Below are 288,358 nucleotides of genomic sequence, written 5' to 3'. Positions count from 1 at the left end.
AATGCCTAATTTACTGGTATGAAATCTGTGATAAAAATCGTGTAAGTCATTTTTACACTAACTCATAGCAGTCATGGTGTGTCACTTGGGCATGTCACTAGAAATTGATAATTAATCACAGCACATGATGCAATATAAAGAAAAATATTTGTTGTATAATTATATGACAAAAGGGCCTTAGGTTGTAGAAAGTAATTATAATTTCTTAAAATCTAATCATTTTTTTGTGGTATCAGTCATGTTCGCAGCATTAATCACCAATTATTAACACCTTTCCTCTTCTCAGAAAGCTGACTCAAGACAGTTTGCAAAGGTCCAATCAAACAGGATTTAAGATATTTTGAAAGAGTTCATTCCTGTTTCCTGATAGTTTTGGAGGAATTCATTAGCACTACAGTAAAGTTTAAACTGAAATTTTCATAGTTCTTCTTCCAGTAGTTGCCATTGGCTTTTGATTTTCATTTATATTAATGGTCTTGAAAGCACTCTAACCACTACACAGCTTTTACAGTACAACAGCTAATGTGTGGTTCAGTACAATTTTTTAATTATAATTTTCATGTGATTTATTTATATAGCTAAAGTGCATAATGCAAGTTTAGAATGAAATATTTTAATAAAGAGAAATAGCTGTGGTATTACAGTATATATTTCAGTATATATTACAGTATATCACGGTATGGTGTAGTCATTGTTGCCTAATTTAAAAATGTCAGCCTTTTAACATTAGGTTTGCTATATATTTACTTTTAAAATACTTAATTTGCTTACTACAGTAACTGGAAGGCAGCTACAGTAAAAGCTGTATACACAGATCCTTAAAATTTATGACTAATTTATTTATTTTAGTAAGTAGCAAATTCTCCTCTCATTTCATCATTTAAAACTGCTTCTTTTGGTGAAGGCCATGGTGGCAGCTAAATAAGAAATTCTGCTATGAAATTGTTTTCAATGATATCTTTATTTGAAATAACTAAAACTATAAATAATAATTTCCTTTAATGTTATCTTGTTTTACTCTTGGAAAAATTATTAGTAAAAATTTATTGTCCATACATATATCAGCTCTTTTTTGGAGAGGCTTCTTTTTCAACCAATAAGGGGTTCAGGTATTTTGAAGTAATTATAAGCCACCTCCAGGTTTTACAGATTATGCCTATAAACTGCAGTTTTCAGATGGTACTATGGTTTCATAGATCAAAATGAGAGCTTTAACTATGCCATTCTCCTGTTTTTTTTTTGTTTTTGAGTCACACCTGGGGTACTTTGGCTTTGTTTTTTGGATCATTACCCTGCTAAAAAATAAACCTCCACTAAAGCTTGAGTTTGCTGCCGAATCAGCTGCTTCTTTGTGTATGCCATGACCACATCCCTACTCCAACAGGATTTGCACCATATATGAATTTAAAACCACAACAAAAAAAGAACTTGCAGTTTTTATTCATTTGAGGGGTGCATTAGCTGACCATAATGAGAATATTATGAGTGCCACTGGTTATTTAACACTCATCTCTTTGCTCACCCTGAGCAGCACTGCATGGCAAAATATGTGTGCAAAATTAGCCATGTGCTGCAGCTACTTCAAAAATGGAGCTTAAAGTAGCCCTTCCACTCCCTGAGACAGAAGACACAAGACACTGTGAAATAATAATACTAATGAAAGATCTACTACTATTTACAAGGAGTATTTCTTCATATTTGAAGAGAAAATATGCACAGGTATGTGGGAAACAAGATGTTCCACATTTGCCCAGAGCTACAACTTCGAAAATTGGAATAAGCCAGTCCCATGAGCAAAATTTACACCAGGTGTTACAGACTCAATAAAATATGTTTTTATTATGTAATTGTAATAATCGCATTGAAGCCTTTTTCATTAGTGTTTCTTGTGAATGGTACTGCATAAAAATTTTGATATATCCTAAATGACTCTGTGATTAGTCGCATACTATGTGAATCGATATGCAGAGTGTTAACACTCTGTAGTCAATGTCCCAACTTAACTAATCTTTAGTTTTTTGGTTGATGGGTTTTTTGGTAAAGTGCTGCAGGGACTGTGGAAATGTCAAATAACTAACTATAACTGTCTTGCTTATGAAGTATAACACTTTCGTTTGTGGTACTTGTTTAGTATCATTTTAAAACAATTGAGAAATTATTTAGGTGTTATAACTTTTAAAACTATATAGCATGAATATAGCTATGTACTGTACAGTTGTCTTTGACAATCCTTTTCACTTTTTTGTCCCTTTTTTGATTTTCTACAGTTGAAGTATATGCTTTTGCTTATGTATTTATTCTTTTGTAATGCAGTTGCTTTCTAATCATTGAAGCTGCTCAGTTTTAGCTATTGACCATTTCTGAATTTTCAGATATATTTAGGTGAAATACATATTAACAGATCTCTGGTGGCATTTGTGAAATAGTTAATAACTGAAGTTACTGTTTACTTTTATTTTTTGGAAGATTTTCCTGATTTATTGTTGTTCCTTCAAAAGATGTAAAATCATTATTGTTTTGGAAATTCTGCTGGATGTTAAAAATATGGCACTTGTGGGAAATGCATTGCACTGATCTCCATTTTTGGCTACTGTATCATAGCTATGTTGCTACTTGTACTCTATTAACGATTTTGGAACATTTTAGCTTGATCATTGTAATTCTTAAAGCTAAAACTGCAAGTGAGAAGATACAGAAGGTACAGAGATTTGTTGCAATTTTCTTATTTTAAAACAGGTCACCCCTTTTTCCTGTTACTGGTTTTGTCATGTTATATGTTGTTCTGCTTTTTACTAAATTGCAAATGGTACATCTTTTTGTTTCTTCTGGAATTCTGCCTTAATGTCGGGATTGGTGTTAAGTGTGAAAACCAGCTCTCTACTTTGGCATTCAGTGAAAATTTAAATCTGTTTTGTAATGCATTGCAAGCATATTCATACATCAGGAATGTCTGCTTTCTTTTATACAAACACACTTTCAATTACTTGGTTACCTTTGTCCATCCCTATTAAATAATAGACTTTTTGAAGCAATTTTCTTTATTTTTAAAACTCTTATGCATGACTAAAACCAACACAGAACAATATGGGTTAAATATTTACTTTTATAAGTGAACTAATTTTAGCAAGGAAAAAACACGACACTCCCTACTGATCCATCTCTTCAGCAATTTTTTTCACAAATTTTTTTATCTATAATACACACAGAAAGCTGAGTCCACAAAAGGACCACAGATGAAATGCTGCCTGTTTTACACAGTTGAAAATTACCTTTGAACCTATTAGTATTATCTACCATTTAGAAATTCTGCCCATTAGTGTTTTTTTTTTTTGGTTTGTTTTTTTTTCTCTAACACCCACATTGCACTGCTTTCATTTAGTTTGCTTTATTCAGAATTTTTATGAACAATTACCTCATTAGACCACAGCATATCATCTTATTATTTATAACATGATATTCTCAAACTTGCCCAATCTAATTCAGCACTATAGCCTACCCCAGTTGCTCTAGAGAGGACATCTCTCCATTCCATTGCACGTCCAGCTCACATGGGGGGAAAAACTGAAATCATTAGTTAACTTGTCCAACAACAGTAGCAGCAGCACGTCTTGTAGTTGTACCTGAACAACTCACAAGGAGAGAGCATGCAAGCGCCACATGCTGCTCTCCTTTAGTTATATTTGTCTGAGGCTGTGTATCTGCTGTTTCTAAAAATATGACATACGATTCTCATTTTTTTCACAGGTTATGGTCTACAGCAAAAGAAATAGGATTGATAATTTTATTTCCATTATTTAAAATGTTATTTAAATAACATTTAGGTCACTGACTCTTCCCTGCATGGTGCTTGGTTTGGTACAGTAACTAATATTATATGACACACTACCCAATCTAAACAACAATACTGAGAAAACTACAGTGAGCTGAACATCATGACTGTTCACAGTCCATCTTGATACTGAATTTGTAAACTCTGCAAATTATTTCATAAATTTATGTCTTGAAACTTTCACATCTAAAATTGTGCTTGGTATCTATACTAATAAAAGGCAAAGCCCTCACTAACTCACTCACTCACTGACTCATCACTAATTCTCCAACTTCCCGTGTAGGTAGAAGGCTGAAATTTGGCAGGCTCATTCCTTACAGCTTACTTACAAAAGTTGGACAGGTTTCATTTCGAAATTCTACGCCTAATGGTCATAACTGGAAGGTATTTTTCTCCATTAACTGTAATGGAGTTGAGCTGGAAAAAGCGTGGGCGGAGTTTCGTGTGACATCATCACGCCTCCCACGTAATCCGCGTGAACTGACTGTCAACGCAGTGCGTGAAAACCAGGAAGACCGCCAAAAGCGCTTAAGAAAACATGCATTATATAATTGAGAAGGCAGCGAAACAATAAGAAGTGAGCGAGTGACATATACTACCATATTCATGAGTGCTGCTACCTCGGAAAGAAAGCAAGGTGTAAACCTAAACTTTAAATTAAGTTCATAGACAGGCTACCGCTGGCGTTTCACATGCCCACAGGTAATGCGGGATACAAGTTTAATTAGAGGACGCAGGATATAAACGAGAGTTTTGATCACTTTGTAACTAAGTTAAAATTGTAGGTGAAGGGGTGTGCTTATGCAAATTTCAAGAGACTGTGTTTGTGGGGGATTGACAGTTAAGTCGGGTGGGGGAGTCACGTCATCATCACCCCTCCCATTTACCTCATTTCGCTCTGAGCTGAGCTCCGCAGCTAACGCCGTCTTCCGAAGCAACTTCGTCACACTGCCACCAAATACTCACAGAAAAATCCACAAGTTAATACACACGCTGTCTCTAGAGTTTCTCCACACTGAATCCTCCAGGCACTACTTACAAAAGGTTACATTGACAATCGTGTTACGTTATTTTTAAAATCTTTCCTTTTCTTAGCACAAGCACAGCTGAGAAGCTTCAATGCATGTGCTCCATAACGCATTAAAAAATAATGCATTTAATCACACTTTGCATTACAAGCAAAGGGGAGCTTTTGTCAATGCATGATTTCCTGGTACACCGATTACATTGATCAGCGCATCCCGATTCATTTTACCCTCGCACCACCTTAGTTTGAGAAGAAGTATGAAAAATATGAGGTTAACACAGAAAAACAGATCACCAATTCAAGCTTTATGAATAATCGATTAAGCCATCAATAATTGTTTTGGTAAAGCCATCCTCCTTCCATTTTATAATTTTTACCGCCACTAGCCATGATTAAATGAACGGTAAAAAGTAAGAGCAAAGCGAGGGTGACTTATTTAGGCAGGCATATATATGACAGCAACACTCATGACAATGTCAATCATGTTACGTTATTATTAAAATGTTTCCTTTTCTTTTTCATTACTTCTTTAACACACTACTTCTCCACTGCGAGGGTATTTTGCTATATATATATATTACTAGTAAAATACCGCGCTTCAGCTGAGAAGTAGTGTGTTAAAGAAGCAATGAAAAGAAAAGGAAACATTTTGAAAATAACGTAACATGATTGTCAATGTAATTGTTTTGTCACTGTTGTGAGTGATGAGTGTTGTTGTCATATATATATATATATATATATATATATATATATATATATATATATATATATATATATATATATAAACATATATATACACATATATACATATACACATATATATACATATATATATATACATATATATATATCTACATATACACATACATACACACACACATAAATACATACACACACAAATACATATATATATACATACATACACACACACATATATAAACATATATATACATATACATACATATCTACATATATACACACACAGCTATTTCAGATCAGTGCAATACGCTGCTTGTTAAAACGGATAACTCCCGCCTTACGTGCAAGTCTGCGTGGATATTATGAACTATCGTATTTGTTCAAGTTCTATTTAAATTTTAAATAGAAGGAATTTTTATTTAGTCGACAGAAATATCTTTGGTAGGAATGGTAAAACAGACAGGAATATTATTCTGAATAAATCAACTCAAACCTTAAACAACTTATAATATTTTGCTCTCCATAAAAATTTATCCTGTCTAAATTATACAAGTTAGAAATAAAGTAAACGTTAAAAGAACAAACATTCAAATTTCTTTACTCTTATGTAATTTTATATAAAAATAAACTTAGATTTTAAATATCCCAAAAGATTTTGCTCTCCATAAAAATATATCCTGTCAAAATTATACAAATTCAAATTTGAACATGCTGCATAACAAAACCTAGAAATATAAATAAAATGTGTTCCTTTCAGCAATAACAAATCAAATCATTCAGTTGTCTTTGCTCATATGTCATTTTAGAGCTGGACGCCTGGCATCTTTTTTTGGCCACAGGTTCGTTTATGTTTGGTGTGAGGTTCTGTGTTGTGGAGATTCTCAGGATGGATTGCAGGTGCTCATCAGTGAGGCGACTCCTGTGTGCTGTTTTGTTAGTCTTTATCACTGAGAAGAGCTTCTCACACAGATATGTGCTACCAAACATGCACAAGGTTCGAGCCGCATGTAGACGGACTTTTTTTGTTCTTCGAAGTCACCAAAGCGCCGTGCAAACTCAGTGCGCCAGTTTATCAGCAAAGTGCGATTTGGGAACACCGTAGTGACGACTTGGTTTAACATTACTTGGCAACAGGGAAAGTGGGGCAAGGTGCACTGGTGCATTTGTGTCTCCCATAAAAGCAGCTTCACTTGAAATCACTTTGTGATTGTGCACGGGTTAAAACGTCCGCTGAAGTGTCAGATTCTTATTTAATTATGCTGCTTTCTGTATCTTCTGCATTGCATTCAGGTTAACCTGATGTTTTGTCTCATAGTGCCGTCTTAGATTAAATTCTGTAATTACAGCCACATTAGCTCCACAAATGAGACACACGGGTTCAGTAAACATATACTCAGCCTCCCATCGGTTTTAAAGGCTCTATTTTCAGAATCAACTTTTCTCTTCAGCATCGTGTGAGCTAGCTTCGCAATAACTTGATTAACTCGGTAAGTGTTGGCAAGGCAGCTGAAGCGCTGCATTATGGGATCTGTAGTTTATTGTGTTACCAGCGCTTCATATACCCGGCTTTAATAACAATAATACAGTATATAAAATGATCTCGGCCGGATATAATTACACGCCGGGTCGGATGTGGCCCGCGGCCCTTGAGTTTGACACATATGGACTAAATAGAACTTGAAAAGATATATTTTTTCAAATGTGATCGCAATTCAGATAGAGTTGACGCACTACAGCCTGCATGCCTCAATAAGTCATCCTCCCTCGCTCTTACTTTTTACCGCTCATCTAATGAATACACTGAGTATGGCTTTACCAAAACAATCATTGATGGCTAATAAAGTATCCATTATTCGAGTATGTAGATCGGGTATATATATATACATATATATATATACCCGCGTATCGCAGCGAGAAGTAGTGTGTTAAAAAGCTAGAAAAGAAAAGGGAACATTTTAAAAATAACGTAACATGACTGTCAATATACAGTATTTGTTTTGTGAGTGTTACTGAGTGTTGCTGTCATCAAGGATTTGATTATCATTATTTCTTTCAATCAGGTTCGTATTTGTAGGATGTGTTGTGTTCAAGTTACATTCCGTGTTTGTCAATCGCTGTAAAGATGACAGGTTTCATTCATCGATTCGCTTCTTACTGCATCAATAAACAGCTCGCCTTCTTCTTTATCTGAGACCTGACACACTGCATGCACGGTTTTTTACACTGTCTTCCTTTAGCGGACATTGACTTTTTCCAACGTGTGCTTTGTTTTGGATTTATGAATATGCTTGTATGTATCAAACGCTTCATATTTTTTGCTGCCTTTTCAATTGTGTAATTCGGTTTTGTTCAGCTCTTTGGAACTGTTGCTTTTATCTGTGCACTGCGCCAGTTCACGTGAGCCGCCGTGTACATGCATCGAAGTTCCCAGCTGTGCTGGTGCCATCTCGTGCTATGTCCATGGCTGTATTTAATGTTACCTTAGTCCTGGCACTTAAAACTTTCTCTCGCAGTTTCGCTGAGTTTGTACCAAACACCACCCTGACCATCTCATCTTCCTCTGCATAAGCACAGTCCTTAACCCGTGAATATTTAGTGGAGTTTGCTATTGGATTGCCGCTGACGGACGGCCTTATATGGGCAGGCACTAAATTACAAACGCCAGCGGCAGCCTGTCTATGAACTTAATTTAAAGTGTAGGTTTACATCGTGCTTTGTTTCAAGTAGCAGAACTCATGAATATGGTTGTATATGTCACTCGCTCGCTTCTTATTGTTTCGCTGCCTTCTCAATTATATAATGCATGTTTTCTTCAGCGCTTTTTGAGGTCTTCCTGGTTTTCTATGTACTGCGTGATTACGGGGCAGGCGTGATGATGTCACACTAAACTCCCCCCACGGCGTTGAAGCTCATCTCCATTACAGTAAATGGAGAAAACTGCTTCCAGTTATGACCATTACGTAGAATTTCGATATAAAACCTGCCCAACTTTTGTAAGGAAGCTGTAAGGAATGAACCTGCCAAATTTCAGCCTTCCACCCACACGGGAAGTTGGAGAATTAGTGATGAGTGAGTGAGTGAGTGAGTGAGTGAGGGCTTTGCCTTTTATTAGTATAGATATATGAATGACCTCCAAAGAGCGCTGAGACTTTTGATATCATGAACGTGTGTACAAAAACTGGGGTCTCCTGCCCAGCAAAGTCGAGCAGCCAGCGCGCGTGCATAGCTGTGCTGGCCTTTGAGACGCTGACTGCGCTTCTGCCTTAAGTCAAAGTGAGCACTTTTAATTTTTTTCATCCTCCCTCTGCGCTATAGCCCAGACAAATGCAAACACGGGACCCCTTTTCTACACCACGGCAAAATAATATTAAGGCGATTCACACTTTCTTTTGCACGTATACGATTATGAGGTCCTCAGCTCGGATTATGAAGACACGCACACGAGTGGAGGACTGACAGTGCCATCATAGCCGATTAATGGCGGGACGTCTCACCAGTCTACACAAGACCCACCGCGACTGTCCCCAAAAGGCGATCATAACGTCAGCGAACACATCTTTCTATAATATATAAAAGAAAAAGGCAACTTTCCTTTCTTTACACCTTTTATCCCAAACCAAAGCCTTTCTTTCTTAACACTGCAGAGGACACAAAAATAATTTTCTTTAATTGCCGGTAAGGCACATTACCAGAGGCACAAATTTGAACGCTCACATAGAAAATGTAATTTCTATACCACAGCCGTCGTGTAGCGCCTTTCAAAAGGGATCTACTACCGAGAGATGATCCATATACATTTTAGCTGCTGTTAGTTACTTACCTGTTGTGTTACACAGTCTTTAAAATGTAGTTTACCCGTAACCACTCCAGTAGTGCTCAATGTACCTGTACTTCTTAAAACGTTAATGTTTTACTGTTTAATAACTTATAGACTATATTTTATTTTTCCCTTGCACTCAGTGACCAAAGCTATACACACATATAGACACATACAAACATACACACAAGTATATGTATGTGTATATATATGTATGTATGTGTGTGTGTATGTATATATATATATATATATATCTACATCATATATATCTACATCATATATATACACACACACACAAATTATATGTATGTATGTACAGTGGTGTGAAAAACTATTTGCCCCCTTCCTGATTTCTTGTTCTTTTGCATGTTTGTCACATAAAATGTTTCTGATCATCAAACACATTTAACCATTAGTCAAATATAACACAAGTAAACACCAAATGCAGTTTTTAAATGATGGTTTTTATTATTTAGGGAGAAAAAAAATCCAAACCTACATGGCCCTGTGTGAAAAGTAATTGCCCCTTGTTAAAAAATAACCTAACTGTGGTGTATCACACCTGAGTTCAATTTCCGTAGCCACCCCCAGGCCTGATTACTGCCACACCTGTTTCAATCAAGAAATCACTTCAATAGGAGCTGCCTGACACAGAGAAGTAGACCAAAAGCACCTCAAAAGCTAGACATCATGCCAAGATCCAAAGAAATTCAGGAACAAATGAGAACAGAAGTCATTGAGATCTATCAGTCTGGTAAAGGTTATAAAGCCATTTCTAAAGCTTTGGGACTCCAGCTGACACAGTGAGAGCCATTATCCACAAATGGCAAAAACATGGAACAGTGGTGAACCTTCCCAGGAGTGGCCGGCCGACCAAAATGACCCCAAGAGCGCAGAGACGACTCATCCGAGAGGTCACAAAGACCCCAGGACAATGTCTAAAGAACTGCAGGCCTCACTTGCCTCAATTAAGGTCAGTGTTCACGACTCCACCATAAGAAAGAGACTGGGCAAAAAGGCCTGCATGGCAGATTTCCAAGATGCAAACCACTGTTAAGCAAAAAGAACATTAGAGCTCGCCTCAATTTTGCTAAGAAACATCTCAATGATTGCCAAGACTTTTGGGAAAATACCTTGTGGACTGATGAGACAAAAGTTGAACTTTTTGGGAGGCAAATGTCCCGCTACATCTGGCGAAAAGGAACACAGCATTTCAGAAAAGAACATCATACCAACAGTAAAATATGGTGGTGGTAGTGTGATGGTCTGGGGTTGTTTTGCTGCTTCAGGACCTGGAAGGCTTGCTGTGATAGATGGAACCATGAATTCTACTGTCTACCAAAAAATCCTGAAGGAGAATGTCCGCCTTCTGTTCGCCAACTCAAGCTGAAACGATCTTGGGTGCTGCAACAGGACAATGACCCAAAACACACCAGCAAATCCACCTCTGAATGGCTGAAGAAAAACAAAATGAAGACTTTGGAGTGGCCTAGTCAAAGTCCTGACCTGAATCCAATTGAGATGCTATGGCATGAACTTATAAAGGTGGTTCATGCTAGAAAACCCTCAAATAAAGCTGAATTACAACAATTCTGCAAAGATGAGTGGGCCAAAATTCCTCCAGAGCGCTGTAAAAGACTCATTGCAAGTTATCGCAAACACTTGATTGCAGTTATTGCTGCTAAGGGTGGCCCAACCAGTTATTAGGTTCAGGGGGCAATTACTTTTTCACACAGGGCCATGTAAGTTTGGATTTTTTCTCCCTAAATAATAAAAACCATCATTTAAAACTGCATTTTGTGTTTACTTGTGTTATATTTGACTAATGGTTAAATGTGTTTGATGATCAGAAACATTTTGTGTGACAAACATGCAAGGGGGCAAATAGTTTTTCATATCACTGTATGTATGTATATATATATATATATATATATATATATATATATATATATATATATATATATATATATATATATATATATATATATATATATATATATACATATATATACATACATACATACATACATACATACATACATACATACATATAATTTGTGTGTGTATATGTAGATATCTATTCTCCGCTGCGAAGCGCGGGTATTCTGCTAGTGTATGATATATAAAGCCGCTTGCTTTAGTTATTGATTTTGTCCTGGGCTTTGACATGGCCACCCCCCTTGAACTCAACATTTACTGAGAGGCACAGGCAGTTGTATGAATTTGAGACATTAATTGATAACTTATTGGAGAAAACATTAAAAAAGCACGTACAAGCCCTAGATCTGCCTGTTCCAACATGTGCATCTTGATGAGAGAGAAGTTAGTGTTCTTATCTTCGTAGCTCTAGGATTCTCTTCTGATTCCCACATAATCCTCCAGATTGGCCAGGGACTGGAGATTTCTTTTTGCTAATATGAAGCACACTAACACAGAGTACTCCTCCTGCTTAGGCCAGCCATGTTTTTCCATTCTTTTAGGTTCGATCTTAAACAATCTTAACAAATCAAAGTAAAATTCAGTTATGCTAGAATTTTATTTATTAGATCCTGCTATATTTTAAAATGGTTTTGAACAGATTCTGTAAGATTTTTTTCCAATTTCATGTAGTATAAAGCATCAGTTACCCACCGACTCAAGAGTGGTGGGGTGGGATTCTTACAGTTGAGCGAGATAAGTCTACATACAAGTATTGTAGTAAAGGCAGTTACAGTTTGTTTGTCTTTCTCCACTTTAAGGTTGTCTGGGAGTACACCAAACACCTCTGTTAAAAGGATTAGCAGTGATTGCAATACCAAGGCTCTCTGATAGACATTTGAAGATTTTTGTCCAAAATGTTGTTAATTTGGTGTACAGAACATGTGGCCCAGTGAGGCTGGAGTTAGATTGCAACATTCACATGTGAAATATTGCACTGGAAACATTTTGGACAATTTTAAATGAGATTTTAAGTTGACTGATTTAATGCTCAGCCCACATGGAGCTTGAGTTTATTCTGTCCACAGCTGTTTTCACTCCCTTTCTGAAATATTAAGTGACATATCCTTTCCTGAATGCCCTCTGGGGTATTTGAAAGGAAGGGACATTAAAATATTTTTATAAATTGTAGAGATACTATCTGAGTCTTAAAGACTGATCAATAATTCATCTGGAATAGAACAAGGTGAAAGGTGAGGAAAATTGGGCAGGTTATGTTTAGCAAAGTTTCTAGCTTGAAAGTAGAGGAAGAATTGTGTTGATGAGAAGTTGAATTTGAAGCGTAATTGTTTGTAGGATGCAAAGACATTATGTATGTACATGTCTCAAAGTGTTTTGATCCTGGACATTTTCCAGAGATTTAAATAGTGCATAAGTTTAAGAGGGTGGAAAAGGTGGTTGTCATGTGGAGGTGCAACAGATAAAAGCTTTTCTGTCATAAAGTGCTTCCTACATTGGTTCCATATTCTGAGATGTAGTGCAACTTCTAAACAATGTTTGATTAATTTGGTTACATACTATAGATTGTTGAATATAGCTTCTGTAAGTATTTAGTCTGCTAAACTTTCAATGTAATTCTTTAATTATATAAAAATAAACAGTTAAGAGAATGCATACCACAAATGTAACTGAAAACTATCCATCTATTTTTAAACTTACTTATCTGGTTATGGGTTGTGAGGTGCTGGGGTCTATACCTGCAGCACATGGGTGCAAGACAAAGTGGTGCCTCTCTCAAACGCTACCTCTTAATCACAGGATTAGCATCAGACCAATTTAGTGTTGTATTTTTAAAATGTAGAAGGAAATTGCAGTCCCAGGAAGAAGTTCACATGAACATGGATAGAAGTTGAAGATTTTACACAGAACCCATTATAGTCAAGAATTAGTCAATACCTGTACACCTTGGGCTTTCATTCTATTCTATACCTTGTCTCGTTACCAGGCACTTTGTTTAGCGTTTGTTTTATATGCACAAATAATTACAAAAAAAGCAAATGAACTGTAAGTTTGATTGAGCTTTGATTAATTAAACCAAAAAAAGAAACATATTTAAAGATTGCCATACATAAAAGGTATTTTTATTAAAATTTGTACTTGTTTATTAAGAAATCATTTTGGCATATTTATTCAGAAGAAGTAGTAAAGAAGTTGGATTAATTAAATCTTGATGTAACTTTTTGCAAACTATTTGAAACTGTATTTTTTTTTTTTTTGTATTTTTAGCGTCGATTAGGAGATGCAGCCAAAAAAGCAATTGGCAAGCTAAGCACTAGAACAGTAAAAAAAGGAGATAAGGTAAGATCATTGACTTTTGCTTTTCTGTATGTTATATTGTTGTACTGTATAAGGTTCCAGTATGATAAATTGCAGTAGCCTGTCCTCGGGTAGACTGAATGATGAAGGATTGACTGATGACTAGAGGCAGTGGAGGGCTGTATACTGAGAAGGTTGGAAATTGTGGGATTTACCCATCATGGGAGACAGAAGAAAGAAGGCCTGTGTAATTAGACCTAGTGGAGATACTCTATAGTTAGTTAGTTATTTAGGATGGGCTAGAAGGAGGCGATAATATTAATTTTGCAGATTTTATAGTTTAGAAATAAAAATAATACAACCTGCAAGTTTTCCACAGTTTAATGCCTTTTCAGACCCATGTGCATTATGGAAGTCACATTGAAATTTCCAGTATGTTCAAATGTGTAGTATAATTTGAAAGTTCAAAAGTAAACTAAAAACTTGTGATCGATCCAGACAATTTTATGTTACTACAGAGACCACTAAGCATTGTTGTGGAATTTTTCAGCTTCTAATTGTATAATAAATATATATATCCTGTTCAGAAAAGGTCCACTCTTGTTTTCTATTTGATAGCTTTTGCTGTTATCACTGAAAGAGAGCAGCTTTATCCTTTCAAAATGCATATTGCTCTGTGGAGCTTTGCTGCATCTTACCTCCATGTTACTGTTCGTGATTGGAGCCATCCTATATGAGGATTTGTAATCACACACTTAATTACCAGAATTCTAATATATAATCCACATGGAGGCAAATATTTGATGCCGTGGAAAAACAAAATTACGCATTCAAAAGGAAACTAAAGAGGTGTGAAATCTAATTTGTTTTTTTACCTAATGGGTTTAAGGGGATTTACTACAGAGAAAATAATTTTTTTGTTTACTTTCATTTTTTGCTGCTAGATGCTAGGCCATGCAGTGTCGCTGCTTTTTCTCCCTCTCTCTCCCCCTTTTACTGTGAGTTTTTATGCGTTTCACTAATGAAACAGCTGAATTTGCTAAATAAATTGTATTACACAGTGATATTTAATCATTATTTTTAGCAGATGCTTATATCTAAGTTAAATTCCAAAATAAATTCTATACACACAGAACATTAAAGTGTTTATTTAGAAAGCACAAAGTTAAAAAGTAAAAACAACATTTTAATATGGAACAGAAAAAGTTTATTATCTTAGTTAGTCCCAATGCTAGATGAAAACTGAGTATAATAGTACAGTCTGTATGATGGTCAATAAGGTCATTAGAGCTGTAGAGGGTTAAAAGTCTTCAGCATTCTGATAAGGCATGTCTTCAAGTAGTTGTACTCACAGTGTCAATGTTAGTTTATTTATAGAGCACATTTAAACAACATCAGTAATGCTGTAGCCAGAGTGGTTTACATTAAAACATACAATGAACATGAACATCCATTATCCAACCCAAGATATCCTATCAGGTCATGGAGGTCTGCTGGAGCCAGTCCCAGCCAACACAGGGTGCAAGGCAGGAAACAAGCCCTGGGCAGGGCAACTACCCATCGCTGGGAACACACACACACACACACACCAAGCACACACTAGGGACAATTTAGGATCTCCAGTCCACCTAACCCGCATGTTTTTGGACTGTGGGAGGAAACCGGAGAACCCAGAGGAAACCCATGCAGACATGGGGAGAACATGCAAACTCCATGCAGGGAGGACCCAGGAAGCGAACCCGGGTCTCCTAACTGCGAGGCAGCAGCACTACCCACTATGCCGCCCCTACAATGAACATAAATAAAATAAATAGAAATAAATAAAATAAAGTACAATAAAATGAAATACAGCCAGCGGTGTGTTAAATAGAAGGAAGATAACGACTAAGAATAGGGCAACCATCAGTATCAGTATAGGTCACTGAAAGCTAGAGAATAGAAATAAATGTTCAGCTCAGTTTTTAACAATTCAATTGATGGTGACTCCTTAATATAATGAGGTAAAGAGTTCCACAGATGAGGTGCAGCGACAACAGAAGCCCTGTCCCCGTAATTTCCCCTTAGTGTAAGGTACCATAAGAGATGATTGACTGGTAGATCCAAGTTCTCTGGTTGGCTGGTGTAAAACATTCAATTCAGATAAACAAGCAGGAGCAAACCCATGTAAAGATTTAAAAACTAGCAACAAAATCAATTCTGAAACACTCAGGCAGTCAGTGTAAATAAGTTAATATTAAAGAAGTAGAATCAAACTTTCTTGCCCCAACCAAAAAACAGGCAGCAGCATTCTGTACCAGCTGCAACCTACGTATCAGGGATTTACTGATCCCAAAACACAATGAGTTACAGTAATCAAGTCGACAAAAGATAAAAGCCTGACTAGCTTTCTCAAGGTCCCTAGAAGATAAAAAAAAGGTTTGACCTTAGCTCAAAGATGAAGCTGGAAAAAGTAACTCTTTACTACGTTGTTAATCTGTTCCTTAAAAGAGAGTTTACTGTCAAAAATGACACGAAGATTACTGACTTGAGGTTTGCAAAAGTCGGCGAAAGAGCCAAGAAGTTTGACACCAATTTGAGCTTTGGCAGGGGGACCAGCTATCAGCACTTCTGTTTTATTTTGATTGAGATCAAGAAAATTGTCAGCCATCCAGGATCTTAGTTCAAAAAGACAATTGTGCAGCTGATTAATTGTAATTGCAAACAAGAATATAAACATGTGTATCAGCATAACATTGAAAAGAAATATTAAAAGCTCCTAAATGATGAAGATAAATAGATAATAAAATTGGACCCAAAATGGATCCCTGAGGGACACCACATTTAACTGGAGCAGTAGATGGGAAACACGAATCGAAAGACACTGAAAAGTGTCTACCAGTAAAATATGACCTGAACCAGTTGACAGCAGCCCCTTTAAGCCTCACCAGATTTTTAAGCCACAACAGCAAGATCTAATGGTCAATAGTATCAAAAGCTGCAGAAAGGTGTAGGAGAGAAAGGATTGCTTCCCCACCTAAGTCAGTAATGAGAGAGATATCGTTAAATACTTACTTTCAGGGGGCTCTCTCAACACCATGAAAATTCCGAAAGCCAGAGTGGTAGATCTCAAATACATTATTGAAAGTAAGATAATCAACCAATTTATTATAAACCATTCTTAGTAATATTTTAGCCAGAAATGGTAATTTGGAAATCAGGTGAAAATAGCTAACAAACCAGGATTTAAATCTGCCTTTTTTAGACAAGGTTGCACCACCGCGTATCTAACAAAAATGAGGGCACAAACCCCTCACTAATAGAAACATTGATAATAGGTAACAAAAACCTTCAACTAAGAGGCATGGTAATAACAATAGGACTGAAATTAAGTTGAAGTGTGTCAATAGGACTCTTTAGCTGCGAAAGTGAAACTGAACGGAGAAGTCCTAAAATCTACTTTGATACAGCCAACCTATCTTACTTCCAACACCATTCAGCAATTCTGCAGGCATGGTGGAGCTGCCATGTAGTGTCATTAAGCCAAGGAGCAGGTCTTCCCTTTTTGCAGTGTATCTTGAGGGGAGCAATCGAGTCTAAGATCGTTTTACATGATGAAAAGACAGAATTGTCGATACTATCATACTGGCCTTGCGTATCAAGATCAGAGAATATGGTTTTAAATCAGATATAATAGAAGAATAGCGTGAGGCACAGCTTGTAGTAGTAACATCAACAGTAATATTCAAATCTATAGTTGGAGAAAAATGATCAGTAAAAGGAACATCACATATATCAATATTATTAACTGAAATACCACATGTAAGAACGAGATCAAGGGTGTAACCGAGAGAATGAGTAGGAATGTTAATATGCTGGATAAAATCAAGTGTATCCAATAATGATGAAAAGTCATTAACCAAAGGTTTAGACTGACAACAAACATGTATGTATTTTAAAATTGCCAACAATAAGTACTTTATCGTAGGAGAGCGTAGTATCAGCCAGGAGATCTGAGAATTCAGAAATGAATGTATTATTAATTACAGGAGGCCTATAACCCGCCGCACACAGCAAAGAGGAAGAGCTATACACTTCAAAAAGTTACATTTCAAAGCTACTAAACGGGCCCCTTGTAAGGCTCCGACAAAAGAAAATGCTTTTATAAACAGTGGCAATGGTTCTCTGATGCACCATCAACAAAAATGCAGTGAATACATTTTTTTTATATACAGTAGCACTATTGGTAACACATTTTGAATACACATAAAAGGAAAACAACGAAAATAAAAAATGCAGCACTTTCTCTCATGTGCTGCTATCCATCATTGGCAGGAAACAGGAGTAGCCAGGTTGCCACTTAACCTTCTACTTTCATTAACCACATACTATTCCACAAAAAGTCCTAGCCAAAATAGAGATCACTTACAAAATGTAGCAAAAAATTTATTTGTTCACTCAATAATTATAATTTTGTAAGTACTCTTAGTTCTCGTTATCTGTGAGGGGTACACTCCTGAAATACCCTCTGGATATGGAAATTGTGGATACTGAAGCATTGATCATGGAGAGGTTTAGAGATGGGGTTAGGTTCCAGCAAGATACCAAGAATGGTGGCGGGGTTGGGTATACACACTGGCTCTCCATTATTCTATCGATCTATCGATCGTTGCAATTTTTACTTCCTCTGTAGTCAAGTTCAATCATCTTTTAGGTGCTCTGCAAGATGCCATGAGTGACAGCAGTGGGACTGATCCATGGACCGCACTAAATCATCCAATCAGTAGTGGTCATGAGTGGTGTGTACAAGTGTCAGGGATTTATCAGTGCAAGCTTATAACACACACTTACTAGGAGTTTCTCATATGTGGGGAACAATTGCAAGCTCCCGTCCCTGTCAACAAATCAGATTCACTGAGAGTACCACACCCTATCCTATACTGCTCAATCCTGCTTCACTCAAAATAGTGATGTTAACCATTACTAAAGCAAGACCAAAACAGTTTTGTTTTCCTTTCTGAAATACCTGTCCTCCCACTTCTAAGAAGACCCAGAAAACATGAGAGAAGCCCACCCACCTGCTCTTTAAAAACATGGCTTAATTATAAAACTAAAGCTGTAAAAAAAAAAAAGTTTTTTTGAAGCTTCATATTTAATACATTAGAAATTCTCTGTTAATGGAATCGGGCTTTTTAACTGGATGCTTTACTGCTATCTCCATTTTTTTCAAGTGAAAATAATTAACAACTACTCTTACTGCTTCAGTTATCTTATTTTCTTAAACTTAAAAAAAAAAAAAAGTTTTTTGTTTATTCAGTCTGATTAAGAATAATCTGCATTACATGAAATGCCTTTAAGAAAACTGTGTATAGAGCAGGTTTGGTTTTGACCTGAATGTGTATTTCCACACTCTACAAAGTCTGATACAATACAGTTGTATATGCTCTCTTGAGCACTCATCTGTTATACGTGCAAGCATGTGTGCCATCTCAAAAATGTCATCAGTTAGTTTAGACTTTTGTGTCATTTGAACTGTAAAGTGCCCTTTGGTCATAAAAATGAATTAAAGTATACTTTAAAGGGCAAAAAAATCTAAGACTTGTGGAAGTGTATTGCAGCATTTCCCAAGTTCTAAGGTTTCTGTTTGAAGGGATTAAAATGCTTTATGATGTAAATGTACAATTTCTGTACTTCAACTATCAGGTTGTAGTGTATATTGGTCTTGATTGCTTTGCCCAGGTACAATTTAACAGGCTTTGTCTAGTTTCCTATTCCATTATAATATTGGCAATATGTGATACATGATCTAGGTGAGAGCACGTCACTGTTAATTTTGTATTTAGATGTATGCAAAGAACCAGAGAGAGAAATGTATTGCACATTTTTTGCCTTGTGTGCCATATTACACTTCAGTGTTTCACAGCCAAACACTTCTGAATTTGGCTGAACAGAACATTTTCTGCATTGAGATATTGATTATAAATAACATTTTTATCAACACTCTTGACAATAATTAATGATGTTCTATTATAGGCACAGTGTTGTGTATTATTGTTCTTAATAGTTGTAATATTAAACTTGAAGTATGCTCACTTCTCCTGTTGAAAGTAGTATTAAAACAAACCATACTGTTTCTCTGTGTATTGCATGCTTAATTCTTTATGTAAATTATTATTTCAGGAAACAGACCCTGATTTTAACCACTGTGCTGTCTGCATCGAAGGCTATAAGATGAATGATGTGGTTCGTATTCTTCCTTGCAAGTAAGTTAGCACACTTTCATTCAATTTAATATTGTTCATGTACATTTTTAATAACTCTGTATCATTTGTCTGGAAATGTAGATAATAGCTCTATGTTTTTAAATAATTTTGTGGTTTAAAAATATGACTATTTGCTGTCTTTTGATTTTTCTTTATACTTGTTTTCTTTATTTGCAAGTATTTGCACTTTAAAATTATAAAAAGACTGAAATCACTGGTTCAGTTTTCATTTTATAGTATTAGGATATGATCTGTGTTTATTTTACATAGCACCATTAATAGCAAACACCACAAGGTCATTGAATAGATATGACATGTTCACTGGGTTGAGGAGTTCCTCAGATGCACCTTTCATTGCTTAACAATTTCCCTGGGAGAGGTCCACGCCTCTCCTTCACTGCTTAACATAGCCTAAGCATGGTCACGCTATGCCCTCCTGGGGCACTGAACAATTTGCCAGAACAGCATCAAGGTTATCTGATAGTCTTTCTCCATTTCCTGTTCAAACTCCTCCCATTTTCCAGCATTTAGGCCTGCCACTAAACTGGTGTCGCACCCAACCCTCACCCTTCATCTTGCAGATGTGGAGCCATCTTGTGAGCTCTCCATCGCTGTTTCAGCCAGAGTCCAGCCAGGTAATTTGGGAACACCACCGATTGCCAGCCCCGGGCCTGACTCCAGAAGTGAGTCCTGATATCCCTTTCCTGGGCAGTGTAAACTATTCTTTATTTTATATCCTCATGAGGTACAAATTCATTATTTGTATGACCTTTTTTGTCCAAATCTTTTTACCAAGAGAGACCCTACCAAGAGCAGAAGAAGACCTAGCTCTGAGCATCTATAAGGCGCACAAGCCCCATCACCACATCAAGTTGATGGTCCATGGTAGGTCTCGGGGCAAATTTTAACAAAGTAAGTACTCGTAGGACTAGGCCCCACCATAACTTTAACATACACATGCTGAACTCTCACACTTTAACAGACATACAGTACTTTGTCACTCTCTCCTGAACACTCTCATCCAATCACACTCTCATTCAGATCAGACACATGTCAAGTCAGTTCATACCTGTCAAATGTATATCTACATGCTATTAGGCTTAAATACAGTGGGCTTCAACAGAGGTCACATGTCAGTTACCTAGACGTATAGTCAAATATTGCTAAATACTTTGTGGGAAATCAGAACTTCGCATGAGTAGGAAGTGCTTTTAAACAGGATTGAGCATTTGAATTGAATAACTCATTCCACAAAAACACAAGATTAAAGCTTGTTCAAAGCCATCACTATAAATATTACAGGATAAGTGACAGATTTAAAAAATATAGTTCTTTCTCTTAACTTCTAAGTGAAGCCAAGTCAAGCAAAGTCAGCACTAAAAGGATGTACATATAAGAATGGTATATATGTAGGGTCAATAATCTTTCATTTGAAGATCTTCAAAGTCTTAAATATTTAGGTGCATGGCTTAATCTGCAAACCATGACATGTATAGTGGGTGTCACTGTGTTTTAATTAAATTCTTTCTTTATTCAGACACGTGTTCCATAAGGTGTGTGTAGATCCCTGGCTAAATGAACACTGTACCTGCCCAATGTGCAAGCTTAATATTCTTAAGGCACTTGGAATTACAGTGAGTATAAATTAATAGCGATGAACTTCATGTTATATTCAGATCTCTTCATAGACACCATTTTCATGTTTAAATTTTAAAGTTTTGAAAGATGTAGATGTACGTATTGATTTATCACTTGTATTTTAAAATCATAAAATGTTTAATATAACAAGTAAGAGATTCAATTGACTTCATTACTATATTATTTCTGAATTTGTTATATTTTTAACCTAAAGCCTTGCATTTTTCAGTATGTAACAAATGTAAATGCATAAACATTTAAAAGGTCTGAGTGCAGTATGTAACATTGTACTCATTTTTGTAAGCATCTTAAACTTCTGATGTCTTGATTTTTTGTGAAGATTTTATAAAATACTTAACACATACTGTATTTATACTGTATTTATACAAATAAAATATCTACAAATCAGGAGCAGTAAAGTGGAGAAGTGTATAGCATTGCTGATTCACAGATTTTTCCATTCTGGATTTGGATACTTTGTTCAGTTGTTGACTGTGTGGAGTTTGGCATTTTCTCCATGCGTTTTGCTCTGGATACAATTTCCTTCCACATTCTCAAGGAATTTTGCATGCTAGAGTGTATGATAAAGGGGGCTGCAACAGAATTTTACCTTGTGTAAGAATGGGCTGTGCCATGTACTAGATACTGCTGACTTGGGCTCTGAGGCCCCTTTATCCGTACTTGGATTATGTGGGTTTAAAAATGGTGTATCTTCAATTCATTTCAATTGTCAATTTATTAGCAATGAATTTTCTTTGTTTTTAGGTGTCATAAATAATGATTTTTATATCAGTATATAATTCATATGTTTTAATATATATATATATATATATATAAAATAAATTACTTCAGGTATTTGTTCTGTTTTTACTCTTTGTTTTGATTTTTTTCTAGCCTAATTTACCTTGTGTGGATAATGTTGCTTTTGATATGGAAAGACTAACTAGAGGTCCAACAGCTAATCAAAGATCATCTCTTGGAGACCACACCAGTGATAGCTCAATCAGCCTGGAACCACTGAGACATTCAGGAATGTCACAGATTCACTCAGATGCCGAACTAACACCTCGCTCCGGAGAGATCAACATTGCTGTCACTAGTAAGAATCTGTTTCTAAAGTTTGAATTTTTATTTTGATAGGGGAGATGCATTAAGAAATTATTAAAATATAACCAATTTTAAGCTGCCAATTGCATGTTTTTAGAAATTGATATAAACTGCTTCAAACTTTGTGTGTATCATTTCCCAACCTTTTGCCGCTAGTCTTAAATGTGCAATCTGCCTACTCCTAAATTCCAGGGATTTTTACATTTCTGCTGTGGCTAAATTTTTGTACTGTGTGTGTTATTATATGTGCTTAATGTTGCTTGTTCCTCAGAAAACACAAACACACTTGTAGAAAACATTTGTGATATTTTTAATGTTAGGCCATTGGCTTAATGTTTATGTTTTTAATAAAGGTTAACTTATGTAATGTTTCTGAAAATATACTGTCATTATAAAGTATTAATATGATTGGTTATACATTTTGGAAAGAAGCTTACAGTTGAATGCTTTTGTTAGTGAAAATATTTTTTTTTACAGTATGTGGCATTTTTCTATGTAAATTGTATCTCTTTCCAAAAATATGCATTATAGGAAAATTGTTACAGTAATGGAACACACAACATTTAAGCAGTGAGTGGCAAAATGTGACTAAGTCAAATTAGCAAATCACTTAACATCCTCCAATTGTACAAATATATAGTATATATGTAACATTTGTAATATCATTGCCACAGATATAAACATCCTCAAAATGCTTAGTAATTAAAAAAAAAAAAAAAAACATTTTAACAAAACAAGGCATTCATTGCATCATACTATAGCTTGTCAATTCATTTTCTACTAGTAGTCCAAAATAATGTCAATATTAGAATGTGCAACATTCATATAATGGTGTACGCTTTTCAGTGTTTACTCATTAGGTACTAGTAAGTACTCCATGTTATTCTTAAAATCATTCACTAGTTGCCTGAAGTTTCTCATTCCTGTATATTTTTGACCATTTTCAAGGAGCATCAGATGTAAAGCAGATGCCAGTCTTCAAATTATTTCTAATGGAGGGCCAAATAACTTCCACTTGTCAATCTAAACAGCATATTTTTGATACATGACAAGAAACCAAGGTCATCAGAGAAAACCCACATATTTCTTGATAAAGCACCAGACTTAATTATCATCCAGTGGTAACAATGTAATAAGATAAAGTAGATGAGATGTGGGTGTGATGGGAAGTTATGAGGGTATCTTAAATTCTTCACAAATACCATTACTACAGCAGCCAGATGGATTTAGTAATGTACTCTTACCCTTTCTCTTATCTCAGAAATAGTACATCACTTCTTTTTTTTTTTTATTTTATTGGTATTATTTGAAGAAAACAACATTCCATACAATCATGTCAAACCTAAACCAAATCCCTGCCCGAGAGAGAAAAAAGAAAGAACAAACAAATAGAGAAGAATGTTCTTTTCTCTGATATAAATGCTTATTCTAAGATTTCATTAATTAGATCTTGCCATATTTATATAAAAAAAAAAAAAAAAGTTTTGAACAGATCCTCTAAGTAAGAATTTATTTTTTTCCACTTTCCAATAGTATAGAACATCAGTTACCCACTGACTTATAACAGGTGGGCTGGAATTCTTCCATTTGAGGAAAATAAGACTATGTGCTAGTAGAGTGGTATAAGCAATTACAATCAGTTTGTCCTTCTCCACTTTAAGCCCATTCGGGAGTACTCTGAACTCGGCTGTTAATGAGTTAGGAGTGATTGTGACACCAAGGCTGTCTGATAGGCATTCAAAGATTTTCATGTGTGTGTTCATGCTGTCCATTCTTCAAGCTGTAATACATTTTTACTTGCATATTGTAGTAGAATGATAAAATAACATAAAAGTGACATACAGCTGAAAGTTGCATTATTAATCAAGTAATGCGTTAAATAAAGATGAGCACCTAGTATTTTTTCAAGAGTGTATATATTCAGGGGGATACCTTGTGTGTGTGTGAAAATCTTTTTCCCCACAGTATCTAAAGGGACTTCGCTCTACACTTACCTTTATTTCTTCCCATAATCCCCTGGACTAAATAAATAAAAAAGCACCACTCTTTGACTTAGAACTTATGATTAATTGTCCTCCAACATTTGCTTTTAACATTGTTTCAGGGTAACTTGTTTCAAAAATGAGGAATTATTTTACATCATTTATCTAAAAATACATACTAAAAAGCAAGTGTCAGTTTCTACTATGAATAAGAGACTTTGTCCAGTCTGGATTAGCCCATAGCCTTATTTTGTGCTTTAAGGAATGGCTTTCTTACTGCCAATCGCCCTTTCAAACCTGCAGCACAAATTCTCCTCTTCACAGTAGAAACTGATACTTGCTTTTTTTGACCATTGTTAAGCTGTGCTTGAAGCTGTTCTGCTGTGAGGCGCCTGTCACACAAGCTGGTGACCCTTTGAAAATTGCCTTCTGATTGGGTTGATTTTTGATCTGCCAAATCTCTCCCTGTCAGAGTTTTTTCCAGTTTCCAGTTGCCTTTGGATTGTGTAGGACACCATACTCACTGACACTTTGACATTTTATTTTTTTTTTGCAATTTCTGTAAATGAAGGACCTAAACTTTTAAAGGTAATAATGATTTGTCACATTTCATTTGTTAATTGCCGTTTCTTGCCATTATGACTGGAATTTACCACTCTGCAGTGTGATATTGTTCAAGTAGTACTTCACAGGGTGTAGAAACATAGTCTGTTCCAGCTGTGCTTTAAGATAGACAGAGGGTTTAAAAGTAATCAACAGAAGTTGGGACACCTGTGTAAATTGTTTGCTTCAACTTGCAATGCTTATTTTACTTTAATAGCAGCAGAACATCTGTAAGTTGTAACCTATTAGTAGTTCCCTAAAGAAGGCCCATTTGTAATAGTCAGAAATTTCCTCCTTTTTTCATTTTTTGCTAACCTAAAGTTTAAATTTAAAACTTGGGTAGTTTACTGTGTACATTTTTTCCATTTTGAGTCATTTGTTGCATTTCAACTGATTACATTTGAATAAAAACTGGAAAAACCGAGTCATTCTAATACTTTTGACCAGTAGTGTATTTAAGCCAAATCCCATTTTGGTGCACATCCTTGAATTACAGTTCTGATTTTTCACCTTCAGTTTTAGAAGTTGTACACGTTATTATTGATAGCAGTGGTGACTAAATTGGAAGGAATTTCTTGTTCTGTATTGCTGCTGTTGTCCATAAAAAAATTGATCTGTTTAATGTTTGGTTTTATATAAACTTCTGCTGGTATATGAGTGAGTGTGGGTTTGTTTGTGTCTCATGTGATAGGCTTGCACCCATTGTTGACAGAATTAACATCAGCTCCCCACATCTTTGAACTGAATACCCAGTTTACAAAGTATGTAGATGCAATGATGGACAAAAATATTAAACTTGTACAAAAGTGTTACATGTATTTTTAGCATTATTTTGAGTATAAGGTTTTATAATACGAGGCTTTGAGACATAATACTAATGCCTAAATGTTCAATGATGGGTTACAGCTCTTCATGTTAATGGTATCCCTGCAGAATAAAGGGTGGTATGGCAGCCATATAAAGGGTGTCCCAAAATTTACGTAAGAAGTAATTTTGATAGAGAACACAGGTTTTTAATTAAAAATTGTAAATTTTTAATTAATTCATAAAGTATACTGTATAGGGTTATGTGTGGAATAGCATATCAGGTAAATGGCCTCCACGGCTTTGCTGGCACATACACACTCTTTGGTCGAAATTTTCCATGACTGTTTTGCATAAATGTGGCTGAATTTCATTGATACAGTGCTCAATTTCCTCCTTCAAGGCGTGGGTGGTCGTGGGCTTGATGGCATAAACCCATAGACTTCAAAATACCCCAAAGAAAAAAGTCCAACGGCGTTAAATCGCATGATCTGGACGGCCAATTCTGATCATCAAAGCGGGAAATTACGTGACCACGAAGTGACTCGTGCAATAATTGAATTGTTTCTCGGGCTGTATGGCATGTGGCACAGTCTTGTAAAAACCACATATCGTCCACATCCATATCTTGCAATTTAAGATGGATTATCATGTCACGATAGTGAGCACCATTAACTGTTATTACCTGACCAGCCGCATTTTCGAAGAAGAATGGTCCGATGATGCCTCCAGCCCAAAATCCGCACCAAACAGTGACACGTTGTGGATGCATTTGTTTCTCAACAATCACTCGTGGATTTTCGGAACCCCAAATGCAACAATTTTGATGATTAACAAAGCCGTCAAGATGAAAATGAGCCTCATCGCTGAAGATGATTTTGTTCGAAAAAGTTGATGAAGTTCTGACCATATTTTGTACGAAAATTGCAAACTGTATCTGCCAAACCTTCATTATTTTTAAAATATTGCAAAATATTGAATATCAACAATGAAAACGCGTCGTTCTTTCGTGTAGCGCTCTATTTTTAATAACCCTGAACTGTGAGCTGTCACGCTGTCTTTTTTTTTTCATTGGCAACACATTACTGCACAAATGACGCCAAATTCAAATCTTGCGTGAATTTTGGGACACCCGATACTTTGGAGAATTTTAACTTAATGTAAGGTTTTGGTTATAAACAAAAGAGTAAAGGTGTAAAAATAAATAAAATAGTGCCATTGATTAATTTTTCTCCTGTATCGTAGATCTATGAACAAATGATTATTTGGGTATTTTAATTTGGAGTTGAAGATCTTGGTTTCTTTGCGGATAACTACAATTGTCATTGACAATTTTATCAACTTTTAACGTCACCATACTGGAGTACATCTGTAAATAGCTATTGCACAATGCACATAATTTGACATCAAGGAATCTGTAATCTTGAAATTCGAAGAAATTAATAACTATAAGTTGATTAATGTTTTTGAAAGAAAATGTTTTGGCAATGTGGTTGTTGGTGGATACCTACTTCCTGCATTTCATTGATCCTTGTACCTATAAGTTAGAGCATTAACAGTTTTTTTTGTTTTTTTTTTTTAACTCTTCTTTCATGCCGTGTACATTTTTGCATTTTTTTCTTTCATCTGATACAAATATCTTTATATTGGAAGCTTATAATATGTGCCAAGATTTATCAATAGGAAATAAATCTTTATATTCCTGTAGGTTAACACATAAAAATCATTTGACATTTTCATTTATGGCTGCAGTGAGATTTACATATGTGAGCTCTTAATACTTAGAATTAATTAAATATAGCACTTTGCTTCAATATTTAGAAGTAAACAAAAATTACTGGTTGCTTTCATTGAATCTGTACGTAATGTTACCATTTTATGCAAAAATGAAAAAACCCTTTTGTTGTTTTTTAAAATTGTTAATTTTGTTCTTCTGTTGGTAATAATACATCTAATTGATTATTGCCAGTATCTGTCATTTTATCGTGTCTTGGTACTCTTGTCAATTTAAAATGAAAGGGTTTATTGTCTGATAGCTAAAGGCCAGTGAGATTCAGCCTCAACCGATTTCATTTTTGTAACACATACAGGCAGTCCCTGGATTACATATGAGATAGGGACTGTAGGTTTGTACTTAAGTTGAATTTGCATGTAAGTTGGAACAGGTGCATAAATTTAATAAATGCTATTGTTGACCGACTGTAACCAAGTGCTCTGCCAGTGAATGATCGAGTTTCACCTCTCTCTGCCTTTTATTATTTATACTTTATTTTCAATGGTGATGGGTTTTTCTCTTCTTTACTGTATCACCAGCACTTGCATCAGATTTGTGTTTCAGAGACATTGATGGGTGAAGACAAAAGATTAAGATGAGCTCTTCTGCACAGCACTGTACACACTATCACAGCAGGAAGGCACCAATCGTCAAAACGTCTGATGTACTGACAAGAGACAACTTCCTGCTACTGTATGTACGTAACAGTACAAGCAGGCTTGCTTTTGAGAATGAATGGGGCATCGAGGGACAGTTCAAAACCAGCCCACCTCACAGTCACCGCCACTATATTATGCTGCCTGCAGCATCTGCCCACCGAGAACAAACATGGTGCATCCAAAGGCGGGTAGTGAATCGCCCCCATTCAATAGGCAGCCATCCGATGCACACTACTACACTAATGCTACCCCTGCTGCCCCATTGACCCCCAATGGCCTCCGTTCAGCCACAACAGGGTCACCACTTGCAGCATTACCAGCCGCCCAGCGAGAAGGAATGGGGCAGCCGTGTGTGGTGGGTGGGCGGGGGTGTGTCAGTTAAACCACGTGCTGCCAGGAGCCACCCGAGGGACACTACACTGCGCGAGCAGCAAAATCGCCCCCCTCCAGCCTCCGCCTGCAGCATTACCAGCCACCCATCAAGAACGAATGGGGCAGCCGTGTGTGGTGGGCGGGCAGTGAAATCGCTTGCCGCCCAAGGGACACTACACTGCATGAGCAGTGAAATCGCCCCCCTCCAGCCTCCATCCAGCCACCACTTGCAGCATTACCAGCTGCCCACCGAGAATGAACGGGACAGCCATGTGTTGTGGGCAGGCAGTGAAACCGCTTGCAACCAGGAGCTGCCCGAGGGACACTACATTGCGCGGGCAGCAGAATCTCCCCCAACCTCTGTCCAGCCACCGCTTGCTGCATCCCCAGGCCGAAGATGGCAGAGCGGCATTTACTAAGGCGCATGTGTTGCAGCTGCGGCCCCAATCGTAAGTCGTAGGTCGGATGTCCATAACCTGGGGACTACCTGTACATAGGTTAAAAAATATGGGAGGGTGTTAATGGAAAAGGGTGATATTTAAAATCACAAGATCGGTATTGGCAAGGAATAAACTAAATAGACTGAACATTTAAATTCATCCTCCGCAATTTTTATGGCTTTTTTTCGTGGCTGTACTGTACAGAGAACAGGAAGCAGCTGTACAGAAAACCGCGACTTGAGATGGTGAAAGTAGCCAATAGAATTTGAAACTGCAACTCCCAGCAGTCCCTGCAGTGGCTCTGATTGCTCTTCTATTGAGGGTGCTGGGGCTGTTGAGGTCAAAGGATGTCCACGCGGCTTTCAAAAAGAGGGCCGATGACCAAAAGCAAAAAAAAAGTTTTTTTTAATTTGAGTTTCAAGTTCCTGTCTGTCTGCCTGTTGTTGGGTTACCTGCACTTACTCATTTTGTCCTGGATTGTTTCGTGCGTCTGTATTGTCTGCCTGTGTACATGAGGACTGTAAGTGGATTCATGGCCATCCTGCAAAGAAATGAGCGCTCCTGAACCCGTCTTCACCATTTCAGAAACTACTGGTAGGACTGTCTGTACATTCCCATTCAACGTGTGGATCTCTGGACTATCTATTTTCATCCGTAGCCGTTTTTCATGAACTTTTTCATGATTTATTGTGTGTGTTTTGTTTGTGCTTTGTTGTATTTAATGTGTAATCGGCATAAGGGGAACAGGGGTGGTATCGTTTTCTTATTTCTTTTGTTTTCATTACATTCTTTATTTGCTATTTGATTACCGGTTTGCTTTGTTTTTGTCTGTGTTTGTGAGTGCACACGGGTCGAGTCAAGACTGAATGCGTCCTTGGAATCTCCACCATAAAAATAAATAAATCACCCTCGCTACGCTTACTTAAAAGCCTGAACACTACCTATCCTTTTTGGCTGATTGTTTCTCTCTCCTCCCCCAGACATTCTCTGCTCCTGTTGGGGGGTTGTGCTTCCCTATGATGTTTACTATTGTTTATCGATAACTAACTACATACTGAGCTCCTTTTACTTCTGAAAGAGACATGTTTGTTTGAAGTGTTTGTACAGACAGGAACTTTATTCTGTCTGCTGTGTTTCTGTGCAATTCTGCACCCAAAGCATTGCACTTTGTACATATTGCTCCAGTAGTTTTTAAAATAGTTTTTACAGTGTAAAATGATAGTGTTGCAGTAATTGTGATGCTGTTTGCATGAAAAAAAGTGTTCCATTAAAATTTCACTTTCTTTGTTAATTGTGATGTTTACTTAAATTGCAGTAAAAAAGTAGTTGCCTTCCAGGGATGCATTATCCCCACGTATGTGGCAGTTTGAGGGTTAAAGCCCCAATATGCTGCCGAAATGAGCTGCACCATCTAAGGCTTCTGGCAATGAAAACGCGCTTGCATGAATTATAGTGCATATAGTGGTAACATCGGTATTTTACATTCTAACACTGCGGGAGACATAGCAGTACAGTATACAGGTTTATCTTTACATTCTTTATTTTTAGGTAATGTATTAAGATGAGTTTGAAATTAAATTGGAAGTGTTTTTTGAGGGCATATTTAGGGTTTAAACTATGAGGCATTTTTATTTAACAACATCCAAAATTCGCGGTTTTTCACAATTCACGGGTGCTCTAGGAACGTAACCCCCGCGAATTTTGGGGGTGTACTGTATACAGTATAGCACATTTTCATACAAACAATGTAGCTCAAAGTGCTTTTATATGGTGAAGAAAGAGGAAAAAGACTAAATAAATAATTAAAATTAGGGAACACTAACATAAAGTTCTTTTTGAAGATTACAACTACTAATACAGTTAAGTTTTTTTTTTTTTTTTTATTATTATTAAAATATTACTTTGGGCCTCATGTATAACACCATGTGTAGAATTCACACTAAAACATGGCTTTCTGACAAAACTGGAAATGTGGGTACACACAAACAAATTCAGATGCACAAAACTGTGCGTAAGCAACGTTCCATGCGTTTTACCTCTAGATATCCCAATCAGTGTGCCTTTTAACACACATGCGCACGCCTACAGCCTCACCCTGACTCGTCCCTGCATTTTTCATATTTGAATATGCAAATCAGTGAACATAGTGCTTTCCATTCAGTGTTTTGTTACAAGGCAAGGGCAAAAGCATATGGGGGGAAAAAAGAAGAATTTCAGCAATTGCGAAGTGGTGGGAACGAAAAACTTACTATTTGTTGGCTTAACCAGTGGTATAAGCAACAAAAGGAAATTGATGGAGTAATACAGCATGGCGGAGGCACTCGAAAGTTCATGTTCAGAAAGTTTAACAGTGCCCAAAATTATAAAGTGGTCAGATATCAAAGTCACCCACTGTCTATTTATTCTGTTTCAGACAATATTACAAAAGCTGACCCCCATGCAGATGATGCAACTCTAGGCAGTGATGGTGCTGCTGTGCCCAGCACATTTTCGGGTGCTAGCTACACACTGGAAACTGCTGGCTGACCATCTGGCTGTGTGCTGACAAATGCTGTTCTGGAGTTACAAATTGCAATAGTGGATGCTGTAAGAGAATATAAGGGCTGTACTGTGTGATATTGACCAGAAATATTGACTAGAAATTAAATGAATTGGTTAATGCCGCATCTGATTGCTTGTTGTTGCGTTCAACTAATTGCATTCAAATGAAGTTGTAATGCTGTCCGATTTGGCTAATCATTTGGTGTGTTGGGCTCAGGGTAATCATACCACATCTCTTCAAGTATGGGCAAGCCACGATTTTGTGACACATTACACAGCACGCTACATGCTTGCCCATTGCAACACACTTATATTTACATAAGCAAATTCATTGTCTGAAGGCGCTTTTATAGTCCAGTGTCCGCAATGATCGCCACAACTGATAGATTCTCAGCATTTTACATGGCTCTTTGAGGTGACTTGCTATGCTTAAAAGGACTGCTTGCCTTTTGCTGCACTAGTTGGAAAAAAAGCACCTGCCACTGTGTGGAGTTGCAATTTTTGTAGGCTCTGCTACTATTGATAATGTAAGGCCAGTTCATTCTTTTGGTGATTCATCCTTGGGTGATGTAACTTGTCCAGCGCCATTACGATAGGAATGTACATGCAGCTGACTGCTCCGATTACATTTGGAAAACCAGTCGTTGTTGCTTATTGTGCTTTGATGTTTGCCAGTTCAAACACATTGTAAGGAAATCTTACATATCTGGATGACAAGCGGATAATACCATCCCATACAACTGGCATGGCGCGACTCAGTAATGATTGTAAAATATCCGATCAGTCAGCAAGTCCACGTGGAAAAGCTCCTGTGGCTAAAAACCTGAGGGTAGACAGAACTTGCTAAGGAGCAGGTAAGGCACAGTTCCTCAAAGGCTGCCTTTATAAAGTCGCCGCCAGTTCAGCACACAGTACCAAAGGGATAGCTTTGGGAAATCGAAATCAACTTAGATCTATAAATACACACCCTCTTCTTATTCTTTCATTGGTGATGTCTTCAAACAGCGCTAAAGCAGCTATGGTAGTTGGAATAGTTTGACCATTCTATGCACCATTATGTTGTTATAGAATGACTGCAATCCGGTGAATTAAATTTGTAAACAATATGCAATTAATTTCAGTGTTTTTGATAAAGCCTACGTCATGTATGTGAATCTAAAAAATCGGGAGTGGTTTCCCCTTGACTTTCTCTTATGCTCAGATATGGGGATGGATATTTGAGGAGTAAACCACAAGCTAATGGTTATATTTTTATATTATGTACATTAAAGAGCCATCAACAACAAATCCAATTAATAACATATTGAACAATTATTATAAATGTAAAGTTAAATAAATTGGACTCTGCAGCTGCGTGAATAAAAGGTAAATAGTACCACTTCCGGTTTTAACGGACACAGCCCAAAAGTTGGTAGAAATCTATGTTTTGTACCTTATACTTGTATGCAAAATTTGGTTGACCTAAGTGAAAGCGTACTCAAGTTATCGTGTTTACATACACACACACACACACACACACACAAATACAGACATAATTCCAAAAATGGTATTTTTGGACTCAAGGAGGTCTAAAATGTTGAGATTCATCAAAATCTCAACATTGAATCTTTGGACGATTACAATACTTTCCCTATACTTTTATATACAAGAAAGTAAAAAGGGAAGAGACATAGAAACAGTAGCACTACTTTGACGCTGGGTGCTGCATGTTTGCAGATACTTGCATACGCATGGTGTTAGGCTACTGTGAATATATGCATGGCTTTATACCAAGTTTAGTTCTTATACATCTCGAAGTGTGCATAGAAACAGGTGTGCGCAACATTTTTCTGCGTAAACACAGTTTTTACATGAGGCCCCTTGTACAGATAAACTGTGATTATATCCAGTTGGCTGTATGTTTGCTTTGCCAATTTGGAGTCACAGGCTTTACACAATACTCTTTCACAACCATTAAATTGAGAACTAGATGTTAGGAATGAGCTATTTAGATCCTGATCACTGAAATGTCTGTATATCCCATTACTTTGTTTTAGTTATCAGTTACAGAGTGTTAACCACTATAGATGACCTGAAAATGTACTGCTTTTATCATTCAAAATGTTTCATCTTAATGTAATGTTAGTATGCTAATTTTTTGGGAAAAAAACAAACTTTTTTCTAAACTTGTAATATAATCATATTTTTTAAATACTTGTGTTTCACTAGGATACTTAAACAAGAATTGAATTAGATGTATTCTGTCATGTTTTTCATTTTGTGTGAAAATTATTTTCTTCATACCTAATGCCTGACTGCCTTCTTAAAGGTATATAACTGTCATTTGTTGTTTTACTCCATATTCCTTGCATCTCTTTCTTGAAAGATTGATGAAACAGGCAACCATTTGCACTTCATTAAAACACTATATCTGGCTTTCTAAAGTTTCGCTTTTCTCCGTTCTCTTGCACTGCTTGGCTTGCATCACACCTTTTAACAAGCTACTGCTGTTTTCTTATGCTCCAGCCATCACTGCAAACCTTTTGCGGGACTTCTAACACCACCTTTTTAAAATAGTACATCATCTCTGGAATGACCTCCCCCTTTCCTTTGTCAACAGAAGAGTGGTTTATTATCGCAAGCTTTGGCCTTCTCAGTGCCCTTACACTTTGTTACATGATCATCAAGGCCACTGTAAACTTTTCTTCTCCTGAGTAAGTATTTAAAGTCTTTTAAAGGCATAAACTTCTTAATTCATTAACACTAATCTTGTATTGTAATTTGAAGAAATTAAAAATTTATTGGCCTTGCCATTAGAGATGTCTGCTGTTTGTAAGCTAACTGTATCATATTATAAAGACATGCTTGCTGCTGTATTAGCTGAACATATTTTATTTTTCTTTTTTGCAGAGCTGAAAGTTATTGAGTGAAGCACATCAACTGCCTGCATTCAGATTTCAATGTTTCTGTATTTTAAAATAATTTTTTAATGCCTTTCATTTGACCTTTTTAATATTTTTGACAGTTTTCTACATACAATATCTGTAACAATTTGTAATATAATAAGAGTAAAGGAGTTAAATCAAAGCTGGTCTTATACTGTAATTTTTTTACTGCATTTTTTTAATAATGGAGTTCCTTTCTACATTTACATATGCATGTGTTCTTTGCACTAAGGGGATGTATTGACTATTCATTGTAATTATTAGCCCACTGAAAAGAACTGAAATATTTACTATGCTGTATATAGCCACAATTATTTTCATTTACACAGAAATGCTTCACCTCTCAGCATCCCCAAAGCAAAAGAAACTGCTATTGAAAACTGATAGATGAATGATTTGATCAGAATGCATAATAAATGAAGATCGTCAGTCTGAAGAATCAATAAATACCTGTTTTTATTTTAATAATAAAAATTATATTTTACAATCTATTAAGCTGTTGGCATTTTTATCAGTAGAAACCTCCCCTTTAATGAACTAAACATTTGGAATATAAAGAAGATTAGATTGTGAACCCCACTAAGAGCATAAAAAGTGCAGAAATTTGAGTACATACTTCTATCTAAAATTATTTAAAAAACATTGTTAGGCACAATATGGACAGTATTTGTACATTGCAGGTAATATCATTATTAATAAATAATATTCTGTGAATAACTAATGTGTTTTAAATGTGTAAAAGTGATTTTGTAAAAGAAGGGCAATCACTATAAACAACCTATATTTTACAACACAGGAATTACAATATTTGAATGTCCATACCACATGCTGCTGGCTGACAGTGTCCTGCCATTAATTATGCTTTCAGTGTGGTTTTTTTTTTTTTCTTAAAATGGCAACAGATAATAACATATTCTAAAATATTTTAAAATAATATTTAAAAATATATTAAAATCCTGGTTGAATCATATTTGTAATTGCTAATCATAAAATGACTTTAAATATCATAAGAGAACTTGGACCCATTCCATCTTGAAGAAAGGAAGAGTTTGTGAGTGACTTATCCAAGTTATCAGAATGATCAATTACATTAACCAAATCTTGCAATATTATTTTAGATAAATAATTAAATGCTTATTTCACAGTGGTGGAAGCTTACAGAGATCCACTTTCACAATCAGAACAAAGACGCATCTGGGTTATATAGATTTGGAACAAGTTGCCCAATCTTCTTTCCAAAATACACTGCTGTGTTTGAAACAACTGAATAAGGTACTTACATCATGTAAGTACTTGCTCTTGGTTTTCTGTAGGGACTATTTTTGCTGTCAAAAATCTAAGATATACATGCTAACAATTGGTTACTCTACATCATCTTTGTATGCACATGCATGCATTCCTCTCAGATCAACAGTGGCCAATCTGTGGTTAGTCCTAATAGACAAGGAGTAGGTTCTTGCCCTCCTTTACACCATATTCAGAAATTGATGGATTTATATAACCTTTAAATGTCATTAGGGATTTCATTAGATTCATACTTTCCATGCATGCAGTGTTTGTTTCATAGACCTCTGTTCCCTAGCATTCACATATTTGCCATGCTATAAATTCAACCACTGAAACACCAGTGCTTCAGAAAAAGCTGTGATAGCATGAAAACTCCAGGTTCAGAGAGTAGAGCAAACTATAAATTGATAAAACTTCTTTTGTAATATTTGTGAAGTATGAATAAAGTATATATTAGCATTGTGTATTATTGCTATTACAAAATTACACAGTCTGCTTGATCATCCCTCAGGCTTGAGTTTTTTTGTGAAATTCTTTACATTAAATGCCAGAACTAAAGTAGATCTACAAGTGTTCAACACAATTTTGATTAATAAACGTATTTCATTTGAACAAAAACAACCTGAAATAATATATTCTGTCTCTGATATTTCATTTCAGTGTGCATTAAGTAATAAAATTGAGACTTATTAATTATTGAGGCAGTGTGAAATGCATTATTAATGCACTATTCAGATTGAAAGGGTGCCAAATAGGTTGTCTTTATGTCAATCTTGTTAATTATAAAGTATGCTTTTGTACATGATACAAAACCTTATTAGCAGAACTATACTGACAGTCTACTTGTAATGTACTGACTACACAGGTACAGTGTATTGTGGTCTCATAGTATTTAAACCCTGGTTTGAATGTTCTCCTCTGGTAATATAGAACACTTTTGGAGTATGGGTTTAGAAAAATTGTCTGTGAAACAGTAAGTTAAGGATTGCTGAAAAGAATGAATAATACTAATAGGAAACAGAGCTAAATGTAAACATTATATTTAGTTGACATTAAATAACAATAATAGAAATTAAACTTAGAATAACAATTTATTGATTATAACATTTATTTATTTACAAAAAGCATGTCAGTTAATGATATATCAATAAACTGATAAAGTCTAAGATCACACAGAAAGCGAGAAAGCTGCTGTGCATCTCGTTTATTTTTAATTCCTTCCACACATAAATATTGCCAGGTGAACCTTTTCAGGTTTCCCCTTTGCACATGTACAGCCCATTGTAACATTGAATCAGCTTTCCCAGTATTTCAACTTGTGCTTATTTACAGCACTTTCCAAACAATTATTTGCAGAAAAAACTGCATTTGTGAGAGGTTTTACAAACAAGTCATCCATCCATCCATCTATCCATCCATCCTCTTCCGCTTATCCGGGGTCGGGTCGCGGGGGCAGCAGCTTAAGCAGAGAGGCCCAGACTTCCCTCTCCCCGGCTACTTCTTCCAGGAGAATTCCAAGGCGTTCCCAGGCCAGCCGGAAGACATAGTCCCTCCAGCGTGTCCTGGGTCTTCCCCGGGGTCTCCTCCCGGTTGGATGTGCCCGGAACACCTCACCAGGGAGGCGTCCAGGAGGCATCCTGATCAGATGCCCGAGCCATCTCATCTGACTCCTCTCGATGCGGAGGAGTAGCGGCTACTCTGAGCCCCTCCCGGATGACTGAGCTTCTCACCCTTTAAGGGAAAGCCCAGACACCCTGCAGAGGAAACTCATTTCAGCCGCTTGTATTCGCGATCTCGTTCTTTCGGTCACTACCCATAGCTCATGACCATAGGTGAGGGTAGGAACGTAGATCGACTGGTAAATTGAGAGTTTTGCCTTTTTTCACCACGACAGACCGATGCAGAGCCTGCATCACTGTGGATGCCGCACTGATTCGCCTGTCGATCTCACGCTCTATTCTTCCCTCACTCGTGAAGAAGACCCCGAGATACTTGAACTCCTCCACTTGGGGCAGGATCTCTCCCCCAACCCTGAGAGGGCACCACCCTTTTCCGGTTGAGGACCATGGTCTCGGATTTGGAGGTGCTGATTCTCATCCCATCCACTTCACACTCCGCTGCGAACCGTTCCAACGAGAGCTGAAGATCACGTCCTGATGAAGCATCATCTGCAAAAATCAGTGACCCAATCCTGAGTCCACCAAACCGGACCCCTTCAACACCCTGGCTGCGCCTAGAAATTCTGTCCATAAAAGTTATGAACAGAATCATTGACAAAGGACCTTCTCAGTAATTCAATTAAATTGTTGTGCTCTTAAAGGAGATTCCATCTTAACTTAATGTTGCATTCATGCATTTTGGCTTTATCAGACAAGTTACACAGTTACTGCAATCTAATTTTTGATTTGCCTATACAGTTAAAATAAAATGTTCGAAGAAATAATTGGACCCCATCAATTTAGAATGCTGCTCCACTAACATGATGGTATCAAATTTAGGCAAAGTTAAATAATGTAGGGAACTCTATGATGAGCTGCTGCAGTGGAAACCTAGTTACTGGCGAATATCCGAATGTTGTGGAATGCTAATTCAGTGGCAGTTTCTGGGTGCCAACTCTGTTGTGTTGAAAGTCTATTTGAAAGTATACTGAAATGTCATTAGGAATTTGTGTGATCCATTATTCCTTGGAATTTCCAGTTTTATAATTTTAGACACCTTCAGAGACAACAACTGATGTGCTCTTCGATTAACAGTTGTGTAGTGTGACACCAGTCTAATAAATACAGTTGGTTTATGGACATAGAATCTGAAACATTTGAAAATGTCAGAACATTTTAAAGATGATGTGTCTTAATATTTTGCATGGTAATTCCAACCCAAGTACATTAGCATACAGACAGCATTATTGGTGGTGGGGAGGAAGACATAGCTCGGTTTAGTGAGTGAGCAAGTACTGTCATTTACCCCACATTCTGGAGATTCTGGTTTAATTCTGTGGCTCAAAGACCTGAAGAAGGTTTGTTTGGTGATTCTAAATTCAGGGCATTGAGCATGGTGTGTCTGGAAAATGTGCCCTACAATATTTTCTTTGTTGGAAATGGGTATGCCTCTCTTCAAAATTATATAAAAGTTTTTCAAATTAATTTTATTGGCATACTTACTTGAAACCTTCTGCATAATATGTCATGTTCAGGGAAAATTTTGAATCGCCCAAAAATGGGTGGATCAAAAATTGGTATCTTAATTTAACATCTGTGTTGCTCACACTATAGTTTTGATTTAACAAAATCTGTCTTTTTCTGTAAGTTTCATTCACCTATAGGTCCATTGTCTGCGTCCTATTTTTTATGTTGTAGTCTGTAGCATGAACATAAAAGTAGAAACCAACCGCAGATGCTGTGTTTTGTAACACACTTGATCAATTAAATTTCCTGTGCACTGTGAGCTTCCAGAATAATTTCATTATGCCTTAGTATAGGTTCTTTAAATGTCTGGAAATGTACTACCTTGCTGTTGGGCTATTTTTTCCCATGATTAATTCCATCATGTGGTGGTCAAATGGTGAAGAGGAGCACTGTTTTAGATGGCACTCTGGAATTTCCCATAAGCGATCAATACTATTGAGATCTGGTAACTGAAGTGACCATTTTATATTGTTTACATCAGTGTTATTCATTCACTAGTATGTCCTAGTGTTGGAGGCACAGTCATAATAGTTTTAACATGATGACTCAGGAGTTGCTGTGTATTTATTTGCATTTACCTTGATCTCAAAGGTAATCATCAGATCTAAACCATAATAGTGAAATCAGTAACTCAAACTGTGGAAAATTTACATTCAAGCCTATCAGTTATATTTCCCCTCCTATATCAGCATTACCTGCAGTGTGTTGTTATTTATGAAACATAAGAGCTTTGTCTACATCCATTAAGCTCTCTCCAGACATGCCCTAAAAATAATAAATGTTTTTTTTTTTTTTTCAGTGTGATCTCTCATTCAAGTGATGGTAGCAAACATAATAAACATCTGAGTGTGCCAAGCATATTTTTCAGTTCTCATTTACTGAAGGTTTTTCTTTATTTCCTTTGATTTTTTTTTTGTTAACTTTCTTAGTTTTGGTTTCTGGGGCAGTACAACACTTGCAGAATCTTTCTTCCTATACTTTATTGCAGTTGTTTGTTGTTTTCTTGCTTAAGAGCCTTTTTTAAGAGCCTTTTTACTTTATACACATTGAAACTTTCTAGATATGTGTTCATATTAGTCTTTAAATTCAGGCATGTGTTTCACTTACAGTGCACAGTCCTATGTAAGCTGTGTTGCATTTCGTTCTCAATGTTATATATAGTGTGTGTTTTCATGTTCATATCAAAGAGGATGAATTTGCATTCACGCCTTGACCCATGCATTGTAACAGTGGCCTCTCTTTGAATCTCTGTATAAAGTTTTGCCGCATCTGTTGATACAGGTAAAGTCCAGCTCCCACCTTTCCAGACCTGAATCTAATATAAACTGTTCCAATTAGTTTCACTTTTGTCGCATTGTAGTGAGATTTGGCTGTGATTGCATTTTCTGCATTTAGCATCACCTAACTCCTGTTTGTGGTCTGTCAGTGAGAGTCTACCAATCATCAGTTATTATCTAATTTCAGTTCAATTTTAGTTTATTCTTAAGGGCCCCTCACCTAATAGTACACTTTACAATAATTACAGATAATAGTATGGAAAAATGAAATTCAACATTAATGCATGGCGGCCCATTTTTTTCTTGTCTGCCATACATACCTTTCATATTTCTGTGTATGTGTTTTCTTTCATTGAAATTATTTTACATTGAGTTGTGTAATGTATTCTTTTATGTATGAGAACCTTTTTGAAGAATATATGACATAATATTAATGTACCATAGAAAGTTTTCAGTGAATATAAAACATTTTGCAATATAAATCTAGCTCATTGATTTTATGCTGCTTGGTAACTTAATATACATTTATAACTCAAAATTAAGCAAGTAAAGTATGGAGTCATCATCTTAGTTTATTCTATAAACAGAAACATAAGTGAATTTGTATTGACCCTTGTCTCTAATAAAGCACCTAAGCAGTTTACTTTTTGTGAAACCTCTCATTTTCCCCTATTTGCAATATAAATATAACTAGCATTGTTAATTTTGGAGTAATTTGCATATAGAAATTAATAAGTGTGAACATATCAGTGAATATATGAACTTTTGTTTCCCTACAGAATTTGAAATTATGTAAAATGCACAGAATGAATGAACATGTTTAGGCTCAAAGTATTTAATGAGTTTAGTCTATATATAAAAAGAGTAAAATCTCAAAGCAGCACTCTTAAGTTGTGCAGCTAAAAAAAAAACAAAACCTTTAAGTGTAATTGAGGAAAATCTGCGTAGACTTTACTCTCACTGACACACCAACCCCATCCCAAATTAAAGCTTTGTGTTTGTCTAATATCTGCCTAAACGTGCTCCATTCCTTTTGGGGAAAAAAAATAAATATATATAATCTCTTTGCAGTCAAAGCAGGTCAAGGTTATGCTCATAATTTCCAAATTTGGAAAACTAATCTGTGTGTGGTGGTCATGACTCTGGGTATTCTCACAATGCATTACATGTTATTTTAAAAGAGCATTCTATGAGTTAAATTTTATTGTTGTTTTTGTTTTTGTTATTTTACTGCAGGTGGGAATTTCTTTACTCGCAGCTCTCTGTCCCCTCGCAATGTGGTCTGTGAGATTGAACTCCCGGATATGCAGCCCTCCTTGGATCGCTATGATGAAAACAAGTCGTGAGGCCTTTCTCTGTCACATTTTACAGTTTTTTGTGTGGTTTGGAGCATAATAATTGCAGACATTTTTTTTAAATCAGTGTTAATGCGCAGACAGCACACACATAAACTAAAGTCACCGAATGTACTGGAAAAATATTGCTTTTCTTGAAATGTTTATCAGATTTTTTTGGCACTTATAAATGTACAGCGTTTTCGTCTTTTTTTTTTAAATTGCTGCTGCTCTTATTCCTAGTGGAATAACTTGACCTAATACCTGTTTTAACAAATGGACTAATAGAACAGAAGCAGATCAAGAAAGGGACCTGCATTTGAAAAAGGGGCAAGAAAGAAAGGGAATTTTTGGTTTTCCTTTTTTCAGACATACTGTAGGGTGTTCATATTGCCATGAATTTATCATGCATACATGATTCCCATACTGTTTGTATCAGTGTAGCGGGACCAAAACTGTGTGCACAGAAAGCATCTTTTGGAGTTTTTTTTTTTACTCTTTTTAACAAACTATCATGGATTGAATGGAACAATTGAAAGAATATTTGGATTTGGTTTTACCTTTATTGGGGGCAAGAATGACCAAGGCCTCAGTAAAGTGTTATTAGCTAGCCCTCCATTTTGAGGTACAATGTTCAGTAGGGTTTCATTTCATGTGCCAGGATAGGCCAGCCTAGGCTAGACTAATGTGAAAAATGGAACAGTATTTGTTAAGTGATAGGTCAGTATTTATTTTGCAAAATATATCTTTATTAATAAGTAAAAATGTACTATTTAATTTTAATCCATATACTATTGAGTATTAAAATGTGCATGTATGCTAAGCCAACTCCAATCCACTGAAAAAGATGGTTTGGTAAGGTTTGATTTAGTTGGATCTAGAAGTACAACTACAAGGGAATTTTCCTAAATTTTGTTATATTCCTTCATTGTTGTGTTTCTGTGGTGTTACCTGCTTTTGAACTTATAAGGTTTTAACTTGTAAGATACAGATAGTTCTGGTTTTACTTGTTTTTTTTTTCTTTTTTTTCCCAAGTAATATGAAATGGAATATCTTACCAAGCTACTTTATTTTTAGCATTAATAGACTAAGAGATGCAGTGAGTCAGGGTTCCTCCTAGTAGGCATTGACAGAAAAGTATCAAAAGTGTCCTTTTTATACTCTGTAATGTCCATATTAGAATATAGTTGCCTTAAGCTGTAATAACTCTGGTATTTGCTCTCTTTCTATGGGTCTGAGAAATTAACATGGACTTTGCTTTGTGTTTGATATTTTAAATTACAGGGAGTCAAATATGTTCTAAGTGAGTGGTAATAATATGAATGGTAACTCTTGTCATATTTCCAAAATGTGTTTCATTTATGGAGTCAACATATTTTTGTTGTAAAAAATAATTTTGACTCTGGGGCATAAACTCAAATTAAAACATTTAACTTGAATGGTTGAAACTATATTTTCAACAAATCCATCTTACAAAAGAATTCCTATGCCCAAATGCTTCCATTTGCTTTATTTAACTTGCACATCTTTGAATTAATTTTGAGTTCTATAATTAGTGTACAGTGTTCCTTTATATCTCAAGATATTAATTTTTAAGTGACCTTGGAGTTTAATAAAGGCAAATGTATTGCAGAGGTCACTACAAAGATATTGCACAACAAGAACAGCATAAAGGTTTAAAAAAAAGTAATTTATAACGACAGTCTGTTCATGTTTGTGTTTGTATATACATCTTTTTTTATCCCCATGATCTCAGTGAAGTTGCTGTGTACCTTTGTTGGTATTTTGCCTTGCCTTTTTAATGGGCTCATGCTAATGATTAAAAATACACCTTTTAATGACCACATTTTAAGAACATACGAAGTGTCTTCAGATTTTGATTGAATTCTCAACATCAGAGCCTGCTCACAAACACAATTCTTTTATATTTTTATACAAATCATGGAATCTTATTTGCTCAAAAATTCACAATAACATGCAGGTCTATATCAGTTGTTTCTAAGTTCAGTGCTGAGGGACCCCTGTGGCTGCAAGCTTTTGTTCCAACTAGTTTGACAATTAATTAGTCAGGTATGGTTAGGATTGGTGGGTCTGAGCTAAGGATCTGTATTGGTATTTGGAACGTTGCCAGATCAAATCTCATTACTGCCAGGAGGGATCCTGCTCCATTGGGCCAATGAGAAAGGCCCTTATTCTGAAAATTGCTCCAGGGACTCTGTACAATGACTGACCATGCACTCTCACCTCCAAAGGTCATGCGATAAGACAGTTTCCTCTTGGGGATTAATACAGTGTACCAAATACTAAAATTCTACCTGTAATTGATCACATTGTTTAATTACATACTTTTTTAATTCTGCATTTGAAAAAGTTAAGTAATGTTACATTCCATTCATAAGAAATTTATAAATATTTGTATATTTCACCTTCAAGATTTGTCTCTAAGCATTACTCTTGAAGACACCCATTCACCATCAGTCATTTTTAAGGAATCTTGGTGTGACTCTGAATTCCTCACTTTTAGTCATCAAATATTTTTCTTCAATAAACCAATTGTGTTGTTTCTTTCTTCATAATATTACTCACTATTTATGCCATGCAACTCATTCTTCAGGCATTGGCTCTCTCTCGGCTGGACTATTGACACTATCTCCTGATGGGGCTTCGTTCAACTGCTGTAAGACCTTTCCAGTTTCTTCAGAATGCAGCTGCTCAACAGATGTTCTTTATTACTCTTTTCACTCCTAATACTCCTCTGTTTCAATCTGTCAGCTGACTTCCTGTTGCTGCAAAACTCTGAATGGTTCTGCTCCTCTGTATCTCCAGTCATTGGTCTCTCCACATGTCCCTTCAAGAAGTGCCTCTCTCTGTGTGTTGATCATCTCTTGCCAGATGTTTCAGTACTGGACAATACCAATCTGTTCTTGTTCCAAAGCTGTGGAATGATCTGCCTTTTGTCTACACAACTGCATCCAGTTTGCTCATGTTTAAGTGTCTTCTACTCTTGTTGTACTGACAAAGAGTATAGGAAAATGATTTTAGACTTAGACTATGACTAAGATAGAAATATTTCAAAGTTTTATATGAAAGTAAATCTCACATTACTAAAATTCTTTAAGGGAAGGAGAGAAAAAATGGAAAAATGTTAAAGCTGATTAAAGTGAAAAATGGCTTGCTGATAATGAAACTGTGTGGAACAAAAACCTGCAGGCACAGAAATCCCCCTTGACTGAACTTGGAAGCCACTGTTTATAAACCCAGAGCACTCGAATTTGGTCCTTACGGGTCCTTGAATTAATAGCTTAATTAGAAGTCAACACTTGACAGTAACAGAACCTATTTAATTTTATGTCCTCTTAATATTTTTCATTCTGCCATATCCTGTCATTCATAATATTTTAGGATTTTTCTTTTCAAGAATATTATACAAATGAGTTGTGAGCTTGACTAGATTAGTAGTTCTCAAATTTTGTTTCTCTTCCATTTCTTTCCAAATATTTTATTAGATCAGAGACATTATGATGAACACATAAAGGTGTAAATGGGACCAAGTTAGGTGATCGGCTGCTGAACATGCTGTTTTGCATCCCATTGTTAGTTGGCAGATGGTTAAGAAAACCAGAAACCATTAAAATGGTTAGTAAAGCTCTTTAAGGTTAAAGGAAGTGATCATGGGTTGTGAATCTGAATACGTGAGTTAATAAAATAAAGCACAAATATCTTGCTTGAATATTAATTGCTTTAGCAGCAATAAGTTCCTTCTAATTAGGAAATTGATTTAGAACAAAAACCTGCAGACACTGTTACCCAAAAGGACCAAACTTCAGCACCCCAGTGTACAGTAAATGGTATAAATTATTGTTTTAAAATCTGAGATTACACTTTTGTAAATATCATTGTTTTTAACTTTTCCAGCCTTAATGCATGCTTCAAAATGTAATGTTTTATGATGTATATTTCTGACTAATGAATACTTCATAATTGCTCCATTTAAATACCTTTAAAAAGGATTTATTTAGCATGAGGAAACCCTAATATGTAATGTGTCCTTATTAAACCTGTTTTTCCTTCCAGCAAGGTTGCATATAGAATTATTTTTGAAATAAACAGGCAAATCATTATTTTTAGGTATTATGAAATCTAGGTCCATTTGACCCTAAATAATTAGATATTGTATTTTATTACCTTCCAGGTTTTTGTTGAGTGTCTGTGCTGCAAATATTAATAACATCTTCAAATATCCAACGTGATAATCTTAATGTCATATTTTTATGAACTAAGCAAATAAATGCATATTTTAACAAACTTATATGGAGATGTAATCAAAACATTATTTTACTGATTATTTTAAATATGTTGTTTAGTAACATGTAGGCACTCAGTGAAAATATAAAATATAAGAAACAGAAGATGTCAAAGAAAATGTAAGGTAAATTCAGTCTTAGTAAAAGAGGATGGTTTTGGGTTGGCACTCTGATCAGAAGTGAAGAATCTTATTAGCAAACCTTTCCCTCATACTCTAGCATCCGTATTGTACACCCCAGTTTCATTGTAACATGCAACACTGTTTCGTTATGTATTTGTCAATCTGTAATCAGTTTAGTTCAGGGTTATGGGGACAGGAGCCTATCTTGACAGTATCTGGTGCAAAGCAGGAAAAAAAAACCCTGGCCACCAGTCTGTCACAGGTCACATTCACACAGAACCAGTTAATCTACATGATTGGGATATTGGAGCACAAGCACTTCCATAAACATGGTGAGAACATGCAAACTCGATAAAGACACTATCCAGACAGAATTTCGAAACCAACACTTTGGAACAATGAAGCAGCAGTATTAAACATTGTGCCACCCCGACTTCTTTGCAATTAATAGAGAGATGAATAAAAGACAAGTTAATTTGGTGCCATTTGTAACACTGTAATAAATTAAGTTCTTGCATACAATATTTAGAATATTAAGGTCTACTATTAATGCACATCATTAACCATTTTGTTAATTTTGCCTTAAAAAGTACAAACTGGCATTGGTTAAGAACAAGGAGAAAAGGAATCCTTCTAAATAAAGCATACATTATATTAAAGGTTAAGTTCTATATTTTTCAAGTCAAAATTATTTCGCAAACATGTAATAAATATTAATTTGCCACATGAAATTGTGTTCTAAAGTGAAGTATTAATTATTAATAAATGAGTAATTTCATAAATTTAACCAAAAACAACCTAGCCTATTGTGTTTTAAAATGGAAGTCATAGGGCAGCAGTCCAGACGTGAAAACAAAAGCCCTAAAACTTAAGAGAGTATGTCCACTTTGAAGTAGCTAAGGTTTCAATTTAAGAAATTGTGCCTTCTGCATTTCTGAGACATGCTTGTGATCACAAGTCCTTGGCACTATTGAGTTGTTTGCTTGCATTGGCTATTGTGAGTGAAGTTTTGAGATTTTACCCCAGTTTGCCAAATTACCGTAGCTTCAGGCTGCATGTTATCCTACTTTTATCTGTGCAATTCTCCAATGGTTACATTCTGTAAAGGCATGTAACAAATGATGCTCTCTATACAAAAGTGTGACCTGAGTATGCATCTGCCATGATTCAAAATGAGTGCCAGCAACACGTGCATAAAAATATGATTTGAGTACACAATGCTAGCTCACATAATGATTCACATACAGACACAGTTATTTAAAGACAAGTGTATGCTCAGATCATGAATTTTTTTTTCTCCTACACTGTGCCTGCTTCTCACCTGTTATATTCTCTATTGTTATTTTACATAGTCTATGGAGTAAGACTCATCATGAATGGCTGAATAGTGCGTGTTAATAAAACATGCACATAAGAATTTGATTATACTTTGTACACAAAGCAATAAATCTGAACTGATAACACTGCATTGCATTTTTTAACAGCCCCTACATTTTTGACAGTGTCAAGGACCACCTGCAGGTCAAAACTAAGCTCACAATCGAAGTCTGCATTCCTGTGGGACTCGATACATTTTTTTTTTTTTTGGTGCACCAGGGACAGGGATATAATCGAGACACATCCCTCCATATACAGTGGATATTTGTTAACTTTGGTAATTTAACAATCTGATCAATTGAAACATCTAGGTTTATATACAACTACTGCACTTAGTAAACTGCTTAAGGACTTGCAGAGTTTCTATTTCTCTTCCATAATAGCAAAAAAAGAGTGTTTTCAATTTAAAATTGCTATTTTAAGTTAATGTTTTTTTTCTGCACAACTGATGTCTCTAATATCCACTTTTAATAAATCTGCTTATCTAGGGCAAGGCTGCGTGGCAGCTGGAGCCTATGTCGGCAGTCATTGGGCACAAGGCATGAGCAACACCTTGACAAAATGCCAGTCCATCACAGGGTGAACACAAACATACATATAAAGGCCACTTTAGCAATACTAATTCACCAAACCTGTAGGAGGAAATCACAACACCCAGAGGCAGCTCATAAGGGCATGGGGAGAACAAGCAAAATTAACACAGGGAATAAACAGGGATATAAATCCCTGTTTCTTCTGTTGTGAAGCAATTATGTACCTGTCATGCTGCCCACATCTTAATTTCTAAAAATGGAGAATGTTACATGTATTGTAATCTGGGGAAAGCCCACCTTGGTTTTAAAAATGATCAGATTTATTGTAACATTTTTAAATATAATAAAACTAGCATCATCATATTGTCTGTGACTTCTGCTGATGGGTTTTCTTCCTTAATAGTAGTTTTTGTGTTTGTCAGAGTGAATATGAGCTTTAAGTTTTCAATGCCAGTTCCCCCCATTATACATTCGGCTTCCTACTTATGTCCTAGTCTAAGAACATGGGTTCTAAATTTTGTTTTTCATTTTCTGTAGATTTGAACTTTTTTGTATTTTGAGTGCACTTTGTGCTTGTAAGTTGATGTTGAATAGTAACATGGGTCTGCCCAGTATTCCGAATACTGTCACCTGAGTCAAACTGCCATGTGTGCTTTTCTTTAAACAAACCCCATGCCACATAAAAGTAGAATTGTGTGCATTTTCAAAACATATATAAATGGATTGGACAAAATATGTATCTCTCATTTGTTTACACATTCTTGCTAATGATAAAGGCAAAACCCGAGGATAATTTTTGTGATTTTATAAGTACAAGCCAGAACGCTCTTTTAGGAGACCATCACCACAAATTAGAGGACGTCTCATTACTCTGTATTTATTCATATCTGTACTTTTTTTAATGCTATCAATAGATAAACTCTGGTTGTATTGTGGAAAAGAAAAACAGTCAAACATAAGTGCCTTTTCTAAAAAAGCAGAAATACAGTCAGGAGCAGAATGGAACATTTTATGGGTGTGAGAGAAAATGGGTGGAAGAGGGCAGAAATTGGATGGAATTGTGTCTGGAGCAGTTGGGAGTGGGACGAAACTATGGTGGGAGCCAGACCAAAAAAACTCTGCACCATGTAGACCTGTAGTTCATGACACCAATCAACACTCAACCTTACATGCTTAACTGTGGTATGTCAGGTGCACTCGTGATAAAACAAATATTGGAAAGTTAAAAATGCAGATTATGAAAGAGAGCCAAACTCTGCTTTTGCTAAGGCCATTACACTAAATAAACTGTGGACAATGTTTTTGAATGAGAAACTGTTTCTTTGTGGTAGGCATCTCCTCAAGCCCATAAAATGAGGTAATTCTGAGTTGAGATTTCTTGGCCATTGTAAGTCAGCTTTTAATTATTATTATTATTATTATTATCACACTTAGTGAAAGGCTGAGCAATCGTCTGAAATTTTTTAAGCGAATAATCTATAGTTGTGTACAGACTAGAAACTGCAATTCATGATGCTGGGCTTTGCCTTTCAATAACATCAATTACAGAACTTAAAAACAACTTTTTGAAGTGAAACCTGTGAAAGTTGACCATGGAAGTAGACAATTAATATGGTGAAGTGTACAGCAGGTCTCCTTTTGAAATGGCACTTTATCCTAATAGAGCTTGGTAAGACATATTCTTCCAATGAGTCCCACAGTCTAAGGTTCTGTTAGTCCCTGTTTAAGGCAGTTTAAATATCTCCATCCTTAACTGGTAACTTCCACCGCTCTAAGGTTAAACAATCTATACTTTTTTTGGATTCTGAATCTGTTTTGATCTTTAGTGCTTAAGATTGCTGTAGAAAGCCAAATCTTTCCAGATGTGACAAATTCTAGCTTCCTTCATCTGGTACACCTAATTCATGTGTGTATGTAAGAGTTTATGAATGTATTTGATGTCTCTGTGTACCAGCCCACAGACTACAGTCCTGGGCTAGAGTGCCTTCATTGTGGAGATGACCCGTTTGTCTCATGTTGACATGGATTTAAACCAGTGATTATAATTGTATTCGAGTGTTCCCTGTGACCACCTGGTGTTTTATGTAAGATAACTACCTTTCTTGTGCCCACTATTGACACTATACTTGGCCTAGTGGAATGTGACTAAGTGGACTGACACTGCTAAATTTTATTACTTTTGTGTTTGCTCTGTTATGAATGGGCATCCAAGTCAGTGTCAGTCTTGGACCCTTTGCAGCTGTCAGCTAGGTAAACAGATCAGAAAATAAATTGCTGAGTGAAATAAAGTTTTGCTGTCAGAATTATATTTAGAGTAGTTATCTAATCTTCCCATTTTTATGGAACAGTGAGATAAATGTTTAATTCACATTATCACATCATTGACATCCTGAAATATTTTTACCTTTAACAGTAAGAACAATTTTGATATTATTTAAAGATGTGCAGGGTTCTTTCTAAATATCTGAATACTTGTTTATACTGCTTAATTTCATTTCAGTGTGTGATTTTGTGAACATAGCAAATTATGTATATACAGTGGTAGAAATACAGCACAAAACACAGACAGGTTTTAATAAAGGGAATTTGAGCTTTGCATGTAATAAATTATGTTTTATGTGCGGTGTATGTAAGTAATTGCATATAGAATAAGGTATACATTTATTTGCTTCTATTAGTTATTTTGCAGCATTCCCACTCAATATTTGGTGGGCTGTTGCTCCTTTAACAAGACAGTCTTCATTGAATCTTTTAACAGCTCACATTCCATTTTAAGGGCTATTAAAAGTAATGCAAAGGTCAAAGGTGAATGTTTGGTCTTGAAATGGCAAGCTTAAGCTTATTTCAGGAATATGTATATAAAAGATAGTTTTAACTTAATAGATTGTTTAAATTTGATTCTCTCCTATTTTTAAAAATAAAATGCATGCAGATATTTTTAAACTTTTTCAAGTTTAAAGGTTGTTTTGTTCTACTCATTCTTTATTCCTTTTTGTCATGGCTATATTAATGTATAAATGAGGAAAAAATTCTGAAACACAGCTAAAAGAACTGAAAGACAAGTCTAGACTGAAATGCCTGGTGGGTGATTATTCACCTGATCACCAGAAACAGCTAAATGGATAAAACGATGATACTATTCTTAAATTTGGTAGCACGCAAAATAGAAAATACAGATAGAACCTGGTGTGTGCTGTGCGGATGGACTTCAGTCACCCCACATGTTGTATTGGCCAAGTTTTGCCCCAGCAGATCCATATGGGCTGTTATTATTACTTTACTTGTTTTGTGAACAAACCATTTGTGGTTACCAGCCATTGTGGTAATTTAATGCTTCAGTGTGAAATGCTTTCTTCTGTGTTTTGTAGAGAATCAAAATTAAAGGTTTATATAAAAATATTATTTAAACAATATTATGTAAATATTTCACCTGATGGACTACAAAATATAACTGTTATTACATGGGTTAAGGATTGTTTTCATATTGCACATTAAAATGGAGGACTCTTTGATTATTTTAATGATCATGTACTTTTTTCACCGAGCCAGTTACCAAGGGATTTTGAAATGTGGACTTTCAGACATATTGGGCAAGACATTGTGTGGTTAGCAGTGATCATTATGTGCTGTACTGTTTTCACACAGTAATCATACTGCCTACATTTTGTTCTTGCCTAGCACTTTAGTTTACCTTATGACAGTGTTTCAACAGCCTGTGAGGTGCTTAAAGTAGAACCATTAAGATGTCTTTCCACTGTGAAATTTGTATATTCTGGGGGAAATGTTCTGTGTGTGAATATAATATACAGTATCTATATACTGTAAATAGAAATGTGTGTTTATTTAATGCTATTGCATTCATCTTCCATTAAAGTATAAATGTAATGAGTGGAAAGTGCTTACTTTGAAAAACTTTTGAAATTATTTTGTAAAATATACTTATCTTCTGAGAGCACCATAGTATTATTAATTCATTTTTAAATATTCTATCCAGTCCAGAGATCAGCATTACACACTACTTCCTTTTTAGCTGGCTGCATAAAAGAACATTTAATGCAGATGTGACCATGTTTTTATCAAGGTATAGTTGGCATTGCTGCTGAAGATGCATGCATTCACAAAGTATAAAAGATTTAACGAATACTGGGGGTGTTTCTTGGGAGAATTAAATCAGCACATTCCCTTCAGTGATATTCTTCTTCCCTGTCTAATTCACTGACTTGTTCTGTTAGATGATCATGTTATGGGTTTTCCAGCTGCATTTATTTTCAGCTTGTTTAAAGTGGATCTGGCAGACAAAGAGAAAAGAAGATTGGCCTCTTTAAGGAAATTCAGTACTGCTCTGGATTTAGGGACACTAATGACAATCAAAGCTAAAACCAATGTAACTTGCAGTATAAAATGTAAGACTGACAATGATTACGTACTCTTCACATTTTGGTTTGTGTACAGTACAGTGTTATAATTAAGTGTTATCTGCCAATATTATGTTAATATGTGTATTCATAATTGGTCAATTTTTTTCTTCTGAAATATATTTCAATAAAGTCACTTGAGATTTGCATGTAGTTTCTGTTTTTCAAATTTATATGTTATTAATAGTGCATTACCCAATACCAGACATTAACTGGAGGAATCTTTACATATCCACCATGAGCAGAGGTGGGTAGACTAGCCAAAAATTGTACTCAAGTAAGAGTAGTGTTACTTCAAAATAATATTACTCAAGTAGAAGTAAAAAGTAGTCATCCAAAAACTTACTCAAGTAAGAGTAAAAATGTACTTGGTGAAAAGACTGCTCAAGTACTGAGTAACTGTTTGATCATAATAAATTATTTATTTTTTAGAAATGTTGTAATAAGACAGATGAAAATATAAAATAATGTGCAAATTCTGCTATTTCCAAATAAAAAAAAAGAGTAAAAATAAATCACACCTTTACAAAATAAAGATGCACAAATAACACAAAGTTCCAAATCTCAGTTTTTCACAACAAAGCCGATACCTACAGTAGGTAAAATGTATGTTTGAACAGTGCAAACTAGTTACAGTGACGAGGTAAAGCCATGTCACTCTCAGTGGACGCAATTGCACGACCGCGGGGAGTTAATGAGGTAGTTGGAGCAAGTCGCACCTACACGTGCAGGTCCGATCATTCTGAATTGATTTATTGGCTTCCTGTGGCGTGTGATTAAGGCCCACGGAGATGGGAGTGTATATATACGGGTCAGCACAAAAAAGAAGGGGGAATCAAAGCAAAGGAGAAAAGACATGAAAGGCAGGCTAGGGAACGACGATCTGGTTCTTGCAGTGAAGCTGTGACCGTTTAGCAGTGAACATGACTAAAAAAGTCTCTCATAGGCTGCAAGACGCAGGAAGTTTGTGTGTGGTCATGTGACTGTATGGCTACAACGGATTGGTGAAACAGTCATGCAGTAGATCCACTGGCAACTTCTCTCTTGCAAAAATATAGTTTAATGTATAAATGGAAAAAAGTAACAAGTCGAGTGTTGCCCAATATAGTGGAGTAAGAGCAGCGTTTCTTCTTCACAAATGTACTGAAGTAAAAGTAAAAAATATGGTGCAGTAAAACTACTCTTAGAAGTACAGTTTTTTTAAAAAGTTACACAAGTAAATTTAACGGAGTAAATGTAACTCGTTACTACCCACCTTTGACCATAACCAATGGGAAAATGATGCCTCACTTTATATTACATTGCAAGTGGCAGTCCTGGCATTTTTTTGGAATCCGGAAGGCATTTATTAATATCATTGCTTACCATCCATTTCACAGCTGCCTGGTAGAAAATGCTTCCTGTTTAGTAAAGAAATGAAAAGGAGCTGTAGAGTGGACAGTGCACAGCCACATCCAGCAATGAGCAAATATAACAGTCAGCTTCTTTGCCAGGATGGACAGAAACTCCCATACTTCAGTATCCATCTAATGTACATTTCTTTTCAAATAGTTCATCCTGCAAAAACGTTATTCTGTAATTGTTGGTAACCACTACCTTTCTTAGATTTGTATGCACACAAACTGGTTCACTCCAATCAGTGGCAAAATGTCTTCATGATATTTTACATATTTTTTACAGCTTTGCTCACAATTGGAACTGGCAGTGTCCTGGATATTGCGCCAAGTTTGTTCCAGAGAAAAAACAGCGGGTTTGTTGCTTCCCAATTGAACTGACTCTGAATTTTGTTACACATACCCATCAGTGTTCCAGTAAATTCTTGAAATAGCCAGTATGTGTGAAAATAAGTCCCTAAGCTGTAATTCAGTAACAAGTACCTACCATATGCAGCATCCACCATTTGTTAGTAATCATAGCAGTAGTATTGTGACATGTACAGAGTACAGTGACGCTCATAAGTCCACCCTGAAAGTTTGGTAAATAGTGCACCAAGTTTGTGTATGCATCGCTCATCATTTAACTCAATGAAAACAAAAATGTGTGAATATGGCTTGTATAGTGCACTGGGAAAGTATCTGCCCACTTCCTGATATTATCAGATTTTGTGTGTTTGTCACAGTGGCTTTTGATCTTTAGGCACAATATAAATGGGAACAGGGTAAATCTGTAACACCATTCTACAGTAAAGTGCTCCATAATATATTTAAATAGATAATCCAACAGCTGCCCTTCTAAAAAGGTAGTTGCCCCCTTAATTACTCACTCATACAGCCGATCAAAGTTAATTGATAATTAGACCTGGCTGACTGAACATTGCCAGATCTGTTAAAATCTAAACCTCACCATATACAGTATTAAAGCCATGAGACATAAGGCTTTTAAAGAACTTGATCAAAGGGAATTAAAGTGGGACTGAGGGAAAAAGTTGTTGAAACTTAACCAGTCAGGAAAGTGTACCAATTCTAAGACTCTGACTCCAACGCACCTCACTGAAAACCATTATCTCCACGTCTCCCACATCTGGAACAGTGGTGAATCTTCCAAGGATAGCCAACCTACCAAAATTACCCCAAGAGCAGAGTGACGACTTTCTCTGGAAGACATAGAAAATTCCAAAAGGACATCCATATGACTGCAGGCCTCTTTAGCCTCAGCTGAGTTCAGCATTAATGACAACACAATAAGAAAGAGACTAAGTAGAAATAGGATTATTGGGAGAGACGTAAGGCAGAAATTTCTGCAGTTCAAGGGTACCATCAGTGCTTGTCTCACATTTGTAAAAATAATCTGGATGATCCCCAGGCCTTTTGAAATAATTTTCTGTAGACAGACAACTCAAATGCAAAATTATGGGCAACATGGGCCATTGTGTCTTGCAGAAATGTAATACAGTGTTTGACGGTAATTCCAACAGACTATTTGGAATTATTTAATAAGTATTCATGGACAAAATATAATTAACATCAGTTTGTGATTCAGATATTTTTACTAATGAATATGCTAAGCACAGTCCTTCACCCGCGAATATTTACCTTATATGGGCAGGCACTCAATTACGTGGGAGGCGTGATGACGCGAGAGGCAACTCCGCCTCCCACGGCCATCGAGCTGCAGTCTATTACAGTATATGGACGAAAAAACAGGTTCCAGTTATGACCATTACACGTAGAATTTCGAAATGAAACCTGCCCAACTTTTGTAAGTAAGCTCTAAGGAATGACCCTGCCAAATTTCAGCCTTCTACCTACACGGGAAGTTGGAGAATTAGTGATGAGTGAGTGAGTCAGTGAGGGCTTTGATTTTTATTAGTATAGACTAGCAAAATACCCGCGCTTCGCAGCGGAGAAGTAGTGTGTTAAAGAAGTAATGAAAAAGAAAAGGAAACATTTTAAAAATAACGTAACATGATTGTCAATGTAATTGTTTTGTCACTGTGATGAGTGTTGCTGTCATATATATATATATATATATATATATATATATATATATATATATATATATATACACACACACACATATATAAACATATCTACACATACACATCTATATATATATATATATATTTATACATACATACATACATACATACATACACTGTCATGCACGCGCGAGTAGGAGACCGCGGACAGACCTTAACACGCTTCGGAAGACGTTCGCCGGCAGGGAGTGGCGGGGTACTAACCTTTCTCCTTTGCTTTCTTTCAGAAAAAAAGACGCTCCGCCACCATAAGCCTCGTTTTCCTGCAGCACGTTACTTCCGCCCTTTCTCCGCCATTGTTCCTGATGTCATCAATCCCAACTTCCCTCACGGTTCCTTCCCAGCATTCCTCCACTTCCGGCTCCTCCTACATAAAATGGACGCCGACGCCATCTTCGGAGTCGTGCATATGGGCAACTTTTTGTTTATGTATTTGACCTTTGTTTTGTTTAATTACTGTGGAGAATTTTACAGTATACGGGGCCGGAAACCCCAAACCTTTATACTGTCTCCTTTTGCATCTTTTACAAAACATATATATACACATATCAACATATATACAGTGGTGTGAAAAACTATTTGCCCCCTTCCTGATTTCTTATTCTTTTGCATGTTTGTCACACAAAATGTTTCTGATCATCAAACACATTTAACCATTAGTCAAATATAACACAAGTAAACACAAAATGCAGTTTTTAAATGATGGTTTTTATTATTTAGGGAGAAAAAATCCAAACCTACATGGCCCTGTGTGAAAAAGTAATTGCCCCCTTGTTAAAAAATAACCTAACTGTGGTGTATCACATCTGAGTTCAATTTCTGTAGCCACCCCCAGACCTGATTACTGCCACACCTGTTTCAATCAAGAAATCACTTAAATAGGAGCTGCCTGACACAGAGAAGTAGACCAAAAGCACCTCAAAATCTAGACATCATGCCAAGATCCAAAGAAATTCAGGAACAAATGAGAACAGAAGTAATTGAGATCTATCAGTCTGGTAAAGGTTATAAAGCCATTTCTAAAGCTTTGGGACTCCAGCAAACCACAGTGAGAGCCATTATCCACAAATGGCAAAAACATGGAACAGTGGTGAACCTTCCCAGGAGTGGCCAGCCAACCAAAATTACCCCAAGAGCACAGAGACGACTCATCCGAGAGGTCACAAAAGACCCCAGGACAATGTCTAAAGAACTGCAGGCCCAACTTGCCTCAATTAAGGTCAGTGTTCACGACTCCACCATAAGAAAGAGACTGATCAAAAATGGCCTGCATGGAAGATTTCCAAGACGCAAACGCCTGTTAAGCAAAAAGAACATTAGGGCTCGTCTCAATTTTGCTAAGAAACATCTCAATGATTACCAAGACTTTTGGGAAAATACTTTGTGGACTGATGAGACAAAAGTTTTACTTTTTGGAAGGCAAATGTCCCGTTACATCTGGCGTAAAAGGAACACAGCATTTCAGAAAAAGAACATCATACCAACAGTAAAATATGGTGGTGGTAGTGTGATGGTCTGGAGTTGTTTTGCTGCTTCAGGAACTGGAAGGCTTGCTGTGATAGATGGAACCATGAATTCTACTGTCTACCAAAAAATCCTGAAGGAGAATGTCCGGCCATCTGTTCGTCATTTTAAGCTGAAGTGATCTTGGGTGCTGCAACAGGACAATGACCAAAAACTCACCAGCAAATCCACCTCTGAATGGCTGAAGAAAAACAAAATGAAGACTTTGGAGTGGCCTAGTGAAAGTCCTGACCTGAATCCAATTGAGATGCTATGGCATGACCTTAAAAAGGCGGTTCATGCTAGAAAACCCACAAATAAAGCAGAATTACAACAATTCTGCAAAGATGAGTGGGCCAAAATTCCTCCAGAGCGCTGTAAAAGACTCATTGCAAGTTATCACAAACGCTTGATTGCAGTTATTGCTGCTAAGGGTGGCCCAACCAGTTATTAGGTTCAGGGGGCAATTACTTTTCACACAGGGCCATGTAGGTTTGGATTTTTTCTCCCTAAATAATAAAACCATCATTTAAAAACTGCATTTTGTGTTTACTTGTGTTATATTTGACTAATGGTTAAATGTGTTTGATGATCAAAACATTTTGTGTGACAAACATGCAAAAGAATAAGAAATCAGGAAGGGGGCAAATAGTTTTTCACACCACTGTATATACACATACATATACATACATACATAAACACACACATATACATATACCTGTGGTTATATATATATATATATATATATATATATATATATATATATATATATATATACACATACACATACATATATATATATATATATACATACACACACACACACACACATATATATATATATATAGTCAGTCTTCTTGTGTGTTCTCTCAGGGATCGGCTCTGAGCCCTTTCTTATTTTCAGTGGTGTTGGACAGGTGGACTATGATGTTTGCTGATGAAATTGTGATCAGTAGCGATAGTAGGGAGCAGGTTGAGGAGACCCTGGAGAGGTGAAGATATGTTTTAGAGAGGAGAGGAATGAAGGTCAGTAGGAATAAGATAGAGTACTTGTGTGAATGAGGGAGGTCAGAGGAGTGGTGAGGGAGTAGAGTTAGTAAAGATTGATGAGTTTAAATACTTGGGATCAACAGTACAGAGTAATAGGAAGTGTGGAAGGGAGGTGAAGAAGAGAGTACAGGCAGGGTGGATAAGAGTGTCAGGAGTAATTTATGACAGATGGGTATCAGCAAGAGTGAAAGGGAAGGTCTACAGGACGGTAGTGAGACCAGCTATGTTATATGGATTGGAGACGGATGGTGGCACTGACCAGAAAGCAGGAGACAGAGCTGGAGGTGGCAGAGTTAAAGATACTAAGATTTGCACTGGGTATGACGAGGATGAATAGGATTAGAAATTGGGTACATTAGAGGGTCAGCTCAGGTTGGACGGTTGGGAGACAAAGTCAGAGAGGCGACATTGCATTGGTTTGGACATGTGCAGAGGAGAGATATATTAGGAAAAGGATGCTAAGGATGGAGCTCCCAGGCAAGAGGAAAAGAGGAAGGCCTAAGAGAAGGTTTATGGATGTGGTGAGAGAGGACATGCAGGTGATGGGTGTAACATAGCAACATGCAGAAAATGGGGAGATATTGAAAACAGTGATCTGCTGTTGCAACCCCTAACAGGAGCAGCCGGAAGAAGAATATGAAGTGTTCACTCAACCCCTTCCTCTAATATTGCATTTTGTCTAAAGCCATTCAATGTGTAAAATATGCGAAAACAGAGGATATCAGGAAGGCTGTAAATACTTTTAACCAACACTGTGAATTGCCTATTTTAATGCAGGCTTCTTCTAAACTTGCATTATCTAAGGGTGGGAGATTTTAGTTTTTATACACAAGAAGTAGAATAGATCTTTAGACACGGTATGGTGACATAACATAGTATCAGGCTGCAGCTCCAGGAGAAAAAGAAATTTATTTAAAGAACATTTTCAATACTGTGCTGAAACAAGTGGAGTGGCAATGTATATAGGAAAAGCTCAAATTAATGGAAGTAAATGTCAGTGTGCCAGATATCCCAAAGGTTAAAACCCTAATTTGTTCTTGATCAGTGTTCTCACTTGTCTCCCTAGAAACAGGCTCTTAGCGTGCTTTTTCTGAGAATGCATGTCAAATTTAATAAGACTTTTAGCATTGGTTTGCATGTCCCTTGCTAAACACTAAATATCCACTGATATTTATAACATACAGTATACATTAACAATGGAAATTGTAACCTAAGAAACCCACTACAGTCTACAGTTGTGGCCAAAAGTTTTGAGAATGACACAAATATTGGTTTTCACAAAGATTGCTGCTTCAGTGTTTTTATGGTATACTGAAGTATAATTACAAGCATTTCATAAGTTTCAAAGGCTTTTATTGACAATTACATTAAGTTTGTGCAGAGTCAATATTTGCAGTGTTTGCCCTACTTTTTCAAGACCTCTGCAATTCGCCCTGGCATGCTGTCAATCAATTCCTGGGCCAAATCCTGACTGATGGCAGTACGTTCTTGCATAATCAATGCTTGGAGTTTGTCAGAATTTGTTGGTTTTTGTTTGTCTACCCACCTCTTGAGGATTGACCACAAGTTCTCAATGGGATTAAGGTCTGGGGAGTTTCCTGGCCATGGACCCAAAATTTCGATGTTTGGTTCCCCAATCCACTTAGTTATCAATTTTGCCTTATGGCACGGTGCTCCATCATGCTGGAGAAGGCATCGTTCATCACCAAACTGTTCATGGATGGTTGGGAGAAGTTGCTTTCAGAGGATGTTTTGGGACCATTCTTTAAACAAAAAACCACAAATTCTGACAAACTGCAAGCATTAATTATGGAACGGTGGGTTGCCATCAGTCAGGATTTGGTCCCAAAGGATTTGACAGCATGCCAGGGAGAATTGCAGAGGTCTTAAAAAAGAAGGACCAACACTGCAAATATTAACTGTTTGCATAAACTTAATGTAATTGTAAAAAAAAGCCTTTAAAACTTATGAAATGCTTGTAATTATAATTCAGTATACCATAGAAACATCTGACAAAAAGATCTAAAAACACTCAAGCAGCAAACTTTGTGAAAACCAGTACTTGTTTTGAGAATGACACTTTAGGCCATGACTGTTAGCTGGATTAATTTCTTTATTTTAAAACAAGAAAATGCAGATGGTGGCTTTGACATTTCAGTTGTGATAGTCCTATTACAAAAAATACTAGAAAGTGATTAGCGTATTTGTGTTTTATTGTCACAATGGTAAGCCAAAAGAGTAGTGTTCCACTAATTATGCGGAGTCTGGAATATTTAATTTTAGTCTGTATCCAAAGATTTAACTTCATTAAGTGCGTGAATCAGACTGGGTTGAACATAAGAACTTAAGAAATTTGACAAACAAGAGGAGACCATTCAGTCCATCAAGCCTGTTTGTTTAGCTAATAACTAAGCTGTGTCAATATCTCATCCAGGTACTTCTTAAAGATTGTCAAGGCTTCTGTGTCAACTAGTGACCCGACATTTGCGCGATAGACATATGAGCACCGACAAAATAGCGCCCATTAAAACGCAGCGACAAAATCGCGAAAGTTTCATTAAATATGAATTACTAGTTTAAAGCATATATAATAATGTTTATTTTAGAAGTCAATATTATGAGACATGGCACGCAGATAGTCCTTAAGATCACGCCCTGCATATGTAGGGAGAATTGCAGCAAGACGTCTTGATAGCTGAGCGTATTTAGACTTGCTGGCTGCCTGACTGCTGGTAATTCCGCTTTGTATATGACGCGTTATGCTAACCCTCGACTGAGTTATTCGTTCGCGGCATGCCATCAGCAGTTATAACAATTATAACCTAGCAAATATGTGTACATAATGCACACGTACGCATCCTACTCTCTTGGCCTCTCTCGCGATTTTGTCGGCGCGCATTTGTCGAAAATCAGTTAGCGAGTTTGTTTATCACTCACTCCATATGTTGGTAGTTGGTTCCAGATTCCCACAGCTCTTTGCATACTGAAGTGCTTCCTGGCTTCAGTCCTAAACTCCCCCCTTGCTTTCAATGGTGTCCTCGAGTTTGTGATTCACCCTGTGTTGCATTTGTTTAGTAGAAAACTCATTGATTCTTTTTCCATGTCATTCATCCATTTTCCAAACTCACTTTTTCTGTGATAGGCCACATCTCTTTAAAATCCTATTCCAGCAGAAAGAGCACAACACCAGCTGAGTGCTGTATGCCAGTTCATTTACAGCATTCATTCGCTCACTTGCTCTCTCATCAAAGACCAGAATAGGTAGGGCATGGAGGGTACCCAGAAAAAAAATCTATGCAAACAGCAACCCATGCATTCAGGAGCTGTGAAGCAGCAACACTAGAAGACTGGTGTCCTTCAACATCTGCAATAAGATGCTGCAGATGTTCTATCAGACTGTTGTGGCGTGCACCCTCTTCTACGCAGTGGTGTGCAGGGGAGGCAGCATAAAGAAGAGGGACGTCTCACGCCTGGACAAACTTGTGAGGAAGGTAGGCTCTATTGTAAGCACGGAGCTGGACAGTTAGACATCTGTGGCAGAGCGACGGGTGCTGAGCAGGCTGCTGTCAATCATGGAGAATCCACTGCATCCACTGAACAGGATCATCTCCAGACAGAGGAGCAGCTTCAGCGACAGACTGCTGTCACTGTCCTGCTCCACTGACAGACTGAGGAGCGTTCCTCCCCCACACTTCAATTCCACCCGGGGGGTAAATTTTAACATTATACAAAGTTATTGTCTGTTTTTACCTGCATTTTTATTACTCTTTAATTTAATATTAATTTTTATCAGTATGCTGCTGGAGTATGTGAATTTCCCCTTGGGATGAATAAAGTATCTATCTATTTATCCATATATCTATTTCATATCATTGGGTTACTTAACATTTGAAGCAAGTTATACTAACTAGATAGCAGATCTATATCTGAAAAGCAGCAGAGAATTATGGAAATACAAGTGGTGATTAAAAAGAACAAAACAGTTTAAGGAACACGTATTCTTGCCATTGGAAACTTAATGACCTTTCAAGTGAAAGAAGAGATCAAAATGGCACTTGGTGATGAGTGGCATAGGTTCTAGGGCAAATGGCTTTAACAGGTCCAAACATAAGCATGAATAATGTGTTACACCAAAAGATAAAAAGACTGACAACTAACCAAAAACAAATTGAAATTTAGTAGACATGCAAACGCTGAAAACTGAAACTACTCCTTCAATTAAATTCCTTGGAAATCTCATTTTCTCCCAGCCATGGGTCTTTATCTTCATAAAATGCAATTACTGAGCATCTGGCTTGCCTTTTGATAAGAGAGAGGTTGGGAGCCTGCTCTGACAGCGCATTGCCGTACCCAGCACACGCCGAACCATCTGGACCTGGGACCCGAGTGCAGTGGGTGACACCTCAGAACCACACTGGAACAGCATGAGGTTTTTATGGTGGCTGGAGTGCCAATCCTGCCACCAACCCCCAAATTTTCCCAGGAAATTGGAGGACCTGCTTGCAGGGCTGCATGCAGATTAATGTTATACCCAGGGCAAGGCAATTGCAGGTCAAGGGCCCGATGAAGTAGATAAGGTGGCCTACAAAAACAATGTTGTGGCATGACATGTCCCAAATGACAGAATATGATGACATCGTAACTACGTGGCTTGATAAGGACAAAAATTAAAACACAATTCCTGCCAGCTTGGAAAATGACTTGTATCATATGATTTTAGGGAAGAAATACATAAGTGACCTTCAGAGAAAACCACACTTAAAAGATTTAAATCCATCCATTCATTCATTTCCTGAGCGTGCTTACACACTGTAGAGTCATGGAGAGCACAACTCATCCTAACAGCGCTGGGGACAAGGAAAGAGTTGACCATCACAAGTACAGGGCCAGTTAAGATGTACCACTAACCCAACCTGCATGTCTTCAGAATGTGTTAGGAAACTGGGGTATCTGAAGACAAGTTGCAGTATAAGAACACAGGGAGAACATGCAGACTGCACAAAGGCTAGGATTAGGAACTGAATGTTCCAGCTCTGAGATGTAACAGTATAAAATACAAAAAAAGAAGTAAAAAATAAAAGAATCCTCAAAGTACAGTGTGGGGAAGTTAACATGATAGGTGAAGAAGCTCAAGAGAACTTTACAAACAGTGCAGTCAAGAAAGACCTGAGCACCATTTCTCATCAGAATCCTCAGACTTTGCTTCCTGAAAGCTGGAGCCAAGGGTCAACTTCACCTGCCCTTGAGAGCAGACAGATTGGGGTTTCTGTACCAATCTGGGCACGCTCTTCTGTGGCATTCGGAAAGTAGCTGGAGTAAGAATCAAATTTAGATCACTTCGCACACCATCCAAAAAGACACACATACTTGGATGGACACAATATAAAACGATCCTTAAATACTGGCTTAGTGAATGCATCCCAGCAGTCAAAAATGTTCACCACAGAAAGACCTGGACATGTAGGAAATGGAGTCTGTGTAGGGTGAGCAAACTTCTTTTGCTCCTGCCCCAAATAATCGAGGATAAGAGCCCGCTGAAATGTACAAATCATATCCAAGCTAAATAACAAGGAGAAACTGGGGTACAGTGATAAGAGAAGTGAGCTCTGAAGGAGAAGGTTGCCTGTTCAAACATCAACTCTGGCTCACTCAGTGCATTTACTGTGCCGGTTACTCACAGACACCTGCTTTCTAAAATGCCATGTAAACCCTTCTTCTGGTTAGAGAAACTTGGTTAACAAATGTAGATTTCTCCATGAACAACCTAGTTAAGTGGCCAAGTAGACCTTTAACCGGGTTACAGTTAAGGATTCTGTAGCCTGCGCATGTGTCAACTTCACACACATGCCCAGCAGCCATGGGCTGAAGATGGTGGAAGTATTGACAAGATGAATTTCCTGAAGCAAATGCTTATGTGATTGTATTATTTCTTCACCTGGCTGTAATAATTTGTTCCAATATTTCATTAAGCGCTACTTTCATATTGATAAGATAAAACATAAATTGTTAAGTTCAACGATACAATCTCAGGATCAGTAAGGCATAAAAATTAAAGTGCATCATATAGTCCAATTACTTATTAAAGTGATGAGTAACTTCACACAATACTTGTTTAATTGAAGTAAAAATAGCTGTGTTATTATTATCAGAGCAGTAGTGGATGTAAGGCAAGAAGCAGACGTACCGGTGTGCCACTCCATTGCAGAGCTCATTTACACAGCCAAGCAGAAAAGAGTGTGCTGCATGTAATCCAGTAAGAGAAACCAATAAATAAAGTGTCCCTTTAGTTGTGATCTACATATTTCCTATAGAACGGCTGAAACGGTGCAATTGTGATATTTGACTTTCAGTCTTGCCCTCCTAGGGGTGGCAAGGTGGCATTGGTAGCCGTAGCCCAAAAGCTGAGCCCTATTCTGTTCTAACACAATCATTTTTCTCAACTTTAAATTATTTACAGTAAAGTTTAGAAATAATACATGGACAAAGCCAGGAAAGACCGATGCGGTTTGAAAATATCAAGTGGTATGCAGTACTGCATTGTGATCAACTTACGGGGAAAGCCACATGCTTATCCCTCCCCGCTATGCTTAGCTTTGTCTTTACTCAGACATTTCCCTCGCCGTCGTGTCAAGGCTATAAGCAGCCCCAATTAAGGCCATATTGTCACTGGAGCTATTTAGAGCAATTTGGGGTTCTTTGCAGCAGAAGGGGAAAAAAATCTATGCACATATAAAAAGTGTTGTAATACCCTCTGTCTGTCACCTTCATTTGATGTTATTTATCCGTTTTGGTATTTCAACCCTCAGTTTGCATCTCGTCTGTTTGTTTGTTCACTAATCACACACAAATGGTTCAACCAACTTTCACTAAATTTGCAGGTAGGATGCTGTCGGTTCCATTTAAAATAGATGCTGTATGTATGGCATTTTTAAACTTTAATGATGAGGAGGATGAGAAGGGCAGTAACGGTGGGGAAACTTAAAAACCATGCATCTTAAATACTGCATCTATACTAATAAAAGGCAAAGCCCTCACTCACTGACTCATCACTAATTCTCCAACTTCCCGTGTAGGTCGAAGGCTGAACTTTGGCAGGCTCATTCCTTACAGCTTACTTACAAAAGTTAGGCAGGTTTCATTTCGAAATTCTATGTGTAACGGTCATAACTGGAACCTACTTATGTACATATATACGGCCATAGCCTGCAGCTCATCGCCGTGTGAGGCGGAGTTACGTCCCTCATTGTCACGCCTCCCACGTAATTGAGTGCCTGCCCATATAAGGCCGTCCGTCAGCGGCAATCCAATAGAAACACTCTGCCGTTAAATATTCGCGGGTGAAGGACTGTGCTTATGCAGACGAAGATGAAATGGTCAGGGTGGTGTTTGGCACAAACTCAGCGAAACTGCGAGAGAAACTTTTAAGTGCCGGGTCTGAGCTAACATTAAATACAGCCATGGACATCGCACGAGATGGCACCAGCACAGCTGAGAACCTTCGATGCATGTACACCGAGCGGCTCACGTGAACTGACTGTGAACGCAGTACAAAGAGAATAAGCAAGAGCTCCAAAGAGCGCTGAACAAAAACCGCATTACACAATTGAGAAGGCAGCAAAAGAATATGAAGCGAGTGACGCATACAAGCATATTCATAAGTGCAGCTACTGCGGAAACAAAGCACACAGTGGAAAAAGTCAATGTCCAGCTTAAGAAGACAGTGTAAAAAAAAAAACCTGTGCATGCAGTGTGTAATGTCTCAAATAAAGAGGAAGACAAGCTGTTTATTGATGCAGTAAGAAACGAATCGACAGATCACCAATTGAAGCTTTATGAATAATGGATACTTTATTCGCCATCAATAATTGTTTTGGTAAAGCCATACTCTGTGTTATCCTCCTTCTGTTTTCTAATTTTGATTAAATGAACGGTAAAAATAAAGAGCGAATCGATGGTGACTTATTGAGGCAGGCAGGCAAGAGCACAATAGCACGCGGGCTCGATGTAGTGTGTGTCAATTTGACCTAAAATGTGCGATCAGATTCGATAAAATATATCTTTTCAAGTTCTATTTGTATATAAGTAGGTTCTGTTTAGTCGACAGAAATATTTTTGGTAGGATTGTAAGTTGAATTTAGTCTTTAAATTTCTATGGTGAAGAAATATTTATGCAATGATGACTAAATTCAACTTACATTCCTACCAAAGATATTTCTGTTGACTAAATAAAAATGACTTATATTTAAAATTTAAATAGAACTTGAACAGATACGATAGTTCATAATACCCACGCAGCAGTAAGTGCACGCAAGAGCAGGAGTCATCCGTTTTAACAAGCAGCGTATTGAACTGCTACGAAATAGCCTGCCCATTTAATTATTTAGGAATGGATAGATAAATTAAGATTTTGTACAAATAATGTTTTTCATTTTTCTTCCTTGATGGATTCTGGCACCCCCAGCAACAGTTGCTCGTACCACAAAGGGTATATATATATATACATATATACTGTATATAAATATGTATACAGTATACATAAGTATATATGTGGATGTATGTGTGTATATATATATATGTTTATATGTATATGTGTATATGTATATATATGTTTATATGTGTGTGTGTGTGTGTATATATATATATATATACTCATAACAGTGACAAAACAATTACATTGACAATTATGTTACGTTATTTTCAAAATTTTTCCTTTTCTTTTTCATTACTTCTTTAACACACTACTTCTTCGCTGCGAAGCGCGGGTATTTTGCTAGTATTTAATAAAGCTGAACCAACTTAATATTTGGGCTAGGTAGTGTTTCAGGAGCGTTCATGGGGAAGAGTGGTTCTAACGGGAGGCAGAAGAACATGCATCACTCGGAAACAAAGTGGAAGTTTGTGAAATTTTGCATGAATACCACTGTTGATCAGCTTAAAAGAGAGACTTCAAGGCCTTTCAAATGTTCTTTTAAGAAATGGGGGTTGTGAAACAAAACAGTTCAGCTGATGGCAATTCATTTGGCACACTGCTTCATCAACTCAGCTAAACCAAGACCCCCTCATACTAACAGCAGGCCAAGTCAGAGCCACTGACAAGCATATAAACAAGACAGAATGAGCGTAAAATCTCCACACTCAAACTGTGACTCTGCTTGACATATCCAGTGACCTGAGACGAAGGCAGGACTCCTTCAGTACAGTGTCTCTTCAAAGAATCCCTGGGTACCGCTGGTTTGACTTTGTTTTGAATGAGCAGAGTCCTGAATGAGGCACATTACCTGCAATTTGAGGAAGCATCAGTTATGGCACTATGGCCATGTCGTGCAATTCCCTGAGGGTCATCCTGCTCGCAGGATCCTCATTGTTGAAGACCCGAGTGGCTGAACCAAGCTAAGGGGACACCCACATAACACCTGGCTGCGGCAGATAGAGGGTGATTTCCAGAAGGTGGGACTGGACTGTGTGTCTGCTTGGGGGGTTGCCAACCAGGATCCCGTGCTATTTCGTAGTGTGGTGGGTGCGGCAACATGCCGTGCCTAGTGCATGCTCCCCAACCTAACCAACTGTGAATCAAACACCACGAGAAGGCAGCTCTACTGGTTTTGCCACCGTACACAGCCTCTTCATTTTTACTTTACGCTTATTTTAGTCTTTTAACTCTTTATCTATGTGAATTCCTGTGCGCCCTGTGACTCTGAATCTGAATAAGCAGCTCTAGTAAATGGAAAATCAATCCACCTGAGAGAGAGAGTCGGATCCCCCTTTAAGAACAATATTGATAGAGCTCAGTGTGGTTTTTAGCCCTGGCCACTTTGACAAGTATCATATCCTGAGATTTGTTTGCTTTGCTTTTTCATTTAAACAAAATGAGTCATTTCACTTGAGGCTGAGATACGGGTGCTATATGTATGTGGCCGGTAGTAAGCCTTCATCATAAATGGTGCTGACCTTTGCGTTGTTTACAGCCAATTTCTCAGTGATACAAGGTTAAGACACATAAAACTGTCCCTCCATTTGTTTTATGAACCTTCATTTTTCCATTATAGTATCATAAGAAGGCCAACAACTGGAGACCATTCAGTCCCTCAGGCTTGTTTGGTTAGCTTAATAGCATTTCTCATCCATATGTATGGGAAGCTGCAGCGTCGGGTGCACACCAGGGACGGGATGTTGGTTCATTACAGGCGTAAATTCACATCAACATTCACTGATGTGATTTTTGAACACATTTTTTGCATTACATAATTACAAGCCGTAAAACGTAACTGGGACTGTATCACAAACACGGGCTGGGACACCCACCTGTCACAGGTAACACTCCTAAAAGTTAACACACTGGGATAGGGTCGGGATGCCAATCGATCAAATAAGCCACGCTGAACGCGCGTTGAAAGGAGAAAACATTGCGCGTTTCCTCGAGTTTTAATAAATAAAAAAAAAATAAAATAACATGACTCCTGCAGAATAAACTTAACTTGGAAGAAGCACATATATGCGAGTCGCTTTTACAAATGAGGATGACATAACGGTGTGTCCCGTCCTGGCCTCGTCTCCGTTTCGCATTCAATTTTCTATAACGTATCCAAGATTAGCCGTTTTGGCCACACGTCGATCAGGTTACTGAGCTGAGCGAAGAACGGAAGCCGAGGTGTAGCGGTCTGCCAAAGGACGGCTCACAGCAACACCGGAGGACGAACCAGTTAAAGCCGCCGTGCATGTGGACACTATAGTGTGTTTTTTTTTTTTGGTGTATTCAGGCAGCGTGACGTGGATGTACGTTTTCGTCAGCTGTCGACCGGGAGTGCATATTGCTGCACTGTAATGAGCTGACAGAAGGAGGAGAGTACAGCAGAAGGGAAGAGAACACGCCACTCCGAGGAGTAGCGCGACTCCGTCCAGGCCTCTTGCTATTTCCGCCGGGATCCGCCTCCGTTTCCAGGCGCGGGTCGACGAGGCGATGTGGCTGGTCCCCGAAGAGGTCCTGCTGGCCAACGCGCTGTGGGTGAGCGAGAGAGCGAACCCCTACTTCATTCTGCAGCGCAGGAAGGGGCACGGGAAAGGAGGCGGGATAGCCGGTGAGAGTCCACACTTTTGCCAATTGTTTGGTTTGAATTGTCTTCGCCCCCACGCTTCCCTACCAAAACAAACCACGTCACAGGGGACGCTTCAAACCGGCAACCTTTTTGTACATAAATGAATGGAATGGCGTGTGAATGAACGTATCCGTCAGTTTACGCAGCGGGTCTAACTCGTACTGTCTGCATCCCAACATTGGTCGTTTTCTGTTGTTGTGTTTTTGGTTTCCTCAAAATCGTGTAAGTTAGCTACTGTCCGATGACTTGAGCCACACGCTTTTTAGTTGGAAGTAAGGAAAGCTTCAACTGCCAGCTACTTGTTTTGAGCTTCTGATTGTATGCTTGTTATTAGGGACACAAAAGGCATGGAGTTAGGAGCTCATCTGTGTTTGAGGTATTTTGCATTTTTTTAAAAAAGAAGCTTAATTAAAGCATTGACGTTTATGTCATCTATGCTTCCTGGATACTTTCTGAACCTTATTTCATACAGTCTAATAAATACTAGATCAAGTGAGGATAAACAAGCCAAACGAAAAGATGCATTTATTTTGTTGAAACGGGTTAAACAGATCACACATTATTATGACCCGTGTGGTCATTTTATAGGAGTAACTGCACAAGTTTCATCTACAAGGAAGTAAAATGAACCACCAATTACGTCTGACTGTACGGCGTAACTGTCCCGGTAGATAATAGGGAAGTTCCGCCTTTCTCTCGCTCTAATTGGTCAAATTCAGGAGGGCACGCTTCACTATTGGTCTAGTAAATTATCAGTTTTGCATTTTACTGCATATCACATACTCTGCCGATTTCAGTCTGTCTCTAACCTGCAATTGCTCCGTCCTGGGTATGACGTTAATCTGCATCTAGCCCTGGAAGCAGGACCTCCAACTTTCAGGAAAACCTTGGGGGCTGGTAGCAGGAATTGGCATTCTAGCTACTGTTAAAAAAAAAACTCGCACTGTTCCAGGGTGGTGCTGAGGTGTCACCCACTGCACTCGGGTCCCAACCCGGATGGTTCATTGTGTGATGGGTACAGCAACGCGCTATCAGCGCATGCTCTCAACCCCTCTCTCTTAAAAATGCTGCTTTTTGATTTTTATAATGAGTGTCATTGTGTTTTTGAAGTAGCTATTTTATATATCCCAACTACATTCCACGCAACACTGAGCGCAAATTGGGAACAAACCCAAGACTGTACGTCTGCGCGTTAGTCTTGCTGTACATGTGCAGACAACCGCGAGTTAGTTTTGCTTGAAATTGGATGGCAACAATTTAACGGGTCACCAGATCATGTCAGATTTCTAAACCATTCCCACTAGGGTTGCCAGTTATGCTTTTTTCGGCCAAATTGGGCAATTTTTGAAAGCATTGTGCTGGGCAAAATACTGATTTAACTGTTTGCAATTATTTTTAGCTATTTGAAAGGGTGCCTGTGCTTGTTGTGGTGAAAACAAGAAGGGATTAACACCCCCACCACATCACTCCATCCTTAATACTCCAAGCTGGTCAACCGCTAGTTGATTTAATATTGTATATTATAGTCTACAGAGAGCCTATATAATTCAATGGGCTATTCTGCCATTAGGTGGGTTTTCAACTGTCATTGGGCTGGATCTGGCAACCTTAAATCAAAGTAAGGTCTGTGATTTTGAGCTGCATATTGTAATCGTGCTCATATTAACCTGGTCCAATAGAGAGCAAGCTTCTGATTACAATGAACTGTCCACAGTCAACGTGTCCTACAAAGACCCCTATTAAACATCTGTCACATGTAGAACAGAGCACATTGCACATGGTAAAAATAAACTTTTGCAATGGAAAATCCTTTCTGTAACATCAGATTATAGTTTGGCATTTGACATCAATGGACTAGTGGTTAAGGTGAAAGATACTTTGTCGTGGTTTTTATGTGTGCTCTGTGTTGTTCAGCTACGACAATGGTGGAGGAGTCGATGTAAGGCTGAAAGAATTGGCAGCTTTGTTTGTGAAAATGCAAATTGTAAAATATGCATTCAAAGTAAATGATGTGTCACACCTTATCAAAAGAAGGTGAAATGAGTTGCCTTTAAGAGATCTGATGATGAAGGGCCACATGAGATGCAGATTTCAATACTGAAATCATCCAATTTAACAAATCTGCCTAACGTCATTAGTTGAAGGCTGTACAGCATCCACCTTCTGACTACACATCTCATAACTAAGAGAAGTTTAAAACATTACTGTCTAATTGGATATGCACACTTGTCATTCCAGAATATAGCCGCAGCACTTTAACACACAGTGTATCCATAGACCACAGTGCTTATCCACAATCTGTTTAATATTGGTATGTCATATTGTTAGGGAGTAATGCAACAGTCAAAATGACAGAAGGATATTGAAGCAAACAGAAGTATGGGTCGAATGCACAAAGTCAAGTACTGTAGTGGTGTGTGTTTGTCCGTCTCGTTTGACGCGATGCTTATTACAATATACAAATTAATCATTAAGCTTTGATTACCTTGTACTCCTCGATTGACATAAAGTGGTTTTAGCTTTTAATTTTCTCTCCGAGTCAAGTCTTGTGTTCAGTTTCTTTGTCTCTCTCTGAAGTCCCAACTGTTTAAGGCATGGACTGGTGGAATTGGGGGCAGGCGTTTTAGGAAGAGGCCCTGTGGATGTGGCCTTTGAGGTGGCGGATTTTGCCACAATTCACTAGAAACATTTTAATGAGTCGTTGCTAAACGTGCATTCTTGTTTGAGGATCACGTCTGGATCCGGGAAACTACCTGCTCATTGACACAAACGAACCTTACATGAGCGTCACACATAGAGGACACCAAAGGGGGACCAGGGAGCTTTAGGAAAGCAGATATAAAGTACAATGAAGATGTGATAATTTAGTTACTGAGTTTCTATTGTTGTGATTTTTTTTAGCATTTAAAATGAAAACTCCTGCAAACTGTCAGGAGGTCATGTATGTTTATGGAGTTTTTAAAATGGGCCGATAAACGAAGGCAAAAAAGAAATACCATGCCTGAGATAGGGGATGCCTGCCGCTTGTTTGGGAAGCACGTTCTCATTTTATTTGTTATTAAGTGTCATTTTCATTTTGTTCAGCCACATCATTAGACTGGGTTTGGTTTGTGCCTACAATACCTTCTGTCCAAAGCACCATATCGCCATAGACCGAGGCTGTTGTTCCCACAGTCTTAAATTACAATTGCAGGAAAACTTTTATGAACTATGTAAAATTACCTGGTTTTCTGCATTAATTACTGATACAAATGTTATGTGATCTTCATCTAAGTCCCAGTAATTGACAAACAACTAATAAAACTTGCTCAACTAATAAAATATGAGCAGCAGGAATTTTGTTTTGTCAGTGCTGAATACATCATTTAAATATCAACTCTCCAGGCAGAAAACAATAAATAATACAAATGAGTGAACCTTTGTATAGTTAGCAACTGCTACGAACCTCCTTTAGCAGTAATCCTGTAACATCCGCTAAACATTGCGTCTATCAGCAGATCGGATTTGCCCCACATGAGGGTTCGTTTTACACCATTGCTCCTCACAAAGCGGGTTCAGTTTGCTGATATTTCTGGGGTTCCCCATGTGAATGGCTCTCCTCGGCTCGTGTCAACAGCATCTCGTTTGGGTCTGCACTCTGAACACCCAGAACATCACCTTCCTTCTGTTGAAGCCATTCTGTAGTTGATTTATTCCTGTGTTTTGGATCATTGTCATCTTGTATTCCCCATCTTCTATTAAGCAGAAGGTGACTGAGGCAGTATAGCCGCCCAAGCCGTGATGGTCTTTCTCCATCATACTTCATGATTGGGATGAAGTTCATAGGGCCAGTATAGTCATGTGTACGGGTCACAGTGAAATTCTTACTTGCATGTGCTAATCAACATGCAGCATGTCACCACTTTCTGGTGCCATTATCAATGACCTCAAAACTTCTGTCTTCCTTATCATGAGATTTCTGTTTTCCTTACCTTAAAACTTATATTTACCTTATCTGAATTATTAAAGAACATACTTTAAAGTTGGAATTATAGTAGAAAGTGAAGTTAAAATGAAAACATTTAACTACCTTTAGATTTTTCAACATTTTACTGGTAACAGTTCTATTGGGGTTGAATTTAATTAAAAATTAGATGTTGGCGTGCAGGGCAAAATCGTTCATCTTTTCAAATTGTTCTAAACAGAGTCTGTCAAACAGTTCAACTTTTGCCTCCTCCATTTACAAAACACTGTCCCAGAACTGCTGTACTTTGTCAAGATGGTGTTTTGCAAATTTGTGAAATGCAGTAATATTCAGTTTGGACAGCAGTGGTTTTCTTCCATGGTGTCCTCTCATATGCACTGTTCATCTTCATTGTTTTTCTTATGGTGGACATTTCAACAGAGATTAATCAGGGCATTTTTGCAGGTCACCTGCTGTTGCCCTGGGGTTCTTTTTCACCTCCTTCAGCAAGCTATGGTCATGCCATGATTATTACAGGACATCTACTCATAGGCACCAAATTCCTCCATTTGTAATTTGTCTGATTGCAAATTGCTGAACACCCAGGTCTCTGAAAGTGCTTTTGTAGCCTTTTCAAGCTTATGGAAACTCCACAGTTCTTCTAAGGTCCCCTGATATTTCATATGAGTTTAACATTAATGAGGAGAAAAGACCACATCAACTGTAAAAGAGGACACAAGAACAAAGTGAAGGATTTGGGGATCCACCCCCCCACCCCGAGTCATTGTAGGTATGCCTTTACAGATGTGAGCTCAAAATAGTATTGAAGATGAAGAGAACATGGGTAGCATGTATAGCAGGTAGACAGGAAGTGATGTAATGTGTCGGTGGAATTCCGGGACTGGAAATGACATCAGATGGAGGTGGAATCTGGAGGACTGGAAGAGAAAGTGACGTTGGCTGTCTTCTGAAGACCTGAAGTAACTTCAGGCTGAGGGTTCATCGGCTGGTCTGCAGGGAAAGAGGAGAAAGAGTTAGAGGGCAGCACCACTCCTTGGTATGGTGGGAACATGCAAGTTTTTGAGCCCATAAGCTGTTTCCCAAGCGCACGTGTGTGACACAGTGATATAAACTTTGTGTATCTTTTATTATTTAGTAGGATACCTCGTCTCATCTCATATAACTTCAGTTGATTTTTCGAGATGTCAGTAGCCTGGAGGCTCATATTCTTTTTTCAACCAGGACTCTGAATGCTTAAATGGCAAGAAGCAGTCAAGTTGTTTGTTGCTGTTAGTTTTAGCAGAACGTGTTTGTCTGTTTTTGTAATTTAGTTGAAGACCAGACCGTATTTTTATGTTTAATTAGAGAAGAAACCTAAGTAGCTCCTAAATCTTCATAAATGTTTTTTTTCTTGCAACCATATATTGACATCCATATCCGTCTTGGCCCGGAGCAAATAAAAGTACATACTAATATGAATATATGGTGTGATGGGCCCTGGCTAAACATGTAAGACTAGTGTTGCATTACGCTATGGTTGCGTGGTACACCGGGACTGGTCAAGTACCAAAAAATCCACAATTTAAAACCTTACAGTTACCAGCATTTCAGGAGTTTCGCTATCAGAGGTGTGTGTCAACTTTCCACTCAAATTTAACGTGCCGTTGGCCCCCACCCTCACTCCTTTGACACCTGTCAATTCTGTCGATTTCACAAAACATAACTAGTAGCTTCCAATGCAATCTTGACTTCTTATTGCATTGATGGACCTCGGTATAAATGTGTGATGCACCAGGGAGTCTGGTGTAAGACAGGAGTTTTTGGAATTGTCTATTATTTGCTTTGGACTCGTTTTGGTACTGGTACTGAGGTCCAAAAGCTGATATTGAGCATGTCATACTTAATGACTGGATTTCAGATTATGCAACTAGGTTGTTGTGATTTTGTTAATTGTTTAACTTTTCATCCATTTTAATTTTTACTGCATTACAACATGCAGGATATCATTACACAGCAATATCATCACCTGTTAGTTATAAAACATGGCAGGACCCATGAACACTTGTCTGCTTTAACGCCAGAGAACAGTTAGACTTTGTGAAGATCACATTTTACTTATTCCTGAGAAGCCTGTTGTAGAGTCAAGGTTTCTTTAAGTAAAGAGTTTCTGTTCACTGCTTGATTAGGTGATCATTTTGATTGCATTGCAATCCCTGATAGCTTGCCATAAGGCTACACACTAAAACAGTTAACAATAAGTGTGTGTATAATCAAGGCATTGTTACCAACCTTGAAGACAGCTGTATTGATAGAAAATGTCAATTGACACTCTTACAATTACTGCAAGAAAATCCGAATGTGACTGACGCCTCATTAAAATGTGCAATGAAATGAGATTTCCTGTTCAGTTTATTGTCTTTCCACCTGGAGCTGCTGAAGTACCATCACCTAAAAAGTCGGCATAGGGTTTACGGATTTCGAAATGTTCCATAACTTTAAGCCATTTATCCATACTAATATTAAAAATCTTGACTTTTGCATAAGAAATAGGTTACACATATTGCCTAGCATAAGCATGTTTTACACATGAAGACACTCGTTATATTTTAAAAAAATCTTAAAGAAAAGTGATCTGTTCAAGTTTTGTAAAGTGCAATTCATTTTTAGTAGCTGGAGCAAAATGTACCTTGAATTCAAATGAGCAGATCAATGGCAATTCTGACTGTTGTGATTGATGTGTATTTTTTATTATGGGTTTTCCTGGATGGATTTGTGCAATCTTTTTATTTATTTAGTGAATTTAGAAGTCAAGGATCACAGTTTTCTTATTAGTTTATGTTTTTAGTATACAATTGTGGAAGTTCAAAAATATTCCCATTTTGCTGCAACAGCTTCAGGGTATTTGGATTTCCTTTGTCATAGCATTCCCAGTTCATGACAGTTACGCAAACTGTGCAGTACCTGTGACGTCATCAGAGCAACTGTTTGAAGGTCATTACAAATATGTCTCAACTACCTGCGTTTTACATAATAGTACTTGAGCTCAAATCTTACAAAACTTTTTGTTCCTTTTGACTGCCCGTTTTTTTTGTTGTTGTTTTTTTTCCTCTTGTTCTTGTTTTTGATTACGTTTCCAGTTTGTTTGAAAGGCGCAATTGACTTTTTACTCCGACCTTAGTTTGCCGACTGCGGTGGGTTGGCACCCTACCCAGGATTGGTTCCTGCCTTGTGCCCTGTGTTGGCTGGGATTAGCTCCAGCAGACCCCCGTGACCCTATTCGGATTCAGCGGGTTAGAAAATGGATGGATGGATGGATAGTTTGCCGATTGAACATAGTACAAGCTGTATCTCTCAGTCCTCTTCATTAAAATATTTACCAGCTCACCCTGAGTCGGTATACTGGCTAAGTAAATGGTTTATTTCTGATCAAAAAATAATTTACAGGAAATAATTGTGTGGTTTCAGGGACCAAAGCCTATTCTACCATCGCAAAACTGAAACCGGCCCACAATGTGGTGCCAGCAGCCAATCACAGGGAGGGCTTACCTGTAAAAAGTCAGAAGTGTCTGCATTTTATGTTCACTCTGTTTCTGTAAAGTTAACTTTTTATGAATAAGTGAGAATTCATGGTCTTGCTTGTGATATAAACGAGGTGTTGTAGGGTAAAGAGTCTGAAAACAGACCAGTGAAACTGTTCATGGGTGTAGCTTACCAGGGAAGCTCTCTTTGAAAAGGAAGAATGAAACAAGAAAAGGAGAGAGTTGAGACTTAATCTTGATGACCATTAGATGATTCGGGACATCATGGTGAACCCAAAGTCCATGATCATGGTAGAAGAATACAGTGGTGGGAATGAGCTTGGGCAGTGCCTGAAGACATCTACCGGTAGGCCATTCAAGCTGATTTTATCTGCTTTGAGATGGACTCTACCATCTATATTTTGCAGTTCATCATTTACTGTACATATTAGGCCTTGTTTCTGCTGAAATATTTAAAGGACTAAAACCATTTAAAACCATTTGTTATTGTTAGGCTTTTGTTTGTTTATTTTTTTTTTTCTTTGTGTTATTTATTGGTAGTAGTATATTTCGGTCGCATCTTGTGTGGATTTGTAGATAGTCATTTGAACTTACAAGTATATTGTTTTTCTCTCTTCTAATATGCTTATACTTATAACTCTTCAACCCTTCCCGGCCAATTTTGCTATACGTCAGGTGTACGTGAGTCGGATAGCAGGTCAACCTCAAATTGCCCTTGGACACCGTCCTGCGATATTGATAGGTTAAATAATATAACTTACATGATATCAACAAAATGACCATGAGAAACAGAGAAGGTGAAAATAACTGTAGTAAATCAATCTTATAAAAAACTATACAAACATAAATGGCAACAACCAAATTCGTGACCACACCTCTCTCCCCCACACCCCAACAAATGCAGTATGCGAATAACTTAAAAGAAAGAAAACCCTTCGCAACAGACAGGACCCCAAAGTCCAGGCAGTTTTCAGACACTTAGGATAATACTAGGCTGACCCGCCTTTTAAGGCGACCGACTTTTAAGTTAACCACTTCTTAAGGCAATTCAATATGTAGATCAATTTGATATTTTATACAAACTCATTAATTTGGTTATATTGCATTTGAGCGGTATTACTTTAATACTCGTAGATTCTGTTATTTTTGTGATGAAATTTAAACTTTTTTTCTATATTGAGGTCGCCCTTTTGAACCCCCCTGATATTTACTACGTGGTGAGGCATTTGTACTCCATCAACATTATTTCCAGAGACATAATTTTGTCTATTTTTCCAGCGCATCGCACAAAAAGCAAGGGAACGATGGGAGCACCAGAACTCTGCTCACATCATGTTGCTTCGTACCGCAAGCTGCAAGTAGTGTCTGTGATAAGCAGAATACCGCTACGCTTTCCACTCACGGGACGGAAGGACAATCCCGACTGCTTTTACATAGTAAGAAAGAAGAAGAAGATATCGCACAGTCTGGAGTAGAAAATCATCTTTTACCTGGAAAAACGAAACTACAAATCCCATCGTGCATTGCAAAATGGACGGGGCGTGTGTGAAACTCCGCACCTGCGTGGCACTCACGGGACGGAAGGACAATCCCGACCGCTTTTATATAGAACAGCGGTTCCCAAACTCAATCCTGAGGACCCACTGTGGCTGCAAGTTTTTGTTCCAACCAGATTCACAATCAGTGATACTAATCGATAACAACTGATCTCATTTAATTAACTGGTCTTTTTTACTCGTATCTTATTCTGCATTCAGAAAAACACAACAGTATGGGTTTTAAATTTATAAGACATTTAGAAATATTTTTATTTTTTTCTAAAACTGTAAATGCTTAACTCTCTTTTGTTGTTTTCCTATTATTTTCCCCTTGTCCTGTATAGTTTGCTCTCTTCATTTAACACTAATAGTGACAATTAACAACCAGCACAGCAGACACCCGAGATGATGAAAGCAGCAACGACTTCAGTGTCAGACCTGCTAATTAGTAAATGAGCAATTAAATAACCAGAATATGTGGAAAAACAGAATGAAAATTAGGTTGAAAATACGGTTAACAAACCACATATTCCCCATGTAACTGCTTATTACATTTTAATAAAAATCTACCAAACTTAGTTTGTAATTTCTACATTGACTCCAAAACACAGAAACTGGGAAATAATGACTCACTTAATTAGGCTAAGAGACCAATAAAAAACGGAAGTTGGTTGGAACAAAAACCTGCAGCCACAGTGGGTCCCCAGGACCGAGTTTGGGAACCACTGATATAGAAGGATTAGTCCATTTTCCTTTTTCTGTTTTCCCCTAGAGTTTCCAAACACGCTATTCCAGATAAGCAAAGACCACTCTTAGCTCACCCACATTAATTTCTCCAGACTGTCCCATCCCTTTGTATTTCAGAGTGGGTCGACTGGAAATCTCTTCGAGGTGGCCACCTCCGTAACCGGGTGAGGCAATGGATAGTCTATGTTTGCTGTTGTTGTCCAGTTTTAGCAGTTGATATTGAAAACTAATGTTTTGTTCTGTGTTTCTTCTTGATTTTCGCTGTCTTTTTTAACTGTATCCTGGCGTCCTTTCTCCATGACAACCACTGGAAACTATACAGCAACAGACCACACCTCCATCAAAGGTCTTCATTACGACCGTCTGCCAAATGTGCCTGATTTTTATTCCCACCCCACCACCATATTAAGGGTACTTGGGCAGCAACAGGGTTTACATTGAGGACAGCGAAGAGACAAAAGCAAATCAGATAGCGTTTATGTGACAGTGCCACATACTCATATTTTTTCATTTATAGTTATTTATGTTTTTTCCCTTATATCAGCATAAGATCAGTAGGGAAGTAGTTTTGGTCAACAAAGTCACCCATTGCTGCGGTTATTATTGCAGCTTCCTTCTGTTTATTTGTGCTTGGGCAAGTCAGTGTACCACATGTGTCTTAGGGGATGAGGTACCAAAATTGTCTGTCTGTCTGTCTAACTAACTAACTGGACGTAGAAATTCCACACACAGATGGGAAGAACATTCTTTCTCCACATGCACATCGACTGGATGTTGGATTGAGATCATGATACTGAATCCATGAAGCAGCAGTACAACCCCTTTTAAAGAGTACAGTGATATTCTTACTTAGACTGATGAACATGCAACATATTTCCATTCTCTGGTGCCATAGTGAGTGAGTATAGCATCCATACAAACTTCCATCTTCTTTACCAAAAAATGTCAGAGCACAAACAGAAAATGCAGGGTGAAAACAAAAATCCCAAGTCATAATACCAGCAAGTGTCAGGAAACCAAGCCAATTTTCAAAACCTAAAACACAAACCAAAATTGTAGTCAAAAGGTATATAAGAATGTTTCTAAACCTTCTGTGTTTTTCTTAGTTTGGCCGACTGTGGTGAGCCTTGTTTGTTTCTGAAAAGAATGAAATCCTAATATACCAAATGAAGTACATATGAACATCAAAATGATTAAAACATTAAGCCATGGTAAAAATGCATTGAAATTTTACAAAAATAACATGGCTTGAATCCCAACATTAATTCCTCACACTTATCTTTTAGTAGCAAAAATGAGATAAACATAGGAACAACATGTGGTGAAAAATTTGACAAGAAGGAGCCAAATAAGTAGGTTTCACTGGGAAGCCGGCAAAGGCTTTCTTTTCTCAGCTCTCCCTGTATGGTCTGATGTGAGCGCCTACCGTAGACAACAAACTCCTACTGAGCACAAAGCTGTAAACTGTTGTCAGTTATTTTATTCAAAGTTTACTATGGAATTATAATTTTATTTCATAGCTGTTTTTTTACTTCAACTGGGGTTTTGAATGGTGGAGAGTGTATTAGTGGTTGTTTATACTGACAACTATTTAAATGACTTATTATTTTGAGTAGTCGTATGCACCATGTTTCTTCCTGCAGATGATGCCATTAGTTGTTTTGCTGCCTTGGTTATGGACTGGTCACACTCATGTCACTTACGCTACATTATTAAAGGGTCATACTTCTGTCTTGTCATTATCCAAGACTGCAGATCTCTTAATTCACTTTGCTTGCCTTTTTCACATTTCTGGTTAAAGAATGTTTTGGCTATGATAATTACATTCATGTTATCCATAAGTTATGATCTTGTGTTTTCTTTTTTTTTAAAGCACTAGGGGGCTTTGCCCCCTGCTCGCTTTGCTCGCCAACCCCTGTTTTTGTTTTTATGGATACACACTTTTAAGATTTATTTTTCTGTAAAAACAATATTTTGAATTTTCCAAGTCCCAACGTGCTGAATCTTTTTAATGAGGTCAGTGAGACATGTGTTTAATGACTTTATACCATAATTCAGGATAGGTTTCTCTGTTTGGAATTTCAGTACAGACAAAACAATCTACATCATCAGCAGTTAATACTTTTTTTGCAAAGTAACCAATAAATGCATGTGAGGTAAACTCCGTTTTTGAAATTCTCTTCTATTTCTGACCTCACTTTATCCTGCTTTTTTTTTTTTTTTAATGACACCTGGTCCGTGGTGATTATTTTCCCTTTTTTGAGTAATAATTTCCGTTGTTTGTGCTCCTGCGATCTTTTTTCTTTTTTTATACTTTCTAATTCTCCTACTTTCATATTCTTTAACTTTCTCCACATGTGTATCATGTCAACTTTTTTTTTTTTTGAGCCTTTCGAATTCCACTGCTTTATAATCTCTAACCTGCTCTGCCTGTGTATAGCGCAAACGTCCCGTTTGGAAGTGCTTTTTTCAGTTCTACTTGTTCCGGGCTGATAATTACTTCCTAATTTTCTGAATTTGCACCTAGATTATTCTTTTTCTTTTTTGTCTCTCCAACGCTTTTGAGTCTCTTTTTCTCCACGCTGCTTTCTTCTTCGCTTTGTCGTCTACGTTTCATTTATAACGTATTGTCCTTATATGCTTTATATGCACTGAGAGCCCTGAATCTGTGTGTGCTCAAAGCCAAAATACGACTGAGTGTGTTTGCTGGTTTCCTTTGCTCTTATTTATTTGTAAGTAGGGCGTGTCTTGCAAGAATCTCATGTTCTACATCATCGTGAGACGGTCCTGGGTCAATCTCTTGGCACAAAGTCTCATGTTTAAGGTCCCCGCGAGACGCTTCATGGCCAATCTCTTTAGTCTCGCAGGTCTTTTAAGTGTCTTCCGTGATGATAACGTGACAATCGCGTATCGTCGCCCTACTGTTTCTCTCCAGGATTTTTTTTTATAATAGTGAGATATATCCTCTTCTGGCCCTTTATTCCGTCCCTTCATGTTGATTCTTTATTCAGCACAACAGCCAGCAAAAAGTCACAAAGACAGTGCATGGCTTTAAGATATTTATTTTTCTTTGTTTGTTCTGTATGGGGCTTCATACTGCTGACATTTTTTTTTAAGTGTTAGGAGAACATATAAGGACTAGCTTGAAGACTTTTAAAATTTAGTGCCATGAGGTGGCCCTCTTGATGGTGTGTAAAGATCAAGATGCCTCTCAGCCGCACTCTATTTGCAGTAATATTTTGTTCTCAATGCGTTCCTGATAGTGATCTGCTCTCTTTTTTTCCTTTAATGCCCTGGAAATAAACAGACGGTGGTCCTCATTTTAATGCCAAGCTCAAGCCTTCAGATAGATAGATAGATAGATAGATACTTTATTAATCCCAAAGGGAAATTCACATATTCCAGCAGCAGCATACTGGTAAAAAACAATATTAAATTAAAGAGTGATAAAAATGCAGGTATAACAGACAATAACTGTATAATGTTAACGTTTACCCCCCCAGGTGGAATTGAAGAGTCACATAGTGTGGGGGAGGAACGATCTCCTCAGTCTGTCAGTGGAGCAGGACAGTGACAGCAGTCTGTCGCTGAAGCTGCTCCTCTGTCTGGAGATGACACTATTCAAGCCCCATCACTAAACTGGAAAGTTAATTTTGCATAGGTGCACATACACCCAAATGCACAGAGAACACTGCTGGGTCAACTAGTCCTGGAAACAGGCTTGTAGCACATGGCATGAAGACAATTTTTCTTACTGCATTGCGTAATTAGATTAGTAATTGCATTGCGCATAAGACAGAAAATTGGAAAACACTGTTTAAGAAGACAAAGCTAAGGGCTATTGTAAACATTTTAATATTAATATTGAATACTGAGGGAGGTTTATTGCTTGTTTTGCACAACATCTGCTGGAGATGCGCTCCACTGCTCCTTCATGCAGAAATGCCACTGGAGGTGATAATTTTGTAAGTATGGAACATTGTGACGATATCCCAGTGGTAAATATCTGATAGACGGGCTCACTGCCAAGGTGTAATCAGTTCATGACTGCTCCCAATGCTGCTAACCCTAATTTACCTCAATGTAAACTGCCCTTATGATTGTGGTGATACATCACCAGGCCCTGAACAGGATAGCAGGGCTTATTAGTTTTGACTAAATATTATTATTTTTTTTTAACGATTTGTCTCCTGTTTGAATCGGCACTTAACAGCAATAGAGGTGCTTCTCCCAGCAAATAATTCCTGCAAATATACAAATACATCCGTTCATTCTGAAAACCGCATATCCTAATCGCGTTCATCAACAGCTGGCACCACATGAGGCATTAGCCTGTTAGAAGCCCATGCTTATTAAATAAAATCACTTATTCTTTCTTCATTCTTCTGCCAACACTTTCATACACAAATGCCTAGGCCAATGTGCAGTTCTTTATCACTCAATTCTGAAGGCATATTATTCCTGTTAATTTAATTAAGCTTTCTTGGCAGCCATATGTGATGTTTATAGCTTTAGAGAGTCTTCAAAAATATTTAAAGGAATATGTATTACTGAGAGAAAAAAAAATTGAAAGCCGTTATTAGATGGAGAAATGCGCCTAGAGTACTTTGAGCTTGCTGACACCTGCAGTTTCCTACATTGTGGGTTCAGTCAGTGGCTCATTCAGTTTGGGTGGTGTTCTGTTAAGCCCTGAGGGGAGAGCAAATCAGAAGACTGATTTCTAAGATGTTGGACCTTCAGCCCTTCAACCGTGATTGGGTTTAAGTAAACTGCTCAAAAAAAATTAAAGAAACACTTAGAAAACGCATCAGATCTCAATGGGAAAAAATCCTGCTGGATATCTCTACTGATATGGACTGGGTAATGTTAGGAACGAAAGGATGCCACATCGTTTGATGGAAATGATAATCGAGCTCCACGGTGCCAGACAGTGAGCACAGGGCCCACTAGAGGACGTCAGGCTCTCAGGTCACCCTCATGAAGTCTTTTTCTGATTGTTTGGTCAGAGACATTCACACCAGTGGCCTGATGGAGGTTATTTTTGTAGGGCTCAGGCAGTGCTCATCCTGTTCCTCCTTGCCCAAAGGAGCAGATACTAATCCTGCTGATGGGTTAAGGACCTTCTACGGCCCTGTCCAGCTCTCCTAAAGTAGCTGCCTATCTCCTGGAATCTCCTCCATGCCCTTGAGACTGTGCTGGGAGACACAGCAGACCTTCTGGCAATGGCATGTATTGATGTGCCATGCTGGAGAGGTTTTACTACCTGTGCAACCTCTGTAGGGTCCAGGTATCTCCTTATGCTACCAGTAGTGACACTGACTGTAGCCAAATGCAAAACTAGTGAAGAAAATGGTCAGAAAAGATGAGGAGGGAAAAATTTTAGTGGCCTCCACCTGTTAAACCATTCTTGTTTTGTCCGAGAGATGATCCAAATACATTTAAGCTGCTGTTAGTGGTACTTATCTGTTGTGTTATAGTGCCTTTAAAATGTACTTTACCCGAAAGCACTCCAGTACTGCTCAATAAAACATTTCATAAGCCCTTGAAGCAGTCCCCAAAGTCCTGGCCTCTTCCCAATGCCTCACTCTCTTCAGGCCGCCTCCTGCCTCCTCCAGAGACCTCGTCCACTACACTCCCGACTCCAGCCATTGTCTGAAGGGAGGCGGCCCCTTTTATAGCACCCGGATGTGCTGCAGGTGGGTTCCAGAAATCTTCCACGGACACACCCCAGTGTGGCAGAAGTGCCAGCTGCATCCCCGGAAGCACTCCGGGTGTCCCCTCTCTTCTTCCCCCCAGCACTTCCGGGTGTGGCGGAAGTGCTGAGGTCCAGGGCTCCAAAGGCCATGACCATGACCATGACCATGGGCCCCTACAGGGTTGAGCTTCCAAGCTCTGTACTCGTGGCCCCCAAAGGAACCACGGCGGTCACCCCCACATGGTCTGGGGAAGGCGTAAGCCCTCCTCTGATCTTCCTAGGCGTCCCGGCCGGGTCACCACCCCAGCCATCTCCGATAATATGCTACATTTTATTTTTTTTCCCTTGCACTCAATGAGCGAAGCCACTGGGTAATCAGCTAGTATGTATATATATATATATATATGTATATATATGTATATGTATATGTATATGTATGTATGTATATATGTGTATATATATATATATATATATATACTAGCTATCCCTTGCAGCTCCACCCGCATAGTAATGAAACAGGACAAACTTTAAAAATCAATAAACAAACAGGTATTGCTAGTTAAGTGGAGGCAAGATATGCTCCAAAACATGGCCAGAGGTAGAGCGATTCGAATGGAAGCTGGCGAGTAAGTGGGGAAGGCCCCGCCCGGCTCTCCACTCCTGATTTCACACTTCCACCTCCCCTTGGCCCTTTGCATGTCTCTCGGATTAGTGCAAATAAATCGCTTCTGCAAACAAACTATGATAGCACGATGACAGAAGCAAAATCCACTGGAATGTTCAAGCAAATTATAGAAAAAAACCTGATCTAATTCCATTCTCTCAAGAAAAGTGGGAGAGACATACAGATAGACAGAGAGACGTTGAATTATAGATATATATATATATATATATATATATATATATATATATATATATATATATATATATATATATATATATATATATATATATATATATATATATATATATATATATATATATATATATATATATATACACACACACACACATACAGTGCATCCGGAAAGTATTCACAGCTCATCACTTTTTCCACATTTTGTTATGTTACAGCCTTATTCCAAAATGGATTAAATTCATTTTTTTCCTCAGAATTCTACACACAACACCCCATAATGACAACGTGAAAAAAGTTTACTTGAGGTTTTTGCAAATTTATTACAAATAAAAAAACTGAGAAATCACATGTACATAAGTATTCACAGCCTTTGCTCAATACTTTGTCGATGCACCTTTGGCAGCAATTACAGCCTCAAGTCTTTTGAATATGATGCCACAAGCTTGGCACACCTATCCTTGGCCAGTTTCGCCCATTCCTCTTTGCAGCACCTCTCAAGCTTCATCAGGTTGGATGGGAAGCGTTGGTGCACAGCCATTTTAAGATCTCTCCAGAGATGTTAGGTTTCATTCATCGATTCCTTTCTTACTGCATCAATAAACCGCTCGTCTTCCTCTTTATTGAAGACATCACACACTGCATGCACGGTTTTTTTTTTTTTTTTTTCACACTGTCTTCCTTTAGCTGGACATTGACTTTTTCCACCGTGTTCTTTGTTTCCGCAGTAGCTGCACTTCTGAATATGCTTGTATGCGTCACTCGCTTTATATTCTTTTGCTGCCTTCTCAGTTGTGTAATGCATTTTTTGAGCTCTTTGGAGCTCTTGCTTTTTGTGTGCGTACTGCGTTCACAGTCAGTTCACGTGAGCCGCTCGGCGTACATGCATCGAAGGTTCTCAGCTGTGCTTGTGCTATCTCGTACGATGTTGCAATGTCCACGGCTTTATTTAATGTTAGCTCAGACCCGGCACTTAAAAGTTTCGCTCGCATTTTTGCCAAACACTATTCTATCCCTGACCATCTCATCTTCGTTTGCATAAGCACAGTCCTTTACCAGCAATTTTAACTCCGTTACAAAGTGATGAAAAGTCTCGTTTATACCCTGCGTCCTCTGAGTAAATTTGTTATCTCACGAATATCGTATTCGTCTTAGGCATGACAAACGCCAGCGGCAGAGTGTCTATGAAGCTAATTTAAAGTTAAGCTTTACACCTTGCTTTCCTATTCGTTTGCATAAGCACAGTCCTTCACCAGCAATTTTAACTCCGTTGCAGCAATTTTAACTTTGTTACAAAGTGATGAAAAGTCTCATTTATACCCTGCGTCTCTCAGTAAACTTGTATCTCGCGAATATCGTATTCATCGTAGGCATGACAAACGCAGCGTGTCTATGAATTTAATTTAAACTTACGGTTCACACCGTGCTTTGTTTCCGCAGTAGCTGCACTTATGAATATGCTTGTATGCGTCACTCACTTCATATTCTTTTGCTGCCTTCTCAATTGTGTAATGCGTTTTTTGTTCAGCGCTCTTTGGAGCTCTTCCTTGTTCTCTTTGTACTGCGTTCACAGTCAGTTCAAATGAGCCGCTCAGAGTACATGCATCGAAGGTTCTCACCTGTGCTTGTGCTATCTCGTGCAATCTTGCGATGTCCACAGCTTTATTTAATGTTAGCTAAGACCCGGCACTTAAAAGTTTCTCTAACTCTTTCGCTGAGTTTGTGCCAAACACTAGTCTATCCCTGACTATCTCATTTTCGTTTGTATAAGCACAGTCCTTCACCCGGGAATATTTAGCGGAAGCTTGTCTATTGGATTTCTGCCGACGGACGGCCTTATATGGGCAGGCACTCAATTACGTGGGAGGCGTGACGATGTGGGACGCAGCTCCACCTCACACGGCGACCGAGCTGCAGGCTATGGCTGTATATATGTACATTATTAGGTTCCAGTTATGACCATTACGCGTAGAATTTCGAAATGAAACCTGCCTAACTTTTGTAAGTAAGCTGTAAGGAATGAGCCTGCCAAATTTCTACGTAATGTGTGATTACGTGAGAGGCGTGATGATGTCACACGAAACTCTGCCCCCCACGGCTTTCGAGCTCAACTCCATTACAGTAAATGGAGAAAAATAGCTTCCAGTTATGACCAATACGCGTAGAATTTTGAAATAAAACCTGCCCAACTTTTGTAAGGAAGCTGTAAGGAATGAGCCTGCCAAATTTCAGCCTTCTACCTACACGGGAAGTTGGAGGATTAGTGATGAGTCAGTGAGTCAGTCAGTCAGTCAGTCAGTGAGGGCTTTGCCTTTTATTAGTATATATATCTATACTAATAAAAGGCAAAGCCCTCACTGACTGACTGACTCACTCACTCACTCACTCATCACTAATTCTCCAACTTCCCATGTGGGTGGAAGGCTGAAATTTGGCAGGTTCATTCCTTACAGCTTCCTTACAAAAGTTGGGCAGGTTTCATTTCGAAATTCTATGCGTAATGGTCATAACTGGAAGCTGTTTTTCCATTTACTGTAATGGAGATGAGCTTGAACGCCATGGGGCGGAGTTTCGTGTGACATCATCACGCCTCCCACGTAATCACGCAGTACATAGAAAACCAGGAAGACCTCCAAAAGCGCTGAAGAAAACATGCATTATATAATTGAGAAGGCAGCGAAACAATAAGAAGCGGCGAGTGACATATACAACCATATTGATGAGTTCTGCTACTGAAACAAAGCACGATGTAAACCTACACTTTAAATTAAGTTCATAGACAGGCTGCGCTGGCGTTTGTAATTTAGTGCCTGCCCATATAAGGCCGTCCGTCAGCGGCAATCCAATAGCAAACTCCACTAAATATTCACGGGTTAAGGACTGTGCTTATGCAGAGGAAGATGAGATGGTCAGCGTGGTGTTTGGCACAAACTCAGCGAAACTGCGAGAGAAAGTTTTAAGTGCCAGGACTAAGGTAACATTAAATACAGCCATGGACATAGCACGAGATGGCACCAGCACAACTGGGAACTTGATGCATGTACACCGAGCGGCTCACGTGAACTGGCGCAGTGCACAGATAAAAGCAACAGTTCCAAAGAGCTGAACAAAACCGAATTACACAATTGAAAAGGCAGCAAAAATATGAAGCGTTGATACATACAAGCATATTCATAAATGCAGCTACTGTGGAAACAAAGCACACGGTGGAAAAAGTCAATGTCCCGCTAAAGGAAGACAGTGTAAAAAAACCTGTGCATGCAGTGTGTCAGGTCTCAGATAAAGAAGAAGACGAGCTGTTTATTGATGCAGTAAGAAACGAATCGATGAATGAAACCTGTCATCTTTACAACGATTGACAAACACGGAATGTAACTTGAACACAACACATCCTACAAATACGAACCTGATTGAAAGAAATAATGATAATCAAATCATTGATGACAGCAACACTCAGTAACACTCACAAAACAAATACTGTATATTGACAGTCATGTTACGTTATTTTTAAAATGTTCCCTTTTCTTTTCTAGCTTTTTAACACACTACTTCTCGCTGCGATACGCGGGTATATATATATGTATATATATATCCCGATCTACATACTCGAATAATGGATACTTTATTCACCATCAATGATTGTTTTGGTAAAGCCATACTCAGTGTATTCATTAGATGAGCGGTAAAAAGTAAGAGCGAGGGAGGATGACTTATTGAGGCATGCAGGCTGTAGTGCGCGTCAACTCTATCTGAATTGCGATCACATTTGAAAAATATATCTTTTCAAGTTCTATTTAGTCCATATGTGTCAAACTCAAGCGCGGGCCACATCCGCCCGCGTGTAATTATATCCAGCCCGCGAGATCATTTTATATACTGTATTATTGTTATTAATGGCCCGGGTATATGAAGCGCTGGTAACACAATAAACTACAGATCCCATAATGCAGCGCTTCAGCTGCCTTGCCGAACACTTTCTGCGTTAATCAAGTCTAGCTTATGATGCTGCAAGTTATTGCGAAGCTAGCTCACACGATGCTGAAGAGAAAAGTTGATTCTGAAAATAGAGCCTTTAAAACCGATGGGAGGCTGAGTATATGTTTACTGAACCCGTGTGTCTCATTTGTGGAGCTAATGTGGCTGTAATTACAGAATTTAATCTAAGACGGCACTATGAGACAAAACATCAGGGAGTTCTGTGTTGTGGAGATTCTCAGGATGGATTGCAGGTGCTCATCAGTGAGGCTGAAAGACCTGAATGCAATGCAGAAGATACAGAAAGCAGAAGAATTAAATAAGAATCTGACACTTCAGCGGACGTTTTACCCGTGCACAATCACAAAGTGATTTCAAGTGAAGTTGCTTTTATGGGAGACACAAATGCACCAGTGCAACTTTCCCTGTTGCCAAGTAATGTTAAACCAAGTCGTCACTACGGTGTTCCCAAATCGCACTTTGCTGATAAACCGGCGCACTGAGTTTGCACGGCGCTTTGGTGACTTTGAAGAACAAAAAGTCCGTCTACATGCGGCTCGAACCTTGTGCATGTTTGGTAGCACATATCTGTGTGAGAAGCTCTTCTCAGTGATAAAGACTAACAAAACAGCACACAGGAGTCGCCTCACTGATGAGCACCTGCAATCCATCCTGAGAATCTCCACAACACAGAACCTCACACCAAACAGAAACGAACCTGTTGCCAAAAAGATGCCAGGCGTCCAGCTCTAAAATGACATATGAGCAAAGACAACTTAATGATTTGATTTGTTATTGCTGAAAGGAACACATTTTATTTATATTTCCAGGTTTTGTTATGCAGCATGTTCATATTTGAATTTGTATAATTTTGAAAGGATATATTTTTATGGAGAGCAAAATCTTTTGGGATATTTAAAATCTAAATTTATTTTTTATATAAATTTACATAAGAGTAAAGAAATTTGAATGTTTGTTCTTTTAAGTTATTTAAGGTTTGAGTTGATTTATTAACGAATAATATTCCTGTCTGTTTTTACCATTCCTACCAAAGATATTTCTGTCGACTAAATAAAAATTCCTTCTATTTAAAATTTAAATAGAACTTGAACAAATACGATAGTTCATAATATCCACGCAGACTTGCGTAAGAGCGGAGTTATCCGTTTTAACAAGCAGCGTATTGCACTGATACTGAAATAGCTGTGTGTGTATATATGTAGATATGTATGTATATGTATATATATGTTTATATATGTGTGTGTGTATGTGTATATATATATATATATATATGTGTGTGTATATATGTGTGTGTATGTATGTATGTGTGTATTGTTATGTATGTGTATATATGTAGATATATATATGTTTATGTGTATATGTATAGATATGTATATATATATGTTTATGTGTGTGTGTGTGTAAATCTATACTAATAAAAGGCAAAGCCCTCACTCACTCACTCACTCACTCACTCACTCACTGACTCATCACTAATTCTCCAACTTCCCGTGTGGGTGGAAGGCTGAAATTTGGCAGGTTGATTCCTTACAGCTTCCTTACAAAAGTTGGGCAGGTTTTATATCGAAATTCTACGCGTAATGGTCATAACTGGAAGCAGTTTTTCTCCATTTACTGTAATGGAGATGAGCTTCAACGCCGTGGGGGAGTTTCGTGTGACATCATCACGCCTCCCACGTAATCACGCAGTACATAGAAAACCAGGAAGACCTCAAAAAAGCGCTCAAGAAAACATGCATTATATAATTGAGAAGGCAGCGAAACAATAAGAAGCGAGTTCTGCTACTTCGGAAACAAAGAACGATGTAAACCTACACTTTAAATTAAGTTCATAGACAGGCTGCCGCTGGCGTTTGTAATTTAGTGCCTGCCCATAGAAGGCCGTCCGTCAGCGGCAATCCAATAGCAAACTGCCACGGGTAAATATTCACGGGTGAAGGACTGTGCTTATGGAGAGGAAGATGAGATGGTCAGGGTGGTGTTTGACACAAACTCAGCGAAACTGCGAGAGAAAGTTTTAAGTGCCAGGACTAAGGTAACATTAAATAAAGCTATGGACATAGCACGAGATGGCACCAGCACAGCTGGGAACCTTCGATGCAAGTACACCGAGTGGCTCACGTGAACTGACGCAGTGCACAGATAAAAGCAACAGTTCCAAAGAGTGCTGAACAAAACCGAATTACACAATTGAAAAGGCAGCAAAAAATATGAAGCGTCTGATAAGCATATTCATAAATGCAGCTACTGTGGAAACAAAGCACACGGTGGAAAAAGTCAATGTCCCGCTAAAGGAAGACAGTGTAAAAACCCGTGCATGCAGTGTGTCAGGTCTCAGATAAAGAAGAAGACGAGCTGTTTATTGATGCAGTAAGAAACGAATCGATGAATGAAACCTGTCATCTTTACAACGATTGACAAACACGGAATGTAACTTGAACACATCCTACAAATACGACCCTAATTGAAACAAATAATGATAATCAAATCCTTGATGACAGCAACACTCACAAAACAATTACTGTATATTGACAATCATGTTACGTTATTTTTAAAATGTTCCCTTTTCTTTTCATAACTTCTACTTCTCCACTGCGATACGCGGGTATATATTTAAATGTATATATATACAACTATCTACAGTACATACTGTTGCACAGACAAGCCACATGCTGTGGCTCAATTGTAGAGTCTTCCCCTCTAATGCCGACATTCGAGGTTCGATTCCCGAGAGGGGATGCACTGAGTATGTACGCGCGCTACTGATTCATTTTACCTTCATCTCCTTGGTTTGGGACGTATGAAAAATATTCGTTAACGCAGAATCATGTTACGTTATTTTAAAATGTTTCCCTTTATTAGCACAAGCACAGCTGAGAAGCTTCGATGCATGTACTCCATAAGCGTTAAAAATAACGCATTTAATCACACTTTCAATTCCAGGCAAGGGAACTTTTGTCAATGCATCATTTCCTGGTACATCCATTACACTGATGCACACATCACAGCTACAAAAATGTTAGAGTCGGAATAAAGCGCGTTCTTACGACTGATCATTTCGACTACCCGAGCGAAGCGTTGATAAAAGCATGGTTTTGTGCACAATGAAAAGCAAGCAAAATTAGATGCATTACAGAAAGCAGACTTTGTGGCTCTTACTGGGGATCATTGGACTTCCGTGACCGTTAGTAATTCTAATTACATCTAATTACAAAATGTTCAATGATCACACTGTTTTAGCCTAATGTACAAAATAATTTTGGCTAAGGTTACTCAGAGTTTAAAGATTAAGTTGGTCAAATTACCTTTTATGTTTCTGACTTATTTTTTTAAGAAGAAAAACTGCACTTTATGTTGAAATTTTGGTAATTATTATTTAAAGACAATACTATTCTGAAAATCTACTTAAAGTACTTAAACTACCACTTTATTTTTAAGTCTGCCCAATTTTAACCAGGGATGATATTTTTGTTTCTGTTTTGAATTCAAATGCAGTTTAAAGGCTTTTTTTTCAGAAATTAAAACAGCTTCAGTTTACAATATTCATGTACATGTCTATTATTTGATTCTGTCGCCCACTAAAACACTTTTAAATTAAAAAAAAAAAACATTTTTAATCGAGTCCCACCCCTAATATATATATATATGTGGATATATATATGTAGATTTGTATATATAAATGTGTATATACAGTATATATGTAGATATGTATATGTGTATATACAGTATGTATATATACAGTATGTATATATATGTATGTGTCTATATGTATATATATATAACTGTGTATATATATATATGTGTATAGATGTGTGTGCATATATATATATATATTTATATATATATATATGCCAGCAACACTTGTAGCGGTGCCACATAGTGTTTAAATGTCAGTGCTGTGTGTGTCTCGTTTTCATTGTCCCATTGACTGCGTTGTGTGTATCAGTTAATGTTGTCCCCGTAAAGGAGGACGGATGATGGGAGGAGTTCACAATCACTTACCTGGAAAACACCTGTATATCAATTAATCAATTACTGCCGTCACGGATTATTTAAGGAGAAGAGGAGGAGACGAAAAGGAGACCAGCACGAGGAGAGAGAGGAGAACAACCAATAACGATTCACGATTACAACCTGCCTGCCGTTTCATTCCATTGCGCTATCATCCAGTTTGTATTTCATTCATCCGACTGCCTTTCAACCTGCTTACCGCTGAAGACCCGGGTCGAATCATCATTCGCCGCGCGCCGAGGAATCACGGTGAGGTTATTCCAAACGCCGGAAATACTGAACATTACTATCGTCATTAATCAGTACCCGTATTCAGGACATTTATTTCACGCATCGGACTCAAGTTCATGATCATTCCGTTTGCCAGCCATTTGTCGCTTTGTGTGGTGTGTGTCATATGTAACGTGGACAAGGGAGGGGATTTATATATATATATATTGTCGGGTTTGCTGTGGGATTGTTGGGGTGGAGGAATATTTGAGTGTACATTTGTCTTGTGGCGTGTCTTGTCCCATTTAATACATTTATTCTTGTTTCCTTTTACATTCTGCTTATTGTCTTTGCTTTTCAAACCGTCGATTGTGGGGAAAGTTAATCTGTGTAGGAGTACGGCTTGACAGGAAAAGGTTTCTCAGTCAATTATCCAGGCCACAGGTCTTGGAGGTGTAGCTGCCGGCTGGGAATAAGGGGTCGGCCGTTACACACTCAATATCAATGACAAAACAATTACATTAACAATCATCTTACGTTATTTTTAAAATGTTTGCTTTTCATTTTCATAACTTCTTTAACACACTACTTCTCCGCTGCGAAGCGCGGGTATTTTGCTAGTATATATATATATGACAGCAACACTCATCACTCACAACAGTGACAAAACAATTACATTGACAATCATGTTACGTTATTTTCAAAATGTTTCCTTTTCTTTTTCATTGCTTCTTCAACACACTACTTCTCCGCTGCGAAATTTTTAAAGAAAACTTGACTCCCTTGGGAAAATAAAACATTTCATGGTGAAAATGTTGCCGCAATAGTGAAAAAGCAGCAGCATTGTACAAGGTAAAATACTGATCAGCACTCGCTACTAATGAATATACCATTTGTGACACTCTCATAAAACCATACACTTTAGCAACTGTGTTGCTGAACTCTGCAGTATTTTTTGTTCTGCCACAGAGGAATCACAGTCAGGGTGATAAGCCACAGAATAAGAGACAGAGAAGTATTAACTCAAAACCTCATAGGGTCTGAAGCCCAAAGATAGTATCGAACCCTAAATAACAAAGACCAATTCAAACAAAATTCATAGTCAAAAAGAGACAGCAAAAATGTGATTCCCTGAAAAGAATTACTAATGTCAAATGCAAAGGTTTTGATTTAAAAAAATAACTATTAATTTGGACATTGAAAGCAGGTTGCCACAATCTTATATAGGAAGGAAGCAATGTCATGTGACCAGCAACAGGAATAGCAACCATATACCATGTGACTGCACCATGAGTAAACACACAAAATGGCAGCATCCAGAATGTAACACAGAATAGGGAGGTGAAAATGTCATATTAATGACAAGATATTATTGTCTGAATCTAACTGTACAAATAAATAAAGTTTTCCAAAACATTAAAATCATTACATCTTTATTCACTCCGTTAGACAGAGTCTTGCTCCGTTTGTGTTTTCAGAAGGACTGTTTGTATCGAGAAATATCCTGGAGCTCCTTAATCAGCTGCTGTTTGGCATGTCATGAAATTTAATGTGGTCATATGCACTGGTTTTGGCTCACTTATTTCTTTTTCTTTTCAGGTCTTCTAGTGGGGACGCTTGATGTTGTTCTTGATTCTAGCGCACGAGTCGCTCCCTACAGAATTTTACATCAAGTTCAAGATTCACAAGTTTACTGGAACATTGCCTGTGGTAAGTCAAGGAAGGGTTTTGGTGCATTTCAGTTGTAAGTTTGTGGGGATGTGCATAGTGCTCATATACACGGTATCATTTAAAAACTGCACATTTTAATATTTGGATGTGATCTCCAGGGAAAAGAAAATGCTGAAAGTCTGACATCTAAGGTTGTTTTTTGTGAATGAGTTACCCACTGTGCTATTAAAGGCATCATTCAAACAATTCTTTCACATTTGCAGGCACGTGTTCCTCGAAGTGTCATCCACTCTTTGTAAGTTTGTTCTTGAGGTTCCATGTTCAGATTGAGATCATGATAGTATTCATAGAGTTAATGTCCAGTAAAAGTTGAAGTTTTTGTTTTTTGCAGGTTATGTTAGTTAGTTACTGTAAATTGTGTCAATTGTTGTGAGTCAGTGGGCTCCATGATGGCGACCACCCTGTTGAGGGTTGGTATCTGCCTTATACCTAATGCTGCTGGGATAGGGATTTCAGAATAAGTGATTTTAGAAAATGGATGATTATTATTGCAAACATTGTAAAAAAAAAAAAAAATGCAAAGAGAAATAACCCTTTTTATTTTTTTTAAATGTGGCTTTGAGTACTCTAAGTTAATAGAGTTGTCAGTGTGGTGTTGCCCTTTGCACAATTTCAGCTAACTAGAATGACTTTAGTTTTTAAGACCTTAAGTACAGGTCATTCATTCATTCATTGTCTCTGGTGCACAATGGGAGACAACTTTCTTAGGTTTTATTGATAAGTATTATGTCATTAGCGTTCAAATTGAAATGAAATGTAATCCAAACATTAGTTAATGTGCTTAATCCAATGTTAGAGTTGAGCCCATTAAACAAATTATAAAATGGCTTTAAATGTAAGTGGTCCCTACACTAATTAATTTTTGCATCTACTTTGTGTTGGTTTTTTTTTGTTTTTTTTTAAGCACACAGACATCACAGTAACATATTGAACAAGGAAACACACTCTGATAGATTTCCTTTCTAATTCTAAATTCCTTAAATCAAGTTATAAGCTCACATCAGATTGGAGCACACCTAGCCAACATTTGGCACCAGGCATGAACCTACACTTGGGACTGTTAGAAAACCATACCAAATGTTATGATTCTATCCCAAAATGGTTCAAAACCAGACATACAACTTTGCATATTTAATTTTGTAGATAAAGACAAGATAAAGAGAGAAAAGAGCAAAAAAAAAGGTCTAAATGACCAACAGATCTACAAAAAAGGAATCCCAAAAAGGGATCCAAACAGAAATTCTGCTATGATAGCTAATGCTGTAGCACTCAGGATGTGGCAGCAGGTGCTGCAATAGGCCTCTGAGGTGATGTGTGATTGATCACCCAGTCCTCTTGAAGGGTACCTGGGCAAAATCAGGAAAGAAAGAAGATGACAGAGGAAAAAGAGCAGGAGCACATTACAAAAAAAAAAGACAAAAATTTAATCTTAGCAACATAAGACAGATGCCTCAGTTGTAACTTTCTAATTATTCTGACCTAAATTGGGAGCCACTAGAACACCAGAATTAAATTAATTTGATTTTCTGATGCATAGTTAGTAAATTATAAATTAGTCATTGCAAAAGGATCACATGTCAATCGTAAATTAAAGGATAAGTTTGTTTTTTAAGTCAGTTATTTCATCACAGTTATGGACAATGTTAAGATTGCACACATATTGTAAACAGCACATTCAGGTCTTTTTAGGAAGGGAAGAAAAATTTGTTTTTGTGCGATAACGCCATATTTAAAAGGAGACCAGCTGTGTGCTTCACCTTACTGGTTGTCTTCCACCGCAGCAAACTTTCAGTCCCAGGGCCACGGTATCCTTTAGAATATCTATTTCATCTCACCCCAGTTATGACTGACTTTTGTGAATGTTACTGTCTGTGTGTAAATTGCTGTCTCTGTTCTGTAGACAACAAAACAATACTCACCAAAAAATGCCACACTTGAAATAATTCAAATTACGTGTGATGTAGAAGATTATAGACAAATCTAAATCACCTTTGGCGCTCCACTTATTTACATGTAAGTCATGGACCACCAAAATACTGTGAGCTTCAGTAATTGCCTACTGAGAAGTAACATTGTTAATACTTTTGAGTGAGTAAAGGTATTTAGTAACTATTTTCAGCTGTTATCTTATTACCACATCCACAGCAAAATGACTCTAGCATACAGTACACTATAAAATACAGTAATTTGTTTGAGGTGCTTCAGTCTGTTTCAGTGTAGTTTACTTCTGTTGCATAATCTGCCTTTTTCTCTCTGCCGAGTGCTGATTGTTAGTGTAAACTTAGTATACGCAGGTGGCATTGGCTCTTTGAAAAAATTTGTACGCAAAATTTGGTTGACCCAAGTGAAAGTGTTCTCATCGCATTTACTTACACACACATAGACAGACATAATTCCTAAAATGGTATTTTTGGACTCTGGGAGGTCTAAAACGTTGAGATTCATCAAAATTTTGAAATTGAATTTTTTGGAGGATTTCAATACTTTCTCTATACTTCATATACAAGAAGGTGTTTCCTGCAGAGGCATTAGCTCTCTTGGAAATGTGTTCTTTTACAATTGTGGCATATTAAATAATTAAACAATGTCATAATATACCAGAAAAGGCGATATCCCTCCCATCGTGATTACGGCGGTACAAGAATCACATGAGAAAAAATATCTTTTAGCTTACATTTACTGACGGTTAACGCGGTTACAGACGGAGAGGCGCATGGACAGACTTAATCCAGGTGGGAAATCTGGATTAACACAGTCAGCCATCTTTCATGTCACTACGCTGGGAGGTTTTCCTTCGAGCTTTGTCGATTCTGGTATATTATGACATTGTTTAATTATTTAATATGCCACAATTGTAAAAGAACACATTTCCAAGAGAGCTAATGCCTCTGCAGGAAACATAATGGCGTAGTCGGCAGGATTGTGGCTACATTAATAATTATATTATTATATATTAATTATAATATTTTATATATATATTAAAAATATGCTTACACTGATGAATGGGAGGCTCGGTTTTGAATGGAGGTGTAGCACTGTCATGGACTCCCGGCCGAGAATTAAAAATTGCCTTAACATGCCTGGCCCGAATTGGAATAGGGATATTAATTTATCCCATTAAAAGACAAGAGGTGGAATCGACAAAGCTCGTCGAAAAACCTCCCAGCGTAGGGACGGAGAAAATGGCTGACTGTGTAGATCCAGATTCCCACCTGGATAAAAGTCTGTCCATATGCCTCCCTGTCTGTAACCGCGTAAAACGTCAGTAAATGTAAGCTAAAAGATATTTTGTCTCATGTGATTCTTGTACCGCCGTAATCACTATGGGAGGGATATTGCCTTTTCTGATATATTATGATATTGGTTAATTATTTAATAAGCCACAATATTAAAAGAACACATTTCCAAGAGAGCTAATGCCTCTGCAGGAAACAGAAGGTCAGGGAGGTCTAAAGCGCCGAGATTCACCAAAATCTTGACATTGAATCTTTGGACGATTACAATATTTTCCCTATACTTCATATACGAGAAAGTAAACAGAAAGAAGGACAAAGGAAAACAGACAAAAGTAGAGTGAAAATAAGTACAAAAGGAAACCTGGTGTGTAATGTGTGGCCACAAACAAATTAAAGGGGATGACTGACCAGTGCCACTAGGCCTTGCCCTTCCCAAATTGAAAATATCAGACTTACCTGGATGAGAGTCAGGATTGAGAGCCTAAGCCTCAATGAAGATTTCAGAAACTTGAGTACATAAAAATGGACGAGGCCCAAACCAGAATACAAAATACAGTGAGTTAGGTCAGAAGCTAAACAACCCAAAATAATCCAAAAGGAAGAGCTATGGGTGAAGCTAAAGGCTGACCATGTCAAGGGCACACACATGCTGCACTCAGTCACATTAGGTCAGTTTCTTGAATGATTCTGATTATTTCCTTGTAGTAGTATAACTTCAGAGATTGAGGACTGGACCCCAAAGGGCAATACTGTATATCTAAGTGAATGGTAATTCCCAGTATTTTGACCTTCTGACAATGATTGTGATCACAATGACCAAGTCAGACAAGTTCAGTGGAGTGTACTTATTACGCAGTCACAGAATTATCATGCATCTGGACTGAAGCAGAATCATCAAAATTAAATCTGCACTTTGTTGTATTTCACATAAACATTATTATTTAATGTAACAAATTGTATCTACTATGTGGCATCAACAAAAGTAAAGGAGAACAAAAAAAGTAAATGGCCCTGTGCTGCACTCTTTCCATCTGTCAACAAGTGAGCTAGACTCTCAGAGGTACACAAGTGCTAAGCAGCTGTGATGTTCAAATCCCAGAAGTGTCATTGTTTGTGATGCTTAATGAACTAAAATGTAAAATGACAGATGTTTGTCCTTTGAATTTTTAATAGAATCTGGTAGCCAAGAAACCATTTTTTTAGTATAGCAACACATTGTAGATTTAAAACAAAGTTGAAATCCTAAACTACTCACTGCCATGACATTATAAACTACTCCTTTAATAAAAGGTCCTCTGGTTATCACTCTTTACATCATACTTTTTTACAAAGCAAAAAAGAGTTAATTTCAAAGCTACAAGATAAAAACCATGAGCATTCATTACATTATTCTGTAAACTATAAGGAATTAAATTTGGAAATGTCCACATAAGGAAAGATGAGCTAGAAGAATTAAATTCCAATGCAATGCCATGTTAGATTCTTCAGATACTTTGCACACACTTGTGTGGCCCACCTGTGACCGAGTATTGGTTTAAGTAGAATTTGGAATGTTATTCTATGTTATTATCTCTAGTAGTCCTTGTCCTACAATACTAATTGAAGAGAGTATTACAATCAAAAGATGCATGAAGTGGCCTCATTAGATTGGTACCAACTGAGCGGACCTACTGTACAATTGATGTAACGGATGCATGATGAAATGCTGGTTTGAGAATGCAGTTGATAACTGGGGACATTCAGGTTAGTTGCATTTTGACAGTGAGATAGTGTCACGAAACTGATTTATTCATGCAGTTCCAAACAATGGGTGACTCAAAGCTACATAAGCATCACGGCAAATGACATACTGTAACTTTGTTTAGGTTCAGATGGGAATGAATGTGAATAAGCCAGGTCAATTCAGGTTGAACTTTTGCTTCTTATCACAGGCCATCTCATGTCTAATTTTGTTGATCTTGTACTCCAGCCAGAAAACTACCTGCAACTACTGGTCCTTACAGGGGGACCACTCTTCATGGTCACTTATCCCACAACCATATTCCTCACTAAATGATTATACAAGGGATAATATTCTCATGGCATTGGGTGTAGGTCAAGAACTACCAGGAGCATGTTCCGCCATTAGGAGTCTGTTTATACCTGTTGTCAGTAGGCCATTGAGAAGAGACTAGCAGAAATCTCACAGAGGAGCAATTAAGGCAGTGTACTATGTGGAGGATGGAGATGTAAGCCTGGACTCTGAAGATTTCGTTTAGTGTAAAAGATTGTTGTTTTATCAGCTGATTCTAAATATGAACATCAGGTACTATATGTAAAATGAGCTGATGGTAGGTACGGACAAGAATGCTGCTGAATGTGCTTTTCAAAAATGTGACATGCTGCATATTTTCCACTCAAAGACACACCAAAACACACCACTGTGCATATTACTGTTTTCTCCACTACAGAAGTTGTAAAATGGGGAGCCACTTCAGTCACCAAGTCATAGCTTGCAATTCCTGTTCTTTGATTCTTGCAGGCTCCAAGTGCAGTGGACCTTAGTTTCTTTTCTGCCTCCATTACATCTTTAGCATTCCAGTTGCCAAGATTGTCATCTTAAAGTGGGGATTGTACAAGTAGAGCACTTCTGGCAGTTTCTCAAAATGTCTACATGTAACAAGAAATTATTCAGTTCTTTTGTTTTTCATGAGATGTCTTTATTTAAATACTAAATGATTGTAAAGACTGTGCAGAAAAAATGCTGGTAAATCTTTCCAAACAGGAATTAATGCCTTGCTTATTATGTGAATATAATTTTCACTTGCAAAATGTTAAATGTTGTGTACAAGTTTTTTTTGAGAAGCAAACCCTGAGTTTTAGTGCAAATTCAATTCTGTATGAATCATTTCACTCATTACTTGAATGCAGGGTGGTCTACTAAAGTATAAGTCTCTACTGGGCATAAGAAAAGATAAAGTGATCCTGGTGAAATGTAAAAATCATCCAAAATGAAGAGTGGATTGTCTCTGGGTAGGTTGTGTGGTTTTACAACTCAAAGTGCTCTTGAGGATGACTCCTAGGGGTCACAGGTAGAGATGAAACTTGGAATCTGCGGTTTTAAGTCATAGATGTTTCTGCAAATAAAAATGGTTATTGTAGATTCTAAATGTTCTCAATTTTTAGAAATGTGTAATTTAGGACTCAAAATTCAGGTAGTACTTCTGTAAAAGAAGGACAAATGTCACATGAGAGGGCTCCTAGCTGCTTTGATATATTCTGTATGCTTAATATTCAGTTTTGCAGCATTTGAAAAATGATCTTTTTTTTTTTTCGTTATCATTGTTACTCTGTTTGCTAGGCTCATCTCGTAAGGAGATCACGGAGCACTGGGAATGGATTGAAGCCAATCTGCTGCAAACTTTGTCCATCTTTGATAACGAAGAAGACATCACTACCTTTGTCAAAGGAAAGATCCAGGTATAAACTCTATGACCTTAACTTGAACCGATAAGGCAGATTTCATTTGTCTTAGCTTCTGAGTCTCTTGCTAAACAAGGGCAAAGAAGTTATGTAAATAAATGACAAGTGGACAGTTTTAGATTTATCTGTATCATATTTGTGTTTTCTTTTTACTGTTCTTAGGGAATAATTGCTGAGGAAAACAAGAATAAAAAAGTTGCAGAAAATGAGGATTCCACCAAATTTCGAGAAGCTGAACTGAAAATGAGGAAATTATTTGGAATGCCAGATGAAGAGAAGCTTGTTAATTACTATTCTTGCAGCTACTGGAAGGGTCGGGTGCCAAGGCAGGGCTGGGTCTATCTAAGTGTCAACCACCTCTGCTTCTACTCCTTCCTTTTGGGAAAAGAAGGTAAGCATCTTAATTTGTAATTGACAGTTTGCTCCATATTAGCACGCTTCTGAATTTGAAGTACTTCACTATGTGGGTGATTTTTTTTTTTTTTCATGTTGACCATGTATAGGAAAGAATAAGGTGGAAGGGAAAAAGGTTAATCTTTTAGACTGCATAATGGCAAAATAATCAGGCTGTAAAGTATCAGTAATATGAATCACTGGCATTGGCCTATCACTTTAACCTCCATAGCATTAATTTTTTTTCTTAAAAAAAAACATAAAAAATATTGCATTTTTTGGCTTGAAACATGACATTTTTATTAAATCTCATCTTTCTACTGTAAAACATGCAAAACACTAAAAGTAGAACGTCAGAGGCGTAGAAAGTATAACAATGATACAAATAATAAGAATGATTAATAATAATATGAACAGCACAATGTACCTGTGCAAGTGATGCAAGTGTCATTTTTGGATTCACCATTATCACTTTTGGTTTCACTGTTTGTTTCAATTTCACTTCCTGAAGAAAGACTCACCTCACCATCATTGCTGAGAGGCATTTCTTACGAGACACCATTATGAGGCAAGGAGAGGATGCATCTTCACCATTCCCCGGGTAATGTTTAGGCCTGACACCTGTGCGAGACACGCATATACTGTTGCCCGAGTAACACTCAGCACCAACGCTGTTGGCACTTTGACAGCCTGAGTAATCCAAAAGTCTTACACGAGACGCATCTATACTGAATGCTTTTAGCATGGTTTTTACAGCTCCAGTGACACTCAGGTCTAACGCTAAGGAGGATAAAGACCATTTATCTATCCATTTTTTAATTCCCATGTGCAATTCGGATATATTGAGAGTTAGAGCCTTTGGTAGAAAGACATTTTAGAATCATCTATTCACTTGATATGTACATCTTTGTGTTTTATGATTTCAGATTGCACTGGGTTATTACAAATCTGAGATACTGTGCTATGTATTTTAATTTTTGTTTTTTTAGGAATAAAAGTATTGTGCACCCAGTAATAAGTATGCATGCTCATTCTAATTCAATACTGAAGATCAAAGTCTTGATGAAATGTGTGTTCTATGGGAAACTAGCAAAATACCCGCGCTTCACAGCGGAGAAGTAGTGTGTTAAAGAAGTAATGAAAAAGAAAAGGAAACATTTTAATAATAACGTAACATGATTGACAATGTAATTGTTTTGTCATTGTCATGAGTGTTGCTGGCATATATATATATATATATATATATATATTGTCAGGGCTGTGGAGTCGGTAGACAAATGCTCCGACTCCTCAGTTTCTAAATCTTCCGACTCCTCGACTCCGACTCCTCTTTATGTATATACTATGCTAATGTATTTTCTACATCCATTGAAGGAAAGGAAAGCAACATACATGTCATTTCACCACAGAACTACTGGCTAGGAAGCCAACACTCTACTATAATGCCAGATTAAAGACAAACACAATGAAAACAAGGTTTGTTTTTTTTTGTTTTTTTTTTTAAACAAGTGTCTGGATAGTAATAGCAGGCATACAAATCAGGAACAGGAAATGTATTGGTTCAAAAATACAAACCACATTCTTTGGTAGTTTTAACTTTTAAAACAAAAAAAAAGCTTAACTATATGAACTAAAAACAATATCTGGAAAACCTATATTAAACTTGGAATACAATTATAGTTAAAGGAAAAGAAATAAATATGGCAGCCTCCATATTCCTCTGACCTCGGGTTCCCTTTAAAGTGTCTCTAGTCCTGCAAAAAACATTTACCTAATTATCAACGAGAGGACGCAGCGATCCGTGGCCGATTTTGCCACCAACCGATGTGCGTGTACAATCGCGGCAATTGATTGGCGGCCGCAGATTGCGGGTGTCCACATTGACGGGCAGATCCAGCTTGCGAAAATCTCACCACGCCCCATCCAAAGTAATGTGATGCCTCTGTCTGCTGCAGTGGCTGTCTCCTCTGTCAGCCAGCCGGAAGTTTAGTGCATTGTGTCACTCACCGGCCAGCTGATCAGCAGAAGGAGCCTCTGCTGGAGACAGGTAGGGAGATCTGTGTTCTCGGCTCCTTCGGCCCCCTTCACTAGCGCATAGCGAAGGGGAGCCAACAGAGCTGAGAACACACCAGATGATTTTTCAGGCGTTTGATGCATGATGACTCGTTGAACGGCTGAAAAATTGGCAGTGCATCTGTAAATGTATGGGGGTCTTTAGGCTAGGTTCACAGTTCCCTGTAACAGTGGAACACGACACAATGGAAAGCGGTGCCGCACCTTACCTGTGCATTACATCCCATATAGTGGCGCATACAGTCAATGAAAAGCATGCTTCATGGTTACTTGACATGTTCGTTTTGTGGTAACATTATGCACTGCATGCATTGGGCTTTATTCTTACAGCAGAGAAGTAGTTCATTATGACTGTTTGTGAATTGGGACATTTCAACTTACTTTTTTAATTCCCATTTAAATTTAGTAGGAGTCGGTCGGTTAACTTTTTGCCGACTCCGACTCCAGGTACCCAAAATTGTCTCCGACTCCGACTCCACAGCCCTGTATATTGTCACAAGAACTAGACATGGACAGATAAAGGTTTGGGGCAGCCACCCATGTAATGTGGTATTCTGGCTGCAAAAGTCGTTTCAGCAAAATAATCAGCACTGAAGTGCATACAACTGAGTCCACAACAAGACTGAGGAAAAAGGGAAAGGGGCAGGTTTTAAAGGGGAAGACAGGAAGTGAGGTCATATGGATCAAGCACGTGGTCTTTCATCATTGGATGATAGCCGGACGTGACATCACAGGGACTGGAGCTGGTGTGGTCGACTTCCATTGGCTCGGTCCTGGAAGTGATGTCAGGAGAGCCAGGTGGAATCCCCCGGGAATGGTCTACAGGCAAGGGAGAAAAAGAGTGCACTCTGCCACACCCCGGCATGCCTCTGAACTGCCTTCACTCAAGCCCTTTAGCTGCCTCCCATGCGCATGTGTGTGACAAGGCCCCCCCCTTAGCCCAGACCCGTCGGGTCGGGCGACCCTAACCGAGAGGTCGTGAACCCGAGAAAGAGCATCAGCGTTGGCATGGAGAGCACCCCAACGATGAACGAGCGAAAACTTGTACGACTGTAGGTCAAGAAACCACCGGGTGACCCGCAGATTCGACTCCTTGTGCAGGGCCATCCACTGTAGAGGTGCATGGTCCGTGACAAAGGTGAATTCCTGGCCCAACAGGTAGTACCTAAGCTGAGTAATCGCCCATTTAATCGCCAGAGCCTCCCTTTCCACCGCTGCATACCTGGTCTCCCGGTCCAACCGTTACCGGCTCAGGAACATGATGGGGTGCTCCACACCATCGACGCTTTGGCTCAGCACGGCACCCGGGCGAAGAAAAGTTAGGTGCCATCAAAATAGGTGCGGACATAAGGGCCTGCTTTAAGTCACCAAATGCAGCGCCTGTTTTTTCAGTCCATACCACAATGTTCGGGGCCCTCTTCTTTGTTAAATCAGTCAAGGGCGCCGCTCTCTCCGAGAACCGAGGTACAAACCGGCGGTAGTACCCGGCTAACCCGAGAAAGGCTTGGACCTGCCGCTTGGTTCGTGGACGGGGCCATTTCAAAATGGCATCAATTATGGAGCACTGTTGCCTTATGGTACCCCGACCCACAAGGTAGCCTAAATATTTGGCCTCGCTTAATCCAAAGAAACATTTCTTGAGATTAATCCGGAGCCCGGCCTCACCAAGTGTCCGTAATACCGCTTGGACATGCTGTAGGTGTTCCCTCCATGTGCTGGAATAGATGATCACGTCATCCAGGTAGGCAGCACTATATGAGTTATGAGGCCGAAGCACTTTGTCCACCAGACGCTGAAAGGTTGCTGGAGCCCCGTGTAACCCAAATCGAAGGACACGATACTGCCAGTGTCCGCTAGGGGTACTAAACACGTTTTTTTCCTTTGCGGAGTCCGTTAAAGGAACCTGCCAGTACCCTTTTTGTCATGTCAAGTGTGGTCAAATTGGGAGACCTGGTTAAGCTGACGGAAGTCATTGCAGAACCTCCAACTCCCATCAGGCTTACCGACGAGCACAATGGGATTGGACCAGGGACTATAACTTTCCTCAATTACACCTAGTTCCAGCATGCAATTGATCTCAAGCTCCACTTCAGCCTTTTTTGCCTCGGGAAGACGATACGGACGTTCTCGGACAATAACCCCGGGCTCTGTCACAATGTTGTGCTCAATCAGAGAGGTCCTTCCGGGGTTCTCACTGACTACCTCCCGAACGGTCCGGATAACTGTTTCCAGCTCCTGCCGCTGTCTGGGACTTAAGTCCATGCCGAAGTTAAGGTCGTGTGTGTGAGCGAAGAGTGAGCGGGGCTGGCCGGAGGAGGGAGTGGGGTCCCTGTCCTTCCACGGTTTTAGCAAGTTCACATGATAAACCCGCTCCTTCGGCTGACGATTGGGTTGACTCACCAAATAGTCGACCAGTCCCTTCCTCTCCTTAACTTCGTAGGGGCCCTGCCAGCGGGCAAGCAACTTAGAGTGGGAGGTAGGCACTAGGACCATGACCCGATCTCCTGGGCGGAACTCCCGAAGAGACGTGCCGCGGTTGTAGTACCGGGCCTGTGCTGCTTGAGCCTCCTCCATGTGACTTTTAAGGAGAGGCCGAATCTTTCCAAATCTATTGCGTAACTGCGCAATATACTCCAGTATGTTTGTAGAGGTTGTCGCCCATACAGTAGTTCAAAAGGGGAGAACCCCGTGGAGGCTTGTGGGACTTCCGATAGGCAAAAAGGGCGAGGGGAGGAGCTGATCCCAGTTCCTTCCATCCTCGCTGACCACCTTACGCAGCATTTGCTTGAGAGTTTCATTAAACCTCTCTACTAATCTGTCGGTTTGAGGATGATACACCGAGGTCTTTAAATGCTTTATTTTCAGTAACCTGGCAGTCTCCTTGAACGTCTCCAAGGTGAAAGGGGTCCCCTGGTCTGTCAAGACTTCCTTGGGGATCCCCACGCACGCGAATACCCCTAGTAATTCCCGTGCGATGGCTTTAGAGGTAGCTGAGCGCAACGGAACAGCTTCGGGGTATCGTTTAGCATAATCCACGAGGACTAAAATGTACTTGTGTCCTCGGGCTGAGGGCTCTAGGGGTCCCACCAGGTCGACCCCGATTCTGTGGAAGGGAACGTCAATCAGTGGAATAGGAACGAGAGGAGCACAGTCCCTCCTAGGAATTTGTCGCAGTTGACACTCCGGACGGGAAGCACAAAAGCGACGAACCTCCTCATTAATTCCTGGCCAGTAGAAACGGAGCTTAATCCTCTCCAGAGTTTTCTCGGTGCCCAAGTGGCCACCTAGGAGGTGGGCATGTGCTAGTTTGCAGACCTGCCGCCGGGAAGGTACGCGGAATTAGCAGCAGCTTTCTCTCCTGCCTGTCATACATCGCTACACGGTAAAGAAGATTGTTGTCTAACACAAAGTGAGGGCCCTGAAGCATCGACTGATCAGTGCGCTGGCCATTGTCAAGGACCATTGCATTTTTTACAAACTTCAGGGAGTCGTCGTTCCATTGCTCCCTTCTAAAAGAAGCCGGCGTTTCTTAAATTGGAACCGCAACACGGAGAGAGGGTCAGTGTCGACCTCCCTGGGCGTGGTTTCCTCCCGCTACGCTGCGGCGTTGGTGGATGACGTGTCAGCACGCGACGGCCCGGGAGTTGCCACGTCACTTAGGGCGACCGCTTCATCTCTCTCTGCCGGCTGATTATACGGCGTGGAGCCAGCTTGAGACGGTTCATCTCCATCCATAACGAGGCCCAAATTAACCCCGGGAGTAGTATGTGTCACACCGCTTTTAATTTTAGACCAGTCCCGCCCTAGTATCACCGGGTGTGTAGGATCCGGTAGGACCGCTACTGTGAGTTTACGAACTGACCCTCCGTAACTGATGACACAAGTGGCGGACCTGTACCAGCGGATTTCTCTGTGGACACAGGTTATACCGGTCTTAAATTTTAGCCACTGTTGCGGTTGCACAAAGCAGTGGGCAACAATGGAAATGTTGCTGCCGGAATCAAACAACACGGTGGTCTTGTGTCCGTTGACAATCACCACGCCAGTATGTGGGACCGCCAATGGATTAACCAGAGCACCCCAACCCCTCCTCGCCCTCCACCTGCATTCCTCCTCGTCTCCAAGTGGTTTTGCGCGCCCGCGGCACCGCGGATGCCAATACAAGCTCCAGGTTGTACAGGGAGGGGCTAGGTCTTGGGACGTACCCCAGTTGAGTTTGACATAAGGACGGTTCTGCTCTCTGTGTCTCCAGAAGCTCTATGAGCTCTGACATGTTCTTAAACTGCTTGCCCCAGACCGGCTGGGTGAAGCCAAGGGGAAGCGCTTCCAGGAGCAGATAGCAAGCTACCTGCTCTATTATTTGGTAGGGTGTGTTTTCACATGGCCGTAGCCAGTGCCCTACCGTTGCCCATAAGGACCAGGCTTGTTTGTTGGTCGGCCGCTCAGGGTCCAACCTCCATTTTTTTATTTTATTCACCTGCCAGTCTGGGGCACCCCTAGGTGGTAAATGGGGCTTTGGTTTCACAGGGAGGCAGGCACTCTCCCCCAAGAGAGCATACTGAGCCCTTTTTGCTTTCCCCCTCCAGGGCAGCCCAACTCTGTGAGCCCCACCCGCACACTCCCTGGCCTCTCCAAGTGGCCTAGTTATGCGTGCCAGGAGCGGAGCCCGCACCAGGTCACGCCGAACCACGGGGCACCCTCCCCGCCTGAATACTTGGCCCCGGTACGCTCCTACCTGGGTGTATTGCAGGTCCTGTCCCCTTCTCTTCTGGGACTTCTCCATCCTGCCGACTACGCCACTGTCACAAGAACGAGACATGGACAGCCACCCGTGTAATATGGTGTCCTGGCTGCAAAAGTCGTTTCAGCAAAATAATCAGCACTGAAGTGCACACAACTGAGTCCACAACAAGACAAGAAAGGGGCAGATTTTAAAGGGGAAGACAGGAAGTGAGGTCATATGGATCAAGCACGTGGTCTTCCACCATTGGATCATAGCCGCACGTGACATCAGAGGGACTGGAGCTGGTGTGGTTGACTTCCATTGGCTCGGTCCCGGAAGTGATGTCAGGAGAGCCAGGTGGAATCTAAGTTGTGTTCCATGCTCAGGCCTGTGTACCGATCACACTGACACTGTTCCTGAATCCTACTGAACTGTATCTGGGCCCACCTCTTCCAAGCGAGCCAGTTTGCCCAGCACGGAGCGGTCAAGCTAGTCAAACGAACTAGACTTTGGGGAGATACATGTAAACAAACGTTTTTGGACACTAAATAAATTGCTAATGAAGTATGCCCTGAGATGCACTCACATGCATAGCTTCATTAGGTCAATTAGAATTGGCAGTTAACCTAACATGTAGGTATTTGGGATGTGGAGTAAAAGCCACACAGACATGGGGAGAACTTAAAACCAAACACCAGCAATGACTGACTCCGATTTAAACCCAGTCTCCTGGATCTGTAGAGTAATAGTAATAGTTCTGTCTATAATGCCTATTTAATTAATTGTTCAAGTAAAAAAGATAAAATGCAAAGTCATTCATTGAAGATGAGCAAATGTTCCTACAATAAGGAAAGCAGCAGAACAACTGAAACAGACCAAAGTCTGAAATGGAATAATCAAAAAAAACAGTTGAACACTAAACCAAAAAGTCAAAAATTCCAAACTGACTAAGCCCAAAAAGCAAAAAAGCTTAGTATCAAAAAACATGAAAGTCCTGAGTCTTTTGTTTGATGTTTTATCTAGCTGACACTGGGGGAAAAGGACTTCTTAGAAATCCAAGGCTTTGACCATTTCTGAGCGCTGACTTTCAGCTCATTGACTCTCCCACACACCCATTACACGGCATCTTGTTATAGGGTATGTCACATTTACTGACTGAGTCACGATCTTCCAGCACGGTCATACTCGCCCATTTTAGTGATAGCATGCTGCCTGACAGAGCCTGTACTATAGAAAGGGTTAACAGCAACCCCAAGTTTAGACTCAGTCCCTGACCTTTTTTCTTTTTTCCATTCTGCTGTGGTATGTAAAACATGAGACATCAGACAGATGAGCTTCTGTTTTGTTTGTGAGGTCCAAAACACTCTTCGTTTATACAATAAATGCATTGTAGTTCTGGGCGTGTATTTTTAAGTCGTCAGCTCTCATGCACACAGATAGCACGCCCTACGACAGCATCCCAACGCTGTTCATTCTCACCTATATCTGAACTCCAGCTGAGGTGGAGCTGAATAGAAAGTGTTCACCTACTTTGTTTTTTTTTTTTGTGTTATCCAATTTAAAGACTGACATTCATTTTTATTATGTACTCCTTTTCTATTGCTTTGTTTTTTTGTTTGCATTGTATCGTGTTGCAAGAAATAGTCAGTGGCATTTTCACCTAAAGAAGGTTTTGGCACAGGATGAACAGGAAAAATGTTCTTTTACATTTATTTGTCCTCTTCGTCTTTGTCATATATAATACATATAATACTTATAATATATATAATACATATACTTATAATACATTTTCAATTATAAGTTTAATAAGCACTGAAAATCTGTAAAAAAGAAAAAAAAATTAAAAGGTAAATGAAACAGGAGATTGCATTCAACTTCTACAGCCAGTTGCCCTGTTCTCCCTCTGGTTTTTCTCTGGGTTCATCAGTTTTCCTCCTACATCCCAAAGACGTAAGGCTAGCATATTTACTCATTTTAAATGAGCCCAATGTGTGCATAAATGTGGGTGCATGTGTTCATGAATCCTGTTGAGGACTGCCACTGTGTCCAGGGTTGTTCCTGCCTTGTGCCTGAATTTGATGCATTAAATGTAATGACAGTGTGTACCGTATTAGACGGTTTCAACAATGCATATATGAGTGAGTAACTACAAGAGGTGTGTTTTTTTTTTTTGTCATTATACAGTAAGCATTTCATATTACTAATCCTCAGTCTAGATTTACTTTCAGATGTTGCCTTTATTATTTTTCTAGCAGTACGTTCATGGAGTTATTGTCATATGTACAAAGTACAATACAGTAGTTACCAAGTCTCACTTTGATAGAGTTTGGGTAGAATTAGAGATTTCACTTTTGTGTCCCTCTGCTGTGCCATAGACACCAGTTCCCATTTAAATGTGTCAAATTGTAAAGCTTAGCCACTCTCAGAGAAGGCTGCTTGTGCTACACAAAACATAGCACTGCACTCTTCAATTCATTTTTGTTATTCTTTTAGTCACGGTTGCTTTTCCATGAAAATATACCAAGCACATTAAGACTTTCTGTGGTTGTGAAATATAACCGGTATTATCATGGCCTTTTATTTTTTGCCAAGTCTTTATTATCAAAGATTTAATTTGCTTTCCGTGTTGTTTTTAATCCTAACAGTCACGCTGGTTATCCAGTGGACAGATGTCACTCAGCTTGATAAGAATGCCACATTGCTCTTTCCAGAAAGCATTCGTGTAAGCACACGGGTCACAGAGCACTACTTTTCCATGTTCCTCAACATCAACGAGACGTTCAAGCTTATGGAACAACTTGCTAACATTGCCATGCGCCAGCTTCTTGATAATGAGGCCTTTTCAGCTGACCGTTCACTGCCTAAACCCCGGAGATCCCTCAAGAACGTCTCTGCATTAAAAAGGTTTGTACGTCACAGGTTATAAAATACTCTGCAGTATATTAAGTTCAGAAAAATTGTATATGTTGTTGTTGACTCTTTTATCCTCTAAGATGAACTGTAAGATGTTACATTTAACGCTTATTTTTGTGCACCACGCAAATGTTGATGCCAATTTCATTGTGCCAATAATTTGCATAATGTGCTGAAATATTGAAGTTTTGGGGAGAAACATGTCAGTTAGTGTTTCTCTGCCTTTTTTGAACAGCAGATCTGGAGTTCATGTGGACCAAATGCAAATGTCAATGCACACGCACTGGTTTAGGACAAAAAAGTGTTATAATAATAATAATAATAATACATTTTATTTATAGGCGCCTTTCAAACACTCAAGGACACCGTACATTATACACAGCAACCGACAAACAATACAGTGCAATGTTTACATAGAGAAGGCATGATTAAAAAGATGAGTTTTAACTGAAGACTTAAACAGAGAAAGTGAATTAATGTTTCTAATCTCAGGAGGCAGTGCATTCCAAAGTCGGGGGGCAGAACGACTGAAAGCTCTGTTCCCCATTGTAGAAAGACGAGCAGAAGGAACAGTCAATTTAATTGAGGATGATGATCTAAGAGTACGGGAAGGGGTGACGATGTGGAGAAGGTCAGACAGATATGGAGGGGCTAAATCATGAATAGCTTTAAAGGTTATCTGATTGACTGTAGTGCCAAACTGCCACATAATGCACAAATGGGCATGCAGTCTACATTTAGCATTGAAAGAGCATCCCTAGGAGGCGTCTATGGTGTTGTGATGAAGTCAAGGTCTGCTTTGACTGAAAAGGGATAAAAACAGTTGAGCCAACACTGTGTAGTAAAGCCTTAATCTGCCTGTCCCTACCTACAAGGAGCCGCCTCAGCATTTAGTAAAGAAACAAGAGCTAAGGCACTAGGCAGAATGCTCAAATACAGTCATATTTTATTTCTTCTTGAAATTAAAAGATTAAACTTTAAAAGTTATGAGTGATCAATTTTAATTGGGGCTGTAATTTTAGTAGTATGTTGGATGTAAAAAAACGACCTCCATCAAGCGTTACATTATTCAACATGATAATCTGCTTCATGTTAAAGAAATCAGCATTCTTAGGCCTTTTGTCAAAATTTTGCTCAACTCTGTTCAAGCAGGGTTCAGATTATAAAAGTACATTGTAAACATATCAAGTGTCTTGAGCCCACATTTATGCAACTTTACCACAGTTGGCATATCTGTCCTTAAAAATAACATTTCACAGAGTGTTATGTCACAAAATTGTGGAGGAAAGAAAGTGTGTTTTTGGTGGTAGTAGCAATATTGTCACGTATACAGAGTACAGTGAAGTTCTCACTTTCATGTCCTACAAGCATGTAACACATTGTCACTTTCCAGCATCATAATGAACAAATTATGTAGCATTAAAATATATCATTTCATTTTAATTAATAGAAAACACAAATTTGCTTATCTAATATATCCCTTACTGTAATTTCTATGCTCCCATCATCAGCTCCAGCATTCTTTTTCTTATTTAAAAAAAAAAAAAAAGATCTGTTCCTAATTTCTGACCAGCTAACAGTTATCCTGCTTTCCCTCTTCCTAATGTAATCAATTCTGTCATCACTTTTTAATTACCATTGGCTTAAACTAAATACATTTGACCCCTGTAGTATCTACTCATAGCTTAAGTGTATGCATGCATACTGCATTACCGCTGAGATCTTGCCCTGAATCTTCTGCTGTAGAAGTGAGGTCAGGGTCAAAGTAATACTGGAAATGAATGAAGGCTACTTGGGAAAAGTAACTTAAACCAAAAATTAATGTAAAAGTTATTAATGCAGGGACCTGGATGCTCGAGCGAAAAATGAGAGGTACAGGGCCATGTTCCGTCTGCCACAGGATGAAAAGCTAGATGGACACACCAACTGCACTCTGTGGACGCCCTTCAACAAAATGCATATTGTTGGACAGATGTATGTGTCTACCAACTATATATGTTTTGCAAGCAAAGAGGAGGATCTATGCCAGCTCATTATCCCACTCAGAGAGGTAGGTGAAGTCTTGCCTTATTCTGCACATATTAACCCTGACTTCTACATTTAATCAGAGCTGAACCTTTTGATCCAGAATTTTAAATATTGTCTGTTTAACGATTAGTTACTGATGCTATATACAGACAATTGCAGAATTTGTTTCCAGTCTGAATTCCATTTTGAATACCTAATGTTTGCTGTTTTAACTGACCTACTTCATCTAAAGCACATTTTCTCATTATGAAATGTATCGCCACAAGGTATGGCAAATTAACAATTCCTTCTTTCATTTGCATTCATTTAGTGATGAATAGTAAAAAAAAAAGAAAAGTTACGAGTGTGTCTGAATACAAAATTGCTGTGCTGGCTATTCTGACGCCAGTAATGTTCCAGAGGACAATACTCTTTACTCTACACTCTTTTCAGGTTTCCATTGTCGAGAAAGCTGACAGTTCCAGTGTTCTACCAAGTCCCTTGTCCATCAGCACCAAGAACAAAATGACCTTTCTATTTGCCAATCTCCGGGACCGAAACTTTCTGGTACAGAGGATCTCGGACTTCCTGCAACGGACTCCAGACAGAATACAGAGCGAAGACAGGGAGCAACAGGTGAATGTTCTACTTTAGAAGCATGTGTTCCTCATGAGATCTGACTTAATTTTTGTGGCCTGAGATTTTATGTTAATGCTGTTGGTAGAATGTGGTTGGTTATTTTTAGGAACGGGGGAAAGCTTTAGAAGTCAGGCAGCCAATCAGTCAGGCAATTTTCTAACTAAAAGTAACCCTGACCACATGAACCAATTTTGCTGAAGATCTCTGCCTGTTTAAACGTAAATAATTTTCAGGCAGATAGGCAACATAATTGGTTTGAGAGCTTTTTTAACAAATTTTTCAGGACAAGGAAGAGACACATAACACACATTGGCTATAATGGAGATATTGATCAAGTAAAATCAAGCCAGTGTATTAACTGTTTCATTTTTGTTGTGTTTCACAGAGTCTGTCTTGCATCCCTTCAACCTCCTTAACAAGTGAGCCAGCACAGTATTACAGCATTAATCTGCCAACTGCTACCCAGAGCCTGCTGAGCATTTACAAAGCAAATGCCCCTGAGGAGGAGGGCCCCAAAGCAGTGAGTAGTACACGTTAATGTCTTTGCATCTTGTTGTTCTGTGAATGTATTTGCAAGAGTAAAATATTCAAATATTTAAAACTGGCTATCATTTGAAATATTTATTTTTAAACTTTGGCTGATGCCTTTATCTAGTGTGACTTACAAGATCAGCATTCATTCTAATTTTGTATGCATTGTTAATATTGTAATATAAGCTGGTTAAGTGTTTATTATTTGAGGTTACACAGCACATCAGAGATGGGCATTGAACTTGATAGTTTGCAGTTTAAAGTCCACTGCCTTAGTGACTACACCACACTGTCTGCTTTTAATTGTTATAATGGTGCTGGGATTTGGGTAATTTATTTGATATGACTACTGACTGATACGTCAAACAGAATTTGCATTTTAATAGCCTGCTACTGAATAAAATGGTATGGCACTCTGCATTCAAGGTGCAGGCTGTAAACAGTGGAGAGTCAAGTGCTTATTGTCCACTTTCGTGTACATTTTTTACTGACTTGTTGTAAATCTTTTAAGTTAAAAAAAAGAGCAAATTACTTGAAATTTTTGTGACAGTGTAATAAAAAAATCAAGTGTTCAGGTGACCAAACATGCTGCCTCATAACCTGTTATATACAACTGTAAGTTTGCTACATATTTAATATGCTGCCCATTCTAAAGAAATACAGTTTAGCTGGGTAATAGAATAACAAAAATTGTACTGCAGAATTTTAAGTTCGTTAAGACTCCTAATTCAGATTCATGTTATTTACCAAGTAGTCTTTGTTGTTCAACTTTTAAAGACCAGTTGTTTCCTATAAACATACTGCGTAGGAGAAATTAATTTAATTTATTTTATTTTACAATTGTAATCTGGTTCAATACCCACTAACGTTTTCTTTATACTGAAATGTAAGTACATTTTCCTGTGTCATGTCTTTGGCTAGGCTAAAGAGAAGATGAAAGAAGAATCGTGGAACATCCATTTCTTTGAGTATGGCAGAGGAGTCTGCATGTATCGTACTTCCAAAACCCGGGAACTAGTGCTGAAGGGAATTCCTGAGAGCCTGCGTGGTGAACTTTGGTTACTATTTTCCGGTCAGTCAAAAATATAAACATATTTACACAGGTAACATGGTGGTATATTGCATAGCATTACTGAGTTGCACCTCAAGGACTAGTTTTGATTCTTTGTACGTTCTGTGCAGAATTTGCATGTCATGCACAACTTTTCATGAGTATCCTCCTTGGATTTTTTTGTTTGTTCCAACAAAGGTTACCGAGAAACATTGAATTGACCCAACATAAGTGAATGTCTTTGAGTGTGTGCCATAGTGTACTGGCATCCTGTCTCAGACTGGTTTCTCTAACTGAAGGAGAAAATTGGGGTTAGAAAACTGATGGATGGTGAAAAGTGTGGGAAGCATATCAATTATTCATCAGTACTTACGTAGGCAAGAGTCATGCTGGCATCAAGAAAAATAGTATTGGCCAGATTACATTTTTCCTAACCGCAGAGTCCAGCTCTTCTAGGAGAAATCCAAGGTGTTCTCTCAATCTTGTGTGCTCTGCATCTCTTTTGACATCACCTCTCATTAGAACATGCCCAGTAAAATTTTGGAATAAGGCGGGACTCCTCACCATGCACCTAGACCACTTATCTTCTTTATCTTAATCTTACAGTGGTGGCCCTAATCTTTGGTTTTACAGGATTGCTGAGTTCCTTGCCTTCTAACTGCATAAAAGACAGAATTTTCTGAGCCATGATATTCTTTTAAAACTTTAGAATGGAGGCTACATAACTGCATCTGTTAGTTGGGTACTGCTATGTATCAAGATTATGTATGAAAGGCTTTGTTTGATCTGGGCCCCTACAGGGTTGGGCTTCCAAGCCCCTTACCGAAGGCCTCCAACAAAACCATGGTGGTCGCCCCCTCGTGGTCGGGAGGAGGCACCAGCCCTCCTCCGGTCCCCTTGGGCGTCCCGGCTGGGCTCCACCCCCAGCCACCTGTGACACCATGTAACAAGACCCTTACGGAGGGTTGGGCAAAGTCGTTCCTGGAGGGCCGCAATGGCTACAGGTTTTTGCACCAACCCAGTTACTTAATAAGAAGCACTTATTGATCAAGTAACACTTAATTTTCGTGGTCTCACTCATTAAGATTTTGAACCATTTTTGCTTACTTTAGTCGTAAGCAGCTGTAGTCTGTTTTTAATTGCTCCTTATTAGCAATAAGATGCAAATGACAAAAGAGACCAGCATTTATCCATTTAGCTTGTTACCATTTACGCCTGTGTGTATGTATCATGCATTATTTGGTTTAATTAAGTCTTTCAGGGTGATTGTCAACTTTTGTCGAAATTCGGGGGTAGAGGAGGGTAATCGGCTGTAAATCTGCTGAGACAAAACTCGCCATTAGGTTTTAATTAGACTCTCTTTGCTAGAAAGAAAGTTAGTTTTCGTTGATTTGACCTCAATTCCATGTGCGTGAGTGAGTAGTGAAGAGCCAGTAACCTCTAAAGTGGCATCGAGATCTGGTGAGAGACCATAACGAATATGCAAAGTGAAATACTCTGTGGATGACGTTTTGCATTTTATCGCTGAATCAGACTCGGGATTTGTCAGACTTCGATTTCGCTGCAAGTGATCTGGAGATCGAAAACGAAAGTGAGGTAGCAGTATCAACTGATCGCAGTGCTGAACACGCTGACCGCCACTTACAATGACAAGAGGTCCAAACCAGATTGTGTCACACGGTGACTGCCACCACCATGCAAAGACAGCCAGGCTGGCCTGCCACGTATTCCTGCTGGCCATCAAGCTGCCCTACACAGCCACTGCTGCTGGCACAGATGCTAAAACAAGTGCAGCAACAGATATTTAATGTGTGAAACCTTTGCTTTTTGTGCTTTGAAGAAAACTGAGATTTTTGGAAAACATATTCAGCCCTCAAAGAGTTAAAATACTTGGAAGGACTGTGAAGAGAAAAAGTGAAGGACTGAGAATCACTCATTCGGTTTTAGACTTCAAATCATTTGGATGATATCCTTAGAAAGGAAAAAAAAAAAGCTATAAGAATGACCTGGCATGGCAGAGTTAAAGCAGTAACAAGCCATGAAATTAAACTATTGGAGAGACGGGAGCATGCTGGGAGAGAGAAGCGCTGGCTAGGAAGATCACGGATTCTCGGCAGCGTTTGAAGCAGATGGCAGCTCTTTAGCGAACATTCTAAACAATTAAGACACATTTACGCCAAATTTATTTACTGACAACGCAATTAATCCGGTAAGTATAACTCGCTCAACCTGGAGGTAAGTGAAGAAAATTTGGAAAGTTTACAAAATTATATTGATCAAGTTTTTGAGTCTGTTGTCATGGGGCCTAAGAAAGCAGCAGCTATCACGGAAACACCTGCTACCAAGAGAAGCCGTCCTCAAGATTCCCCCGAGGCGACCTCATCTCCCCGCAAGGATATATTAGAATTATTAGATTCTATAGATAAAAGGCTTTTGGGATTTGAGGGACGACTCCACCTGCTCGAAATTCTACACCAGGAGTTCCAGAACCTCCGACAATCTCTGGAATTCAGCCAGGATCAGGTGGAGCGGCTTGCTGCTGAAAACGCGTCTCTGCGGGAGACTGTGTCTTCCCTGACAGAGGGATGGACACGGATCTCCCAAGACAACAAGACCCTGAAGGAGACGGTTTTGGATCTTCAGGCCCGCAGCATGAGAGACAATCTGGTGTTCGCAGGCCTGCCGGAGCAGACGGAAGGACAACCGGAGGATTGCGAACAAACAATCAAGTATTTTCTCCAGACCCACATGAAGATACCCGAAGAAACGGTAAAAAACATCACCTTTCACCGGGTACATCGCCTTGGAGCCAAGAGAGCAGACAGCAGAAGACCTCGTCCCATCGTGGCTAAATTTGAGCATTTTAAACAGAAGGATTTTGTTAAGAGCCACGGAAAGAGCTCAAAGGGAAAAATTTTAGCGTGAATGATCAATTTCCTAAAGAAATTTTGGATCGCCGCAGAGTTCTGTTCCCAATACGTAAAAATTCATCCAAGAAGGGAGCCGCTGTCATTTCTGTGGACAAGTTCTACGTCAACAACAGGCTGTACAAGGAGCGAGGAGTGACAGACTGGCTTTATTAGCCCAACATCAGGTCACAAGTTTATTTTTCTTATCGGGATTCACTGGGTATGAGCATGTCAGGATATAAAAAAAGCTGCTATATCCGTGTTTAGATGATGGGATCACCTGTTCTCTCGCCACCCCACACCTCTAACACCTTTTCTTTTTACTTTTTTTTTCTTTTCTTAACCTTTATCACTCTTTCCTTTCCTTCTTTTACCTGCTTCTGGAACTTTACATCCGCATGACACAATCACACAACTTTCCTACACTCGCCAGCACACACACAACGCATACAAACACTAGATTATAATTATTACATTTTATCATACAACCACAAACACTTTTGGTTCTGTCTGATTATTATTATTATTATTATTATTATTGTCTGATTATTATCAGCTTTAGTATTATTATCAGAATGATTATTATTATTATCAGCATTAGTATTATCATTAGCACTATTATTATCAGCATTATTATTATTATTATTTATTTTCAGCATTCATATTATTATTATCATCAGCATTAATAATATTATTATTGTTATTAGCATTATTATGCATATATTTTTTATTTACTTATTTATTGCTTTATTTTTATTTATATATATATATTATTTTTTATTTTTTTTTTTTTTTTCTTCAGATTAAATTATACATTTATTTACTTAACTAACTCACCTGAAGGCACCATACATTAGCTAATCACACACACAACTATGGGTACACTAAGGTTTGTCAGTTGGAATGTTCATGGAACTGGCTCTAGAGAGAAGAGATTAAAGATTTTTGATCAGCTTAAAAGACTGCAGGCAGATGTTGTCTTATTACAAGAGACTCATAGGTCTGCCACAGTTGCAGATGAACTTAAAACATCTGAGTTTCCCACACTGTTCTCTGCGCCTATAACTCTAGACAAAGAGGTGTAGCTATTTTAATACACAAAAATACAAATTTCAAAGTATTGGACACAGTCTCAGATCCAGATGGTAGATTTATAATACTAAAACTATCTATACAAAATCAAAGCTTATGTATTGTTAGCATATACTGTCCAAACATAGATGACCCGCATTCTTTCATAATTTTTCTCTGTACTCTCCGAACACTTGGACTGTCCACTTATACTTGCGGAGATTTTAATTTTTGGATGGATCATTCTTCAGACAGGCTCAGTACAGCTGGGACTCAGCGCAGTTGGCATTCCACTAATATAGTCAAACAGTATATGAGTGATTATGGGCTTTGTGATGCATGGCGATCTTTTTATCCCAGCCGTAGAGAGTATACTTTTTTCTCACATGTTCATCACTCTCACTCACGTTTGGACTATTTTCTAGTCAGCAGCTCATTATTGGCTGACATTTCAGACACTGAGATACACCCTATAGTTGTCAGCGATCATGCTCCAGTTTCTTTAACTCTGTTAAATAAGAAAACAATCCCATCAGGTAAAACTGGAGGTTTAATACGTCACTGCTTAAAGATGAAGGTTTTGTGGAATATTATAAAAAAGAGTGGGCTTTATATTTAGAACACAATGACATTCCTGGAACATCAGCATCTGTTCTCTGGGAGGCAGGGAAAGCAGTGATGAGAGGTAAAATAATTTCCTTCTCATCACATAAGAAAAAAATAGAAAACAAACGTATTCAGGAATTAGAAGAAATCATTAAGTCTCTAGAGGCATCCCCAGAAGAAGAATTACAAAACAAATTGCGTAAAAGTAAACTAGAACTTAAAGGAATTATTGACAAAAAAACACAATTTTTAGCACAAAGACTACGAATAGAAAACTTTGAACACGGTAATAAATCAGGCAAGTTTTTAGCCAACCAGTTAAAAATAAACAAAGAGAAAACTGCCATATCTGCTGTTAAAGACTCAACTGGGAATATAGTATATGACCCTGAAAGAATAAACAACACTTTCAGAGATTTTTACAAAACCTTGTACTCACCACAGATTAACCCATCAGATAATGAGATCAATGAGTTTCTAGACAGGATAATACTTCCTAAATTATCAGATAGCCAAGCTACAGTCCTGGACTCGCCATTAACATCAGATGAGCTTCAGGAAGCTCTTAACTCCATGCCTAATAGGAAGGCTCCAGGTCCAGATGGGTTTCCAGCAGAGTTCTACAAAGAATTCTGGATCATTCTGGCGCCAACATTCTTCAGAATGATGTGTGAAATACAAGAAAATGGTAGACTACAGCCAAACATGAATTCAGCCAACATTAGTCTCCTGTTAAAACCAGGCAAAGATCCTATATTTCCTACCAGCTATCGCCCAATTTCTCTTATTAATGTTGACCTGAAAATAATTTGTAAAGCCCTTGCAAAAAGATTAGAGAAGGTAACCCCTTTCATAATACATCCAGACCAAACTGGTTTCATTAAGGGGAGACATTCATCCACAAATTCACGTAGATTACTCAACTTAATAGACTTTTCTTATAGCAGAAACATGGAAACCAGTATATTATCTCTCGATGCAGAAAAGGCTTTTGATAGAGTTAACTGGAAGTTCTTATTTGCAACTTTACATAAATTTGGTTTTGGAAACTTCTTCATAAACTGGTTAAAAATTTTATACAGTTCACCAACAGCATGCGTCAGGACAAATGACCAAACATCAGATAGCTTCTGTCTTCAGAGGGGGACCAGGCAGGGATGCCCTCTCTCCCCCTCGCTATTTGCTATCTTTATTGAACCACTAGCAGCAGCAATCAGGCAAACTACAGTTATTAAAGGCATAAAGTGTAAGAACATAGAACATAAAATCAGTCTTTATGCAGATGACGTGTTACTTTATCTTCAGAATTCTCAATCCTCTCTCTCCCAGGCAATTGAACTAATAAACTCCTTTTCAAGAGTTTCAGATTATTCAATAAACTGGTTAAAATCCACAGTTCTTCCAATTAATTTCTCTTTTGTCAATTCCCTTAATACACAATTGGAATCAGGGAATATTACATACCTGGGCATTCATGTGTCTCCCAGGCTGGCAGATCTAACTAAACTAAACTACATCCCACTATTAAAGAAAGTGGAAGATGATCTTGCTAGATGGAAATCCTTACCGATATCACTTATGGGGAGGGTTGCCACAATTAAAATGATGGTTTTACCAAGAATCAATTACTTATTTTCTATGATCCCAAACAAGCCATCATCTGATTGGTTTAGATCCCTGGACTCCTCCATCACTAAATTCCTTTGGAAGGATAAACCTCCACGAATTAGCTTAAAAACACTACAGAAGACCAAAGATAGAGGAGGGTTGGATCTACCCAACTTCTATCATTATTTCTTAACCAACAGGCTCCAATATATACCAAGATGGTTGCAACATAACCCGCTGGATGAGTCCTGGTTAGATGTAGAACAGACACTTTGCAATACTATAGAGCTTTCGGACCTACCGTTTATTAGCTCAAAAATAAGAAAGCATGAAAGCTTTAAAAGTATTAATATCAGTACCTCACTGACAGCATGGTGGGAATATCTAAAAATGACGGAGTCTTCACTAATTCCATGCAGACGCACACCCATCTGGAATAATCCTGACATATTGCAAAACAATAAAATGATGAACCTCCCATACTGGAAAAGTAAAGGAATTCTATACATGGAACACATAGTTGAAGGATTGGATTTCATTCCATTTAACAGAATAGTCTCCCAATTTGGGATAGACAAGAATAGATTTTAGAATATCTCCAAATTAAATCAGTAGTTAAAGAAAAATTTAAGCTTAAAGTAGAATTACAAACACCATCAAGGGTATTAGACTTCTGTAATCTCAAACACCCCAAATTACTGTCTAAAGTATATAAAACATTGACCAAAATAGATGATACAATAGCAATTCCTATAGGCAAATGGGAGGAGGATCTATTAGTTAGCTTTGATCAGACTTTCTGGTCCCAAACCTGTTTAAAAACTTTTAAAACGATCAGAAACCCCAATTTACAACTAATTCAATACAAAATTCTACACAGAGTACACTATACAGGTCATCGGATGTTCAGGATGGGATTTGTGCCATCTGACACCTGCACACACTGCACAGACAACATTCCTGACAGTTATATCCACGCACTGTGGTCATGTCCACCTGTTCAGGGATTCTGGTATAGAGTATGTGAAGACCTGTCAAAGTGTCTGAAATGTGATATCCCAACTTCCCCCTCATTTTGCTTGCTGGGGAACCTAGAGGATGTCCCATTGAAACAAATTTGGTTCACGTGGTTCTCACTGCCATATGCATCGCTAAGAAAACTATCCTCATAAACTGGAAAAACAAAGATAATCTTTGCATTAACCAGTATAGAAATCTTTTATTGGATCATATTACACTTGAGACAGCCTCTGCCTCCACTTCAAATCAATCTCTCTGGGCTCCTTTGATCGGTTCCATCACATAGCGATGATGGAGGGTCATTGATATGGTCCTGCGGGATGCTGTGGTTGATGTGGTGGAGAGTCTGAGCTTGGAGTATCTGGAGGATCCCTGGGGTGGGTTCACTAGGGGGTCTTGGGCTGGGGGGCTGCTGCCCGACTCTGGTGGTGCTTGGGTTACCTCCGGGGTGGGCTTCTGGTGGTTGTGTGTAGGGCCTTAGGGGGTCTTGACGGTGGCTGCGGTCGCTGCCTAGTGGCCGCAATGCCCCTGGGTTGGTCTGGGTGTGGGCCTGGTGGCTTAGGGTTTGGGGGCGGCCGTCCCCGGATGGGGATATGGGTGGGGCCTTGGGGATTGGGTCCTGGCATGTACGCTGCGGGAAGAGGGCGGAACGTGCGGCAGTTCCACCATGGGGAGGGATGTCCGGGAGGGAGGATCCAGCTTTATCCTGGGTGTCTTATGTCTTACTTAATCTGAATGTTGAGTAAATGTGGGGATGGGAGTAAATATTCTGCTGGGGTGGTGTGGGTTGGTGGCCTCAGACTCCGTGGGGCTCTGTGATGCTGCTGCTTCGGGCCATGGCTAGATAGGCTGGGGCCTCCGTGCCCCGGGTGGATTTTGGGAACGGAGGTGCCTATTGGGGCCAGTAGGGGAGCTGGCTCCCTGGAGGGCTCAGGCCCCTCAGCCGTTCCTCCCCATCCTCAGACATTTCCCTCCTCCTGCTCCTTCACATCATCACACAAACATGCACATAGGGCCTTGGGGTGTGGGTAAGTCAGGGGGTGCGGGTATGGATCCCGTTTCCGCAGTCCTGTGGCAGCCTACACCCCAATTTTATTTGCACATTAAACACTTCCACAAAAAACATTCCACACAAATGCACACTTAGGGCCTTGGGAGTGGGCACACTCAACGGCATCCGGTGGGGGGAAATTTCAGCCTCACTCCGAGTGCCGGTGTCCACTTCCAATTTTAAACTGCACCTAGTCACGGAGAGTTTTGGGGGGGAGGTGGGGCTGTGTGTTGGCATCAGCTGGTGTAGGCCACATGGTGCCGGCACTGCCTGCGCCCCCCCAACCACAAAATGCACCTTATCAGCACACACCAACACTACATTAGAGCAGGCGGAGGGAGACTAGAGGTCTTATCACACTCTGTTCTCAGTTAGCTGCCGGGGCTGGAGGCTAGGAGTGGGAGCTGGCCGTCTGCCTGTGGTCTGGAGTGGTGGGTTGCTTTGCTCTACGTTGGATGGGGGTGCCTGCTCACTATTACCCCTGCGGAACGGGGCTAACTCTGACGTCCAGGAATGGCTGTACCTCAGGTACGGCAGCACCGGGACCAGAGTTAGGTAGGGTGTGTGTGGGGAGTGTGAATGGGTGTCTGGCGTACATCCTTGTAAGTCTTGGGTTGTATGTGTATGTGAGAGCATGAGGGAGGGAGTGTATGACTGTGTTTGTGTGTGACTGTATATGTCAGGTGGGGTTTTGGACTCCTCCCCTCTCCTGGGACATCTGGCAATACTACAACATCTTTGCCTACCCTCCCCCTGCCTTAAGCATCTGTCTGGTCGCTCCCGGTGGCTGCCTGGTGGGATCTGGTTCCCTGGGCTCTGTTGGATCCTCGGCGGGTGGGTGCCCTCGGGTCCCGGGCTGCTGGGTTCCGGGCCCGGCCGACTCGGGAGAGCGGCTGCGGGCGGCCTGAGGGCTTGCCGTTGATATCTCCGGGACTCTGCCGGCTGCTGGTTGTGACCCCCGGGGTGATCCTCTGCGCCTCTCGAGTGGGGGTTGGGGCTTCTCTGGTGACGGCCTCCCTGGGGTCTCCGCTCTGGGGTGACCTCTGGATCTCTGGGCTTGGAACTCCCTCCATCTTCCGACGTTTTGGGGGCAGGTCTGTGGCCCTTCACACTCACTATTGGATGCTCCTATAGAGAAACCTTACACATACAAGCGTGCGTACACACACAGGTGCTCACATGGTGATTTCATAAGTATGACTTGGACATCTTCAGCACATGATCTAAGGTTGTGGTGGCCTTAAATGCCTCAGTAATAATTACTGTATGATTGTCAGCAAACATTTTTACTTTTATATATCTTCATGTAGCTGATGCAGCAATGTTTTTGTCTTGTGGTTTTTTTTTTTCCCCCTTTCTGCAGGTCTAGAAGCGGATTCTGGTTCATTTATTGTTTATTCTATACGAAACCCCCCCCCTCCCCCTTTACCTCCATCTCTTCCTTCTCTCTCTTCTTTTTCTTTCACTTTTGTCTCCGTGTCCGGTTCGAATCTTAAAAACATCTAAAAATATTTTTTAATAAAGTTTTGGTATCAGGCGTGACGTCAGCAGAAGCTGTAACGCTCCACCTGAGAGAAAAACTGTAAGGCTAGTCGCCAGCATTCAGACATCAATTCTGATTGCTTCACAGCCGAACAGGACACGGTAAAAAAAAAAAAAATGAAATTAAACTATTGACAATTGTTTTCTAATTAAGCAACCGTGTTGGAACAAAAAACTGCAGCCACTGCGGCCCTCCAGCACTGACTTTGCCCACGCCTGTTCTAAAGTGTTACCAATTTTAATAAAAATGTTTGTTTAGAGAATAACTGAAGCTCACATTTATTTATCACATTTGTACACAGATGGCATTTTAAATTCTAGTAAGAATCATACACCATGAGCAAAATGTTATAGTTATCAATTTTTGTTTCAGTTTATACTTTTTATTTTAAGTTCTTTAACCTTTTCCTATCAGGTATAAAATGAAAGGAACATTTAGTCTATGTGTTCGACATTTTAGCTGAAATCAGTTTTTTTGAACCACATTTGCATGAGTAAACTAAAAAGTTATTAATGTTTTATGTACATCTTGAGTTTTATGTCTTTTTGTTACATCCATTTTCGGTAGCACTTGGGATCAGAGCCTGATTCAGTTCTGGACAAGATGTTGGTCCATCACAGGGCATATTCACAATCGTGTTTTTACCTACATTCACTCAGAACAGCAATCCTAGCAGTTAAAACGAACAGCATATTTATAGACTGTTATGGAAAACCCTGAGACAACTGGGGAGAGCATTCATATACAACACAGTGATTACTACAGCTGGGAGTTGAACCGGATTCCAAGCAATGAGTGCTGGCATTGTGCTTCTCCCTAATTTGGAATCTTATTGTTTGTTTTTTTTTAAATTGAAACAACATGGTGTTTTGTTGCACTGCTTTTGTGATTCAGTGTAGGCTTATTTATCAGTTTTTTCTGTTGTTTGAAATGATCAGGTCTCTTCACTCTGAACTTCTTTCCATTTTAATTAGGAGCCTTGAATGAGATGGCAACATACCCAGGGTACTACGCTGATCTAGTAGAGCAGTCTATGGGCCGCTGCACCTTAGCCACAGAGGAGATAGAACGAGATCTTCACCGCTCCATGCCAGAGCACCACGCTTTCCAGAATGAGATGGGTATTGCTGCTTTACGTCGTGTTCTCACAGCCTATGCGTATCGCAATCCAAATATTGGATATTGCCAGGTTAGAAATTTTCTTACAGTAGTTCTGCAGAAGTAGGTTGAAATGGTAGCTTTGATTTGACTTTTTTTTTTTTTTTATATATATATATATATATATATATCTTTTTCATGAGTGTAGTGCTGGTCTGTATGCTATGCAGTGCCACACAATGGTGCTGCCAAGAAATCAAAATTAAATGACACATAGGAATCATTTTCATATTATTAAGACAGTAGTGTAAAATAAGTGCGTTGAATTCATGTTCTGAATGTGCTTCTTTGCCAACCTAACTTGAATTTCTTTTTTGGGGTCATTTGCTGTTATCTGATCTTCCTCCAGAGTCTTCCCAGGAAGTACAAAATAAGAGCTTTGTTGATGATGTCAATGACGATTAAAAAAAAAAAAAATTTAAGTAACAAAAGCTGACCAGTACTGATTAAGCAGTGGTCCTGTATTTTAATTTTGGCATTTATAATTTCAGAAATATCAGCACTGGCTGACACTATTTCAACTGCTGTGGAAATTGGGTTATGGGTGATGGAAGGTGGTTGGCTGTGGGGCGGCACCTTTTTATTGTTATTTACTGTATGTGATGTGTATTAATAATTATTTGTAGACTATTATTATAGGCATAATGCACTGATTACAAGCTTCAGAATACATGTCAGAAACCCACTTGGTTAAATACTTCACTCCAATAGAGAAGGGTAGTGAAACAGAGCTCTGTTATCATGATTTTATTGTAAAGTAAATATTTTGGAGGCAAAAAAAACTGTAGTGCTACTGTTTATTTTATTTCCTAAACTTATTTTTATTCTCCTTTTTTGAAGCTATACTGACTGGTGCAGTAGGACTTTGCAAGACCATTATACTCATCTAGCATTTATTTCTACATCCTGAGTTAAAAGCTTGTGTTTGAAATTAAAATAGTACAAATTTAGACCCCCATTTGCTTCTCATAACTTGTGCTTTTTGTCTGCTGAATCAATAATCATCCCAAAGTACCTGTGACCACCCAGAAGTGTATGCTTGTAAACAGGGATGCATTTCTTCCATAAATAATTTATTACACATTTTAAACATCCAGGTGTTAATTACTGCAAATAGGTTTCCTGTTCTGTTAGTTAAGCAGCCAGCCTGGATCTGTTTCCTCTCTGGCTGGTACTTCTGCCATTTCGGACTGAACCCTTTGAGGCTATAGTGTTTATCCATAATAGTCACATTCCATGACAGCACTCCTTATACAAGTTAAGTTGTTGGGGATTTCTTCTCTTGATGGTGTGTATCTTTCTCACTGGGGCTAGGAACCCACTGTCTGGATCCCAGCTACAGAGATCAAGTTTTCCAGGTTTCCTTAAAAATTAATATATGTAAGTAGCTACTATACATGCTTTTAAACACTGAACTCTTCCTTAATTTTTGCTAGGCAATGAACATTGTAACTTCAGTGCTACTGCTATACTGCAATGAAGAACAGGCTTTTTGGTTGCTGGTGGCTCTCTGTGAGAGGATGCTGCCGGATTATTACAACACTAGAGTTGTAGGTAAGTAATACATTTTATATATTGTCACAATAAGTAGACACAAAAGCTTTAAAAAAGGTTTGGGGCAGCCACCCATTGGTATAAGTAATGCCACTGATGTGCACAAGTTTGAGTTCAATACAGAACTGATGGTATGGAGGTAAGAGGGTGGCTTTAAAGGCCAGAACAGGAAATGAGGTCATCTAGGGCAGAACCGGAAGGGGGGTCCTCTGTAGGTTCGTACCCAGACGTGATGTCATTAAAAGGGCTGAAACGGTCTTCGTCCATGGGTTCAAGGCCAGAAGTGACGACATCACATGATCCGGAAGTGACATCATCAGACCCCAGAACCGGAAGTGGTGTCATCGGAGTCAGGTGGAATTTCCCATTAACGGTCTGCAGGAAAGCGAAACAAAGAGTTAGTGCACTCTTCCACCACCCGGTCTGGTGTGAAATTACTTTCGTTTAGGCCCTTCAGCTGCCTCCCGAGCGCACATATGTGACAATATGTACAATATATATATATATATATATATATATATATATATATATATATATATATATATTAGCTGTGTTGCCCAGCTTCACCTGGGAAATTTAATAAGACAGTGAGCATCAATTATATTGCTGTCAATCAGACGTATCAGAAATTCTGTGTAGCTGAATATTATTAGCCCATTAGAGCTCCTTACTCTTGAACTTCCTACATATAATTCTTAAGGAGTAAAACATTTGTGCTGTAGATCAATTCTTGCTTATCCTAGTGGCTGACCTCAGCTTTTGTTGGTCATTGGAAAAATACAGTTTTACAATAAATTGTATTATTTTGAACTTAAACGGGTAGTAGGAATAATGGGAATATGTGGTATAAGTATATTCATTTACACACTATTTCAAAAATCATTACCAAGGGTTATGTGAAGGGCATCCCCCTAACCTATGGGATAAGCAGGCATGTAGTGTTCTTGTTACTCTCCACATAGTGTGGCCACAGTTAGCCATTTCTACCACTAAATACCACATTGCTGTCTTTTAGTGCCTAAATCCTAAAATAACTACTAATCTATGCATTAAAATGACAAGCAGTCTATTCCTTTAGAAGCCTCATTGTGACATACAGAACCCTGGAATTGTATAGTTAACAAGTGAATGTGTGACATAATCTCTGATACGACGTTAGTGGTTATGCTTCCTAAAATGCATTTGACACCATTCAATTTCTTAGAGGAATTTCTCTACTTTTATTTATTAATCTGATTCTTTATTTTAGGGTTGATTAGCACATGCCAGTAAGGGTTTTACCATATTCTGTACACTATATTCAGACAATAATATACCCTATAATTGAGATTGATTTATAAATGGTGAGGCACAGCTGTTCTAATATACTTTATCTACTTTCTGGGCTCTAGCAGGTCAGCTGACTTGAAGGTGATTAAACCAACAGCTTTGCATTTTTTTAATTTTAGCGTCTTACCCACTATAGGTGTTGGGGAAGAGGGGAGATCAACATTGAAAAATGTTTCACAGCTAATGAATATTTATTTTTTGTGCCTTTGTAGGTATGGAAAAATACAGTAGTTATTATATTTGTGACATGCTTTCTATTAGAATGAATAAAACATTTCACTTTATTAGTACATGCGTAAGAAAATGCAGTTTGAAACATGGTAAACTGCAAGAGTTAATTCTGCTGCAGAGATTCAAAAATTCCCAATGTTTACATTATGCATTTGGATTCACCTTTGTTTTCATAGTGTTTTAAAAAAAATGTAAAATTAGTTTATTAAGAAATACACAGTTTGCAGCCATTGCCATGCTAACATTACATACTTCTCTGGTGGTCTAGGGCCATCTCCCCAGCTCCAGCTGACTAGAGCATGTCATGGCTGAATTTATTATTCCCAAACGGATATAATTTAAGAGAAAGTGCGGAAGCAAGAAACATCAGATGAAGCCAAATGTCGTCATATGCTAACTCCAGAGGACACTTTGTTTGCTCTTGCCCTGCTTGCCCAAATTCGTCTCCTGCTCTAATTAAGCTCCTGCCGGTGTCATTATAATAAAAACAAAGTAATAAAATGTGAAGTATTGCAAGGCTTTTTCCATGATCAATTAACGTGGAATTGTTATGAAGTATTTGAGAACTGAATGGTGTTAACATTTTGGTTGTAGATGACGGTTTATTGATTTTATTGAGAAAAAAGTAGTTAATAGCCTTACATATACCTCATGATAAACTGTACATGTATGTAAGCCCCAGAAAATGAAATATTCCTTTGTCAATTATTAGTTTATACTTCTATAAACATAAAGGAGTCACACACAGAAAGATTTACACAATATATCAGTTTGTGTTTATTTTATATGATGTAACTGAATATTCCCAGTCTTACTGAGGAGACTGTTGAGGTACTTAAAATCCATTTCCATGTTAAAAAAGTGGAATGGATTATTTGTGCCAGATTTCTGCCTATATAGGGATATGATTTCAACTTTAAGTTCAGGATGGTGAAAGAGGGGAAAGCTTTCAGTATACACAAAATTCAAATCACAACACTTGTTGTATTGTGACCCAAATAACAAAATAATATTATATTGTGGGGTTCTTAGCCGTTCCCACCCCTTTAGCCACCATCCCATACTGGTTGCCAATATCTTTTGATTTTTGATTACTTAAAATTAGACAGACTTGAAAGGCAACAGCAATGGACTTTTTCTACCATCATATCCATGCTTCTTCACATTATCTGTACTTGTGGACTAATTACTGTTTCTATCAGATTAATGTATGTTTATTTTAAACTGAAAGTACAAACCTTATACCTAATGATACCCTAGACTTTTTTTTCTGTCTAACCCACAATACCCATGACCGTCTGACTGTGTGTGCTAATGCCCTTTTTTCTTTTTGTATGCAGGTGCTCTAGTAGACCAAGGTGTTTTTGAAGACCTGACTCAAGAGTTCCTTCCCCTTCTCCATGAGCACATGCAGGAACTGGGTGTTATTTCTACCATATCCTTGTCTTGGTTTCTCACGCTGTTTCTCAGTGTTATGCCATTTGAAAGCGCAGTGGTTGTGGTTGACTGTTTCTTCTATGAGGGCATCAAAATGATCTTTCAGGTGTCTTTGGCAGTGCTTCATTCCAACATGGAGTCACTGTTAAATTGCAATGATGAAGGTGAAGCCATGACCATCTTGGGAAGGCAAGGATTTAACATTTGTGCAAAGCACAAAGATTCACTTATTTATTCAGATGTTTGAAAGAGTTATTACAAAATGCAATTTCATATAATATGTAAAATTATATCTGTAAAAAAATATTGTAACTATTTTAATAGGACACCCCCCGTAGAAAGTACAACACAAGGAAGATTTTGTGATATACTGAGGCTGACCACCCAATACCGTCTGTTTACATCCCTATGTTGTGGCATTTTCCATCCATCCATTTTCCAACCCGTTGAATCTGAACACAGGGTCACGGGGGTCTGCTGGAGCCAGTCCCAGCCAACACAGGGCACAAGGCAGGAACCAATCCCGGGCAGGGTGCCAACCCACTGCAGGACACACACAAACACCAAGCACACACTAGGGCCAATTTAGAATCGCCAATCCGCCTAACCTGCATGTCTTTGGACTGTGGGAGGAAACCCACGCAGACATGGGGAGAACATGCAAACTCCACACAGGGAGGAACCGGGAAGCAAACCTGGGTCTCCTAACTGCGAGGCAGCAGCGCTACCACTGCGCCGCCGTGTTGCCCTGTTGTGGCATTTTAATTTGAATTATTAAATGAATGAGATGTTTAGTTTAAAAAAAGTGTGCATTTCTGTTTTTGTGCATTTGAATGGCAATGACTGCTAAGACAAATATAGTGCATTTCTCTAGAAATGCATTAGATAACATTATTTTACAATTTTTTTTGTTAAATTTGCTTTTCATTTGCTTTGTGTTACATCCCTATGTACTCATTGAAATCAACAATATGCCTCACCTTTACTTAATTCTGGATACTTTTATTAGGTTTCCTTATAGGTTCTGGTTATTCAGTTCATGTGCTGATACATACTAAAATATGAATCTTATAATTCAAAGTTTTATTGTAATTTTATCCTTGATTTTGTTTGTCTTCTTTATTGTAGGTATCTTGACAATATAGTTAACAAGCACACTGTTTCACCACCCATCCCTCATCTTCATGCATTATTGACCAGTGGAGATGAACCTCCTCCTGAAATCGACATATTTGAGCTGATAAAAGCATCTTATGAGGTTAGCAAATCAATTTTATTTTATTTACTGATACTAACTGGTGGTTGTGACAAAAGAGTATATTTCCAGTGAGAGTTAAAGCTAGGATGTGGGGCTTCTTGAGTTTGGAAAACAATTTTTTAAATATTATTTACTTTGGGAAGGTGTGGAGAAGCAGAATTTTGTCTGGCATGATTTGTGGTAGTGGACACCAGCCGTATGAAATCAGTCATTGGAACCACCTACAATGTCCCTACTACCCCAAAGAATCTTAGTTGCACAGTGGGTACGGAGTCGGATTGTAATTTGTGTGGTGGTTTAGCTTGATCAAAGCTTATTTTGTCAGGGTATAAAGTGAGTTTAACTCAATGAGACCTAATAACAACAACATTTATTTATATAGCACATTTTCATACAAAAAAATGTAGCTCAAAGTGCTTTACAAAATGAAGAATAGAAAAATAGAAGACACAATAAAAAATAAAAATAAGTCAACATTTAGAATAACTAAGGTCCGATGACCAGGGTGGACAGAAAAAACAAAAAAAAACTCCAGACGGCTGGAGAAAAAAAATAAAATCTGCAGGGATTCCAGACCCTGAGACCACCCATTCCCCTCTGGGCAATGAAGTGTGAAGATCAGAAACAAAGTGTGTTAAGGTTAACACTCTCCAGTGAGTCAGAGAAATAATGCGATGTCCTTTATGAGGGAGGCAGAGAGTGTGACATGCCAGGCACATAGAGGTAGAAGTCGAAGTTTGACACTACGTAAATAAAGCATGAGACTGGAAGTTGGTAGCAGACATTCCTCAGTGCATCGCAGCTACAGCATTGAGACTCGAGGATGCACAACTACTGTATTTTGTTGAACTGACTGTATATTTTGAAGATGTATTTTAGGACGTTTGATACAAAGAAGTTGAAATAAATGGAATTAGTTGCTGAGGTGAGAGAGCGTGATTGTCAGGCTTTTATTAGACTGGTGGAGGTAGGGGTGTTGAGACAGAAATACACTACTCAAAGAAGGCACTCGGAAACCTGAGGATGTGGAGGCAGAATCAAGCTTTATTGTGTGATGTACACACAGCCTCGATTCAAATGAAATGAGCAGTTAGCTGACATTTATTACAATTCTTATCACTTAGGCAAAATACTTCCTCCTTCTAGTTCTTCCCATCATTACCTAATGTTCAAACTCACAATTACCTAATGCCCATCATCTGACTGAAACTTTCCAACATGACTCCTTACCCTGTGCAGGTGTCCGAGACCTGTTTATTGATCAATTCCCACTTGTAAGTCGGAATCAGACAGACCCACACACAAGATACTGGGCCACTCAAATGAATAGTTTCTTGCTGCACAAACATCCCTCTTGGCTAAAGGTCTAGGCAGCTGCATCTGTAAGACAATGGCGCTGTTTCTTATAGAACACACTTTCCTTGCTTATCATCACCTCATGTTAGTGTCCAAGCAGGCAGACAGGGAGGCAGAGGCCTAGCCGCTGCATGTGAAGAAAGCAAGTGGCCTCTTTGGCTCTCTCTCATGGTTAAAGTCTCAGTAGCTGCATTGCTATCTCAAAGTACACAGTGTCCTTGACTGAAGTTTTAATCTTAGCAGCAAGATATTGGTGCTTTGCAGCTGCAAAGAGAAATATAATAAAATATGCAGGCACAGGCTTTTTTATGATTTAATCCTTACTATACTAGCGTGCATGAAGACGCAATGGTTATTTTCATATGATTCTCTTTAAATATATGCAAAGCATCAATTTTGAGAATACAGTATACTTTTCTATAGGGTGTGGAAGATCAGCCTCGACACAGACAGACACAGGACACACAGAAGTCCAAAAGCACACACATTTATTTTTCCCAGTCCCTTAGCACAACATACAGTGCCTAAACTCACTTCTTTCTTCTTTTCTCTCAGTCCTCTCCCTTTTTCCTGCCGCCTCCACTCCTCTCTCACAAGCTCTGTCCTCCGCCTCCCGACTCCGGCTCCTGGAGTTGAGTAAGGCGGCCTATAGTGCACCCGGAAGTGCTCTAGGTGCACTCTGGTCTTCTTCTGGCAGCATTCTTGAGTGTGCATTCTTGAGCAGGCACTGTTGAGCCTTCTGGAGGGGTCATGGGCTTAGTTCAACACAGACAATGGAAGGTGCCCACTTGACTTGTGTTTGAGGTAAAACGAAGAGCAGAGCTACTGTAACATAGAAGTCTGGGTAGGCAGGGTGACTAGATAAGAGGGTCAGATGATGAAATGATACCAGTTTGTTTTTTTTTTTTATTTGAGATGGGCTTAGTGGAGTATCAATATAAGGGATGTAACTTCTTACTCTGTGTGATAATATGTGTAACCAGACACTGAGGAAGACCTGATATACATGTTCACTTGGACATGAGGGTAGCATTACAAAATTGTCTGTCAGTCATGTTGCTCTGAAACAATATGGCACACACATGCCATAGGCTTCTTAACTTTACAGCATAAGTGAGTCTAATAACATGAGCATCTTTCCAGTATGAGCCAGTTATAAAGGTGATCAAAACACTGACTGAGAGAGTTTTCATCCTAAATAATGCATACATGCAGGTAAATCTCTTTTGCAAATTTCATACATAGAACAGAATATATTGTGTAACAAAATCGTTAGTGAGGTTTACCACAAAGTGCTTTTTAATTCCAAAGGAAGCCTCATATTTACCAGGAGATTGTTCTTCTTATTGATACATTTCATAATGGTTAAAAAATGAATTTATATTGGCTTCTCAAATATTAATGTGAAGCATAAATTAAATGTTATAAACAGGATGTTTTCCATAAATTATCATATGTTGCAGTTTCTGAAGCAATTACTGATGGACACACAAATCTGAAGTTCATAATTTACTCTTCTGCACAAGTCAGTAACATTAACAAGTGTTATATTTATTAATACATTTCATGGTTAGTTTTAAAAATATATATAATTTTATTAGTGTAAATAAAGGAAAAAAGTACATATTGTCAGTTGGTCACTTTCAACAAAATCTGTTGCAGAATCTGATGATATCCTGACGACCAGACGAGTCAGGAGTTTACTTGTGACATACAGTTTATCAGCCACTGTCCAGCCCAATATGGCCGTGTTCTTATAATGCATTCTTAACTCTCACACACAAGTCTGCAGTTCACATTTTACTCTGACACACTGAGTGCAGTCACCAGTTACTTTCATACCCAAGACTGACGGTAGTATACAAGGTCTGATGTAGGCAGAGTAAGGCCCTATGCTATGAGCAGCTGCAGAGGCCCTTTTTGGCATTTGTCAATAGAGAAAAAAGGTTGTGTAAAAACAGAGTTTGGCAAGAAGGCTGCCACAAGGTATAACAAATCTTTGTTAGGGTGGGAGAAGAGTTGCTTTATTATAAATTTCAAAATAGGTAATAAAAACTCTAATAGTATGAAAAAAATCTGAAATTTAGTGAGGCCCTATGTTGTAGCCCCTGTTTAGCTTATGCCTAAATCCAGCCCTGATAGTATGGTAGCTGGCCTTCACTTTTCTTCTTTTCATCATTTGATCTCTTCGGGCACTCTGCTTTACGGATATACTGTAGTTGTTTCTTGCCGCAGTGCTTATTTTAATTCTTCCAAAATATTTTTTTAAATAATTGAATTATTCAAAAATATAGATATTTTGTTGCCCTGTAATAATCTAATGTTAGCAGAATTGTTTTCAAATTCAGACTATGAAAATAAAGATTAGTACATCCTCTTAACCTTCTTAAATAATGATCCAAGTGTAAGAACTTCAATTTATAGCGTGCCCCAATGCATGCTCCCCATTTTTATCTCAGCCATTTAGAAAAAGCAGACAAGTTATCTTTGTGAATAAAAGAGCATCTTTGTATCAAAAATGGAAAAGTGGTGTAGGTACTAAAAAGCAGAGTAACATCATAACTTGCATACGTTACATAAAAAATAATAGAATTCATGCAAAACTTTGATGAATCAAAAGACATGCAGTATGGAAATACAACATAACTCTTCTGACTAGAATTCAAAATTAAATTAAAAAGTGGAGGAATATGATAGCCATTTATGTTTCATCTGTGCCTTGTCATTTCTTTTGTATTTTTTATTATGTCCATCCAATTAACAAGCCATACAGTCCATCTAACAAGAACATGTAATTCATTGTAGAATGCATTATATTGATATTAATTTTCAAATATTATGATGAAATAAGTCAAAACAACTTGTTTAAAATGAAATAAGTACTGAATGGAAAAAAGTCAATCTACCACAGTAGTCTGCAGATATTATCATAATGCTGTAGCTGTTGACATTGTCATTTTGGAAATAAATCTACACTTTACTGCAAGCTCATGTTGTAAAGCTGAGCAACCTCTCTTTCACTGTTTTGCAGAAGTTTGGTACTCTGAGGGCAGATGTAATCGAGCAGATGAGGTTTAAGCAAAGACTTAAGGTGATCCAGTCACTTGAGGACTCCGCTAAAAGGAGTGTGGTAAGTTGTAATTGTGGAGCGATTGTGTGCGTCATCCACACATGCCCAATGACTTTGCTCTGTCTTGGGGTTGTGCACACCATTCATGGAACTCTGCTCTTTTTTGCCCAGGTTCGTGCAATCATGACAGACACGGCATTCAGCATTGAAGAGTTAGAGGAACTGTATGTTCTCTTTAAGGTCAGCCTCTTGGAATACCTTAAGAATACAGAATTTTCAACGTAGACGTTTGCCATGGTCTCACTTGTGAGATTTTTTTTTAATATGTCTGCAGAAATCTATTCTGAGTGGCCATTTTATTAGTTCTGCCTTTGCTCTTCTTGCTTATTTCAATCAGGGAAAACCTCACATGTACGAGCAGTGCTTTTTAAAACAGGTAGGCAGATACCCATGAATCATATTTGTATGCTTTAAATGAGAAAGACAAGAAATTTAAGTGGCTTTGGATGTTTCATCGTGAAGGCTCGACACACCTCCATGTATCAGAAACAGAAGGTTTTCTTTGAGAGTGACATGGGTTTATCAAAAATGGAAGTCCTGTGGTTGTGAGGACGAAATGGACTATTGGAGGGTGATACTGCTAGTGCAGAGTATCACACAGGAGTACAGTCAGTCAGATAATAACTACGCACTTCAGTGGTCCTGAATGAGCTTTATGAGAACACACAGTTGGCATATAAAAGTTGGCGACCAAACTGAGTTTTACTGTTGTCAGCAAATGATGAGAAAGGTCTGTAGCAATGAGCTTAGAACCACACTTACTGGACACTGGTTAGGATTGAAAGGCATTGCTCCTCTGATAAATCTCACTTCACGGTGATTCACACTGATGGGAGAACCTGTTTATGACAAAATGTGTGGCTCCATCATATAGTGTGTCAGCAGAGCAAGCTGGTGATTGTGATGTAATGGGGTGATGCTCATGTTTTGTGGATTCCTTGATATATCATTGGGTTGCCTCAGGGTATCTCATAATAGTTTTTGATCATAGTCATCTCTTCTTGGCTGTAGTGTACCATTCGGCAGAGATGCTCCATGTCCAAAGCCTGGAAAAGTTAAGCAGTGGTTTGCAGAAACTAAAAGTGAATTCTTCTGAACAGCATGACCTCTCCCGTTTATAGATTTAGTTTGCAAATGAGCCATTTTTTTAAGAACAACACATTTTTAACATGTTTTAGTTGATATGTCCCTGTTATTATTGTGCTGCGCACAATTGTCGGAGACCAGCTTGCTTTTAGGTACATGTACTTTTTGAGTGGCCACTTGGTGTCTGTCACTTATGAAGTGTCACTCGTTCCATTTCACACCCTGTCGCAGAGACTCTGGCTGCAAACTGAGGTGCCCCAAGTCAGAAACGAGAGCTCAACCAGCTAATCACTAGGAATTTCCTCGCCACTGAAAATCCTATGACATTGCTCACAGGAGGGGAGAGTGAAACAAGGGAGAGCTCCTGCCTGTGGTTCAGTCATATAGTCTACCCTCCCAGCTGCAATTTAGTAATTGTGTGGCTACGTGTTCATTTGGTGGCCAGGGGGTTTCGCTGTCACTCAGCTGATAAGTGTTTGGATCTGACCGAGAGGCCCCGGGTTTGCATTCAAACCTCTCCATGTGAGAATGTGAAATGGAGAAAGGCAGGACCCTGAGTGACAACATGAAAAATAACTGCTTTATTTCTGCAAACTGAATTGATTTCAGCTTAGGCCGCTTATGATGTAGCATCAATTGCAGGTACTCTATATACCTCTGTTCATGATTAGACTAATTTGACTTTATTTTACTAACTGCTTTTATTTTCCAGGTATTGAGAAACCTTGACACTGACTATCTTTCAATGGTTTTCAGGCAAAACACATTATGAGTTTTTACTGGGGAGCAGCAGGCGTGAATGTAGCAGAGCGGCACGATCCTAGCCTTCCTTACCTGGAGCAGTACCGCATCGATGTGATGCAATTTACTCAGTTGTTCTCCACTCTTACCCCTTGGAGTTGTGGTCTACACACCCCTACCCTGGCTGCACGTCTCTTCCGCTTACTTGACCAAAATAAAGATAGCCTTATCAACTTTAAGGAGTTTATCACAGGCCTCAGTAAGTAACTAGGGTCAAGTGCTGGTTGCATTGTTTCTGTTCAAACTGTTTATGAGAGGTTTATAATAATTAAAATGTACACATTGGTGTTTTCATCTGCAGTACGTGTTTGTTTCCCTTTTAAGAATGTGCCATCCTTTTGCTCTCTCTTTCGCTTAATGGTATGAGTGGTCCATCCAGATATCATATGTGGTCATTACCTCTGTGCTGTTAAGGAGCTGAAATTGTATTGTATTTAGGCACAAAGTATTTATGCTTTATATGTCTACATTTTCAGTCTTCAGGGTATGTTGATTAGAGCCCTTTGGGTATATGGCTTTCATGCACACAAGACATTTGCTATAACACATGGAATAATAGAACTCCTGATACGTGTACAGGATACTGAGACCTTCACTGAAGTCTCAGCCAGTTAGCACTTAGAGGGTAAAATGCCAGCATTTATTTTTATTTGTACACTTCACTATGCTTAACACAGTTAACATAAATAACTAAGCTACATCAGTATCGGCACTCTGTCATGCCACACTTGCCACTGTATTTGAACTTATTCATTCAACTGAATGCCATATTAATATGTTAAACTTAAAGAAAACTACACCTCCCCTATAACTAAGCAGGTAATGTGGCCTAAGCTAAGCGGCTGAGCAGTGCTGTAAAAGACTACTGGTTAAATCCACTGCACTGATTCACAGTGTTGTAACGGACACAGTGCCATGAAGATTCAAACTGCTGCGAGGATGATGATTTATGTATTTTTTTTGGTGAGGATCCTAGGAACACACCCAGCCATGGCTCGACTAGCACCACTTACACACAGAGACACAAAAACAGTAATCATTATGAATGTATTAAACAAAAAATAGCAGGATATAATCATCTGCTCAACAAATAAAACAATCCCTCCCTCAGTGCCCTGCCGGCGATCACACTTACAACAAAACCCGATAAACACAAAGCCCAATACACTGTCCGTATGAAATGGTAGCTAATGATGTGAAAATGATGCAGAAGAGAGAATCCAGAGAACAGCTCACTGTAAGTAATGTAAAACGGTGCTCCTGGTATTCCTGATGCGTTGAGGGGTGATGAGATTGGTACTCACACGACAGGCAGGCACACAGCAGTTCATACATCCATACAGGTGCAGTGATCCAGGGCATAGAAGATAATCCAAAGGCAGATGATACTGACGGCAACACAGACACAAACTCCAGACTTCTGACCCCTCTTATAGACTAGCTGGCTTCTCTACTGAAAGCTCCCGCTGGCTGCTTTTGTCCCCAGCAGCCCCTGCATTCTCCTCAGATGTCCAATCGGGGCCACAGCAGGGTACACCAGGAGTTGAAGTTCTTAAGTCATGTAGCGCTGCTACAATGTGACCCTGAGCATGTCACTTAACTGGCCTGTGCACCTACTGTATTGCCCCGATTTGTAAATCACCTTGGATTAAACCTTCAATTAAATAAAAGCTCTGAAAGAATGAAGCTTGTGCAAGAGGCATGTAAAAGTAGGAAGAGGCTTTGATCTCCCTTTCCTTCTCTGGTCAGGCTTTCTGTTGGTCATCTGAAATGCAGATAAAATATCAAAGTTCCCTTTTATAATGTGGACTTAGTTTGGAGTTTGTTCTTCAAGGTTCGTTGTTCACTAGGAGAAGAACAGAAATGTCAGTAAAACCACAGACTGGAGGCTCAGCTTGTTTGTGTGTTTCACTCGTATGCGGCCCCATCATAAAACAGCCATTGTGACAGCATGTTAAACATACTGCATACAGTATATACAGTATATATATATTTTTAGCCACACTTGATCATTTCTTCACCTGCCTTTGGCACATCATCATCATCCTCTAAGGAGTATCTCCCTTTTCACATTGCTCAATAAAAAATCTCTGTAAGACTTTATGTTGCAAATAAACACTTGGTGCTCCTCATTCATGTGAAATTGTTTGCTTGTGAGGGCGGCACGGTGGCACAGTGGGTAGCGCTGCTGCCTCGCAGTTAGGAGACATAGTTCGCTTCCCGGGTCCTTCCTGCGCGGAGTTTGCATGTTCTCCCCGTGTCTGCATGGGTTTCTGCCATGTACTCCAGTTTCCTCCCACAGTCCAAAGACATGCAGGATTGTCCCTAGTGTGTGTGTGTGTGTGTGCCCTGCAGTGGGCCGGCGCCCTGCCCAGGGTTTGTTTCCTAGCTTGCGCCCTGTGTTGGCTGGGATTGGCTCCAGCAGACCCCCGTGACCCTGTAGTTAGGATATAGCGAGTTGGATAATGGATGGATGTTTGCTTGTGAATTAATTAATGAAGGTTCAAAGTAAAATAATGATTTTACTTTTTAGAAAATTGAAATATTTTACCTGATTTTGGTTATGTCTATTAGCAAAGAAATTTGTAAACATTTACATTTTAGAGACAAATCTGCCCCCAGTTTGTGACTGAATAATAAACTCCAGTCAGGCACAATGGTGATAAACTTAGTTAGATTTTGAAGTTACACTTTCAGTGGAGCACAGCTTTCCCTCAGTCTTGTGCAGTGGTTCCCAGATTCAGTCATGGAGACCCTATGTAGCTACAGGTTTTTATTTAAGCCAGTTTCACAATCACAGTTTTGTTTGACGTAATTCTTTAGTGAGCTGTTTATTATCTAATTTTAAGAAATGATGGAATATTTATATTTTAGCTGGAACTCTATATTGTGAATTTTCTATTGCTGTTTTCTTTTTAATTCACTCTTTTCTTTAGAATTTGCTGTTTGTGCTGAGAACACAATGCTGAAGGAGAGCGATAACTTCAGTGCCACATTCACTTGTCTGCTCATAGGTAAGTGTTAGTGGGCAGACAAGTGAAAATGGCAGTGAAGTAATCTTCCCCTTTAGTATTCACTGTTCTTTGCACCCGTGTTTGCACTGCTTATTGCGCAGGAACTGATTGTGACGGTGACTGGGATAAACACCTGCAGCCATGGGGTTCCCACAGCACCGTACCACTGTTCTATTTCATTTTTCGATTGGCAATCTTTTTGTCTTTATAGTCACTCTCACTTTTTTCTAGATTTAGTTTTTTGTAATGGAATCTTGTCAGCTTTTATTTGATTCTGGAGTCATCCAGGTATCCAGCGTATTATGACTTTTTGATTTGTTTTTCGCCTACACTGAACAGAGCCAGTCATTATTTACTTACTGTGTGTAGTTAACTCCCAGTCTTGTAGTTTACAGACTTTTTCAGTTGATTATTTCATCTCCTACCTCAGATACATTCTGGTTTCATATCTTTTGTTTGTACCATCTCCAATTACTTTTACCATTAAATAGAATTGTATCACACATCATCATGTGTTTCCAAACCAACATTTTCCTGTTTAGGATCAAAGCAACTAGCATCCTATTTTTGTACCAAAACGTTCAGGGAAAGATCCACTCGGGAAGGGGGAAGACGGTCATTACAGGGCACTCTTGCATACGCTGCCAATCACACCAAGGTGGTACAATATCCATTTGTGACCAACAGACAAATAGCACCCTACGTGGGAAACAAACAAGGATCCAGTTGCTCTTTGGTGACAGCCCTGGCTGCTGACTCACGGCTGTCTTAAGATGTCTCACTATTGTGTGTCCCAGGGAAGGGGCCTGCCTTGCCCTTGTTTGCTTGACTTAAATGCAGAGGTGTTCATTTGATAAAGTGTACCCTAACATGCCCTTAAATCCATTGTATTGCTTGTTGAATCAGTAATAACACGTCTTATTCAGTTAAACACAAATATAATCAATATTCTACTACTTAAGACATGGTATAATGCAGCAGAAAAGTATTCATTAGACTTTTGCTTCCTCCAACTCTGCATTAAATTAAGCAAGTTACAACAATGGAAAGATTATTATAATGGAGAATGCAAAATGATGAAAATGCAATAACTTAAAAGGGATCAAAAAATACCTCAAAAGGCAGTAACAGCCCTACGTGGTAAGAGAGCAGTGTGTTTGTGAGCTTTTTATTGTTGTGATACATTCGGGAGCAGCTTACAAGGAGATTGGTTTCTGAATTCTTTCTATTTTAGTTCTATCAAAGTGCATGCCTTCCAGAATATAAACTTAACATTGAGTAATCATTCGTATGATGTACAGCCTTTGTGTACTCCATGTTGAGCTCTGACCTTGGAGCATTGTCCTGCAGTAAATAAACACTTCTGTCCTTAATAATTATCGACTTTTCTCTCTGTTGATTTTCTTCTTAGGTGGAATGTACCACGGTGATTTTACAGAGAAGTTAAAAACGCTTTATAAACTTCATTTGCCCCCTGGTAAGCTATTGACTATGGCTTTTAGATTTTGTTTTGCTTTGTATAAAGATGCACAGTTTTACTAAAAGCTATGTAATGAATGAAATTTGATTCAGATGTACTCATCTGCCTCTGTCTGTGTCTCTCTTATTATTGATTTTTTTCTGCTAAATTGGATACCCTTGTGTTCTGCAGCCATTTTATCTTTGTAATATTAGAATTGTATTTCAAAGTGAGTGTTAGGTCACAGAGTGTTCTAATGGTCCTCGTTTGGGTCAGGGACAGCAGTGCCTTGTTGAGAGGATAAGCATAAGGCCCATTTGCACTGCGGGAAGACCCTTTTTCAGAAAAATCCCCTGGCCATCCACTGAGCCGTTTCCTGCTCAGCCTGGCGGCCCTCCTGGGGGAGTTCTTAGTCCTGATTCTGAGAAAATGCTTAGGGTTGCTGGTTATAATCTGGTATGGAGTCAGATTTCTTTATTTGCCTTTAATTATGCTGTACTTGTTTTATTACTGTTTTTTTCAATGAATAATCTGCATTATTATCAATGAATGGTGTGTGCTTTATTGTATTTAGAAATTTAAAAAAAAGTTTTAATAGGTATGCACCAATATCATTTTTGGACACTGACACCAGCACCGAGTACTTGATGAACATTGTAGGCGGATGCCGAGTACCGATATAAGAACTTTTAGCAGAAAGTAAAGAAGAATGTTGCGTTTAGCCACCAATAGATATACAAACTCATGAACAAATAGGAATTCCAAATTTAAAAAGCTGCAGCCTCTTTGCAATTCTTGACAACTGAAATAAATATCTGGCTTAAGTAAGCTTTTAAATGTTAAAGGCAAATTCTTTAAGAAGACAAAAAAAAAATGTTAGCTCTATCACGGATCAGTGTCTGTCTTCTCTTATCTATAACTTCTTTTGATTAGTTATTTATTCAGATTAAGATGTGATACATAACAATATGAAAGTACGAGAAAAGAAAAAATAGAAAAACAGATACATGAAAAATGGTGCTATTTATGAGAAGGGTGTCCTGGTGGCACAGTGGTAGCACAGCTGCCTCGCAGTATGGAGACCAAGATTTACGACCGCGGGCCTCCCTGCATGAAGTTTGTATTTTCTCCTCGCGTCTGCCTGGTTTTCCTCTGCATGCTGTGGTTTCCAAAAACATGCATCATTACCAAATTGGTCCCTGTGTGTGTGTGTGTGTGTGTGTGCGTGCGCTCACGCTCACCCTGCAATACACACTGACCCCCTGTCCTAGGCCTGTGCCTGCCTTGAGCCCAATGCTGGCTGCGACACTGTTCAGGACAAAGTGAGTTAGACCATAACTGACAATGATTAGAGATAGAGAGATCATTAATAGCCCCCACCTACAACAACAACAACATCATTTATTTATATAGCACATTTTCATACAAAAAATGTAGCTCAAAGTGCTTTACATAATGAACAATAAAAGACACGGTAAGAAAATAAAATAAGTCAACATTACTTAACATAGAATAAGAGTAAGGTCCGATGGCCAGGGTGGACAGAAAAAACAAAAAAAAAACTCCAGACGGCTGGAGAAAAAAATAAAAGAATCCATGGCTGTAACCCTAAGATGCCCACTCGCCAGGGACAGTGAAACCACTAATTATACATAACATGTGAATCAAAGTAGAAGGGAAAATCTTAAACACTGCACAGCCAGCCTTTTCTTAGTGATATCCTCACACTTTTTTATCCAATGCCCCATTAATTCTCAAAGCTAATTTTTTATTTCTTATTCCAGCTGTAGTGGGTGTAGAACAGGAATCAATCCTGGCGCTCCATGTCATTCATACTGGGCGAGCTCCGAGACACTTCTTCACACACCAGGCTTATTTTGTAGATGTGGTAGGAAACCAGTGTGAGCCAACAAACACACACAGACGCAGGAATGAGGACATACTGTAGTTGGGAGCTGAACTAAGGACTCTGGAGCCAGAGTGAGATAACAGCTACTCTTGTAGAAAATTATGAAAGAGACACGTTTTTAAAAGATATCACTCAGTGAAGTCCTGTGATTAAAGCACCACCAACTTTAATAATTAAAAAACGAACCTTTGCCTCTTTTGAATGAAACCCATTAATCTGAAGTATCTCTCCTTTATTGTAAGAGCAGCAGGTAAGTCTGCTTTTAGGTTACGTATACTTTTAGTAAACAGCGCTCATTGGAGTGCAAGGGAGTCTTAATGACGCTGTCTGTGTTCTTTATTATTCCTTGACTTAAATGATGTACATATAGGACTGCTTGCCAGTCTCTGGAAATACTTTGGTTCATGGTGTGAACCCAAACACGCCTAAGCCACAATAAATTTAATAAAAGCATCAATTGTGGTCTTTGAATGATATTTTGCATGTGTGTTTTTTGGTGTCACCAGTGGATATTTGATTATGGCTTTCTTAGAGTGGTAAATATTTCTTTTCTCCAGCTTTGTGTTCTGAGGAAGCTGAATCAGCACAGGAAGCTACTCAGTTCTTTACAGATGACTCCAATTCACAAGGTGAGCCTGACGGAAACATGAGAAAAGGGAATTAGGGCTAATCTTGTTGACTTTGATCAAGTTTAGTCATGCTTTACTACAATTTGTTTCAATTAAAGATTATTTGTTCACAATATTACAATGATGTGTACAGCTTTAAAGGATATGACTATTGACCTCTTGAGTCTTGCAGGCTTGTTTACTGCTCCGTGCCCATGAAAGTTGTAATCTACTTGAAATCTCAGTGTAAAATGTCTGTTCTGAAGTATCGCACATGGGTGGGAGCGAAAGGCTGGCATGCTATGGGCCATAATCCTTCTGTCTTTTTTCTCAGTCTTGCTTTTCTGCCTTTCATCCTGTTCTAGACTCTCCTTTCTTCTCTGACTTGGACTTCCTGCTGCAAGAGGGAGTCTCAGGTTGGTTTCTTTTCTTTCTTAATAAAAGATTAACAATGTCAGAGTCAAAAGATGAAAACACTTAAAGAGAATAGTATACAAGCTTGAAATGACATTCTGCTGCTTTCTACACTGCTTTTCAGATTATTTGTTTAGGGTTCCTTCAAACTATAAAGAAAGCATTTAAGGATTAAAAAAATAAAATACATATTGTTTTCTTTTGTTGACTCCTGTTCAGATAACCGGGCATGATGGTAATGATTACCATGAAAGGCACTTTATAAATTGGACTGATTGGTAATCTTCATAGTAAATGTCTTCTGGTTCCCTTTTTGTGTTCCCACAGGAGTGAGCTTGCAAGGTGCTGAAGCTGGGACGGGCACAGAGAATGAAGAGGCCAAGAACAAAAAAGGTAGAATTTATATTTAGAGAAATGATGGCAGTGCCTCCAGAATTACAACTCTATCAAAAGAAACAAATGTCTACTTTTCCAATGGTGGAGGAATCCTTTGGCCAAAAAGGTGTACTTGGCTCCACCAGGCCACAGGGTCACGTTCTCTCTGCTGGTGCAGTAGGAGTAATCATTACGTGTGCAGTGAAGTTCTCTCTCTTGTGCCAAGAATACAAAGATAGGCAGGAGAAAAAGTCCAACTAAATGATGTTAGAATTACACCATATTGAAATGGACATTGTGTTTCCCTTGAAATACTCCTACCTGCTGTGTCAGGTAATGTTGATCACATTTACATGCAGGGCGGCTGTGTGAAATAATGCTGCCTGAAGTAAAACACCCTCCCTTCAACCGCATACCCCCATATTGGGGTGGAGGCAATACACTTGATCCATACACAATACATGTTGTCATACGGACTTAACAATACAGAATACTCCCACTGCCCGGCAAGCCTGCCCTTATTAACTAAACACGTGTAGTGCAAACATAAAGGACATTAAACTTGCACTGTACCTGTGACTGACACCTTAGTAATGTTCCAGAAATTAACTCAATTTTTCAAAAAGACAGAAACAATATACTGTATACCCGGTACGATACGTGAAAGTCAGGAAGATGAACTCTGATATCACATAGTGTCACATAGCTTCAGAATACACAGGCGCTGTTTTGATTCTCAGATATTCATGGTGTGGTGAGTCGGTGCGAACATTCTGTGAAATTTTAAACTTTTACAATTAATGAAAATATTTTGTACTATTTTGAAAAGAATATACACTATAACCAATGCACTGAACGTATGTGTAATTCCTAAGCTTCACTTTTAACACATTTGTAATGTTAAAAAAAAATTTTAATACTTTTGCATGAAAATGCAGCTCTTACCAAAGTGTCACCTTACATGATCTCCTCATCCCTCGCACCAGCCCTGCTTACATGATATATGTACGTCAAGCTCCTGGATTGAATTAACTATTTGAGTCATCTGTGTTTATGGTGATTTTGTTTTAGACTGGCCCTCTCCTAGGAATGTCAAAGTTCAGATGTTAATGCATGCAATTAATTTTCAAAGATACAATACGTTATTTTTCTATAATAGCGTTAATGAACACCCAGTGCTATCTAAGCCAAAGGTTTTCAAAATGGGAGTTGCAGCCCATTATTTAAAAAAAATAAATTCCAGTTTTAAAGATTGTCTTTAATTTGCCTAGTTTTTAAAGAAACATATAGGGTGTAGTGGTCTGAAACCCCTCAGATTCACACCGTCATAGGGACAGTGATTTGTTTATTTTTTTGGTGCATTGGCCCGACTTGCAGCACTCGTAAACAGACACGAAATAACAGTATATAAACTAATAAAGCTGTGTATTAAATGAAATAAACATAGAGGCAACAAATAGACAGATAACCCTCCCTTTCCCCCATGACGATATTAAATACTAACACAACAATAAACATCTAACAGTAAACACTCGCAAACCAAGTCCTTAACAGAGTCCAAATGAAATGCAGCAGTAATGGATAAAATGGAAAGAAGGAAAAGAATGGCGGTACAGGGATCAGTTTTCTGTAATCAACATATCAAACAGTCCTACAGGTAGTCCTGATAAGATTTAGAGAGCGCCCCCTCCGATGAAGCACGATGACAAATCCAACACTACTCACATGACAGGCAGGCACAAGACAGTCCATACATCCTTGCAGGTACGACGACCCAGGGTAGAAACGATATTCCACAGTTGGTATTGTATACAAGAAGACGAGTGAACACCAACACAAAAAACTGACCTCCTTTACTGCTTAGCCAGCTCACTTGTAAGATTCCTGCTGGTCCTTCTTGTCCCCAGCAGCTTCTGCTCTCCCCTCAAATGTCCAATCAGGAATACCCTCGGGGCAGCTGGGAAATGGAGCCCTTTAAGTTGTAGCTCTGTTACAAGGTACCTGAATATGTTCTTCAGTTTTTGTATAAAAGTAATTGCATATCAATGTACATGGGAGCAGCAGTCTGTACACAAATGACTATCTGGTGGTATGTGATGAAACAACAAAAAACAAAAGGTACAAAATGAGACTGAAAATGACTGGACTTGAGTCTCCATGTTCAGCTGTGGTTCAGTTCCACCATACTGGTGCCCCTGCTGCAAGTCTCACACTCATCTTTTTGTGCCCATCACACGCTGCAAGTCAAAGTCTTCCTCCACATGCCATGACCAGTAGATTTTTGCGATAGACAGTGTCTCAGGTGAGTTCTTCTTTCTCACACCCCCCATCATCCCCAACACACAGGCAGGAAAGCTCAGCGTGTCTGTGTCGCCCTTTATCTCTCAACTTAGTTTTGGTGACTTGTTTGACGTATCATCAGTTTTAGAAATCGGCAGGCTAAGATCGATTAACATACAATGCAGAACAAAGATGAATTTTAACAATTATTAATAATATAAGACACCTTCGTTTTAGTATTCTTAACTAACAGTGGAAAGCTATTGTTTCAGACAGAGTTGCTAGTTTTCCCTACAGATTGGAGGACCTGCTTGCAGGGCTGGATGCAGGTTAACGTCATACCCAGGATGGAGCAATTGCAGGTTAAGGGCCTTGCTTCAGGGGCCTAATGGAGTGGAGTCACTTCTAGTGTGTGTGGGATTTGAACCGGCAACCTTTCGATTGCCAGCACAGGTCCCTATCCTCAGAGCCACCACTCCGCCCATCCATAAATTTAAAAGTATGGACATTTTAGGCTAATCTGAATTCCTTATCAAACTATGCTACTGATGATGTACCTATCACAAAATGAAAGAAATAAACAACCACAACAACTCTCTGGACTCACTTGTTAAAATCCCTAAGTGCAATAGTAGGTGGAGGGTGGGAGTTAAGAAATCTCACTTTTGGTTGTTACTAATCAGAGTTCAGTACTTCAAAATTTAAGACTATAAGAAAATTTTAGTGTTTCAAACTATTTCAATTCCAGGAGGTGCTATGCCAAGAAAAAAGGCTAAAACTCCCTGGCCAAAGAGATAGTGCATGCTATATATGTGTCTGTAGTCCGCTGTAGTTAAGCATTTGCTTTAACATATCTACTGTTATATAAAACCATCAGGCCGCAAACTGTATCAGACTACACTCCATAAATGTATAACTTGACTTCTGTCTGTGAATGATGCACATCTAAATTATAAACTACTGCTGTTCACTTTAAAATGGACCACATCAGACTGCAGACCTCATAAAATAATTGAAGATAACAGGGCTGAGAGACGACCTTCAGCAAGGCCTGACATTTCTTATATTGTGTCACATATCTGGGATTGATATGAAAGCAGTCACATTCACAGGGGTCTACTGGTCACTACTGAATGACATTTGTTGAATATGTGACTAACTGACACTTTGTGATTAATTGTGATTAAAGATTTTAATCATTTGACAGCCCTAGTGTCTACATGAACATATATATAGTAACAAAGGCACTATATAGGCGCCGGACCTGACACAGAGACACGTATAACAAGTACAAGACCTTTATTTTTCTTCACCCGTGGGCGCACGTCTTCCCCGTGACCCACAGGCAATACACAGTCCCACAAACCACCAGTCCAGCTCACAGCAACACCACCTTCCTTCCTTTACCACCACTCCTTCTCAAGCTTTGTCTCCTTCCTCCCAACTCTGGCTCTCCGAGTGGTGGTAGCTGGCCCTTTTTATAACCCACCCGGAAGTGTTCCAGGTGCTTGACCACCTGTTCCTAATTGCACCTCCGGGTGGGGCTGAAGATTCATCCAGCCAGGCTGCTGAGTCCATGCAGCTCCCCCTAGTGGCCATCCGAGCCCCCAACCAGGCTGTGGAGGACCCCATCTCCCATGGAGCCTTGCGGGTGGTTGGGGAATCACCGTCAGCCATGGAGGCTGGCACCAAGTGTCCCGGGGGAGGTACTGGAGTGCCCATGGTGGCTCCCCTGGAATATAAGCAGCAGGGGCGTCCCTGCCGGGCATGGGACCCAGCTGGCCGTCACTATATATATATATATATATATATATATATATATATACGGTATACTAGGGGGCTTTCCCTGCTCGCTTTGCTCGCCAACCCCCCCACCTGCGCTACACATCCCTGTCGCTTGCGTAGACAACAAAACTTTTAATTCTCAGGGATAGGCCTCTTCATTTGGAAGAAACAATTCTTTTCCCAGATGGCAACACAAATTAGACAATCTACAAGTCTCTGACTTGAAGTTTAAATCTGAACAATATATTCAATATCTTTCACCAAGTAGTAATTTCCATTTGTTTGCACTAATGCAATCTTTACTATCATTTTTTTTGAGACTTTCAAATTTTTGTACTTCCATTATCTCTAACCTGCTTTGCATTGTGCCAACATTTTTTCATTCTTTATGACGTTCTACAGTACTTTGTCATCTACTCTTTGTCTTTTATTTCCAGCCCTGGGCATGGTTAAATCTCTTGGCACAAAGTCTCGTCTCGCAGGATGTGAAAGTGTCTCTCTGAAACAATCACGTCTCGTTTTGTCTCGCTTCCCAAGATTTTTTTTTATTATAATAGAGATGTATGTATGTACAGTGCATCCGTAAAATATTCACAGCGCATCACTTTTTCCACATTTTGTTATGTTACAGCCTTATTCCAAAATGGATTAAATTCATTTTTTTCCTCAGAATTCTACACACAACACCCCATAATGACAACGTGAAAAAAGTTTACTTGAGATTTTTGCAAATTTATTAAAAATAAACAAAATGAGAAAGCACATGTACATAAGTATTCACAGCCTTTGCCATGAAGCTCAAAATTGAGCTCAGGTGCATCCTGTTTCCCCTGATCATCCTTGAGATGTTTCTGCAGCTTAATTGGAGTCCACCTGTGGTAAATTCAGTTGATTGGACATGATTTGGAAAGGCACACACCTGTCTATATAAGGTCCCACAGTTAATACTTCATGTCAGAGCACAAACCAAGCATGACATTAAAGGAATTGTCTGTTGACCTCAGAGACAGGATTGTCTCGAGGCACAAATCTGGGGAAGGTTACAGAAAAATTTCTGATGCTTTGAAGGTCCCATTGAGCACAGTGGCCTCCATCATCCGTATGTGGAAGAAGTTCGAAACCACCAGGACTCTTCCTAGAGATGGACGGCCATCTGAACTGAGTGATCGGGGGAGATGGGCCTTAGTCAGGGAGGTGACCAAAAACCCGATGGTCACTCTGTCAGAGCTCCAGAGGTCCTCTGTGGAGAGAGGAGAACCTTCCAGAAGGACAACTATCTCTGCAGCAATCCACCAATCAGGCCTGTATGGTAGAGTGGCCAGACGGAAGCCACTCCTTAGTAAAAGGCACATGGTAGCCCGCCTGGAGTTTGCCAAAAGGCACCTGAAGGACTCTCAGACCATGAGAAACACCATTCTCTGGTCTGATGAGACAAAGATTGAACTCTTTGGTGTGAATGCCAGGCGTCACGTTTGGAGGAAACCAGGCACCGCTCATCACCAGGCCAATGCCATCCCTACAGTGAAGCATGGTGGTGGCAGCATCATGCTGTGGGGATGTTTTTCAGTGGCAGGAACTTGGAGACTAGTCAAGATAAAGGGAAAGATTACTGCAGCAATGTACAGAGACATCCTGCATGAAAACCTGTTCCAGAGCGCTCTTGACCTCAGATTGGGGCGACAGTTCGTCTTTTAGCAGGACAACAACCCTAAGAACACAGCCAAGATATCAAAGGAGTGGCTTCAGGACAACTCTGTGAATGTCCTTGAGTGGCCCAGCCAGAGCCCAGACTTGAATCCGATTGAACATCTCTGGAGAGATCTTAAAATGGCTGTGCACCAATGCTTCCCATCCAACCTGATGGAGCTTGAGAGGTGCAGTAAAGAGGAATGGGCGAAACTGGCCAAGGATAGGTGTGCCAAGCTTGTGGCATCATATTCAAAAAGACTTGAGGCTGTAATTGCCGCCAAAGATATATCGGCAAAGTATTGAGCAAACGCTGTGAATATTTATGTACATGTGCTTTCTCAGTTTTTTTATTTTTAATAAATTTGCAAAAACCTCAAGTGAACTTTTTTCACATTGTCATTATGGGGTGTTGTGTGTAGAATTCTGAGGAAAAAATGAATTTAATCCATTTTGGAATAAGGCTGTAACATAACAAAATGTGGAAAAACTGATGTGCTGTGAATACTTTCTGGATGCACTGTATGTACGTATGTAGTATGTGTGCATGTATATATAATTTATATATATATATATATATATATATACTGCTCAAAAGAATTAAAGGAACACTTTTTAATCAGAGTATAGCATAAAGTCAATGAAACTTATGGGATATTAATCTGGTCAGTTAAGTAGCAGAGGGGTTGTTAATCAGTTTCAGCTGCTGTGGTGTTAATGAAATTAACAACAGATGCACTAGAGGGGCAACAATGAGATGACCCCCAAAACAGGAATGGTTTAACAGGTGGAGGCCACTGACATTTTTCCCTCCTCATCTTTTCTGACTGTTTCTTCACTAGTTTTGCATTTGGCTACAGTCAGTGTCACTACTGGTAGCATGAGGCGATACCTGGAACCTACAGAGGTTGCACAGGTAGTCCAACTTCTCCAGGATGGCACATCAATACGTGTCATTGCCAGAAGGTTTGCTGTGTCTCCCTGCACAGTCTCAAGGGCATGGAGGAGATTCTAGGAGACAAGCAGTTACTCTAGGAGAGCTGGAGAGGGCCATAGAAGGTCCATAACCCATCAGCAGGACCAGTATCTGCTCCTTTGGGCAAGGAGGAACAGGATGAGCACTGCCAGAGCCCTACAAAATGACCTCAAGCAGGCCACTGGTGTGAATGTCTCTGACCAAACAACCAGAAAGACTTCATGAGGGTGACCCAAGGGCCCCATGTCCTCTAATAGGCCCTGAGCTCACTCCCCAGCAGCATGCAGCTCGATTGGCATTCGCCATAGAATACCAGAATTGGCAGATGCACCACTGGTGCCCTGTGCTTTTTACAGATGAGAGCAGGTTCACCCTGAGCACGTGACAGAAGTGAAAGGGTCTGGAGAAGCCATGGAGAACATTATGCTGCCTGTAACATCATTCAGCATGAGCAGTTTGGTGGTGGGTTAATGATTGTCTGGGGAGGCATATCCATGGAGGGTCACACAGACCGCTACAGGCTTGACAAAGGCACCTTGGCTGCCATTAGGTATCAGGATGAAATCCTTGGACCCATTGTCAGGCCCTATGCTGGTACAGTGGCTCCTGGTGCACGACAAATCCTGGCCTCATGTGGTGAGAGTATGCAGGCAGTTCCTGGAGGATGAAGGAATTGATACCATTGACTGGCCGCCACACTTTCCTGACCTAAATCCAATAGAACACCTCTGGGACATTATGTTTGGGTCCATCCAATGCCACCAGGTTGCACCTCAGACTGTCCAGGAGCTCAGTGATGCCCTGGTCCAGATCTGGGAGGAGATCCCCCACAACACCATCTGTCATCTCATTAGAAGCATGCACCGATGTTGTCAGGCATGTATACAAGAACACAGGGGCCATACAAAGTGCTGCATACAATTTTGAGTTGCTGCAATTAAATTTTGGCAAAATTTTGGCCTGCCACATAATTTTTTCACTCTGATTTTTGGGGCGTTTTTGAATTCAGGGCTCTGTAGGTTGATCATTTTCATTTCCATCAAACGATGTGGCATCCTTTCGTTCCTAACACATTACCCAGTCTATATCAGTATAACAATCCAGGAGGATTTCTTTTTCCCATTTGAGATCTGATGTGTTTTCAAAGTGTTCCTTTAATTTTTTTGAGCAGTTTATATATATATATATATATATATATATATATACTAGACATTAAGCCCGTTACAATAACGGGCGCTAGAACAGTATTGCATAAACATTAGTAGGAACAGTCTAAGGGATCTTGGCCTCATTCTGTTTGTTGTCTTAATTTTTTTTGTTAAAAATATTTTTGCAAGAAGCCTAAAGTAAAATAATATTAAAATTAAAATAGAAACGCATATGACAATACAGTAAGTATAATTAATATTGCCTTAGTGTAAAACTTTGTAACAATCTGTAATACACAATATCTAAAGAAGATATTTAGGAAAACGTTTTTATTTTTTTACCTCATGAAATTTTTTAATAAAATTTCATTACAGACAACATTTTTTGTAAATATTCTGTCTGAGTTTGGCAACAGTTTGCCTTATTCAGGACCATCTACAACGTTGACAACAACATCTGGAAAACTTCTAACTCTTGATAATGCCACATATAACTGACCGTGGCTGAATTCTGGTTCTGGCAAGTAAATGCCAACTTTTTCTAAGGTTTGCCCTTGAGCTTTATTAATTGTTATGGCAAAGGCTAATGTAACTGGAAATTGTGGCCTTCTTAAGGTAAAGGGTAAATTAGTAGAGGATGGAGCCAAATTAATACGGGGAATATTCTGACGCTCATTTTCTTTTTCTTCAATCGATCTATTTGCTCGTATTTTTCTTTGTCTTTATCTTTCTTTTGTTGATGTTTGCTTGTTGAGCTGACCGTTCTTCCAGGAGATGTTACTTCTATACTGTTTGAGTGTCTGTGTCTTTCGTCCTACTTGACGTGTCCTTTTTTTTGGGCGGCATGTTGTTAGTAGATAGTTAATAAACATGCGCGGGGTAGTATGTGTGGTGTCTCCCCAGCAACGGATTTTATGTGCGCGGCCGCGACTACCCAATCAGCACTCTCCCCAGCAATGATGTCCTTTATTTGCTTATCATGCGCGGCCGCGGCTACGCCATTCACTGTGTGCCCAGCTTCCAGTGTGTGTGCGTCCACGGTGCCATCGCAGTGCACGGAGCACATGCGCACTTCACCAGAAGACGCACACAGGGGTTTTATTAAAGAGGATATGTGTAATTTATATAATTTGGATTTTATCATCATTTGTTCAAATATTTCATAATGTCCACAACCTTTTGTCTTGAACTTCATCTTCATCACATTCACTAGTGTTATAAAGTTTTTTTGTTTGTTTTTTTTATCTCTGTTAATTAAAGGTGTTTTCTGTGATGACTTGCATTTTGGTATTGTTGATAAATGAATGCAGTGTGTGGATATGCACACAAATGAGTATTAATCTGCCCTGCAATATTTTTCAGAAGAGAAACCTCAAGATTACAAATACTACTTACGAATGTGGGCAAAGGAAAAGGAGTCAAAGAAGGAAACCATTAAAGACCTGCCCAGAATGAACCAGGTAAAAGAAAAATGCTGTAAAGATTCATAGCAGAACATCTCAGCCCCACTTCATCAAGTTCAGGGTCACAAGTGGCCAAAGTCTAACCTGGCAACATTGGGCACAAGGCAGGCTGTTTAGAGTCACCAGTTAACTTAACATGAGCATCTTCGGAAAATAGAAGATTGGATTACACCGAAAAACAAAAATGCACAGACAGCATCTGGGTGTAGGATTTGAACCCAGGTGGCTGAACTTGTGAGGGAGGCTCTGCTGTAATAAAATGCGTTTATAATGCAGTATGTGGCCATCACTGCGTACTGAATACCCTGTAGTGTTCGGGTTACCACTGTTGGCTGACCACTGCCATTTGATTCCAGTACAATGGAATATGGAGAGTACTACCAGTTAGGATATGCCTGTCTTAATTAGACTGATCACATCATACACAGAAAAACCGCAGCACTTTGTACTTTTGACCCATACCGCACAGAACAGCCATTTTTCTTGATGCATTCCTCACTTAAATGTTATACGTGAGCGCCACTCTGATCCTTTCTCTCTGAACGCTGATTCTTTTGTTAAAAAGCACACCAGTCAAGAAAGGCCTTGTGCTGACCCCCCACACACTTGCCAACTGCTAAGAACTGAAGTCGGAGTCTTCTTGGCATCACTGCCACAGGTTCATTTTAATAAAACAACATACTTTAAAAGAGGCTAGCAAGACTGATGACTTCACCTTACTGTTTTAGGAGACACTGGAAATGCCTCCAAAGCAAGAAAGTCCAAAGTGGGAACGTAACGTGCCCGGCCTTACACTGTTCCCTGCCTGCACACCGTCAGTGTCACGGCATTGACAATTGTTGTCGCTCTGTCCACCATCATTGATACGATGCCCCATGCCATCAAGCAGTAGCCCCAGCATGAGACTCCAGTTTATTTGTTTCCTATGAAAGTCTCCACCATCTTTCTCAGTTCCTCCTGATTTAAAATCTCGGTTGCCCTTCCTTAGTTAGTGCAGTCCATCCGTCTTTGGGCTGTAGGAAGAAACCAAGTGCCAGATGTATGGCCTTTACAAAGACGGAGAGTGGATTGGCATTCAGACCTGGCAGTCTGATTATTTTGTATACAGAGCAGCAAAGTACTTACTGCCTTATTATTTTATTTCTGAACAAAACTACATTTTTATGGTCTAACAACAAGACAAAGTGTACTTCTAAAATCCCATTTAACTGCATTTCCTCTTGATATAATATTAAGGTTTTTAAACTTTGTCTGCCTGCTTTTCTCCAGGAACAGTTTATTGAGCTCTGCAAGACCCTCTACAACATGTTCAGTGAAGACCCAGCTGAACAGGAGCTCTACCACTCGATCGCCACCGTCGCCAGCCTCCTGTTGAGAATTGGAGAGGTCGGCAAGAAGTTCACCAACAATTCTGTAAAGAAGCCCGAAGACAAGAGCGAAGTGAGCACTGGTACCGTGCCAGAATGCACAAACTCTGAAAGTCCGCCACTCCCCGAAAGTGCAAGTGAGCAGCCTGTCAAAAGCCAAGATCTGGGAGCATTGGAGGAAAAAGTAGACGGAAATCAAGTCACACCAACGGACGAGGAGGGCAAAGATGACACGTCGGTGTCGTCCTACTCGGTGGTGAGCTCTGGCTCCCTGCAGTGTGAGGACCTATCGGATGACACTGTGCTGATTGGCTGTGGGAAGCAGCGAAGGGGCAGCAGTCTGGACACGGATTGGTCCATCACCTTTGAGCAAATTCTGGCTTCCATGTTGACTGAAGCTCCTTTGGTTGACTTCTTTGAAAAGCGAAGAGACATACATGCTAAAATGGAAGAGTGTAAGAACCAAAGGACTGTGGAGAGGCAGATCAGCTCTTCCAGTGAATGCGAGTTACCGTTGCTTACTGGCTGATGCTCCATGGCTGACATGTCTCCACCTCTAGAATCCACTAGTTAGTATTTCTGAAGACAGAGGAAGTAATTATAGCTTCACTTTGCTTGAAAGCTGACTGCAAAAATCTGGCCATTGCTGTTGTGATGCAGCCCCCTTAACCTTTCTACATTTGTTCAAAGCTTTTCTCTCCAGCCATAGCCTGCCTGTATGGATGATGATGATGGCCTAATGTTTTTCACTCATAATAGCAGTTGGCAGAAACAAAGCGTAAAGTACAAATAGTATTAGCAGCTTACAGTTGCCGTGAGTGCATTTTATAAATGTTAAAAGCAGACTGTTCACGGTTTGCATGTCCCAAATCCCAGAATGCATACTGTGCAATATTCTCTTTTTTCATTCTGCCAAGCAGTTTATTCCGTTAGATTTTATACACTCGAGTCAGTAAGTTAATTACTGTGTGTTTGCTCCTGTCCCGTCTGATCGACTTCGTAAGTACATGTGAGCTCATCCTCCTCTTCTCAGAAGCCTGGGTCATTCTGCCTATTGAGACTCTTTGCTTGTTTCGCCATAATCCAGTCGGCTTTATTCTTGGAGGATGTGGCTGCTTAGCATTTTAAAAGACAACACTAAGCAGAAATTTTCTCCGGGAAACGGGTAGAAAGGTGACCACCTCATGGCCACTAGCATGAAAGAGAAGCGAGTATAAAACGCTCTGGGTCATGTTCTTTAAATGATATGTATGTCCACAGAATATTACTTACAAGTACATTGTTCTATTCTTTTACATTTAGGAACTATGGATTCAAGGAAAATTGAGTAATTCTGACGTGATTCAGGGATAAAATATGCCATTCTGACTTGTGTCTTTTGAAAACGTTTTCCCTGCTTATCCAGTGTTGTGCAGAAATGATGCTGGCCGAGAAAAGAGAACTAAATGCGTGCTTCGCTTTTAGCTTTTTAAAAGAGCAGTGAATTTGGCATAAACGATATCAGTTACTATGGCATAAACAAAATACACTTACATAAAGTGGTCCAACACTGCAGGGATAATCTCTTTTTATTCCCGATGCTGTTCGCACTCTCTGAGTTATAGCTACTTCGCTTAATGGATGAAACAGTAGAACACTGCGGCACTCTGATATCCCGTCCACCGTCCCTTCTTAGTTGAAATGTGATGCTCACTGCGAAATTCCTACTCAATGCTTGCAAAAAGGCGATACTCAAAAAAATGAAAGGCGTGCACACTGCTGCTGTTCAAGTCGTCTTGAGAGAGCTATAAGAAAACTTGATGCACAGTCCGGCTGGCCGTTCAGGATTCCCTCGCTTGCCTTTCATTCGTTTGTCTTCAAAGTTATAAGGTAATTGGCCGGTTGCGGAATGGGCGGGGTTTGTCAAAACAGTACGAGCCAGTGAAGTCGGCGCTGGGGCCGGACTGCTGTAAGGGGCGTGGCTGGAGATCATTCCTGACTTGCACGCCTGACGATTGAACAGAATGGAAAGGAAAGGCTGTCAACGCTCCAGTTTCATTATTTTAATTTGAAATGTGGTGCCTTTTTCAGTTTCAAGAAATCTCAATGTTAAATTATATGAATTATGAAACTATCCGTCGATGAATTTATTTGCCTTTCAAAATTACAGTAGTGCACGATTTACCAAAAATTAGTTGCCTTTAAATCGAAGTAAGATGCTCGAGCTTGTTCGATGCGCTTGGATCACCTTAATGAAACTGCGCAAATTTGAAAAGGGAGATCATCGAATAGGGTTCTGATTGACGCAAATTGCGGCCCCTCAGTTGTTGACGGCGTGATTGCTATAAGCTATCCAGCCATCAGGACTTCGAGACCCGGAGGACACTTTAGCAATGGGTGGGCGAGCAGGAGACTTGATCCAAATTTAAAATGTCTGTTTACATGTCGAGGTTTGTACGTTAACGGCGATGCCTGGTCCTGCACAAGCAGACAGACTCAAAGGAAATCATTTCATGTTTTAACGTGTCCTTTTTTGTAGCATTCAAACATTTTAATTCCGCTGAACTGTACTTTTTGTATATTTCTAACGTGTCATTCTTAAATTTATTTATATGACCAAATCACAGATTCTCTCAAAGTTATGTAATTACGTACTGTATTATGACTGTGATTTAAATATACTTAATAAAGTTTTAAACGCAGCATTTTAAGTTAACTTTTCGGAGTGTTTTTTTAAGTGTAAAGAAAATGCTTTAAGCTAATTGTTTTAACTTGTAAAGATGATAAATTACACAAAATTGTTTTAAATATAAATATTACTTACAGAAAGTCACTGGGTATTTTTTTTTTTCTTCTAATCCCCCGAAGGTGTTTCACTGGCACAGACTTGAACCCTCCTGAGTGATGTCCCCGCATCCACCCATCAGCCCACTCTTTAAAACGCCGCTTCTCTAAGGCACTTTGCTGGGTTGTGTTGCTTTCGCATACAGTCGAGCCACTGCTTGACAAAGGACCGATTCAATCTGGGAAGGGTTCTTTGCATATCAGTTTGTTTCGTGGGATTTTGAAAAGGTGGACAAAACAGAAATCTTTAATGACCAGTAGACAACTTAGGAAGATCCTGACAGATCAAGAAAACTCAAACCCAGCCTGTGTTATTGGATGCAGTTAGTCCTTTTAAAATCAGGAACCCACTGGGATTTTACAAATCTGTTACCATCTCTTCGTATTTATGGAACCTGATGCTGATCTACACAAATAAATGCTCTTTCTGGAAGTATCGTGTAGATAAAGAGTTCCCAAAGTGGTCGATATCGACTCCCTGGGGTCGATTTGAACAGTCTAGAGGTCGATAGTTTCAATAAAAAAATTGTGGGGGTCGACGACAGTAAAAATAGACCCCCTTAATACTGCTATTTGCTTATTACTTCAAAATAGCTATGATTCCAATAGGTACCTAATTAAGAAGAAAAATAATTTAAAAAAACACTTTTTTGATAAAAATACATTGCATACCAAACTTGCGAACGGAAAGGTAAAATGTGTCATTAAAAGAGTCACACGTAAGAATGCATGTATTGATTAGCCCTTCTCGGCCACCTTAGATTTGAATGAGACGAGTTCCTGTGTGCGCTGCTGACGTAGTCAACTTCAGGGCGTAGCCAACTTTAGTCACGTGCACAAAGGCTGAGCGAGAGCTGGCGAAATCTCCGAGATCTGCGTGCCAAACCGTTGCGCCACCTGCTGGCCTGCGCGGTCTACACCGCTTTGTCCGGAGCAGACCACCTTCTGCAGTACACGAACACAAGCCGCACAAATGATACGAGGAATAAAGTGACTTTATTGAGAAATTACATTATTTTCAGAGTTTATTGATAAAAAATTATGTTAAATCTGTAAAAAATGGCTATTAAAAAGTACAGTATATTGAACGTTGCTCGATAGACGGACGGCTTGTACGGTAGTCAATGTGCTGCCCGCTTGTTGTCAGCGTGCTTCAAGTGGTCTTCACAAATGATCTCCTCATTGCGAGCCCGGGGTCGAGGAGCGCTCACAGTGCTAAGCTGCTTCTCTTATCTTCCATGCGGCGCTCCCGGACTCGCCCGGCGCGGTAAGCCTTCTGGAGAGCAGGTGTGAATTCTGGCGAAACGGCGCCGTCTGTCGGGCACCAACCGTTACTTCCAGAGAAGCCTAAGAGTCCCAAGGTTTTTGCCTTACGTTTGGCAGACTTGCTGAAAAAAATGTCCAACCATATAAATATAATTTAGGGAAAAAAAGTCGTTTCTAGAAAAGCATTTGCATATTATTTTTTGGCCTTTTGAGTCACATGAGAAGGCAAACGTGTTATTGAAATTATGCATAGCACACGTTAAAAAAAGTGCAACAAATCCTTCAGATTCTTCTTCATCTTTTGTGTGCAACTTCATCCTGAAGAAAAAGATTAAAGAAGAATGAGGGCGCAGGCAACTACTTACACGGAGATGGGTGGGCAGACTTAACCAGGGGGTGAGGGTTCAGCACAGGCACTGCAGTGGGGTCTTTGGCAAGAGCTAAACTGGGGGCACAAGCAGGTGTATAACTCACTGGCAAAACTGCTCTTGTGCCCAGTGCTGCAGGGACAGGCTTTGGCTCAAAACCACACTTCCTGACCCTGCCACCCTGAACTGGATGCAGCGGGTCGGAGAATATTATGTTAGGCTTTGTGAGAACCTGCCTTCTGACCCTGTGGGGTCCAGCTTGACCTGGCAGGATGACATGTCAGGGCATAGCATAAGCGTGGGGTACTAAGCTTTGAGCTGCTTTGGACAAGGAAGACCACTAAGCTTTTCACAGACCCCTGGCACAGGGACCACCTACCCATACGTCACTGACCTGCTAAACTGGATTTGGGTTACATCTGGCAATATTCTGTGGGTACTGCCAACCCAAACAAGGCTCCTCGTTTATGCCACCCAGCAAAGCAAGAAAGTCAGAGTCACTCTAAGCTTGTGATACGTGGTTGGCACTGGGAGTTCGTTCAGTTTAAAAGCAAAGCCAATCTGGGACATGCCAATCCTGTCATCTCTGAACTTTAAAAGGCAATACTGAAACTAAATAACAGTTAACATGTGGCACCATCACTGGCACTCATCACACTTTACATAAAGAGGAGCCACACTTGAGCAGCAGGTGGGTAAGGTGACTAAAGAACATCTAAAGAAGAAGAGGCGAGTGCCCCCTCCATCAAGCTCACGTTAGACAGAAACCTCACTAGTGGTCCGACTCCAAAGCCCCTGCCATGGTTTCCACCTGTGGGCAACGCTGTGGCATGACCCTTAGAAATTAGGCATGGGCACAGGAGACAGAAATCACATCTGCTGTAAAGGCAGAGCAGTGGCATCTTTTGGGTATCCATGATGCTCTAATTTCTTTCTTTCTTTCTTTTTTGTTCATTCGTTCATTTGTTCAGTTGTATGATGTCAGGATCTGCCAGTCCTTAGTAACACAAAAAGTGAGGCCCCCAGGAAGTCCCCCTTCCAAATGTCCCCCACTGATGCCCCCAATCACCTGCCCTACCTGCTGAGGCCTCTTGATGGGACATGGAGGAGGTGGACGGCTCGGTGGTCCCTGGCGCAGCTTCTCCATTGTGGTTCTGTTGGTGGGCACTGCAGGAGGGGCAGGGAGTCGCATGTTGGTGGGCGGTGGAGCCACAGGTGTGCCCGGACGTGAGCCCACTGGAGCTGGAGGTGTAGCCCCCTGAGGAGTTTAGACACAAACAAGCCCGTTCAGCTCTTTGGGGCTGACAGATCAGCACATAAGCGAGACACAAAAGGGGCAACGCTGAAGATATGAAGGTGAGAACTTACAGAGTTGTGGCCGTTTCTGTGTTGCACCACCCCTACAAACAGAGGGTTGGCATGGCTGCCTGGCACAGGTGGCTCCTTGGGTGTTGCATTTGCCCTGAAAGTGAAAAGACCACAGAAGTGAGAGATGCAGCCTGACACCCAGGGAATCCTGGGTATTGTCCTACTGGAGCTAAGCCAACCCCAACCTCCAGAAGACAGAGAAAGCGAGAAGAAATCCCAGCAGGTCGGAGCCTTCAGCGAGTTCCTGTGGTGCCACCTAAAAGAGGACCCTGCCCTTGGTCTGCCCCTTGTGTGCCCGAGGCTGTCATGGCCCTTTCCTTTTTGCCGGAGGCATTGGCATCACTCCTCTTTGATTTTGGCTCCATCTGTAATGTCCTGGCAGTGCGGCTTTGACTATTGTAGGTTAGCGGTGCCAGAAGACGGTGACGTCACTAGAAAGATGGCCATCTTGTTGTTAACACAGACCTCGGGAGATTTTTACAATTTCCGTGTTTTTAGTTTAACCTGTGGGTTCGATTGGATCAATTATGGTAACCAGAAAATAACTCACTTGCATTACCACAGTGGTACAATCAAAATGAATGAAGCGTTATAAGATGGCGCCGTCCCAGACTGCTTTAAAGAAAACCGACTTGGCTTCAAAGGTTCTTCAGAATTATACAACAGTTGAGAACTGGAACCTTATTTTATAAAACACGTCTTTTATAGGAAATGTACACCCCGGCTTCAACAATACGCGGGTAAGACGGCAATTCTCCGCACGTTGGTGATACTTGAATTGGGTCCGCCGTTCGGCTTTCCCCAAACACACATGGACACACGCAGCGTCTGAGGTCTCAGCCTTAACAGCTCAGACTCGAGCAGTCAGTTGTGTTCTTGAAGTAAAAACGGCCGCTGCGCTCCCTGAAAAAGAAGACCAGCGAGCGGTGATCTGCTTGTGATGTCGCCGTGTTTCTTTGTGCCACAGACGCGCGCTGAACGCTCTACACAATCCATCAAAGTTCAAGTTTGGATTTGCCACCAGGCCTCCTGCGGTGTTCAGTTTCTGCTGCTGCCGAGGACGGACGAGTCACTTATGTGGCACTCGTTAGGACAATCTGGACAGGAACAGGCCGTTCAGCCCAACAAAGCTCACCAGTCTATCCACTTAAATCACCAATAAAACATTAAGTTGAATTTGGAAAATCTCTAACTACATTCATTTTTATTACTATTTAATTTAATATTGTTTCTTTGTATCAGTATACTGCTGCTGGATTATGTGAATTTCCCCTTGGGATTAATAAAGTATCTATCTATCTATCTATCTATCTATCTATCTATCTATCTATCTATCTATCTATCTATCTATCTATCTATCTATCTGTCTAATCTATCTATCTATCTATCTATCTATCTATCTATCTATCTATCTATCTATCTATCTATCTATCTATCTATCTATCTATCTATCTATCGTTAGCTTATTCCAAGTGTCTATCGTTCTTTGTGCTGGTGTGAAATTTACCCTTAACAAGTTTCCAGCTGTGTCCCCGTGTTCTTGATGAGCTCATTTTAAAATACAGGTCTTGATCCACTGTACTAATTTCCTTCATAATTTTAAACACTTCAATCACGTCACCTCTTAATCTTCTTTTGCTTAAACTGAAAAGGCTCAGCTCTTTTAATCTTTCCTCATAATTCAACCCCTGTAGTCCTGGAATCAGCCTAGTCGCTCTTCTCTGGACCTTTTCTAGCGCTGCTATGTCCTTTTTGTAGCCTGGAGACCAAAACTGCACAAAGTACTCAAGATGAGGCCTCACTAGTATGTTTTAAATTATGTACATAACCTCCTTGGACTTGTACTCCACACATCGTGCTGTATAACCTAACATTCTGTTAGCCTTCTTAATGGCTTCTGAACGCTGTCTGGAAGTCGATAGCTTAGAGTCCACTATGACTCCTAAATCCTTCTCATAAGGTGTACTCTCGATTTTCCAACCTCCCATTGTGTATTGAGACCTAATGTGTAATACGACTGACTGCACGCCAGTTCTTATTCAGAAGGGCCTTTTCTTATCCGTGTTTTGTGCAGTGGACATATTTGCTGTCTGAACGTATTATTTGATTGTTCATTGTATACCTAATTTATTCATACTGTTAACACATTTTAATATTTCTGATGATCGTAAGATGATTAAAGGCCAGAAGTCCACACGACCGTCATCATCAGGTTCTTCCATGTGAACTCTGAATACCATGAGGACTGATTGAGGTCATTTATGTCACGTAGAAAGCCCAGAGGGGGCTGGGTGGTCTCGTGGCCTTGGAACCCCTGCAGATTTTTTTTTTTCTCCCGCCGTCTGGAGTTTGTTTTTTTTATTTTTTCTGTCCTTCCTGGCCATCAGACCTTACTTTTATTCTATGTTAATTAGTTTGCCCTACTTTTAATTATTTATTTTGTCTTTTTTCTCTTTATTCATCATGTAAAGCACTCTGAGCTGCATTATTTGTGTGACAATGTGCTCTATAAATAACTGTTGTTGTTGTAAAGGATGTTCACAGATGTTTGCAGTTGCTCTCAGATTTCAGTTAAGTTGCCTCGTGTTCTTTTGATTTTTTTATTAATCAAGTTGTTATATTACAGTCAACAGGGCCTACTTCTGATGTCCCATCCAGGATTTTCACGGTCCTCATGCTCTATCCTAACCACCATCAGATGGACTGGCGTCGTAGGCCCGGCTCTACACAGCCACGGACATTGGGCTCAAACCTAACAGAAGGCGCCTTACCTGCGTTCCTTCAGCTTCAGCAGGAGCCGATCCTTGAACTTGTATACGACGAGTCCCAGGACCGCCAAGCAGATGATGACCACAAGGATCCACAGAAGGTGCCAGAGATTCCCTGCTGGAGAGGGTGACAGTAAGGCAGAGTTTTTAGTGTCTGCATGCTAAAAGTCAGAGAAGGAAGAGTGAGAAGTTTCAGCCTTCAGCTTACTGCCGACACGATGGACGCCAAGGCATAGGAAGAGCGAATCCCTTAAATCAGTGGGCTTCAGTGGGCCATTTGACTTAAGTGTCACCTAAACTTTGTAAAGGTAGGATATTCTTGTTTTAATTTCACCACTTTTGTTTTTTTTCTATATGCTTTAACTATATTTCAAAATTCTAAAGTATACAAACCACTAAAATTATTAAACTTTGTATCCATCAAATATATTTGGTGATGTTGGCATCCCATCCAGGTATCCTAATTTTAAGATTTTATGCTGCATTCTGTTTACCTCGGATGTCGGATCTGGGAATGATGTCAGATACGAGTTGACCACATTCCAGTAAAACATTCCACGGAAGTCTCCAGGAAAGCCCTTGTTGTGCTTTGCTGTTTTCGGAATACAGACAATTACTGAACAACACATCATGCGCAATTTCGCACATCCGAGCCCCGCAGCCACACGTGCACAGATAGGAGCGGGACGGCGCTGTGTGTACGACTCATTTAATGAGACACAAATGGACAGACGTGCTAATAAACGGCATAACACTGCGGCTTTCACTTCCATCTGCCTCTTTGGATTTGGAGGGTCGGGGTTGGTGAGGCTCTCCCAACTTTCTGAAAAGGAAATCTGACTTCCTATTGGGAAGTTGGAACACAGCATTACATTCTGTTCAGAAAATCGCATATATTCTGTTTTATTTTCGGAGGTACTATGAAAATATTTTGCAGTCTTGTTTAGGACGTTGCTGTTCCATCACTTAGTTTTGAATCACAGTCGCTGCCATTTAGTGTTTTCTGCTCGGCTGTGTCAATGTTGCTTTTGGCTGCTGTGCCCTGGGGTTGGTGTCATGACTCCTGCCTATATAAGATGGTGGCACGCAAGCTCCTGTCTCCAAGTTTCTGGACAATTCTAAATAAAAGCAAAAAAATCATTGGCATGTAGAGTGTATGCGGTGGGCTGGCGTCCTGCCCGGGGTTTGTTTCCTGCCTTGTACCCTGTGTTGGCTGGGATTGGCTCCAGCAGACCCCCGTGACCCTGTAGTTAGGATATAGCGGGTTGGATAATAGATGGATGAATGTAGAGTGTAGTGGAGAGTAGGACTCTGTGGACTCTCAAAATTCGACTTGATGTCATTTTGGAGAAATTAGATGAGTAAGGTTGGTGAGAATAGCCTGTCATCGTCATAATTATTGTAATATTTTATAAAACAACAATTTACTAGCAACCAGGGAAAGGAGTTTTGGCATCGGGCCTTAACTTTGTTAACGGATTCATGAGTTTTGTTTTGCATTTGTGGCGGTGCTGTTTTATCTTCGACTCCTCTCTCCCTCTCGTTTAGCCCTTAGGGGGTCTTCATTTCCTGACCCCCATGTTATCAGTCATAACGCCGGGGTTCTTTCCAGCGTTGGCTTCCATGATAGGCTTTGGACCCTTCAATTCTGAAGTGAACTACACAGATGTGAGAATGTTATGTTATATTTTATAGCAATTTAAATTTACAAGGTACAATGAGATCTTCAGTGCATGTTTAGTAGTTCTTACAGTCCAAAACTACATTTGTAAAAAATTGGTGTAGTGTGTGTTATTATACCAAAACTGTAATTTAACATAAACATTTGTGGCTTTAAATAAAACATTTTGTGCATTCGGTGTGCTTGTTCTACAACCCCAGCCCTCCACAAAGCTCACATCACATCTCATATATAACTTTACATTTTCTTAAAGGAGTACTCCACCCAAAAATATGACATTACTTTGTGGATGTTACTTGTCCTGTCCAGCTTGTAGTGATTCCCTAAAGCGATGTTTGTGACGGTGTGGACTGGCTGCAGCTGCCATCGCTCCTTGAACCCGGGGCTGTCAATAGTCATGAAACGAAGGACGCAGAACCAGCAAGACACGGAGCAAAGTGATGCTCAGTGCGCTTTGATGTTTAAATAATAATAATAATAATAAATATTATCTATATAGCATCGCTCCCACACTCAAGGCACTATAAAAATAATAAAATAATAAAAAAATCTTCCAAAGTGCCAACAGTGCAGCGTCTCTTAGTAAACAAATAAATAATCATCATGGATTAAAAACAGGTGCCTGCAGTGGAGGTTAAAATGTCCAGTAAATAATGAATTCATAAAGTTAAAAACCCTGCAGAATCCTTCCATTAAAACCACGTGAGCCGCGGGGATGCCACCCTAAAATGGACCCCTCCTCTGCTTACCCTTTAGGGGTCTCTGTAGCCAGTGGATTCAACCTTAAAATGGGCTTGAGACCCCCTTAGCACCCCCACGCCAAGCCCTGCCCCCATCTCCCACTACTGCCCCTCGAGTGCCAACCACACAAACCGCCTGCTTCCTCTCCTCAGCAGCCCTGGCTCCTCCACGATTCTGCTACCCCTTCTCTTTCTCTTTTCTTTCACTTTTATTTCATCCTCCCTTCTGCCGGTTCTCCATTTTCAGTTTCCTGTTCCGCAGCTTCCTGCTCAGGCTCCTTTTTGCCACATTCGGGTGCAGATTCCACAATTAATGGGAGATACTGGTCACTGTACACGTCCGCGCTTGAATGCCCGGCCATCCTGTCCCTCCATTATTATTGCAGAGCTACTCATGCACCAGCACCCACCCAGAGCCTAACTACGCGTTATCGTCACAGATCTCGCTCTCTCTCATTGAGAACAAACATAACAAAATATCTGGAACCCAACGGTGACCAACATGGGACAACAGCAGACAATATCAAAAACGTCCAAACGTAAAAATCGAATGTCACTCGTGTCACATAATGCACACTTTGTGTCATCCAGTTGTATGCTTACAGCGGGCAAAACACATACATTTTTGGTAAAATATTGTTACATAACTACGGAAAATGAAAGTAGTTCACAAACAGGAAGCCCCTTCACACGGGGTCTCTCTGTTGAATTGTCGTTCACTGGTCAAGAGTCTGGTCTGCAATTCAAAAGGGTGACCCATGTGAAGGGGCTTATGTCCATTCCCCATGACAATGAGATTTCGGCCATCACACATATTTATAGATAAGATTTTTGGGTGGAGGCTCACTGCACAATATAAAGGCTCCAAAGGACAGAAATCCTGACAAAGTGAACATACTGGGGGATGACACAGGGCCGCTGTCAACGCTGCCACCACCGCCAGGAACATCACAGAATGGAGGAGACCAGCCCACGTCGCAGTGACAGTGACGGATGTTGTTGCAGAGCTGACAAAGCAAAGAAGGGAAACGTCAGGGGCTGCCACTGCTGTTGGGGGTCACATACTGTGAGTGTCAGGAGGGAATCCTCACCCCGTGTCCATGGCAAGTTTTCAAACATTCCTCAGTCTGAAGAAAAGTCAGGTTTCGGCATTCACCATTAAAGCAGATCTGCAAAGAAAAAGAGAAGGTAAAGCAGATAAAGAAGATTCACTTCTGACAAAAAGAAAGCAACAGAGTTTAGAAAATAAAGAGCTAGTCTCAGTCAAAGATAAGTGGAGCAGGTCTGATTTAGAAATAGGAGAGTATCTCACTGATATGCTGAGCAAGAAGCCATTAATGTCAGCGTCACTCGGTCAAGACTAACAGAGCAGGGCCTTCTGAAAACACTGACAGGACCTACTTGTCACGTACCGGACGGAATTTACTGTCAACGTCGGTGAGAACAGGAAAGTTTCACCATAAAACAGAATGAACACCATATTTAATTTTCTTTTTTATGACTACTGGTGTAGAAAGAGTATGGACCTGAAATCATATCTGAGAAACATCAGGACATATCCAGCTGTCCAGCATGTTAAGATGCACTGTGGGCTTTTATTTCAGAATGCGATACTCAAATTCTGTTTTAGTATAAAGCACAACAAACACTTTCAGCCAATCACCACCACAAACACGTTCAGCCAATCAGCACTATAAAACTTTCAGCCAATCAGCACCACAAACACTTTCAGCCAATCAACGGCACAAACACTTTCAGCCAATCAGTGCCTTCTGATTATCCATCTTAACAGTGTGAGCTTCACTACAGGGGGTGTCAGCCCAGCGTGTCGTTGACTTTTTTTGAGTTAACTAAAGCTAAACACTCAGCATGGTTCATCCTTATAGTAACAGTCCAGAGAAACTTACAGTGCATCGCTTTTATAAAATTTAATGTACAATATTATTATCAGTTTATAGTAAATGCACATTAGGAAACTTTCATGTAACTGATCATATTGTTTCATATTTCATTATTACCATTACATTTATTTCAATGCTTTCTTATAAGTAACATTTTTGGTTTTGCCATCAGGCACAAGAATATTGCGATTCACATTCTTGAGGTGATTCAGCTTTAACTTTCTTAAATTAAGAATATATTTTTCTTCTTTGGTTTCAGTTTGTTTTTAAATACAAACGTCGAACAAATATATGGCCTCACTTATAAAAATACACTCATAATTTAAAAGAATTATTCACCCAAAACTTGTAATTCTTTGCTTACCCTGTGTTATATGTAGCGATGGCCGAGAAAAATGTTTCGTGTCATGTTTTCATAAAGAACACAGATAACAACATTTCTAATACAATGGGCTTCAAGAAACACCAACAACAGAAAACAATATTAAAACGCCCATGAAAAAAATCTCAAAAGCTACTTACGTCACACAATTCACATATCAGTTATCCAGTTGTATGCTCACAATGTCCCAAACACAAATAAATTAAGAAATAAAATCAGAAAGTGAACAAAAGTGAAAGTCCACAAGAACATGTCCCTGAGACTGCCACCAGGAGAACAAGGATCAAGGCCACATGCCACCATCAAAAGTAATGACAGTGTCTTGCTGGGTAAGTGTACAGTGTATCCATAGCAACAAGGGACATGTGTCCTCACTGAGAATAAAGGGAGCGTCCTTCTGTCAAGGAGACATTCCTCTAGCAGGGTGGCGTGAGCATATGGCGGCTGTGAATCAGTCATTTGTGTGTGTGTGTGTGTGATGAGACACGGCGTCTTGTCTCGTTCTGGAGAGCAGCACAGTGGGAAAGGCGATTCTGGAAAGGAAAGATGGGGAACTGGCAGAGGTCATCGTATGGAAATGATTTTTAGCCTAATTGACTAAGACGTGATAAAAAAATTGCAGTAAAAAGCAAAGGTAACCAAATGTATTCTTTGTGTGTCTTTTCAAGTGCTCATAAATTTCTTTTTATGTGATGTTTGGTCACCTCACTGAGTGCACTAAGACCTTTTATTGCAGTGGCATGATGTGATTAGTAATAGATGTTGTTGATATACACATTATGGCAGCACCTTTGAAAAACATCCCACAGAAACACAGCACACAAAACACGGTGGTGTGATGAAAAATTCTCTCAATTATAAAAAAAAAACTTGGGATGAGACTAATCCTGCGCCGAGACGTGATCTTTTGAAGAGAGACACAGAGACACTTTCAAGTCCAAGTCACGTCATACTTACAACCTTTGGGAGCAAGTCCTGTGATACACATGCAGAGCAGGTTAGAGATAATGGAAGCAGGACAATTCAAAAGTCTCAAAAAATTATAGTAAAGATTGCATTAACGCAAATAAACAAAAAATATTACTCTGTGGAATAACAGAACAGCGAAAACAGATCGAATAGTGTTTGAGGATGTCTGGGCGAGAAGAGAGACAAGGCAGTGACTTTAAAACGTTTGCAGCGCTGCATGACATGCAGATCACACTGCACAGGAGCAGCAGCAAGCCAGCAGCTGATCGAACAAAGAGGAGGTAAAAAAGACAACTGTTATTTGTTCCCCATTGTATCACCATTTAAGGGGTTTCGGAAGAGCAAACGTGTCTCTTTAGGGTGCGTTCAGCCCCCCTTTTCACAACGGCACATAGCACTTGGCAGGGTGGGGGGGTGCTAAGAGGTTGTTGAGCAAAGCGAGCAGGGGGCGAAGCCCCCTAGTAATGTTAAAGATGATTAATAATGCAAAAATACAACAAGCATAAAATCCAATAGAGTCCAGCTGCAGTCAGGACAGTTTTAGGCCTCAGACAGATTCAGCGATCTGAGACATTCTGAGGCCCGTAAGATGACGCCCCTTTCAGCTGTATCTCTTTTGACTCCACCCACTTTCCATTAACCTACTCCCTAAATCTCCCCCCACCTCAGTTTAAGCGGTACACTTTTGTGCTAAATGTACTAATGTAGTAATGGTGGCAAAAAGAACATGTGTGCAAATAAATATCTGTCTATTATATGAAAAAATCTTGGGTCGAGCCATGACCTTCTCGGAAAGACACTTTGATGTCCCGCGAGAACAACCAATTTAAAACAAGAACACAGACATCTAACCTCTCAGTTGTTGGAATGCTTTTGGCAGACACACTTCATGAACTCTCAGCTCTTAAAAATGTTATACGTTCTAGATTGCACGTCAATGACTAAGCGAAGGAGAAAGAGCAGTGCATGGAAAAGAGACCCAAAAGCATAGGACAGAAAAGAAAGGAAAAAGAACAATAATAATCTATGTGCAACTTCTGAAAATAAGGAAAGTAATAATCAGCTCGGACCAAGTGGCATTGAATACCTTGTAGGTCAAATCCAGATCAGAAATAAAAGACTTCATAAAGACTTTCAAAAACATTGACGCGATACGCATGCAGAGCAAGTTAAAGAATATGAAAGGAGTAAAATTCGAAAGTATCAAAAAAAAAGAAAGTAAAGCTCGCATTAGCACAAACAAACGGAAATGATTACTCCGTACTCCGAAAAGAGATTGCATATATGGACATAGGTGATATGTCAGAAGTATGTAGATATTGTAAGGCTTTAAAGTTTAAGTCGGAGACTTGTAGATCATCTAATTCGTGTTGCCATCTTGGAAAAGTAGTGTTGCCTCCCAATGAAGAGGCGTATCTGCGAGAATTACAAGATTTGTTGTTTGGTGAAAGTGAAATCCACAAACACTACAGGCAAAATATCTGAGTGTACAGTAATCATTTCGCATTCGCATGATTCAATGCTCAAAACATAAATTTACACAATAATGGACCATACGCTATGAGAATATATGGTCCTGCAACAATTAAAGCTACGACAAGTTTAATTTAGAAGAAACCACAATTCGGTCAGGTGTATATTTATGATCACGGAGAAGCAATGCAACATAGAATTGAAAGAGTATGTAACAATTTACATGAAAATAACAATCCCTTTAAATTATATATCTGGTTAACCAAACCCAGGGGTGGGAGAGCCAAGTGAGTAGGGGGCTCTAAAAATAAAAAAGCTTCACCAGAATAAACCGTTGTGCTAATGTGATAAACATCTTTTTGTACTTGCTGTGAAGTTGTGAGCCATCACCAGTGGGTAGACAAAGCCTCTCGGCTAACAGAGAAGGTCTTAGCTGGGCGACTCAGATGACTACTTTACACCTCTTCGTGCTTCTGAGGGAGAGAGTATCATTCCTCTGGAGCATAAACTCCACCACAATTAATGCATCGTTAATATAAATATTAAAATGTTGTACACCAGTAATAATACTGTACTAATGATATAACACAGAGAGGACCACAAAGACAGTACTCTAAAGAGCTCCTAAACGTCTGGCGCGTAGTATTGCATATTTTGACTGTTTATACAAATTATAAACATAAATTATATTTAAATTAAATTATATTGAATCGATTCAAAGTCTATAAGAATATGTAGTGGTAATCGTAGCTGCGTACAGCATATAATTTTTTCTTCTTTGTCTTCTTCCTTAGCTTTTCCCATTTCTATATGACGTCAGCCTTCTGATTACCAGTGTAGATCCTCACCCTTTGAGTTCAGGAACTGAAGGGAATTGAAAATGTCATGGGGGCGTGTAATATAGGCGTAAAACAGGGGAGGGGCTTCTGAAGGGGGCGTCTGAAGTGCTCGGATCTGTCCGAGGCCTAAAACTGTCCTGACTGCAGCTGGACACTTCTCACAAAATCAATGATATTATGGAGCACACACATGAAAGGGTTCGGTGTTCATCCACGAAGGCTGGCCACCAAAGAATCCTGCTGCAAATTCTTCTGTTTTAAATGTAGGTTTTGGACATTTGCAATTCCATTTTCTGTTCATTTTAGATTCTGTCAATTGGCATTTCACATAATTCAGATACTTGAACATTGTTACGAATGCCAAACACAGTGAGAATCAAGAGGAGATGTTTAATCAATGGAGTAGCTACAAATAATTAGTGAGAATGCAGAAAGCAACAACATCGATGAGAAGAACACCAAAACAAAATACAAGGTCCAATATGCAAAGTAAAAGTCGACGACGCACAGAAAACAAAAAGTAGGTCCATAAACTAACTAAGATTCTTTGCTCTTAACTATTGTTAACATTCATTTTGTTCACAGTTTGTATTTTCTTTCAACTAGGGGGCTCTTCCCTCTGCTCGCTTTGTTTCGATCCTTTCTCTGTTCTTTCAACTCCTGATCGATTTCCCTCCTCTTCTATTGAATACCCTCCTGTGTTCAGAGTGCCGTAATGGTTTAATCTCTGTTGAATTATCCAAAACCCAAACTCCTTAAGGAAAAAACCACCAGAATAATCAAACTGCAAGTACTTAGTGTAAACGGTACCCAAAGAAGAGCTGATGGTTTAAATTTAAACAAATGTCACAGCACTAGTACTGAGTACTCTCCATTACAGTATTTTCCAGAAGTGGTTTATTTAACAATATTTTTGTAAAAAATACAAATGTGCGGGACATTGTGAGCAGATGACTGGATGACTTGACATGTGGATTATGCAGCACAAGTGATGTGAGGTATTTTCTATGGAGATATTGTTGTCCAACACTGCTTACAATAGCTGTCTATTTTATCAGAAATTTTGTAACTCCATTCAGCATGAAAACATCAGATTAAAATCTTTTCTCAACCATTACTACAAACTCCATGGGATAAGTAGCATATAAAACAAATCATCTTTGACTGGAGGTTTCCTTAAACAAGATCACCATATTCAGATGATGAGAAGTGCTACACATGTGACATCATCACAATACTGGTATACACGTCAGCACTGTGAACTTCCAGGATGTCCAAGATTGTGGATGCAAACTATAACCTTAGCGAATGTGTGTCCTTCATGCTGTTGTTTAGGTGTCTGTCTATGAATGTTGTTCTTTGGTATTAGTATTTTAGGTTTTGACAACAGTTTTCTGATCATTTGGCTCTCCCTTGACTACCATCTACTTCACTGATAACCTCTGCCTGTTTTTCTTTATTCCACCCTTTTGCTAGAACATCAGCTTTTATTTCTTTCATTCCACTTGGCATTCATTCCTTAGTTTTAGTCATTAACCCTAAAATGTTGGAATTGTACATAAGCTGAGTATCATAGCACTGTAAAATCTTACTGGTGTTCCATTTTTGCACAGTCGGCCCTCTGTAACGTTTCAGGATGTGTTTGGTTTTTGTAAAAAGGAACATAAAAAGATTATACCACTGCCTAGGACACAGACAGGGCATAAAGAAGGCTGTAGGTACCTGACTGTCCCCACATTTGGTCCCTGTCATTACGAGACCAGGATCCAGAGTGTCTCCCTCCATCTCCGACTGGTAGACATGAGTCCCACGACATTTGATCTTCTTCCCCTTGTGCCAGACTCCAGTATCAATGGCCACCACGTTGGTCTTTAGTGGACTGTCCGCTGAAGACAAGCATTGGATTTTCCCACATTTGGCATCCCTTGGAGAAGAAGGCGAAAGTGAGCACAACTGTCAGAAACCCTCACCTGCTCATCTCCTTCTATTCTATGCACAAGAAGGTGGGTCACCTTGGTTGGCACTTCTTGTACTGACCGCTCAGGTTCTTGCCACAGTTGCCATACATGTCGCCTGCTTTGTTAATTTCCTCAAAGCAGATTGCTGGAGCTGGCTCTGCTCCTGTGGGACAACATGCTTTGGTTAAAACGTTAGATATCAGGGGGCTGCTTCTTCCCTTTACAGGCCTCCCACCTTCCCAAGTTTTAGGCACAAGTAGTGGACTAACAACTTGGCCGAGTTACCTCCTTGGTCAAACCTCTCAGGGTTTGGCTGTATTTCTGATCATAGGGCACTCACCTTGTCCCCAGAGGGATGCACACTGACTCTCAAAGGATAGGCACATGCCGCTGTAGCAGTAGGCCCTTCTGCCATTGCACTCAGTGCCATCCAAAAGGTAGAAGTTGGCGGGGCAGAACTCTGAGCTTCCAGTGCAGTACTCTGGGAGGTCACATGACCCACTGGCACTTCTGCATAGTGTCCCTGCACTCAGCAGCTGTGGGAACAATGAGCTTAAAATTTAGTGAGTTTATGGTGTCAAGGAGCTTTTCCTTTAAAGCATATCTTTCATTTCTTATGATGAGATCATCCACAGCTTTCACACAAAGTTCACACTGACATTATTTGAAGCTATAAACCATAATAAATTAAATAAAGAATCAGACCACCTTGCAGCGGTCACAGCACTCCCCATGGGCACACTCCGCTCCCACCTTCAGCGTGCAGTTGTTGGCATTACAGCAAGCACTGGTGCACTCCTGAAAGACAGATAGCAATCGAAATGAGAAGTCAGATGGAAGCCTACAGCCTCAGCCTCCCCTCCAGGTGGTCTCTCACAGTCAGTCTGCTGTCTTCTTAGGAGTGCCACCCAGCACTCTCATGTCCATTAGAAAAGAAAGATGTGACAGACATGGGGGTGAGCTTCTAGACTGACTGCAGTCTGTGAGCTACGAGGAACAACTGATGGACATGAATCTCATCAGTTCACTCAAAAGAACATCCAAGATACAAGCATTAGAAATTATGTGGAGTAGGACTGATGCCCGCTGTGACTTTAAAATGAAAATAACAATACGAATACAGGGCCACGGATGGAGGCTGTTCGGGAGTGGTGAGGAGCATACAGTTTGTTGAAACTGTACGACAGACTGACATCATCCATTCACCTCATAACTTCAGCTCAAGTGTCAGTCCTCTCTCTGCAGGGCCTCTTTGGGCTGCACCTTCTGGGTTTTATCTGATAAGACTGATTAATCAGAGGCAAAGTGACATCCATAATACATCATTTAAACACTTGGTCAGAGAACAGAGAGCCATAACTCAATGACTGGACCAAACTTTGCATCAGTTGTCAACCAAAAGAACCCAAGAAAGCATTGACAAAACATCCACTCCATCGTTTATCACACATTACAGGCGCTAGATCAGTCTGCAGTACGTGCTCAGTGCTCTGGTTGTAACTTGGCCCGAACAGTAGGACACTTGTTGCCTTGGATGTGGCCTCAACAAAGGCTGGAGTGACCCCCCTTTTAGTCCAAAGGGCAACCTGGTGCTGGATTTTTAGATTGGAAGACCATCTGTAATGGAAATGGACAAGAGTGCCATGAGACCAAACCTTGTGAAAGTAAAGCAAAGTACATGAGCAAGAAAGACCTCCATAAAGCCACACATTCATCTTGCTAAAGACGGGAGTCAACTGATCACCGACTACTCAGCCAACGTACATTTTATGCTAACAATCAAGGGCCACTGTGTGTGTAGCCTTGGAGAAAACAGCAATACCACCAGCAACCAAAAGGTGTAACCAAAGTGAAGAAGCAGAAGAGTTCCTGAGGCTGGAGGAAGCCAACCCAGAATGGCTGGAGCAAAGCATCACCTCCACTCTCCATCAACAGCAACCAAACTATACCTACACCTACTGTCATTCTGACAACCATTAACTGTTTTAGTTAGGATAAAGCCGGCTGATGTATTCTGGTTATTGGTATCACTGTAATAATCTTTGTGAAGAATACATTTGTAACTGTTACACATTTCCTTTCTTAAATTCCATAAATTTCAGAGCAGCTTCACAAACGCAAAAACACACAGATGAGCTGAATGTGGAGGATAAACAGGTGTAGATTAGACATGAGCATTTGAGAAGATGCCACATGAGAGGCTGGACATCAACCTAAAAGAAGTGGGAATTCAGGGTGTGACATGTAGATGGGTGAAGAACTGGTTCAGACACAGGAAACAGACGGTGATGATGCGAGGAACCTTATGAACCTTATCAGAACTTGCTGATGTTAAGAGTGGTGTTCCTCAGGGCTCGGTGGTAGGGCCACTGCTATTTTTAATATATATAAATGATTTAGATAGGAATATAAGTAACAAGCTGGTTAAGTTTGCAGAAGAAACCAAGATAGGTGACTTGGCAGATAATTTGGAATCCATTAAATCATTACAGGTGGACTTGGACAGCAGGTTTGGGTAGATTTGTGGCAGACAAAATTTAATGTCAGTAAATGTAAAGTATTACACATAGGAAGTAAAAATGTTAGGTTTGAATACATAATGGGAGGTCTGAAAATCTAGAATACACCTTATGACAAGTAATTAGGAGTCGTAGTGGACTCTATCAATGCAATCAACTTCTGGACAGTGTTCAGAAGACATTAAAGAAGGCAAATACAAGGAGATTCCCTCAAAAGAGGCCCTGAATGTTCTGTTGTAAGTTCTGTTAGGATGAAGCAATCTGAACCAAAAAAATATGCTATATATTTGATGTACGTGTAATCGATTGCATTACATGCGATGCTTGAAGTGGTTTCCGTTTTCTGCCAGACACATTCCGATGTGGTGCTCCATGTTCCTGAATGTACCGGGGGGGGAAAGCAGCAATTTCACATTGGATGTTTTCCTTCAAATCTTCCACACTGTGAGGCTTGTTGTGATAGACTTTTTCTTTGAGCATACCCCAAAGGAAGAAGTCTTGTGGTGTCAGATCTGATGACCGTGGTGGCCAATGCCCCTTTGAAATTACCCTGTTGCCAAAGAAGGACTCTGCACTTCTGCCATGCTCCTTGCCAATGTGTGACATGTTGCTCCATCTTGCTGGAAGTAACCTTGCGTTACCTCACAATCATCCAGTTGATTCTGACACCGCTTAAACGAATTGGTGACCCAATAGGTTCACACCATGAAGATGCGCTGCTCAATACTGTACACTACCATCCTGATGAGAGGTCAAATGACTGAGTGAAGGGGTACGGGCGGTATGCACCCAGAAGTTGCAAATGGAGGTTAAATGTTGCAATGGATGTCCAATGAGTACCTCATTGGTCCGATACGGGCATCCTAGCTTGTTTGAAGCTCCATATACTGAGGAGCACGTTGTTTCGTTCAGCTTGCTTTGTCATAGCGAGTTATTACAGAATATTCAGGGCCTCTTTCAAGTAAATCTCCCTGTAGAATGTTAGGTTATATATAGCACGATGTGAGCAGTACAAGTCCAAGGAGGTTCTGCTCAACCTTTATAACTCACTGGTGAGGCCTCATCTGGAGTACTGTGAGCAGGTTTGGTCTCCAGGCTACAAAAAGGACATAGCAGCACTAGAAAAGGTCCAGAGATGAGTGACGAGGCTGATTCCAGGGCTAAAGGGGATGAATTATGAGGAAAGATTAAAAGAGCTGAGCCTTTACAGTTTAAGCAAAAGAAGATTAAGAGGTGACTTGATTGAAGTGTTTAAAATTATGAAGGGATTTAGTACAGAGGATCGAGACTGTTATTTTAAAATGAGTTCATCAAGAACATGGGGACACAGTTGGAAACTTGTTAAGGGTAAATTTCACCCAAACATTAGGAAATTTTTCTTTACAGAAAGAACGATACACTTGGAATAAACTACCAAGTAGTGTGATAGATAGTAAAACATTAGGAACTTTCAAACTCGACTTGATATTTTTTAGAAGAATTAAGTGGATAGGACTGGTGAGCTTTGTTGGGCTGAATGGCCTGTTCTTTTCCAGATTGTCCTAATGTTCTAAAATAAATAAATAAATAAAAACAGCACCACAGTCACAGTGCAGATGCTAAATAGTTAATAACTGCTAAAGCGCTTATCCATCTTGACCATGAAAAAATCACAACTCATATAGGAAAGAAAAGGTTCAGACTAAGCTAGCACAGATTTATGGTTTGGGCAGTTTGTTATTGTCATTTGGCTGTATGTACTTGGAAATTTCAATCTACTTTTATTCTTATGTTATGAATAAATTGTACTATTTGGTTTATTGCAGAAAATGTGTTTGGGATATTGGTTGAAAAATAGTCAATAGCTACGTCTGAACCACAAACAGAGAGAGAGAGAAAGTAACATAATGTGGACTTTCGTCAATTCATTGATAAATTATATCGATCCCTTCATAGTCCTGGCATCCATGACCAAAGACACATATTGGTTTTTTTTTTTAAGTGTGGATTTTGCATTCATGAAACGTAAAACTCTTTTAAAAGGTTTCTTTTTAACGTTTTTGGTGGGCTGCAAAATTAAGGAATATTGCTCCCTACAGCCTTGGTCACACTTCTGCATTTTTCCCAGCTGCGTAACACAGCCAGCCTGCAGCACTCCAGTCTCATCAGTAATTTTCTATGGCTGTCGGCCACATTGCCATATCTGAGTGTGGTGCATTTTTTAAAAAAATGTGACATCTTGCATATTTTATGCACAAAGACACACCAAAACACAGAAAAGTGCACTACACTGGAATTCACCGTGCGTGTTTCTTAGCTACTCGTTCCTGCCAGTGAGGCAGAGGATATGGACGCCCCAAGCGTATGGAGGAAATTGCCAAGTGTCGTTTCTGTTTCTGGTGCAGCTTTAGGACTGAGATCTGCAAAATTGTCACCATAATTGGAAAAGTGGCCATTGTACTACCAGAACAACCACAACACAAGTCTCACAGCTCAACAAAATATCGTTGGTGATTTCCGGTGATTTATATAAACACTGAACAACAGGCAGACGCATGGGAATTAATACATGAAAACGCTTACAGACAGGAGCGAATCCCTCTCTTCCCGTGATAATGGCCCAAGTTTTGCTGGTGGCAAAGCTCCATTTTATTTGGCAACATGTTTGTGAAGCAAAATTCTGTTCTGCATGAATTGTTTTGCTCTTCACTATATAAGAGGTTATCCTGTACTAATGCTGAGAAAATGTAATCACCCAGAGAACAATAGATTCACAGAATGAAGTAAATGGGAGTAGATCTAAAAAGGGATTCTATTTTTGAAAAAGACAAGTGAACAGAAAGCATCAGGCCAGGCTGAATATGTGGCAGGGCAAGTTAATATTTAGATATAGCTCACAATGAATTTCAGAGAGCTTAACATTCACTTCACCTTTTAAGAAGACACATTTCCAGAAATCTCAATATATGCCTCTTTACCTTTTAAGATATTGGCAATACATTTTGATAAACCTCAAATGCATTTCAAGATATCCAAAACAGATGTTCACATATCTTAAAATAACTGCGGTGCATATTCAGATATCTTAAATTCATTCTGAGATATCTAAAATTGACCTTGCATGCATTTTAAAATATCTTAGGATATAATGGGTTGGATAATGGATGGATGGATGAAATGAATTCTGAGAGAACTCAATCCCGTTCTGTCTACTTTCCTGTGCTCTCTCTATTTGCAGATATCTTGGAGTAAATTTTCAAAATTTTGAAATGAGCAGGATGTTATTTTGAGAGATCTTGAAATGCATTCCAGATACCTGACAATGGACAGGAGGCTATTCTAAGAGATCTAGAACCATATTTGAGATATCTTGGATTGTACTGCAGATATGTGAAAGTGATGATCAGATATATGAAATACGTTTGTGTGTTTTTAAAGATATCTTGAAAAGTTTTGAGATAGTTGAGGCCCATTTTCGCACTTTATGGGACTGGTGGCTGCCAACCTGGGACTGGTATCTTCAGATGTTACTGAGAGCTACTGGCAGGCCAAAAAGGCAGCCGCTACAAAGTGAGAGGCCGTTTGTGGGTGGCATTTGGTGAGGCTCATTATGAGGATTCTGGTTGAAATCGACAACCCAGAGGAAGTCTGCCGACACGAGAATAACGTGAACATAATCCTACGCACAGACAGATGGAGATGTCTTCAATCTGTCCATAGGCATCGCTTGATATTCAACAGGCAATTTCACTTTTTTAAACACTGAGAGCTGCTCTTTTTTCCAGAACACATCAAACAAGAGAATACATTTTGCTGACCATTACTACACAGTACATCATCTCCTATTAACCATCTGCTGACCAGTACTACTCGGCATCTCCATTAGCTTCCATTAACCACCGCTGACCATCACCACACAATACCTCCATTAACCTCCATTAACAACGTGTTACTAAAACCCTGCATTAGCTTTAATCTTCTTCATTTACAAAGTTCTAATTGTTACAATTACTGGTTTTGGCTAGTGGTCTTGTACAGTATGTTGCTGACATCTAATTATGTCCATAAAAATCAGAGCCAAAGACCACAGTGACACGCCGATTACAGTTTATTTTTTATATCTCAGATCACAATGATTCACAGAACATTCATAAGTTCATGTGAGGGTGGAGCCTATCCTAGTAGCATGGTCCCACCCCCAATGAAGTGTCACTTCCTCACACACTGTCACACTCACATTGACTCAATTTAGAATCACCAATTATCCAAACACACCCATTTTGGAGGCTGGAGGACAAAAAACAATGCAGACGCAGATTTTCTTATGATTCGTGCCTAACCAAAATACACAATACTGGAATCCGCTTTACAAAAGATGAGAGGGAACTGTTAAAACCCCTGGTCCACAAAAAACAAAGCCTTTCCAAAAAGTTTCTAATTAGATTTTCTTAAACAAATTCCAAAAAGGTCCAAAATTCAAAAAAAGGATTAAAAGAGTCAAGAAAAGAAAAAAAATGAAACACAAAACCTGTGATAGAATAAAATGTCAAAACTGTTAGAAAAAAACTTTAACAACAAAATGTTAATTCTAAATCCTAATCCACTAAACAAAAGCAAAGGATCAAAAAGCCGGAATATCTGAAATCATACTGTGAATTAAAGAACAAAACCCGAACAGCAAGGGAGCCAAACATCAGCTTTAGAAATGAATGGCTCTGCAGGTTTCCTGTGGTATGCTGGGCCCTTAAGTAATGGTTGACCAATGCTGTGTTAAGAGGCCCTGCCTCCTTAGGCCCAGCATACAAAATAATAGAAGTATAACATTAATTAATTAATTAATTAATTGACAACTACAAAATATTTTTCATGAAATACCTAAGACCAAACAAGCTACCAAGTTAAAAAGATGATAAGGACATTAGCACACACAAAAAAAAATAAATGACAACATGAACAACATAAAAGATGGATGACTGGAATCAAGGATGCAGTCCTGGTAAGACCACAACAGGTTTATCATGACTTTCTCTTATACCAGCAAAGCTGTCAGAAGGACATAATGGATCTGGGGACTCAAAAGTGATTATAGGCAGGCGGACATGTGAGATGTTGGGTTCTGGACTGGTTACTGGTGGATACCCAGATGTTAACTGCAGTGGGATTTGAGAAAGTCTATAAACCATTATTTCACCTATGATCAATCCCTTGGAACTGTCATAAAATATGGTCAAGCCCGACCTCATGGCTATGCCTATGCTTGGTATGGAGGTAGTGGTTACAAGCTTCTTAAATGTGGCCCAAAAGTGACTGAAGTGCAGATCTCCTGGATTTGGTGTAGCATTCCAAAAAGCTAAAACTGAACCAGAATGACAGTGAACGGAGACCAAACTGCAGCTGTTGTGGACATGAGAGCTTCATGTTGCAAAAAGAGACAAATCAACAGGCCCCATTGGCATGACAGAATCAGACATTGATGTCAAGTGTGTGCTAGACAGGCCCTCCTGACAGAAAAGCTGACCCTCCTACGCTATTATCACCAACCTATTCCTGGCCTGAAATCAAAATTAAGGGAAGGGTGGACCTCAGCCAATTCATGACAATAGAGCTGCAGGCTTTAAAGAGAGTATTAATGTACAAAGAGAAGCACCGCAGGACTTCTAGAAGCGGCCAGATTAAGAGATGAAGAACTCTGAGGACTGGTGGCATCAGGCAGCATTTGAAGCCTCTTAAATTGGAGTCACTAACACTCCACTCATTAACCTGACATCACTCATCTGAAAGCCCCATTAGGGTTAATGCAGTCGGATTTACCTCAGCTTCCCCACAGTCACACTCCTCGCCTTCTTCCAGGTAGCCATTGCCACATCGCTGGCCCCCATACATAGTCTTGGTGTTGGGCATGTTAGACAAACACTTTCCGCCTCCCGAGTCCAGAAACGTCTTGAGGTCCCTTTTGTTGCATTGGTTGAACGTCTTGGGGAAAGGATGTCTGAGGGTGGAATTGATCACTCTGACACTGACGACTTTGGCACATGAAGTCTATTCAGTAGTAAAGCTTGCAGAGATTCTTACCCACTGGCTTTAGCCATGATGCATCCGCCATCATCAGGATTAGCTGTGCAGCAGCCTTCAGAGTCGTGGTTCAACCCGAAGTTGTGTCCCATCTCATGAGCGACTGTGCTTGCCACACCAAGAACACTTTGAGAGTAATCCTACACAGATAAACACCACGCAGAACACAGGCCACTTCAGGACATTTTAAAGTGGGCATCTGTAATACTCAAGGTAAAAAAACCTGAACACTTAAAGTAAAAATGTGCATCCAACTGGAGGGATTCACTGACAAGGCATACACATATCAGAAGAGGGAAAAAAAAAATCATCTTACAGAGTTGATGCCCCCAGACTGGTACTCCGAGCACATGACCAGGAGAGGCGCTAAGCCAATCGTAGATCCACTAAAGCGAACGCCACTGGAAAAAAACACAGAATTAAAAGGCATTCTTCACAATGGAGCCCCCTCAATACCCAACCTACTACCCACACCACTTATTACTTAAAGAAATAGGCACACTTTCAACAAAACTGCATTCATTTGGAATTGAATACAATTTTTCCTCAATATTTCCTGAGGTTTTTGGTCAGTATAAGCTGTTATAACATCCTGCTCAGGTTTGTAATGAAGTGGAGCCAACACTGGTGTCATCCCTGGACCAGGAGACACTCCCTTATGGGCCAGCTTTGGATCATCTGTCAACCTAACCTGCAGTCTTTGGGATATATGGAAGAAAAATGATATAAAATTTGTTTTAAGTAAAATGATTTTATTTACTTTTGTTATAAATGCACTAAAAAGCAAAAAATACATTTTTCTTTAACCAAAATTTTCATGGTTATATGTGACTAAATAAAATCATGGAGCGAACATAAATTAATCGATTCAAACAATTGTTGAAACTTGTTTAGCATGGTGGGAAACTACAACGTTGTTGTTTTTTTATATTTTATGATGAAAGTGGCTATTCTATTAATTGATTGAATGAATTCATTTATGTGTGCCCCACAATTGTATTTAGTCACATCTGCAGGACATTTCAGACAGTCAGAAACTCGAGCGACTGTTAATGTAAAGCATGTAAAGTAGACTTGCACAAAACTCAATACAGAGAGTGATCTACAGGGAGAAGGCAGCCCAATGAAGAGTTGCATTGAATCTTGGGACATTTTCAGATTCCAACCCCTACGGTCAGCCTTCATGGGCTGGCTGGTTACTACAGATGGGTTACTCCAAAACTCAGCAGAATAAGTGGAAAGTTTGACAATGCAGTGGTAATTTAAAGAAACATACCCACTTCACACAGTAGATAAAGAGTCCTCTGATGGGATACTTAAACACTCACTTGATTTCAAGGGTAAGAGGTGGGGGATTTTTATTTTAAAGGGAAGCGCTGAAGTACATAAGCCATATTGCATTTAATTCCTTTTATGTTATTCTTAGAAATTCGGCTTGTTACCGGCCGTGTCTATTTCTTTATTAATCCTCATTGAGTAGCACTTCTAGCACATCGAAAGCAAAGCCATCACTTCCCATCACTCAAGCAGTAACAGAATACTGGACGTGTATTTTGTGAGAGTTTCCTGTGGATCTCACCTTTGGTGCCTCCTGCTGCTAACCACATCACCTCATCAGTGACGTGCGGTGAGGTTCGTGGCTTCTGAGGCACTGACTCCTTCAGAGTCAGATTTACAAATATATGAACACAAAACAATAGCTTATTCACTCTTCAGTTGGCAGCCAGCATGCACGTTGACTACTGGTTATGTTTCATATCTCATCAACATTCTTTACACACACATAGGTAAGGTTCATATTTGGCTAAGAAAGAACGTTACACTGCTAGCGGCGAGAGAGAGCGCATTTGCTCTGCACTCTCCACGTGGTCTAAATTTGCTGTTGCAATTCCACAAATCATACTCATTCAACACAAATGAAGTATAGAATGGTGTACAAAAAAAGGATTTCAATTTTTTAGTTGTTTTTAATTCTGACGCTTTAATCAATTTTAATTCAGTCTGTTCAACAAAAGGATAACAAGAAAAACAAAAGAATATTTTATTTAAGGTTAAAAATTAGTTGGATTGTTTTTTTCTTAGTCTGATCCCATTTTTTTTTAAATTGTAAACCGTTTATGGTCTTCCCTTCAAGTCCCTGCGCTTATCCTTCTCCACAAAAATCTCCCTCGGTTTCTTGTAAAAGTTCTCCTTATTTTCCTTTAGTTGTAAAAGTCTTAATCTTCTATTTTGGCAGTCAGTTGGAACAAAAACTAAAAATAAACGGACCGCTGCAGTGCACTTGACTTTCTGATATCGCTAACTTATTCGCGCCCAGAGCCTCTGCGTAGAAGAACAGCAGCAATGAGCGCCTGTTGAGCTCACATGCGCCCCCCTTCAGGGAGGCACGGCACTGTCTGCCTCACCTTGTGCCTTTAAACTGTGGTTTTAATGTCCGATCAGCAAGACTAGATATGTCACACACATTCATTAAAGATATTAGCCTGACTGTGGAAAGTCAGGGTGTATAATAAACGTGTCTGCAGACATTATATTGGAGACATACAGAGAGGCAGCAACAGGCAGGCGCCAATTGCATGCATCAGCCCAGTGTGTGCGGGAGAGCACAGTCCCAGGTGAGGTGAGGCTCATCGCAAAAGCACCTCACGTTTCTCTTCTATTTTTTAACAGGAACTGCTCCAATTAAGCAATTTTGAATATAAAAATGATCAAAGTTATTGGAATCATACAGAAAACAAATTTATAACCCAGAACGGTGGACAAATTTATTTTATGTTATCATCATTAGCTTTTTTTTACTTTTCATGCGCCTCACCTGCCTCCCCTGACTGCCTGTCCCTGTCCCTCATCCTGCCTCACAACTATCACTTATTTAATCAGGTGGTCTTTTGAACACAGGAGCACTTATACTGTTACTGTTTGTGCCCTCGCGTTGTGTCGTTCATGTCTTCTCTCCTTACACTTTTATGTCTCCACATTCTTGTTCCTTTCCTACCTTCTTGTGCCTTTCTTTATTTTCTGTGCTGAACTGTAATCTGCTTATACAGGGTCACCGCTGTAAATGGACTAACTGATTCCGAAATGGCCAGGTCAGTGATGGCCAGCGATCAGTGCTGCCGTCCACAGAGCACTACAGGTGGTCTACTGGTCTTACGCCTTCAGATTTTATTATTCAGGACCTTCCAAGAGGCGTGTAGGGGCTGTGATTTTATTGGTGGCCACAGAGACAAAACTATTTTTAAGATGATTGGACTGGAAGTGTTAAAAAAAAAACAAAACACAGGGCCGAGACAGGATTGAAAAAATCAAGAGTGCGCTTCTATCATGACTGCTGTTTTCAACTCGTGCACTGTCATTAAAGTTCTGGGGTTTATTCAGGGGTTGGGAAAGCTTGGAGACAGAGTGACCGGCATGGAGTTAAGTGACAGAACAGAAAAAAACACGTGAATGTGCCTGCCAGCTCCAGGCTCTTGGGTTCAACTACCTGGAGTGTACAGTTTGCCTGTTCTCTCCAGATTCTGTGTTGGTCTTCTTCCAAGTACTGCATTCCAAAATGTGTATGTAAGATTACATGATGACTCTAAATTGGTTCCTGTGCAATGGATTAGTTGATGCGGCCAGTATAGGCACCAACCTGAGCTTTATAGGGGTTTTAACAAGACGGAGGGATGTTAAAACAGCTCTAAGACCCTCAAAGGAAAGTGCAGAGTCCCCCTGGTGGGCAGACGGCAATTGTGTTCTAACTACACCCAGGCTATGCCCGACAATAACTCACGTGATCAGCTGGGCGTTGTCATTCCTAATCCGAGAGAACTGCATCCTTCTCCAAGACAGAAAGTTGCTCAGCGTGTTGTACGGGTTCTCAGAGACGACAATCTTATCCTGGTCCGTCCAAATCTCCAGGCCAATCAGTGCGACTCGGATACTGAAGCTCCTGTAAAACTAGACATGTGGAAGGTGAATCCTCAGTGTGACCGGCGTTCACTAGTGAAGACTTGAGAGGCAACATGAACATCTGGCACTCCAAATGTCCTCAAGCATGCTGCCATGGCTGTCTTGACTGGGCCAAAAGCCAAAAGAGCTAATAAACAAGAGTGGCTGGGATACGATGAGAACAGCAGGCGCAACGTTTGTCTGTTTGGGGGAGAAGAACAGAATTCTCCTAGCTGCTGCAGGAGCGAGGCCTTGTGCCTCTTGCCCACCCTGTCCACAGATATGTTGTCGTGTTGTGTTTGTGCTGTTGGCACAAAAGGTCCAGTCCTGTTCAAAATACTACAACAGGGCTCTGAACACCAGAAAGAATGAATGACAAGGACATCCTTCCTCTGTGTCACAGGCCACCACACTCACCTTGTCAACGTAGTTGGCCACATCTAACAGTTTCCTCTGCAGATCTTCATAGTTTCTTTTGTGATTCTGAAACTAGAGAATACAAACGTGAACTGTCATGAGGTGGTGGAAGTCTGTGATGGCAGTGTAGCCAAGTGCAGGACTGTAAACTAAAAGCATATGCTGAGTGAGTTACTTAACCTTTGCCAGTTGTGAAAATACAGAAACAATTTGAATTTGTTCACCACCCTGGAATAAAGTGCCACTGAAACAAATCAGAGGAAAATGAACTTTGTGACACCAAGACAGCATCTGTCCACCCACCCAATTTCAAATCTGCTAAATGTATTTCGGGGACCTGGGATAGCAGCCTCCATGGCAGCATTGTGTGTATGGTAGGCATCATCCCTGTAAGGGAAGCTAGTGCATTAGGGAGCACTAGTACACACACACACACACACACACACACACACACACACACACAGACTTGAGGAGAACATACATGCAAACTCCAAACGGGTAGTGAGATGAGATCTGAACCCAGTCAAATAATGAACACGAATAGCTTGGTCTTAACCCGACAACACACGGCCTGCCCTTCTTTTCCCATAAAGGATTATGGAGTTGATGGAGGTGGTGCTCACTTCTGCTGCATCAAGTGTAAGGCAGGGACCACTAGGTAGGACACAAAAAAAGGAAGCAGCAGCAGCTTAGAAATATTCAAAGTGGTCCTCAAAGCCCTTCAATGGAATTAAAGAACTGAATGGACGTTTTGGTCAGTGGGCGATATGCAACCAGAATGCCCCAAATCACTTGAGCTGAAACACCAATAGGGTGTCACTGCAGCTTAGAACTGCCGTCCTGGGTGGGCACTATGCCTGTCCTCCCCTTGTCTACATGAGTTTTCCTTCAGGCATTCTGGGTTTTCTCCTGCACCCCAAAAGACATGTGCGTCTGTGTGTGTGTACTGAGTTGCGTGGTGATTGTGAGCGTCGGCTTTACAGAGGATGCCCAGTTTTCACCACAGAGAGGCAGTACCTTGGTTTTATGTCTCTTCTGAAAGGTACTTTTACAGCAGTGTGTCCCCATCACTGCACTGGAGCATTGGAATCCACATTCAGACCAAAGGGTAAGCACCCCCTGCTGGCCTCGCCAACACCTCGTCCAGCAGCATCCCAAGCTTTTTCTAGATGGTCTCCCACCCAAGTACTGGCTGGGCCCGAGCATGCTTACCTTCAGTTGGATGATGTGTTCTGAAGTGCATGTGGTATGGCAGCTAAGACGATTAACTCCTCTCTGGTTGTCGTCATGTATGTTTCTTATCGATAAAAAGTATGCACTCTCTTCAAAGCTTTCACATTTATTTTATACAGCACTGAATCACAGTGAATGTAATTTGACTTTTTCACACTGACCAACAGAAACTGACTCTTTAATGTCAAAGTGAAATCAGATCTCTGCAAAGTGGTCTAAATTAATTATAAATATAAAATCGGTCACATACACATTTATCCCCTTTAATATGACACCCCCAAATCATCACTAGGGCAGCCAATCGGTGGTAGAAGTCATGTAATCACTTCAATGGAGATCACTGGGCTGGGATTGCAGTTCATTGGAGTTGTGAACGTGGCCGCTCCTCTGATACCCCCTCTTAAACTGTGATGCAATGGGAAACAAACACGGCTTTTCATCTCCTCTTTGCGGGTTCTGCTGCTTACTGCCTTGCCGCACAAGATGCTTCAAACATTTAAAAGACCACCCCGCAGCTGTCCTTGTGTCTCACTGCCTTGTCTCTCTTCCCCCAGACTACCTCTGCTCTGGTTGAAGAGGAAGATTTTGTGTTCTTTTGACCAGCCAGTTTGACGGTTGTCCCTTGTATGGCCAGAATGCTCCTGAGAGAGATCTGTGTTTGTTATGCCTGTTCTGGAATAAAGTTTCTGTCTCTTGGAAAACTCCGTGTGGTCCTGTGCAACATTGTGACCCAAGCATGACATACTATAAAAGCACCGCATCCGGAAGGTCCAACTTGAGCTGAAGACTAAAGAACAACCCAAGTAAATCTGTGAAAAGGTGACTGAAAAGCACAAGTCAGGGGATGGGGACAAGTAAATGTCCAAGACACTGAATTATCTCTTGGAGTCCAGTGAAATCAGTTTTGTAAGAGTGTGGCAGTGCTGGAAATCTGCCTAGAGCAGGCCATCCACAAACGCTGAGTGATCGTGTGAGATGAACGCTAGCAAGGAAGGTCACCAAGAGACCCCTGAGAACTCTGCAGGATTAACAAGCGGAGATTGGAGAGACAATCAGCAAACAGCAACTGGTATTTAGTCACAGCGTTATGGGCGAGTAAAAAAAACACAACAGAAGCCACGTGGAAGACTCTGAAGTCAGTGGGGAGAAGGTTCAAAATGAAACTCTGACTAAATGCCATGTTTGAATGTTATGCATTATCAAAACACAACGTTCCCACCGTGAAGCATCATGCTTCTCTGCAGCAGGCTCTGGAAGGTAAAATGAATGCAGCAAAATACGGGGTAATTCAGGAGGAAAACCTGATGCATTCCTTAAGGAACTTGTGCCATCCATGTGTATCCAGCAGGGGGCGCTAGCTCCCTTGTTGGAATGAGTTCTTTTGTAATTGCGGCATGTTACATAACCCAAATCTATATAGATATAATATAAAAAGGCGATACCCCTCCCTTAGTGATACAGCGGTATAAAGAAATCACATAGAAGAAATAACAGCTCTGTTTAATGACGGCTTACGTGTCATAACACACGAAGGAAGCCAAGGGCAAGAACCCCGTGTAGAGTCTGCCATTTTCGCCGCTGTGTTGGAAGGATTTTCAGGATCGGATGACGTTATCTCCCATCCATCCGTCGGTTTCAAAGGTGCGCCGGGCAATGTTCCAAGGCTTTGTACTCTTTCTTCATGTGCAGGCCTCCACTTCAGTGAATCATGCCATTCCAAACAAGGCAAAGAGGATACAGTTTCATGCCGAGTTTGACACACAGAAATAGTATACAATGGTCCTCAGTCTGACTGCCCATTTTGCAGTTGCCCCTAACTGTCTTGAATTAAAATGCTTGCCTAGCAGTTCTTATATGGTGGATCCCTGTGTTAAATCTGGCTCTGTGTCAACTGTGCATGTGAGCAGAAAAAGGCCGATTTATAAAATATATTTTATAAAATACAGTGCACAGTGACACGTTCAATGTATACACTTATTTCACCATGGGAGAAGATTTGTATTCCAACACAATAAAGACGCCAAGCAAAAAGCCAAAGCTACACAACAATATTAATGTCCTGGGGCTTCATGTATAAAGAGTGCTTACCTACAAGAATGTTGCGTATGAACGTTTCCACTTTCAAATCTCGATGTATAAAACCTAAACTTGGCGTAAAGCCACGCACAGTAGCTCATACCCAAGTTCTGCACTCGGTTTTGCAGCCTGGCGGCCCCAAGCATCAAAGCAGTTTGGTTATCCTTTCTTTTTTAGATCCACATCCCTGATGTGGCTTTATAAATACATTGAAATTAACTGCATATTGTTTATTAGTTTAATGTATCTGATTGTAATTAACCTGTAACAATATAATGGTCCACAGAATGGTCAAAGTATTCTAAATACTATAGCTGCTTTAGTGTTGTTACTCTCACTACTCCTTCTTCTTTTTCTTTCAGCTGCTCCTGTTAGGGGTTGCCACAGCAGATCATCTTTTTCCATATTACTCTCACTGCACCACTCGGAGTATTTATATCACTGTATCTGAGTGGGGAATTACAGCAGCTGATTGGAAAGAGAATTCTCAGTATACAGCATCAGGGATATGCTGCCTCAGCCATGCTGTCTGTTGAACTGCTCTACATACTGCAAAACGTTTTAAAGCCTTTCCTGTACAGACCTCGCGGTTCAGAAACAGTTTCATCTCAAGAACTATAAACGCACTCAATCATTGCTCCTTGTAGAACTGGTTGTACTTATAAGTACAATCACCCCACTGTAAACTTGTGATACAGTTATAATATCACACAACCTGAGCCACTTTATAAAAAGTGTATTTACATATGATGACAATATCATTTTTAAGATGAAATGCAGCAAAATATGTTTATTATATTATACAGATAAAACTTTAACTTAATTTAAATAATCTATATTGTTACTAATTAAACGTGTGAGGACACAGTGCCACAGCGCTAGCGAGGAGCTGGTGCTCCGTTCACAGATTGTTCCTGCCTCTCGCTGTATTCTTGCTGGGACTGGCGTGACACTGGATGGATAGAATAATTAAACACATACTACGAAGATATTTCAATGTTCCTTAAACGTTCTGAAAAATCGGCGTTCTCAGCTTACAGATGGCTTAACGTCTATTACAGAGCTGATTGTGTGGTGATTGGGTATTTGGAGAAAGAAAAGTAAAGACAGGAATTGGGGGTTAGTACGTTTGAAAGAGACAGTACTGCTGCAATAAATTATTTCATTGAAGGTCGCGCATGGCGCAGCAGCATCTTGCGTGAGACATGAACAATCACTTCACCACCATGTTCCCATGTTTATCATTACGAAAAAGATATCACATATACATCTCAGTATTTTAATTATTCAGAGAGCTGTTATATTACGAATGTAATGGATTCTGTGTCCTGTCGGAGAAAGAGAAAGAACAGAAGCATGTAGTGATTCACACACATAGAGCACATTGAAGATCAAATACAAAACAAAGGATTTAACATGCTACTTTAGTTACGATGGGATTTGAGAAACTAGTAAGTTAAACAATTTTAAGATGAAGTTTATGATGTTCTACTTTAATGACAAAATAAACTACATGATTAAAGCGGAAGTTTAGAGATTAAAGTTGGCATTTCGTGCTTTTTTCCCCACTGTGTGCCTATTTTTTTTTTCTCTGTACCCTAATAAGCTTTCATATGACACTCAGACGCTGGGCTACGACTCGCCTTTTCACAGCAACTTTGATATCTGACAACTTCTTTTTTATTGCACTGTGCGACTTTGTGAAATTTCGAGTTTCTCTGTTACTCTATGTCACTCGATCAACTTCCTTTTGTTCATCTTCCTTTTTGTCCAACAAACAGTACGTTTTTCTTTGCCTCCATTTGGTATTCACTGAAATTCTTCTATTTTCCCCTGTGCTTTTGCCATTGCCTTTTCACAGAACACTGAGCTTAAGGGCTATTTATATTGATTTGCATATTCAAAGAGGCGTAATTCTGGGAGGAGACGGGGCGGTACAGCAAGCACATGCACGTGCGTTACTTTTAATGCTCACCAGGATTTATGGAGCTGAAGAACGTGGAAGCTGCCATTTTTATCCATTTTCTGGATTTTTTAGTGCATTAGCACATTTCCACTCTTGTCCGTACGTCATGTTAGAGTGTGAATTCTACACACGGCGTTATGTGTGTAGTTCAGAGTCCAGTTGAGGATTAGTGGCTGGACTGAGAAAAGGCGGCAGTGTGTAGAAGTGCAAAGTGGATGGAGAGAGACCTGTGCACAGAGACTCAAGGCTGTCATGGCTGCCAAATACTGATATGTAGGGGTCAATACTTATGCAATCAACCATTTTGTGTTTTACATTTGTAATTATTTTTAAGATTTGTTTTCACGGTGATGCAGTCGTAGCGCTGCTGCCTCACAGTAAGGAGATCTGGGTTCGCTTCCCCACTCATCGCTATGTGGAGTTTGCATGTTCTCCCCGTGTCTGCATGAGTTTCCTCCGGGTGCTCTAGTTTCCACCCACAGTCCAAAGACATGCAGGTTAGGTGCATTGGCGATCCTAAATTGTCCCTAGTGTGTGTGTGTGTGTGCCCTGCAGTGGGTTGGTGCCCTGCCCAGGGTTTGTTCCTGCCTTGCACCCTGTGTTGGCTGGGATTGGCTCCAGCAGACCCCCGTGACCCAGCAGGTTGGAAGGTGACTGACTGATCAGTTTTCACTTTGACAATAAAGTGTCTTTTTCTGAAAACAGCCAAATTAAATCCACTGTGACTGGATGTTGTATAACAGTAAAATGTACAAACGTTTGTATGTCTTTATAAGCTCAGCAATGGCTTTGCCGAGTTACCAGAGCCAAGCTGAACTCAAGCAGATCTGCTGTAATAAAGGATCTGAAATGAGAGCCATTGCTTAGCCTAAGGTGTGATTCGATAAAGTAAAATCCACAACAGAAGACCAGTCCTTGAAAATAAACCCACAAAGCAATGTGGTGAGCTTGTGTTGCAGTCCGACTGCGTTCTCATATTTGTCTGGCAATGGAGACGGATCTTCTGAGGTAAGCTAGTTCTCCACACTAATCGTGGAGCTGGGCAAGGGCAGCGTGTTGATTAGCACACGTATGTGTGACAAGAATGACATTATAAGCCTATAAATGCCGGCAACCTGAGCACAGAGTGTTAAGCTGATGTGACCTTTGGGCAGCAACACTCCTATCATGACCGAGTGCCACTCTAATCTGGAGATCTCATCAGTGGTTACAATCGTCCCACATAAGCAATGCCTTTGAACCCTTGGCCTCAATTCGCTGGCTATCACACACTCCCCCCAAAGACCAATTTATCCTGTCAACATGATGCACATCTGACCACAACCAGCCACCTTTATCTTATGGGCTCAGTCGTGTCAACAGGACTGCACCTAATCTGTCATGTGGTCACCACACGATGCCACCTTTTTTCCATTGCCTGCTTAATTTAACAAGACCAGTTTTAAGCACCATGACACATGCTGTCTCACTACCTTAACATATCTAAACTATCCAACACTCCCACTGGTTACCAAAAATCCCCTCGGACTTTTACACATAAACTACTTTTGACGTTGTAATTTTCAAGCAGGGCAGCACAGCAGCACTAAGGACCCTCTCACTATGTGCAGTCTGCTTGTTCTCCCCGGGCCTTGTCTGTTAAAAATGGGCTTGAGTGGCCTGAGCCTGGGTTGTGATCTGGTGGCTTCTTTATTTCATTTGTTTTTTGATTCGTTTAGAGGATGTGGTTTGTGTTATCACCTATTTTTTTTATTTATTGCAACACCATTTTTTTTGCCACTATTTTTTTTTTCATGATGACCGCTGTCAGTGACATCAGAACCCTATAGACGGTGGATGAAACTTTGTTTGAAGAGAATGCTAGCACAGATAATCTCTGAAGAGATTGTTCTTAGGTTTCCATTTCATTGTTGACTTCTTGACATCCTGCATCTCCTTTGCCCCTTTCAGTTTAAGGCGTTATGATGGATGTGCTTCTCCGAGTTTGGGCTCTGCTCTTCCCTGACAATTCTCTTGTCCAGCCCTTTTGGTTTTCATCTCCTGGACTTCAAGCTTCTCCAACCTACCCATAAACAGGTGGGCTGGCGTCCTGTCCAGGGTTGATTCCTGCCCTGCGTGGGACGCCACGAGGACTGGCTTTAGTGACGCTGATTCAGAGTGTGAGCCTGGCAGTGGACTGGCATCCTTTTCAGGAGATTCCTGCGATGAAGTCAGCATAGGCCAAAGCGAAACTGCCTTTTGTGGATGGGTTCTGTGGTGGACTGGCATCGCTCATGCTGTAGCCTGGCTTTACTGTAATTCTGGGTCAGTACGTAGGTGACGACCAGTTTAGGATTTATGTTACACTTTTAACTGTCATATCTATTATAAAAATTAAAACGGCTAGTGTACCCTTACACATACTTAAAGGCAGAGCCTTGGATTTTCAAGGAAGTGAGAAAAGTGCATGGAGAATTAAAAGGTAAACTCTGCCCACCCTGAAGTCAGGTTTGGACTTACCGTGTCTGAGGGTACATCACCCCTTCAGGGTCAGGAAAACGAATGCCATAGGTGAGCATATCCACCCAAAGACAGCAAGCACACACTGGCTTACCTCTGTGTGATCGGCCACCAAGAAAAGCTCAACATATCGGGGATTCTTCAGTGTGTCCCTCCTGTCCTGGCATTTCAAAAGCAGGGCACAGTTACTCCTAGTTTTTAAAATAATATTTCATTTTTTCAAGACCCCCACCCCATCCCATAACTGGAGAAGACTGAGCAGCCTACCCTGATAAGCGATTCCTGGAAAGCACCACCTCTGTCTCTGGCCGGGCTGTTTAGGTGCTGGTGGCCACAGGACCACCCTCGCAGGCCCGTATGTTCACTCTGGTAGATCACATGCCTCTCATCGCCCGCCTTCAGTGGCTTTATCATGAAGCTCAGGCTGCTGTTCACAACTATCAGGCCCCTTCAAGAGAAAACACGCAGAGAGGTTGAGGTCACTCTGAACCATTCAGGTAGCTCAGACAAATCGTGAAAAGTCTAAACTCCCACCTTCTGCTGGACAGGAGCAGAGAAAAAGAAAAGGAAAGAATAGAGAAAGACAGCAGAGCCGGAGAGCAGCACGACCATTGGATAAATTCATCTGTACTTTGATAAGGTAAACTTTCCCAAACACCACATCACACAAGTGGGCGGCCCACACAATTGCAGTGACCAGTGCATGGCAGTGGCGCAGCTCGAGTTCGTGCCGCTCAGGGCGGGGCTTCAATTTGCTGCCCTCCAACATATCTGAATATGTTAAACTATTTAAATAGAAAATGAAAATGACGTACCGTATAGAGAAAAATTAAGATAAAGTTTGCATAGATTTATTCATATATAAAGAAACAGCAATCATTTTTTATATATATTTATAAGCATCAACTAGTCAAGAATATAGTATAGACGCACTGATAAGCTGTGTTCTAATTATTAGTTTAATATAATTACGCTACGAAAACCAGAACCAAAGTAGGGTACAAGTGATTGGTGGGGATGTTTTCTGCGCAGAGCAAGAACACATTCGGATAGATAACGAAACAAAATTATAAACTGTAAATTAGTTGTTTATCTTCCTAGAAATTATTATCGGTGTAATTTTTTTTTATTTTTGTTATTGCCTCATAATTTTCAACTGTTGTGTCTGATGCCGTCACAGGAGGACAGTCTGAACATTACTTTTTAAGCATTTGTGGTTAAAAATCAGAGAATTTGACCATTTTCATTCATGAGTGATATTTTTCCGAACCCTGCTGCTTACACACGAATTGTACTGAGCCTTTTGGCCAATAATGCCGCCCCCAAATATGTGCCGCCCGGGGCGGACCACCCCCTCTGCCCCTCCCTAGCTACGCCACTGGTGCATGGCTTGGTGGGGATGACAAAGCAGAACACTTGAACGCCTGGTAGGACTAAAACCTCCAGAAGCGTCACCTATGAGAAGTTCAAGTATCCAGAGCACGGGCAGAGGCAACCTTTATGGTTGAAGACAGCTGCCCACACTGGACAAAATCCTCCTGGACCGTAAGTGGAGTCTGATTTAATACTGAATGAGGATGATCCAACTATGGCAACATGTAAACTACACAGAGTGGAATTTGAAATCACTGACGGTCACGTCATAGACTTCTGCTCCTGGAATACAACATTGGAGCTGATTGTCTTCATAGAATATCAGTTCAGGCCTTCAGCTCTTAATGGTAACTCACTGACAGACAAACCCAAACTCGATGCCAGTTAGTCCCATCCACTCACCGTAGTCCTCCACATGTGCTGAGCACCACGCCCGACTGCTCCAGTCCCAGCACGCTGCCATGGTAAAAGCAGTGGTCCTAGAAAAAGAAAATGGAGAAGCCATCCATACACGTGGACTCTGGAAAATGTTATGGAAAGCATGAAACAAAATGACAAACCAATGAGAGCTAGTGGCACTAATGTTGTAAAAGGTGGCAAAAACGCTCAGATTGTCTGATGTCCAGAGGTTTCATGTGTCACAGCAGCCTTAACCAGCTTTGGTTTACCATAGTTGCTGATAGGAAGATAACATGGAGGAAGGAACGGTCAGAGTGAAGACGTAGTCAGGCCTTGCTGTGTAAAAAATTCTAATGATTCAACAGCCTATAAAGATTTTATAAGACTGCCAGGTGGGCAAGGGGTTTCCAGGGAAAAAAGGGGTGGCACAGGAAAAGGACAACACAGTGAGGCCAAGGACAAGGAGAGAGAACAAGCCATGCTGGAAGATGGAATATAAATCTACATCTGCTGGAAAAATGCAGAACAGCTGGGAAGGGTAAACCCTGCGAATAAAACCAAGCGGGCACCAAAATAAGACGGATGTGTGGTGCCTCGAGATGAAGCTGGAGAGATTCCTTTAAACTCAAGAAGCCAGTCTTCCCAGAAATAGAGAACTGACATGGACAAGATGGCACATAACCTCTTAGCCAACAGGAGGCAGCGCATGCACCCTAACTGGGGAGACTGGAGATATGCCACCCATTCAAGGGCAAGAGCAGGGAGGATTACCAGCAGACCGACAGCCTCCTACACCACTGAATGGTGGAGTGAAACAACCAATGACAAGTAGCTTGAGAGACACATGACCATTAAGGGGCTGTCCGGCCTTGGGGTCCTGGGATGGTGCTGCCTCTACAGGGTGTTGTATCTTGGTGTCTCCATAGCCAGTGAAATGCTTTGCTAGATGTGACATTAGCAGGGGATTTAAGGCTGTGCTGAGTCAGAGGTGGGCTTGAGTTGGAGATTACATTGGATTTAGTGGTACTAAATATTGTCCACTATATGCTATGTTTACCAATAGAAAGTAAAAATCATAAACTTACTGAAAGTGAATACTTATTATTTATAAAATTAATATATTCTGATCATTTAATTGAATGATGTATTAATGTGTTTGTCTGAAAATTAGATTTAAAAATAAAAACTAATCTAAATTTATACATTACTAAAAGACAGAATTTGCACTCTTTTACCTGTTTGTGCCATGTGGCGTCACCTAAGAGCACTGCGAGAGGATCCATGTTTCTATATGTCATAATTCAAATCAACGCCCTTTCCTTCAGCCAATCAGCAGCATAGAAAAGTATTAGGTTAGGGTGGTGAAGTGAAGGTCCTTGTCCAGTTGAGCGGCAAAGTTTATTGACAACCCTCTGTCTGTACGAGGACCAGCCCGTTATTAGACTGAACCTGTGGCAGAGTCGACTGATGGGACACAAGTATGCAGGGGTGATGGGAGGAAGCACACAGCTAGTCGCGGTCAGCAGGAAGAAAGGATTAGAGAGGAGCTGCTATTGTCTTTCAAACACAACCCCTAAGTGTGCCTTTCAAACTCTGCTTGAAGTTCATGATGGTGTGGCTCCTGTTTGCCTGTGTATGATGGGATTGATCTACTTAAGATATGCATCTCCTAAGTTCATAGCATTCTCCATAGCCGGTTTACTGGATGTCCTAGAGTTCCAGAAAAAAGGAGGACCCCCCCCAGATTACCATGGTGTATTTTGCACGCTGCTCAACACCCAATAATATTAAAGAAAGTCATCAACTACCCATTGCATTATGGGTATGACTGACTACACTAACTCACCGGGTACAGAAACCATGCAACGTCACTGATTATATTATATTATATTTTGCTAGTCGTCCCCCGTGGCTCCATCCGCATAAAAGTGAAACAGGACAGTGAGGAGGGCCCTGCCAGCTTCCCTCTCCCCTCAACCTGCAGCCTCTGTCTCGGGTTGGCATGAATATATCACTCCTGCAAGTGAACTATGATACTTGGCGCGATGAGAGAAGTCTCAGAATCAACTGGAATGTTCAAGCAAATTACCTAAATCCATTAAGCGGACACACATGCTGACAGACAGATGTTAGATTTTATATATATTATATTATATTATCCATCCATCCATCCATTATCTAACCCGCTGAATCCAAATAGGGTCACGGGGGTCTGCTGGAGCCAATCCCAGCCAACACAGGGCACAAGGCAGGAAACAATCCTGGGCAGGGTGCCAACCCACCGCAGGACTATATTATATTATATTATATTATATTATATTAGCTCCGAGACACATACTTTATATTAAATAAAATTCTATGTGTTAATGAAGTGGACTTTAGTATTTTCATATATTGTTCTTTATCACGGCACTGGAGAGTGCCATTGTGTTTAATGTTGGTTGAATATGCATAAAAGAATTTTACTGAACTCCGTACACATGACAGCACTTCTTCCTTCCACGTTTTGGGGATATTTTAGTACAACATAATGTTCACAATCACAATTAAGGCAGACCTGGCAGCATTGGGTACAAGGCAGGAGCCGGAGCTGGAGGGGGTGGTCGTCCATCGTAATGCCCACTCATGCACATGCCCACCCAAGCCCAATTCAGAATTGCCAGCCATCCTACCATTTGCTCCTTGTTTTGGGGTTACAGGTGGAAAACTAAGTACCCCAAGGAAAATGCAAACAGACTTGGGGAGAACATGTAGACTCCCCACCGGTAAGGACCAGGGTCAGGGCAGCAACAGTGGTATCCACTTCACCACCATTCTGCTCTCCAGTCTATTCTACTGTATTCTGATATTATGAACAGGAATGTTAGCTTTTCAATAATTCCTTAAACTCCTTAAAAATCTGTGAAAAGACTAGAACATGTTTGCTTAGCGTCCCAGACTCAGTAACTTCAGAGCTGCCTGCTCATTTCTCAGTGGTGTTCCCAGCTGCCTACCATGTTGCTCTCTTACCAGCAGACTAGCAGTTTTTTAGACAATGGCTCTCTAATAAAATGTAAACCTTGTAAAGATTGTAGCGTTCTGGAGGTGACCACAATCCTGCATGTGTGACATGTCACACACACACCACCCTTATGTGTCCTGGAAAACAACCTGTAGTCCAGAAGAGAGGCAGGCAGCCCTGGGGGGGTCCGACATTGAACTTTTGAGGAAAAAAGTACTGCAGTTCATGAGCTTGGTGCAAATGACTGTAGCCAAGCACTGGGTGCTCATTTTTAAACATGTTACTCTTTTAAGAGTGGGACGTGTTGTGGCAAGGGGCTGTTGCAGGCAGACGTCAGTAGGTGATACTGCGTAGGAGACGTTTCCTCCGAGTTGGCTGCGCTATGAAGCTGTGGGATGTGGTTGTAGCAGTGGTACCATGGGAAGAACTCCATTTCCCAGCAGCCCAAAGGGGGACTACCTGGATAGGATGACTGAGATGGAGGTAGGGGCTGCCGGGGACAAAAGAGGCCAGTGGGAAAGTTGAAAAGGGGGGCCTAAGGGAGTAGCGGGAGGTCTGTGTTTTTGTGTATCCTGTCCAACGTGTCATCAATTGTGCCCAGGATCGTTTCCTGTTAGGATGAATAGACTGTCTCCCGCCTGCCTGTCGTGTGCATAGTGGTGGATTAATCGTTGTAGCAGAACTGTTTCACTCATTCTCTACGGAAACGGTTCTCGGGATTCTCATCCTCACGCCATACCATTTCACCTGCTTTTGCTGTATTGGACTGTATAAGGACATCGTCGTGAGTGTTTCTTGTTGTGGTTCATTGTTATGTTACAACTGCATAAAGTTGGGGAAAGGGGAGGTTTGTCTGATTGTTGTTGTGTATTGGGTTTTCATTTTAATTTATTATTTATTCATACATTGGTTTTCATGTCTCTTTATGTGAATGTGTGCGGGTCGGGCCAAGGCTGGGTGCGTTACTGGAATCTCCACCAAAAAATTTAATAAATCACCGTCTCTTCGATGGTGTGAATCTTAGCGGCACCAGACAACTACATGGAGTCCAGCGCGATGTTTTTAGATGGGTGCAGAATTGGCTCAGACACAGGAAGCAGAGGGTGATGGTGCGAGGAACCTCATTACAGGGGTCAGTGCTAGGGCCGCGGCTATTTATAATATATATAAATGATTTAGATATGAATATAAGTAACAAGCTGGTTAAGTTTGCAGAAGAAACCAAGATAGGTGAATTAGCAGATAATTTGGAATCTGTTATATTATCTATCTATCTATCTATCTATCTATCTATCTATCTATTACAGAAGGACTTGGATAACATACAGGCTTGGATTTGTGGCAGATGAAATTTAATGTCAGTAATTGTAAAGTATTACACATAGGAATTAAAAATGTTAGGTTTGAATACACAATGGACGGTCTTGGAAAATCGAGAGTACACCTTATGAGAAGGATTTAGGAGTCATAATGGACTCTAAGCTATCGACTTCCAGACAGTATTCAGAAGCCATTAAGAAGGCAAACAGAATGTTAGGTTATATAGCACGATGTGTGGAGTACAAGTCCAAGGAGGTTCTGCTCAATTTTTATAATGCACTAATGAGGCCTGAGGAAGAACTATTTAGAATTAAGGTACTTCAGTCTTTCCAAATAAAAAAGTATGGTGCTATATCACTTATGTATTAATAAATAAGGATGTATTAATGGTGCTTGAAATTCCATCCTTTCATATTCATGTTTGACCCTGAGGGGTCAGAATCAGGGCTTATGAGGCATCCCTTTCCCTGGGCCATGTCTTTGTGCTGCAGTACTTGCTTGCACCGATCATAACTGAGGTCAGTGGTGATCTCTACCCTCTCCCTCTTCTTCATCCCTCTCTGGCTAAAACTGTTCGTTTTAGAAATCGAGACCATCTTCTTCCTCTCCCTCATGAATTCCTCCAGCTGCCCCAAGGGGTGGTGAAGGACTAATGTCCTTAAAGTGAGGGGAAGCGCCTGTTGTCGCTAAATCATGGTATATATAATCTGTTGTTCTTCGACTTTCAGCGTCCATGGGCCTCATCTGGCATACTGTGTACAGTTTTGGTCTCCAGGCTACAAAAAGGACATCGCAGCACTAGAAAAGGTCCAGAGAAGAGCAACTAGGCTGATTCTAGGGCTACAGGGTATGAATTATAAATAAAGATTAAAAGAGCTGAGCCTTTACAGTTGAAACAAAAGAAGATTAAGAGTTGACGTGATTGAAGTGTTTAAAATTATGAAGGGAATTAGTACAGTGGATCAAGACTGTTATTTTAAAATGAGAATCATCAATACAACAGGGACACAGATGGAAACTTGTTAAGGGCAAATTTCACACAAACATTAAGAAGTTTTTCTTTACACAAAGAACGACAGACACTTGGAATAAGCGACCAAGTAGTGTGGTAGACAGTAAGACATTAGGGACTTTCAAAACTCGACTTGATGTTTTTTTGGAAGAAACAAGTGGATAGGACTGGCGAGCTTTGTTGGGCTGAATGGCCTGTTCTTGTCCAGAGTGTTCTAATGTGAGGTCTAAATGAGGATTTGTGTTGCTCTGCACATAGATATTAAGCTCAGTACCATATTTCATGTGTTTCTCTTTTTATTATTTGTTTAATGACGCTCCTAACGACTGCAGCTCAATTACCGAAGCAGCAATCAGAATAAAGGCCCCCAAAATACACCTTTGTGTCCTCTGTGGATTTGGCTTACAGACAGGTACAGATGGAACGAAGCGAGCCTCCATGACATGCAGAAAGTGCACGAGGACTGAAGATGCCTCCTGTCAGGATGGATCCCCCTAAAGCTCTTGCTTGACCCCCATACATTTTGACTAATTAACAGTAAAGATTCCTGGTTCACTTACTTCAGTCGGCGGAGTTGACGTCTGAAGTTCTCCGGAGGGGCTGTACCACATCTCTCTGTAGCCTGAAGCAAAAAGATGCCTTTTGTAAAAGAGAAGAAAATGATTTGATGAAGCCAAGACATGTCCTCAGAAAAACATTTAAATCTTTGAATTGCCGAAAATAAAATAAGAAGGCCGTAGCAGTAATCAGCATCTGTGTACATTCAGTCTGATGAGACCACCCTGTCATCTTTAGCCTCATGCCATTCGCCTGTGTGCCTCAGTATGCATGAATGGCCAGGCTTGTATATGTCTCTCTGTGTCTGTGTGCCCACATGTGTACCCGGGGGTCTTCAGAGTTATACTGCAATGGATCAGAGTACAGGGAAATTCTTATTGCATGGGTCACATATTACTTATAGCTGAAATAATTTAAAAAGAATTCATTCTGACTTGCATTTGCCAATCACCATCACACACGTCTCCACTCCCTGGCACCACAAATCGTACCCCGAAACTTCTTCCCTCGTAAGGAACTTTACAAGGAGTAAAACTACAACAAATAACTTGTGGAATCACTGCAGCCAGCACGTCTCAATTACTCCACTTTTTATAATAAATATGAAGAGATCACTTACTCGTTTCTTTCAATCTGTAAAAGCAGATCCCTTCCCTGCACTTGAATCTGGATTTCAGCTCTCAGGGGTCGCTAAATAATACAAAGAAACAAAAACAGACAAAGCAGAGAGTAAAAAATACACGTGGAGTACTCAACACAGCGGCTGTCCTGCCGTAGCCGACATTAAAGACACTGGCATCCATGCAGCAAGAGATGAAAGAAGCCACCAGACATACAAAAGGAAGCAAAGCACTGGGAGAGGACAGAATTACTGCGGACATAATGAAGGCAGATCTCCCTGTCAGTGCTTAGGCACAGGAAAGACACTGAGACACAAACTGGGAAGAGAAGAAGGTACCAGACGCATGAGAGAAGGGAGACGCTGTGAAAGTTCTGTCAGTGTGTGTGACTTGGAGTAGCGTCAATCTGCTATCATCAGCACCAGGGGAGATCTATTTCAGAGTCTTGTTAATGACGATATGGCCGAGCATCAAAGAACAGGCAAGATTTACCGTAGAAGTGGAAGAGGATGCATAGACCAAATTTTTACCTACAGTCCACTGCGGAAAAATCACCAGAATGGAACTTCTCGGTCTACATACTGTACATTTTTAAACATCCAACATCCCTCGCTCTGGAAGATTCTGTAAGCAAACAGATTCCCTGGAAAAACACCAACATCCTTAAAGATATTGTCACGCACATGTGAGTAGGAGGACATTTTATGGACCAAGTGAAGGTAATTCCACACCAGGCCAGGGGGTGGCAGGGTGCACTAAACCTTCTCCTGTTGTCTCTGCAGACCAGCTGTGGGAAAACCTGTCTGACTCAACATTGAAGATGCCACTTCTGGTTCCAGCACCCAGGATGACATCACTTCCGGTTCCAGAACCCAGGATGACATCACTTCCGGTTCCAGCGCCCAGGATGACGTCAGAAGAAGGCCACTTCCGGTTCCCCTACGTCACTTCCACTTTGAGCACTTAAAACCGCCATCTTGCCAGCCCCTCATCAGTTCATGAATGGACTCCAATAGAGACACTTCTGTCTAAAACCAAACCCACTGCAGCCAGAGATAATATAGGGTGGTCCAGATCTAATTATGCAATTTTCATTACACTATAACTTATTAAGTTTATTAAATAGAAAATCACCTGAAAAATCCCAGACCATCGAGAAGTGTGCAAACTGACGACATGAAGAATCGTCTTCACGCCAAACTGGAATCGTCCCCACATAAATCAAAGTCATCCAGACGATCTGCATCTGAATAATTAGATTTGGACCCCGCTGTATACGGGTGGCTGCCACAAACCTTTTTAAGCGTGTCGAGTCTGATATTTTCACAATATGTACTGTATGTGGACAACCAGTGCTGTGTGCGTCACGAGGAATGGCAAAGCGAGCAGCTCCATGCGAAGACCGGACATCTGTGTCTGGCCCTCATACCGACTGTGTGTGGTCAATACATTTTGCCACTCGACTGGACAAGGACGCCCGTGTGATCTTGCTCATCATCGTCCTTATTCTCATAGTCAAGGTGATGATGAAAGCCACCAAGAACAGACCAAGTGGACTGGTGTGGATTCTGCCAGCCTGACTGGATTGACTACGGCTCTGTGGCTCACTGTTCCTGTTTTGCACATTCCCAGAGAAATGTTTTCCACACAGGACTGTAAAGCAGAAAACGGCAAATCATGCAAACAGTAATTGTGAACATCCAAACTTTAAAGCTTGTAGTCTGCATTATGTGTGATTACTGCCGTGCTGTTTTTAATTGGGTGATAAAAAGCTGGAGGACTGGAATTTTTTGCCTAAATCGTATGTGGGGATCAACACTGAGCAGGGGCTGCCGTTACAGGAGGTCCGGGCGAGCAGCAGAGTGCTGAGCACTTTTAAGGGAACATTCAGGGGTGCGTCTGTAGTCGGCCTATCAGTCTGCCCAATGGGATGCGTCTCTTGGTTTTGGTCTGATTTTGGTGAGGATTTTGCTGAAGAAGCTTTAGCTTTAGTTATTTTAAATGTGTAAAAAGTTCAGAAAACAGCGCAGACAGTGTGGGGCTGAGGTATGAGCTACATGCTACCTTAATGACTGATTTTACTTGTACAGGTATGTGATCTTAAGAAATATAAAACTGTTTCTTTTTCAGAGGATATTTGCTTTAAACATTAGGCCAGAAATACGACGGCCCGTAACTGTAAAGTGTGACCTACCTGGTGACTCCACGTCAAGCCAAGCCAAGCCCGTTGACAGGTTTATCACAGTCTGAGACACTAGTGGACATCCCATGGTCCAGCAGTGAGGCTGGTCAGCCCCCCACAGCTCTCTGACGGCTCATCACCCCTGAATTTATGGCTAAAGTGTCCACCTCTGTGCTACACACCCGAGCCCCCCTGCCCATGAATCACCAGAAGATGGTCCAACGCCTCCATTAAGGCACAAACAATCCAGTCCTCACGCTTTTCTTCACAGCAGTAGTGACGTATACTACAAAACTTCGCACTTGAAAATGTTGACTTTTTCATATTCTGGAGTGATTTGCTGCCTTATATTTTATAATCTGATTATCACAAACAATACGCTCATTGAAGTGTCGGACATGCAGGCAGCTTTGAACTGATAGCCCACCTCCATTTACAGGTCACTCTGACAGACAAAAAGCTTCTCGGTTATTTGGATGACAGGCCTGTGACGGAAATCTCCTGTGGTATTAGATGAAGTCGGCCATGATGGATGTTAAGATGGCTGCCTCCATCCCCACCAATGGCCTTCTTTGTGGTCTCAGTGAGTTGCTTCGCCCTCCACTGCTACACTTATGCAAAGTGGAAACAGTCCGAGTTCAGTCTTTTAACAGTTACGTCTCCATAAAAGCTGAATGAGGTGATACAAATTCCTAGCAGCACTACGCCGCGCACCACCACCATGACAGGTGGGAGAATACTGAGGTGAAGGGTCCCACCTGAGCATTTATTGAACCAGCGGTGGCTTTGCATTAAAGGGGCCATTCCTTTGTGCACAGACTTCTCCAAAGTTCATATTTTCTTACCTAACTAGTAATATGTGTCTGTCTTTAACTAGTGTCTAGTGAAACACGCAAGTTCACACACCATTCAAGTCATAAAAATCAAACAATAGCATGCCAGTGCCTGGTCTGTCTAATTTGGCATCAGGGCAGACAAACTACAGCAGCGTGGATAAGTAAACCGAGAGCCCCGCTGTGGTGTCTGTGAGCGCACGTCGGAGTTACTGTGACCGTGGTTGGCGTGAGACAAGCTGGGGTCCTGACCAGAAAGACGAGTTCAAGGGGATAATCAGAAGGAACAGTCAGGAAACCCAAAGATGAAGAAAATACCAAAACTGACCTCACAGCTTCTTCTTTTGGACTGTCTACACAGAACCCGAGAAGTATTCGGATTTTTAATCTACTGACAGAGAGCTGTGAGCTAAAATGGCAGCGGCTGCAATGTCAGCCACGGAGTTACGTGATCCCAAACACTGCCGCTTGAAAACAGAACATTATTACTTAACTTTTAATAAAAATAACCCAAACAAATGATAAAAACAAGTTATTTGTGACAAAATAATACAGATAAGAGAACAGAATATCCACAAAATGACCCAGAAACCATAAAAGGGAATAAAAAGTATCCTATAACTGTAACACTCACAACCACGCGCTGCTCATGAAATGGCTATAAAGTGCCTAAGCTGGCTCACCAAGAGGTTGTGGACCACCGGGGTGTGCACAGCCACCCTAACCCCGACACAGACAGGCTGAGACACCAATTCCCACACAGCACACCTTTACTTACACGTGGAGACGCTTCCTTCACTCCCCACAAGAGCAAACAGCGCCATATTAATCACTAAAGCACCGCTCTTTTCACCTCCACTCCTCCTCACAGACTTTGTCCTTCTTCCTTCTGACTCTGCCCATTGAGTTGTGGCGACTGGCCCCTTTTATAGTGCTCCAGGTGCCCAACGACCTTCTTGGTGTGGCGGAAGTGCAGCCAAACAGGGCCCTGTAAATGTCCAGGCACCCCCTGATGTGGTGGCCATGGGTCCCGGCAGGGTTGACCTTCCATGTTCCAAGCCCGTGGCCCTGTGGTAAGCCAAAGGGGGATGCCCTGTATTGGTCCTGGGGAGAAACTGTCCTTAAAATACTCTCTCACCCAGTCCTTCCATTGTCGGAGCATCCCAGCGAGGTAAGACCCCCGGCCGGCCGCCACAAGAAGAACAAGCACGAGCCACAATCTCATGGAAAGATCACAAAGACTCCACATGGCACGACTTGACCTGAAGACGGCACGTCTGGTGGCAGCACCGACTACCATGCGGCCAGGGGTCTGCCGGTCAGCCCAAGGCCCTCAGACAATAACATTTTTCGAGTTTCAGCCTGCCAGTCTATTCATTCTGCACCACTTCTTTGAAACGGGAGCGCCACACCGTTGGCTTTTTGTCCCTAAAGTGGAAGGAGCACATTTGGGCTTCCTCGGCGGATTTTTCGAATTTAGTGTGGTCTTCCCTGACAGTGAGTGAAAACCAAGATGCAGCATTGTGTCTTGTCAACAAAGTGTTCCTGATATTGGTCTCCTTTCTCTTTTCAGATGACAGTGGCCAAAACGTAGAAGACATTTCACACCTCTTAGACGGCATGTGCTGCACAACATTGACTTGGGAAAGCTTAAACAGAAGTTGGAAACGCACAGTCATAAAAAAATAACAAGTGGCATTCATTTTAATATGTAAGCTCCGTCTCTAAATAGGGAAGTTCAGATTTCACACACACACACATGAACACTGAGGACACTGCAGGGCCAATGGGTCCAGCCCCTCACTCAGATTCAGGCTTGCAGCAGAGACAATTTCACAAGAAGCAAAATTTTTCTAGAAAACTAAATCACACTGAAAATATGATAGAAAAATTGGAAAAACAATGCTTTATGAAGACAAAGCTGAGGGATGATACAAACATTTTAGCAGTATTTTAAATTTATGCAGGGATGTTATTGGTTATTTTGCATAACATCTGGTGCGGCTGAGCCCCTCTGGGCCTTAATGCTCATAAATCTATAACTGAGTACGGTAAGTGAAGAGATGGCACTGTGCCCCGTGCCAGCAGTAAGAGTGTTTCAAGTGTTTCAGCAGTACAAAAATGGACCAGACTGACATAAAGAGAAAGAGCATCATGGGATTAGCAAATGCTGACATTTTCAGAAATTCACCATTAGCTGCAAAAGCATGCAAGTTGCAGGAAATCTTAATGGCATTTCATTTTGAAATTAAAAATGCAAAAAAAAGGATACCAAAATATCTCTTGATGGGCAACAAGTGTTCTCACTGAGTTGCTGTATGTTATGCCTTTATAAGGCCACAGTGGACCAGGCAGATGGCACCCATGGCACTGTGATGGATTAAACAAAAATGATGGGATGGATGAGAAGTAAGGCTGGGACCCCACAGAACGTACAGTAAGGTGAGTTTGTTGACAAGGACACTGGGGCACAGATGGCAGGTAGCGCTGGTTTTACAATATCTTAGAAAGACATTGCAAACATAAAGGACAACGTGAATGGACAGAAGCAGTCACCGAGGGGCGAGGTGGAGCACAGCACTCTGAGGGTCTCCATGTCTCATCATGTTGTTTGGGAACCTGGCGCCTGCTCTTTCTTTAACAATTCACCTACTCGAGAGAGGGACACCAAAGCACAACGCATGTGTCCAAACCTCCTCTGAATGTGCCAGCATTAACCCACAGCTCTCTGAGCACATAGGAACCATAGCTCTTTAATTTTGTTTTTAATTCTTCTACACATTTTTTTTTTTTTACCTCCCACCCATCTAATACGTCCTGGAACTTCATGCAAGGAGCATTCATGAAGGCCCCCTATACATGAACTGTACATGATGGCGTCTACCAGGCGTGGAGAGCGCTGTGCAGGGTGCGGTGCTGCAGGTGTTTCCATAATGTTGCGAGCACCACCTATAAACCAGATATGCTGCGCTAGCTGGCTGAGAACTCCTGTCAAAATGGTTGACGCATTTAGAGCTCACCTTTCAATTGGAGTCTTGCTGACCATTTTCAGGACCCTGGTCAGCGGCCACATCCGTACTGCGCAATTGAAGAGATTCAGTTTAGGAGGATCACTGGAGACAAAGCCTCTACACGGGTGCTCCAGTGGGCTCAGATTACAGATGTTATACCAGAACACTTGTAAGTCCAAGGAGGTAACGCTTGAGGTTTATAACGCACTGATGACGCCTCATCTGGACTACTGGCTAAAGATTTGATACCCAGCCTGTAAAAAGGACATTACAGCCCTGGGAAGGTGCAGAAAAGAGCGACTCGGCTCATTCCAGGGCTACAGGAGATGAATTAAGATGAAAGATTTAAAGTGCTGAGCCTTCACAGTTTAAGCAAAAGAAGATTAAGAGGTGACATGATTGAAGTGTTAAAAATTATGAAGGGAATTAGTACAGAGGATCGAGACTTGTATTTTAAAATTTCATCAAGAACACGTTGGAAACTTGTTAAGGGTAAATTGCGCACAAACATTAGGAAGTTTTTCTTTACACAAAGACCCATAGACACTTGGAATAAGCTACCAAGTAGCGTGGTAGACAGTCAGACGTTAGGGACTTTCAAAACTCGACTTGATGTTATTTTGGCAGATTTAAGCAAATTTAAGGGGACTGGCAGGCTTGGTTTTGATGAATGGCTCTTCTCACCCAGATTGTTCTAAAGTTCTAATACAGGATTCCCTATAAAAGAGGGGACAAATAACACCGGTGGGAGCTCTAAAGTGATTTTAGTATTCCATGGCTGAAACTGGAGAAAAGACCAACCACTTTATGAAGGTGGACTTTCTGGGTGAGGGACAAAACATGAGGCACGAATGGAAAGAAAAGCACACGACGGCCCTCAGATTTCATTAACCAAACTGCACGTGGGAAGATCAGACAAATCTGGACGCAGCTTTGTATGTTTTCGATGAAAATGGATACATGTTTGTGAAGATATCATTAAAATGATTTTAAAATATAACCAGTGCATTATGAGTGTTTAACGGCCATTACTGCTTGAAATGGCTGACTTTTCATTTATTGTTCACATTTGACTGCAAAGCCCCCCTTTCAGCAGCCATCCCTTCAGTGTTCTAATGGTAATCTCCCTTAGCTTGTCCTTAATTTGTCGTGTTTATGAGCTAACTGGTTATCAGAAAGACCTTTGTAATCGTATGAGCACCACTGAAACCTGCTCCTCTGCCCACCTGGGAGGCAAGGCACTGGCATTGCTAAAGTTCATTTTTCATGGTGTCACTTCTACTGCCTGCGTTATAAATGCACTTCCAGATCACTCACGCTTTGACAATTGAGCCTTGTGGGCTGCCAATGGGCATTACTTGAGTTGCAGCCCCCTTTCAGCCACTCATAGGTATTAATAAGATGGCAAGTGTAGCACCACTGGAGCCTTTACCAGCAAGCCTAATGGGCAAAGAGAGCACACCAGGTTGGGGAGCATGCACTGGTACAGTTTATAATGAGTATATAATTGAGTTTATAATGTAAGGCGCTATAACGTGTGTTTAGTGGCTCTGGGGTCGTTTGCTGACCCTCACAGTGCAGCTGCTCCTCTTCCTCGTTAGTCACCGCGGTCTGTTTGCTGAGAATCAATCCCTTCGTGCGCTGCTGGTGTGTCGCTGGGGTCGGCGATTCTCTGCTCTTCTTCTAAACAATCGCTCTAGCTCGTTTTCATTAATTACTTGAACGTTTAATATTTGTCCGCATACTGTTTACAAAAGATTGCACCAATTAACAGTTAATTACATTTGTAAAATTTCATTATACTACCTCCGCCGCCCCGATTACTTGATTCTTGCATTTCATTTTAAATTATTAGACTGGCCTACCCCCAAAGCCCCCCCCAAATAATAATCTTTAAAGTTAGTGAGGGTGGGGCATTGTCACCAGTAGATCCCTAATATTAATGTCCCCTATGGGTGCCTAATCTTAAAAACGATAATACGATTTGCGCCACGATAATAGAAAAGTACCACAGTAGTTGTTTCCGCCAATGTAAAACAAAATGTGGAGCGGATTTAAACGTCTTTACCATTTATGGTATCCTGAACTTTACTCTTTTACAAAAGGCTGTGTGACTCGAAGATTTGCATTTCAATCTGAAATGTTTATTATGCTTAAATAAATGTTTCATTCGGTTACACTTTATTCTGTATTGGCACCGCATCTCAATACTTTTCTTAGTATCGTAGCGAAGGATGGAATTTTCTCATCCTGGCAGCCCGCGAGTCGCGCCTGTGACACGGATATGGGGGCGACATGGGGGTTACGGACGACATGACTGACTTCATAAGCTCCTTTTTGTCAATATTTGACTGACTGTGTTCGTTTGCGAGTGTCTCACCTTCCCGGCCGCACCCAATTCTTTGCGAAGGATGGAGGAAAACCAGAGAGGCGGAGAAGACTTAAGGATGCAAGGACTAGGCGACGACCAAGACCACAGGAAGGCGCACCTGTTCTGCCCCCCACACCCCTGTACGACCCCCACACTGAATATCACAGGTTCGCCCCGGTCTACTCACCTCACCTCCGCTCCCCTCTTTCTTCAGCCACCGGGGTCGAATGAGTGCGTGGGGAAAGAGAACCGTGGAAGACGCTTGGTCGATATCTGCAAACACAAGGCACAAAAGGAATCAGAACGCGGCGGCTCTGTCCTTGTGCGGCTGAACATCAGGGGCAGGCGGATCATAAAGTGCCTTCCTAAAGGCACACTGCGCCTTGGCACAAGAAGTCCGCGCGTGGAGGCCGCAAATAAGAAACCAGGATGTTGCGAGGACCCCTCAGCATCCTAAAAAAAATCAGTCAAAAAAACGAGAGGAAGAAATGCAAAGCCAGACTCACCAGCCGCCTCACAGCCCCACACTACCACGCTGGCTAAGACGAAGAAAGCCGCGGCTCGGCCGATCATTGCGGGATTCCTTACAGACGGCCCTGGCGAGGGCTGCTGTGATTGAGGAGATGGAGGATGCTCAGGTATACTCACTCGCTCACTCCTTCTGTCTGCCGCTAGCGCCGCAGCAGCCATGTACAAGTCAGCAGAGAATGGGGAAGTGAGCTGGGGCCGCCTTCACGCTCTAAGCCGACAGACTGACTGCCGTCCTCCGCTTACCGGCCACTCTTCTCAGAAAGGCAGACAGTCCTGGGGTCAACCCCATTCAAGTCAGGATGGGCCGCCTGGGCGGAATTCAGACGGAATGGCAGCCACGTGAGACCACCGCGCTGCACACGGATGTGTGTGATGGGGCGCTGATGTCAAGTCTCTCTCTCTCTCTCACACACACACACACACACACACAGAGGCTGTAGCAGTGAGTCCCCAGCAGAACACGCAGACCCATCACAGAATTCAAACCCAGTCTCCTGGAGATGATGACTTTCTCAATCTGTACTTCTTAGAGCGCCTTCCATGGAGGGGAACAGAGAAAAAGGCTGTACAGTAAAGTCAGATAAGGGGCTACAAAACACGGCTGTCGGGTCTGTGGCGGGACTTTGAAGAGTTCAAAATCGTAGAGCTCTGAGGGGGCGAACAGAGGGATGGAAATCCTCTCTTGATCTGACTTGAGATCAACTTGTTATTAAGGTTTGTGCCCACAAAGCCTACAGCATTATGGAGGACCACTCCCACTCGGCCCATGGTCTCTTTGTCTCACGTCCTTCTGGTAGAAGGTACTGCAGCATCTGAACGAGATCTGCCAGGTTCTGCTGCCGCTTCTACCCCTTGGCTGCGCAGACTGTGATCTCGGTGCTCCCCCCCATGCCCACAGACCCGCGCCCAGCTGTTTATTGAGATGCAGGACATTTGTTACTACTGTTGTTTTTATTACTGTCTATTTCAAGTGATTACTGTCTATTCACTTTTCATTTATTAATTTATAATAAAATTCTTTCCCTGACTTACACTTGGCCGATGTTTATGTATATGTCACTCCAGTGTCCTGGGGAACATTTTTTTGTTGTATCACCATATGTTACAACACTGTGTATGGACGGTCACTTGACGTAAAATACCAGGGGTACCCAGTAGTCTGTGCCCCTCTGGTTGAGTCTCTGGACCACCTGGAAGACCAAATGGAAATGGTGGGGGTCCATACCAAAGTTAAAGGTGGAATGTGTATGAATCACTGTCTGCCCATCACCAAGTTAATGAGAAGCCAGGGCAGCAGCAGAGTGAAGAGAAGCTCTTCACAGCCAGGTGATGGAGGAGGCCAGCGGCCTGCAGGCACTTCACAGGTCGCTCAGGTGGCAGCAGCCCAACTGGCAAAGAAGGAAAGCAAATCAATAGAGAAGGACGACAAAGACTTTTATGGGAAGCAGATATATTGGGGCCCCACCACCTGGTGGCTGGGACAGCGGCTGAAGTGTTCAGGCTAGCTGTGTCTTGCTTCTCAGTTCACATTCGTTGTTTTCTGTGGCCTGTAAAAATGGCAGTGAAGTCTTCAGTCTTATTGGGCTCTCCCAGCACGCAGTTTATTATTGCTCAATACACACGACTGTCACTGGTGTTACTACGATATCTTCCTGGGATGGGCATCTGGATATGTAGGGGTGGCACCTAAATATCAATATAAACGAAAATTTTCCTTTAGCCAGGCTCTTGATTGGGATGAGTGTGCACCAGTGCTACTGAGAGGACAGCTGACTTTGAGAGAACTGGCATCCCGAAGGCACATTTCAGAGCAGGGTGGCAATGTCTGAACTGGCATCCCGAAGGCATGTTTCAGAGCAGGGTGGCAACGTCTGAACTGGCATCCCGAAGGCACGTTTCAGAGCAGGGTGGCAATGTCTGAACTGGCATCCAGAAGGCACGTTTCAGAGCAGGGTGGCAACGTCTGAACTGGCATCCAGAAGGCACGTTTCAGACCAGGGTGGCAATGTCTAAGTGCAAAATGAGTTGAAAGAAGTGGCTGCTCTGTGTGATGCACGTCAGAAGTACGACGTTGTGTGGCTTTTGTTTGGTACCTGTGTATGATGTGACTAGTCTACAGACATGTCTACAGGAACCAATTCTGGAATGAGAGTCAGTGAATTGGGAGGCCTATTCATACTGGGCCAACTAAAATACGAACATGTCTTTAGACAGTGGGAAGCACTCCAATCAGGTGGAAAACCAGTGTTGAGGCAGGCGTTGTAATATTGTCAAACCCAGTAAATCCAGTTCAGGGTTTTGGGGGGTCAGGAGCTTACCCTGACAGAAATGGGTGCCAGGCAGTGATCAGCCAGTCTACCATGGCACCCATGGCAGTGCCCTTATGAAATCCCCATTAAGCTAAACTAACAGGTAATGTCTCGGGGGCAGAGGGAGGAAATCCAAAGTACTTGGAGGAACGCAGGAGGATGAGACGAGTTTTAATACAACCAGGGTGGGCAGTAAGTCTTAAGAGGATTGAAGTATTAAAAGCAATAGCCAGTGACAGGACTACAAGGGCACAGCCAGGGCTTAATTTAAAGGGCGTGAGGGGACATACTAGCTGAATCACAATTCCACCCACGATCAACCATTTGGAACTGGTCTAACTGGTCTATTTAAGGGACTTCAAAACACAAATGACTGGGATCTCTATGTCAAAATACATATACGGACCAAGCACATCATGGACAGCCACGGGGTATTGCGGTTGCCTTTAACATTTCTGCTCTGATCTGATAAAGTAACCTTCCTGATTGATTGCAGAATCATTTCACAACATATCATACTTACACCGCTAGTGCAAGGAACAGACGCAACACTTCAGAAAAGGGACACTTGCACAACAGTATGGTCAATTGGTGCAATCTTTAAGTGAAAGGCTGATAAAGCAATCAGGTGTCTTGTCAGAAGGGTTGTTGATTTGGGCCTTTTCATGTTTCATTTAGCATGGCACATGCTAGAGAGGGGCATGGCGGTGCAGCGAGTAGCACCGATGTGTCAAGGCTCATGGGGGCTCAAATCTAGAGCAAGCAAATCAACCCACACCCCTGTGGGATGGCATATTTTTAACAGCCAGTCTCTCACTTTCATTGTTTCCACATTCCGTGACACAATGTAAGTGAATTTCTATATAAAAAAAAAAAAAAAAAAGGGTCCCAAAATGCTTCCCCAGTGTGTTTGACACAGACTGCCACCTCTGTGTTATATCAAGTCCCACTATTGTAGGACCACCGGCACAATGAATTGCTGAGCACTCAGACTACTTTCTTATTTTCACCCCCCCGACTTCTAAACTAAACTCTAAAGCACAGAAATTTGTTTTGTATGAAATCAGAACCCACATGTCTGGGGTTACGCGGTTACATTTAGGATCAAGGAAGGTTGAGTAGCTTTACCTGATTGATGTATTTCTTCTACCTCAGAATTATTATACTCTCACAGTGGCAGTCAGTCACGATAAAAGATGTGAAAGTCAATATTAATAAGTAAGCAAAAAGAACAAACAAGTAAGCAATGTATGTTAATAAGAGGTTTAAATAAAAAAGGATAAAGCACTTTTATACATTTTTTACAAGTTTCAAAAAAGCCTTGCCATAGTTAACAATGAAAACACTTTCCTGTTGTGGACAGAGCTGCCCACGCCAATGTCCAGTGAATGTGAAGGCTCCTCGGCCATTTGAGACAGGCGGCCTTGGGGTGGAGAGAAGTCCACTAATACACCCAGCTGCACAGCAGACGCTCACAAGGATCGACACACAATTCATAACGGAGGATGTCAGCACACGGACATATGCAGAAATACAAACAAATACAAATCTGAGAGCAGTGCAGCTTAAGGTGCTGTATAATTAATTAAAGGAGAATCCCAATCCCCCATCGACTGTAATAACTCAAATCACCAGGATATTCCAGCACTGACGCCTGGAGGCTTGTGTAATTCATGACAAACTGTAATCTAGGACAGGCTGACCTGCTGCCAGAGCTCGCCAACTTCTCCCAGGTCTCCAGCAGCACTAAGAATCTTAACTTGCATGACTCCCACATAGCAAAGCACAAACCGTGTTCAGCAGTGATCAGATCAACACCAGCAGATCAAAATCAAAAGGAACCTTTTTGACAGCTTATAAAAATCTGGACTGGGGACAATCAGCTTTGAAACAGTTCAGTTGGAGGAATCGGATTCATTTGTAAATTTTTGCAAGAAAGGTTTCAAGAAATAATCTCTCAAGGCTGACAGCTATCAAGATGGCATCTTTTGCAGGGATGTTTATTTCTTTACAGTATCATCCGACAATGGCGTCCGAAGCCCACAGTTAAATATACTGTATGCAGGAAGTTTTAGAATGCCGAAGATGTCACTCAGAATTAAAAAAAAAAAAAAAAAAAAAAAAATCTGAAGCCTTGTGTTGTCAGTGACCCATTAAAATATCTGGGTGCTCCTCCCAAAACTTGTCCCCAATAAGGTCACAATGAAGTGGTGTTGCTTTCTTCACACTTTTCTTAACCACAGTGTCATTCCCCTTTTCCTCCACTAAACCTTTGGCATTTTTTGTTCTTGTTTCAACCTCCTATAAAAAGCAAAGTTTGGTAAATCAATACACAAGGATAGATAGATAGATAGATAGATAGATAGATAGATAGATAGATAGATAGATAGATAGATAGATTAGACAGACAGACAGACAGACGATTAATCCCGAGAAAATGTTGCAATGCGTATGTCTGTTATACGCCATTTGGTATGAGATTTGTAAAAGCTGTTTCTGTGACGCCCCATCTATCGGAATGACAAGTGCAATGCATTTTACTAAAAATGTGTGTGTGGTGCCATTTTTATTTTTTTTTATTTTTGGCATGACATAGACATAACAACCAGGCTGACACACAGACACTTACCCTTTTATTAAGGTGGATGTAAAGAGCACAATTACTACTTCCATGAAAAACAAAGCAATCCTCTGTCAAATATAGTTCAATTCACAAATCCCAAAGTTAAAACTGAATAGCCAATGGACAGCTGGCAGACAGCACACTCAAAATGGCTTTATGTATTTTCTACATCTGTGAAGGAAAGAAAATATCAAAAACCCAACAAAACTGTTTTACCTTTGTCCAAACAAGCACTGTGCCTTTTCTGTACATCAAAGGCTCATTGTTGTAGTTTATGCTGAACTCCGAAAACAAAATCTCATTTTTATCAGACGAAAGAGTGCCCTGATAAAAGAAAGAAACTGGTTATCCATGTTGTTTAACAGTCTTTATTTGAAGTTCTAATCAGTGTCATTTCCTTATGATGCTCAGAGACACACAATCACAGACGCTGAACAAGAAAGAATTACTATTGGTTTCATTATAAAGATTTAGTTGATGAGGTTCAAAATACAAAGTAGAACAAACTATCAAAATTAACCAACTTAGACATAAATTTCAGTAAATACGTGACTCTAGTCGAAGTTTGTTAGATGAGGCACAAGGTCAACAAGAATGTCACAAAATGTAACTTTTCACGTTTCATCTTCTCTCATACCATAAACTCTCCCCATTAATCATGCATTAATAAGACCACATGTCTATATGCTTTTTCTTCCTTTTAAATTTAATGATTCTTCCTGTGATTTCTGACAAGCCCAAGGTTTTAGGAAGGCTGATTATGGAGGAATACTTTGGGCAAAATTAAACAAATATGCAAATAAATATATTGTGAAACGTGACCATAAATAAATAAAAAAACACAATGCCATGTGAGCGTATAAAAGAATTCTTTTTGCGGCATATTTATTTTATTTCAGCGTTAAGTGTCACTGACAGCACCAAATGTTAAGAGGGTGGGCTCTAGTGTGTTTTTGATTCACCAATAAAATAAAATAAATTTAAAAAAAAACAGTAAAACCACTAAATCGTTAGAGCCCACCCTCTCAACTTTGATGGGTCCGAAAGGCACTTTTCATTTTTAGATGTCTTTCATGTGGCACACGGTGTCACTGGAATAAATAAATGAAAAAATGATTACATAAAGAAATTAGCAACAAAAACATTTCATGCCACATTTAGCTATTTTTTGTGCATATTAAACTTAATAATTTCTTTATTATGGAGCTCATTAGTCAGGTACCATGTCATGCCTTTACATTCATAGGATGCTGCTGGTTTGAATCTGTCACCCAGGCACACATGTAATGTTGTGAGCAGACGCAGTCTTAATAATGGATGTGGCTTTTCAAACTTGCCAGCATACAAGGGCATCTTACAGAATCACTGGAGTTTGAAAGTTTAACATGTGAACACATGTGCTCTCACTTGCTTTGTCCAAATTGACAGAATTGGTTTTACATCAGTAGTCATGAGACTAATTCTAGGTCAATTTCAAACTGATACAGCTTATTGAATGTTTAATATATTTCAGTATAATAACTAAAAAGAGTTTTTAACTCTGAACTATTAAAGATGGTGGCATGGTTAGGCATTCATTAATACTCTTGCCTCATGGATTCTGCATCTCCCATTGTGTCTATGGGTTTCCATCCTGTGTGTGTGTATAAAGTTAACCGACTACTCTAAATTGGCTGTTTGTGACTGTGAGTGCTGATGTATGAATCACTTGGTTCTGGAATGGACTGGCAAACTTTTCAGCCTCGTGCCCAGTGATGCCAGGATAGGCACTGGCTCCTGTGACCCTGATCTGAAACTTCATGAGTTTTAAAGTATTGATAGATAGATAGATAGATAGATAGATAGATAGATAGATAGATAGATAGATAGATAGATAGATAGATAGATTGATAGATAGATAGATAGATAGATACTTTATTAATCCCAAGGGGAAATGATCTAAGTTAAATACGTAAAAGGGGGTTAGTAGTGCTGATCATAATAAAAACAAAATCAGGCAACCATTAAATGAAATATCCAAGAAGAGACAAAATCCAACCTCCCTTCATATGTCAGTTTCTAAAGGTTATTTCAGAAAATTGAAAACAGACAGCAAAATCTCATCGAAAAGACGCAAACAGAGTTACAAAAATGAGAACTACATGCTTGGCACATTAAATTCTGTGCTGTAATTATGCATGTCAATACACAACGCAGTAGCATCAAAACAAGCATGTTCAAACATTGATTTAGGTGAACAGCTAAAATGAAAACTAGTAGCAACAGCAGTTACTCATGAAAAGGACTGGACTTTGGCAAAGCATCCTAGGGCATGACCAAAGGACTGCTGACTCGGCAACATTTGCCAAGTTTGAAGGGGCTTCACTTGCTGATATGCAAGCATAAAGTGCAATAATCTGCTCCTGTAAGTGGCTTCGGGCTTAACACTATCTGGCATTTGTATAAATTGCCACTTTACCACTAACAACAAAGCAGTTACTAAATTAGTTCCGAGAAATGACATCATGCTATAAATCGAATGTCTTCAATTAAATCAACAGTATTTACCCGCAGTCTTTCCTCAGCCTGTGTGTTTGTTAATCCTCCCTTTAGCACAAGGTTCCAGAAGACAGTGTTGTAAAGGTTGTTGACGTGACCTGAAAAGAATAACACAACAGCTAATTGACAATTTAAAAGGCCTGTAGCAAAGGGACTACAATACCTAAAGAGCCAGAGAGCTCCAGTGACAATAACATGAAATGAAGGACTTCAAAGAAAAAAGTGGGGCCTGCTCAGGCAAAAACAACAAGATACTAAGAGCATCTGAATGTTGAAATGGAATGTTTTAGTAATGATGGGAAAAAAGAAAAAAACTACCACAAGCTGCATCAAAGCAATTCTAAACAGCACTTTCTACATAATGAAAGCTTGAGCTACTAAAAGCCATTACATGATAAGGCTTACATTACAGACTACGTGCTTGTTTTACCAAGGTAACAATAAATTATGGATTAAATTGCAACAAGAAGGTAAATCTTTTACCACAGGTTGCATATTTTTAAGAAACTCTAAACAATGTTGCAAAAGTAGACTATTTTGGTTAAGTAAGAGTCACTGAGAATAGATGCAATTTTAAGGTATAGTAATACAGATGGAAACCTTCAATCTTCACAAAATTAAGTAATAATAGTAATTAGTAATAATTTCTAATTTCTGTGGAATTTTCACAGCAGAACCTGGCACAATATACTGCTGATATTAAATGTACTTATTATGTTAGAGATATGCAGGCTCACTCTAGAAACTATATGGTTGGTTTTATTATAGGTGTTATATTCCAAATATATTTTTTTCCCCCAAGGTGCATTGCTAAACTAATGAAGTACTTCAACACCTTAGGTTCCTATACCCCTCCTCCTGCCCACTCCTGATGCAAGCCCACGATAGCAGTGTCATCAGCGAACTTTTGCTTGTGGAAGGACTCTGAGTTGTATTGGAAGTCCGATGTACCGTATATAGGCTGAACAGGACCGGAGAAAGTACAGGCCCCTGAGGCACTCCTGTGTTGCTGACCACAATGTTAGACCTGCAGTTCCCGAGACGCACATACTGAGGTCTGTCTGTAAGATAGTCCACAATCTGTGCCACCAAGTGTGAGTATACTCCCATCTCTGTCAGCTTGTCCCCAAGGAGCACCGGTTGGATGATGTTGACTCAAACCACCTACACCTGAACACCAGCAAAACCAAGGAGCTGGTGATGGATTTTAGGAGACCCAGGCCCCTCCTGGACCCCATGATCATCAAAGGTGTCTGTGTGCAGACCTATAAATACCTGGGAGAGCAGCTGGATGATAAATTGGACTGGACTGCCAATACTGATGCTCTGTGCAAGAGAGGACAGAGCCGACTATACTTCCTTCGAAGGTTGGCGTCCTTCAACATCTGCAATAAGATGCTGCAGATGTTCTATCAGATGGTTGTGGTGAGCGCCCTCTTCTACGCAGTGGTGTGTTGGGGAGGCAGCATAAAGAAGAGGGACACCTCACGCCTGGACAAACTGGTGAGGGAGGCAGGGTCTATTGTAGGCACAGAGCTGGACAGTTTGGCATCCGTGGCAAAGCGACAAGGATTGAGCAGGCTCCTGTCAATCATGGAGAATCCACTGCATCCACTGAACAGGATCATCTCCAGACAGAGGAGCAGCTTCAGCGACAGACTGCTGTCACTGTCCTGCTCCACTGACAGACTGAGGAGATCGTTCCTCCCACACACTATACGACTCTTCAATTCTACCTGGTGGGGTAAACGTTAACATTATACAAAGTTATTGTCTGTTTTACCTGCATTTTTATTACTCTTTAATTTAATATTATTTTTTATCAGTATGCTGCTGCTGGAGTATATGAATTTCCCCTTGGGATTAATAAAGTATCTATCTATCTATCTACTGCTATGTATGGTAAGCAGCACCTGAAGTCCTTTCTTCAATCCACCGTTACAGGGTTATGACTTATTTTCATAACCTCATTCAGGAAAGCCAGGTTTACAAAATATATCATCATTTAATGGTTACAGTATCCATCCTTGTTCTGTGAAAGTACGTACAGAGATGGAAAATTAATAGAAAGCGTTAATAAGCTATTCATTCACAGAATCAGTACCATGACCACCTAATGCAGTTTCAGGAACCCTTAGGTTCTGACCATTAATTAAAGACATTAAAAATTCTTATTTTCTTGCTCTTTGGAACACAAGTATAGACAAGTTACATTGCAACTGGGGATAAAACCCCATCAGTCAACAACAGATGTTTACAGATACTGGAATGGATCTTGTCTTGTGCATTCAACTAACATGTTTTCTAATATTCTTACAGTGTTAACCATAAAATGTGAATTTTAAATATTTAAAAAAAAGCATTAAAATTTCTGTGAAGATGCTATCAGCAAAAATGCAGATACTTAGCTGCATTGCAATTTGGAGCAGAGCACACAACATTAGTTTGAACAGATACTTAAAATATAAGTTTAAACAAATGGTTAAGAGGACTCTCAACACAAGGGAGAAAATATATAGATTATCAATGAACTTTGTATTTCTTTCATGGGAAAGTATAAGTCACAAGAGGCAGAACAAGACTGCTCTCTGCCATGTGCTTGATGCGTTAAATTATAGTCACAAGCTGCATGCTCTCCTTTTCATTTAGCTTTATGGCTGCTACGTTCAAATCACAAATGAAACCTCGTCTCTTTTTCTACTGCGTTCTAAACAGCATTTCAATAATACTGTTCTTATCATGACAGTTCTACTATACAGTCAGTGGATACCCATGTCACTTTATTTAGAATTTCATTTAATTTATCATATACCAAATGATGTTGTATTGATTGCATAATTGTTTGCTTTTTAAAAGCGACTTCTAAAGATAAGCTTTGTGATGAGAGTTATATAAATTAAACACTGAATGTTTTATCCCACCTCACCTCAGCCAGAGGGAATAAAGAATCTCAACAAAAGGATGCTATAATTTACTAACAATGAAGTATATCTGTTTAAAAAATGGCAAGTATCCCTATGCATCAACTGTAAACACATTATTTTACACTCATTTTGTTTGCATCTCATAAGCTGAAATTTCAGTAAGATGCCACAAGTGACTTGCGATCAATCGCTAGAACTAGAATGAAAATAAACGCACACTGCTATCCTTGGGAAACTCTGCTGAACATCATGTCAACTTCAGATGACCATGTGGCCAAAAAATACTGAGCAGAAAAAAAAAACACAACATGCACAACCAAAAAGTACAAGCGGAGTCCTCTTTGGTTTTGTGTTCTACATGTAAATCTGAAAGCAGCAGAACCGTTTGATTTATAGCATGCACATGAATCAAACTGGACTGGGGAAGACATTGCAGTCTTCATTTTATAAAACTTGAAAAAAAGGCATATGATGATTTGATGCATTATTAGATATGTTGAAATAAACTACCACACTGCATTACACCATTTAAGATTTAGTTAAAATAATTAAATTACTTTAAAAAAATCTCAGATTTGTATTTAGATTACACAGCCTAATGCTGACAAACAATGTAAATAGCAGTAGGGATCTCAGTACAAGATGCACAAGTTCAAACAAATCAAAATGAAGTCTAAATATCAAGTAAAAGTAAAACAAAACGGTTGTTTAAATGCAAACAAATTTTTTTTATAAATAAGTATATGAAAACCGTGTTCATACACCAATATGTCATTTAAATAAGCAAGTACCTCTTTTTTTTTTTTTTTTTAAGAAAGGACAGTGCTCAAACTTTCAAAACCAAAATGACAGTAATTTCACCTGCTGATCTGTGATCATTCAAATTATATGATGCTGCTTTAGGTTAACACTTTGCTGTTTCTGTCACAATTTGTATTGAAATTCAGCAGAATGTTGTTATTAAGCGAGTTGCAGGAGGCTTTACTCCGCACTTGGGCACAAAGTAGACACTAGCAATGATTCTTCATTCAGGTGTAATTTCCCTTCAACACGGGGAACCACATTGCATCTGCACTCTCTAAATTGTGGGCACAATAGCAATCTTTAAAGACAAAATAATGACTGAAATGTATTGTACATGTGACCAAGGAAGAAGTTTGAGGTGTGTGTGTCAAAATGCTTTATATAATGGGATATCACTTGTGTAAACGGACACTGTCCGGCAAAGAGATCAACCACTGCAGTCAGCAATCTAACATACCCAACAACTAGAAGTCACGCCATGTGACATTAGCTTTAGAAAATGATGAAAAACCTCATCAGCTGATTGTTTGCAAATTAAAGCTCAGCTGTTACTCACAATCAGCCTGTCTCCAGCTCAGATAGTCTCGGAGGTTCTCATCACTTGGGTACAAAATTACTCTTCCATCAAACCCTGGTGGGTAAAGCAGCTCCTGGTCATGAAAATAGTCCTTCCAGTAAAAAACATAGCTTGAAGAAAAATGGGAAGCCACGTGTGTCATGAACTTGCTAGGAAAAAAGAAAAGAAACACATAAATACAGTGGTAATAGTGGCTTTAATCAGGGGACATTAGCCTCTCCTTATTCATGTTAATCCGAGGTACATCTTGAATGATTATGGAGAACTTCTCAAGCAAACATTTAGAACTTATATTAGAATTTCTCTTTGACATAGCACCCAAGGTAGAGTATCAAAAAGCTCAATCTCTCAGTTGGGGCAAATAAAGTGCTATCTATTACAGTTGACTAAACATCTTGCATGTTCTATGTATCATTAGGGCTGAACTGAATTTTTTAATTTCATTTTTAAGTTCAATGTACACTACCAGTCAAAGTTTTAGAACATGTCAGTTTTAAAAATGCATGACCTTAATGTTTCATGAAATCAAGGCATAGAACAGATAAGCAATAGCAAATAAAAAATAAGTCAAGAAATCATTAAGTGTACAAAAGTTTATTGAAATGTTTGGTTAATGAAAGTAGCTACCGTTTGCGGATATAACAGCCATGCTCTGGTAACCCTTTTGACTCAGAATGCCAGTCACTCTGTGCAAGTCACCAACTCTGCCCCCAGCAGAACCCCAGACCATCACAGTTCCCCCTCCAAGCTTAAGAGCTGGTGTCATATACTGGGGAGCCATCCTTTCACCAACTTGATGGCGTAGAAACACACTGTGTGATGAACCAAAGTTTTCAAATCTTGATTCATAAGACTTTCTTCCAGTCTGCAGCAGTCCACAGCACTCTTTCGCCTTTAAGGAAGGATTGGCATCCTTTCTGTCACTCACCCCATTAAACCTACGTCACGTCTTCCTCCTCACAGTATAAACTGAGACTTACTCCCCCCCCCCAACCACTGTTAAGCTGTTGTGCTATGAGGTGCCTGTCACACAAGCTGGTGCCCCTCGGAAACTTAACTTCTGATTGGGTTGTGACTTTGGGTCCGCCAGATCTCTTCCTATCAGTTTGTTTCAGTTTCCAATTGCGTTTGGATCTTGTAGGACAGCACTGTACTCACTGACACTTTCATTTACAGAAAATAATCAAAGGACTACACTAAGGGTAATAATGCCTTGTCTCATTTCATTTATTTGCAATTTTCTTGCAGTTATCACTGGAATGTACAACTCTCTACTGTGTAATATTGCCCAATGTGTACTTTAGAGGGTGTCTGCTTTAAGAAAGAGAGAGGCTTTTAAAGTAATCAGCAGAAGTTGGGACACCTGTGCAAATTGTTTGCTTCAGCCTGCAAAGCTTAACTTCCTTTAACTGCTGTAGAACATCTGTAGGTTGTAACCTCTTAGTGGTTCCTTGAGCAGCGTTTTTCTAACGTACTGAAATGTCCTTTTTGCATTACTAACCTAAACTTTAAATGTAAACCTCTGGTAGTTTACTGCTTACCTTTTTATCATTTTAGGTCATTCATTGCATTTCAACTAAACTGGAAAAATTGTAGTGTTCTGAAATTTGTGAACAATAGTGTATAACTTACAGGTTAAAATCACACAAGGTCACATGCTTTCAACTTTAGAAGAAAAGGGCATTAACACAGACCCTGCTCCACTGGGATCCAATGACCATTTCTCTGTAAGACCCTTAACCTCCTCTGCAACACGGATGGTCACACAAGAGGAAAGCCATCAGAACCATCATACAGGCTGCCCATTGCAGCCATTAAAGACAGCCTCTAGTTGGCTGTGGATCAGAAAGAGCAATCTGTGGACTAGCAGAATTCTTTAACACAAACCGATGAATCTGTCTGATGTTGAGAGACCAGAAAATTCCAAAGAACCAAGACTGCATTATTGGTGATATGTCTATGTGCATCACATGACACTAAAATTAAGTCAAATGGGGCGGAGTGGCGGCTCTGAGGCCAAGGATCTGCGCTGAAGGCTGCCAGTTTCAAATCCCTGTTACTGCCAAAAGGGATCCTACTCTGCTGGGCCCTTGAGCAAGGCCCTTAACCTGTACTTGCTCCAGGGATGCTGCACAATGGCTGAGCCTGTGCTTTGACCCTAAGGGGTATGTAAAAACTAACAAATTCCTAATAAAAAAAAATTGTATAAGGCAAATTGAAGATTAAAAAAACCCACTTTATTCATAAAGGAAACACAAACTAGATTACCAAGCTTATTCCTATAATACTCCGAAACAGAATCTAAATCAAAAACAAAATGCTAGCACAAATCTGAAACTTGCTGGAGTGGAGTGCACAATATGAAATAAAAAACTGAATGTTGTGCTTTCTGTAAAACCATAGGGTAAGCATTCTAAAGTTAATTTCATTTTATAACCATGTGCTGTATCTGTGAATTCTTTTAAAAAGAGACCATATTGTAACCTATTGCTTTGTTTAGCAATCAGTGACTGTTGTACAATGTTGCCATGTACTGTACAGCTGACGCTATTTTTTATACTTCTGAGACAGCGGAAGTAGTAATAATTACTTGGCATTGTGCTCTAAGGTATGTCAATGAACTGAAAAACCATCCATCCATTTTTTTAACCTGCCTAACCAGGTGAGAGTTGTGGGGAACTGATGTCTATCCCGGAAGCAAAGCCAAATGGCAGGGATTAACGCTGAAAGGCTGCCAATCTAGCAAGGTACACGAATTCAGGAATTAGTTAACCTAACATGCACATCTTCTGGATCGGGAGGAATACTGCAAAAGGAAGAGAGTGTGCAAACTCTATAAAGACTTGACCCAAAACTCGGGAGTGCTAAGAAGGATGCTTACTATCATTTATATAATTGTTATAGACATACATAAACATAATGGAGAAAATGAACACCATGTGAACATGCATGCCAAATGAATGAAATACAAAACATTCCTACCTCGCTCTTCTTTTAAACCAGTTAGACTCCTTCTTGAAAACAAAACTGTACTCATCACTTTGTCCATAAGCAACCACAATGTCTTCTAAACCCTCCATTACAGCCTGAGCACACCGTGTCATAAGGTGGAGGGCACGATCATCATTAGGCTTTTTAAATTTGTGGTCCTCTGCAAACCTAGAGAACAAGTATAAAGATCACAGGAGCAGCAAATGAACACAGCAGAACAAATTCTTAAGCACTGAAAGGAAGGCATGGGCTTTATTTAATTACCAATAACCTTGGAACATTGAGGACTCCTCACTTGGCATCGCTAACTGCAGCTCCTTCAATGGGCTCTTTGTTTGCCACTTCCATCAAAACATTACACGAAAATCATACCGTTTATAATATGTGATGAAAATATAAACTGCTCTGCCATCCATAATGTTTGAACAAGGACACATTTTTCCTTGATTTACCCCTCTGCTCCACAGATCAAAGTTACAATTCAGTTGTGGTTAAAGTGCACATTGAAGACTTTCATTTAAAGGTATTTTCTTACATTTTGGTCACACCATGTAGAAATTATAACACGTTTTATGCATGGTCCTCCATTTCAGGGAATTCTAATGTCTGGGACATAGCAAAGGTTGGTATATTAAAGCAGTCAGATTTAGTATTTTGTTGCATACCCCTTACATGTAGTGACTACTTGGAGTCTACGATTCACAGACATCACCAGGTGCTCAGGATCTTTATTGGTGATGCTCTGCCATCTTCAGCTCCTCCTTGTTTCAGTGGCTTGTCCCCTTAGGTTTTCTCGTCAGCATATGAAAGGCATGCTCTGTTGGATTTAAATAAGGTGACTGGCTTGGCTATTCAAGAGTTTTTCATTTTTTAACTTTGACAAACATCTGCGATGCCTTAGCTAAATGTTTAGGGTCAAAAACTTGTTGAGTTTGGATGCATTTACTGGAACTTTCTATACACCTCAGAATTCATTCTGCAACTACTGTGAGCAGTTAAATCATCAATGAAAATAAGTGTGCCAGTACCTGTGGCAGCCATACATGCCCAATCTATAACACCTCAATCACCATGTTCAACAGATAAGGTGGTATGCTTTGGATCTCTACAGTTTGGTGTTACCATCACTCTGACACAGCTTCATCTTTCCACAAGATCTTTTTTTAGAATTCTAAAGGCTCTTTAAGTACTTTTTCACAAATTTAGCTATCCTCTTTTTGTGGCTAATTGTTTGCAGCTTGCAGTGTGGCTTCTGTGTTTCTGTTCATGAAGTCTTTTCTGACACATACACATCTACCTCCTAAAGACTGTTTCTGATCTGTTGGACAGATGTTTGAGGCTTTATCTTTACCATAGTGAGGAGTCTTCTGTCATCTGCAGTGGAGGTCTTCCTTGGCCTATCAGTCCCTTTGTAATTACTGAGCTCACCATTGCATTCTTTCTTCTTAGTGACATTCCAGACCAGGGGTGCCCACACTTTCTCAGCTTGTGAGCTACTTTTAAAATGACCAGGTCAAAATGATCTACCTATATTAAAAATTAAAAATGATAGATAGATAGATAGATAGATAGATAGAGATATATATATATATCTCTATCTATCTATCTATCTATATATATATATATATATATAGTGGTGTGAAAAACTATTTGCCCCCTTCCTGATTTCTTATTCTTTTGCATGTTTGTCACACAAAATGTTTCTGATCATCAAACACATTTAACCATTAGTCAAATATAACACAAGTAAACACAAAATGCAGTTTTTAAATGATGGTTTTATTATTTAGGGAGAAAAAATCCAAACCTACATGGCCCTGTGTGAAAAAGTAATTGCCCCCTGAACCTAATAACTGGTTGGGCCACCCTTAGCAGCAATAACTGCAATCAAGCGTTTGCGATAACTTGCAATGAGTCTTTTACAGCGCTCTGGAGGAATTTTGGCCCACTCATCTTTGCAGAATTGTTGTAATTCAGCTTTATTTGAGGGTTTTCTAGCATGAACCGCCTTTTTAAGGTCATGCCATAGCATCTCAATTGGATTCAGGTCAGGACTTTGACTAGGCCACTCCAAAGTCTTCATTTTGTTTTTCTTCAGCCATTCAGAGGTGGATTTGCTGGTGTGTTTTGGGTCATTGTCCTGTTGCAGCACCCAAGATCGCTTCAGCTTGAGTTGACGAACAGATGGCCGGACATTCTCCTTCAGGATTTTTGGTAGACAGTAGAATTCATGGTTCCATCTATCACAGCAAGCCTTCCAGGTCCTGAAGCAGCAAAACAACCCCAGACCATCACACTACCACCACCATATTTTACTGTTGGTATGATGTTCTTTTCTGAAATGCTGTGTTCCTTTTACGCCAGATGTAACGGGACATTTGCCTTCCAAAAGTTCAACTTTTGTCTCATCAGTCCACAAGGTATTTTCCCAAAAGTCTTGGCAATCATTGAGATGTTTCTTAGCAAAATTGAGACGAGCCCTAATGTTCTTTTTGCTTAACAGTGGTTTGCGTCTTGGAAATCTGCCATGTAGGCTGTTTTTGCCCTGTCTTTTTCTTATGGTGGAGTCATGAACACTGACCTTAATTGAGGCAAGTGAGGCCTGCAGTTCTTTAGACGTTGTCCTGGGGTCTTTGTGACCTCTCGGATGAGTCGTCTCTGCGCTCTTGGGGTAATTTTGGTCAGCCGCCACTCCTGGGAAGGTTCACCACTGTTCCATGTTTTGCCATTTGTGGATAATGGCTCTCACTGTGGTTCGCTGGAGTCCCAAAGCTTTAGAAATGGCTTTATAACCTTTACCAGACTGATAGATCTCAATTACTTCTGTTCTCATTTGTTCCTGAATTTCTTTGGATCTTGGCATGATGTCTAGCTTTTGAGGTGCTTTTGGTCTACTTCTCTGTGTCAGGCAGCTCCTATTTAAGTGATTTCTTGATTGAAACAGGTGTGGCAGTAATCAGGCCTGGGGGTGGCTACGGAAATTGAACTCAGGTGTGATACACCACAGTTAGGTTATTTTTAACAAGGGGCAATTACTTTTTCACACAGGGCCATGTAGGTTTGGATTTTTTTCTCTCTAAATAATAAAAACCATCATTTAAAAACTGCATTTTGTGTTTACTTTTGTTATATTTGACTAATGGTTAAATGTGTTTGATGATCAGAAACATTTTGTGTGACAAACATGCAAAAGAATAAGAAATCAGGAAGGGGCAAATAGTTTTATATATATATATATTGTGAACACACCACTGTATATCTATATATATATATCTATATATCATCTATATATATATATATATATATATATATACTTCCTGGTGTGGCGGAAGTGCGGGCTCCGGGATATAGGCACCGGGCGCCGCCTGGCGGTGGCCAGAGAAAGAGAGAGAGAGAGAGAGAGAAGCGTCCCGGCGGGCTCCAGCCCCAGCCGCGGACCGTGCGGGATAAACCGGCATCGGGCGCCGCCTGGCGGTGACCACGGGCCCCTACAGGGAAGGGCTTCCATGCCCTCAACCCGTGGCCCCATATATATATATATATATATATATATATATATATATATATATATATATATATATATATATATATATATATATATATATATATATACACACTCCTTTACATTTACTTGAGTAACGTTTTAAAAAAAAAGTACTTCTAAGAGTAGTTTTACTGCACCATACTTTTTACTTTTACTTGAGTACATTTGTGAAGAAGAAACGCTACTCTTACTCCGTTACATTGGGCAACACTCGACTCATTACTTTACTTTTTTTTCCATTAGATAAAGTCCGACAGACAATTTTCAATCTGCTCTGTGTAGTATATGCTGTCATGTTGCGCACTAGCCTTCCATTGCGTCTCCAGCTCTGACGCGAGGTTCTGGATGTTCCCCAAATCAAGGCCCTACAGCTTTGAGGACAGATGTTGCATTTTTCATTTAAAAGCATTAACTGAGCTAATCATATTGACCATGGTTTTCTCTTTTCCTTGAAGCTGTAAATTAAGCTCATTCAACATGTTGGTCAGATCAGAAAAAAAAATGCCAAGTCTAGCGGCCATTGATCGTTATTAAGTTTGCTTGTATTCTGCATGTTTAATGACAAGGAGAAACTCCTTTTTCTCCTGCAAGGGGTCTTGAAATCTCAGCAGGAATTTCTCCCTAGCCACCTGCCTCAACGAAGGCATCTTTTATCATCTCTCCATTTTGGCAGGACTTTCTACGTTTAGTGATCGAGTGACTCACCCAGAACAATGCTTCGGTGTGTCTGCCTTTGCTTCTGAATTCAGCCGAGTGAAAAATTAGGGCTGTCCGATTAACTGCGATTTTAGTTCCCTCTCCTTTCTCTTTCTCAGAACGTTTTTCAGAAGGAAGTCACTTTCGTAGTTTTTATGAACAGTTCGAAAGTGCCTTTCCACATTTTCCTTCTTTGGAATAGCAATGATAGATTGACAGGTCAGACAAACGCACCTTAATTGTGACATTATGAGAGAAAAAAAATCCTCTTCCAATTCCACATCCAGCCCATAAACAACATTTTTTGTTTTTAATTCCTTCTTTGGTCGATATAAATTAGAAGGCTAACTAGATCACTTAGATAACCAAAGTTTTGCAGTAGCTCGCACGTTTGATCGTGCATGCGGCATGACCAGTGTGTTAGAAGAAAAGAGATCTCAGACTGGCCACCCTGTATGTCAATCAAGTGGCAAATGCCATAGGGAGGATATATGATAGATTAACGTTCAAAAAAATATTTTTTGAATGCAACGCGATCTACCTGCACTACCTTTGCGATCTACCGGTTGATCGCGATCGACGTACTCGGCACCCCTGTTCCAGACAGTTGATTTTTGGTAAACATAAAGGTTTTGCCAATGTATCTAATGGTTTTACTTTTGTTTTTCAGCCTCATAATGTCTTCTTTGACTTCCATTGGCACAGATTTTGTCCTCATGCTGAACAATGGCAAGTACAGACTTTAAAGGGTAGACACAACCTTAGGTAACTTATGCCTGACTAATGAAGCAATGAAACACATCTGAATAATCCCAAACATTATGGTGCCCTGAAATAAGGAGATCATGCAGAAAAAGTGTTGTAATTTTGACATGCTGTGACTGAAATGTATGCAAATATCCTTATAGTCTGCAATGTGCTCTTGAATCACATTTGAATTGCTTGATTTTAAAACTGTGAAGCAATTGGGTAAATCGAAGAATAATAAGTCTTTGCCTCAAACATTATGGAGGGTACTGTATATAATTAGGATATAAACTAGGAGTCATGCTTGTCGTACATTATAAGCAAACGATGAGCTTACTTGTGGAAATTTCTCCCATCTAATCGAACCACAATCCAGCAGTTCCTTAGGCAGGTGTCCTCAGTCTCAAATTTTCGTACATACTCGAATTTGGTCTTCGCCATTGAGCCTCCGCAGCTGGTGGTGAAAAGGCTGACTGGGGAAAATGTATTGGATGCACTTCTCTTAAACCACGGCTTCAGGACTCGCAGCGCGGTCGGTAAGATGAGGTCAGTCAGACTGTTCAAGTGCAACATCAGCTGCATCGAAAAGAAACAAACAGTTAAAACGTCTAGAACATCAGTTACCACTTTTAGAAATGCCGAGTACTCTGCGCTAGGTACCAAGGCATGTAAATGTCAACACACGTCTTTTACATCTGAAACAATCCGTTGGAAGTAACGTAAAACTAGACTGTTACAAAATGTAAGACAACATTCTTTTCTGTCAACACTGTTACTTTAAAATCAAACAATTTACATGTTTCGTGTCTTCTTAACTAATGTCATAATAAACACTCGTGTCGCCCGATACTTGTAATAAAAAGGATGCTACTTTACCTTGAGTGCATCAGTCTGCAACTACAATGACAACCGCACACGTGCGAGACACCGCCTCCAATCCGGAAGACCCGCCTCCCAAAGCGGATAAGTGTCACTCTGCAGAAATCTCCCCGGAAACAAGACTTACGACTATTTGTATCCTTGCAGAAAGCATGTAGAAGACTCCCCTTCGCGAAGTCTGCGTGCTTATTGGATTAAAAAAAAAATAAAACAAACGCAAAAATACATGAAGGAATAAATACATAAATACATCCTTCTTTAGAATCATGTCTTCAGAATTACTATACTACATATATATATATCATATGCAAAGATATATTTTTTCCATCATACATTTTGTAACGTTTTAATAAACAATGCTTTATTTAAATAATAAATGTTCAAACACAATAGCACAAAATATTTTCACATATGAAGTACATAGGATTCACTGATCAACACCTAACAAAACAATACTGTACAATTGTGGTTCTAGTAAAGTGCAAGAAAACAGAGAGAAGAGTATGAGAGATTAAAGTAAATACTTTTTATTCTGAACACACCGTCATTGTTCTAACTGGTTTTTATTTAAATTTTGAGAAATCGTTCCTAAATAACGCTTTATTTCCTTCATACAACTTGTAAAATAAAGCATGGGTCCTGAGGTTTTGAATGAAGCAGATTTCATTTGGTCTCTAATAATGTTAGTGACAGCTAATCTTGCTTGTGAGTGAAGCTGCCATAGTGGCTCACAACCCTGGAAGAGGGATGTTCAGAAAATGGATGGACTGATTATTTTTTAAATAATGTTTCTATTCGAGTGTCCAGAAAACAGCAAGGAAGCTGGACATGCTGGAATGACATTCAAGGAAGATCTTGAAGGGACATGTGGAGCATGGCGGACAGTCGAATCGAGTTCCTCTTATGTTGCACGTATGAAGTCTCACCCGCAGCAACAAATCCACATTGATGGGGGCTGACAGAGAGTCTGAGTTGCTCCTTTTGTGAAGCCTCAAACGTATACCATCAACCTGCCAGTTCAGCCTGCTGATGGGAAGTTCAAGTGGACCAGATCTTGGCTGAAGTGGCTGCAGGCCTGGAGGAGGAGAGGAAGAAGAGGATAAATGACACCAAAACTAAAGGGCCCTGCTTCATCAGAGTCTTTAAGCCAGGTGAAACCTCTTACAGAACACCAACCAGCACAAGGGTTGTGGCATCAGCTGCTAACTGGGAGATGGGAGTGGATGTAAAGAAATACCTAAAATTCCCAGTGGAGATTACCATCTCAATGCTCAGGTCAGATATAGTTCTGTGGTCTACTGCCATAAAACCACCGGAGCTCTTTTAGCTGAGTTTGTCGTGAGTGGGGATGATGGGGGAATACAAGGAAGTGTGGCAAGAACCAAGCACTCATTCTTGAATTCCAACTGAAGGGGTGGCAGGCATCGAATCTCTCAAAGAAAGTAGGTTGTGGGCCACTCCTTATGGAAAGCCCTTTTGGTTTTGGGGATTACAGGTTAAAACTGAAAGGAGCTGGAGGCTAACATCACCAAAAAAGCAGAGTCAGCCTTGACTACTTCACCAAATACTTCAACAACTCACTCAGCAGAAGGGAGAGTTAAGTGAGGGTGAGGCCTCTGTCTATCAAAATGACAAATGCAATGCATATGTCTGCTTTACGCTAATTGGAATGGGATTTGTAAAAACGGTGTTAATGTTTTTGATGCAGCATCTACTGGAATGAAAAATGCAACACATTTTATTACTAAAATGTGTGCAATGCGTCATCTGTTGGAATGACGGAGACATAGCAACCAGACAGACACACAGACACTTATCCTTTTATTAAGGTGTATGGAAGGCTAAAGATAACAACAGCAAATTTACATTTTCATTTCTTTAATCTTAAAATTGTGCATTGTACACATCTTTCTAGATTAAAATTATTCAAAACATATCAAGGACTGAACCATACTTATAAACAACATCATTTAGCCTCAGAATCGATGGGTGATATTCTTCGGGACTGTCTTAAATGAAGACCATGAAGGGTGAACATATTTGCTTTGCTCTATCAGACAGTGTTGGACTTGAAACTATTACCACTGTTCAGAGTAACACTGCATGGGACGATATGTTGTACTGGAAATTCCACAAAGATCTGTACTACATTGATAGCATGTTGGCTGATTTTACTGGAAGCATCCCAAACATCCTTTCTAAATTAATTAAAATGTTTCTTTGCCAGTAATGGCAAAGCTGGAGTTAAGTGGTCCTAAAGTCCGGCGCTGACCAGCTCGCCCCATTGTTCACCTCTGTTTTCACCCTGTCATTGGCTCAGTCTGCTACTTATGCGTGAGATCCACTAGTATCCATTTGCTCCAACTATCCAACAACTACTGCCCTGCAGTGCTTGACATCGCTGGGGATGAAGTATTTTAAGGACTTCATGTGTTCAGATCTTCCTACTCACTTGACTCCTTTTCAGTGTTCATATACTTGTAGATCTAATAGAAGTATGGATGATGCCATTTCTTAGATCCTCTATTCCATCATTTCTCACCTGAATGTCAACAAGAGGAACTATGCGGGGCTGTTGTTCATTGACTACACTACAGTCTTTAATACTATAGTCTCCCACAGGCTTGCCACTAAGTTCAGAGACCTGGGATTGGGTTTTGAACTTCCTGACTGGCAGAGCACAGAGGGTGAGACTTGGCTGCGTCACCTCCATCACCATCGTACATAACAATGTTGCGTCCTGAGTCTCCTGCTGTATTCCCTGTACACTCACAATTGTAAATCTATGCAAAACTGTGACACAATTGTGAAATGTGCAGATGACCAGGTATGGGATGGCTTGGTCTCCAATGACAATGAGTCTGCCTACATGAACAAGGAGGTGGAGGCACAACAACTTGAACCTGAATGAGTCCAAAACCAAGAAGATGACTGGGGACTTCAGGCAGAAGAGGCAGAGGAACTACACCCCAGTTAGGATGTACTGTATAGGTCTCCGGTGGAGAGAGTCAGCAGCTAGAGCATATTTCTGAGGACCTGACATGGACTAATGATGCTGCCTATATCATCTCTAGCCATTAAAGCAATTGAAAATCTCCTCTACCATACTAAAAGCATTCTTTAGCGCTACTGTATGGTCTGTGCTCACTGGATCCATTGCTGTCTGGTTTGGTAGTTGCAACTCCTAAGAGCGCAGATCCCTACAAAAAAAAATTATTCAGTGTGCTGAACGGATCATCAGGACAACACTGCCAAGTCAGCAGAACACCTACGGCAAGTGGTGCAGGCCCATGGAAAAGTGGATAATGGCTGACATATTTCACTGCCGACATAAACTTTTACAGACAAACACCTCCGCAGCCGTGTGGCCAGGACTGAGAGGTGGAGCAGAAGTTTCTTTCCTCATATCATACAAACTTTATAACTCTACTTAATCATTTTTATCATTGGCATTTCAGTCTTACTCAGGCTATACGGACTCTAAGTTATGCTAATTTTGACACTTGGTCTTTGCTATACAGTGACAAAGGTTTTTACATCTATCTTGTACATTACAGATACTGTTATATTTTGTTTCATGATCAGTGCCAGAGCTGTTTTTGCCACAATAGCATTTCACTTCATTGTATTATACAAGTATATGTATGACAAATAAATTAAAACAATCTTGGAAATTCTACAGGCAAAAAAAAAAAAAATCTTAGATATTCTACATACAGTATTATGTGGCTTTTGCTTGCTGGCACTGACACATTGATTTGCCTGATGCAAAATATTTTAGTACTTTAAATAAATCTCACAATAAACTGCATAAGAATATTTTCTAACAATACATGAAATGCTCCCTCAGTAACTGGAAAACTATAGAAAACATCATGTAGAAATTCAGTAGTACAGAGCACACTTTTATAGATTAATGAATACATATTTCATTATTAAATAAGGCAAAAACACCAGTCTAACACAAGACAATAATAATAATAATAATATATAGACCTGACATTTAGATCCGTCTAGTCTCGCATACAGAGTACCTTCTATTTACAATGCTGTCTATCTCTTGCTCCACATTGGGACTTAGTAAATCTGAAAATCAAATAGCAAACCCGGACTCGTCGTTTGGGTTAGGAAAGATTACTTGCCGATCTCGTTACTTAAATGTTACATTTTAAGAGGAACTGTACGTCCGTTACAATTTGACAGAGCATCCTCACAGAGCGCAGAGGCCTTCTAAATAAGAGCATGGCTTTGGGTATTGGGTAAGCGGGTGAAACACTGACCTCTAGTGGTGCTTAAAGACAAGGGGCCGGTCACGATGCGTGCGCGCGCCCCAGACGTACATTGGGACACGCAGTTAGTTAGCGCGCCCTCTGTAGGTCGGGGGTACGCAATACACATAGACTATCATGGAGGAAGCGGAGAGAACCGGCGGGAAAGAGGACACGAGTGAGATAGCTAGTTGCAGCTCGGCGAATGTAGAGTCGAGTGCTCGGCTCGATGTTCTTTCCGAATTTTTCGATCCTCTCCTTGCTCTTTACGCCCCTGACATTCAGTTGCCGTACCCAAACGTGAAGTGCTTCAATAACTTGGCACAGTACGAGAGCTTCTTGAAGCGCTCCCGGGAGCCCCCACGGCCAGAGAATGTATCCAAACGAAAGGGTAAGGCGAGGAAAGGAGTCCCCGATCCGGAGCGCATCGAGAGGCTGAAGAAATTGATTGTTAAACCGGCGACGACGGGAGAGGAGGATGAAGCCACTAAGAGTGCGCCGAGAAAAAGCAAGGGGCCGCGTAATGTGCTGACAAGGATGGCAGGTAAGGAGCAAGTATGGGGGTGCCGTGTCCAAAAGTGCGCCGAAATCCTCCCTCTCTTTGGGATTGGCTTTGCCATGGCGAATGCAGTTTGATGTGCGTTAACTGTCAGCCAGGCTGTCTGAAAGTCTGAATTTAGACATCTGCTTGCCTAGCGCGGTCCGTCCTCACATTCAGTTGTGAGGCGTCAGAAGAATAGGATCGAGCAATGAAGGACAACAACGGGACAGAAGCATTGTAGAGGTCGGTGATTCACAGGGCTACCGCCTCTGTCACCAGCCCCATTCGCATTGCAGCCCTGACAGGGGGTCACCTGAAAATAAAACAACAATGAGGAACGCTGCAGTGGTGTTGTGTGTAAAGGGCCACGACCCGATCTTTTCTTGTGTCTTTTAGCTAGAGGGCTTTTCTGGTTCGAAAAGCTGGGATTGTAATCTTGACAGTCGGCGTTTTTGGCTTATAGTGTCAGCCTTGTCCTAAAGTCAGAAACTGGAAAACTACAGAAAACATCATGTAGAAATTCAGTAGTACAGAGCACACTTTTATAGGTTAATGAATACATCTTTTATTATTAAATAAGGCAAGAACACCAGTCTAACACGAGACAATAATAATAATATATGGGCCTGACATTTAGATCCGTCTAGTCTTGCCTACAGAGTACCTTCTGTTTACAATGCTGTCTATCTCTTGCTCCACATTGGGTCTTAGTAGGTCTGAAAATCAAATAGCAAACCCGGACTCGTCGATTTGGTTAGGATAGATTACTTGCGGTCGTTTCTTGTGTCTTTTAGCTAGACGGCTTTTCTGGTTCGAAAAACTGGGATTGTAATCTTAACAGTCGGCGTTTTTGTCTTCTAGTGTCTGTCTTGTCCTAAAGTCGAGGCGCTCTGGTGGGCTGCACGGGGTTTTAGCACTAACGGGTGCCAGATTTACTCATATTCGCATTTACTTGTTTGACTGATGCCTTTATCCGTACAACCCGCCGACTCCCTAACTTACATTCCGTTTTATCCGGATTCGTACATTTGTTTACACTTCTAAATCACATCCAACACGCTCTGGGATGTCCACACCAGCGAGGTTTGTTTCATGTCCTCACGTGGAGCAGCTGGCCTTGAACCCATTGCCTCCAACCTGTGATCCCCCTTCTATGATTACAGATTGGGGGAAGAAACATCTGTGTTTTGGCTTTGCTATTCTATTGATACACAGAGGACAAGAACTGCTCCTTGTTTTTCTTTGCATATCAATGTGGCAGATTTTTGAACTTGTGCATTAGACCACAGCTGATTGTAGTGTATTTATATAAAACTGTGTGTTTTATTGTGTTGTGAACCATTATTATTAACGGTTTTCTGGATGCTTTTGACATAGCTGAATCCAGTTTCCATCATGTAAAAATAAAACTTAAATCATTGGGGTGAATTAGAACTAATTAATTATTAGGAACATTGAACGTACACATTTTTGCCCATGGAAATATAATTTCAACTTTTAATTTATTCCAAAAAAGGATTATTATTGAATTAAATGGAAATACTTGCAAATGCAGTATCATCGAATTGTGACCCCCACGTTTCAATAATACCATATCCTAGCAATTCCCGCTCAGTTTGTTGCTTGCACTGTAAAGCAGAGGAGTTCCATTTGTAGTGAAGCAGTGCATCATTTTAAAGAGTATTTCCTGCAGAAGTCAAAGACTTCATGTAAGAAACCAAATCACGGGGAGCTGAAGACCCACCGTATTCATTCAAAACAACTTCTTTGAAGTTGTAGTTTATGGTCTTGGTGCCCGTGCCAGCCCACCACATTGAGGAACATTGAGCTAAACTGAAGTGGAGATAGGACTCACCCAAGCATTGTGTTTTCCAGGTAGTTCCTCTGACTCATCCAAACTCTGGAAGTTCTTTTGGCATTTCTGTACTGGAGCGTCCTAAAAGCAGACCTGCTGGGCGTGACACTTGGTGAAACCATTAAATGTCACCCTGGTGCCATAATGACATGCAGTGTCGCTGTTAACCTCATTATTGACGTGACTCTCTCTTTATTACATCTTTTTCTTTTAGCTTTGGAATTGTTTAATGCAATTACTGGAAACGTTAAATTGTTTTAAAATGAGGTAGTATATATGCTCCATCTCAAGTCCTGACAATAATTGCCTGCACATAACTCCTTATTGGTGTGCAATTGTGAGTTTATTCCAAATTGTGGTTCATTATTCAGAATAAGCAGTAAGGGACTAATGTTACAAAAGGTTTTTTTTTTTTTTTTGATAAACTGTTACTGGCACTTAATCTGATTGTTTCTTCCTGTGCATCTTTTGCAGTTCATACTGGAAGCCCCCTTGGACAGCTGTACCGCTGCGTTAAAGATCAGATCAGGATCAAAGTCCATATTCGCACATTCAAGGGCCTCCGTGGTGTCTGCTCAGGATTTTTGGTTGCGTTTGACAAGTTCTGGAACATGGTATTCGCTTTATAATACATAAGTACAAGATTAAAGTGTTAATAAGAGACGTACATATTCAACCCTAAGAGGTCAGGTTTCAAGGGATACAGATCTGATGAAGTGCAGAGCATAAGAAATGGGCAAGATGTTTTTTTCAGGTGTAGAAGGATCAGACTTTGAGGTATAAAGATGTAGGAGATGTCAATGACGTGTGTGCCAGAGGGGTAGGCCACTGAGATCTACTGTATAGCCACAAGCTGAGTGATACTGACGTCTGGTCACGTATGTGACAGCTGGCAGGATCAGACTTGTGGAGGGTAAGTATCCAGCACATTGAGATGTTGTAGGAGCAAACTGTTTGGAGTAAATTTGCCAAAAATGTTGATCAGTTTAGGGAATTAAAGGTGTTGGCTGCTTCCTCTCTCAAGTCTGAAGAGCTAGTCATGACCATGGATATTTAAACTGGGACTACACGGCAGAAGTTAGTAATATTCTAGTGGGGATGTCATATGATTTTTGAGAAGCACCATCCATTTTCCAAACCTACTTGTACTAATTTTATAGTGGAAACCAAGTCACATATGCTGTAGGAACAACGGCCTCAACACTGCAGCTTAATCTGTTTTTGATTGGTGACTCAAGCTTGAGTGAACAAACAGTGGGGGGAAAAAACGTTAGTCTTTGTCACAAGGCCTTTCCTATAACGGGCTTGGCTCAAGCAACCAGTGTGACCAATGAATTTGACTCGCCTTCTTGAATTATTTGATAATTCTTTGGTAATGGCGGTTCCTCACCCACTTAGTTGAATTCATTGTTCTAAAGAACTGGCTGTCCTGGTTTCTACTTTGTAACTGCTGCATGTGAATGAAATAATAATTAATAATAATTCTTTGCATTTATATAGCGCTTTTCTCGCTACTCAAAGTGCTCAGCAATTGTAGGTTAAGGGCCCAACAGAGCAGAGTCCCTTTTGGCATTTACGGGATTCAAACCGGCAACTTTCCAATTGCCAGTGCAGATCCCTAGCCTCAGAGCCACCACTCCGCCTAAAGCGAAGTGAAACAGCAATGTAGAGAAACAGACTAAAGTACTTTTGTGATTTTACAGAGTGCTCTGTATATATACAGGCGCTGGTCATAAAATTAGAATATCATGCCAAAGTTGATTTATTTCAGTAATTCCATCCAAAAAGTGAAACTTGTATATTAGATTCATTCATTACACACAGACTGATGTATTTCAAATGTTTATTTCTTTTAAATTTTGATGATTATAACTGAAAACTAATGAAAGTCCCAAATTCAGTATCTTGGAAAATTAGAATATCAATTAAGACCAATGCAAAAAAAGGATTTTTAGAAATGTTGGCCAACTGAAAGGTATGAACATGAAAAGTATGAGCATGTACAGCACTCAATATTTAGTTGGGGCTCCTTTGGCCTGGATTACTGCAGCAATGCGGCGTGGCATGGGGTCGATCAGTCTGTGGCACTGCTCAGGTGTTATGAGAGCCCATGTTGCTCTGATAGTGGCCTTCAGCTCTTCTGAATTGTTGGGTCTGACGTATTGCATTTTCCTCTTCACAATACCCCATAGAAAAGGTCAGGCGAGTTTGCTGGCCAATCAAGAACAGGGATACCATGGTCCTTAAACCAGGTACTGGTAGTTTTGGCACTGTGTGCAGGTGCCAGGTCCTGTTGGAAAATGAAATCTGCATCTCCATAAAGTTCATCAGCAGCAGGAAGCATGAAGTGCTCTAAAACTTCCTGGTAGACGGCTGCGTTGACCTTGGACCTCAGAAAACACAATGGACCAACACCAGCAGATGACATGGCACCCCAAACCATCACTGACTGTGGAAACTTTACACTGGACCTCAAGCAATGTGGATTCTGTGCCTCTCCTCTCTTCCTCCAGACTCTGGGACCTTGATTTCCAAAGGAAATGCAAAATTTACTTTCATCAGAGAAAATAACTTTGGACCACACAGCAGCAGTCCAGTCCTTTTTGTCTTTAGCCCAGGCGAGACACTTCTGACGCTGTCTCTTGTTCAAGAGTGGCTTGACACAAGGAATGCGACAGCTGAAACCCATGTCTTGCATACGTCTGTGCGTGGTGGTTCTTGAAGCACTGACTCCAGCTGCAGTCCACTCTTTGTGAATCTCCCCCACAGTTTTGAATGGGTTTTGTTTCACAATCCTCTCCAGGGTGCGGTTATCCCTATTGCTTGTACACTTTTTTTCTACCACATCTTGTCCTTCCCTTCGCCTCTCTATTAATGTGCTTGGACACAGAGCTCTGTGAACAGCCAGCCTCTTTAGCAATGACCTTTTGTGTCTTGCCCTCCTTGTGCAAGGTGTCAATGGTCGTCTTTTGGACAACTGTCAAGTCAGCAGTCTTCCCCATGATTGTGTAGCCTACAGAACTAGACTGAGAGACCATTTAAAGGCTTTTGAGTTAATTAGCTGATTAGAGTGTGGCACCAGGTGTCTTCAATATTGCACCTTTTCACAATATTCTAATTTTCGAGATACTGAATTTGGGACTTTCATTAGTTGTCAGTTATAATCATCAAAATTAAAAGAAATAAACATTTGAAATACATCAGTCTGTGTGTAATGAATGAATCTAATATACAAGTTTCACTTTTTGAATGGAATTACTGAAATAAATCAACTTTGTCATGATATTCTAATTTTATGACCAGCACCTCTGTGTGTATATATATATATATATATATATATATATATATATATATATATATATATATATTTTTTATGTTAAGTTGTATACACTGAATCAAACAACTAAGGAAAAGTACAACTCCTGAACAGTCCATTTTAATGTTAATAACTGACTTGATAACTCAATCTGCAGCAAGCACTCCACTTTGCATCGAATGTCCATGCTTTGCTGTATGTGGAAAGTTCGTAGAGAAGGCCCTGTGCGGTATGAAGACTGACTTTGGACGAGTGTGCACAATAATGTTCTATTTCATATGAGAATGCCTTTCTTCTTTTATCCGCAGGACTGATGAATGCAAAGCAGAGCCTTCTGTTTTTAAGTGAGATACAGATAACACTCTTCAACTGTGGAAAGTCATCTTGCACATTTTCATGAAAAGAGCAGAGTTTACATCGCTTCATGGATTATCATTGTGGGGTTTCTCACCAGTGGCGGCTTTTTACTCTGCTCCTCCTTCATCTTTTCCTCTCTCCTCAGGCCCTTGTGGACGTGGATGAGACATACAGAAAGCCAGTACTGGGTGAGGCTTTCTACCATGAGTCTGCTCTCACTGTCACAAGGGTGAGTAGTAGTTTAGCTCAGGGTGAATATGTATGGAATTCTCAGAAGCTGAGACTAAGCTCCTTTGGTAATGCTCCGTCTTCAGTAGAATGGTGTAATGCCTCATCAGTGAACTTAGAGGAATCTGCCACTTTTGGCTGTCACATTTAACATAGGGACAAGAAATTGTTAAGCCATCTTGTCTGAGTTGTAAAGCACCTTGTTTGTAGTGGCTTACATTGGAAATTGGTGAATAGGATAAAGATACTTAATGACCATTTCTCCCTGGTTCTTAAAGACACGAGGACAAAAAATAATAATGAGTCAATACAGGATGCCAAAGTATAGCATTTCATTCTGTGTGAACTTATGATGTGTACGAGTGGAGACTGCATTGCAGTGAAGAGTTGCTTTCTAAAAAAATGTTCATCTGGAGGCCATTCTCTGGATTTTGAGGTCTGCATGTTTGACTGGCAGAAGGCAACTAGTAGGTTAACTCTTTAATCGTAAAATTGTGTCTCTTGTTAGCTGAAACAAGCAACCAAGAAACGAATGGTTATCTGGTGTGCTATGGCCGAAATGGCATGGCGCAACCATACAGATGGTGCACTGCAGGTCTTTCTTTATTATGTTTATAATCATCTCATTTTAATATCTGCAAGTCAAAATCCATGAACACTTTTCACTGCCCGGAAAACAGTAATCTTAGCAGTGACAGCAAATTTTGCAGAAAAAAAAAAATGCAAGTAGATAACCACTGTACGATTTCTTCAGTTACAACCTTGTGGTTAAATGTATTTTACAGAATGGGAAGACAGAAATGTTGAGTAAATCTCAGTTTATCAACGGAGAGAAAATCCACACGCCATACCGTTTAAGGCAGGGATCTCAAACTCCAGTCCTGGAGGGCCACAGTGCCTGCAGGGTTTCATTCCAACCCATTCTTCTGCGGTCACTGCTAAGTTTACTGTTTTCTAAATAGCTACGATCACTGAATATACAACCTCTCCTAAGATTCAAGCGTAACTTGGGTTAAAAAAAAAAAAGAAACCTAATGCCAACTTCCTCTTCAGCTTTTTGACAGACTAAAGCTGCAAGAAGATGAAGAAGCTCTAAAACTGAGAAGTGTCCCTGAGAAGACTACAGGCAAGGCAGAGAGTGGTGCACAGGATCTCGGAGAACAGCTGTCCTCTCCGGTACTACGTCGGTCTCCAAGGAAGAGCTGTGGCAGAAATCCAACTTCGGCCGTGCAAAGTAAAACCAAGCCTGCAGCAGTGCGAGAGAAGGTGGACTACCAAAGAGTACACTTGAGACATGTTAACCAGCTTTTCATTCGAGGGGAAAACGTCCTACTTGTTAGTTTGGCTGGATGAGAAACATTTAGTCATAAAAGAGCAAGAGCACCAGTGTCCACTGCAGAAATTATACACACACAGCCAGTAGGGGTGGTGGGGCTGTCAATTCATGAGCAAACCTAAGAGAGATAGTGGAGATTCTTTTTTTTATTCACTTTGTTTGATACAGAATATTTACATGGAACAAATTGTTTTCACAAATGTTCTCTGGCATCTAGGTGTAAGCCATGGTGCCCTGCTCATACTCTGCGTGCATGCAGTTGTTCTGTGCAGATCTTTGATTTTTTTTTGTCCTGATGGTTCTGAAAAATGATAAAAATTCATAAGGATTCCGTTTCCTTGAATTCACTGCCATATGTAGCAGATTAAATGTAGACGGGTGTGTATACGTTTTTGGATGCAAGTTTAAATAAAATATAACTTTTATATGGAAGATGCATCATGGTTATTTAAAGTGCCACTGGTCAGACAGGAACCTTCAATCTCATATGTGTTTTAGGTAAAAACTTAAAGCTGCTTTTATCGTTCCTCATATTAATCATGATGCCAGAGTGGCAGTGTGTTGCATGTTCATTACATATCCAAGAAAGAAATTCATAATACTCAGTACATGTGACAGTAATGACCCTACAAACCCAATTCATTCCTTGACCTGGATGTTATTTTGCTCCTGCGTACTTGCTCAATAGTCTGTAGTGGTGCTGGCTTTGTTAGGAGCCTCTAGGGGGCACTGTAACTGCACATTAAGTGGCATACCAAACGTATCAACGTTTATATAAATCAGTGTTTTCTGTTAAGCCCATTTTAAAAATGTGAGTTAATACACAATGATGAAATGTTCTAGAAAATCTGTTGAAATAATGTTTACATGACGGTCCTATTTGCCCTAAAAACACACACACACCCCCCTTGTACTTATGGTTTCCAAGTATGGGTCATTTTAAACCCTTGAAAGTGTGTGTGCTGGGAGTTTGCTTTTTTATGTCCACTGCCCAGATGCCTGTTTACCTTCTAGAGGATTTTAAGAGTAGTTAATTTAAAAACAATGCTACAGTCAATGTAGGTGGCTGTTTCTTAGTAACACCTAAATAAGCCATCTTGAAACATCCATCATTCCAAATTCATTATACAACATTGTAATGGATTTTATCAGCCCAACTGGGCAGGTTTCTCATTACGTATCTGGCAGTCAGTGAATTCCAGGATAAGCTCCAAGTCCAGCTAAACCCTGTCCAGTTCTACATGAACATGAAAATGGCTGGAGGATTTTAAAACATTTGCTTCATTTTACATGACATATTTGTGCTTCTCGGCAAACCTGCATCAGATATTCAAAACCCAAGTAAAGCTATAGAATGCACAGGGCATTCCAAAGGAACACATTCAATAGTCGGTCTCTGTGACAAGCTGTCTACGAGTGTTCACGCTCCAAACTGAATTCTCTAATGGCACCGATCACTAATATCCGAGTGTTTAGCTGCTAACCAAAGGGCAATGTCACTCAAATGAATTATTAGTAGGTAGTTAATTAAACACTGCTTTAAATGTAAGAGAGCACAGCAAAGGACTAAGTCCAAGGAAAAAGGTGAATTCAGTCCATCTATCATATAAGCCATTTATCTATCTAGTTATGGTCATAGGAGGCTGGTACTTCAGTATAATTTGCCACCTCACCCATCCCACTTCCTGCATTTAAATCCTGTACCACATTTTCATGAGCTGTGTGGGATTTTGAAAATGTATCCCTGTATCTGGAGTGTCAGAATCAAGTGTGTTTCTGGTAAAGGTAGTTACAAAACAAACTGCATCTTCCTCACCCTGAATTTGATTAAGCGGTTCTGGGCCTGTTGTGTTGTTATTAGAAGTGGTTGATTCTCTAGTGTGAATGCTTTAGAAATCAGTTGGTTTCATTGCCTGCTCGCAGTATCATTCACTTTATCAGTAACATTTTACAAACTTGTCCTGCTCCTTTTAACACCCAACCCTTTACCCTATGCATCATGAGTGACTTAACCACATTCTAATAAAGAATACAACAGGTTTAGGGCACTTGCTTTCATCAAAAGGTTCTTTTAACTACAAATTTGGCTTAACTGAACATTTCAATACCATTTTTCAAAACACAGCATGTGTGGCAGAAAAGGTAAGCTGGCACAACAGAAATCTCTCTGCACTTGTAAGCAGTGCATTATCCTAATGCAAGTATCTCCTTTCACACAAGCCTGTCCTATCCATTGAGCATTTTATGTCTGGCATGCTGAAAGAGATACTGTTTACATTGCCAGTCAAAATGACAAGAAAATTTTTTACTGAATGTTAATATAAAGTAACTGTCATTTTTTGGGGTATACTACAGTCATATTTATCATGCCTTTCTAATGGATTAGCTCCAAAGGTATTAAACACCAGCAGACAAACCTGGTTTTGATTCCCAACATGGCTTGTGAACACCAAAGTCACCAGTGTATGATGTTCACAACAGCAGCAGGTCCTGTAATGGGTCAGCACAGGTTGATTCTTTCTATAGCCAATTTGATGTCTTCATCATTGGCATAGCACACCACCATAATGGATGTTCAGAAGGAGGAACAGGTGGTAGTCACAAGGACTCCTACCTGGAGAATAGGTCAGCGTGTTATTACTTCAAGTTCATAGTTTTGCAGAGTAGCCGTTGTAGGTTGTGTTGTGTGGGCAAGAGCAGCATTGATGTAAAGAAGCAAGAGGGATGCCACCTTTCCTTGTCATTTTCTCCCAGCTATCTAAAAATAACTGACCAGTTATGTGGTCCTTTTGAGGCATGTAATCAATATGGAGCACACCCTAAACATGCTAAAAATGTCCACATAATTTCTCTGCATTGGTTGGGACTTCAGTATTTGGTGCTAGAGTATCCCTTTCCATCCATTACTTCAGTTGTTGCATGGAGTAATTCATCTCCAGTTTATCAAAACATTTCTTAATTTCTCCCAGTCTGAATTCATCTGCTCAGTATTCTCCCTGTAACACTGGACGTGGTGATGCTTCATTTCAGTAGACAACATTCTGAGCAGATTAATAAAAGTGTACCAAAAATAGAGAGACACTATCTTAGCGACGAACAATGGATTGAAATGAGCCCCAGCTAATCCCTTTTAGAGTCTGCTGCCATTTTGCAACTTTCTATTACAATGAACTAAATAGTGGAAATTTCTTCTGTCCTTGACATGGCAGAATTGCACACCCATGTCTTGACTGTGTCAGACAAGTGCTAGAACACACAGACTAGGGTAAAATGAATCTGTATACCACAGGAATTAATCTGTAAAGCCAGCATGGCAGAATATGCCTTTCAGGTTCAACTCCAAAATCTTCCAATGTGCCCTTGAGTGTATCACTGCACAAGTTTCCTGTCTGCACATAACCAGATCTTACTTAAAACAGTTTGTGTTACTCACTTACTGATCCATCATATTTCAATTGAGGGTCACAGAAAGCTGGAAATTATCCTACTATCAGATGCTTTGAATAAACCTTGGATGGAACAAGAGTGCAACACGGGATAAATTATGGTGTATGTCATTAAACCCTGGTGATTTATGTTCTGGGCAGGCAGAGGAAAAAGGACTGACTTCCACACAGACAGGTTTAATAACCCAAAACTGTGACTCTAACCATCAAGCCACTCTGCTCTCCTAAATAATTCCTTCAGCGGTGTTTGCGACTGGTAAGGGATAATCTCTTTTGGAATTTCCTACAGCAATATTCATTATTAACAAACACCATAAGAATCAGAACTATGTCAGAAATCAGGGCCACGTTAAATGCTGGTGCACAGTGATCGAGTATTTGACAATTTCTCTAAAAATTCTGAGCTGCAAAGGTATAAAAATGAGATTAAAACATTTTAATGGACTGTTTAATGTTATACATAAAACATTGTATGGAATACAATCAACAGGTTTTATGGATTGTTTAAAAAAAAAAAAAAAAAAAAAATCAGAAAGCAGATATTTGCATAACTAATAGTGTTTTAGTAATGATCCCACCTCAAGCATACGCCATGGCTTTAATTTTACAGGATCTCCACAATTAAGAGTGACAAAAAAATAAAAAAAAATACCCAAGCACAACTGAAAAAGGCTCCCATAAATTAGTCCCTCTGGAATAGTAATTACCATATATTTATATATAAATATATATATATATTAAAAAGAAAAAAAATCTTGGTCAAATACATATGATATTGTAACTTCTTCAAAACAGGAAGTTCTCCACCCCTTCATTCCTGTAAAGAATGGTGCACTGATTTGAGGGCATCGAAAATAGAAAAGCATACAAGTGAGTCGAGCAAACTCCTGCTTTAGATGAGCACACAGACATTCTCCATCCCCAGGCTGTAATACACATTGGTTTAAAAATGTCAGACTTGCACACTGGGTGAAGTGCAGTAGGCACATAAACTATTCATTTTGGTTCAGAACTTACTTTGTTCAGTCCACAGAGAAAGACAAGCATAGATTGCTCTTGCTGCTCTATTCGGACCACACTGGTGACTTCTGCTGTGAAGAAGGTGGTGCTGCTGTCCTTCATTGTAGCGTACCGTACAAAACACTCCCAACTAATTAAGAGCAGAGGAGTTCAGTCTGCTTTTTAAAATCTATAGATGACGTGAGATAACATGAAGAACTAAAAGGGAAAATAAATGCTCTGAAAAAGTACAAAACATAATTATATGATTTCTAACTTTGAGTCAGTGTTGCTCTCTTCAGGGTATCGACCCAGGCAGAGGCAGAGTAATGTTAAAATCCCAGTGATGTTTTAAAACTCTCTTTAGGATGTGAATGCAGGTCTTCCAGTAAGAAATAACACACTCTCGCACCAGATATTTTGCCCCATACAAAAATTACTCATACATTTCTCAATCTATAAAAAGTGGAGACGGCAGCAAATGTTTTCAAGTACTCTGTGTGTGTGCAGCTCTTGATTCCTTCATGAACTATTTCAACATGATCTTCATAGTTTTCATTTGCCAAAGTTGGCAAAGTTTGCAAAGGCATCTTGTTTGGGTTGGAACATGGCTGGGTTCATACCTATATTTTGCATGCCCATTCCAGCTGGCCCTGTTGTTGGCATTCCCATGCTCATGTTCATTCCCATCATTCCTGTATTCATCATGCCTGTAGACCCTTGAGGCAGACACATTGGATTCATGCCAAGAGTTCCACTTGCCATTACACTGGGCATTCCAAGATTCACATTGCCTCCGACCATCTGGTTTGAAGGCAATCTTGGTGGCATTGTATTTGGCTGCATACTAAGGTTCATTCCTGCAAAGCTTTGGGCCATCATATTGACAGAAGGCTGGACACCTGTAATAAAGCACAAGAAAGGAGAGTGGAATACACAGTTACAGGTAGGCAGCTCCCAGTGGTTTGGTTTCATTTCACAGCCAACAGTTCACTTACACAAATGTTCCTATCACAAGGAGTTAGACTGTACCTCCTCAAGAACATCTGTCATTCAGCTAGAAATTGATTCAAGGAGGATATGATTGAAAGCAGCAAAAAAGTGCAGTACAATGCCATACTAATAATGAACGCAGTGACTGTAAAGAGATCACAGATGGCAGTATAGAGCCATCAACTGTATTATAGGTAGACAGTAGAAGCAGGCATAGGCTGCCGAGATAAAAGAGAAGAAAGTTGTGAATGATAATGCACCTCACAGACAGATTTAGTAAGGAAGGTGCAGAGAACTGAAATTTTGGTAAGGATGGTTTCAGAGGATCACAAGCACAAGTGACAGAAATTGGGCTTTTTAATATGGTGGCTGGGCTGACACACTGTGATAGAGCAGCCCCTATCCTCACCCAGAGCAGCTCCAGACATGTCTAATTTGGCGGAGACACCAAGAGTGAAACTAAGGACACACTGGAGGGAATATATCTTTCAACAGACTTAGGAATGCCTGGGAATTCTCCAAGGAACAGCTGCATTCTGTAGCTGGGGACAGGTAAACCTGGGCTGATGTACTTGGCCTGCTGCCGGCAAAGAGATGAGATTGTTTCAGGTGATTAAGATCCAGATTGATTGACTAATGGAAGTCCGGAAAAGCAGAATCTGTAGTTGTCTCATTAAATAAAAATAATTTTTAAGAAGTAGTAGAATGTAGTAAAATGAATGCCATATTTTCTCCATAAATTACTCAATGCACACACTTCTGATTTGACAAAGCTTTCTTAAGAGAGAGATATGTTGCTTTGCACTGCTGCTTTACAGTTCCAGATCTCCGGGTTAACAGTTTTTTAATCTGCACATCCTCACTGTGTCCATGTTATTTTTTTTTTTTATCTGGGTACTTTAGTTTCCTCCTGCATCCCACAATAGTGCAGGTTAGGTTAAATGGCAACACCACAGGAACAACTGCTGTATGATGGACTAGCACTCTAACAAGCTTTTAGTCACTCATTTGAGTCTTTTGATGCCAGGACAGACCACTGCCACCTCCACCTCAAAGCTTTACTAGAAAAAAATGTTTACAAAGTAAATCAACTGGCTTTAAAATAATTTGATGTATTATTAAGGAAATCTGTACCTACAGACACGTTTGGAATGGGATTTTTTTTTTTTTTAAATAAAGAGTATGAATGCAAACTGATGTTTGGAGGAGAGAAAAAAAGAAAAAAATCAAAAAATGTAAACCACAAAATGCCAAGTCTATTTTAAAAATAGTTTAGCCTCTCCCTCTTGTAAGTAGCTTTCTGCATTTTCTCTTTTATATCAAATAGAGAGCAGCTTGACACCCATAAAGGCTTATGGACTAAGCAGAATCAAAAATTCTTTCAAAGCCTCAAGTCGCTCTGGAATTTAAAGAATAAATGTGAATTCCATATGGTGAGACCCTCCCCCCAGTTTAAAAGGGTACCCAGGAGAGGTTTACTGCCAATGCTACAATTCCCCAATGTGAAAAGCACAAAATCATCAAGGGAACTGCAAATGAAAAAGTGACATTCTCTATTAAGGGAGACAGCAAGAGCAGCAGCAACTGGATTGAGTCCAGAATGCTGATGTGAACATTTGAGGTCTCTGGAGATTACAGACCTCACATCTAGCTCTCATGGCCTCTAGCAGTCCAAAGAAAAGCTTTCATGAAAGTACTTACCTTGTTGTTGCATCATGGTGTTCAGAGATGGCTGTGTGGGCTTGGGAGGCTGCATTCCAGGGGCTAGAAAATCCAAACTAATATTTACACTGGGATCTGACCAGGTGGAGGGAAGAGGAGACTTGACACCAGCCTTAGGGGCAACCTGCATGTGTTGAGATGGTATGTGGCTAGGCTTTTGCATGGATCCAGTTAAATTCTGCAGCGGCTGTCAGAATAAGTAAAAAGAAGACAAAGCAAAAAATCAACACTGCAAATAGAAATGTTGTATTTTGTCTGACTGTCTGTCTACCACAAACTCTTTTTTAAATTTCCAAAACAGGTTTCTAGATTGCCTAATCAAAAGATTTGTCTGGTTACTGATGCCATTTTTAAAACTATAAAACTTTGAAAGCATCTAAGCATGCTTCAGATATGCACACTGTGATCCTGGTCAATTCTAATCACATTTAGAAAAAAATCTGCTATATAAATTTGCAATTTAAAACTAGGTCACAGTTGTTCCATGCAAATAACATCTCTGCAGTAGGCTTTTGTCTTTTTTGTAACGCTTTCTAAATCAAAGTCGTTGCATCTCATTCAGCCCAGCCCCCTGACAAGCCTCCCTAAGGAGCAACGCCGTTTCAAGTTGGCATCATTGGGAAAAGAGCGAGAGATAATCAGTGTGCACGTTTAACCCTATGTGGCTATGTTATTTTATATTTACTGGAAATGCCACCTAGGTAAATATTAAGCAGCAGACATTTTAAAAAGCAATATTGTCACAATACCTGAGACCTGGACATGGGCAGGCCAGCACCAGTGCCCACTGCATTTCCACTTGACAGTGCAAAATTCATGCTTTGAGAGGTTGTCATGGCTGTGTGGCTTGAGCCCATCAAATCAAAAAATTCAGCAGATGGAGAGGAAGGCATTTGTGCCAGAGCCTGTGTGTTTGGAAATGGGTCTCCGATTGAAGTTGTTTGGGGTGAGCTAAAGGCATTCCAGTCTCCAAAATCTGCAGCACCACTTGTTGCGGTACCTGCAAGTAGAAATGTGAAGGATTTTTCAATGTGTATCCAAACAGACATAAGGAGACGAACCATCTCTAAGAGCAGCTGACTTGTGTCCAGCCAGATTATCATCTTCAGGTACCGAGACTCCATCTGGACAGCCTGCTATTGCAAATTAATATTTCAGTACTTCTTACTTGGCAGCAAGAAAAAGTACATGAAGAAGAAAAAAAAAAAAGAATAAATTAGGGGGGTGTGTGTGTGTGTATATATATATATATATATATATATATATATATATATATATATATACACACACACATATATACACACACACACATACACATTATATAAAAAATACATTTTTTTATATAACATTTACAGAAAGTGGGAGTGAGGGGATATACAAAAAAATGGAGGAAGGGAAGTGCTAATATATTTAGTCTGATGCTACAATATGCTGTCACATGTTTTCATGAATTTGAAAACTAATACATAAACATTTTTACACCTAACATTTTATTCGCAATGTGAATGCTCAAATTTTACATCTTTCAGCTACAGTAAATAAAAAAATAACTTGAAAGAGTATTTAATAGCATTAAGTGTTCAGACTCATGCGCTCAGTTAAATCTGGTGACAACTGCAGCAGCAAGGCTTAATCCCTACCAACTTTGTACCTTTTTGCTCATTCTACTTTTACATAAATTTCACTGTCCTATTGTATGCTATCCAAAGATCACCTGTGGACAATAGTTTCACAGTCTTTCCCAGATATTCAGTAGGGTTTATGTGAAGTGTTTGACTAACTCTTCAAGGTCACACTAATTTGACAATTTTTCATCTCTCATGCACATTTCCCTGGTTTTTACCACAGTCCTGAAAGCTTTCTATCCCCCTTTGAAGTGATGTATAATCTTGATAAAGGTTTGTAGTATTCAGTCAAGAGTTAGCTGCAATAATAATGCAGAATGTTTGAGTACTTAATACTGAGCATTTAGCCCTAACATGATCTCGGTGTTTTTGGTGGATTTAGCACCAACCCTCACAGGTCTCCTCTTTGCCTATAGAGGAAACAGTGCACAGGACTGTGCTCACCAGAATTCAGAGACTTCAGTAATTTTATATACTGTTTTACAGATGCTTTTTAATAACTGTTTGCATGAACTGCTTTTAGAAGTCATTTGTCTTTATGATTGACTTTTTATATTAAAAGGCACACAATTTATTCTGAAATAGGAATTGGTGCCAGTTATCAAAAAGAGAATAAAATGTGTGGTTTGCAAAGGTAAACTTGTAGATTAAATCACAAGTTGCCAAATGTTACTGATAAGAAATTGCTCAGGGTTTACACTTCATCACAACAAAGATCGAAATTAATCCACTATTACTTTCAACTACCATGCTGGTATCTGGAAGGCTGCTGCTTCAAATTCCATTACTGCCAGAATGGATCCTACTCTATTGGGCCCTTGAGCAAGGCTCCTAAACTTACAATTGAACTGGGGGCACTGTACAATGGCTGACCCTGCGCTCTGACTTCCCAAAGGTAACACGAAAAAACTATTTTCCCTTGGGGATTAATAAAGTGGATGGATTAATACTTCTGTACATTTTCTACTTCACTTCAACCAACTCACCTAAATGGGCCAGAACAGAATAGGCATAAAGTCAGTTCATTGCTGGGCAAATACTCATTCTCTAATGCTGAGCCAAATTAAAGTTATTAATTATCCTATTGCAGTTTATGTATTCACTGCGTTTTCCACTTTATTTGGTAGGTTTATGAGTATCAGATTAGTTCTGCAAGACATTGCAGAGAGTCAATTTTATTTAAGCAAAATAATGTTTGCATACTTTGGATTTTATCTCATTAATCTCATCATGGGAAGGCAATATGTAAAGAATGAATGCACACACAAGTTTCTGCACTGCCTTGGCATATACAGGACGTTAGGATATAAGAACAACAAATAATTCAAATTGCGCTTTATGAATGTGGATCAGTTTAAAATACAGACTGCTTGATTTGCCCTACTGTTTTCTTCCCAGACTAATAAAAATGGCTTTTTTGTTTAATGAAATGTTTATCTGAATATAATCACACATACCAAGGTTGGAAGGAAAGCTAGAGGAAGCAGCTACTGAAGAAAAGTCTGCAAATCCCCCAGGGATATCATTGGATGCACCTACAAGTAATACAAAACACAACTGATGAGTATGTCTAACAACAAAATTCACTTTTAGAAAATATTCAGAATGTCGGCAAACTCAGTAAAATCACGTAACTAAAACACTGCCAATGTGAAAACTGCAACCTGAATATTTGTACCGCTGAAAGACTATTTTCAATTACAACAAACAAAAATCTTCCTCAATCACCTTTACCATTCATCTTCAATGTATAACATCATTGAAATGTGAACAGTCAAAACAGGAAATGATGCAGCATTAATGGTTCTCTTCATAAATCATGAATGGAATGAGAAATGACAGTGCTACACATCCAGTAAGCAGTCAAAAAGGAGAATAGTGAAAGGTAAAGCTCTCACTTTATTTTAATCTGTATCAAAACAGATAAAACATAAGCAAAAAGAATCAATACAAATGACAGAAGGTCAAAGAAAATTATACGTCAAGATTCATTAGAAAACTTCTCAAATTACAACTTAAAGTTATTTTGCTAAGATGAATTAAACTGCCCTGTTGCAGCTTCTTACTGTTTTAATATTAACATCCATGTAAACAGTACCTGGGAACCTTCTAATCCACAATGTTACAAATTCTTCTTCATATGAACGGACCCTTTGCATTTCTCTACAAGCCAAGTCTGCAATGGGACTCAATAAGTTTCTAAGAAAAGTTAACAGGTGAATAATTCCAAAGTACAGCAAAATTGACTTTACTAATTTAAAACAATAACCCTATAAACAAATATGGAAAACCTGGAATGAAGAATACAATATATATTGTATAACCCGAGTCCTACTCCTTTGAACAATATAAATATTGAAAACAAGTGAAATGTTGCAACTTTGACAGTCCTTGATCCTACCAATTATATATTTTAATCTCAGACATGTTTTAAGAAATAGGACACTATTCTCTTCACCTTAGTTTATTTATTTACATTTGGCTCATTTTCATTCTTAAGACATGAAATTTAATCTACTGTCATCTTGTTTTTTTTTTCATCTTTGCAATAAAAAAGTCCTTCATTTTTCCTGTTTTGCTTTTCCTTAGGCTAGGCATTTTTTGTAGTTTTTTTGTGTTACGATAAAAATAAAGAAAACCAGAGAAAATATCATCACCTCTACACCCATAGTTCCTCCAGTTCTGTAATGGTGCCCTTGTAGATGCTGGTTTTTGTCTGCAAACTCCTTTCTCAACAGCTAGTTTCTTGTCTTTATAATCGTTCTTTGGTTAAACTAACGCCACTTTTGTAGGTTCTAAGTTTTAGAATGACAAATAGGCCTCAGTGCTCTTACTGATATATCTCTCTATTATTAAAAGATATAAAAAATAAATAAAACGAGATGTGATCTTTTGAAGACAGACAGAGACGCTTTCACGTCCGGAAAGACTGCCAAGTGTCGTCATACTTACAACCTTTGGAAGCAAATCCTGTCATACACATGCAGAGCAGGTTAGAGATAATGAAGTAGGAAAATTTGAAAGTCCCAAAAAATGGAGAGTAAAGAAATTAAATATACAGTAATCCCTCCTCGATCGCGGGGGTTGCGTTCCAGAACCCCCCGCGATAGGTGAAAATCCGCGAAGTAGAAACCATATGTTTGTATGATTATTTTTATATATTTTAAGCCCTTAGAAACTCTCCCACACTGTTTATAAATATTCTCCGCAGTTATACAGTAAACCCTTGTTTATCGCGGTTAATCCGCTCCAGACAGATAAATGAATTTCCACGAAGTAGGATTCTTTATTTATAAATCTAATATTTTCGCAGTTAGAGCATAGAAAACCTGTTTACGACCTTCTAAATACGTTTTTTAACATTATTAGAGCCCTCTAGACATGACATAACACCCTTTAGTCAAAAGTTTAAACTGTGCTCCATGACAAGACAGAGATGACAGTTCTTTCTCACAATTAAAAGAATGCAAACATATCTTCCTCTTCAAAGTGCACGTAAGGAGCGGAGAATGTCAGAGAGAGAGTAAAGTAAACAATGAAAAATCAATAGGGCTGTTGCGCTTTTAAGTATGCAAGCACCGCGATAAAGCAGCGGCAATGAAGGGATCAATGCGAAGGTAGCCTTTCAGCATTTTTTACAGGAGCGTCCGTATCTTCTAAGCAAACAGCTTCTGTGCAAACAGCACCTCTGCTCACACCCCCTCCGTCAGGCGCAGAGAATGTCAGAGAGGGTGAGATAGAGGCAGAGACAAGCAAACAATCGAGCACCGCGCAGGAGGCATATCTTATAGCATTGAGGAGTTTTAGTTAATATTTAATACGTGCTCTGATTGGGTAACTTCTAAGCCATCCGCCAATAGCGTCCCTTGTATGAAATCAACTGGGCAAACAAACTGAGAAAGCATGTACCATAAATTAAAAGACCCATTGTCTGCAGAAATCCGCGAAAAATCCGCAATATACATTTACATATGCTTACATATAAAATCCGATAGAGCAAAACCGCGAAAGTCAAAGCGCGATACAGCAAGGGATCACTGTGTATATATATATATATATATATTTTACACACAAGCACACACATATATGAATGAAAAGACAGTGTTTCATTGTTGAAAGAAAAATATGCAACAAAAGGAAATGCATGTAATCAAAAAAGGAGATAGAAATGTCTTTATTTTTTAAATACTGGACGAAATTTGAACTCTTCCTTTGCTAAAATTAACTTCAGATGGTTTTCTTACAACAGACACTGGTGAAAACAAAACAGGGCAAATCAAGGAAATTGGGCTACTGTGCTAAATCAGTCATTTGCATCTTTTAATAATGTGACTGAATAAATACATCTCGTTTTGAGAAACCAAGAAGACTATAACAAAAATAGGGTAAAAAAACAATTGCATTTTATTGAAAAATATATATAGGACTCTGCTAGTTTCGACACAATTTCTTGTTGTTTCTGGATCAATATATTAAAAGCAGAAATACGGTAATATTATTTGATTAAGTTATGAATCCAGTTACTTGATGTTTTATTAATACTCTGCCTTTGGGGTTCAACATACACCCTGCAGCCATAGCAGAAATTAAGCTTGAAAACCTGTGTGCAAAACAACTTCTCTGGATTCACCAATTATGAATTGGATGTGTTCTAGAGAAGAGCAACTTCTCTCTGGAAATTTTAGATTGCTATTTTATTCAATTCATTTAATATATTTTTGTTTTCCAAATAAATACAAATACTGCAACAGTAGTTTGGTGACCAACCTCAGGCAACTGTAAAGTTTGCAGAAAATTAGCAAGCATAAAATTAATGGTGAAATTGAAGAGTCATGCTATTGTCATAATTTTGTGATAAAGCTGTAAGTTTCCATCTGTAGTAGCTTGAGAAATACAGTCTTGAGAGGGAAAAATAAGTAAATACTAATGGTGGATACACAAGAAAATTCAACTGACTGCATAAACAGATAATGCAGTTTAAAAAACTGTCAGAGCTAAAATAGAGAACTTTTTAAAAGGCTGCATGCCAGCTGTTTACCCTGCAGTGCTTAGGAATCTACAAGGTGGGACAGCAACATCTGCGTGGCACTTCAGCACCACAAGGGACAACTTTAACATCTGGTGCTACTGCTAAATTGCCTTCTTGCTGCAAGACATCCAATCCCATCTGCTGCACTTATATATGTGGTGTACATGTTTTTTGAAGCAAATTTTCTTAAAAAAATACAAACAAGTCTCTGGTTTTAAAACAATTCTTGGCAAAATGCACCCACCTAGCTACCCTTGATTTTTCAAGGTGTGCTTGTTGATAAAACAATCGTTTCGAGATTTAGAGCCAATAAAGTAAAGTAAGAGGACTTCATACAGGGGGTTTGCTAAAGCTCAAACTAAAATGATACCATTCAGAAACTGAAAATTGTGCATCTTTCTGATGAGAATTTGAAAAAACTCATTACCTGTTGATGCCGTCTGGTTGGATGCCATACCAGAATTGTCCATTAGTAGGTCAACTAGTCCACTGTTTGAGGTTTTTGCATTGGTTAAGTTTGGTGCTGAGGTCTGAAAAGAGAATAAGTAACAAGCTTATTTGATGAGGTCCACATTTCATATGGAAATATGTGGAAGGTATGGTAACAATTTAGATAGAGGTTGGTAAGTGAGACACCACAAGAAAGTAGCAGTGGCCTCCAAAATAAAATGCAAGAGGCATGTACAAACTGAAACAACACTGAGTTATTTATTAAGAAAGCACGCCTCTTGTTTAAATATTCCTGGTCTCTTATACTGCTTTGGTGCTATGCAGATGACTAACAAAATTCAAAAATACTTAAACCTCTGTTGAGCACAACTTGTCCATATGGTCCATATATTTTGACAGTGTAAACTCTCACTCTTTGATATGTCAATGATAATGCACTGGCTGTTACAAGGGACTGTGATATACAAAGGTTAACAGCAGTGTGAAGTACAAAGAAAAAAATGAAAACGCTAGAAAACAGTTTCAAAGCATGGAAGACAGTCATATCACAACATTGTCAACAAAGTACTAATGTATCAAGTGCAGTTCAGAAGAAACATGCCATTGTGAGGCTAAAAAAAAAAAGATTTGAGCTACTGCTCACCACATTTATGAGGTAATAAAAAGTGCTGCGATCAACAATTTAAAATCATGAAGAAAAGGAAGTGACAAAGGTTCCCAATGTGTCTAGTCTGCCTGAAATTAAATCTCAGCCTGTTTACATTTTGCAAGTACTGATAATCAACTACTGATGTTGTATAATTAAAATACATTTAACTGAATTAGCCACTTTTTAAAGTGTTTAATCACAAAATAAAATGACCAAACAGACAATGTATACACAACAAATAGTGTATAATATAAGGGAGCTTTGCTGCTGTAAACACAATTGTGTCACAATTGTGTCACATGCATGGATACTGCATTGGCTTTTTCATGCTGAATGCAGTCTAGAAATTTATGTTTATATGAATATACTATTCCTTTGGCTGTCAAACAGAAACACTAGAAAGCTGAAAGCAACTTTGACAAAAGCCATGCAGCTACTGGTAACAATATTAATTTTATTATAACTGCATTACAGATAAAGATTACAAGGTGCTGAAAAATATATAGTAATGTTAGTGTTTAAAATGATTTTCATCACACTGTCACAAGCTGTGAAGGTTACTTTTCATTTTAATTTTTTTTTTTTTTTTTACATTAACCTTATTTCCAAGAAACATTCTGCTAGTCAAGAAAATATTTGCTCAAATGGTCAACTGAATATTTTTGCTTTTTTCTTTCAAAATACCAGTTCTTTAACTAAAAAAAAGTAATGTTTATAAATGACTTAATGAATGCAGCCAAAAATGTGATGACTTTTGTTAATGCAGATTCAGTGAAATAGTAACACAAGTATAAGTTTAGTACCTCACAGGAATACTAGCTATATAGAAACTCTCCATTCCATTCAACAAACAGTGATCTCATGGCCTGGAATGGGTGAGAATCAAGTTCCTAATTTGTCTGTGTATGTGTTTGTAGCAAATCAATTCTGTTTGTTTGGGTGAAGAAAATATTCTTCTTTTTCAATTTAAACATCGACAAAGAAAATCATAAACATGCAAATTAATACTGAAAACTAAAACAGACAATTAGCACAAAATAAAAATGAACAGCACAACAAATTACATCAAAAGTAAGTAAGAGCAAATATATAATGATCAAATTGCAATAAAAACAGTCTGACCAGTCAACAGACATTAAAACAACACCTGTCAAACAGCTGAAAAGACAATTATTGACACTAATGGCCAAAAAAGGGGTAGAGCTCAAAAGATGCAACTGGAGTTAACAAAACTAAAGAATGGGAGAGGGAGGGAGAAAAAGAAAGAAAACACAACATAAATATAGGATCCATGTACTGTAAGTGATAAAGGTATAGTATTTAGGAATATACTTTTCCTTATAGAATGTCTCTGTTGTTATTCTGATGTATTTGAATGAAGCAGGAAATATAAACGGAACAACAGACTAAGATTACTACATCTGCTGGTAATGTGTCATTTCAAGAAGCTTATCAGTATGATCAAACAAATCAAGCTAACTTTGACCAATAACACACCATAAAGTTTACTAGTGTAAAATCAATTGGATCCATAGCAAACTATGACAATCTGCTTCCCCCTATGTCACAGGTAAAGCTGATGTAAAGCTTTGAAGGAAAAACTGGCAGTAAATGCCCAGATAGGCAATACTAAGATTTGTGACCAAACCTAACTACAGGCAATAGAATATGGTAAGTGCAATCATTCTTTACAACTCTGAAGCAAAGGGTCTACTTGCAGAAATAGATGTTTAAAAGCAAACTCCCTTCTGTGACAAATAAAAAAGCCACAAAATGAATACAGTATCAATGAAACATGTACTTATTATTCTACTTCAGCTGCACAATCTACCAAAATTAGACAAGGATTTTAGGCTAAACTGTGGTTCTCACCTTTGCTGCAGTCTGCTTTCCCTGTTCAGGACTGCTTGTATCACCTGTATAATGTGCAGCTGCCCCAAGATCAACTGTTTTTGAAGGAACTCCCCTCTTGCGGGTTGTGGTGGTTTCAGTTGCCTGTGTGATGTGGATACTTTTGGTTGTGACGGTCTCCTCCTCATCTTTAAATTCTGATTTAGTATGTCTACCATTTCTGGATGCCTTTTCTTCTTCATTGTCACTGTTAATAAATGTAGAGAAAGTTAGCAGTTGTTTAGAATATGTTAATCATTAAATCAGTGTGAAGAGGGAACATCTGCTAGAATTACTAAACCCAATTAATTTCTCATTCATACAAAAAGCCTGCAATGGTGAACAACATTCCAATACACAAATGTACTAAACACAGGTTATGCTGTACATAGTGCTAATGGTGGTATTTCCACTTAATGTTTTTACTAGCTGTGTTACTCGTGTTCACCTGTGAAATTTCATTTAAGACAATGGGCATTAAGTTTCAGTGCCATTGATTAATTGGGTGTATCAGAAGTACTATGTAACTAAGTGCTTTTCTGTATATGTACTTTTTTTTTATTTTAAAATGACTAAGGGCTTATATTACTGTCAGGCAGGGCGTTGTAGTGGTTATGGCTTTGGACCTAGGATTTCAAACTCTGAGGTTGTGGATTCAAATCCTGCTCTTGACACTATGTGACCACGAGCAAGTCACTTCACCTGCCTCTGCTCCAACTATCTCAAATATTGTTAATCAACTTGGATTAATGCATCAGTCAAATAATAAAAACAACAATAATGTATTTTATTGTCCATTAAGCATTTTTGCACTATATTAATTTCTACTTTTTTCTGCTTTACCTAGGGGGATTTGGATATTGTTAATGGTCATGGCAAAACAATTTTACACGAAAGTGTATTCTTTTGAATTGAAATGGGCAATCAGCAGGAATAATGTGAAATGTGAGTTTATTATTACAGGTTTACAATTTTCATCTGTTCACACAAGTACAGTATTTTTTTGTTTTTCATTAGTTGTATGTACAGTAATCACCCTTTAAAATTCACAAATGTGAATGTATATGCAAAGCAGTGCTTGTATTGGAGATACAGAAGTGCCAATACCTTATGTGTTACACTGATATATTAACATGAAGAGCAAGGAGTACAGACCATTTCTTCATTAGAAATTTCCAGCGCCTCTATTAAAGACTGGCGTTTCTGCCTTGGAGTTTGTAAAAAAATAAAATAAATAAAAAATGATGCATTTTATAATGTTACTTAACCCATGTACTTTAAAGTGATAATATTTTTAGCTCTAAAATATTGATATATCAAAATGTTCTCTCTTAGCAGATACCTACTGCTCTAGATATACCACACCGCCAAATTTCAACTTTGTAACTAAACTAGCTGTCCCCCATGGCTACACCCATGTAGTAGTGAAACAGGACAAACTTTAAAAATCAATAATAAAAAAAAAAATTTAACTCTGCCAAGCAGAAGGTAGGTACCCTCCAACGTCAAACGCTGGCACTGCGTCTGATTGTGTTCAGCTGTGACAGGAGAGCAACCCCCACGTGGGGAGAAAAGCTTCTGGCAATCAGCAGCTATTCTCTTAAAACACACACAGAGCTCTGATCTCTCTCTCAAAATTCGGGAATCCCGCATGTCATTCCCGGGAATCCCGGGGATGGCAGTGCATGGGCATCTCACATGTGAATGGTTTTAGAACGACAGACACTTATTTTTAAAAAAAAACTAATTAATATGTCGACACCAATAAAAGACTAACCTTATCTACAAGTAGCTCCTGCTGTCATATAAGTACATGTATCTAGTTCAGGGGTGCCCAATGCGTCGATCGTGATCGACTGGTAGATCGCAAAGGTAGTGCAGGTAGACTGCGTTGCATTCAAAACGTTAATCTATCATATATCCTCCCTATGGCATTTGCCACTTGATTGACATACAGGGCGGCGGCCAGTCTGAGATCTCTTTTCTTCTAACACACTGGTCATCCCGCACGCACGATCAAACGCACGTGCTACTGCAAAAATCCGGCTGTGATCTAGTTAGCCTTCCAATTTATATCGACTAAAGAAGGGATTGAAAAAAAAAAATTGTTTGTGGAGTGTATGGGCTGGATGTGGAATTGGAAGATTTTTTTTCTCACAATGTCACAGTCAAAGTGCGTTTTGTCTGATATGCCAATCTATCATTGCTATTCCAAAGAAGGAAAATGTGGAAAGGTACTTTCGAACTGTTCATAAAAACTACAAAACTGACTTCCTTCCGAAAAGTGATCTGAGAAAGAGAAAGGAGAGGGAACTAAAATCGCAATTAATCAGACAGCCGTCATTTTTCAGTGCCTTGATTTGGGGAACATCCAAAACCTCACGTCAGAGCTGGAGACGCAATGGAAGGCGTGTGCGCAACTTGACAGCATACGTTACACAGAGTAGACTGAAAATTATTTGTCAGACTTTAACAGACGGTTTCAAGACACAGCTTTACTTGAGCCAATCACTACATATAACTGCTATCCATTTAGGGAAGATGTTGAGGGTGATTCACTCGCATTAGAAATTGCAACATTGTTTCCCTTAAAACTCATCTATAACTCGTCAGTGGAGGATGAGATTTTGACACTACAGGATGACATTCAGCTGAAGTCTGGGGAGCATGGACAGTTTTGGAACTTACCCACAGAGGAAAAGTACCCAAACATGAGGAAATGTGCTACCTCCTTGACTGCATCATTCGGCTCTACTTATTTATGCGAGTCAGCCTTTTCCCACATGAAGATTATTAAATCCAAATACTGTAGTGACCATAAATGTATTGAATTGTTATTGTGTCATAAGGGTTATTCAGTTATGCAAGGTTTGAGAACATATATTTTATGTATAAAGTATACTCAATATACTGTAATATATATATAAAAAAAAAATTATATATATATATATATATATATAGGTAGATCATTTCGACCTGGGACCCGGGTTCGCTTCCCGGGTCCTCCCTGCGTGGAGTTTGCACGTTCTCCCCGTGTCTGCGTGGGTTTCCTCCGGGCGCTCCGGTTTCCTCCCACATTCCAAAGACATGCAGGTTAGGTGGATTTTTGATTCTTAATTGGCCCTAGTGTGTGCTTGGTGTGTGGGTGTGTTTGTGTGTGTCCTGCGGTGGGTTGGCACCCTGCCCAGGATTGGTTCCTGCCTTGTGCCCTGTGTTGGCTGGGATTGGCTCCAGCAGACCCCCGTGACCCTGTATTCGGATTCAGCGGGTTAAACAATGGATGGATGGATGGATGGATTTCGACCTGGCCATTTTAAAAGTAGCTCGTATGCCGAAAAAGTGTGGGCACCCCAATCTAGTTAGTTGTAGTAATAAGAGCGTAGAAAGCACAACGTGTCCAGCGTGCGGCCTTCCAGGTGAGAGCGCACCTTCGTGCAAAGTGCGGCAGCCGCTGAGAAAGCAGGCTGTGCCTCCACTGAAGTAGGCGGCACAATCATCAGATACTGATACACTTGTTCTAAACAACGCCCTCGCTTGCGGTTGCTCTGAAACACCGTCATTTCAGCTTTTACTGATGCATCCAGTTTCTTGTCATCATTCTGTGATGGCAAGTTTCTTGGCACAGATAATGCGGATGTAACAGACTGACACACTGCAATTTCAAGTTGCCGTTCAAAGCTTTTGTCTAACTGTCTAGCTGCCCCGTCCCGGCATTCGTGAGCTGCAGAGTGCAGACTCCTCTAAGTCCACTGTGCTCAGTCTTAGTCGGAGCCTGGGGACTGACTGCTGCTGGTCTTTTGTTGACTGAATTAATCGGCAATGCACTACACCGTGGGCCAAAAAACCGTGCCACTTAATTATTTTCAACTATAACTCTGTTATTTCTTGGTCGATTTTTACAGTTTTACACGATATATATATATATATATATATATATATATATATGCGAACTTGGCCATTCCTGGTTTCCCGGGAATTACAGCAGTTTCATTCCCAGGAATGCGGGAATGAAAAATGTCTGGGAATCCCGGGCTCCCATGGCCTGCAGCATCTCTCTAGGATTTGTGCAAATAAATGATACTTAGCACGATGAGAGAAGTCACAAAATCAACCGGAATGTTCAAGCAAATTATAGAAAAAACCCCAACCTAAATCCATTAAGTGGTTCTCTGGTGAAAAGCGGACAGACAGACAGACATTGGATTTTATATTGTATAGTAATTTTGTTGAGTGAGTGAATTAATCAGTCAACATATAAACATATTAGACACACATACACACACACAGTTGTTTTACAAGTTTACATACCCTGGCAGGATCTGTAAGATGTGTACCATACTTTAAAGAAAATATGACTGATCAGGCAAAATACAATTTATTTACTTTTAGTGGAATCTAAACTAAACTATAAGACATCACAGAATAGCACAACCATTTCACAAAACATAGTACAGTGATCCCTCGCTATATGACGCTTCGACTTTTGCGACTTCACTCTATCACGATTTTTTTCTTATACACGCTTACGTCACTTCGCAATGTGCTTTCTGAGAACTTTTATCTAAGCCCTACGATTGGCTCCTAAACGTGCTGCTTTTTCTAAGCCTTCTGACAATAAAACCAAGTGCCGGAGGAAGATGCTTACTATCCAGGAGAAGGTGAAACTCTTGGATAAGATTAAAGATGGCAATACCCTACAAAAGCCTCCTTACGCATATGAAAAGACAGCTCCAGCAACTGCCTATCAAGATGTTCTTCAGCCGCGCACCCAGACACCCACTGCCTACTCCTAGTACTCCTTCAGCGGAAGAAGACAACAACGCACCTGCTGAAGATACTGCACCACATCTGAAGACTCTCCTACTGAGGTCGTGCCTTCATAGGTTAGAGGCTGTGTGCAAGAACTGTGTGTTTGTGTGCAATTAAATGTACAGTACAATAGTCTACTATATAAAAGCGTTCGGGATTGTCCTTCCATCCCGTGAGTGCAAAACGTAGTGGTATTACAGACTTACTACTTGCGGCTTGAGGAACGAAGCGACGCGATGTGAGCAGAGTTCTGGTGCTCTAACCGTTCCCTTGCTTTTGTGCACGATGCACTGGAAAAATAGACAAAATTATGTCTCTGGAAATAATTAATGTTATTGGGGTACAAATGCCTCACCGTGTAGTAAATATCAGGGGAGATGGTGCTTGCTTATTCTCATCTATAGCTTATTTAGTGCATGAAACTCCGTCTTTAGCGGTACAGATTCGGGCTGACATTGTACGCCTTTGGACAGGCACTTGAGGGGATAAAAAAAATCTTAGGTTTTCGGTAGATGTTATGAATGGGCACTTTGATGTTCTCATTCCCTACACTTACATGCCTGATGTACACATGGAGCGCACAAAAATTGAGGATAAAAGTCGGTCGCCTTAAAAGGCGAGTGCGCCTAGTAATATGATATTTGTAACGTCTAATATGTCTTTTATTTTGTCTAATATATTGGGTAATACGAGTGTAATGGTGACTAAAGGGTGTTATTTCATGTCTAGAGGGCTCTAATAATGTTAAAAAACATATTTAGAAGGTCGTAAACAGGTTTTCTATACTCTATAAATCGAATATTTTCGCAGTTAAAGAATCCTACTTTGCGAAAATTCATTTATCACGGTAGAGTCTGAAACGGATTAACCATGATAAACGAGGGTTCACTGTAATAAGGAAAGTAATGAGATGGTCCCTGTCTAAGAGTTTAAATACCCTTAGTTCTTATTACTGTTTACTGCCAACTTTAGCAACAATGACGGCATGCAGTCTTTTGTGATACTTGTGGATATGGCCCAAGATTTTCTCATGTGGTAGAGCTACCCATTCTTCTTGGCAAAAATTCTCTCGGCCCCATAAAGTTTTGGGTTGCCTTTTGTGAACTGAGCATAAAGTGAAATAAATGAACCTATGATCACTGCGATGGCCACTCCAGCACCTTCACTTTTTTTCTGCTGTAGCCTCAAAGAGTCAACTTGGCATTGTGTGTCCTATGTGTAGCTTCCAAACTGATGAATGCAAGTTGTCCTCCAGTATTTTCTGGTAACATGCTGCATTCATCTTACCATCAACTTTCACTAAGTTACCTGTGCTGCTGTAGCTCATATACCCCCATAACATCAGAGATCCACCTCCATGTTTCACAGTAGAGAAGGTGTACTTATCATCATGGGCCTTGTTGCATCCTCTCCAAACATAGCGTTTATGGGTGTGACTATAAAGTTCAATATTGGTCTCATCACTCCAAAGGACTTTGTTTTAAATCAGAGTCTGAACACTACTGACAGGCATTTTCGGATCTCCAGATATCTTTTTATATATTTTTTTACTGATTATACAAATCAACAACCTTTTCTCACATGTCCTTTGACAGTTCTTTTGCTTCCACGTGGCTTGGTATCCAGCAAAGTCAGTGCAGCTGTGTATTAATTTAAATTGACTATTTATACACAGACACTGATTATAATCAAAGGTTACAGGTGTGGACACTCTCCGTTAATTACACTTAATATAAACAGAAATTAACACACAGGTTCAAATTATCAGCCTCAACATTCAAGGGTATGTAAACTTATGATCAGGCCATTTTGGGTGATTTCAGTTATAATTACGATTTAAAAAAGGCACAAACATTGCCTTGCTTGAGCCTACCCCCTAATTAAAAGGAAAGCTTTCTGCATGATTACTTATATTTTCCAAACAATGGCCAGTATTTCACAAATTCTTCCAAGAAATGTGAAGTTATGAGCACAACTGTGTATGTATGTATTGTGGATGGATGGATAGATATACAGATGCAGTAGGCATACAGATGGCTTTAAAGAAAACACTACAACAAGGAACTTTAATCCCACCTGCTTCACAAAACACATTTATCTTAAATATATGCAAACTGTGTGATTGGTTCTAAACACTCAAGGACTGGTAAAATTGTTAAAAAACAGATTAAAACTATAAAACAAGTGATTTTGCTATTTAGTTCCACAATGATTTAGCACTTAATCATTGTGAAAGCCAATAAGTGCTATAAAACAGAAATCAATGAATAGTGAATACTTTATGCCTAGTCAAAATTACAAAGAAAGATATTTACAATGTAATTTTGGATGTCTAAAATACAATTATAACTAGTCAAAATGGAACTCAAGAGTTCTATTTGACTTTAAACTAGTCCAAGTTTAAATACAAGTCTTTAGTTTACAGTATTGTAGATGTCAATGGGAAAACTAATTCTGTATATCAAATATATCACAGATGCCCCTAATCTGCATTCTAACTAGTCTGCATTACAAATTGTAGATGCCCCCCATTGTTAGTCTAACATATATTGTACAGTTTTCATATTTATTGTCACATCATGAAGTTATATTTCACATTACAGTTTTCTGCATTATTGTCATGCTTGTTAGGCAGGTTTAACCAAAGCTAATTTAAAATAAAAGTTAAGCAGGATGCATCTGAAGAGCTCTACTTGGAAATTTCAGACAGGACATGGTTGCCTGCATTACTGCTAAAAGCAAAAAAAAAAAAAAAATTCAAATTATACAAGATCAATCCTGTGCATCAGTAATAGCCATGCTTACAAAATATATGTTTAAAAAATATAGAGCTTTACAGTAATCATTTCTGAAAAATACAACCACCACCATTTCTATGTGCCTAATGATGTTGGTAGCATCTTAAATTTTAATTTCTGGTGTTTCAGTAGTGATTACTTGGTTCCCAATCTAATATATGTACTAGATAAGAACTAACCAGAGTGCTACTATACTGAAAATATACTGAGGAACATTTGGTTACATTCTACAGTTTAATCTGGCAATGCACAATTTGTCATTGTTCCAGTTGTAAAGTTTTATTCTTTACTATGACTGGCAAAACATTACATCACCAATACATTTCTCCATAGCCAGCCAAACTTTACTGACAGCTGTTCTGTTGTGAAAACATTCCAGAAGTGTTTTATATGGAACAATAATTTGATATTTGGAGGACAAATAGAGCATGTGACCTCTTTCAATTTGTGGCGAGTTAGGTTCAATGAGTAAAGATTTAAAGTTCAATGAATAAGATGGAACACTACAGTATTAATGGGACTGCCACTGCCAAAATGGAAGTAGAATATTTGCAAGAACTGGGGCTAAAATCACCTTTAAGAATTTTTTTGATTCAGTGTTGAAGATATGTGCTGTATATTTTCTAGCCAGATGATCAGCAGGCTACACTTGAGAAGCCAGTACATAGAATAGCACAGAAACTGCAGCAAGAAGCAATCATTCCCAGTGCAATTCTTGGAACAGCCTCATGTACTGCACTGTAAAAAGCATTTGCTTCTGCTGAGGCTACTGCAAAACAAATGGTAAAAATCACAAGCAAACCGAAGATGGAAGACAACTAAGCAAGTCTCAAGCTGGAAAAAACAAAAGAAAAAAAAAAAACAACAACTTAGAATTAATATAATTATTACAGGTTGACACCACGTTTTTCAACAACAACAGTCCGTCACTACCACCTCCTAAAATTGCCATTAATTACAAATTAAACTCTGGTATAAACATGCAGTAGCAGAAATCTTGAGACTTAAGCTTGATGTAAATATGTTTATCCTCATTACTGACAATGCAGTTTTGAAATGCTGCTAGCAGTGGGTTTTATCATACAGGATGTGTGCAGTGCTGCAAAGTCTCAATCTTCTCATGCTGTGTTAAGATTCAGATAATAAGTATATATCTGCATCAAAAGTCACTATTACAACTCTAAAACATGCAGATCTCTGGGTTTATCTTGCCTCAAAAAGCTTGAACTTCATGATCCTAGCACCAGAATTTCACTTACATCAAAATTACACTCAAAGAAAAATAGCAAGATGAAGACAACTAATTCCATGAGTTTTTGCTAAAATGCATTAGCTGATTCTCAAGAACTGCATAACAATATTTGTTGAACAGACTGGATAAAAGTGAAATGTTTTAAGTTGACATAGGACCCCCTCACATCTGGTGAAGACCTAACATTTCTTATGGTAGTATTTAATCATAAACATGCTTTTCATATGAACTTCACATTTTCAGATAAGTTAAAAAAAGGATGTTTATTTATCCTTTAACAATATATGCAAATTCTTGGTACATAGGTAAACATTAATGCAAACTCTATGCAGTGATCACTAAATAAATAAAAATAAAAAGTTAGCATAAGTTGATAAATGTTTCAGTTCTTCCTCTTTCATCTCCAGTTCTTCTCAGCATCTGAAGGAGTAAATTATAAAAATCACAAGCCACAAATAGACACCAAGTCTACAACAGAACACTAGCATTTTTCTCAACATTGCCAAAATTTATGCTGATTTATTACTATATTAAAATGCAAGGATGACCAAAAAATTTTTAATAATGAGCCAATTAATTTAATTTACACATGATATTGCTGAGACTAAGAGACTGCTTGAGGATATGAATATAAAAGAAATAAGCAAACCAGACGCTGTGGCGCAACAACTAAGGCCCTGACGACCAATGTCCAATCCCCGAAAGGGGAAGCAAAAGTGCGTACAACTGATGAGTCCCAAGTAGGGCAAAACACTTGCTGTGTACTCTTTGTATTTGGCAGATACTGTAACACATATATATGAGCTACTTCTCGCAACTGAGAGATGTGACGAATGTTTGCCAACTGACTGGCCAACCACAAGTGTTACCTGGTAGGTAACCACCTAAAAAAAAAAAATTTCAGACTGTGATTCAGAACTAAGAATAAAATTGTATATACAGTATATGTTTATTTTATATAACATCTTTTGCAGGGAGACCATCATAAGCATAAAAATAAAGAAACATGCAAATAAGAGTCGTTACAAATGACCAAGTCTGGCAAACTACCCATAACTTTTACTTTAATTGGTCAAGATTACGCAAGTCATCTGGATTCACTGAAAACGCAAGAATTAAAAGCGCAAATAAACTTTATATAAAAACTATTTGTAGCAGGAGGAAAAAAAATACACACACACAAAAACATACTGGCAATAAAACTAAGCGCATGCATTGTTCAGAAGAACTCTTACCTGAAGCGCTCTGGAGATTCATCCCTGTCTTTCTTTCGAAATTTATTGATGGTGTCATCAATTGTACTGCCAATTTTGTCTCCAATTTCTCCCAATTTCTCACTGAAAGGGAAAGCTCCTTTGCTTTTGTCCCAGTCTTCATCCCATTTTGATTTTGGTTCTGAATCATACTTATCCCCTGTATGGAGATTGAAGGAAACAATAAGCAGAAAAGAACAAAGTAGTTATAGAAGCTAAAGAGGAAACAGGAGACTTGAGCGGATCACTCCTCCTATTACTATGACTGGAGCTCCTTTATGGGTTATGGCCCTGCTGACCAGAAAATCTACAACATAGAGAATATATTTATACATTTATGAACATAGTCATCAGACTGGGGGGTGGGGGTTAAGGTGATGAGGATGATAGCTGAAATGAAAGGAAATTGCTACATACACAGAATACAGCTTTCAGTACATGCTGCAGAAAACAAGAAATTAGCTGTCAGAAACAGGTGAGTTCTACCATCTGGGAAGGAGGAAAAAAAAACAGCTTAACAGTGAAGCGCAGCAGCAGGACAATATAAAAACAATGGGGGCAGACTTACACAAAATCATCAAAAGATTAGTCATCTGAAGAGTAAAGCCAGCTGGAAAAATAGCAAAAGATAAAGAAGGAATATGCAAGAATTCTTGAGCACCAGATGTCGTTTAAGAAACATGCAGGCTCAGCATGTGGTACTCTGTATACACACCCTTACTAATGTCACATGGTTTCAAATTCTCCATTTAAAGGAAAAGGATGAGAGATTTAATGACTTAGGGGTGTCACCTGTGGCTACTAGGTCTCATTGCAAACTTATATCTAGACGCTACCTTGATTAGACATGCTGTTGCTCAACAGTCTTCAAGTATTTCTCAAAACAGAACTTTATATGATCTTATCATGGCCCTTTTGAGTTACAGAGGACTGAGGTTTTTATCCCTTTTTTTTTTTTTTTTTTTTAAAATACTCCTTTTTACGATTTCATGTCACACACTTTAATAGAGGTATTACCTGTGTGTTTTCCAGGGCTATACTTTGCTATAAGAAACATGGTAGCAATATGGATACACTTTTTAAAATTACCAACACAGAGGCATTTGGGGGGCAATGCCGTCTCATTCCTCTGCCGCTTTCCATTGTTGCTGCCAATACCTATCTTTCATAGCTCCTTCCATGGGGCTTCACATGCTCTTATCCATCTTGTCCACTTCAAGCACATTCACTCTGCTGGCTCTGCGTCACACCTCACTTGTGCTCAGAGACAATACTATCTACCTCACTTTCTCCAACTCCATGAGCTGATCCAAGCCAGGAAAGTTAAAGAGACTTGTCAGCAGTAATGCACCACTTAAAAGCTTACAGGTAAAGTGTTTTCTATCCACATCCCTCATTCCTCGCTCTATACTGCCCCTTTTCATGTCTCTGTGCTAAAATCATGTATTCTTCTAAGGGGCTTTTGTTTTCTTCAGCTTTCTCTTAATTAATCTACATTTTAATTTTTAAAGATATCACTTTGCATTTCTGCAACATATTGGTCAAATCACTTATTACTTTTTTTTTTTAATTATTCAGATAGCTACTGTACACATGGAACAACTAAGCACTTGTGAATAATAACAGAGTTCTACAATACATATATCATCATCAATAGACGACGATTCCATGTACAGAGTTTGCACAATGACTATCACAGCACACTAGCGGATTGGTACTTGAACTTGTGTGTGCCTAATTAAAGTTTATGCTCTCTTTGAAACAGAGACAGAGAGGGAGAAATCCACTCCAGTTAGATTTATGCTTTGTGTTTGTTTATTGTCCTGCATCTTTACATATATAAACACACACACATACATATCTTCTATAACCCTGGCATTGTAACTAAATTAAATTAAACTATTAAATTTCATTAATATAAATGTTTGTGTTAATCACTAATCAGCAAGTCTAATGCCTACCTAAATAAAAAAATTAAAAAAAACCGGAAGAAATAAAAGCAGTGACATTTTCACCAATTTACAACCCTTGTTCATAAACTAAAATTAATTTCTTCCTCATCTCAGACATAAGGAAGAATGAAGTTGAATACAAATAAATGTAAAGTTGTAAAAACAGCAGCTAAAAATATCTGGTATAATGAAACAGTGGACAATGAGGGACCTGGAGCTACAGGAGGATTCTGGGAGTCCTAGTATGATCAATGGCCTCATATAGACAGTATGGAATAGTGATTTAAAAAGGCTTTCAAACTATATATCAGACTAGGTGGAGATCAGGTCAAGAAATGCAATGCTTAAGATGTGTAACATATTTGTGAGATCATATTTGAAATTGTGTTGCAGAGTTTGAGATTCCATATTACAAGGAGTAATAAAGGATTGCATTGAAACAATGGTGTTAAGTCTCAATCGTGTCAAAGCATGTGGTTCTGTGAAGTCTCCAGCCAGTCCAAATACATTATCACCTAGCTACTCTACTAAATGTTATTTGGGGTTTTAGTAGTAAGTGAAAACGAAAAATTCACAAAATGCTAGTATTGGACCATTTTATATTATCGCTTTTTTGGTATCTTTCTAGTACAAGTACATCAGGCAACCTTAATATACATATCCGCAATCTCATTTCTGAAGGTAGATTCACCTGCTGGCTGAATGACAAAGGCCACTGTCAGAAAGTTCTTGAACCACTGTATATAATCATTCCCATATCACATTTACTGCATTGTATTTTACTGTCGTTATTTATACAGTACTGCTAAAAATCAGGTTTTCACATATAGTAATTTGCCTCCTGATTCTAAAACCCTAGTACATAAAACACTCTAGGACTCACACAAAATGTAGTAACATGTTGGATATGGGTATAGTACTATACTCTTGTTAGCAGCATCTCTTTAAAACTGCAACATATATAAAAGCAAATGCAGAGCTAATAGTATTATTTGTACATTTTCAAAAGCCTATATTTACAAAGGTGTACATGAAGTAAATTAAGTTACTCAAAATAAATTCAAACATTTTTATAAATACATAAATTTTGGTCATGTTGCTAATCAAATGCTACAAAATGGTCTCAAACATTGTACAGATGTATTGCAGATTTTTTTTTTGTTTTTACACAGACAGATTTTATTATTTTTTTTAAACTTGGGTACTAGTCATCAGATACACCTTAAAAGTACTTGGTGGTGGATCTCTGCATCTCATCCCACAGATGTTTTGATAATAAAGCTGAACTCAACCGATTTCCTTACTTATGTTAATGAACATTAACTGGAACTTAGACCAGCTGATGTTTTCCATTGGTTGAATTTCTTACCCACTAAAAAGACATTTATTGTTTTTAACTGACAGGAGCGAAATTCAGTTGAGATACCATCTATCATAATCAATCCATGATAGTGTAGGAGTTGAACATTCTGATAATCCTCTATTGGCACAACTCTTGTTGTCACAGTATTACAAGAATGTCTGTAGCCTGTAAGCATTGCCCATGTCAGCCCTCATAATGAATGGACCGTTTCTGTCTCTGTCCTGTTGTTCGCTTAATCTTTATGCAGTCCATTCTTGATGCCTCTAGAGTGCGCAAAACCCAATAGAAGATTGAATAATCTTGAAATATCAATGCAGTCAAGGTTTGGCACCCACTACCATGTCAAAGAAATCTTTTAATATTGCTGATTCTCCCTTTAAAATTGCACATACTGTACATGACTGCCAGCCTTTTTTAATTTAAATGACATTGACTGCACATATCACTAATTCAACAGCATATGGGAATAGCATTTATACTGAACGATGTGGCTAATAAGCATACATTACTTAACTCGCTTTGCATTTTTGAAAACTGTCTCTAAACATTATCAGTTTTGAACACAGACTTGTACAAAGAAATCACACGTGTACTTTTTACTTATTTGGCTGACGCCTTTATCCAAGACGACTCACAACATGTATAATACAATTGGTTACATTTTTTTTCTCATGCGGGTGAAGTGACTTACTCATGGTCAGAGACTGTCAGTAGTGGGATTTGAACCCACAACCTCAGGGTCTGAAGTCCAAAGCCTTAATCACAACACCATACTGCCTTGCAAGCAATGCAAAAAATGGGCCAGCTGGAAAGACTAAACATTTAGCACTACCAAGTAATTTTGGTGTTTACTGCAACATGTTATTGAGCTTTTCTGTATTACCTTTTTGAATAATGATTAAAGATTAAAATTTATTAAAGGCCAGCTTTTCTGTCTGGATGTTTAGTTTATTAAATAATGAGGGCTGATAATCAAGTTCCTTTCTCAGCTAGGTCAACCAGGGTTAGGGAGAGAGTACACTCCAAGAGAAGCCTGAAGGACCTACTGACAGAAGGTAGTGGACTGTAGTCCGGCATGCAAGTGCACTGCAATTATGAATTGTATATCCCCAAAAACTTGACAAATGAGAGTAGCAATAGAGGTATGTCATATAACCATGGGTCCACATTAAAAATAATCTGCACACTTGAAACACAGGATTATGTTTCAACAAGAGCTGTCCCAAAAAGCCTTATAAACATAAAACATCTGCTTCACATTTTGTAGATTTTATTACAGTAATATATACTGTGCAGAGCTAAAGCAGTTTTGACACTCAGTTTGGAGCATTTTTTTTTAAACTCTCCAGGTTGTTAGGTAGATGTGAACATGGTATATTGCACTCTCGTATTGTACTAAGTGAACCCTGGAGTGGTTCACACAAGTCTGGATGATCTAATTAAAGATAATATGTACATTAGGGGAGAAATTGTGCACACTGTGGCAGTCACGCAAACCGTCTGCTGCTGGTAATTAAAGAATCTCATTAACAAAAACACACATGCCAACAGGTACAAATATAAGACAATCCACATAAAACAACTCACACAATTACAAGTCAATCAGAGCAACCATCCTGATTCAGGTTTACAGCCTCTCCTGTACACGATCGGACAGTAGTTGAAAGGGAGAAAAAAATAAGTTTAAATTCACTTGCAATTGGGTCAATTAAAAAAAAAATACAGAGCAGTGCCCTGCGAGACTGATGATCAAACTCCCTAAGCTCACACCAAAAGCGACATACACAGGTGGGGTGTCCTCTCAGCACAATCGGGAAATTGATGCACTAACTTTGACAAATGCTGCAAATGTTAATCAAATATTTCCAAATAAACAACATTAAAATTTTTCAAAAGTTAAGGTAGTAGACACAATTCAAGATTAACTAAACTAAATTGAAGAGACATTTTTTAGTAAATACGCAACATAACAGGGTCATATGAAATTTGCAGAATATACTATAAAACTGAAGCACATCGGTGTATGCACTCAGCATAGCTTGATTTATTTTGTACACTAATCTGTTTTAAATGGGTCCTTTTCATGCCATGCATATTAATGTGCAACTTTAAAGTGGTGTTCCAGTTATTTGATTAGAGATGTTTGCTCAAAAAAAAAATTATGGAAAACACACCTTCTGTTGACTGTTCGTGATATTAGACAATGGAACAAGTTCATAACATGTCCATGGGATGTTTATTGACACATTTGGTTTGCTTGATAGTTTGTAATGTGAAGCACAACCAACCTAATTGGAAATTCAAATAAAAACTAACAAATCTCTTGATCTGGAACAAAGCAAATGTTATACGAGTGTGAAAATATTATAAAATTACCAATGTGGGGAAAAAAATGAGAGCAGAAACAAGTGCAACATGAACTAACACATTTCATTAACTGCAAGAACTGGCTATTAGTTTAGAAAAGGGCTTAAAAAAAGCTACAGCTCAGTTTAAGACCCATGCACTTTGTGAGAGGTCACATGGAAGTTGGGATATCAGTCTAGCTGGCATCATGATCAGAGTTCTCGTGAGAGCATTAAGGAGTAACTAGCTAGTGCATTTATTTTGCATTGAAATTACAGTTGTATCCATGGCAGATCAAACAAAATGATTAATAAAGAATTTTAAATAGTAATTTTCCACAACATCAAACATGACATTTTAAAATTTCAGTTTGTAATCTCAATAGTCATATAAAGCAGACAGAAAAACCGGACAAGCTCTTATCGTCTCTCTGTAGTTACAGTAAGTTAGCATGAAGGCCGGATTTCAAAAATGTTCTGCTGCAATACTAAAGAAATATTCCGTTAAGCTTGTTTTATTCCACAGACCAGGCAGAGAGTTTTGTGAAATTAAACCTTCCATCGAAAATGCCTTGTGGTGTGTCACAGCAATCCATTAAAGTTCAGCTTGAACAGAAGAGTCCTTCTTCATTTTTCCCTTGTTTTGCAGACCAACACCAAGTGAGAAATTAAGAAATGTGGAAGCTGCAAGGAGATATGGAAAGTGGCTTCTTTCTTGTGCGCAGATCTGTGAGTCTTATAATTTTTCATGACTTTGCATTCATGAAATGGATGGCCCTGCACTCCAAGATTCTGAGAGAATACTTGGGCATCATGTCCTTATAACTGATGGCATATGGGGTGGGCACAGTAGCTACCTAGCTGACTAAAATGAAATTGCATTAAAATGGCAATACTTCTTAATGACCATTGTCACTCATATGTGCCAGGGAGACAGCTCAAGGGATTTTGTGATGGTAATTATCTGCTGGACTAGGGGTCGCAGTGTGTTCTCATACCTCCTCTTCTCCTCCATCTGCAGCCACTTCAGTGCAGATACCACTTCTGTGATAGTCTGCCTGGACCCACCCTTTCCTGCAACTTGAACTCATAATCCAGAAATCTGCCATAATGCTTCACTTCCTATTCAGAACTCTGGTCTGAAAAGACTATGCCACATTTCCTGCATGCTTTTATAAATCTGGTTATATGGGGTCACTAAGGTAGTGCACCAACTCTCTCTTTGTTTCTGTCATATTTTACACTATTTAAACTTTTAATGGAAATACATCTCTTTCTAAAATTTTTCAATTTTTTAGCACTTTAAGTTTGATCTTTATATACCATTCATTGATTAAAACAGAGATGCTCATCAGTTTACTTAGCCATACTGCTATCTTTGTGTTGCTTGTTTCGGTGTAAAAGAAAATCACAGCTCATTTAAGATGTTCAACAAACTGCTAGTCATTTTAACAGTGTATATGCAAAAGTGGCATATCTTAAAGCTTTACAAGCCACCACTGTTGCCATCTGTGCAGCTACTATACTTTTACACATGTTTACCTTCAGACTATTTAGATAAATATGTAAATTGTGCATTCTAGGATTGTATTTGGTGTTTACAATATTGTCATGCATTTTGAAGATTCAAATGCTTTATTTAGTGTAATTATTTGCAAAGTAACTTCTAAATAATCATTCCAGCCATTACAAGTAACATATATAACAAATAAATAAATGCTTAAAGTACTGTTGCTTTGGATTGCACTGTGGTTTTCAGAAACAGTAGTTTGAGCAAGAGATTATGCTAGCAGCGGTTCAGTAATTACTAAACTCACCATATCGGAAGCCTCCATGATTGTCTGAAGAAACTCCAATGTATTTGTCTTTGTTTTTCTTTGCTTTCTTCCTCTCTTCCCGCAAACGATCATCATCTTGTATGAACTCTACCATCTCCTTTACTTTTTGACGCACATTGATGCCTTGATCTTTTCCATTTTCATCTGCACCAAAAATATAGCAACCATTATTAAACCAAGCAAAGGTGTGTCACTCTAACAAAGGGAGCTACATTATAAGACAGAAACATCACTGATTAGCAAGAATACAACTTTTTTTAAAAATGCATATGTTTACTATATATCTGAAACACAGATTAGGCAGATTACATGACTTAATGCTATGTAAAGTGTGACACACATATACTGTATACTGATCCAGAAATACCTATACTATATTTACCGTGTATTTTCTTACCTACACATGTACATATGTTCTGGACAGTGGATTCAGAAAGTACTCAGACCTTCACCTTCTGCACACTTTACTGTGTTGCAAGTTTAATTTTAAATTGATAAATTTGGTATTCAATAATGCATAACAACAAAGTGAAACATTCTGTAGATGTATCAAAAATGAAAAACTAAAATCCCTCATTCACGTTAAGTATTCAGAAAGTGAAGGTGTCTGAATAATTTCTGAATCCACTGTATATATGTGTAGCTATTCATTTGTATTTTATTTCAGCTTTTTCAGAGGGAAAAAAATCATGATGCATTTAAACATTCATAAGGCAGTCCATACTTATCAACCTCAATTTGTTACTATATCACATGGAGTAACACACTTGTAGAGATGTCTGATCTCTACTGTTTATGAACTATGAAGTCTGACCTCTATTTTTCCACCATTATTAAACTGTAAATCCAATAATACAAAAACAATAAGGTTGGAAATTTGGTAGAAAAATAAAAACTTGCATTAGATTATAACATATTGTAGTGATTTTTTTCAGAATTCATAATTTGAGACTATATACAATTTTGGCAAAAATGTCATTACATTTTTCCAATTAAAACACATCTTTTAACTCCTAAATCTCAAAATTATATATAATATATATATGGGTGGAGTGGTCTGAGGCTAAGGATCTGTGCTGGTATCCAGAAGGTTGTCGGTTCGATTACCTGTCGCTGCCAAAAGAGATCCTACTCTGCTGGGCCCTTAAGCAAGACCCTTAACCTGTAATTGCTCCAGGGGCGCTATACAATGGCTGACCCTGCACTCTGACTGCAAGGGGTATGCGAGACCTAACAAATTCCTAATACAAGAAATTGTATAAGGCGAAATAAAGAAAAAAAAAGTATGTCTATTACCTACATCTCCTTATGCATACGAAAAAAGACAATTTCCAGCTTAAGCAAGCAAAACAACTGGACATCCAGACAGAATATACTTTGCAATTGATATGAGTGAACCAAGCACATGAGGTTGAGGTGAAAATATATTAAAAATCTGCTATTAGTTTAAGTATTTCTCTTCCAAAAGTGTGCTATTTGAAAAGGGTAGTAGCTGAACAGATTTTGAAACAAGGAAGCTTGTCTTTATTTAAACCTGTAAGCATATTTTGAGATGCTATTACTAGCTGTGGTTGTATACCATTGATTCACAAATGCCATCTTTTCCATCTGCAAAAACAGAAGTACACAGTCCCTGGTCAGCAGTGAAACAGTGGTGAACTCTAACAAGACAGACATTAGATAAAGTTTATCTAGTGCAAGTTTAAGTTCATGAAATTTTAATCAACAGTAAAATTGAGGGAACACTTGTTTTTGAATTCCTGCTGCTTCCCATATATATTTTATGTTTTAAAAAAATTTGTACTGTCTGAAAGATAAAAAGCCAAATCAGTGTTTGTTAGTCTTATACACACTTTCTGGTTCTTTTTATACCTCAACTCCCCGAACCTCCTCAGATCACATGAATGCTGTGTGCCAGAAAATTACTGAATTGCCCTGACACAATTGAGTAAACCCAATTAAACTCAAGGGATAATAAATCTGGGAATTTGTGATGTTTTAAGGGTGGAAAAAAGGTTTTTGTAAACATGATTATAAATGATGTGCATAGTCACTAAATACTTTCTAGACACAATTTAAGGCAGATTTAATAAATGTCTATCATAGACCATAAAGAGCTGAACGTCAGCAAATACAAAAAGATGTCAGTGGAAAAAAAGCAAAGCATTTTGTGCAGAATCTTAATTTACAAAGAAGTGTTTAAAAAGATATAAAAGAGTTATTTAGTATGTATCACATTTTCTAAGCTGAGCCATGTTCGATTCTCTTACAGAACAATTGAGGTGATCAACATACATGTCTCCAAACATGTGCCATTTTAATAATGAATTATCACAAAAGCCCTCCTCCTCCAAACCATCTATTTCCTACTAGCAATACATTACACAACATTACAATTAACACCGTCTGTTAGTAAACCTAATGTGTTCATTACAACTGGACATTTGTAATACTGGCAAATTACATGTAACTAGAAAGCTGGGACTTTAACTTAGTGTATAGAATTTTGGCCATAAATGTTTATATCTTGGTCAGTACTATATTGTGAGACCATTTTTTTTTTTTTATTGTTCAAAGATTTATATTTCATACATTCCATACCCAGAGGATGAAGTGGTATAGACAAGTGATAAGTGTAGACAATGCATACGTGGGCAAAACAGTGATGGGAACAAGGTACACTTCAAGACACTTGAGAAAGAAACAATTTACGGTCATGTAGGAAGTTGTCTCTCAAACACTTGAACTGTGATCAGATGGTCTGCTTTTATCTGGAAACACTTTAGTATTAGCAGGAAAACCTCATAAAAGGGATAATAAGGCCATTCAACTAATGTTTATCAAATTGATAAAATCATTTTTAAAAAGCACACATTGTATACCAGTTTCACAAAAAGAAAACTACAAAAACATTCCCAGTGGAGGTTGCTATAGCAGATCACTTAAAGAAATCCTAAGGCCTACAGTAGGCCTTAGGTCAAACAAGTCAGTGCAAGTAAGATTAGGGCTGTCAGAACGAACTTTACTATTCAAATATACTTTCAATTTATATATAAAAAAAATATTTAATGGCAAATGCTGACATTTGATTGTAAAAGAACAGTAGTTTTTATTCTTCACTTCACACTAATTTCAGCTTTGTGTTACTCCAGACACATTATGCTGCAATACATTTATATTATTAAATTATATTTATATTGCATGTGTTTTGCATAATTTTTTAATCATTTGTTTTGACAGATTTTTCCACTGCACTACTTTGCTTTTTGGTTAACAGGTGTACTGACACAAATTCTAAAACATTCTCCTTCTCCCTAGAAGTATAATTTTGTTTCCAATCCTATTTAGTTTCAGTCTGGAATACGAGGTCCCCGATTTGATACTGTAAAACATGGTTATCTTTCTTATTAAACATAATGGAAAATACTTGTCATTTTTTTATTTTCCTTTTACTATTATAAAAACTTTTAAATCACCATTTAAAACAGCATTTTAAGTGCCAGGTTTAGCTACCTCAACCAACAAGGGTCTTTTGGAGACTGCTGCTTCACACATAATTTTTCCTTTGGCCATTGTTTTAGGAGTTAAGATTAAATGTGTTATATTTTTGTAGAATCTGTAAAGGGAGGAAAGAATCCAGTTTAATCTTGAGGTGATGGTCTTTGGCTAAGGAAGGTATTTTCTGCAAAAAAGGAAATTAAAATTATAAAATGAAAATGCAATCTCTCTTGAGCGGTTTCATTTTCAAAGTCTATGCACAAGAATTCTGCAAAAATTAAAATACAATAAATCCATTTGCAATTTCATTTTCAGCCTGAACCACAATGAAGCTGCAAAAATGAAAAGTAAAACACAAATAAGCACTGGCACCACCTGGTACTCATTGAACTTTAACTTTCAACTTAGCATTTTCATTTTCAAGTTCTCAACATGCAAATAGTGTGTTTCAATGGGCGGGGGACAAGGTCGGCCTTGGCTGAACATTACCAGAAGTGATATTCATATCTGCTCTATGGAATAAAGGTCTAGAAATACCATACTTCATCGGAGTTTCCGAAACTGACAAGGCAGAGATATGTTTCAACATGCTTCTTTAGAAGAGAATTACAGCAGAGTTCAACTTACTTTTAATGCATGCACACACTGTGGGATTAGTCTAAAACAGACTTTAAAAAATGATTAGCCAGACTGAAAAGTATTTAACATGCTGCGTGGGTTGCCGTGTCCACTGATGCTGTACTCAAGTGAAGTATAACCTCACGTAAATTCTGCCATACAACATCATTTACCTCCGTGTGGATAAACGCCTTAGCATCTCCAAGTCTATCTAAAATCACTTTACATCTTAGTATTATAAAATTTTTTATCCTCACAATCTGCCATTAACTCTTACTGTTTCTTCCACACCACTTTCCATCTTATTCGAAGCTGCCGGTACCTTCCAAAAATGATTTTCTCACATGTTGACCTGCACTATTTGCATGTTGACAATTTGAAAATGAAAAAGGAAAATGAAAATTCAATGAGCAGCAGGTGGTGCCAGTGCTTATTTACGTTTGACTTGTCATTTTTGCAGTTTCATTGCAGTTAAGGGTAAAAATGAAACTACAAATGGGGTTATTTCATTTTAATTTTTGTAGCATTCTTAAGAACAGACTTTGAAAATGAATTTGCAAAAAAGACGATGCATTTTCATTTTAAGTTTAATTTCCTTTTTTGCTGAAAATACCTACCATATTTGGATACTGGTGTCCCATTCTGAAAACTTATCACCCTACACACAATTACCATCCACAAGCATTATTTTTTTAAAACTATAACTGGTTCTTGCAAATTTTTTTTTTAACTTAGCAGCAGAATTTTTAAGTTGCTGTTATTGAAAGTGTATGCCAAATGAAAATATAATAAGGAGGGGATACTTCAAGATCATTACAATGCAACATTCAGTACTTTCCGTAACTCTTTTTGTCTAACCTAAATACACTCACCATGTCATGACTTAATAAAATAAACATGGGCACTGACCATGTTTTTTGCACCAGTGGATGGATGCAGGGACTTGAAGTAGTGACTGTGTTTAAGTAATCAGAAGCGATTTTGTATGGGTTTCATAATGTATATGCATTACAGGCATGATCACGTCACTTTCCAAGCAAAGAAAATCTTTTATGTGGAAGAGTGTCAGTGGATGAGTCAAAAGTGCTGCATGAAAAGCACTGAGAGCAAAAAAGCAAAAATAACAATAATGAAACATACACAGGCACATTAAACACAAACACACATTCAGTGTCACTTACAACTTTTAACCTATGTTTGGATATATTCAAATATGTACTTATTTGTAAGGCGTATTCAAGTTCTTATTAAGATTAATAATTAATTTCAATAACATTGTCAAGAGTAATGTCATTAAGGAAATTGGTAATGGCATGACCAGTATGAAAATAAGTGATATTTTTTCCTTGCTTCAAATTTAAAATTAGGTTGCCTTAAATTTGCATTGATTGACACTTTATATTAATCAATTAATAAAAAAACGAAAAAAAAAAACAGTTTGCAGGTCTCTTGTGTTGAATATCGATAACAAAAAAAATCAGTCTTATTTCTTTATTAGGATTCTATCGCTATTAAAAAAATAACACATAACATCTCAGTAACCAGTATCATGTTTAAATTACAGTCAACCCTCGTTTATCGCGGTTAATCCGTTCCAGACTCTGCCGCGATAAATGAATTTCCGCCAAGTAGGATTCTTTATTTATAAATCGAATATTTTCTCAGTTAGAGCATAGAAAACCTGTTTAACGACCTTCTAAATACATTTTCTAACATTAGAGCCCTCTAGACATGAAATAACACCCCTTAGTCAAATGTTTAAACTGTGCTCCATGACAAGACAGAGACGACAGTTCCGTCTCACAATTAAAAGAATGCAAACACATCTTCCTCTTCAAAGTGTGCGTCAGGAGCAGAGAATATGAGAGAGAGAGAGAGAGAGAGAGAGAGAAAAGAAAACAATCAAAAATCAATAGGGCTTTTAAGTATGCGAGGCACAACGCTGGACAAAGTAGCTACAAGGAAGGCAGCAATGTGAAGGTATTCCTTCAGCATTTTTTTTTAAGAGGAGCGTCCGTATCCTCTAGGCAAACAGCCGCTGTGTAAACAGCCCCTCCGCTCACACCCCCTCCATCAGGATCAGAGAATGCCAGAGAGAGAGGCAGAGACAAGCAAACAATCAAAAATCAATACGTGCCGTTTGGGCTTTCAAGTATGGGAAGCGCCGCAGAGGAAGCATATCGGATATCATCGAGGAGTTTTATTTAATATGTAATATGTGCTCTGATTGGGTAGCTTCTCAGCCATCTTGCAATAGCATCCCTTGTATGAAATCAACTGGG

The 288,358-nt window shown here is 39.5% G+C and overlaps 6 protein-coding genes across 12 annotated transcripts in view; 3 read left to right on the top strand and 3 right to left on the bottom strand.

Moving 5' to 3' along the window:
• The window catches only part of rnf130 (ring finger protein 130), a 149,566-nt gene extending 96,895 nt beyond the window's left edge, over positions 1–52,671 (top strand). The window contains exons 5-10 of one of the 2 annotated variants that reach the window (XM_039776138.1): positions 13,576–13,647; positions 19,762–19,844; positions 21,382–21,478; positions 22,377–22,581; positions 34,364–34,457; positions 34,654–35,180. In XM_039776138.1, coding sequence (XP_039632072.1) covers positions 13,576–13,647; positions 19,762–19,844; positions 21,382–21,478; positions 22,377–22,581; positions 34,364–34,457; positions 34,654–34,669 — 567 coding nt within the window. In that variant the 3' untranslated portion in view covers positions 34,670–35,180. Of the gene's footprint in view, positions 1–13,575; positions 13,648–19,761; positions 19,845–21,381; positions 21,479–22,376; positions 22,582–34,363; positions 34,458–34,653; positions 35,181–41,673 lie in introns of those variants that run through there. The other variant, XM_039776140.1, reaches the window with a different exon arrangement.
• A 16,622-nt stretch (positions 52,672–69,293) lies between these two features.
• On the top strand, positions 69,294–161,262 carry LOC120541953 (TBC1 domain family member 9B). 2 transcript variants are annotated; one of them, XM_039773968.1, is made up of 22 exons: positions 69,294–69,628; positions 95,781–95,891; positions 102,489–102,607; positions 102,773–103,001; positions 112,445–112,703; positions 114,555–114,762; positions 115,173–115,355; positions 115,744–115,878; positions 116,811–116,961; positions 127,723–127,937; positions 129,343–129,460; positions 132,361–132,646; positions 133,586–133,715; positions 138,103–138,201; positions 138,313–138,381; positions 140,044–140,287; positions 144,514–144,579; positions 147,028–147,099; positions 147,444–147,494; positions 147,820–147,885; positions 157,105–157,202; positions 158,475–161,262. In XM_039773968.1, exons 1-22 carry the CDS (start codon positions 69,511–69,513, stop codon positions 159,099–159,101), a joined length of 3,654 nt encoding a protein of 1,217 aa, XP_039629902.1. In that variant the 5' UTR covers positions 69,294–69,510; the 3' UTR covers positions 159,102–161,262. The 2 variants fall into 2 exon arrangements, with proteins under 2 accessions (XP_039629902.1, XP_039629903.1); XM_039773969.1 differs by lacking the exon at positions 147,444–147,494.
• A 1,110-nt stretch (positions 161,263–162,372) lies between these two features.
• adam19b (ADAM metallopeptidase domain 19b) lies at positions 162,373–216,029 on the bottom strand. Of its 2 annotated transcripts, none has more exons than XM_039774815.1 (22): positions 214,990–216,029; positions 214,671–214,756; positions 206,086–206,156; positions 205,469–205,547; positions 199,579–199,655; positions 198,070–198,250; positions 197,897–197,962; positions 190,029–190,100; positions 189,454–189,620; positions 185,995–186,079; positions 185,679–185,818; positions 185,418–185,595; positions 177,817–177,906; positions 177,449–177,644; positions 177,163–177,271; positions 176,873–177,074; positions 170,678–170,755; positions 170,485–170,593; positions 167,169–167,283; positions 164,398–164,491; positions 164,108–164,287; positions 162,373–162,979 (listed from the first exon to the last, which is right to left on the bottom strand). In XM_039774815.1, the coding sequence occupies exons 1-22, from the start codon at positions 215,171–215,173 to the stop codon at positions 162,956–162,958; spliced, it is 2,583 nt and encodes an 860-aa protein (XP_039630749.1). In that variant the 5' UTR covers positions 215,174–216,029; the 3' UTR covers positions 162,373–162,955. The 2 variants fall into 2 exon arrangements, with proteins under 2 accessions (XP_039630749.1, XP_039630750.1); XM_039774816.1 differs by having other exon boundaries at positions 167,169–167,280.
• Positions 216,030–218,572: 2,543 nt separating this feature from the next.
• On the bottom strand, positions 218,573–239,886 carry thg1l (tRNA-histidine guanylyltransferase 1-like). Of its 2 annotated transcripts, none has more exons than XM_039774233.1 (8): positions 239,643–239,886; positions 235,644–235,831; positions 235,105–235,343; positions 229,772–229,948; positions 226,769–226,938; positions 222,494–222,582; positions 220,163–220,270; positions 218,573–219,624 (listed from the first exon to the last, which is right to left on the bottom strand). In XM_039774233.1, exons 3-8 carry the CDS (start codon positions 235,338–235,340, stop codon positions 219,466–219,468), a joined length of 939 nt encoding a protein of 312 aa, XP_039630167.1. In that variant the 5' UTR covers positions 235,341–235,343; positions 235,644–235,831; positions 239,643–239,886; the 3' UTR covers positions 218,573–219,465. The 2 variants fall into 2 exon arrangements, with proteins under 2 accessions (XP_039630167.1, XP_039630168.1); XM_039774234.1 differs by having other exon boundaries at positions 239,681–239,886.
• A 97-nt stretch (positions 239,887–239,983) lies between these two features.
• lsm11 (LSM11, U7 small nuclear RNA associated) lies at positions 239,984–247,979 on the top strand. The gene is made up of 4 exons (XM_039774235.1): positions 239,984–240,458; positions 242,785–242,924; positions 246,129–246,212; positions 247,265–247,979. The coding sequence occupies exons 1-4, from the start codon at positions 240,053–240,055 to the stop codon at positions 247,562–247,564; spliced, it is 930 nt and encodes a 309-aa protein (XP_039630169.1). The 5' UTR covers positions 239,984–240,052; the 3' UTR covers positions 247,565–247,979.
• Positions 247,980–251,424: 3,445 nt separating this feature from the next.
• The window catches only part of clint1a (clathrin interactor 1a), a 117,568-nt gene continuing 80,634 nt past the window's right edge, over positions 251,425–288,358 (bottom strand). For 2 of the 3 annotated variants that reach the window (XM_039776207.1, XM_039776210.1), the window contains 8 exons: positions 281,940–282,104; positions 274,445–274,622; positions 264,333–264,558; positions 261,789–261,891; positions 257,790–257,867; positions 255,457–255,707; positions 254,687–254,894; positions 251,425–252,894 (listed from right to left, as the gene is read on the bottom strand). In XM_039776207.1, the coding sequence (XP_039632141.1) occupies positions 252,548–252,894; positions 254,687–254,894; positions 255,457–255,707; positions 257,790–257,867; positions 261,789–261,891; positions 264,333–264,558; positions 274,445–274,622; positions 281,940–282,104 (1,556 nt within the window). In that variant the 3' untranslated portion in view covers positions 251,425–252,547. The remainder of the gene's footprint in view (positions 252,895–254,686; positions 254,895–255,456; positions 255,708–257,789; positions 257,868–261,788; positions 261,892–264,332; positions 264,559–274,444; positions 274,623–281,939; positions 282,105–288,358) is intronic. The other variant, XM_039776209.1, reaches the window with a different exon arrangement.

Source organism: Polypterus senegalus, chromosome 13 (genome assembly GCF_016835505.1).
Source record: "Polypterus senegalus isolate Bchr_013 chromosome 13, ASM1683550v1, whole genome shotgun sequence".
Lineage (NCBI taxonomy): Eukaryota > Metazoa > Chordata > Cladistia > Polypteriformes > Polypteridae > Polypterus > Polypterus senegalus.
The sequence above is the reverse complement of the archived record's forward strand: the minus strand, read 5'-3'. Positions and strand labels throughout refer to the sequence as shown.

What these genes read in the sequence shown, in the direction of transcription:
- LOC120541953 (XM_039773968.1), top strand. Translation starts at nt 69,511, where the DNA reads ATGTGGCTGGTCCCCGAAGAGGTCCTGCTGGCCAACGCGCTGTGGGTG. An exon ending in TCATTATCCCACTCAGAGAG is followed by an intron (nt 114,763 to 115,172) that starts GTAGGTGAAGTC and finishes CACTCTTTTCAG; the next exon opens with GTTTCCATTGTCGAGAAAGC. An exon ending in ACTTTGGTTACTATTTTCCG is followed by an intron (nt 116,962 to 127,722) that starts GTCAGTCAAAAA and finishes CATTTTAATTAG; the next exon opens with GAGCCTTGAATGAGATGGCA.
- adam19b (XM_039774815.1), bottom strand. Translation starts at nt 215,173, where the DNA reads ATGGCTGCTGCGGCGCTAGCGGCAGACAGAAGGAGTGAGCGAGTGAGT. An exon ending in TGGCCAACTACGTTGACAAG is followed by an intron (nt 189,621 to 190,028) that starts GTGAGTGTGGTG and finishes CCACATGTCTAG; the next exon opens with TTTTACAGGAGCTTCAGTAT. An exon ending in GACAACGCCCAGCTGATCAC is followed by an intron (nt 186,080 to 189,453) that starts GTGAGTTATTGT and finishes GTTTTTTTCCAG; the next exon opens with TGGCGTTCGCTTTAGTGGAT.
- thg1l (XM_039774233.1), bottom strand. Translation starts at nt 235,340, where the DNA reads ATGTTGCACTTGAACAGTCTGACTGACCTCATCTTACCGACCGCGCTG. An exon ending in TGGTTTAAAAGAAGAGCGAG is followed by an intron (nt 226,939 to 229,771) that starts GTAGGAATGTTT and finishes CTTTTTTCCTAG; the next exon opens with CAAGTTCATGACACACGTGG. An exon ending in CAGTGCTTGTTTGGACAAAG is followed by an intron (nt 219,625 to 220,162) that starts GTAAAACAGTTT and finishes TGCTTTTTATAG; the next exon opens with GAGGTTGAAACAAGAACAAA.
- lsm11 (XM_039774235.1), top strand. Translation starts at nt 240,053, where the DNA reads ATGGAGGAAGCGGAGAGAACCGGCGGGAAAGAGGACACGAGTGAGATA. An exon ending in TTGACAAGTTCTGGAACATG is followed by an intron (nt 242,925 to 246,128) that starts GTATTCGCTTTA and finishes CTCTCTCCTCAG; the next exon opens with GCCCTTGTGGACGTGGATGA. An exon ending in CTGCTCTCACTGTCACAAGG is followed by an intron (nt 246,213 to 247,264) that starts GTGAGTAGTAGT and finishes CTTCCTCTTCAG; the next exon opens with CTTTTTGACAGACTAAAGCT.